At 42.4% G+C, this 288,358-nt stretch overlaps 6 protein-coding genes and 1 pseudogene across 17 annotated transcripts; 3 read left to right on the forward strand and 4 right to left on the reverse strand.

Moving 5' to 3' along the window:
• The first annotated feature begins 54 nt into the window (after window positions 1–54).
• Window positions 55–4,012, forward strand: LOC125107432 (adhesion G protein-coupled receptor E2-like). Its single transcript, XM_047742564.1, has 5 exons — window positions 55–59; window positions 2,037–2,103; window positions 2,507–2,598; window positions 3,574–3,742; window positions 3,827–4,012. Exons 1-5 carry the CDS (start codon window positions 55–57, stop codon window positions 3,971–3,973), a joined length of 480 nt encoding a protein of 159 aa, XP_047598520.1. The 3' UTR covers window positions 3,974–4,012.
• A 28,075-nt stretch (window positions 4,013–32,087) lies between these two features.
• LOC125083389 (adhesion G protein-coupled receptor E2-like) lies at window positions 32,088–76,753 on the forward strand. The gene is made up of 20 exons (XM_047699862.1): window positions 32,088–32,249; window positions 34,203–34,256; window positions 40,669–40,815; window positions 43,385–43,435; window positions 43,722–43,856; window positions 47,563–47,718; window positions 48,275–48,439; window positions 48,944–48,990; window positions 49,126–49,203; window positions 49,626–49,803; window positions 60,452–60,559; window positions 60,717–60,940; window positions 61,144–61,323; window positions 62,723–62,920; window positions 63,196–63,431; window positions 72,377–72,443; window positions 72,830–72,921; window positions 73,899–74,067; window positions 74,151–74,261; window positions 75,011–76,753. The coding sequence occupies exons 1-20, from the start codon at window positions 32,114–32,116 to the stop codon at window positions 75,059–75,061; spliced, it is 2,583 nt and encodes an 860-aa protein (XP_047555818.1). The 5' UTR covers window positions 32,088–32,113; the 3' UTR covers window positions 75,062–76,753.
• Window positions 76,754–81,540: 4,787 nt separating this feature from the next.
• LOC125107496 (adhesion G protein-coupled receptor E2-like) lies at window positions 81,541–89,046 on the reverse strand (annotated as a pseudogene).
• Window positions 89,047–98,136: 9,090 nt separating this feature from the next.
• On the reverse strand, window positions 98,137–147,825 carry LOC125083438 (adhesion G protein-coupled receptor E2-like). The gene is made up of 18 exons (XM_047700019.1): window positions 147,756–147,825; window positions 146,022–146,075; window positions 145,594–145,713; window positions 134,936–135,091; window positions 131,228–131,374; window positions 131,094–131,140; window positions 130,892–130,969; window positions 130,317–130,494; window positions 126,177–126,284; window positions 125,786–126,009; window positions 125,401–125,580; window positions 124,118–124,315; window positions 123,603–123,838; window positions 112,658–112,724; window positions 105,324–105,415; window positions 103,201–103,369; window positions 103,007–103,117; window positions 98,137–98,663 (listed from the first exon to the last, which is right to left on the reverse strand). Exons 1-18 carry the CDS (start codon window positions 147,823–147,825, stop codon window positions 98,655–98,657), a joined length of 2,244 nt encoding a protein of 747 aa, XP_047555975.1. The 3' UTR covers window positions 98,137–98,654.
• Window positions 147,826–179,693: 31,868 nt separating this feature from the next.
• Window positions 179,694–201,750, reverse strand: ZNF333 (zinc finger protein 333). Of its 8 annotated transcripts, none has more exons than XM_047700095.1 (10): window positions 201,461–201,750; window positions 197,757–197,800; window positions 196,691–196,814; window positions 195,014–195,096; window positions 191,515–191,602; window positions 185,388–185,482; window positions 184,694–184,820; window positions 184,157–184,258; window positions 183,273–183,349; window positions 179,694–182,776 (listed from the first exon to the last, which is right to left on the reverse strand). In XM_047700095.1, the coding sequence occupies exons 2-10, from the start codon at window positions 197,793–197,795 to the stop codon at window positions 181,679–181,681; spliced, it is 1,833 nt and encodes a 610-aa protein (XP_047556051.1). In that variant the 5' UTR covers window positions 197,796–197,800; window positions 201,461–201,750; the 3' UTR covers window positions 179,694–181,678. The 8 variants fall into 8 exon arrangements, with proteins under 8 accessions (XP_047556051.1, XP_047556032.1, XP_047556023.1 ...); XM_047700076.1 differs by lacking the exon at window positions 201,461–201,750 and adding an exon at window positions 201,274–201,442 and having other exon boundaries at window positions 185,388–185,476; XM_047700067.1 differs by lacking the exon at window positions 201,461–201,750 and adding an exon at window positions 201,274–201,442.
• Window positions 201,751–218,588: 16,838 nt separating this feature from the next.
• Window positions 218,589–265,066, forward strand: ADGRE3 (adhesion G protein-coupled receptor E3). Of its 4 annotated transcripts, XM_047700039.1 has the most exons (16): window positions 218,589–218,733; window positions 225,783–225,833; window positions 227,162–227,281; window positions 230,457–230,612; window positions 236,215–236,285; window positions 241,547–241,730; window positions 244,972–245,091; window positions 250,820–251,004; window positions 254,088–254,255; window positions 257,249–257,446; window positions 257,725–257,960; window positions 258,662–258,728; window positions 258,947–259,038; window positions 260,750–260,918; window positions 262,207–262,302; window positions 264,703–265,066. In XM_047700039.1, exons 1-16 carry the CDS (start codon window positions 218,709–218,711, stop codon window positions 264,709–264,711), a joined length of 1,947 nt encoding a protein of 648 aa, XP_047555995.1. In that variant the 5' UTR covers window positions 218,589–218,708; the 3' UTR covers window positions 264,712–265,066. The 4 variants fall into 4 exon arrangements, with proteins under 4 accessions (XP_047555995.1, XP_047555987.1, XP_047556004.1 ...); XM_047700031.1 differs by lacking the exon at window positions 264,703–265,066 and having other exon boundaries at window positions 262,207–262,764; XM_047700056.1 differs by lacking the exon at window positions 264,703–265,066 and having other exon boundaries at window positions 218,693–218,733; window positions 225,783–225,837; window positions 262,207–262,764.
• A 7,803-nt stretch (window positions 265,067–272,869) lies between these two features.
• Window positions 272,870–282,831, reverse strand: CLEC17A (C-type lectin domain containing 17A). 2 transcript variants are annotated; one of them, XM_047700269.1, is made up of 12 exons: window positions 282,739–282,831; window positions 282,515–282,595; window positions 280,840–280,872; window positions 280,703–280,753; window positions 280,578–280,619; window positions 280,347–280,388; window positions 279,419–279,559; window positions 279,271–279,333; window positions 277,489–277,584; window positions 277,128–277,279; window positions 276,169–276,278; window positions 272,870–273,232 (listed from the first exon to the last, which is right to left on the reverse strand). In XM_047700269.1, the coding sequence occupies exons 1-12, from the start codon at window positions 282,776–282,778 to the stop codon at window positions 273,100–273,102; spliced, it is 984 nt and encodes a 327-aa protein (XP_047556225.1). In that variant the 5' UTR covers window positions 282,779–282,831; the 3' UTR covers window positions 272,870–273,099. The 2 variants fall into 2 exon arrangements, with proteins under 2 accessions (XP_047556225.1, XP_047556233.1); XM_047700277.1 differs by lacking the exon at window positions 280,840–280,872.
• Window positions 282,832–288,358: the final 5,527 nt, after the last annotated feature.

Genomic DNA, 288,358 nt, shown 5'->3' on the forward strand with positions numbered 1-288,358 from the left:
AACTTAACTATAGGAAACAGACCTAGGGCTGCTGGAGGGGATATCCGTGAGAGTATGGGGTACTTAGATGATAGGCATTAAGGAGGGCACTTTAAGTAATGTTCACTGGGTGTTTTATGAAACTGATGAATCACTAAATTCTACCTCTACAACCAGTAATACAGTATATGCTATATCGAATTTAAGTAAAAATTTTCAAATAACAAACAAAAGCAAAAAAATTTCAGTTCCTTCAGGGAAACTTCTTCCAACTATTGGGATCTCCTATACAAGTAGATTATGGATCCAACCCATATCCTCACAGCTCCTCATACATGATCATAAAGTTCATCATCTTGATGTTGTCTATTCTCTAATTGTTGATCCTCCAACTTCATTGGTGTCTCCCTGAGGACTGAGACCACTCTACCCTAATCACATCTGGGTCTTCAGAGCCAACTACAGATCCTGACACAGAGGTTACACTTCATATTTGTCCAAAATATATTTTTACTGATTTGATAACTTTTTTCTTTTTTTATTTATTTTTTAAATTTCTTTTCAGTGTTCCAGAATTCATTGTTTATGCACCACACCCAGTGTTCCATGCAATACCTGCCCTCCATAATACCCACCACCAGGCTCTCCCACCTTCCTACTCCCATCCCCTCCAAAACCCTGTTTCTCAGAGCCCACAGTCTCTCAAGGTTCATTTCCCTCTCCAATTTCCCCCAACCCACTTTTCCTCTTCTCCCCATGTCCTCGATGTTATTCCTTATGCTCAACAAATAAGTGAAACCATGTAATAATTGACTCCCTCTGCTTGACTTATCTCACTCAGCATAATCTCCTCCAGTCTTATCCATGTTGATACAAAAGTTGGGTATTCATCCTTTCTGATGGAGACATAATACTCCATAATGTATATGGACCACATCTTCCTTATCCATTCATCCACTGAAGGACATCTTGGTTCTTTCCACAATTTGGTGACTGTGGCCATTGATGCTATAAACATTGGGGTATAGATGGCCCTTAATTTCACTTCATCTGTATCTTTGGGATAAATGTCTAATAGTGCAATTGCAGGAAAATTCATTTCTGCCAACACTTTTCAGTATGTTCAGCTTATTCCATGTGAACCATTCTGTAATAAAGTTGTTTTTAAGAAACATAAATTCCTTTCAAGGAGCTCTTTTAAGTCTTGATCTTCAGAAATGCTGGCAAAAATTCACTTATTTCTTAAGTCAAGCAGAGAGAGTCAATTATCGTAAGGTCTTGCTTATTTGTGGAGCATAAGGAGTAAACGAAGGACATGGGGAGATGGAGAGGGGAAGGGAGTTGGGGGAAACTGGAGGGGGAGATGAACCATGAGAGACTGTGGACTCGGAGAAACAATCTGAGGGTTTGGAGAGAAGAGAGGTGGGAGATTGACTGAGCCTGGTGATGGGTATTATGGAGAGCATGTAATGCATGGAGCACTGGGTGTGGCACATAAACAATGAATTCTGGAACACTGAAACAAATTGAAAAAATAAATAAAATAAATAAAACCTTTTTTTAAATTTCACTTATTTCTGCCAACATTTCTGAAGGCCAAGACTTAAAAGAGTTCCTTGAAAGAAATTTATATACATAAATTTCTATGTAATAATGTAATAACATTATTACAGAATGCTTCACATGGAATGAGCTGAACATACTGAATGTATACAACCTAATGCTTTTGGGGATAAGTATACACCCATAGAACCATGACCACTATCAAAGGCATATAAAAAGTTTCAGTATTATAAGATAAATAGGATCAAGATTTCAATTATAAACCATTGTGACCATAGCTGATAGTACTGTATTGTATGCTGAAATGCTGTTATGAGAATATATCTTATGTTCAATGTTCTTACACAACAACAGCAACAGTAAAATAATACTAATTAATAGCAATGATGAAGGAGGCAGGAAGAAACATTAGGAAGGGAATGGTATGTTTATTTATCAATCCTTTATCCATAAAGGCCCATGTTTTCTTGCATCTCTTCCAATCTTTCTCTTAGATGCTGTCTCCACACAGACAAAGGATTCATATGGACCTTCCTTGGCCCTGTCTGCACCATCTTCTCTGTGAGTAATGGATGACATCAGAGCAGCCCACCTGCCCAGCTGAGGGTCACTCAAAAACCAGGTGTATCAGGAGGGTGACAGACTGGGTGAGCAATCATTCCAGTTGGCCCTGGACAGATGAGGGGCTCCCAGGAGGTGGGAATTCCCACTGTAAAACCAGGAATCAGGTGTTCTCTGAAACGTAGCACTTTCAGCGCTAAAATTTGGAATTCCCATGCAAACTGAATTGGTCACTAAAGTTACAAGATAAACATGGGCCTGATTTAGGGGGTGTTTGGTCTGCTTTTCTAGGACTGTTATGAAACACAAAATCTTCTTCCCTGCCACATTAGCAGCTGGATGAGCTAGGAAGAAGGTTTTCTAAATGTGGAGTGTAATTAAAATGCCTGTGGGTTTTCTGCAGATTAATTTGGTTTTCTTTCTGATGACCTTCTGGATTGTGAAAAACAAGCTCTCCTCACTCAACAGCGACGTGTTCAACCTCCAGAACACAAGGTGAGGATGGGTCACAGGTGTACACTGGGCCCAGACAACATTGTCCTCATGCCTCCAAGGCTCCGGTGTCTCTTCACAGGACTCTTGAAGGGACTGGAAGAGAGAAGGGCAGCAACCCTCCTTGTCAGCCAGCTCAGATTCTGTGGTTTGCTGCTGACACCCATACCAAAAACATTCCATCTGTGCACAACCTCAAAAACAAACTACTTGAGCTACAGAGAGAATTGACTTTGTTCTGACAAGCAAAGATTTCTATCAGAGACCTATGAAAAAGATCCTATGAACATTCATATCCTTATAACACACTCAAGAAATAACATAACAGTTTTCAGAACCAGCACACGCCATCATGCCCACGCCTTCATGCATGCTCTGCCCTCTGCTTTCCTCTTCTCTTGCACCTGGTGGATTCAGCTTCATCATTCTTATATCACATCATCTAAGAGTTTGGGCATGTCCTCTGCTTTCCTCAACTTTACACAGAATCAATGGCCTCTATTCTGGGCAAAGCATATCCTGGCTCAGTTCATGGAGAGGGTGAGGATAGGAATAGCCCTGAATGGAAAGAAGTACCTCACTTCGCAAATGTTATAAGTGATCATTTGTTCTTGTCTTTCCACCAGACTTTAAGGTCCATAAGAACAGAGGTCTTGTTCTTTGTTGTTTTGAATGCCCTAGTCCCAGCCTACAGCCAGGTGCACAGAACATTCTCAGTAATGTACTCAGTTGATCAAAATTAGGGATCTTCATGAAACATCATGATCTTTTTGAAACTCACATTCTTGAGTGTCACCATTATCCTCAGCTGAGTCAAATGCCATCTTGGACCCAAATAGTGTTTCTCTTTAGGGAATCATTGACAATAAAGGTCAAAGTTGATCACAACTCAGTCAGAAGCATCATGGAGTGAACATGAAACCAGCCCTGGTTGTGTTGTTCTGGATGCATCCTGAACTCGTTCCTCCTCCTACCCAGGATGCTGACAGGTAAAGCCACAGCTCAGCTGCTCATCTTGGGCTGCACGTGGTGTCTGGGCATCCTGCAGGTGGGTCCAACTGCCCATGTCATGGCTTACCTCTTCACTATCATCAACAGCCTGCAGGGCGTCTACATCTTCCTGGTGTACTGCATCCTCAGTCAGCAGGTACTACTTTCCAGTTCCTACCCAGGACCCTTACTATCCTCACTCCCTTCAGTGAGCTGACCCAGGCATGCTCTGCCTCTATAGGTCCAGGAGCAATACAAGAAATGCTTCAAAGGGATCAGGAAAATGAAAGCTGAGTCTAAGAAGTACATGCTCTCAAGCAGGACCGTATCTGATGCCTCCAAACACAATGTGGTAAGATTATGCAGTGTTCCCAGAGCACTTCACTAATGAGTCCTCTTAAGAAGCTCATTCCTGCCTCACTGGACAACCTGGGTATATAGCAGGCAATGCTCTTGGATGGTTCACACTTAGTTTATCCTGGGACACACCTGAAGTCACTTCCCTGTCTTAAAAGGAGGTATTCCTATATTTACACTCACTGAGGTTCTATGCTCACATTGACCCTTGCACAAGACAGTCCTCTTTCCCCAAAATTGTAGAACATCCACTTTGTGTGACATGTTGCATATGGTTTCTAATTGTACTTGGTTAGAAGATACAAAAGGGAGATACTTATAAGCAGAGAGCGAGGCTTGGTCAGCTAAATAATAGGAATTAATGATCTGGAGCAGTAATGCACAAACTGCACAGTCACCGCCCATTCTTTATTCCAGGTCACTCTGGAAAGAAAGTTAGACTCAGAGGGTTTATGTCAATTATGCAAGGTCTTCAGCCTCCCTTACTTTTCCCCAACTTCAGTGCCCCCAGCCACCCTCCCTGGAAAGTCATCTGCCCATCTCTGCTCCACTTGCTTGTCCTCCTTCTAAAACTGTTCCTTTCCAAATGCTCTACTCATCAAAACCTCATCCTTCAAACTCTTTCCTCTTCCCAGCAGATGTTCTTATTGACTTCTTCATATAGAAAACATGAGTCAGCAGGAAGAAACAAGGTTAATTCTGAACTCCCAAAAACACCAGCCATTTGGCATCTTGTTCGTTGTCTCCTCATTCTACCTTGTCGCCACAGATAGACAAAATATGCTTTCTGCCTTTTATGGCTAATCCCTCCACCTTCACGTCTCCTGGCTTCTCAATAGGTTGACATTACTGATCACACATTTTCTCTCTAATATATTTGGTCTCGTGTCCTCAATAACATCCTTTCCACCTGCACTGCAACATGTTAAATCTCTGAGTCTGAAGTATTAATGTTATATATTTGATTCATCCCTCTTCTTCCTCCAGATGTTCAAACCTAGATTTTACCTCCATCATTCTACCAAAAGAGCTATCTCTTAGGCCTCCAATGTTCTTCACTTTTAATATCTTTCAGTCCTCTTGGATTTCTTGGCAGCACTTGGTAGTCTTGGGAGGACTGGATGCTGTTTGCCTCCTCCATTTTGAAAGAACCCCAGACGGCTTCTATGACTCAACATTCCCTGGAAAACTTGCTAACTTTCTACCTGAGCTTTCTTCATCTCCTTTATATTTCAACTATGCTACCTGACTTCATTCTAAAAACACTTCTGTTCTCATAGATTTCATAAGAATCTCAAGATTTTATGATGTATGTAGATTTGCATGTTTAGAAAAGTTAATGAGTACATTTCAAAGTGTACATCATTCCTGTGTATTGGAGGAGGCAGCCATGGGATATGGGGGAGAATTTTCCTATTTTGCTGTGTATATACATTGTTAACATTATTTAAAAAGAGAATATTCACATATTTGTGATAGAAAAATAAAAAGAAAATTCTTAGTTGCTGCAAAGCACAAGAAAGAAATTCACATGATGTGGATAACTACCTACTTTTCACTTTAAAGTGTTCACATCTAGAAGGGCCTTCTCTGGATTATGGGGGCAATGCACAACTTTTCTTGGTGTGTTTATATTTTCCATATCAGTTACTTTCCAAGCAATCTTTTTCCCTAGAAACCATTAATCCTCCACAAAACATAGACTTTCCTTTGGATCTAGGTAAAGAAGAAGAGTGAACAACATCCAGTCACCCGCAATATGGCAATATGATCTCACTTCACTATGTGGAAGTCCCTAGCTGCTTCCTGAAGCAGAGAGTATACAGTACTGTTCCCAACATGCAAATTCCCCCCAAAAAACAAGTCCCTCTCCACAAAAACAACCTACAAAACAAAGTCCCAAACAGAAATCCCAGACTGACCTTCTAGCACACTCAGGATGTTTTAGCAGCTGGGAAATTCAGTTTGTATTGAGCTGAGTTCAAATATTCAGCTGTTTCCAAAGATATTTGCTGTTTATTACACTGTGGATAAACTATTTTATATCATATGTCTTAGCTTCCTCATTTCAAAGCCCTCTCAGTATTCTACCTGACTCTTTCCAGCACGGCTTCCAATTTCTCCCACCTAGCTCCTCCACGACCCCACTCCTCTTCTCACCATCGGGCCCACACCTTCTCTCATCAGGACTCCTCAACCATTCTGGCTCATCCCTCTGGCCCACAAAAGTCTCCCCCATTCTCTGACTCTCTCCAATTCCTTTTCAGCCCATTCTTCCAATTTCTCATATATCCCACATGCAGAATTCCTACTTTCCCAGCTTCATAGACTTCCCAACACCCAAGCCTTGGATTACTGACCATATTCCTGGCTTTCTGGCCACCCAATACTGAAATTTCAATTCCACTTACTGCAGATTAATGGTCTCGGATCTCCAGGTACAGGAAGCAAGGAGTTCTGGTACCCAGCCTCCTGTAGTCACAAACTTCAGTTCCCAGATTCTAAGGTTTCCAACTTCCAGGAATCAACCGCAAAGGGCTGAGACCCAGCTAAGGAAATTCTTCTTCATCCAGGGGAGTGCATGCCATCTTCTCTGCTCTTAAAAGCCCCAAAGCCCAAAGAGCCCAAAAGGCATGGTGACCTAAGTGTGTTTACTGAAGCATTGGAAGGCAGAAAAGCACAAGCCACTCAAGTGAACCACAATAGGAAATGAAAAGTTATTTTGGTTTTAAGGGATGTCAGTTCACAGACACAAAGACCAAATCACTTCTACCCATGTTGACATGGAAAAATCTCCATGTACAAGTGTTTAGGTATTCATAGCACAATACTGTATAATTCTAAAACCTTAGAATTATTCACAGTTTTATGTTTATACAGATATACTCTTATCTAACTTTTCATAATTAAGTTATAGATTCTACTTTGGCAGAACAAATTATAATTTGTTGATATTAGATAATACTTATTCAAGGGAGGTTAGGTCAAGGTGAAGATCAATCAGATATCTCTTGTGTTTGTGGTGTTATGTTTTTAACAAAATGTATTCATGTTTTTACTTGTTATCAAAAACAAAGTTTTAGGGCACCTGGGTGGATAAGTTGGTTAAATGATTGCGTTTGGCTCGGATCATAATACTGGAGTCACAGGACTGAGTGCCACCTGGGGCTCCCTGCTCAATAAGGAGGCTGCTTCTCCCTCTGACCTTCCCTCCCTCATGCTCTCTCTCTCTCTCTCTCTCTCTCTCTCTCTCATTCTCTCTCTCAAAAAAAAATATTTTAAAAAATAAATTTTTAAATGTTTTAAATAAGGTGCCCTTTCCTGATAAAGGCAAGAATACCATTGCTAAAAAGCAAAATATAAGGCATGACATATTCCAACTCTAAATCTTAATTAGTTCTCTGCCCACAACACTTCTTCAAATTCCTGATGTATATGGAACATCTGGTATCTCTTCTTAAGCTGTGGAATCTGAGTGAGTAGCCATAGGACCTCTACCTTTGTTTAGGAATCAGGACTTGGGGAGCAATCTCATGGTACCCATGTTAAATACTCACTTCAAAATACTTTGAAAGTCCATACCTGAATTGGGTCATAATTCTTTATGCTACCTCCAAGCTCAACCCCATGGAAACAAAAAAGAAGAGGTACAGACAAAAGAAGAGGTACAGATGAAAGAAGAGGTACAGATGAAAGAAGAGGTACCAGAAAGAAAGACATAAAGCAGTCATTATTTAGAGAAGTCATGATTGCCTTCTGAGAAAGCTTCGGAGAATTCACTGGAAAATACTGACAGTTCAATCACATCCGGATAGCAAGGTCAACATTCAAGATGCAATGGTTTTCCTATCAAAGGAAAAACAACTTTAAAATGCAAAAGCCCAGTGTTGGGTATTAAGGAGGGAAAATATTGCATGGAGCACTGGGTGTTATATGCAAACAATGAATCATGGAACACTACATCAAAAACTAATGATGTGCTGTATGGTGACTAACATAACATAATAAAATTTAAAAGTTTAAATAAAATTAATTAATTAATTAATTTAAAAATAAAATAAAATTTAAAACTAAAACTTCTAAGTACCTGAGAACCATCCTACAAGAAATGCATGTAGTTTCTCAAGAAGAAAACTGTCAAGTGTAAAATAAGAAACCATAACCTAGAGGAAGAGTTACGTTGGTGGGGTGGGGAAGACTTAATATTATTAATAAGTCATTGTTTCCAAACCATGAGAGACTGTGGACTTGAGAAACAAACTGAGGTTTTTGGAGGGGAATGGGAATGGGGGCTTGGGAGGGCCTGGTGGTGGGTATTAAGGAGGGCATGTATTGCATGGAGCACTGAGTGTGGTGAATAAACAATGAATCTTGGAACACTGAAAAAATAAAATTAAATTTTAAAAAAGAAAAAACTAAACTACAAAAAAAATACTGAGGCATATTTACTCTTAGTTATAATTTTTCAGTCCCACAAAGACTATAAATTCTATGGTGCCTGGGCGGCTCAGTTGGTTAAGCATCTGCCTTCAGCTCAGGTCATGATCCCAGGGTCCTGGGATCCAGCCCGATGTCCAGCTTCCTGCTCAGTGGGAGTCTGCTTGTCCCTCTCCTTCTGCCCTTCCTCCCTCTGCTCCTGCTCTCTTCCTGTGTGCTCTCTCTCTCACACACAAATAAATGGATAAAATATTTTTAAAAAGAAAAAAAAAGAACTTATTATTTCCAAACTCATCAGTCAATGCACTGACAATAAAAGTCCCAAGACATTTTTGTGGAATTTAGTAAACTAGCCATAAAGTGTACATAGAAGAAAAAATGTGACAGAAGTGACAGTTCACTTGAAGAATAGGTGAACAGGTGCTCACAATGGCCTATTTCTACTCTCTACTTTGTCTTGACCAAACATTAATCAGGCCTCTCTCTTTCCTACAGGTCCCTGAATTCTGCTTACCCTCAAATCTGAGCAAGTACCAAAAAAGTGGAACATTCCCTCCCCATCAACCTCTCCTGGGAATTAGCTGACCACAGCAAGATTCTCTTTTTGTCACAACACACTGATGATTTCCCCTTATTTGTCCAGCTTCCCCTCCAAAAATGCTGCTTATTCTGTCTGCTTCCTCCTTTACCCTATAAAATAAAAACATTTTTCTATATTTTGAGATGCTCATCGATTTCTGAGATCAGAAACTTCTCCCTGCTGCAATAGTCCTTCTAAGTAACTTGTCTCTTTATTCAAGCCCAGATTTAAATTTATTGGACATAAAACACAGAAATTGCCTCATAACATCTATAAAAGCAAAACCATGGCATTTCTTTTTTTTTAAGATTTTATTTATTTATTTGACAGAGAGAGATCACAAGTAGACGGAGAGGAAGGCAGAGAGAGAGAGAGAGGGAAGCAGGCTTCCTGCTGAGCAGAGAGCCCGATGTGGGACTTGATCACAGGACCCTGAGATCATGACCTGAGCTGAAGGCAGCGGCTTAACCCTCTGAGCCACCCAGGCGCCCCACCATGGCATTTCTTAATGTGTGGTATTGTTCCAGGAATAGAAATTGTGTCTATGAATCAAAATAAAGGACACATCATGTATAGCAATGTAACATTTCATAAAAATGATATTTCAAATCAGTGTGTGAAGCATTGCATGTGAAGTCAGGGAAGTCACAGATTTCCTCAATAAATTGTGTAAGGACAACAGGCTATTCATTTAGGACAAATTATTTACTGAACAAATTCCAGGCATATTAAAATCTACTAAAATTATTAGAATATTAGAAAATGAGGGGCAATCTCCTAGGCAAGATTAAAGCAAAATGCATATAGTCAATAATTGAAAACCTGGCCCAAAATGAAATTGTAAGTTTATGGTGATACCACCCTCAAGCTCATCTTTATTACGATTGTAATAGGATTGATATTTACCCTCTTCGTTATCCATGTGAGCATGGACATGCAGAATCATCAAGTGGCATGGGTTTTCCAAGATACCCCCCAAAGCCGTACAGTGCACAGGGTGGTCAAGTCATCCAGGACCCACTACAGTAGGTGACTATTTGACTGATGCACCTTCAGTTTATGTCCCACCTGCCAACTTGTTTGCAGAATCCCATCCCTGGGGAAGTTGTGAGACAGGCCAGTCTATTAGCCATCAGAGTCCAGTTTGGAAGGTGCGGCTGGATTGTATCTGATTACAATCTGTTCTTCTGGTTAGTAGGGCTCCTATTAAGAACAAGACAAGGGTGAATCAAGAGGGACTATGACACGGGAACCTGGCTGGCTCTGTCGGTCGAGCATGTGACACTTGATCTTGGGCTGGTCACTTCAACTATCACATTGGGTAAAAAAATAAATAAATAAATTGTGTGAAGAGGCATTTCATATGGAACATCACTATTTCTTTGCACACTCTTTAGTATTGTTGTGAAATAACAATAAAAATTGTATTAATAATCTCCATATTAATTGCCTGTGTATACACTTCTTTTTTTTTTTATTTTGGAAATAGAATAATTTCTTTTTATTTATTTTTTTTTTTAATTTTTTTATTTTTTTTCAGCATAACAGTATTCATTGTTTTTGCACCACACCCAGTGCTCACACTTCTAAACATGTTTAGTTTCACAGTTCTTTGTAATTCTTCTTTCCCTTTTGGTTATGTTTCTTCTGATTATATCTACTGAAATGTAGATTTTATGTTTGTTGAATCTAATAACAATAAATTAAACTTGGATTTAAAAAGAGAGAGAGATTACTTTAAAGAATAAGATTTTTTTAAAAGAGGGAATATAATTTTGATTTATTAACATATTTTAATTAAAATTTTGTACTTGAAAGGAGAAATTTGGCCTTATTTCCTCTGTTAAAACTCCAATGTTGCTATTGTGTTTGTTGTTCTTTATTCTTTTATCCCTGTGAAAAATGGATGTTCTTGCTCTGTGATAATATTTATCTCTTGACTTTTCAAAGTAGGAAGTTTCAGTATTCCCTTATTTACCAGAATAACCTTAGAGGCCTAAAATTGTTGGTGGTTTCCCTTCCAATTTAGCTGCCCCTCAAATTCAAGTGAGTATTTTCTCTTCTTCCTTTACCCTTCTCCAAAAATAAAGCAGGTGATGAGGTTTTCAGGGGGGAAAAAATATTTATGCTGACAGAAGTCACCATATTCAGAGTCTGAATGCATGTGATACAATAAAAAAATTTTTGAATTATTTAACAAAAGATACATAGATATAGATACATATATACACACATATGTATTCTTAATGCCTTAAAGTCAGTAAGAAAAATAAAGTGGGGGTGCCGGGGTGGCTCAGTAGGTTAAGTCTCTGCCTTTGGTTCAGGTCATGGTCTCAGGGTCCTGGGATCTAGCCCTGCATCGGACTCTGCTCAGCAGTGAGCCTGTTTCCCCCTCTCTCTGCCTGCCTCTCTGCCTACTTGTGATCTCTCTCTCTCTGTCAAATAAATAAAATCTTTTAAAAAAAGAAAAGAAAAATACAGTGAATAAAATAAGGCATGCAAAATGCAGGAGTATATAATTCACAGAGATGTCTGTGAAAATACAAAGATATAAAAATTGCAACACTGTTAATGAGATACTAATTCATATATTAAGATAAATGAAAACATTTGATAATACATAATTTTAAGATTCCAAGACATCTGTAGACCCTAAACCTCTTAATAATTAAATAGAAACTTAGAATTATAAAGTTGAAATGTCTTTTACAGATCATCTAGACTGGTTGTGTCATTCTATCAATAAAAGAACCTGTCCATCCTTCAGAGAGACTGGCTTATATTCTTGAAGTCTTTCATTTTTTTCCTATCCACAATATATAATGGACATGCCTTCCTGACAATTTTAAGTTCCTGTGTCTTTCTTCTATTAATTTCTTTCTAAATGAGATAAATGATTAACAAGAGCCTAGGGGTCACTTAAGCCACAGATCAACAAAATTACTCATGTTAAAAATGAAAAATTAAAAAAGATGTGATAGCAGTAGTGTGGATTGCATGTGGAAAATTGATCCTCTCCTATGGCACCTGGGTAATTTGATACAATCTCATTACATAGAAGAGTTGCAGAATTTATTACAATGTAAAATACATATGCTCTGTAACCCAGTATAGAAGCCACCTAGTCTAAGAAAATTTAAAAATGTTCTCCTTATGGTATTGTTGAGACATTCACTGCAGCATTATTTTAGCGATGGGAAACAGGAGGCCATCTAAATGTGCATTAAAAAGGAGAAAAGCAAAATAAATTTCTAATCTACATATATACAACAGCAGCTGAAAAGAAAGATGTGGATCTATATACAGTGACATGTAAAACCTCTCCAAATATTGTTGACTAAAGAGTAAGTTGAGAACAAAGTACATAGTAGGAAAAACTTTATTTTAAAAATGTAACTTCAGCTAAATTATATATAAACAATTTTATACAAAACAAAAACACCACTCAAAGATACAGGGAAGGAAGATAGAACAGGGACCTTGGGACCCAAAAAACTCTGCTGTGGCGAGTCCCACAAGCTTTAGTTTGGCTTCATCTATCCCAGGCTTGGAACCGAAGAGGCTGGCAGCCCAGAAATGTCAACAGGTGCAGACAACAAAAAAATATCCCCAAGAAAAGCCAGTTCTCCCTATCCAAAGGACCAGGAAAGGGAGCTCCTGGCAAAACAGAAAGTATTTCAGCAGTAACTGCCCTATTACAACCAAAAAGCAGAGAAAAACTGACCCCACGCTTCCTTTCCTCAGCAAAGATCAAGTCTAGAAGCCCAGACCTCTACCCTTGCCCAGCTGTGATGAAGCGTTCCTTCCTATCCCTTGGGTTTGTGGCAGAGAAGGAGCTGGGACTTCCATTGTGTCAGAAGAGGCCATGTGGGGAGCAGTAACAAGGCATCCCTACAATCCCTCAGGGTGATGTACACAGAGGCTTGGCATGGAGGGAGAACTTCCAACTCCACCAGGAAAAAGGTATCCCTCCAACACAGGAGCGTCAGCAGGCTGAGAGGGAATTCATCCCTTACTTGCCAGCAACAACATGGCCACTCTTCCCCCAACTCCCAGCATAATGTCAGAAGAGTATTCCAAAACAGAAGAGTTTAATAAAATCCAGTTTCAAAACACAATACTATACGAGGTCTTTTCTGGTTCCATATAAATTTTAGGATTATTTGTTCCATTTCTTTGAAAAAAATGGATGGTACTTTGATAGGAATTGCATTAAATGTGTAGATTGCTTTAGGTAGCATAGACATTTTCACAATAGCCAAAGGAATATTGAAAAAGAAAGCCAAAGTTGGTTGGCATCACAATTCCGGACTTCAAGCTCTACTACAAAGCTGTCATCATCAAGACAGCATGGTACTGGCACAAAAACAGACACATAGATCAATGGAACAGAATAGAGAGCCCAGAAATAGACCCTCAACTCTATGGTCAACTCATCTTTGACAAAGCAGGAAAGAATGTCCAATGGAAAAAAGACAGCCTCTTCAATAAATGGTGTTGGGAAAATTGGACAGCCACATGCAGAAAAATGAAATTGGATCGTTTCCTTACACCACACACGAAAATAGACTCAAAATGGATGAAGGATCTCAATGTGAGAAAGGAATCCATCAAAATCCTTGAGGAGAACACAGGCAGCAACCTCTTCGACGTCAGCCGCAGCAACATCTTCCTAGGAACATCACCAAAGGCCAGGGAAGCAAGGGCAAAAATGAACTATTGGGATTTTATCAAGATCAAAAGCTTTTGCACAGCAAAGGAAAAACAGTTAACAAAACCAAAAGACAACTGACAGAATGGGAGAAGATATTTGCCAATGACATATCAGATAAAGGGCTAGTGTCCAAAATCTATAAAGAACTTAGCAAACTCAACACCCAAAGACCAAAGAATCCAATCAAGAAATGGGCAGAGGACATGAACAGACATTTCTGCAAAGAAGACATCCAGATGGCCAACAGACACATGAAAAAGTGCTCCATATCACTCGGCATCAGGGAAATACAAATCAAAACCACCATGAGATATCACCTCACACCAGTCGGAATGGCTAAAATTAACAAGTCAGGAAATGACAGATGCTGGCGAGGATGCGGAGAAAGGGGAACCCTCCTACACTGTTGGTGGGAATGCAAGCTGGTGCAACCACTCTGGAAAACAGCATGGAGGTTCCTCAAAATGTTGAAAATAGAACTACCCTATGACCCAGCAATTGCACTGCTGGGTATTTACCCTAAAGATACAAATGTAGTGATCCGAAGGGGCATGTGCACCCGGATGTTTATAGCAGCAATGTCTACAATAGCCAAACTATGGAAAGAACCTAGATGTCCATCAACAGACGAATGGATACAGAAGATGTGGTATATATACACAATGGAATACTATGCAGCCATCAAAAGAAATGAAATCTTGCCATTTGCGACGACGTGGATGGAACTAGAGGGTATCATGCTTAGCGAAATAAGTCAATCGGAGAAAGACAACTATCATATGGTCTCCCTGATATGAGGGAGAGGAGATGCAACATGGGGGGTTAAGGGGGTAGGAGAAGAATAAATGAAACAAGATGGGATTGGGAGGAAGACAAACCATAAATGACTCTTAATCTCACAAAACAAACTGAGGGTTGATGGGGGGAGGGGGTTGGGAGAGGGGGTGGGGTTATGGATATTGGGGAGGGTATGTGCTATGGTGAGTGCTGTGAAGTGTGTAAACCTGGCAATTCACAGACCTGTACCCCTGGGGATAAAAATATATGTTTATAAGAGAAAAAAAAACACAATACTATAAAGACCAAGGATACAATTTAAGAAATCAGTGTCATACCAAGAACCAGGAAAACCTCAACTTGAGATGACACATATGTTAGAATTATCTGACAAATACCTTACAGCAACCACCATAAAAAAATGTTCTAATGAGTAATTACAAGAAAACTTTTCTGAAACAAATGAAAAAAAAATAATAAGTGTTAGAAAAGAAAAGAGAACTTGGATAAAGAAACAGATGATTACAAAACCTAATGGAAATTTAGCCTGAAAAATACAAAAAGTGAAATGAAAACTGTTGGGTCTCCCAAAATTGGGTATCCCAACAATGGGTCCGTGATTAAAGGAGTGAGACTGATACAAAGCAAAGGTCAAGTAAAGCTTTATTTCACGCCAAGCATCAGGAATCATACCGACCGTCAAACAGACCAGTTGGGGCCGCCCCTCTAGAGAGCACGACGACCCCTCCCTGCTTTCCAGACTAACTTTTATAGAGCAAAGGCCATGTGGTTGGGCCTGGCCACACACAGGTGGCCAGTGAGATTGTAACACACACAGTGATGCTAGGTGACCAATTGAATTACAATTTACCCTAGTAGATATTTGATTTAGCCTATCACACCTTGGTTAGGAATGGCGCCAAAAGGCTCCCAAAGGGCAGGGACCCATACTCCTTAGTAGCTAGGGGACAGTATGCACCCCCACTGATTGAATACCTCCACCTGGCCTGACCCACCCTTGTACTTGGACTTTGTTACCTGGGACTGGTTTCCCAGACTTGCTTTTAAGTAAGTTCCCCTGGGGGGGGAGTCAATTTAAGTTTTACAATAAAATGAAAGTTCAACCAGGGTGGGGCTGCTCTGGCTGAATAGGCCCTTACAAAAACTCTACTGGACAGGCTTACTAGCAGAATGGGGACAAAAGAAGGGAAATATCGGAGGATAAGATGGCAGGGAAGTAGGAGGAGGCTCCACTTCAACCTGTACCCTAAAGTGAGCTGATTACTTACCAAAGAACTCCGATCACCCATGAAATCAGCCTGAGATCAGAATTATACATGTCTGGATCTCTACACGGGCAGAAGACGCCAGTGGGCAGGTAAAGTGGAGTGGGAACATCAGACTCATATCAGAAGATAAACAAAAGGGGGAGGGATCCACCAGAGGTGACCGGTTGGAAAGTAATACCCCTAATACGGGAGTGCCCTGCATCTGGGGACCAGCATTAACTTGGAGACTGGTTGAAAGCACTCAAAAAGAGCAAAACAGGGGGGAATTTGTGGGAATCGGGGCAGCTAGGGACAGGGGCTTAAGTGCCCGGACCCAGGACAGCCTCCCCTGGTGCTGAGCCAGAGAGAGTGCGGCAGAGAAACCAGGTCTTGGTCCCTGAGCCACAAGCACGCCTGAGAACGCGTGGGGTCCGGCTCCTGTGAGGGGCTAGGAGCCTCGCCAGACAGCAGAACGCCTAGCCTGCTAACAGAGCCTGAGACACATGCGCCCCTCACGCTCCCCTGAGAGAGGTGCGTGAAGGCCCAGCCTGGTACTCTCGGACCCATGCCATTGTATCAGAGCCTGAAACGCGCACATCACCCACACCCTCCCCTGAGAGAGGTGTGCGCCAGCCAGGCGCTCTTATACCCAGAAAGACCACGCACTCCCAGACAGGGCCAGCAGGAAAATCTCAGTGTGCTATCACTGCTTGGAACCCCTCTGGTGGTCTGGAGCTGCCCAGACAGCTGCCACTGCTGTGGTTTTGGGTACAAGCAGAAGATCCTGCATCCCCAGGGACCGTGACTCGGAACCTGCTCTGCCAACAGCCAAGGGGGACTTTATATACGCTCTGCAGCACCCACAGGGGACCAGACTGAGGCTTCTCTCTGAGAGGGAGCTCTGGGTGCAGTTTACTTTCCTCTGAACCTACAAAAACCATCAAAAGCGGTCAAGGCAAGAGAAAAAAAGGTGAACAAACATAAAAACCTCCAGAGGACAAAAGCCTGAAAAAAACAGTTTCCTCAGAGCCCATCCCCTTGAGGGGCAGCAGGACTTAACTCAGAGAACATCATTGACTGAAAACCCACGTGGCAGGCCCCTCCCCCAGAAAACCAACCAGGAAAGAAAAAAAAAAAAGACTACAAGAGAACAACCACCACTACTTCATAGGACAACTTTTATTTTTAACTCGTTCCCACTATTCTGGTTCATTTTGCTTGTTTGTAGATAATTTTTAACCTATTTACCATCACAGTGAGATGTCCAGTATATCAAATTCCAAAATAACCTTCTAACCTGAACTTTTTGATACATACACTTGTGTTTTTCTTTTGCATTTCTATTTTTTTAATTTCTTTTTAAATTTTAGTTTAGTTTAGTTTAGTCTAGTTTATTCCTTTTTTATTTTTATTTTCTAATATTCATATAGAATTAAACTTCAAAGTAATCCCCTTTCCCCAATCAATGCTACCACTATAGGTAAACCAAATTTTGATCCCCCTTTATCTTAGGAAAGTTGAGTCCTTTAACAAATATATCAAGATACATCCAGGAAGAATCAAAACAACCTTCCTCGCCCACACTGAGAATTTGTAACCACTCTCCCATCTTTTTCTTCCACCAGTGATTCTATGTTCTTGTGTTTGACCTGATAGCATATAAATCTTATACTTGGGGTTCTTTTTGACGAGGTTCTTCCTTTATTTGCCTATATATATTTTTTTTTCTCCTGTCATATACTTTTATCAGTGTTCTTGTTTGTATGCTTCATAAATCTTACCTTGGGGCCCATTTGGGCTGAACCTTCTCTTTTATCTTCCCTTTTTTTCCTGTCTCTCTCTCTCTTTTTTTTTCTTTTTCTTTTCATTTTTCTCTCATTTTGGTGGGGAATCCTGATTGATCAGAAGCGTTCCAGGGTGCACCTTGACTGCACCACAGTCGATACATCCAGCTACATCTGTTCAGTCATCTCTCACCAAAATGACTAGGAGGAGGAATGCCCAACAAAAGAAAAATACAGAGGATGGGCCCTCTGCAACAGAGCTAATGGCTATCAACATATACAATGTGTTGGAAAGAGAATTCAGGCTAACAATTATCCAGGCAATAGCTAGGTTGGAGAAAGCCATGCATGACCAAATGGAATTGATTAGGGCAGAACTGAAAGCCACCAGGGATGAGGTTCACAATGCTCTCAATGAGTACCAATCTAAATTCTCTCAAATGTAAGGTAACTGAGACAGAAGATAAAATTAGTGATCTGGAGGACAAACAGATAGAGAGAAAGGATCAGGAGGAAGCCTGGAACAAACGGCTTAGAAGGCGGGAAAACAGAATCAGGGAAATAAATGATGCCATGAAATGTTCCAAGGTCAGAATTATTGGAATCCTTGAAGGGGAGGAGAAAGAAAGAAGTCTAGAAGATATAGTGGAACAAGTTCTTCATGAAAATTTTCCCAATCTCGCAAATGGAACCAGCATTCATGTACTAGAGGCTGAACGGTCTCCTCCCAAGATTATAGATTCCAAAAAAAAAATCAAGGCACCTGATAGTCAAATTGAGGAATCATAATTGTAGGTATAATCTCTTGAAAGCCACTAGGACAAAGAGGCTCCTATTACAGAGGAAAGCCCATCAGAATAACGTCAGACTTGTCCACAGAGACCTGGCAAGCCAGAAAGGGCTGGCAGGATATATTGAGGGCACTAAATGAGAAGAACCTACAGCCAAGAATACTTTATCCAGCAAGACTGACATTCAAAATGGATGGAGAGATAAAGAGTTTCCAAGACCGGAAAGGCTTAAAAGACTATGCAACCACCAAGCCGACACTCCAGGAAATATTAAAGGAGGTACTATAAAAGAGGAAAAATCCTAAGAATAGCATTGAACAGAAATATATAGAGACAATCTACAGAAAGAAAGATTTCAAAGGTAACACGATGTCAATAAAAACGTATCTATCAATAATCACTCTCAATGTGAATGGCCTAAATGCACCCATAAAATGACACAGGGTTGCAGATTGGATAAAATGACAGGACCCATCCATATGTTATCTACAAGAGACCCATTTTGAACCTAAGGATACACCCAACTGAAAGTGAAGGGATGGAGAAACATCTTTATGCCAATGGGCCTCAAAAGGAGGCCAGGAGAGCGATTCTCATATCAGATAAATTGGATTTTAAACTAAAGACTGTAGTCAGAGATACAGAAGGACACTACATAATTCTTTTATCATTTTTTTAATTTATTTTCAGCATAACAGTATTCATTGTTTTTGTACCACACCCAGTGCTCCATGCAGTCCGTGCCCTAATACCCACCACCTGGTTCCCCCAACCTCCCACCCCTCCACCTCTTCTAACCCTTCAGATTGTTTTCAGAGTCCATAGTCTCTCATTGTTCACCTCCCCTTCCAATTTCCCCCAACTGCCTTCTCCTAACTCCCCATGTCCTCCATGCTATTTGTTATGTTCCACAAATAAGTGAAACCATATGATAATTGACTCTCTCTGCTTGACTTATTTAACTCAGCATAATGTCTTCCAGTCCCATCCATGTTGCTACAAAAGTTGGGTATTCATCCTTTCTGATGGAGGCATAATACTCCATAGTGTATATAGACCACATCTTCTTTATCCATTTGTGCATTGAAGGGCATCTTGGTTCTTTGTACAGTTTGGCGACCATGGCCATTGCTGCTATAAACATTGGGGTACAGATGGCCTTTCTTTTCACTACATATGTATCTTTGGTGTAAATACCCAGTAGTGCAATAGCAGGGTCATAGGGAAGTTTTATTTTTAATTTCTTGAGGAATCTCCACACTGTTCTCCAAAGAGGCTGAACCAACTTGCATTCCCACCAACAGTGTAAGAGGGTTCCCCTTTGTCCACATCCCCTCCAACATATGTTGTTTCCTGTCTTGCTAATTTTGGCCATTCTAACTGGTGTAAGGGGATATATCAATGTGGTTTTAATTTGAATCTCCCTGATGGCTAGTGATGATGAACATTTTTTCATGTGTCTGATAGCCATTTGTATAACCCATTTTGAACCTAAAGTTACACCCAAACTGAAAGTGAAGGGATGGAGAAGCATCTTTCATGCCAATGGGCCTCAAAAGAAGGCCGGGGTAGCGATTCTCATATCAAATAAATTAGATTTTAAACTAAAGACTGTAGTTAGAGATACGGAAGGACACTACATCATTCTTAAAGGGACTATCCACCAAGATGATCTAACAATTGTAAATATCTATGCCCCCAATATGGGAGCAGCCAATTACATAAGAAAACTGTTAATCAAGATAGTCATATTGATATGAATACATTAATAGTATGAGATCTTAACATGCTTCTCACAGAAATAGATAGATCATCGAAGCAGAAAATCAATAAAGAAACAAGAGCATTGAATGACACATTGGACCAGATGGACCTCATAGATATATACAGAACATTCCACCTAAAACAAGAGAATACTCATTCTTCTCAAGTGCACATGGAACCTTCTCTAGAATAGACCAAGTTCTGGGTCACAAATAGGACTCAACCAATACCAAAAGACTGAGATTATTCCCTGCACATTCTCAGATCACAATGCTTTGAAACTGGAGTTCAATCAAAAGGAAAAGTTCCGAAGGAACTTAAACACCAAGAAGCTAAAGACCACCTTGCTTAAGAATGCTTGGATCAACCAGGAGATCAAAGAAGAACGGAAACAATTCATGGAAACTGATGAGAATGAAGACACTTCAGTCCATAACATGAGATACAGCAAAGGCGGTACTAAGGGGGAAATACATAGCCATCTAAGCCTCCCTCAAAAAAATTGAAAAATCCAGAATATACCAGCTGTCTCTACATCTTAAAGAAATGGAGATCAATAACAAATCAAACCAACTCCACACTAAGAAGGGAATTAATCAAGATTAGAGCAGAGATCAATGAGGTAGAAACCAGAGATACAGTAGAACGTATCAATGAAACTAGAAGCTGGTTTTTTGAAAGAATCAATAAGATCAATAAACCATTGGCAACAATAATCAAAAAGAAAAGAGAGAAAGCCCAAATTAATAAAATTATGAATGAAAAAGGAGAGATCACAACTAACACCAATAAGTAGAAACAATCATCAGAAGTTACTATCAACAATTCTATGCCAATAAGCTAAGTAACCTAGATGAAATGGATGTATTCCTAGAAAACTACAAACTCCCAAAAATTGAATCAGGAAGAAATTGACAACCTGAATAGACCGATATCTAGTAATGAGATTGAGGCAGTGATCAAAAACCTCCCAAAAAGCAATAGCCCAGGACCTGACGGATTGCCTGGGGAATTCTAACAAGCTTTCAAAGACGAAATAACACCCATTTTCCTGGAGCTTTTTTAAAAAATGGAAGCAGAAGGAAAACTTCCAGACTCTTTTTATGAAGCCAGCATCACCCTGATCCCCAAACCAGGCAAAGACCCCACCAAAAAGGAGAATTTCAGTCCAATATCACTGATGAATATGGATGCTAAGATTTTCAACAAGATCCTAGCAAGCAGGATCCAACAGCACATTAAAAAGATCATCCACCATGACCAGGTGGGATTCATCCCGGGATACAAGGATGGTTCAACATTCGCAAATCAATCAATGTGATAGAACAAATCATGAGAGAAGAGAGAAGAACCCCATGATCCTCTCAATTGATGCAGAAAAAGCATTTGACAAAACCCAGCATCTGTTCCTGATTAAAACACTTCAAAGTAGAGGGATAGAGGGAACATTCCTGAACTTCATAAAATCTATCTATGAAAGACCCACAGCAAATATCATCCTCAATGGGAAAAAGCTTGCAGCCCTCCCATTGAGACAGGAACACGCCAAGGATGCCCACTCTCACCACTCTTGTTCAACATAGTATTAGAAGTCCTAGCAACAGCAATCAGACAACAAAGAGAAATAAAAGGTATCCAAATTGGCAAGGAAGAAGTCAAACTCTCTCTCTTCGCAGATGACATGATTCTTTATATGGAAAACCCAAAAGACTCCACCCCCAAACTACTAGAACTCATACAGCAATTCAGCAACGTGGCAGGATACAAAGTCAATGTACAGAAATCAGTGGCTTTCTTATACACTAACAATGAAAATACAGAAAGGGAAATTAGAGAATCGATTCCACTTACTATAGCATCGAGAAGCATGAGATACCTGGGAATAAACCTAACCAAAGAGCTAAAGGATCTGTACTCAAGGAACTACAGAACACTCATGAAAGAAATTGAAGAAGACATAAAAAGATAGAAGACCATTCCATGCTCTTGGATTGGAAGAATAAACATTGTTAAAATGTCTCTACTGCCTAGAGCAATCTATACTTTTAATGCCATTCTGATCAACATTCCACCAGTATTTTTCAAAGAGCTGGAGCAAATAATCCTAAAATTTGTATGGAATCAGAAGATACCCTGAATAACTAAGGAAATATTGAAAAAGAAAAATAAAACTGGGGGCATCACATTACCTGATTTCAAGCTTTACTACAAAGCTGTGATCACCAAGACAGCGTGGTACTGGCATAAAAACAGACACATAGACTTGTGGAACAGAGTAGAGAGCCCAGATATGGACCCTCAACTCTATGGACAATAATTTTCAACAAAACAGGAAAAAATATACAGTGGAGAAAAGTCTCTTCAATAAGTGGTGCTGGGAAAACTGGACAGCTATATGTAGAAGAATGAAACTCGACCATTCTCTTACACCGTACACAAAGATAAACTCAAAACGGATAAAAGACCTCAACGTGAGACAGGAATCCATCAGAATCCTAGAGGAGAACAAAGGCAGTAACCTCTTTGATATCAGCCACAGCAACTTCTTTCAAGATAGGTCTCCAAAGACAAAGGAAACAAAAGCAAAAATGAAATTTTGGGACTTCATCAAAATCAAAAGCTTCTGCACAGCAAAGGAAACAGTCAACAAAAAAAGAGGCAACCCACGGAATGGGAGAAGATATTTGCAAATGACAGTACAGACAAAAGGTTGATATCCAGGATCTATAAAGAACTTCTCAAACTCAACACACACAAAATAGACAATCATATTTTAAAAATGGGCAGAGGATACGAACAGACAAACAAATGGCTATCAAACACATGAAAAAATGGGCAGAGGATATGAGCAGACATACAAATGTCAATCAGACACATGAAAAAATGTTCATCATCACTAGCCATCAGGGTGATTCAAATTAAAACCACATTGAGAAACCACCTGACACCAGTTAGAATGGCCAAAATTAGCAAGACAGGAAACAACATGTTTTGGAGAGGATAGAGAAAGGGGAACTCTCTTACACTGTTGGTGGGAATGCAAGTTGGTGCAGCCACTTTAGAGAACTGTGTGGAGATTCCTCAGGAAATTAAAAATAAAACTTCCCTATGACCCTGCAATTGCACTACTGGGTATTTACCCCAATGATACAGATGGAGTGAAAAGAAGGGCCATCTGTACCCCAATGTTTATAGAAGCAATGGCCACGGTTGCCAAACTGTACAAAGAACCAAGATGCCCTTCAACGGACGAATGGATAAGGAAGATGTGGTCCATATACACTATGGAGTATTATGCCTCCATCAGAAAGGATGAATACCCAACTTTTGTAGCAACATGGATGGGACTGGAAGAGATTCTGCTAAGTGAAATAAGTCAAGCAGAGAGAGTCAATTATCATATGGTTTCACTTATTTGTGGAACATAACAAATAGCATGGAGGACATGGGGAGTTAGGAGAAGGCAGTTGGGGGAAATTGGAAGGGGAGGTGAACAATGAGAGACTATGGACTCTGAAAAACAATCTGAAGGGTTAGAAGAGGTGGAGGGGTGGGAGGTTGGGGGAACCAGGTGGTGGGTATTGGATTGGGCACAGTTTGCATGGAGCACTGGGTGTGGTACAAAAACAATGAATACTGTTACGCTGAAAAGAAGTAAAAAATTTAAAAAAAAAAAGCAATCAATCTTGGAACACTGAAAAAATAAAATTAAATTTAAAAAAAAATCGGGGGGAGGAGTCAAGATGGCGGAGAAGTAGCAGGCTGAGACTACTTCGGGTAGCGGGAGATCAGCTAAATAGCTTATCTAAAGATTGCAAACACCTACAAATCCAACGGGAGATTGAAGAGAAGAAGAACAGCAATTCCAGAAACAGAAAATCAACCACTTTCTGCAAGGTAGGACTGGCGGAGAAGTGAATCCAAAGCGACGGGAAGATAGACCGCGGGGGGAGGGGCCGGCTCCCGGCGAGCGGCGGAGCAACGGAGCAAAATCAGGACTTTTAAAAGTCTGTTCCGCTGAGGGACATCGCTCCAGAGGCTTAACTGGGGTGAAGCCTAGGCGGGGTAAGCGCGGCCTCAGGTCCCGCAGGGTCGCAGAAGGATCGGGGGTGTCTCAGTGTCGCAGAGCTTACCGGTATTAGAACGGGGAAGCCGGCTGCAGAGACAGAGCCGAGGAGTGACTCTCAGCTCAGGGTTGCCTTGAACCGGTCGCAGGCTCGGTCAGCTCGGAGCGCGGCCGGAGGCCAGGGTGACAGGAGTCATTTGGCGCTGTTCTCTGAGGGCGCACTGAGGAGTGGGGCCCCGGGCTCTCGGCTCCTCCGGGCCGGAGACCGGGAGGCCGCCATCTTTATTCCCGTCCTCCGGACTCTACGGAAAGCGCTCAGGGAACAAAAGCTCCCGAAAGCGAACCCGAGCGGATGACTCAGCGCGGCCCCGGGTAAGGGCGGTGCAACTCCGCCTGGGGCAAAGACGCTTGAGAATCACTACAACGGGCCCCTCCCCCAGAAGATCTACGGGAAACCAGCCAGGACCAAGTTCACCTACCAAGGAGAACGGCGGAATTCCAGAGGAGAAGAAAGCAAAGCACAGAACTCATGGCTTTCTCCCCATGATTTTTTAGCCTTGCAGTTAATTTAATTTTTTTTTTCTTTTTCAATTTTTTTTCTTTTTCTCTTCTTCTGCTAAATTTTTTTTAACTTTTACCATTTTCTTTTTTTTAACGTTTTTTAAATAGTTTATCTAATATATATATATTTTTTCCTCTTTTTATATTTTTTCTTTATCGGCTTTCTTTTTTTTAATAGTTTTTTTTTTTCTTTCTTTCTGAACCCCTTTATATCCCCTTTCTCCCCCCTCACAATTCAGGATCTCTTCTGATTTGGCTAAAGCATATTTTCCTGGGGTTGTTGCCACCCTTTTAGTATTTTACTTGCTCCTTCATAAACTCTTATCTGGACAAAATGACAAGGCGGAAAAATTCACAACAAAAAAAAGAACAAGAGGCAATACCAAAGGCTAGGGACCTAATCAATACAGACATTGGTAATATGTCAGATCTAGAGTTCAGAATGACGATTCTCAAGGTTCTAGCCGGGCTTGAAAAAGGCATGGAAGATATTAAAGCAACCCTCTCGGGAGATATAAAAGCCCTTTCTGGAGAAATAAAAGAACTAAAATCTAACCAAGTTGAAATAAAAAAAGCTATTAATGAGGTGCAATCAAAAATGGAGGCTCTCACTGCTAGGATAAATGAGGCAGAAGAAAGAATTAGCGATATAGAAGACCAAATGACAGAGAATAAAGAAGCTGAGCAAAAGAGGGACAAACAGCTACTGGACCACGAGGGGAGAATTCGAGAGATAAGTGACACCATAAGACGAAACAACATTAGAATAATTGGGATTCCAGAAGAAGAGGAAACAGAGAGGGGAGCAGAAGGTATATTGGAGAGAATTATTGGAGAGAATTTCCCCAATATGGCAAAGGGAACAAGCATCAAAATCCAGGAGGTTCAGAGAACCCCCCTCAAAATCAATAAGAATAGGTCTACACCCCGTCACCTAATAGTAAAATTGACAAGTCTTAGTGACAAAGAAAAGATCCTGAAAGCAGCCCGGGAAAAGAAGTCTGTAACGTACAATGGTAAAAATATTAGATTGGCAGCAGACTTATCCACAGAGACCTGGCAGGCCAGAAAGAGCTGGCATGATATATTCAGAGTTCTAAATGAGAAAAACATGCAGCCAAGAATACTATATCCAGCTAGGCTATCATTGAAAATAGACGGAGAGATTAAAAGCTTCCAGGACAAACAAAAACTGAAAGAATTTGCAAATACCAAACCAGCTCTACAGGAAATATTGAAAGGGGTCCTCTAAGCAAAGAGAGACCCTCAAAGTAGTAGATCAGAAAGAAACAGAGACAATATACAATAACAGTCACCTTACAGGCAATACAATGGCACTAAATTCATATCTCTCAATACTTACCCTGAATGTTAATGGGCTAAATGCCCCAATCAAAAGACACAGGGTATCAGAATGGATAAAAAAACAAAAACCATCTATATGTTGCCTACAAGAAACTCATCTTACACCCGAAGACACCTCCAGGTTTAAAGTGAGGGGGTGGAAAAGAATTTACCATGCTAATGGACATCAGAAGAAAGCAGGAGTGGCAATCCTTATATCAGATCAATTAGATTTTAAGCCAAAGATTATAATAAGAGATGAGGAAGGACACTATATCATACTCAAAGGAACTGTCCAACAAGAAGATCTAACAATTTTAAATATCTATGCCCCTAACGTGGGAGCAGCCAACTATATAAACCAATTAATAACAAAATCAAAGAAACACATCGACAAGAATACAATAATAGTAGGGGATTTTAACACTCCCCTCACTGAAATGGACAGATCATCCAAGCAAAAGATCAACAAGGAAATCAAGGCCTTAAATGACACACTGGACCAGATGGACATCACAGATATATTCAGAACATTTCATCCCAAAGCAACAGAATACACATTCTTCTCTAGTGCACATGGAACGTTCTCCAGAATAGATCACATTCTTGGTCCTAAATCAAGTCTCAACCGGTATCAAAAGATTGGGATCATTCCCTGCATATTTTCAGACCACAATGCTCTAAAGCTAGAACTCAATAACAAGAGGAAATTTGGAAAGAACCCAAATACATGGAGACTAAACAGCATCCTTCTAAAGAATGAATGGGTCAACCAGGAAATCAAAGAAGAATTGAAAAAAATTATGGAAACAAATGATAATGAAAACACAACAGTTCAGAATCTGTGGGACACAACAAAGGCAGTCCTGAGAGGAAAATATATAGCGGTACAAGCCTTTCTCAAGAAACAAGAAAGGTCTCAGGTACACAACCTAACCCTACACCTAAAGGAGCTGGAGAAAGAACAAGAAAGAAACCCTAAACCCAGCAGGAGAAGAGAAATCATAAAGATCAGAGCAGAAATCAATGAAATAGAAACCAAAAAAACAATAGAACAAATCAACGAAACGAGGAGCTGGTTCTTTGAAAGTATTAATAAGATTGATAAACCCCTGGCCAGACTTATCAAAAAGAAAAGAGAGAGGACCCAAATAAATAAAATCATGAATGAAAGAGGAGAGATCACAACGAACACCAAAGAAATACAGACAATTATAAGAACATACTATGAGCAACTCTACGCCAACAAATTTGACAATCTGGAAGAAATGGATGCATTCCTAGAGACATATAAACTACCACAACTGAACCAGGAAGAAATAGAAAGCCTCAACAGACCCATAACCAGTAAGGAGATTGAAACAGTCATCAAAAATCTCCAAACAAACAAAAGCCCAGGGCCAGACGGCTTCCCAGGGGAATTCTACCAAACATTTTAAGAAGAACTAATTCCTATTCTCCTGAAACTGTTCCAAAAAATAGCAATAGAAGGAAAACTTCCAAACTCATTTTATGAGGCCAGCATCACCTTGATCCCAAAACCAGACAAGGATCCCAACAAAAAAGAGAACTACAGACCAATATCCTTGATGAACACAGATGCAAAAATTCTCGCCAAAATACTAGCCAATAGGATTCAACAGTACGTTAAAAGGATTATTCACCATGACCAAGTGGGATTTATTCCAGGGCTGCAAGGCTGGTTCAACATCCGCAAATCAATCAATGTGATACAACACATTAATAAAAGAAAGAACAAGAACCATATGATACTCTCCATAGATGCTGAAAAAGCATTTGACAAAGTACAGCATCCCTTCCTGATCAAAACTCTTCAAAGTGTAGGGATAGACGGCACATACCTCAATATTATCAAAGCCATCTATGAAAAACCCACAGCAAATATCATTCTCAATGGAGAAAAACTGAAAGCTTTTCCGCTAAGGTCAGGAACACGGCAGGGATGTCCGTTATCACCACTGCTATTCAACATAGTACTAGAAGTCCTAGCCTCAGCAATCAGACAACAAAAGGAAATTAAAGGCATCCAAATCGGCAAAGAAGAAGTCAAACTATCACTCTTCGCAGATGATATGATACTCTATGTGGAAAACCCAAAAGACTCCACTCCAAAACTGCTAGAACTTGTACAGGAATTCAGTAAAGTGTCAGGATATAAAATCAATGCACAGAAATCAGTTGCATTTCTCTACACCAACAACAAGACAGAAGAAAGAGAAATTAAGGAGTCCATCCCATTTACAATTGCACCCAAAACTATAAGATACCTAGGAATAAACCTAACCAAAGAGACTAAGAATCTATACTCAGAAAACTATAAAGTACTCATGAAAGAAATTGAGGAAGACACAAAGAAATGGAAAAATGTTCCATGCTCCTGGATTGGAAGAATAAATATTGTGAAAATGTCTATGCTACCTAAAGCAATCTACACATTTAATGCAATTCCTATCAAAGTACCATCCATTTTTTTCAAAGAAATGGAACAAATAATCCTAAAATTTATATGGAACCAGAAAAGACCTCGAATAGCCAAAGGAATATTGAAAAAGAAAGCCAAAGTTGGTGGCATCACAATCCCGGACTTCAAGCTCTATTACAAAGCTGTCATCATCAAGACAGCATGGTACTGGCACAAAAACAGACACATAGATCAATGGAACAGAATAGAGAGCCCAGAAATGGACCCTCAACTCTATGGTCAACTCATCTTCGACAAAGCAGGAAAGAATGTCCAATGGAACAAAGACAGCCTCTTCAATAAATGGTGTTGGGAAAATTGGACAGCCACATGCAGAAAAATGAAATTGGATCATTTCCTTACACCACACATGAAAATAGACTCAAAATGGATGAAGGATCTCAATGTGAGAAAGGAATCCATCAAAATCCTCGAGGAGAACACAGGCAGCAACCTCTTCGACGTCAGCCGCAGCAACATCTTCCTAGGAACATCACCAAAGGCAAGGGAAGCAAGGGCAAAAATGAACTTTTGGGATTTTATCAAGATCAAAAGCTTTTGCACAGCAAAGGAAACAGTGAACAAAACCAAAAGACAACTGACAGAATGGGAGAAGATATTTGCAAATGACATATCAGATAAAGGGCTAGTGTCCAAAATCTATAAAGAACTTAGCAAACTCAACACCCAAAGAACAAATAATCCAATCAAGAAATGGGCAGAGGACATGAACAGACATTTCTGCAAAGAAGACATCCAGATGGCCAACAGACACATGAAAAAGTGCTCCATATCACTCGGCATCAGGGAAATACAAATCAAAACCACCATGAGATATCACCTCACACCAGTCAGAATGGCTAAAATTAACAAGTCAAGAAATGACAGATGCTGGCGAGGATGCGGAGAAAGGGGAACCCTCCTACACTGTTGGTGGGAATGCAAGCTGGTGCAACCACTCTGGAAAACAGCATGGAGGTTCCTCAAAATGTTGAAAATAGAACTACCCTATGACCCTGCAATTGCACTGCTGGGTATTTACCCTAAAGATACAAACATAGTGATCCGAAGGGGCACATGCACCCGAATGTTTATAGCAGCAATGTCTACAATAGCCAAACTATGGAAAGAACCTAGATGTCCATCTACAGACGAATGGATAAAGAAGATGTGGTATATATACACAATGGAATACTATGCAGCCATCAAAAGAAATGAAATCTTGCCATTTGCGACGACGTGGATGGAACTAGAGGGTATCATGCTTAGCGAAATAAGTCAATCGGAGAAAGACAACTATCATATGATCTCCCTGATATGAGGGAGAGGAGATGCAACATGGGGGGTCGAGGGGGTAGGAGAAGAGTAAATGAAACAAGATGGGATTGGGAGGGAGACAAACCATAAGTGACTCTTAATCTCACAAAACAAACTGAGGGTTGATGGGGGGAGGGGGTTGGGAGAGGGGGTGGGGTTATGGATATCGGGGAGGGTATGTGCTATGGTGAGTGTTGTGAAGTGTGTAAACCTGGCGATTCGCAGACCTGTACCCCTGGGGATAAAAATATATGTTTATAAAGCTGTAAAAAAAAAAAAAAAAAAAGAAAGAAAGGATGAATCCCCAAGTTTTGTAGCAACATGGACGGGACTGGAAGAGATTATGCTGAGTGAAATAAGTCAAGCAGAGAGAGTCAATTATCATATGGTTTCACTTATTTGTGGAGCATAACAAATAGCATGGAGGACAAGGGGAGATGGAGAGGAGAAGGTAGTTGAGGGAAATTGGAAGGGGAGGTGAACCATGAGAGACCATGGACTCTGAAAAACGATCTGAGAATTTTGAAGGGGTGGGGGGTGGGAGGTTGGGGGCACCAGGTGGTGGGTATTGTAGAGGGCACGGATTGCATGGAGCACTGGGTGTGGTGCAAAAATAATGAATACTGTTATGCTGAAAAAAAATAAAAAAATTAAAAAAAAAATAAAATAAAATAAAAAAAATCATGGATGCCAGTGGAATGTAGCACAACATTTTCATGGCATGAATGAATGGATAAAGAAAATGTGTTGTCCTTATGTATACAATGGAATATTATATATACATATATGAATATTATTCATCCAGGTTCAGAATAAATAAGTCATGGGGATATAAAGTACAGCGTGGTAACTACAATTAATAATATCATATTGCATATATGAAACTTGTTAACAGAAAAGATCTTAAAAGTTCTCATCACTTAAGGAGGGCACATATTGCATGGAGCACTGGGTGTGGTGCATAAACAATGAATCTTCGAACACTGAAAAAATAAAATAAAATTTTTTAAAAAGTTCTCATCACACATGCTGACACACACACACATGAAATTTGTAACTATGTATGGCAATGGATGTCAAGTAGATATATTGTGGTGATTATTTCACAATATATACAAATATCAAATCATTACGTTGTATACCTAAAACTAATATAGTGCTACATGGCAATTGTACCTCAATAAAATTGTCTTTTAGGGGCACCTGGGGGGCTCAGTTAGTTAAGCATCCAACTCTGATTTCTGCTCAGGCCATGATCTTTGGTTTTGGAATCAGACCCCACGTTGCAGGGGTGTCTGTACTGAGCAGCGAGTCTGCTTGAGATTCTCTCCCTCCCTCCCCTCTGCCCTTCCCCCCACTCACACTCTCTCTCACTTGCTTTCTCTCTCTCTCTCTCTCTCTAAAATAAATAAGCACAGTGTGTTGTATGCAACTAATATATCATTGAACATTATATTAAAAACTAATGATGTACTAAAAGTTGGCTAACTGAATTTGAATAAAATTAATAAATTGTATAAATAAATTATTTTTTTTAATTATCTTTTCACAGATACTAAATAATGAATTCTGTTGACTCTGATCCAAAGTCTTCATGGGGCAGAAATTTGAGCAGAGTAATTCCTCATGTTGGGAAGTTCTTATAATACAGAAGATCACATCTTCTTATACCACAAAGATTTAAAAACCACCTTCAAGAACCAAGATGCCCTTCAACAGATGAATGGATAAGGAAGATGTGGTCCATATGCACTATGGAGTATTATGCCTCCATCAGAAAGGATGAATACCCAACTTTTGTAGCAACATGGATGGGACTGGAAGACATTATGCTGAGTGAAATAAGTCAAGCAGAGAGAGTCAATTATCATATGGTTTCACTTACTTGTGCAGCATAACAAATAACAAGGAGGACATAGGGAGATGGAGAGGAGAAGGGAGATGAGGGAAATTGGAAGGGGAGATGAACCATGAGAGACTATGGACTCTGAAAAACAATCTGAGGGTTTTGAAAGGGCAGAGGGTGGGAGGTTGGGGGAGCCAGGTGGTGGGTATTGTGGAGGGCACGTATGGCATGGAGCACTGAGTGTGGTGCATAAATAATGAATTCTGTTGCACTGAAAAGAAATTAATAAAAAAATTTTATAGAAAAAAAAACCTTCAAGGAGGCTTTCAGTAAAAACACCACTAATGCTATGCAAATGCTTAAAAAATAGAAGTGAAGTTTCTGAGAAGTTAATCACAAGACAGTCTCAGGAAACAAAGGATACAGACCGGTGGTTTCCTATGGCAGTCCCTCTGGAGCCCAAGTCAAACTTGAAACAGGAGGTCTTTGTAACACACACAGACCAAGACAAGACGTCCTCTGTGCCTGGGCTCACAGTTGTCTGCATCATGAGAAACAAAAATCTACTGTTGACAGGTAGGTAGAATTATAACAATAATGACAGATAACTAAAGCTATCTGGGAGCTCTCTATCCAGTTAGAGGATATTCTATGTTATTGATAATCTGTTTTGTTTCCCCCTTTCTCTCTAAAGGAAAAAGGGAAGAGATTTTAAGAAGGATGTTGGCTCATTTATATCTAGTCTCAAAGGAGAAAATCAGTAAAACTTACTCCTGGAGACAATCCAACAGAGATTTCTCATTTTATCAGCTATATTGGCCCAGTTTCTTCAGAGAAAGAGAACCAATATAATGTGTGTCTGTGTCTGTGTCTGTGTGTGTGTTTGTGAGAGAGAGAGAGAGAGAGAGAGAGAGAGAGAGAGAAAGGGGGTGAAGGAGAGAAAGAGATCCATTCATTTTAAGGAATTGGTTCATGCCATTGTGGAGGTTGGGAAATTGATATTCTGTAGGTCAGGCCAGCAGACTGACTTGATGTTACATCTCAAGTCTGAAGTCATTCTGAAAGCAGAATTCCTTCTCCTCAGAGGAGGGCAGTCTTTTTTCTTCTGAGGTCCTCAACTGATTAGATGAGGTCCACTCACATTATGGAGGATAATCTGCTTTACTCTGAGTCTACTGATTTAATTATTAATCTCATTTAAAAAACATCTGCCCAGCAGGTGTTTGACCAAATAACTGGGTCCAACCAAATTGATACATGAAATTAACCCTCATACCGCCTATACTATTTTTTTTCACAAGGGTACATAACAAAATCCTCTGAAAATTCTAATGAACTAAGAAAAACATCATCCTTTAGTCCATGGGCTTTGTGTGGGTCATGGAATGTTTGAAAGGGCAATAACGGTGCATAATAGAAAGGACAGCTTAATGCTGATTGGTCTTTATTTCCCTCAATGGTTAGGATAATACCTGTTACATAGCAAGTTAAGTGTTCCTTATATATTGTCCTTGTTGGTTGTAATTTGTTCCCTTGTTTTTGTGAAAATAGTCATATTTCTTATCATCTGATGTGTGGAACATGATTATTTTTAATGCTGGGCACATTTTAGAAAATCCTATGATGGCACTGAGATATGGAAAGATTTTTCATAGAGTTCATTACCTCCCATGAATGGAATGAAACTCTAATAGGTGGGCAGGTGATTGCCTGTAGAGTAGTCCCTTCACACTTGTAGTGGTTTTGATACCATGAAGCCTGTCCAGTGACTCATCACTCAGGACCAGCCTAGGAGATAAAAGGAAAGGCTGTGCCCTCAATGCAGTAGGATGGCCAGGAGCTCACTTGTTATGAACCGTAGAAGCCATGGTCACTGTACCTGGAGAGACCACTTAACCAGGAGATGGTGGCTCTACCTGCTGGCGCCTTAGTTCTTACCCCTCACTTATCATCAGCTTCCCCTCCTGTGTTTCCTGGGCTTCCTGCCTCGCCAATACTACTGTAAGCTGGACTCAAACTTGGGGATGGCTGACTCCCAAACCCATGCTCCTCTGTGTGCCCCCAAATATGTGGGTTAAACAGGGGGTAATAATCCTCTAAGAGATATCCTCAAGGTAGAGTTCTACCATTGTCAGAGAACAAAGGACCTGGCTATGGGCAGAACACACCAATCCGTGGACTTTGTGCTTCAAGATTTATCCCCTCCATCAGGAGAGGCCATAATTTCTAAGTTGTGTCCCTGATATCAGCTGTCTGTGTATATTTTGTCCCCTTACCTATAATACTGAGATTCCATGAGGATGGTGTCCATTAGTGACTGACTCCTTATGGAATCTAGGGAGAGGGAGGTAATAGGGCTGGTCCTCAATTCTGCATAAGGTGCAAGAGTCTTATGGATGCTGCTAGAAAGCTGTGAGCTGCATGGTGAGAGCCACATCCCTAGGAGGCAATGACCATGCCACCAGGAGTTGAAATTGGAACTCCACTCTCCTCCCTTTGTTCTCTCACTGGTTTTTTTTTCTGCTGTAGGACTTTTGATGCTGCTGCTGCTGACATTGGGAGCTGCAGCCCAGTACAGTAAAGGTGAGTCTGCAGACTTAGTGATATAAGCTAAGGAGTGCATATGCTGGGTCTGGGTTCTACACTGATAAGGGGAAAAGGAGGCTTATTCTCCAAGTGAAGCTCCAAGATGGTCTTCTGGAGATAAGAGAAACTATTTCTTCCTCTCCAAATGTCCAGTCTTTGGTCCTTTCCTCTTTTGATGGCAGCCATCCCTTCCCTACCTTTGCCTGCTCTATTCATGGACTCTTAGCTGGCAGCTGACTTCATCCAATTCTGTGAAACTTCTGGCTGTAGTCTCCATCCCCACTGCTAGTTCCCCCACACCTGTGCTCCCTGGTGCCCTATGAACTCTCCATGGGCCAATGCCACCACCTGTCACTGTTCCCTGGGATTCAGTTCTTCATCTGAGGAGATCTTCACCAGCTTGTTGGAGAGCTTTGATGGTATAGGGGCATGGGGTGTTGGAGAGCCAGGGAAACAGAGAGGAGAGATGGTGAGCATCCTAAGCCCTCAGCCTCACTGAGAGTAGCACCCAGCACTTCATCTAGGAAAAGAGAGAGGTGATGGGGCTGGGGGAATATGAGGGAAGTGGAAGGTTTTCATGATCAGTAGGTAGAGTGTTGAGAGCTTACACAGCAGAGCTGAGCTACGTGGGTTCAAAGTCCAGCTCACTGCTGATTACATCTGATATGTAGGAAATTATTTCTCCTCTCTCTGCCTCAGTTTGCTTGTCTGGGGATTGGGGACAATCATTGTACCTACCCTTCATGGATGGAGTAAGATTTAAAATTCACATGTATAAAGAACAGATTAAGACTAGTTCAGAGCAGACTGTCAAACACAAGCTATCATCATGGTCACTGCTCTTATAGCTGTGACTATTCTCATAGCACAAGGAAAGGGGAGAGAAGTGGAAGCAACAGGAGAGAAGAAATACCGACGGCCTGAAAGCTCAGGGCTTCCTCCTGGCATGAGCCCACCAGGAACTCTTGTCCCCTCAGGATCATGGCTTCCTAATTTAAATTTCCTCCCAACAATGCACAAATTTCCCTTTTTCCCACACCCTCACCAAAAGTTGTTATTTCTTGTCTTTTTTATAACAGGCATTCTGACAGGTGGGAGGTAATATCTCATTGTGGTTTTGATTTACATTCTCCTGATGATTAGTGGTGTTGAGTACATTCTCATGTACCTCTTGGCTGTTTGGATGTCATCTTTGGAAAAATATATATTCAGGTCTTCTACCCATCTTAAAATTGACTAATAATAATATTATTTGTGAGGTGGCTATTGAGTTGTATGAATTCTTTAGGTATTTTTGATGTTAATCCTTTATGTGATAATATGATTTGCAAATAGTTTCTCACAAATTGTCGATAGGCTTTTCATTTTGTTGATGCTTTCCCTTACTGTACAGAAGTTTTCAGTTTGATATGGTCCCACTGGTCTATTTTTGCTTTTGTTGTCTTTGTGTTTGGTGTCGAGTCCAAAAAATCACTGCCTACACCAATGTCAAAAAGATTACTCCCCATTTTCTTCTGTGAACTTCATGATTTCTGGGCAGCATCATTTCTTAAATTACCAAATTTAGGCTCAAAGAGATCAAGTGGCTTATCCAAAGTCTTACAACTAATAAAGTGAAAGAAGCATGTCCAGATATAAAACTAAGGTGTTTTTAAGTATTGGTGAGGATGTGGAGAAAAGGAAACCTCGTGCACTGTTAGTAGGAATGTAAATTGGTGCAGCCACTGTGGAAAACAGTATGGAGGTTCCTCAGAAAATTAAAAATGGAAACACCATATGATCCAGTGATTTCACTACTGGGTATTTACTCAAAGAAAGCAAGAACACTAATTCAAAAAGATAGATGCACCAACATTTATTGCAACATTATTTACAATGGCCAAGATATGGAGGAAACTCAAGTGTTCATCCATAGATGAAATGGTTTATTTACCATTTCATCTATGGTATCCATCATCTATGTGGCATCCATCTGTGATGGAATATTACTCACCCATAAAAAAGAGATCTTGCCATCTGCGACAACATGAATGGGCCTACAAGGCATACCATCAAGTGCAGTAAGTCAGTCTGAAAGAGACAAATACTGTATGATTCCACATATATGTTGAATATAAAATATAAAATAAAACCAGACTCTTAAATACAGAGAGAAACCTGGTGATTGCCAGGGGCAAGTGGCAGGGGGATGGGCAAAATAGATAAATGGCAAAATAGATAAATGGAAGTTACAAACTTCCAGCTATAAAATAAATAAGTCATAGAGATGAGGAGCACAGCATGGTGTATATAGTCAATAACACTCTAATAATATTGTTTGGTGACAAGTGATGACTACATTTACCATGGTGAGCACTAAGAAATGTTTAGAACTGTTAAATCATTGTGTTGTACATCTGAAACTAATATAACACTCTATGTTAATTATACTTCAATGAAAATGTATCTTAAAAAAGAAAGAAAACATTTCTAAAGTCTTTTATATTTGAGTATATTGGACATGCAATGTTACATTAGTTTCAGATGTACAACATAATGATTAGACAAATTTATACATTATTCTATGTTCACCACAAGTGTAGCTACAATCTGCCCCCATAAATCAACAGATTGCTGTTATATTCCTTATGTTGTGTCTTTTCTTCCCATGATGTATTCATTCCATAATTGATAGCCTGCATTTCCCACTCCCCTTCACCCAAACCCCGGCCCCACTCTCCTTTGGGAACCATCAATTTGCTTTCTGTATTTATAGGTCTGATTCTGCTTTTTGTTTGCTTCTTTGTTTTATTCATTTGGGGGTTTTTTTAGATATCATTTATGAGTGATATCATATGGTATTTTTCTTTCTCAATCTTATTTCACTTAATAATACTCTCTAGGTCCATTCATATTGTCTCAAATGGCATAATCTCATCCACTTTATGGCTCTGTAACATTCTATTGTGTATGTACCACATGTCCCTTATCCACTCATCTGTTGACAGATACTCAGGTTGCTACATATATTGGCTATTGTAATAATGCTGCAATAAACAACAACAAAAAATAAGCTAAAGAGCCCTATGCAAGAAAATAAGATAGTATTGTTTAGCACTATTTGAATCATTTATTTTGCCCCTGAAATATTTTTTTCCCTTAAAAAAAGCTCTGCAATTCTCTGAACTTTATTAGGGCTGGTGGAAAAAATATGGACAAGATTTACTGCAAATGGAAACAGTATTCTAATGCTACATTTCAATTATATTATTTATACAAAGAATTAACATTAAAGACATACACATTTATACTCTAAAATAATAGCTTACACAAACTTAAACAATTCAGCTCAACAGAAAATGAGACTCGAGGACTTGATGGCTTTATTATAACCTAGGTTATTTTTTCTAAATCGTTACTAGAAAAAATTTGCAAACCTTGTCTTTTTCCTGATAGAGGAAAAGCATTCAGTTCTTCTCTATTCAGTATGATGTTACCTGTAGGTTTTTTCTACTATGCTGAGAATTTAAGTATACTTTTTTAAAGTATACTTATACTTTTTAAGTATACTTATTTTTAAGTATTTTTAAGTAAACTTATTTTTAGGTATTTTTTAACTATTTTTGAGGATACTTAAGTAAACTTTCAGAGTACCTGGGTGGCTCAGTCAGTTAAAAACCTGACTCTTGATTTCAGAATTGTGATCTGAGGGTCCTAGGATAGAACCCCAAGGGAAAGGGAGATAAGCCGACTGCTCAGCAGGGAATCAGCTTGTCTCCCTCTCCCTCTGCCCCTCCCCCTGCTCTCTCGCTCTCTCGCTCTCTCTCTCTCTCTCTCTCTCTCTCGCTCTCTCTTTCTCTCCCAAATAAACTTTCTTTTAAAAATATTTTCAAAATCCAAGAATTAAATTATACTACGTATCTGCTTAAGAAATGATACAAAATTAGAAGGGTATGCTTTTAAAAATCTTGTTATATCTGAATATCTTTTCAAAACATTTAAATAAAGGTAACATAATTTTAACTTAAAAAGAAATAAGTCAATCAGAGAAACCTAATTATCATATGGTCTCACTCATATGTGGAACATAAAGAATAGTGCAGAAGATGATAGGGGAAGGGAGGGAAAACTGAATGGGAAGAAATCATTGAGGCAGACAAACCATATGAGACTCTTGACTCCAGGAAGCAAACTAAGGGTTGCAGAAAGGGAGGTGGGCGGGCAGATGGGGTAACTGGGTGATGGGAATTAAAGAGGGCGTGTGATGTGATAAATAATAATAATAATAATAATAATAAATACTAATAATGAACTGGTGAAATAACCTTAAATTTAAAACAACACAGTTGTTAAAATATATTGAGAAAGAAAGAGAGAAAAAAGGAAAGAAAGGAAGAAAGAAAGAAAGAAATTTCATTCTTATAAAGAAAATCAACTATTTTTCTCAAATCAGAAAAACAAAAAATTGGGTCATCTGAGTGGCTCAGTCAGTTGAACATCTGCCTTCAGCTCAGGTCTTGATCCCAGGGTTCTGGGATCAAGCCCCGCATCAGGATCCCTGCTTAGTGAGAAGCCTGCTTCTCCCTCTCCTTCTGACTGCTTCTTCCCTTGCTTGTGCTCTCTCCCTCTCTTTCTCTCTCTGTCAAATAAACAAAATAAAAATCATTAAGAAAACAAAAATTGATTTTCCTTTAAGATAAAAATAAATACAATTTGAATAAATGAAGTTGAAACTAAAGTTTGCCTCAAAAAACATTTTACATGAATATTTTACATGAAATATTTTCATGTACTCAAAATAGTCTTAGATGCATATCTATTGATAAGTAAAGGAAAATTTTCTAATATTTTTGAAAAGAAAAGAAAAAATATCCTAAAAATACCAGTAGTCTGTGTAGTGGACTTATACGTGGTTTTCTTTGTTTTCATTTTTTTACATTTTCTTTGTCCTTCTAAGTATCCATCTGTCATTTAATATTTGGGGGAAAGTTAATTTACCATGGAATAAAAGGTGGTGTTGGGACTCCCGCCCAGCCCCTCTATGCCTGAGAGGTATCCCTAATGGATCCCCTGCATTTGTGCATGTGTGTCCCATGGAGGCTCATGGCTGGGTGAGCATGGCGATGAGCCCTGCTGATGGTGCGCCTGGATCCCAGCTCCTTCCTGGGAGCACGTCTGTCAGGTTGAAGATTTCTCATATCATGTCTTCCCCTCCCGCACACCTCATTCCCTCCTGTCCCCACTTGACTCCATGCCACCCAACGACCTTGAAGGCAGGTGTCCAGCTATTGCCACCATATGAGAAGAAAGGAGGGTTGTCCCATTGCCCAGATGGGGGTGAACACGAATGCATCATGTGTGTGTCTTCCCACATCCTGTCATGTCTTGGTGCTGACACCCACAGCCTATCCTGGGGCCTTAGAAGGGACATCCATGAGTTCAGGTAGGACACTCTGCTCTGTGGGATCCAGTTGCCTGCCCTGACTCTGCATGATTCCATGAGGTCTTTCAGGCTCTAAAGTTTTGTTGCCCTGTTTGGAAGGTACAGGACCGAACATTCTGTCCCTGCATTTTGATGCATTCTTGACTTGCTAGTTCTCATTCAACTGTTATTTTTAGACAGGGATGAGTCAGATCCCCTGCTCTCTGGGTCCCTGAGATGCTCAGTGACCCTGGCTCATGAAACTCTTTCCTCTCATGTGTAGAGAAGAGGGAGAGGTAAGAGACCAGACCAACCTCCCCTCCCCCAGTGACTCAGCTGTGAGAACCTGCATGCTGCTTCCTCATTTCATATGTGTGATGGGCTCTGATAAGAGAAACTTCCTCCAGGGCTGGAGATAGCAAGACTCCTCCAGAGACATCCTCGGGCTTCTTGAAAATTCCTGACATTGGGAGCCTGGGACAGTGGATGAGGAGGACTCTGGGGTGAACTTGGGCCACCGTTGAGTAATGGGAAGTGGAAGCTGCCAATGGGCAGTGGCCAGACCACCTGGCTTTACCCTCAGGTAGGAAAGAGTGTTACTCTAGACAGATTCCAGCCATGACTCCCTTCACTGACTCAGCATTGAGAGTGGCCTTCAGTGCCACTGTCACACTAACTGGAGCCCACCCTCAGGTCCCCAATAGTGCAAGCAGAGACTCAGTGCCTCGGTCCACGCCACATCTGCAGAAGGGTATGCTGACCTCCTTCCAGCCCCTATGATGGCACAGCAGAATGTCTGAATCTAGGTGCCCTCATGCCTAGCCAGAGAGCAGAGATGAGCAGAGCAGTTAGCAGGCTTTCTGGAGCAGCTGTCTCTAGCTCAGACCTGCCCCAGGATTGCAAGCTGAGTTCTCTCCAGTACCTATGGCTGAGTCAGGCTGGAGGCCAGGGTCTCTGCCTTGTGGGAACTGATTCCTTTGGGACATGATCCTTTGTCTTGTATTCTAGACATCGACATGTGTGAACTGTTGAGAAAGTCCTGTGCAGCCTATGCTGACTGCCAGAGGATGAACGACGAGTACTGCATCTGTGACCTAAAACAGAAGCTCTTTTCTGAGACAACATTCAGGAATGAGAGTGAGATTATGTGTAAAAGTAAGAAAGACTTTGAACCTTCTATCTCCCCATCCATGAGGTTTGGGGTCACTAAGCTCACTTTTCCAAGCATCAGAGAGCTCATCTGGGCACCTATCTGAGTTCTATCCCTCTCCAAACCCCAAGGCTCTGATACCTCCACAAAGTGCCACTCACAATTTTGGAACATCTTCCCTTCCCACATGGCACTTTATTTTCGGAAAACAAAGGGGTGGCATTCAGGAGACTTCACTAGCTCACAGCACATTATGTTTCAGTGCAATGTCCATCTTCTTCTGCTTCATCAGTGGTGGGCAGGATGAGACCTTCCTTGCCCACCGCCCCCCACCCCAGAATCCACACAGACTTGGTCACACCAGGATGGACCTGGGAACCCTGTCCAGAATTGTAGGAAGGGGGAAGCTTCGAGGGTGGGCACAGCTTTCCTGGCCAGCCCTTCCCCTAGCCAATAACTCCACCTGGAGAAGACGCTTCGTTTGTTTTTTTTTTTTTTAATTTTTCCTACACATATTTTTTTTATTTATTTTTTTTAATCTATAACATATATTTTTATCCCCAGGGGTACAGGTCTGCGAATCGCCAGGTTTACACACTTCACAGCACTCACCATAGCACATACCCTCCCCAATATCCATAACCCCACCCCCCCTCTCCCAACCCCCTCCCCCCATCAACCCTCAGCTTATTTTGTGAGATTAAGAGTCACTTATGGTTTGTCTCCCTCCCAATCCCATCTTGTTTCATTTACTCTTCTCCTACCCCCTTAACCCCCCATGTTGCATCTCCTCTCCCTCATATCAGGGAGATCATATGATAGTTGTCTTTCTCCAATTTACTTATTTCGCTAAGCATGATACCCTCTAGTTCCATCCACGTCATCGCAAATGGCAAGATTTCATTTCTTTTGATGGCTGCATAGTATTCCATTGTGTATATATACCACATCTTCTTTATCCATTCATCTGTAGATGGACATCTAGGTTCTTTCCATAGTTTGGCTATTGTAGACATTGCTGCTATAAACATTCGGGTGCACGTGCCCCTTCGGATCACTGAGAAGACGCTTCTTGACATGGTGAACTGGCTTCTTGGCCTTCCAACTTTAATTCCCCCTGCAAGCTCTGCCCTGAACCTCCCTGACAATTTTAGTTTATAGACCTATAGGCAACTCAGGTGACTGGGACCTGGAAGATGTTGTATGGAGGTGGGCAGAGTGATGTGGACCATCCTACACACACTCTGGGATTTAGGTGAATGGAAGAGACTTCCATCTGGACCAGATGGAAAGAGAGGGGACCATTGCAGAGTCCTGACCCTCTTCCAAGGAGGCCAACACAGGCCCCGGTTAACCCAGAACACTCAGAGACAGAAGATGGAGGGTGAGCCCCATTTGGCAATGCCCACAGGTCTATATCACTGGTGGGAGTCCAAGGGCCAAGAAGACAGAAGCATCTGCCACCTCTCGCCCATCAGCACCTGCTCCGTTCTCCAGCCACCTTCCCCTCATCCACACTGGCCTTGATCAGTTGCAGATTCTCACCACCATCTTTTAGTCCAGAGATTCCTTCATGGGGATCAGAAAAGGAAACTTCACTGCCCCAAAGCTGCCTGACTGAATGTCAGCCCCACTGTCTACCACAGCCCTGGTGGCCACTGTCCAGGTGACGCTGCCTGTCCAGCTTCATCTTCATTCTCTTGACTCTTGCCCTCAAGCCCTTAAAGGGCCTGGCTCAGGTGTGGGTTTTGCCCATCTCCGTGGAGCTGGAGTCTCAGAGTTAATGTGGATGGGAGCATGCTGTCTGCCAGGACAGCTGGGATTCCAAGAATTACGCAGGCAGTGAGAATCTACCCGGGAAATGTCAGGACAAAGGCCAATGCTGGGAGCCATGACAGTTCCTGGTTGGGTACATAGCATTTCCTCTGCACTTGGTTCCCAGGAAGGCCCACCCTGGACTTGTTCAAATCCTCAGGTTGGGTAGCTTTGATGTCCCCACCCCTCTAGGAGTCACCCAGGAAATCTGAGGGCACCAGGCCTGACAGACTGAAAGGGCTTGGACCAGTTCCATCCACATCTGGACAACAGAACATCTAGCCACACTCTTATCTCATAACATAATCCATGTGAAATAGAAAAGGCCACATTCGCCATGGAAAAGAAAGCAGGCCTTCTCCAAGCAGATTTCTGCTATTGCCAGAGAACAAAGAACCTATATAAGGGCAAGACTCATGGATTGGAAGAGTTTCTCCTTCAAGATTTTCTCCCCTCCTTTGGAAGAGGTTTCAATTTCTATGTTGTGTCACTGACATCAGCTGTCCATGTATACTCTGTCCCCTTAACTTGTAGCACCTGGAGTTCCATGAAGGTTTTCCTTGTGGTTATTCTTGACTGACTTCTTGGGGAATCCAGGGAGATGGAGGGGATGCAGACTGAGTCTTGGCACTGTGTGCAGTAGAGGAGCCTCATGGATCCTGCTGGAAAGCCATGGGCTGCAGAAGGCAATGACCATGCAGTCATGGGTTGAAACTGGGGTTGACTCTCCTCCCTGTGTCGTCTGCTTTTCTGTCCCAGGGATCTTGGTGATGCTGCTGTTGACACTGAGGCCTGCACAGAAGCTGAATGGTGAGTCTGCCCAGCCTACCCCACTGGAGGCATAAGCTGGGGAGTGAATTCTGGGGTCTGGGTTTTCTCACCAACAAGAGGTAGGGAAGGGAGCTTATTCACAAGTAAGGCTCACAGATGCTTTCTGGGTATACAAGAAGCGATTCCTTCTCCCTAGTTTTCTGAGCTTTTCCAGTAATAGCAATCCCTTCCCTACCCACCCCCCTTGCTCTATCCCTGGACCCTCAGCTAGTATCTGGCTCCCTCCATTTCTTGAACCCTCTGACCGTGGTCTTCATCTCCTCAGTCTCTGCCCCCACAGACTGTGCCCAGTGGTGCCCTCCAAAATCCACGTGTGTCAATGCCACTGCCTGTCGCTGCTCCCCAGGATTCATTTCGTCATCTGGGGTGATCTTCACCAGCCTGTCAGAGAGTTGTGATGGTACAGGGACTTGGGGTGGTGGAGGGGCAAGTTGCCCAGGGGTTGGGAGATGGTGGGGCATTCCCAAGCCCTCAGCCTCACTGAGAACAGCACCCAGCACTTCATCAAGGAAAAGAGAGAGGTGACAGGGCAGGGAGAGTACAAGGGAAGTGGAAAATCTGGTTTTCATGATCAGTAGGTAGAGTGTTGAGAGCTTACACAGCAGAGCTGAGCTACGAGGGTTCAAAGCCCAGCTCACTGCTGATTACATCTGACATGTAGGAAATTATTCCTCCTCTCTCTGCCTCAGTTTGCTTGTCTGTAAATTGGGGACAATCATTGTACCTACCCTCCATGGATGGAGTAAGATTTAAAATTCATATGTGTGAAGAACTGGTAAAGACTAGTACAGAGTAGACTGTCAAACACAAGCTACTATCATGGTCTCTGCTGTTATCACTGTGATTATACTCATAGCACAGGGAAAGGGGAGAGTAATGGAAGCAGCAGGAGGAAGCAGCCTGGAAGCTCAGGGTCTCCTAGCATAAGCTCACTGGGAACTCCTGCCCCTTCATGGTCATGGTTTCCCACCTCACTCCTCACAGGAGCCCCATGAGGCAAGCAGAACTAACATGGCTTGTTTTTTGGGTGGTCTTTTTGTGTTTTGTTTTTGTTTTTGTTTTATTATGTTACATTAGTCACCATACAGTATATCATTAGTTTTTGATGTAGTGTTCCATGAGCTAGCACGGTTTTTATTTCCCACCTACATTCCTCTGTTCTGAGTTCTGTTTTGTTAGTTTCTTTTTAGATTCCACATATAAGTGAAATCATATGTCATTTGTCCTTCTCTCTCTGGCATATCTCACTCAGCATAACGCCCTCAAGATCCATCTGTGTTGTTGCAAATGACTTTTATGGCTGAATGATAGTCCCCTGACCTACACCACTTTCCATCATCCACTCATGCGTTGATAGAAACATTTTGTTTCCCTATTTTGCCTGTCATAAATGCTGCAATGAACTTGCCTGTTATGAATACTGTGATGCAGATATCTTTCCAAGTTAGTGTTTTTGTTTCCTTCAAATAAATACCCAGGAGTGGAATTGTTGCATCATACAGTAGTTCTGTTTTTTTGTTTTGTTTTGTTTTTGGTTTTTTTAGTAGTTCTGTTTTTAATTTTTTTGAGGAACCTCCAGACTTTTTCCCACAGTGGTTGCACTAATTTGCATTCCCTCCAATAGGGAACAAGGTTCTCTTTTGCCCACATCCTCACCAATACTTGCAATTCCTTATCTTTTTTTATAATTGCCATTCCAACAGGTGTGAGATGATACCACCTTATGGTTTGGATTCACATTTCCATGATAATGAGTGATGTTGGGTACTTTTTCATATACCTGTTGGCCATTTGTATGTCTTCTGTGGAAAATGTCTATTCAGATCGCTACCCATTTTTTAAATTGGATTGTTTAGGGTTTTTTCTATTGTGTTGAGTGAGTCCTTTATATTTTTTTTGGATGTTAATCACTTTTCAGATATATGATTTGTGAATATTTTCTCCTAAATTATAGATTGCCTTTTCATTTTATTGATAGTTTCCTTTGCTTTACAAAAGCTTTCTGGTTTGGCATATTCCCCTTCTTTATCTTTGTTTTCTGTAGTCAAATCCAAACAATCTGTGTTGAGACTGATTTCAAAGACTTTTTTTTTCTATGAATTTTATGGATTCATTTTTTTAAATGATCATAATTGGGATCAAAGAGATTGATTTATCCAAATCAAAATTAATAAGATTGTAGAACCTAGATCAACATCTAAAACAGAAGAGTTTTTATTCTTCAACAATGCAAGATTTAAAAAAGAAATTTACATGACTTAAGTATGGTTAACATGGTATATTATATGGTAAGGGCATTTTACCACAAAAAGAAAATTAGTGGAGAAAAGGGAAAATAAACAACTTTCACACCAAGAAATATTCTACATCTACTAAATCATCTTAGACGCACATTTATTGATAATAAAGGAAAATGTCCTAGTATGTTTGAAAAGCTGAGGAAAAAAGTATCCTAAATCTTCCAGTAGTCCATATATGGTGGACTTGCAGGTGGATTTTCTTTGTTCTCATTTTTCATATTTTCTTTTTCATATTTTCTCATTTTTCATATTTTCTAAGATCCATGTGTCATTTAGTACTTGGGGAAAAGATGCTATCAGACTTTTAAAAAGAGATGTTATGACTATTAGCCAGCTTTGGTGCATTTGCATGTGTGTCTTATGGAGACTTCTGACTGAGTGAGTATGACAAGGAGATCCTACCACTAATGTAACTTCTCAGCTCCTTTCTGGAATCATGTCTGTCTGGTTGAGGAGTTTCCTGTCCTCATGCCTTCCACACCTTGCACCTCCTTCTCAATCAACCCCCACTCAACTCCACCCCAACCCACAACACTGGAGATAGTTCTCTTGCCATTGTCACCATCTGAGAAGAGAGGAGGGCAGTCCCATTGCACAGGTGGGGGTGAACATGAATGAATGTGTGTCTTCCAACATCCTGTTGTGTCCTGGTACTGACACCCACAGCCTGGTCTGGGGTCTTAGAAGGAATGTCCACAGGTGCAGAGAAGAAACTTTGAATGTTTTGGAATGTACAGGACCAAATATTCTGTGCCTCCATTTTGATGTCCATGGTTCTTATAAAACTGTTGCTATTTTTAGCTGACAGTGTCCAGCCTTAGCTCCCTGAGCTACTCAAAGAGGACCTGGCTAACAGACATCTTTTCAGTCATGTTTAAAAAATAGGGAGAGGGCGCCTGGGTGGCTCAGTGGGTTAAGCCGCTGCCTTCGGCTCAGGTCATGATCTCAGGGTCCTGGGATCGAGTCCCGCATCGGGTTCTCTGCTCGGCAGAGATCCTGCTTCCCTCTCTCTCTCTCTGCCTGCCTCTCCATCTACTTGTGATCTCTCTCTGTCAAATAAATAAATAAAATCTTTAAAAAAAAAATAAAAATAAAAAATAGGGAGAGATAAGATGCCAGAAGACATCACCAATGACTCAGCTGTGAAGAACTTTGTGCAGGTTCATTTCACACTCCCAATGTCTCTGACAAGAGGGGACATCCTTCAGAAGCAGAGATAGTATAACTTCCACAGAAATATCCTGGGAGATAAAAAAAAAAAGTACCTGACATTGGGAGCCTGAGGCAGTGGGGGTATCTTGGGCCACCGTGAGTAATGGGAGGTGGAAGCTGCCAATGGGCAGTGGCCAGACCACTTGGCTTTACCCTCAGGTAGGAAAGAGTGTTACTCTGCACAGAATCCAGCCAAGACTCCCTTCACTGACTCAGCATCGAGAGTGGCCTTCAGTGCCACTGTCACACTAACTGGAGCCCACCCCCAGATCCCCAGTAGTGCAAGCAGAGATTCGGTGCCTCAGTCCACCCCACAACACCTGCAGAAGGGTATGCTGACCTCCTTCCAGCCCCCATGATGGCACAGCAGAGTATCTGAATCTAGGTGCCCTCAGGCCCAGCCAAGAGCAAAGATGAGTGGAGCAGTGAGCAGGCATTTGGAGCAGCTGTCTCCAGCTCAGACCTGCCCCAGGAATGCCACCTGCAAGCTGAGTTCTCTCCAGTACCTATGGCTGAGTCAGGCTGGAGGCTGGGTCTCTGCCCTATGGGAACTCACATCTTTGGGAGGTGACCCTTTGCCCTATTGTTTTCCAGACATCAACGAGTGTGGTCCCAAATCGACAGTGTCCTGTGGGAAATTTGCAGACTGCCAGAACACAGAGGGGAGCTACTACTGCACATGCATTCCAGGTTACAAGCTTGTTTCCGGGGCAAGAACATTCAGGAATGAGAGTGAGAACACATGTCAAGGTAAGAATCCACTTGTGTCTTCCATCTCCTCCTCCATGAGGTTTGGAGTCACTCAGCACACTTTCTCCAGGCATCAGAGAACCATCTTCAGCACCTACCCAGACATCTGTACCTCTTTGAACCGCAAGGCTCAGAACTCTCTGTAGAGGGTCACTTATGGAAGTTCAAAGAATCCCCCTTGCTCTTTGGCATTTTACTTTTGTGACATTTAAAACAAAAAAAAAGATGGCACTCAAGATATTTCAGTAGCTCACAGCACAGTTTCTAGAGGAAAATCCCTCCACTTCACCATCATCAGTGACTGTGAGGATGAGACTTTCCCACCAGAGCCCACTTGGGCTTGGCCATGCCAGGAAAACTCTCAGATCTTTTGGGCCATGTTGGACCCAGGGACCCCATCCAGAAACACTACAAGGGGAAGATGGGAGGGCCAGCCCTGTTTCCTGGGTCTGTGCTCTCCCTGGCCAACAATTTCAGCATCCTGAACCCCCTTCTCAGCTGCTTGGACTCTGTCTCCCTGCACAAGGCTTACCCTGACTCTCCCAAATAATTTCAGTTCCTGATCCTGAGAGACGACCAGATGACCAGGACCCAGAAGGATGTTGTGTGGAGTCTAAGCAGAATAACATGGAGGCACCCCCATACAAACATGGAGAATTGGGTGATGAGAAGGGGCTCCCATCTAGACTAGATAGCAGTGGGAGATATCGGGGACAAGCAGGTGAGCAGTTGCCCTGAGGGAATTAAAACAAAAGCTGTCACTGGGAGCCAGACAGCATCCTGGTTGGGAAATATGGTATATTCCCTGAATGTGGTTCCCGAGAAGACCCACTGTGGTCTTTGTCCAAATGCTCAGGCTGGGACACATATTGCCATGTTGTCCCCACCCTGGCTAAAAGCTGCCCAGGGAGGCTGAGAAAACTGGAGCTGAAGACAGGGAGAATTCAGGCGCATTCCATCCATATCTGGGCAGCTGAGCATCTAGGCACCACATTCACCCATAGCACACCTCGGTGTGAATAAGAAAAGGTACCCACTCACCAGGGAGGAGTCAGTGAGGTCTTCCTGATGCTTCTATACCCAAACTAGGGTACCTGAATACCAAATGACCACCTGGGAAAGTCCCTGGCCTGACCTGACCCCAGGCCCCTTCCCCTAACACACACACACACACACACACACACACATGCTTTCACACCTAATGAGCTGCTGTTGTCCCCTGCAGGCATCTTTTTCCCCACCTGGAACCCACCCCGTGGAATCAAGAGCCAGGTGAGTGGCCCCAGCAGGGACTAGGAGACAGGAAATCCTTCCTCAAAGCCCCCCCACCCCTCCTGGTTGCCATTTTCCCCAAGATTCCACACCCATATTGAGGATCTCTGACTTCCTCATCTTCCCTCTCCCCAGAGACTCTCCCGCTTCTTTAAAAGATTCGAAGATCTGGGCAGAAATTTCATACCAGCCTTTGTCCAGGACACCATCCAGGTAAGGTCAGAATCCAGGGGAGACAAGTTGGAGGCATCTCATGAAGGCCCAGGAGAGCCTTGGTGTGGAAAGAGTCACCCCCAACACAATGGTGGCCTCCCTGAGGCACTGCTTCTCCTGAGGTGGGTGGGAAGAGCAGACATCCAGGTATTTGTACTCACCATTAGACACCCACCTGCACCGACTAACAACCTTTCATCTTACTTTTATGGAAATTGGATTTATGTCATCCTTGGCATTCATGAGCAGGATGGACCGTGAGTGGCTGGATTCCAGGGGCAATCCCAGGAAATCCCAAACAGTGTCACCTTTTCCCCCAAACAGATAGTCTCTAGGACCTTTACTTTGAAGCTAAGTGGACAGCCTCTTCATGCAGTCTGTCAGGCCCGTGATGCACTACTTCTGTGTCTGCTTTCCCCCAGGATGTCATACAGGGGGTGGATGAGCTGCTGCAGACCCCTGAGGACCTGGAGGCCCTGCCCCGCTCAAAGCAACACTGTGTGGCCACGAACCTGCTCGCTGGCCTGGAGAATGTGCTGAGAAACCTAAGCCAGGCCCTGCCCAATGGGACATTGACCTTCAATGCATCTGCAGGCACAGGTAAGTACTGGGGTCTGCCCCAGGCTCTGCTCTGCCTGTTCTCCCACATTTGTTCCCCAGCCTCACTGGAATGTGTGACCATGCTTGTATCTCAGTATTATACTCATAAACAAATTAAAATAAGTGATTAAAAAGAAATGAATAAATTATGCTAAGTAAAATAAGTCAGAGAAGGACAAATTCTGGGTGATCTCACTTATATGTGGAATCTTTGAAAAATAAATAAATAAAACACAAACACGAGGTACAGATGGGTGGTTGCCATAGATGGGGGTTAGTGGGGTGCTTGTGAGGTGTGTGGGGGTAGATCAGCAGGCCAAATGGGTGAAGGGGGTCAAAGATATAAAATAAATAAGTGATGGTATGTAAGGTACCATGTGACTATAGTAAATAATACTATGTTACATATTTCAAAGTTGCTACAAGAGTAAATCTTGACCAAAACGTTGAAAATAGAGCTACCCTATGACACAGCAATCACACTACTGGGTATTTACCCTAAAGATACAAATGTAGTGATCCAAATGGGCACATGCACCCAAACGTTTACAGCACCAATGTCCACAATAGCCAAACTATGGAAAGAGACTAGGTGTCAATCAACAGATGAATGGATAAAGAAGATGTGGTATATATATATGTGATGGAATACTATGCAGCCATGAAAAGAATTGAAATCCTGCCATTTGAAACGACATGAAAGGAACTAGAGGGTGTTATGCTGAGTGAAATAAGTCAATCAGATAAGGACAATTATCATATAATCTCTGTGATATGAGGAATTTTTTTATTTATTTGACAGACAGAGATCACAAGTAGGCAGAGAGGCAGGCAGAGAGAAAGGAGGAAGCAGGCTCCCTGCCGAGCAGAGAGCCCCATGCGGGGCTCGATCCCAGGACCTGGGATCATGACCTGAGCTGAAGGCAGAGGCCTTAACCCACTGAGCCACCCAGGTGCCCCTATATGAGGAATTTGAGAGGCAGAGTGGGGGTAGTGGGGGGTAGGGAAGGAAAAATTTCAACAAGATGGGATCAGGAAGGAGGCAAACCATAAGACACTCTTAATCTCACAAAACAAACTGAGGGTTGCTGGGGGGTGGGGGCGTAGGGATAGGGTGGCTTGGTCATGGACATTAGGGAGGGTATGTGCTATGGTGAGTGCTGTGAAATGTGTTAGCCTGATGAATCACAGACCTGTACCACTGGAGTAAATAATATATTATATGTTAATAAAAATTTAAACCTAGGAAGTTCTCATCTCAGGAAAAATAATTTATAACTATTTGTGGTGCCAGAAATTAACAAGGCTTCCTGTGGTAATCATTTTCCAATATAAATAAATAACAAATCATTATGTTGTAAAGATGAAACTAATGTCAATTGTATCTCAACAAAACAAGAAATGAAAATCTATGCTCAAATAATCAACAAAGCAGGAAAAAATATCCAGTGGGGAAAAGACAGTCTCTTCAATAAATGGTGCTGGGAAAATTGGATACCTATGTATAGAAGAATGAAACTTGACCATTCTTTACACCATTACAAAGTTAAACTCAAAATAAATGAAAGACCTCAACATGAGGCAGGAATCTATCAAAATTCCAGAGAATAACATAGGCAGTAAACTCTTTGACATTAGCCACAGCAACTTCTTTCATGACATGCCTCTAAAGACAAAGGAAACAAAACCAAAAATGAACTTTTGGGACTTCATCAAGATGAAAATCTTCTCCACAGCAAAGAAAACAGTCAACAAAACAAAGAGGCAACCCACAGAATGGGAGAAGATATTCACAAATGACACTACAGACAAAGGTTTGATATTCAAGATCTATAAAGTAATCCTCCAACTCAACACACACAAAACAGATAATCACGACAAAAAAAAGAAGACATAAAGAGACACTTCTCCAAAGAAGACATACAAATGGATATCAACCTCTTGTCTGTACTGTCCTTTACAAATGGCTTCTCCCATTCCGTGGGTTTCCTCTTTGTTTTCTTGACTGTTTCCTTTGCTGTGCAGAAGCTTTTGATCTTGATGAAGTCCCAAAAGTTCATTTTCGCTTTTGTTTCCTTTGCCTTTGGAGACATATCTTGAAAGAAGTTGCTGTGGCTGATATCGAAGAAGTTACTGCCTATGTTCTCCTCTAGGATTCTGATGGATTCCTGTCTCACGTTGAGGTCTTTTATCCATTTTGAGTTTATCTTTGTGTGCGGTGTAAGAGAATGGTCGAGTTTCATTCTTCTACATATAGCTGTCCAATTTTTCCAGCACCATTTATTGAAGGGGCTGTCTTTTTTCCACTGCATATTTTTTCCTGTTTTGTCGAAGATTATTTGACCATAGAGTTGAGGGTCCAAATCTGGGCTCTCTACTCTGTTCCACTGGTCTATGTGTCTGTTTTTATGCCAGTACCATGCTGTCTTGGTGATCACAGCTTTGTAGTAAAGCTTGAAATCAGGTAACGTGATGCCCCCAGTTTTATTTTTGTTTTTCACATTTCCTTAGTGATTTGGGGTCTCTTCTGATTCCATACAAATTTTAGGATTGTTTGCTCCTGCTCTTTGAAAAATACCGGTGGAATTTTGATTGGAATGGCATTAAAAGTATAGATTGCTCTAGGCAGTAGAGACATTTTAACAATGTTTATTCTTCTGATCCAAGAGCATGGAATGGTCTTCCATCTTTTTGTGTCTTCTTCAATTTCTTTCATGAGTGTTCTGTAATTCCTGGAGTACAGATCCTTTACTTCTTTGGTTAGGTTTATTCCCAGGTATCTTATGGTTCTTTGTGCTATAGTAAATGGAATCAATTCTCTAATTTCCCTTTCTGTATTTTCATTGTTAGTGTATAAGAAAGCCACTGATTTCTGTACATTGACTTTGTATCCTTCCACATTACTGAATTGCTGTATGAGTTCTAGTAGTCAGCCACTGCAACTTCTTTCAAGTTATGTCTCCAAAGGCAAAGAAAACAGAAGTAAAAATGAATTTTTGGGACTTCATCAAGATCAAAAGCTTCTGTACAGCAAAGGAAACAATCAACAAATCAAAGAGGCAACCCACAGAATGGGAGAAGCCATTTGCAAATGACAGTACAGACAAAAGGTTGATATCCAGGATCTATAAAGAACTCCTCAAACTCAACACACACAAAACAGACAATCATACCAAAAAAAGGCAGAAGATATGAACAGACACTTCTCTAATGAAGACATACAAATGGCTATCAGACACATGAAAAAATGTTCATCATCACTAGCCATCAGGGGGATTCAAATTAAAACCACATTGAGATACCACCTGACACCAATTAGAATGGCCAAAATTAGCAAGACAGGAAACAACATGTGTTGGAGAGAATGGGGAGAAAGTGGAACCCTCTTACACTGTTGGTGGGAATGCAAGTTGGTGCAGCCACTTGGAAAACAGTGTGGAGATTCCTCAAAAAACTAAAAATAGAGCTTCCCTGTGACCCTGCAATTGCACTACTGGGTATTTACCCCAATGATACAGATGGAGTGAAAAGAAGGGCCATCTGTACCCCAATGTTTATAGCAGCAATGGCCACGGTCGCCAAACTGTACAAAGAACCAAGATGCCCTTCAACAGACGAATGGATAAGGAAGATGTGGTCCATATACACTATGGAGTATTATGCCTCCATCAGAAAGGATGAATACCCAACTTTTGTAGCAACATGGACGGGACTGGAAGAGATTCTGCCGAGTGAAATAAGTCAAGCAAAGAGAGTCATTTATCATATGGTTTCACCTATTTGTGGAGCATAACAAATAGCATGGAGGACAAGGAGAGTTAGAGAGAAGAGAGTTGAGGGAAGTTGGAAAGGGAGGTGAACCATGACAGACTATGGACTCTGAAAAACAATCTGAGGGTTTTGAAGGGGCAGGGAGTAGGAGGTTGGAGGAACCAGGTGGTGGGTATTGTAGAGGGCACGGATTGCATGGAGCACTGGGTGTGGTGCAAAAACAATGAATACTGTTATGCTGAAAATGAATTTTTAAAAAATTTATTAAAAGTAATAGAAACAGCAAAGGAAACAGTCAAGAAAACAAAGAGGCAACCCATGGAATGGGAGAAGATATTTGCAATGACAGTACAGACAAAAGGTTGATATCCAGGATCTATAAAGAACTCCTCAAACTCAATACACACAAAACAGATAATCATATCAAAAACTGGGCCGAAGGTATGAACAGACACTTCTCCAATGAAGACATACAAATGGCTATCAGACACATGAAAAAATGTTCATCATCACTAGCCATCAGGGAGATTCAAATTAAAACCACATTGAGATATCACCTTACACCAGTTAGAATGGCCAAAGTTAGCAAGACAGGAAACAACATGTGTTGGAGGGGATGTGGAGAAAGGGGAACTCTCTTGCACTGTTGGTGGGAATGCAAGTTGGTGCAGCCTCTTTGGAGAACAGTGTGGAGATTCCTCAAGAAATTAAAAATAGAGCTTCCCTATGACCCTGCCATTGCACTACTGGGTATTTACCCCAACGATACAGATGGAGTGAAAAGAAGGGCCATCTGTACCCCAATGTTTATAGGAGCAATGGCCACGGTTGCCAAACTGTGGAAAGAACCAAGATGCCCTTCAACGGACGAATGGATAAGGAAGATGTGGTCCATATACACTATGGAGTATTATGCCTCCATCAGAAAGGATGAATCCCCAACTTTAGTAGCAACATGGATGGGACTGGAAGAGATTATGCTGAGTGAAATAAGTCAAGCAGAGAGAGTCAATTTTCGTATGATTTCACTTATTTGTGGAGCATAACAAATAGCATGGAGGACAAGGGGAGTTAGAGAGGAGAAGGGAGTTGAGGGAAATTGGAAGGGGAGGTGAACCATGAGAGACTATGGACTCTGAAAAACAATCTGAAGGGTTTGAAGAGGTCGGAGGGTGGGAGGTTGGGGGAACCAGGTGGTAGGTATTAGAGAGGGCAAGGACTGCATGGAGCACTGGGTGTGGTACAAAAACAATGAATACTGTTATGTTGAAAATAAATTTTAAAAATGATTTAAAAAATAAAAAATAATTTTAAAAAAAGTAATAGAAGCAACAACAAAAAAAAAAAGAATGGCCAAAATTAGCAAGACAGGAGACAACATGTGTTGGAGAGGATGTGGAGAAAGAGGAACCCTCTTACACTGTTGGTGGGAATGCAAGTTGGTGCAGCCACTTTGGAAAACAGTGTGGAGATTCCTCAAAAAATTAAAAATAGAGCTTCCCTATGACCCTACAATTGCACTACTGGGTTTTTATCCCAAAGATACAGATGGAGTGAAAAGAAGGGCCATCTGTACCCCAATGTTTATAGCAGTGATGGCCACAGTCGCCAAACTGTACAAAGAACCAAGATGCCCTTCAATGGATGAATGGATAAGGAAGATGTGGTCCATATACACTATGGAGTATTATGCCTCCATCAGAAAGGATGAATCCCCAACTTTTGTAGCAACATGGACCGGACTGGAAGAGATTATGCTGAGTGAAATAAGTCAAGCAGAGAGAGTCAATTATATGGTTTCACTTATTTGTGGAGCATAACAAATAGCATGGAGGAGATGGGGTGATGGAGAGGAGAAGGGCACTGAGGGAAATTGGAAGGGGAGGTGAACCATGAGAGACTATGGACTCTGAAAAACAATCTGAGGGTTTTGAAGGGGTGGGAGATGGGAGGTTGGGGGAGCCAGGTGGTGAGTATTAAGGAGGGCACATATTGCATGGAGCACTGTGTGTGTTGCAAAAACAATGAATAATGTTACGCTGAAAAGAAATTTTTAAAAAAATAAGAAGACATACAAATGGCCAATAGACACATGAAAAAATTTTCATCATCATTAGCCACCAGGGATATTCAAATCAAAACCTCATTGGGATACCACCTTACCCCAGTTAGAATGGCCAAAATTATCAGGACAGGAAACAAGAAGTGTTAGACAGAATGTGGAGAAGGGGGAACCCTCTTACACTATTAGTGGGAATGCAAGTTGGTGTGCCACTTTGGAAAACAGTGTGGAGATTCCTAAGAAATTAAAAAATTGAGCTACCCTATGACCCTGCAATTGCACTACTGGGTATTTGCCCCAAATACAGATGTATTAAAAGAACATCTGCACCCCAATGTTCACAGCAGCAGTGGCCACAGTCGCCAAACTGTGGAAAGAACCAAGATGCCCTTTAACAGACAAATGGATAATTAATATATGGTCCATATATACATTGGAATATTATGTCTCCATCAGAAAGGATGAATACCCAACATTTGTATCAAACATCGGGACTGGAGATTACACTTAGTGTAATAAGTCAAGCAGAGAGAGTCAATTATCATATGGCTTCACTTAAACTTGTGGAGCATAAGGAATAACATGGGGGACATTAGGAGAATTAAAGGAAAAGTGAATGGGGAAATCAGAGCGGGAGATGAAACATGAGAGACTATGGACTCTGAGAAACAAACTGAGGGTTTTGGAAGGGAGGAGGTGAGGGATTGGGTGACCCTGGTGGTAGGTATTAAGGAGGGTAGATATTACATGGAGCACTGCGTGTGGTGCATAAACAATGAATCTTGGAACACTGAAAAATTTAAAAATAAATAAATAAAACTATAAATAATATACATGTTAATAACGAATAAATTATGAACAGAGGGATTGATGATAAAGAAGAATTTAAGATAAAATAGAAATGGCTTCCCAAGAAAACAATTTATATAACTTGGAATAATATGAATTTAATATTATCTGATATTTAAGTGTTTTATTTGTTTTATTTCAGGTAAAATTCATGTACCATAAAATTCACCATTTAAGCAAAACATACTATGCAGTGGCATTTATTTTTCTAACATTGATTGATTGATTTTATAAACAGAGAGAGTAAGAGCAGAGGGGAGGGGCTGAGGAAGAAGGAGAGAGAAACCTCAAGCAAACTCCCGCTGAGCACAAGCCCAAGGCGGGGCTCGATCCCATGACCCTGAGATCATCACCTGAACAAAACCAAGAGTCCCATGCTCATCCCACTGAGCCATGCAGGTGCCCCCATTCAGTGACATTTAGTATATTTACAGAATTGCAATCATTGCCTCTATTTCTAAAATATTTTCATCATCCTTGATGCAAATATTGTACCCCTGCTCAGGAGTCATTCCTCATTCCTCCCTTCCCCCAGCCCCTAGACACCACTGGTTTGTTTTCTATTGCTATGGATGTGCCTATTCTGGACATTTCATATAGAGAGACTCATACACTGTGTTGCTTAATATGTGTCTTCTTCCACCTAGCATAATGTTTTCAAGTCTTATCCATGTTGTAGCATCTATAGGTGTTTCATTATTTTTATGGCTATATAATATTCCATTGCATATGGATGCAGCACCTTTTATTTCACCCTTCATCCACTGATGGACATTTAGCTTATTGCCACCTTCTGATTATTGAGAATAGTACTACTATGAATATTGGTTCACATGTTTTTGTTTTTGTTTAATTTTTATTTATTTTTTGTTGTTGTTGTTTTTGTTTTTGTTTAATCATTTTTTAATTTATTTTCAGCATAACAGTATTCATTGTTTTTGTACCACACCCAGTGCTCCATGCAGTCCGTGCCCTCTCTAATACCCACCACCTGGTTCCCCCAACCTCCCACCCTCCGACCTCTTCAAACCCTTCAGATTGTTTTTCAGAGTCCATAGTCTCTCATTGCTCACCTCCCCTTCCAATTTCCCCCAACTGCCATCTCCTAACTCCCCATGTCCTCCATGCTATTTGTTATGCTCCACAAATAAGTGAAACCATATGATAATTGACTCTCTCTGCTTGACTTATTTCACTCAGCCTAATCTCTTCCAGTCCTGTCCATGTTGCTACAAAAGTTGGGTATTTATCCTTTCTGATGGAGGCATAATACTCCATAGTGTATATGGACCACATCTTCCTTATCCATTCGTCCGTTGAAGGGCATCTTGGTTCTTTCCACAGTTTGGCGACTGTGGCCATTGCCGCTATAAACATTGGGGTACAGATGGTCCTTCTTTTCACTCCATCTGTATCGTTGGGGTAAATACCCAGTAGTGCAATGGCAGGGTCATAGGGAAGCTCTATTTTTAATTTCTTGAGGAATCTCCACACTGTTCTCCAAAGTGGCTGCACCAACTTGCATTCCCACCAACAGTGCAAGAGGGTTCCCTTTTTTCCACATCCTTCCAACACATGTTGTTTACTGTCTTGCTAATTTTGGCCATTCTAATTGGTGTAAGGTGATATCTCAATGTGGTTTTAATTTGAATCTCCCTGATGGCTAGTGATGATGAACATTTTTTCATGTGTCTGATAGCCATTTGTATGTCTTCATTGGAGAAGTGTCTGTTCATATCTTCTGCCCATTTTTTGATATGATTATCTGTTTTGTGTGTGTTGAGTTTGAGGAGTTCTTTATAGATCCTGGATATCAATCTTTTGTCTGTACTGTCATTTGCAATTTTTTGATTGGATAACTGGGTGATGGGCATTAGAGAGGGCACTTGATGTAATGAGAACTGGATATTACACACAACTGATGAATCACTGAATTCTACTGCTGAAACTAACACACTATATGTTAATTAATTGAATTTTAATTTAAAAATAAAATAAAAAAATTTCTAAAAAGCTTTTAATTTTTATTTATTTTTTAATTTCTTTTCAGTGTACTGGAATTCATTGTTTATGTACCACACCCAGTGTTCCATGCAATACGTGCCCTCCATAATACCCACCACCAGGCTCACCCAACCTCCTATCCCAGAACCTGCCAAAACCCTCAGATTGTTTTTCAGAGTCCATAGTCTCTCGTGGTTCATCTCCCCCTCCAATTTCCCCCAACTCCCTTCTCCTCTCCATCTCCCCATCTCGTCCATTTTATTTGTTATGCTCCACAAATAAGTGAAACCATATGATAATGGACTCTCTCTGCTTGACTTATTTCACTCAGCATAGTCTCTTCCAGTCCCGTCCATGTTGATACAAAGTTGGGTATTCATCCTTTCTGATGGAGGTATAATACTCCATAGTGTATATGGACCACATCTTCCTTATCCATTTGTCTGTTGAAGGGCATCTTGTTTCTTTCCACGGTTTGGCGACTGTGTCCATTCCTACTATGAACATTGGGGTACAGATGGCCCTTCTTTTCACTCCATCTTTATCTTTGGGGTAAATACCCAGTTAAAAAAATTTTAATGTAGGTCTTTGACCTGTTTTGAATTAATTTTTGTGTGTTGTATGAGGTAGGTTTCCAGCTTCCTTCTTTTGTGTGTGCATAGCCAGATGTGTCAGGACCATTTGTTACAGAGACTTTTCTTTTTCCATTGAAGGGCTTTGGCACCAGTTATTGGAAATTATTTAACCATAGATTTATGGGTTTCTTTCTGGACTTTAAACTCTATTTTACTGATCTGTATGCCTATCCTTATGCCAATGCCCTCCTGTTCTGATTATTGTAGGTTGGTAGTCAGTTTTGAAATTAGGAGATTAAGTACTCCAATTTTTTTTTCATCTTCAAGTGAATTTTAGGTTGAGCTTTTTCATTTCCACAAAAACTTAAATATCTAAAATTGCTTTGGAATCCTGATAGGGATGGCACTGATTCCGTAAATCTCTGCAGGGACCATTGCCATCATAACAATATTGAGTCACCCATCCATAAACACAGTTAACAGTTTTCTAGTACAGTCTTGAGCTCCCTTGAATAAAATTATTCTGTATATTTTGTTGACTCTTTCAGCATCTATGTTCATATAAGATTGGTCTATAGTTGTTTTTTTTTTCTTGTGATGTCTTTAGTTTTGTTTGCAGGGTAATGGTGGCCTCATAGGTAGTATTTCTTCCTATATTATTTTACTTTATTTTATTTTACTTTATGGATGAGTTTACAAAGGATTAGTCTTTTAAATGGATGATATCATCCTTAAATGGAATTCAGCAACAAAACCATCTAACATGAGCTTTTTGTTCAGGGAAGGTTTTGATAAACAACACAATGTCTCTACCTACGGCAGGTCTGTCCTGATTTTCTGTTTCACCTAAAGTCAGTTTTACTAATGACATGTTATGATATGTTGGCTAATTAAACTTAATTTTTTAAAAAGTCAGTTTTAGTAGTTTTGTGACTGCTTAGGAATTTTCTCATTTTTTCTAGGTTATCTAACCTACTGTTGAATAATTGCTGATAATATTCTCTTATAACCCTTGATAAATTCAAATTTTACACATATATAAAATTATAATGTATACCAAATATTTGCAATATTGTTATTATGTGTGTCAAATAATACTATTATTAATATATAATATATATTAGATCTAGAACATTCATATGTTATATTATATGCATATATTATATGTGCATTCTATAAATTATATAATATTCAACATTATATTTTATACTATATATGACTTCTGTATGTATTTATATTACATATAAAGTATTTATATATAGATTTAGGTAATACATGAAATATTTTTATACATACATCATATATACACACATAGAATGGTATTATATCAACCACTACTGTCACAAATACTAATCTATCTCCCTTACACAACTCTGTAATCTCATAGACCTGTCCCTGAAGGTGTGGGAGCAAGGAGATAAAACTGTCATCTTGAGGCAGAATCAGGTGAAGATGATGCTGAATTGGGATGTGGTGCATGAATCTGAGGACTCAGGTAATGGCTGAAATGGGAGGAAGATGCCCAAGGATGTGACAAACAAGAAACTGAAAATTAAAGGGAAACAGGGGTAGAGTGGAGCCACAAAGAGTCCATCTGAGGAGGAAGGGGCCCTATTGGCACCCCAAGGTATCACATTGGCCTCATCCTGCAGGTCCTTCTGTGGTGGGCCTCGTCTCCACTCCAGGGATGGGCAAGTTGCTGGCAGAGGCCCCTCTGGTCCTGGAGCCTGAGAAACAGGCAGTTCTGCATGGGGCACACAAGGGCGTGTTGCCAGAAGTCTCCTCTGTCCTGCTCTCAGATGTCATCTCTGCCTTTATGAGCAACAAGGACACCCAGAACCTCAGCTCCCCCATCACCTTCATCTTCTCTCACCATGTGAGTGTTGGGGTGAGATAGGCTGTGGGTGTGGAATGAGCCTAGGTCCTGGGCACAGCCTTGCTGCCTAGCTCAGTCTTGAGGTTTCAGGGGGTTGCCCCATGGGTGCATCATTCCTCAGGAAAGCCCTTTGCAAACCAGCTTTGGATAAGCATTTCTGAACACCAGAACCACCAGTTCCTACCTACATTCTCGTCCTGCAGTCAGTGACCCCTGGGCCAATGCAAAAGGTGTTCTGCGTCTTCTGGGAGCACAGTCTGGATGGATATGGTCATTGGTCCACCACAGGATGCAGGATGGTGACCACTGAAGACACCAGCACCACCTGCCAGTGCACCCATCTCAGCAGCTTTGCTGTCCTCATGGCCCACTATGATGTGCAGGTGAGAGCACTGGAAGGGGCTGCATTCCATGCCTATTGCTCTGTAACATGTTTCCTCATATGTAGGGGTTTTAAATAAACAGAAATTTATATCTGTGGTTTCTTTGGGGCATCTTGGGCATCGTGGGGCTGAGTTGTCTGTTCTGAGTCTTACAAGCCTGAAATTGACCAGAGCTGCATTGTCCTCTGTGGCTCAGGGTCCTCCTGGGAGCTCCCTGGTTGCTGGCAGGATTTAGTTCTTTGCAGTCATAGGGCTGGAGTTCCATTTTCTGGGTAGCTGTGAGCAGGGGACCTTGCTCAGCTCCTCGGGGCTGCATGCATTCCTTCTCTGGCAGCCCTCACACAGCGTCTCAGCATTTCTTTTTTTTTTTTAATCATTTTTTTAATTTATTTTCAGCATAACAGTATTCATTGTTTTTGTACCACACCCAGTGCTCCATGCAATCCGTCTCAGCATTTCTATTCAGAGATGAGCAGGAGGAGCTCCCTGACCACAATTGCTCTCAAAACTTCAACTCATTTTTCTCCAAGAGCCCAGAGCTTTTAAGAGCTAACTTGATTAGACCAGGCCCACCCACAATAAACTCCCTCTCAGAGACATAGGATCTGAATTCCTTCAGCATAATCCCTTCACAGCAGCACCTAAAATGGCATTTAACTGAAAATCCAGAAGAAAGTGTGTGTACACCTATTATTGACAAATTAGATTTCTGCTTATGACAGGGGTCTTCAGGACAGGAAGTCTGTAGAAAGTGGCTCTCAGGAGCTGTAGAAAGGAAGATTTGGTGATAACAGAGGCAAAGGGGCCAAGAAAGCCAGTGCGTACAAGTGAGTTAGGAACAATGCTTGCCTGCTCCCTTAGCAAGGTGAGTTACTTCCTCTGGATCACCACATCAAAGACTTCCTTACCTGATGTGTAAAGTAAAATAAACCCTTGTGAGTTCCTGGGTTCTGTCTTTTTTTAAGATTTTATTTATTTATTTGACAGACAGAGATCACAAGTAGGCAGAGAGGCAGGCAGAGAGAGAGAGGGAAGCAGGCTCCCTGCTGAGCAGATAACCCAATGTGGGGCTTGATCCCAGGACCCTGGGATCATGACCTGAGCCAAAGGCAGAGGCTTTAACCCACTGAGCCACCCAGGTCCTCCCCTGGGTTCTGCCTTAAGTAAGGACTCTTATTCCTCAATTCTTCCAAGGTCTGAGTTAATCAATTCATATTTCCATAAAATTCTAGCATTCTAAACCTGTAGGAATTTATCCAATAACATAACAAGTTTACCTACCTCCTTCTTTCCTGATTTGGCTACACCAAAAATTAAAATTAAATTTAAAACTTTTAGATGGAAGATTTAGGGAAATGTGACTATGATGTCCCTTTTGCTTCTCTTTGCTGGATCCCAGGAGAAGGATCCCGGGCTGGCTGTGATCACATACCTGGGGCTGGGCCTCTCTCTGATCTGCCTCCTCCTGGCATCCCTCACCTTCCTGCTGTGCAAAACCATCCAGAACACCAGCACCTCGCTCCACCTGCAGCTCTCAATCTGCCTCCTCCTGGCCCACCTGATCTTCCTCATGGCCATTGACCGGACTGAGATCAAGGTACTAACACTGTCACAGAGGAGCTCCTGCTGTCCTAGGGGTGCCCAGTTCATGGAGCCATGCTGCACTGACACCTTAATGAAATGACATTGGGCTCTGGGGAGGTTAGAGAGTAAGTAGCCTATTTCACACTGACTAATTAATTAGAAGACAAACCCTCTTCCAACAACTTGACCATATACATGAAAGTTCCTTCATGGCAAAGCATGGGACAGGTCCTGGGGTCACCTTCCTCCTCGATGATCCTTCCTGGTGACACCATTCTCCTCCCCCAGGTGCTGTGTGCCATCATTGCAGGTGCCCTACACTATCTCTACCTGGCCTCCTTCACCTGGATGCTGCTGGAGGGTCTGAATCTCTTTCTCACTGCGCGTAACCTGACGGTGGTCAACTACTCCAGTGTGAGCAGTATCATGAAGAAGTTCATGTTCCCTGTGGGCTATGGAGTCCCAGCTATAATTGTGGCCATTTCTGCTGCATCTAGGCCTCACCTGTACGGAACACCCACCCGGTAAACACAAATTCCCACATCCTCATCTTCTCCAGCATGACCATGGCCATCATAGAACCAATAGCTATTTAATTCCACCATAACATGATAGACAGAGGAGTCAGTAACCACTCCAAGGACTTCTACCTGGTGGAAGATTGTGTTCATTGAATTGCTCTTTTTTTTTTTTTTTTTTTTTAGTTTGGGAGTAGAATCTTTCATTTTTTTTTATTTCTTTTCAGTGTTCCAGAATTCATTGTTTTTGCACCACACGCAGTGCTCCATGCAATGTGTGCTCTCCATAATACCCACCACCAGGCTCATTAAGTTCTTTAGATTTAATTGTTTTAAATGTTAATTATAAAATGTTTTAATAATTATCTATTTAAGTAATATAATGCATTATGTTATTAACTATACACTAATATAAAATAGTTAATAATTATCTATTTAAATAATATCATGCTTTATGTTATTAACTATACACTAATATAATATTAGTGATGTTTAATAATTACAAATTGATCTAGTTAAGATAAATGAGGTGACTTTTTAATCTTTCATATATAATTATTTTAAATATTAAGTGTATATTACATAAATAACTAAATTATATTAATGACTATAGTCTGTAATATAAATAGCATCTTATGTATTAGTAAATACATATTAATACAGTATTCATTGCGTTAACTGAGGGGACAGTTTTAAATCTAGAAAGCAAAACTGAAATGACAAGATGACACTCATTTGTGTAAACTTCTTCTCTATCCTAATTTTAAAGGAAACAGAGGGTCATTTGGAAGACAAAATAACTGTAACAACAGCCAAAATTTAGAAATCACTTCTGATATACAATCACTGTTCTAAATATTTTTCATATGTCAGCTCAAATAATACCCCCAACAACCTGTGCAGTAGAAACTGGTCTCGGGCCATGTGACAGATGAGGAACTGAGGCACAAGGAGATTAACTAACATAGCCAAGGTCACACAGCTGGGTGGTGGCAGAACTGGGGCCACATCCAGTCTGGCACTCATACTATGTGCCTATCCTGATGACACGAGAGTTCAGCTGCATCAGCGAGCGCTGGCCATCTGGCCTTCCTAAGGAGTTAAGCATAAAGGTCAGCAAACTTTTTCCATAAATGGCCAGATAATCAATATTTCCAGCTTTGTGGGTCCTATGGTCTCTGCAGCAATTACTCAGCTCTGTCTTCAGAACATAAACAAGACCGTAGACAGTTTGGGAGGGATGAGTGTGTGTTCCAGTAAAACCTACTTTCAAGAGGAGGCAGAAGCTGCCTGCTTTGCCAACACCTACCTTTGAAGCTTCCCTTGGATGCTTCCTGCTGGGTCCATCTGACCCTTTCCCCATCTTCACACCTCCTATCTCACTGAGGATAAAGTCCAGCTCTGTCCTTTGCCACTTCCTGTCAGCAAACGGGAGAAGAATGAGGCACAAACGAGTCATTTGCAAGAGAAAGGGAGCAGGGGACAACAGCAGAAAAGCCTGTTGCCCTGAACAACTCCTTAGTCTTACTTTTATTAGATAGAAACAGTAACCAACAGGAGAGCTGAAGAAGGCCAATCATTAGTCATATGTCTTGTAGATAAACAAGAAGGAGGGCAATATATGTCTGTACAAGCAGTATAAAGTTTATAGTTGAACAAGCATATTCAAAGGACTTATCTAAGTAGCCACAGGTACTCTCCGGGGGAAAAGGGGAGATAACGGAAAAATGAAGCAGGCGGCATTCCACCCTGAGCTAGCAGGCATCCCCAGCTGCTCAGGTTCAAGGCCGTATATCGTCCTCTCCCCCAGAGGCCTGTTGCCAGTATGTGTTTTTCTTAAGGCTATATCTAAATGTGCTTGCTAACTAGTAAAATTTCCCATGAGTTATATGTTAAGTAATACATTGTTCTGAAGGGCAGTTGCATTTCCCCCTTTTTGTTTGTGAAGAAGTAGAAAAGTCGATTTTGCAGCTTCTTGATTTTTCAGTCATTGGAGGGATTTTCGTGTGTATCAGAGGATTAAGCATAAAAAGATTGTAGCAATTAAAAAGAATAATCATTCCATCTATAACACTGAGACCAGTTTGATCCAAATAAAAGGGTTTAAATTAGACAGAATATCGTTAATTTTTTTAGTAAAACTCATTTTTGGAACTGATTGTAATGATGAGTGAGTAATGTTTTGAATAGTATCTTGAAGTTGTTTAATATCTAAAGTTAGATTATCACCATAATGATTAGTAATATGATGGCAAATTTTGCTCCATGATATTTCTGATTCATTATAGGCATGGAGAGTAACACAGAAGGAAGAAACATTCCAGACACATAAAATCTGAAGCCTAAGCTTTATATTTTGAAGATCATCTCCTCTATATATCATGGCTGCTCCTAAATCAGAGATACTTTCATCTAATTTTTGATCTATGATCATTTGTTGATCCCAAGCTTTGCTAGCATTCTCATGCCACTTTTGTACAAATTGTGTGGTTTGTACAGTTTGATGCAAGGCTATTTCTGCAGTGGTAGCTGTAGCAGTAATGGCTATAATTCCTAAAATAGCTGTTATAAGCAACCAAGAAATCTTTTTGTTCTATGGACCCAGTCCTTTAAAACTGTTAAAAGTACATGCATAACTGGAGCACTTTCCCAAACACGGTGGTGTTTCACTGGTAACCAAATGCCTATTCTTCTTCTAGTTATGAGAATGATAGAATTATCTGTATAAACATTCTCATCTACACAAGTGAACATTTTACTTCTGAGACAGTTTATTTTTCTATTGCTATGATCAAAAGTCATTTTTCCAACAACAAAAACATAAGGATCTCTAACATAAGCTTTTATTCATTCTTCATTGATTAGGAAAAAAGAGAATGCATAGTTATTAGACTGATAAATGTAAGAGCCGTTCCAAACTCTTATGTGATTTAAAGTGGTGGTGACCTTCCATAAATTTTTTTGTTTTTTATGATAATTAACAAAAGGGGATGGTATAGAAAGTCCTTGCCCAAGCCAGACCAGAGGCGCATCTCCTGAGGTTAAGGTTTGTGGTGAAATGAGATCATCAAAAACTTGCCATTTTAAATTTCAATGAGAGGAACAGGGTCTCCCAGTGCAATTGGTAACTGCCATCCCCTTAGGGGATTAGTCCCATACAATTCCATAAAAATCATTAATAACAATACTGAGGTGAGAAGCTCGAAAATCCTCCCATAAAGGGTGAATTTCCTCATCAGACCACATTTGTGTTAGTTTGTATTTGGGAATAGGGGGTGCTACTGTGTTATAGTTAGGACCCCAATATTTATTGACAAGGAATCCTTTAGTGGAGAGTAAATGTAACTGAACTTTAGTCAGATAATTATCAGTAGGAAAGTTCACCAATCATCTTTGATCATCAGGGATAAGACAACTGGAATGATTGCCGATACATATTGGTCTATTTTGATATCCTAAGGTAAGATTAATATTTGTGCCCTCCTCTAAGGGCAATAGCGGCAATCTAGGATCCAAAATTCCAGGTACCCATTTTGAGGCATTCAAATAAATTGTTATTATATCTTCTCCCCATTCTACTGGATGGAGCAGGGGAGGATTGGGTTTATAAGCTCAGTAAGTAAAGTTATTTATTTGTGTATAACATCCAGGAAGACTTGCGGCTGCCATGATGAGAGTCAGCATTGTACATCAGATGTAGAAACAGTAGTAGTTTTGATATGTTTTAAAACATACACTATATATAAAGAACTAGAAAACAGATTAAATGCAGAAGAAATGTCTTGAAACAATGCAACAACCGTCATTAATTCTGAGTTTTGTGCTGAAAGACCGGTATTAGATATGACCTTCGAAGTAGGACCATAATAACAAGCTTTACCTTTGACAGAGCCACCAGAAAATTAAGTAGGGGCACCTGTTATTGGATTTTTAGAAGTAATTTTAGGAAGGACAAAAGCAGTATGTTTTAAAAAGGAAACAACAGGTAAAGAGGGATAATGAAAAGAAGTGCTTCCAGTAAAGCCACTAAAGGCAATTTGCCAATTTAAATTATTTTGGAATGCCGTTTCAATTTGTGTATTATATAAAGGCAGAACAATAACCTGTGGATCATACTCCTGTATTTGCTGAGTTCTTTTTCTTCCTAATTGAATAATACTGCCAATATGGTCTATATAGGTAGTGAGTGTTTTAATAGTATTATTTGGGAGAAAAATCCATTTTATAATTAGTTGTTCCTGAATAATTAACCCAGTGGGTGTATGTGGGGTATGAAAAATGAGAAGATCTAATGGTATTTCAGGTTGGACTCTATTGAATGAATCTAGCTTTCAACAAATTGTAATTCTTTTAAGGCCTCTTTTGATAGGGTCCTAGGGCTGTTTAAATTAGGATCTCCCTTTAAAGAGGCAAATAGATGCTGTAAAGCATAAGTGGGAATTCCAATTTTAGGTCTTATCCAATTAATGTCTCCCAATAATTTTTGTAAATCATTCAAGGTTGTAATTTTATCTCTATGGATTTGAACTTTTGTGGTTAACTGAGGTCCTGTCCATGATGAACCCCAAATATGAGAAAGGTGTGGTGACTTGTATTTTTTTGGAGCTATAATTAGTTTGTATTTTTTAAATTGCAACTGAAGCATTCTGAATGTATCCTGCAATTGCACATTGTCACAGGCTGCACATAATATATCATCCATATAATGGATAAGATAAATTTGTGGAAATTGATTTCTAACTGGCTGCATAACTTTTGCCACATACTGCTGAAAGATAGTGGGGCTATTTAACATTTTTTGTGGAAGAACTTTCCATTGATATCGTTTGGCTGGTTCTTTTAAATTTACACTGGGAATAGTGAAAGCAAAACAGGGACAGTCTTCCTTAGCAAGTGGTAGAGTATAAAAGCAATCCTGTAAATCTATGATAATTATTGGCCATTCACGTGGGACTAGATTAGGCAAAGGCAATCCAGGTTGGAGAGACCCCATGGGTTGGATAGCAGAATTAACTGCACACAGGTCTGTTAAAAGTTTCCATTTTCCTGATTTTTCTTTTTTTTTTTTTTCATTTCTTTTTTTTTTTTAATTTTTTTTATTTTTTTTTTTCAGCATAACAGTATTCATTATTTTTGCACCACACCCAGTGCTCCATGCAATCCGTGCCCTCTACAATACCCACCACCTGGTGCCCCCAACCTCCCACCCCCCACCCCTTCAAAATTCTCAGATCGTTTTTCAGAGTCCATAGTCTCTCATGGTTCACCTCCCCTTCCAATTTCCCTCAACTCCCTTCTCCTCTCCTAAACCTGGCGATTCGCAGACCTGTACCCCTGGGGATAAAAATATATGTTTATAAAGCTGTAAAAAAAAAAAAAAAAAAAAAAGAAAGAAAGGATGAATCCCCAAGTTTTGTAGCAACATGGACGGGACTGGAAGAGATTATCCTGATTTTTCTTAATAACAAAAACTGATGAATTCCAAGGACTGTGAGATTCTTCAATATGTCCTTTTTTTTATCTGTTCCTCTACTAGGGTTTGCAAAGTAAGTAATTTCTCTTGTGTTAAGGGCCACTGCTCCACCCAAATAGGTTTGTCATTCTTCCAATTTAACTTAATGGGTTCAGGAGCAGTGGCCCTCAGTGAAAACTCTGGAAATCCCCCTTAGGGGAAGGTATAACCGGAGAGGTTTCCCATTGACTTGGTAAATCTCACCCCCCAAAGGTTAATGGGTAAGTCTACAATATATGGCTGTAGATAACCCTTTTGACCCTTAGGTCCTTCAAAGAAAAGAATATTGGAGCTTTGACGCACATTGCCAGCCTGTCCTAATCCTGTAATAGCAACAGAAGAGAAATTATATGGCCATTTTTTTAGGCCAATGTAATGAGTTCATGATAAAGACATCAGCTCAGTATCAATTAGACCTGAAAATTCTTTTCCCTGTATTTTAAGATGACAAATTGGTCTATCTTGATAAATTTTCTCAGTTAAATATGCTCCAGTTTTTCCAGTATTTCCAAACCCATTGGAGTTTCTTTGTTTGTTTTTAGATGGACCCTGGAGATAGGGTAAAAGTAACAACTGGGCAATGCAGTCTCCTTTTTGAAAATGGTATGGAGCCACAGTAGTTAATATCACTGAAATTTCACCAGTATAATCTGAATCAGTAATGCTGTTGTGAACTAGTACTCCCTTTGAAGTAAGGCTAGATCTCCCCAAAAGTAACCCAGTCGTCCCCTTTGGTAAAGGGCCATAAATACTAGTTGGAATTTTAATGGGAAGCTGGGTGGGCATTAAAAGATAATCTTTGGGAATGGGGATATCTAATTCAGCACCATTAGGCTCTCAAACAACAACATTGGAGCTGCTCAATAGCTTGATCATTCATTAGTACCTGATCTTGCACCTGGGCCCATGGCCCAGCACCCATGAGCTGTTCCATGGAAATAGGAACATTACTAGCTCTGTTATGGGCAGCTGCTCTTTCTGCATGATCTTGCCACCGTGTTTTAAATTGTAAGAACTCACTTGAAGATAGAACTGTTTTTGCTAACAAGGACCAATCAATCGGAATAAGTAGATTGCCTTCTGCGATGCCTTGAATGATTCCTGTTGTAAATGGAGAATTAACTCCATAGTTTTGTACTGCTTGTTTTAGTTCCTTCAATAATTTGAAGGGAAATGGCTCATGCTTGGCCTCATAGATACCATTAGGGTTGTTAGGCTCATGTCCCAGAGGGACATGTTCTTTAATAATAACTGGGAAATTAAAATGTAAGGCCTCTAGGTCTCCTGCTCACTGTGCTTCAAGGAGGCCTTTTCAAATGGCTGATAGCATGTATTTTTCATCTTTTGCATTAAATGGTGCCTTCTTATAGAATGATGAAGCTGATGGCAGCGGTGCCATTTGCACCTTTTGTTCTGTTATTAGAGGAGGAGGAGGAGATTCCTCCTTTATATATTCCTTTATGATGACCTTAGTAATTTTTTTTCCTCCTGGATGGTATGTTCAGGTTCCTCTTTTTTGTTTTTTCTGAACATTCATTATCGCTCTCCGAATCAGGGATTTGTAAAGGCTCCAAAACGGAGCGAATGAGGGTCCAAGTAGGCCATATAGTAATTGGAATTGGTTTTCCTTTAGTATGAAAAAGTTTTAACTCATGACCTACTTTTTCCCATGTTTGTAAATCTAAAGTCCCTAATACAGGGAACCAGGAGCAAGGTTCTTTAATTACCTTTAAAAGCTCCTTAAGTTGGCCCTTGCTGACTTTTGCTCCTCCCGCCTTTAGGAGCCATCTCAGTAAGCAAATGTAAGGGCAATGATCATTTGTGCTCTCTAGATTACCCATACCCTGCGATAAGTACCCACAACTCACCAGCGGGAAAAAGGCACGGCCCTGCAAAAACTCACATTGGGGCTTCTTCTCCTGTTTCGTTTCAAGTCCCTGTTCGGGCACCACTTGCCACTTCCTGTCCACGAACGGGAAAAGAATGAGGCACAAACAAGTCAGTTGCAAGAGAAAGGGAGCAGGGGACAAGATTCGAAAAGCCTGTTGCCCCGAACAACTCCCCAGTCTCACTTTTATTAGATAGAAACAGTAACCAACAGAAGAGCCAAAGAAGGCCAAACATTAGTCATATGTCTTGTAGATAAACAAGAAGGAGGGCAATATATGTCTGTACAAGCAGTATAAAGTTTATAGTTGAACAAATACAAAGTTGAACAAAGGACTTATCTAAGTAGCCATAGGTGCTCTCCGGAGGGAAAGGGGAGATAACGGAAAAATGAAGCAGGTGACGTTCCACCCTGAGTGGGCTGGGCATTCCCAGCTGCTCAGCTTCAAGGCCATATATCGTCCTCTCCCCCAGAGGCCTATTGCCAGTATGTTTTTCTTAAGGGTATATCTAAATGTGTTTGGTAACTAGTAAAATTTCCCATGAGTTATATTTTAAGTAATACATTGTTCTGAGGGGCAGTTGCAGTCCTTGCTCTCAGTGTGGCCTTGAGATGCCTCATCTGTGAGTGTGCGAGTACCTGTGTCCTTGTGAGTAATAAGTTATGTAACACACATGAGCCTTATGGCTGGAGCAGGCTCACTGTTTTGTCTGATTTGGGTTTTTTCACTCACTTCTTGCATGGTCCAAAATTTTCACCTGTCCATACCCAATCATCACTCATATTTCACCTTAAATACAAGTCACTTCTTCCAGAGAAACACTTCCTGACTATCTGGATCTCCTATATCCCAGACTAAGTTATGGATCCAGCTACATATCCTCATAGCTCTTCATACTTGATCATAAAATTAATTACCATGATTTTGTCTACTAATTTTTGACTCTCCCACCTCGCTGATGTCTCCCTGAGGACTGAGACCACTCCACCCTAATCCCAGCCAGTCTTCAGAGCCAAGCACAGACCCTGACACAGAGGAGACACTCAATACTTATACAAAAAAAAACCCATAAATTAATTTATAGATCAATACTGCTATTTTCTTTTTAAAAATTATTTATTTCTGCTAGTATGTCTGGGTGCCAAGACATAAGAAAGCTTTATGAAAGGAACTTATCTTTTTCTGAAGACCACTTTATTAAGGTGTGACTGACATGTAAAACGCTGTATGTAATTAATGTACACAACCTGTTAAGTTTGGGGCTAATACTCATGAAACTATTGCCACCATCAAAGGCATATACAAAGTTGTAGTTCTGCAAAATAAATAAGTTTAGGAGATCTATATTACATAGTGGTTTTCCCTAACAGTAGTTAAGTATTGTGTACTTAAAATTGACTAGGAGGGTATGTTAAATGTTTACACACAAAAAAAAGCAATAATAATGATGATGAAGAAGGCAGGAGGAAACATTGGGGGTATATTTATTTATAAATCTTTTATCCAGGAAAGCCAATATTTTCTTGAATCTCTTCCCATCTTTCTCTTAGATGCTGGCTCCACACAGACAAAGGATTCATATGGACCTTCCTTGGCCCCATCTGCACCATCTTCTCTGTGAGTAATGGATGACATCAGAGCAGCCCACCTGCCCAGCTGAGGGTCATTCAAAGACCAGGTGTATCAGGAGGGTGAAAGGCAGGGTGAGCAATCATTCCAGGACTGATGAGGGGCTCCCAGGAGGTGGGAATTCCCATTCTAAAACCAGGAATCAAACGTAGCACTTTCAGTGCTAAAATTTGGAATTCCCATGCAAACTCAATTGAGTGGTCACTGAAGTAACAGGACAAATATGGGCCTGATTTAGGGGGTGTTTAGTCTGCTTCTCTAGGACTGTTATGAAACACAAAAGCTTCTTCCCTGCCACATTAGCAGCTGGATGAGCTAGGAAGAAGGTTTTCCAAGTGTGGAGTGTAGTTAAAATGCCTGTGGGTTTTCTGCAGATTAATTTGGCTTTCTTTCTGATGACCTTCTGGATTGTGAAAAACAAGCTCTCCTCACTCAACAGCGACGTGTCCACCCTCCAGAACACAAGGTGAGGATGGGTCACAGGGGCATACCATGCCCCAGACAGAACATTGTCCTCATGCCTCCAAGGCTCTGGTGTCTCTTCACAGGACTCCTGAGGGGACTGGAAAAGAGAAGGGCAGCAATCCTCCTTGGCTGCCAGCTCAGATTCTGTGGTTTGCTGCTGACACCCATACCAAAAACATTCCATCTGTGCATACACTCAACAACAAACTACTTCAGCTGCAGAGAGAAATGACTTTGTTCTGACAAGCAGAGATTGCGATCAGGGATCCATGAAAAAGAATCCCGTGAACATTCATATCTTTATAACACTCTCAGGAAATCACATAACAGTTTTCAGAACCAGCACACCCTACCCTGCTCATGCCTTCAAGCATGCTCTGCCCTCTGCTGTCCCCTTCTCTTGCACCTGGTGAACTCGGTTTCATCATCCACATATCACAACCTCTAAGAGTTTGGGGATGTCCTTTGCTTTCCTCAACTTTACCCAGAATCAATGACCTCTATTCCAGGCAAAGCATATCCTGGCTCAGTTCATGGAGAGGATGAGGACAGGAATAGCCCTGGATGGAAAGAAGTACCTCACTTTGCAAATGTTATAAGTGGTCATTTGTTCTTGTCTTTCCACCAGATTTTAAGGTCTCTGAGAACAGAAATCTTGTACTTTGTTGTTTTGAATGCCCTAGCCCCAGCCTAGAGCCAGGTGCATAGAACATTCTCGGTAATATCAGTTGAATAAAATTAGGGATCTTCATGAAACATCATGATCTTTTCGAAACTCACATTCTCAAGTGTCACCATTATCCTCAGCCCTAGTCAAATGCCATCTTGGACTCAAACAGTGTTTCTCTTTAGGGAAACATTGACAATAAAGGTCAAAGTTGATCACAATTCAGTCAGAAGCATCATGGAGTGGACATGAAACCAGCCCTGGTTGTGTTGTTCTGGATGCATCCTGACCTCCTTCCTCCTCCTACCCAGGATGCTGACATTTAAAGCCACAGCTCAGCTGCTCATCTTGGGCTGCACGTGGTGTCTGGGCATCCTTCAGGTGGGTCCAGCTGCCCATGTCATGGCTTACCTCTTCACTATCATCAACAGCCTGCAGGGCGTCTTCATCTTCCTGGTGTACTGCATCCTGAGCCAGCAGGTACTACTGCCCATTTCCACCCAGGACCCTTCCTATGCTCACTCCCTTCAGTGAGCTGACCCAAGCATGTTTTGTCTCTACAGGTCCGGGAACAATACAAGAACTGGTTCAAAGGGGTCGGAAAAACCAAAGCTGAGTCTGAGAAGTATACTCTCTCAAGTGGGACCATGTCTGATGACTCCAAACACAGTGTGGTAAGATTATCCAGTGTTCCCAGAGCACTTCACTAACCAGTCCTCTTGAGAAGCTCATGCCTACTTCACTGACAACCTGGGTATACAGCAGGAGATGCTCTATGATGACTTACACTTGGTTTTCACCTGAACTCACTTGAAGACACTTCCCTATCTTGAAAGGAGGTCTTCCTATACTTTCACTCACTTTCTATGCTCATGTTGACCCTTGCACATGACTGTCCTCTTTCCGCACAATGTAGAGCATCACTTAGTGTGGCATGGGTGCATCCCCTTTTTAACTGTACTTAGGAGCAAGATACAAAGTACCTATAAGCAGAGAACAATGTTGTGATCGACCAAGTAATCCGGAATAAAGATCTGTACCCCTGGTGCACACGCTGCACGTAGTCACTGCACATCCTTTATCCCTCATCATTCCACACCAGCCCTGTATATGACAAACAATAAATATGTGTAAATATAGTTACAAAACTCAAGTGAAATAAATACTAGGATGGATTGAAGACTTTTCTTCAAAGTCTGCTTTCATTCCTAGTGTTTCCAAATACACAAACCCTGCAAAACCTTACTAGAGAGTCACAGAAGGCAGAGGAGAGATCCTGGCAATGTGAATTGTACCAAGAATTTGTATGTTCCAATTTACAAAACTTTTTCTCTTCTTAGACTTCTTCTGATAATATTTTGTAGTTTTCTGTGCACATCATGCACCTTCTAACACAAAATCATGTTTATGCCTTCCTTCTTAGGAGAATTATAATGAACAGCTAAGGCTGACGAACTTGTCTCTTAGAAAATGAAGAAAATGCTGACTGCCATCCTTTGGGAAGAGTATAAAAGATGCTTTTTCATGTTTATCACAAATAACCCTTCTTGGCACCACTTGTTAGAAAAAGTAAGCAGTAAACATTTGATATTCAGTTGCTGGAGACTTTTAGTTTTCTGGTGCATACAACATGTTCACCTCACTCCCAGTATAATTAGGAGCTATGACCCAATACCCCAGTAGAAACCTCTTCTACAAACGTTCTTCCTCAGGTTAATGATATATAACAAGGAAAAACAGCCTCAAAGGACTTTCCTGAAATGACATAAGAAGGAAAACTAATATTCACATGCCTGCATGTAGTATAAACAACTAGTCCCAGTTGCTCAAGACTTTCCTGGTTTTAGTACCAGAAATATTATATCCCAGGAAACACTTTGGTCACAGGCAAAGTAGATCAGTTGGTCCCCATACATACATACATGCCTCAACTTCTTCACTCTCCATTTCTAAAGACTTACTAATTTATTCATTCCAAAAATATGTGCTGGGAATAGATCAAGGAGATCCAATTCCTGATTTCACAGAATTTAAATGTGGGAAGGGAAGGTTTCATCAGAATAAAATCAGAGCTAGGGGACTAGAGTCTCTGCGTCTTTATATTTATAAGTTGAGTTGTGGGAAAAGGTGTATATGGCTACTGCACATTTTGTGAGATGCATTTATAGATAACATATTATTTCACTCTCATCATGCAGTCTAAGCCAAATCTAAATCCAGAGAAGTTACACCTACAAGAAACTTCCCGAGGGCTCCCTCTGACCAATTCTGTATCAATTTGAACATCAAAGAAAATGACTGTACATGATCATGTTTTAAATAACTTAACCATGAGTCCATAGTGATACTTTAAAAGACCATCGAATATATGCAGAAAATACAACAGAATTAGAAGAGCATGATTCTTTCAATATCCAATAAGTAGCCACTGAAAACATTGAGTGAAAGTCTTTGGAGAACAGGGTGGGACCACAGATTCAAAGAATCACCTCACAGACTACCAATTATTTACAAGGGACAAAGTGTACATTGGCAACATGGAGATCTGACAGCCACCATCGGAAACTAATGATGAAGCTTAATATCATCAGTGGTGGGCAAACTGACTTTATGTATCTCCTGATATGTCATGAGGTTACAACATCCCATTTTTTGTAAAAAAGAATTATTAGCAAATCACTCTAATTGAAATCTAATCCAAACTTTAGGCTGTGAATTGGCAAAGTATAACATTCCAGCCAAATGCAGGGAGATGCCTGTTTTTGTTAATAAACTTTTATTGGGACACAGCCATACACATTCATTGTCTAGGCTGCTTTCATGCTACAATGTCAGAGTTGAGTTGTGACAGAGGCTGTAAGGATACAAAGCTAAAAATATTTGCTACCTGGCCCTTTATAGAAGAAGCTTGCTGGTCTCTGTAATTTTAGACTTAACTTTCAATATATACAAAATACAGAAGACAAAACAATTTAAATGACATCATGAAGAAACCATCAGGCAAATCCTGAATGCAGGCATTCAACAAGACAATTGGCCTGGCCTCTTCTAAAATCAATATCATTGTTAAAAGTGACTAGAGGCTGTTCTACATTAAAAGAAATGAAAGCCTGGTGGTGGGTATCAAGGAGGGCACATATTGCATGGAGCACTGGGTATATGGTACATAAACAGTGAATCTTGGAACATTGAAAAAAATAAAATAAAATAATAAATTGAAATAAATATATAAATATATTTTAATACTTAAAAAAAGAAATGGAAGTGACATTACAAACAAATTCAGTGTCAATTTTAGTGGAGTTCCGGTTCAGATAAACAGCTATCCATGACATTTTGGAGGCAATTGGGATAATTTGAATATGTATCAGACATTGAAAGTTATTATGAAATTTTTGTTAATTTTCTTGGTTATAGTGACAGTATTGTGGTTATATAGAGAACATTCCTTGAATTCTCAAATATTTGTTGAAGAAGGATTGAAGAATGAAGTGTCATGATGTCTACTACTGAGTATCATATGTTTTAGCAAGAAAATGTATCCATGTGTGGAAATAAATTGAGAAAAGTGTTTTAATGTGGCACTATGTTAACAATTGTTGACTCTTGTTGGAGAATATGAGTGTTTATTGTATCATTTTTCCAAATTCTCTCTATGTTTAAAATGGTAAATAAAAGTTGTTAGAAAAGTATATATAGGGGCACCTGGGTGGCTCAGTGGGTTAAGGCCTCTGCCTTCAGCTCAGGTCATGATCCCGGGGTTCTGGGATCGAGCCCCGCATCGGGCTCTCTGCTCCTCAGGGGGCCTGCTTCCCTCTCTCTCTCTGCCTCTCTGCCTACTTGTGATCTCTGTCTGTCAAATAAATAAATAAAATCTTTTAAAAAAAGAAAAGTATATATATATATATATATATATATATACACATACACACATATATATATGTGTATATATATATATCTCAATTAGTTATTAATTCATAAAGATATATACCCTCATAAATTCCTAGATGCCCAGATAGAATGCTTTCATCTCTGCACAAAACTAACTTTGCAAATGAATGTTTTTTAAGATTTTATTTATTTATTTGAGAGAGAGAGAGAGAGAGAAAGCACACAAGCTGGGACAGGAGGGGAGGAGCAGAGGGAGTGGGAAAAGCAGACTGTGCACTGAGCTCAGAGCCCAATTCAGGGCTTGATCCCACAACCCCTCAGATAATGATCTGAACTGAAATCAAGAGTCAGCTACTTAAAAATTGGCAAGGCAAGAAACAACAAATGTTGGAGAAATTTTGGAGAAAGGGGAACCCTCTTACACCATTGGTGGGAATGCAAGTTGGTGCAGCCATTTTGGAAAACAGTGTGGAGATTCCTCACAAACTTAAAAATAGAGGTACCCTATGACCCAGCAATTGCACTACTGGGTATTTACCCCAAAGATACAGATGTAGTGAAAAGAAGGGCCATATGCACTCCAATGTTCATAGCAGCAATGTCCACAATAGCCAAAATGTAGAACGAGCCAAGATGCCCTTCAACAGACGACTGGATAAAGAAGATGTGGTCCATATACATAAAGGAATATTACTCAGCCATCAGAAAGGATGAATACCCAACTTTTGTATCAACCTGGATGGGACTGGAGGAGATTATGCTAAGTGAAATAAGTCAAGCAGAGAAAGTCAATTATCATATGGTTTCACTTATTTGTGGAACATAAGGAAACTAGGAGAAGGACAGGAAAACTGAAGAGAGGAAAATCAAAGGGAGAGATGGACCATGAGAGACTATGGGCTCCATGAAACAAACTGAGGGTTTCAGAGAGGAAGGGCTGGGGGGGATAGGTGAGCCTGGTAATGGGTATTAAGGAGGGCACAGATTACATGGAGCACTGGGTATTATGCGCAAACAATGAAATGTGGAACACTACATCAAAAACTAATGATGTACTATATGGTGACTAACATAATAAAAAAAGAATAAGTACTTATAACATTAACTGATGTGGGATAAAGAGCTCCTGAGAACATCCTGGATATAGCTCAACAAACTACAGCTCATGGGCCAAATCTGGCTCACTGCCTGGTTTTGTACACCCTACAAGGTAAGAAGAGTCTTTACATTTTTTAAAAAGTGAAAAAAAATCAAAAGAAGAATATTTCATGTCATGTTAATGTCACATAATGTTAACATCACATAACTTCCAAAAATAAAGTTTTATTAAAACACAGTCATGATCATCTATCATTTATGAGTGTCTATAGCAGTTCTAATGCTCCATTGGCAGAGTTAAATTGTCATTATAGATTTTAGCTGTGATGCTTAGTTTCATATGTCAACTTGACTGGGCCACAGGATGTCAGATAGCTGGTTAGAAATGAATTCTGGGTGAATCTGTAAGGGTGTTTCCAGAAGGGATTAGTATTTGAGTTGGACTGAGTAAAACAGAGGGCCCTCTCCAATGTGGATGGGTATCATCCTGTCCCTTGAGGGCCTAAATAAAATGAAAACATAGAGGAAGGTTGAATTAACTCAACCTGATGGTTTGACTGGGGCATCCATCTTCTAGCCTCCACACACCCAGTACTTAGGCCTCCAGACACACAGTGTAATCTACAGCATCATATCTCAGGCCTTCAAACTACACCACCATCTTTTCTGGGTCTCCAGCTTGCATACAGCAGACTGTGGAACTTAGCTGCATAATCATGTGAGCCAATACCTCATTATAAATACCTGCATAAAAACGTGTGTGTGTGTGTGTGTGTGTGTGTGTTTACGTGTGTGTGTGTGTCCTGTTGGTTCTATTCCTCTGGACAACCCTGACTAATATACTGGCCCACAAAGCCTAAAATATACATGTCATCATCTGAGTTTTCAAACTATCTGCATCATCATGTGAGAAGGAAATAAGATGTGTCTGTAGAATGGTTTATATTTCATTTATCCATCTATAGACACATGTATTATAGATATCTTTCAGCCTCTGAGTCAACTCTAGTTAATACTTAAAAAAAAGAAATGGAAGTGACATTACAAACAAATTCAGTGTCAATTTTAGTAGAGTTCTGGTTCAAATAAACAGCTATCCATGACATTTTGGAGGCAATTAGGATATTTGAATATGTATCAGACATTGAAAGTTATTATGAAATTTTTGTTAATTTTCTTGGGTATAGTGATAGTATTGTAGTTATATAGAGAACATTCCTTGAATTCACAATATTTATTGATGAAGGATTGAAGAATGAAGTGTCATGATGTCTACCACTGAGTATCATATGTTTTAGCAAGGAAATGTATCCATGTGTGGAAATAAATTGAGAAAAGCATTTTAATGTGGCACTATGTTAACAATTGTTGACTCTTGATGGAGAGCATAAGTGTTTATTGTATCATTTTCCCAAATTCTCTCTATGTTTAAAATGGTAAATAAAAGGTGTCAGGAAAAAACAGGTGTCAGAAAAGTTATTAATTAGTTATTAATTCATTAAAGATATGTACCCTCATAAATTCCTAGATGTCCAAATAGAATGATTTCACCTCTGCACAAAACTAACTTTGTGAATGAATTTTTTTAAGATTTTATTTATTGATTTGAGAGAGACAGAGAAAGCACACAAGCTAGGGCAGGAGGGGAGGAGCAGAGGGAGTGGGACAAGCAGACTGTGCACTGAGCTCAGCGCCCAATTCAGGGCTTGATCCCACAACCCCTCAAATAATGACCTGAACTGAAATCAAGAGTCAGCCACTTAAAAAATTGACAAAGCAAAAAACAACAAATGTTGGAGAAGTTTTGGAGAAAGGGAACCCTCTTACACTGTTGGTGGGAATGCAAGTTGGTGCAGCTACTCTGGAAAACATTGTGGAGGTTCCTCACAAACTTAAAAATAGAGCTACCCTATGACCAAGCAATTGCACTACTAGGTATTTACCCTAAAGATACAGATGTAGTGAAAAGAAGGGGCACGTGTACACCAATGTTCATAGCAGCAATGGTCATAATCGCCAAACTGTGGAAGGAGCTGAGAAACCCTTCAGCAGATGAATGGATAAAGAAGATGTGTATGGTTTTGCTTATTTGTGGAGCATAAGGAATAACATGGAGGACATGGGGAGATAGAGAGGAGAAGTGAGTTGGGGGAAATTGGAAGGGGAGACAAACCATGAGAGACTGTGGACTCTGAGAAACAAACTGAGGGTTTTGGGTGGAGAGGGGTGGGAGTTTGGGTGAGCCTGGTGGTGGGTATTATGGAGGGCACGTATTGCATGGAGCACTGTGTATGGTGCATAAATAATGAATTCTGGAACATTGAAAGGAAATTTTTAAAAAAAGATGTGGTCCATATACACAATGACATATTACTCAACCATCAGAAAGGATGAATACCCAACTTTTGTATCAACATGGATGGGACTGGAGGAGATTATGCTGAGTGAAATAAGTCAAGCAGAGAGTCAATTATCATATGGTTTCACTTAACCTGTGGAGCATAAGGAATAACATGGAGGACATTAGAGGAAGGAAAGGAAAAGTGTAAAAAAGAAGGAGGAGTTGAGCCATGAGAGACTACAGACTCCGAGAAACAAACTGAGAGTTTCAGAGTGGAGAGGGGTAGGTGGATGGGTTAGCCTGGTGATGGGTATTAAGGAGGGCATGTATTGCAATGAGCACTGGGTGTTATACGCAAATAATGAATCATGGACTACTACATCAAAACTAATGAAGTACTGTATGGTAACTAACATAACATAATAAAATAAACAATGAATTCTAGAACATTGAAAAGAAATTTTAAAAGAATAAAAAAAATTTTAAATCCTTAAACAAACCTCGAATAATAACTAAATTTAATGGTTTTCCAAGGGAAAAAATAACATAATAAAAAATAAATATATAAATAAGTAATACATACGTATATACATACTACTCTGGTTCTAGTGGTGGCCATGATCATGTAGGGAATTTGCATTTACCGGGTGGGTGTTCCATAATGTTGAGACCTGGATGCTGCAGAAATGGCCACAATTATAGCCGGGACTCCAAAGCCCACAGGGAACATGAGCCACTTCATGAACCTGCTCACACTGGAGTAGTTGACCACTGTCAGGTTGCGTGCAGTGAGGAGGAGGTGCAGACCTTCCAGCAGCATCCAGGAGAAGGAGGCCAGGTAGAGATAGTGTAGGGCACCCGCGATGATGGCACAGAGCACCTAGGACAGGAGAAAGGTGTCACGAGGAGGGATTGTCAGGGAGGAGAGTGGCCCCAGGACCCTTCCCATATCTTTCCACTTGGGAGAACTTTCATATATATAAGGGAGTTATAAAGGAATTGTAGAGGGAAAGTTTCTTGTCTAGTTGTGCCAATGTGAAATAGACTACTTAGCCATTTAACCTCCTCCCCAGGACCCAAAGCCATTTTATTAAGGTATCATTGCAACATGGCTCCATGAACTGAGAACCCTTGGGGCAGGGCAGGGGCTGCTCTGTGACAGTGTCAGTACCTTAATCTCAGTCTGGTCGATGGTGGTGAGGAAGAGCAGGTTGACCAGGAAGAGGCAGATTGAGAGCTGCAGGTGGATCGAGATGCTAGTGTTCTGGATGACTTTGCACAGCAGGAAGGTGAGGGCTGCCAGGAGGACGCACAGCAGAGAGAGGCCCAGCCCCACATAGGTGATCACAGCCAGCCCAGGCTACTCCTCCTGGGACCGAGCAAAGACAAGCAAAGAGGACCCCACAGTCACATTTTCCTGTTCTTGCATAATTACTATCTATCTATCTATCTATCATCTATCTATTTATCACCCATCTATCCATCATCTATCTATCTATCTAATTTAGTTAGTTAGTTAGTTAGTTAGTTAGTTAGTTGACATAGCAACATCAAGAATGGAGGAACCAAGTTAATTTGTTATGTTACCCAGGTTCAGAATGTTATAATTCTATGGCATTCTGACCTAATTAATTCAGATCCTGCAAGAATCAAGGAATAAAAGTGTCCTTACTCAAGACAAATCCCAGAACTCACAAGAGTTTGTTTTACATTAGAGGTCACCTGTGTGAAATTTTGGTTTTGATGATTCAGAGGCAGTAACCAGTTCACTCGGCCAGGGAAGCAGGAAAACATGGTTCCTAATCTACCTGTACTCACTGGCTTTCCTGTCCCTCTGACCTCTGCCACCACCAAATCTCACATTCTATAACCCCTGAGCACTCCTGTCCTCTGTGGTAAGCAGAACTCTAACTTGGCAGTGAGAGAAGGTATACATACACCTTCTTCCAGATTTTCAGATAAAGGCCAATTTGTGCTTCTGTGAAAGGATTTTGCAGATGGAATCCAGGTCCAGTTTACTAAGAGAGGGGTTTTATCCTGGGTGGGTCTGGTCAAATCAGTGAACCCTCAAAAGCTCTGGGCTCTTCCTGAAGAAAAAGATTTAAAGCTTGAGAGCCTTTACAGTGTGGGAGCTCCTTCTGCTGGTGTCTGGATAGAAATGCTGAAACACTGTGTGAGGATCTGCAAGAGGAATGCAGTAGTCCCTAGGAGCTGAGCATGGTCCCCTGCTCACAGCTAGCTAGAAAGACAAACCATGAGAGACCGTTGACTTTGGGAAACAAACTGAAGGCTGTTGGAAGGGAGGTGGGTGGGGGGTTAGGGTAAGTGGGTGATGGGCATTAAGGAGGGCATGTGATGTGATGAGCACTGGCCGTTATACACAACTAATGTATCACTGAACAATACACCAAATACTAATGATGTACTGTATTTTGGCTAATTTAATTAAAATTGAAAAAATTTAAATAAATAAATGTGAAACCCCAGTTTTATAACTGCAAGGAACTGAATCCTCCCAGCAACCAGGAAGCTCCCAGGAGAACCCTGAGCCTCAGAGGAGAATGCAGCTCTGGCTGATTTCAGGCTTGAAGACCCTGAGCACACAACTCAGCTATACCCTGCCCAACTTCTGCCCTGAAGAAACCACAAGATATAAATTTCTATTTTTTAAAGCCCCTACATGTGGGGAAATATGTTACAGAGCAATAGGCATGGAATGCAGCCCCTCTCCGGGCTCTCACCTGTGCATCGTAGTGGGCCATGAGAACGGCAAAGCTGCTGAGATGGGTGCACTGGCAGGTGGTGCTGGTTTCTCCAGTGGTCACCATCCTGCAGCCTCTGGTGGACCAATGACCACAGCCATCCTGACTGTGCTCCCAGAAGATGCAGAACACCTTTTGTGTTGGCCCAGGGGTCACTGACTGTAGGAACAGAGTGTAGGTAGGAACTGGTGGTTCTAGTGCTCAGAAATGTTTATCCAAAGCTGGCTTTCAAAGTGCTTTCCCAGGGGAATGATGCACCCATGAAACAGCCCCCAGAACCTCAATCAAGGCTGAGCTAGGCAATAAGTCTGTGCCCAGGACCCAGGCTCCTTCCATACCCACAGCACCAAGCCACCAGCACTCACATGGTAGGAGAAGATGAAGGTGATGGGGGAGCTGAGGTTCTCGTGTCCTTTTTGCTTATAAAGGCAGAGATGACATCTGAGAGCAGGACAGAGGAGTGCCTCATGCAGAACTGCCTATTTCTCAGACTTCAGGACCACGGGAGCCTCAGCCAGCAACCTGCCCATCCCCGGAGTGGAGACAAGACCCACCATAGAAGGACCTGCAGGACAAGGCAAATGTCAATACGTTGGGGTGCCAACAGGGGCCCTTCCTCCTCAGATGGACTCTGTGGCTCCATTATCCACTCCTCTTTAATCTTCAGTTCCCTGTTTGTCACATCCTTGGGCATCTTTTGACCTTCCTCCCATCTCAGCTATTACCTGAGTCACCAGATTTGTGCACGACATCCCAGTTCAGCAGCATCTTTGCCTGATTCTGTCTCAAAGTGACACTCCTATCTCCTTGTTCCCACACCTCCAGGGACAAGAGTGTAAGTTCTAGGAATTACAGAAGGGAGTCAGGTTAGTAATTCTGTCTGTAGTAGTTGGTATATACCATTACTTTTTATATGTCTTTACACACACACACACACACACACACACACACACACCATTGAATTTACAAAGAATTATAAGAAAATAGTATAAGCATTTGTATACAAACAAATTGAATAACCTAAATGAAAGTGACAAGTTCCAGGAGACACACATACTACAAAAGTAACTGAGAATAAATAAAGCTGAACAGACCTATCACAGACAAAGATAATGACTCAGATAAAAATCCCCCAAAATGAAAAGCCTAAGCCAGATGGCTTTATTTGTGAATTCTGCCAATCTTTAAAGTAAGAATTAATAACAATCCTGTGTAAAATTTCCAAAAATAGAAAATGAAGGAATACTACCTAAATAATCTTATGAACCCACCATCACCTTAATTTAAAGAAAAAAACAGACAAAGTTATTAGGAGAAAACTATAGACCAATATTTCTTATGAACATAGATGTAAAAAAATCTTCAACAAAGTATTAGGAATAAATTTACTTGAGGAAGTTCAAGACTTGTAACAGAAAACTAAAGAGAAAAACATGTTGGAATAAATTAAGGGCCCTGAGTAACTGGGAAAACATTCTACATTCATGGTTTAAAAGGCTTAATTTTATTAAGATGGTAATATTTCCCAAAGAGGTATACAGATTTAATGAAATCCCTATCAATATTCCAACATTTTTTTTAGAAATGAAAAAATCCATCCTAAAATTCACAGGGCATTTTAAAAAGCCCAAATACCAAAAACACTCTTGAAAATGAAAAACAAAATTGGAGTACTTACACCTCCTGATTTCAAAACTGACTATTAACCAATGGTAATCAGAACAGTAGGGTACTGACATAACCACTGACATACAGACAAATAAAATAAAATTGAAAGTCCAGAAGTGAACTCATGCATCTGTGACCAATTGATTGCCTGCAAGGGATGCCAAGACCCTTCATTGGAAAAAGAAAAATCTCTTTAGCAAATGGTGTTAGCATGTTTAGATCTCCACTTGCAGTAGAAGGAACTGCACCTCACACTACAAACAAACATTAACTCAAAATTGGTTAAAGTCCTACATTTATGAGCTAAAATTAGAACAATTAGGAGGAAACACAGGTGTAATCTTCATGGCCTTGGATTTGGCAATGGATTCTTAAAGAAGACACCAAATGTACACTCAACAAAAGAAAAAGGTAGAGAAAAGTGATTTTATCAAAACAGAAGCATCTGTTCATTAGAGTGAAAAGACCATGGAGAAAGTGCTAAGACGATGTATGGAATGTGAGAAAAACTTAGCAAATCCCATGTCTCATACAGTCTACTATAGAATACCTAAAGAACTCTTACAGCTCAACAACCAAAAGCCAAACAATGAATTTAAAAAAAAAATTTAAAAAACAATGAATTTAAAAAAAGCCTGGTGTGAGTATTATGGAGGGCACGTATTGCATGGAGCACTGAGTGTGGTGCATAAACAATGAATTCTGGTACACTGAAAAGAAATTAAAAAAATAAAAAATTATTTTAAAAATATAGGCAAAGGGCTTGAATAGATGTTTCTTAAAAAAATACATATACACGAATATTCAAGAATCACATGACAAGATGTTAAATATCATTAGTCATTTGGGAAATGCAAATCAAACCATAATGAGATATCACCTGACATACACTAGAAGGAGTATAAGGAAACAAAATGTAAATACCAGGTATTGTTGAGAATGTGGATATGGGAACACTTGTGTGTTGCTTGTGGGGATGTAAAATGATGCCTCCATTTTGGAGAAAGAGTTTGGTCATTCCTCAAAAAGTTGAACAGAGAGTCACCTCATCATTCAGAAATTCCACTCCTGTGTGGGTATGCAAAGAGCTGAGAACTGTTATTCGAACAAAAACTTGTCCACCAATATTATAGAAACACTATTCAAAATAGTCAAAAGCTGAATGGATACACAAAAGGTGCTGTAGCCACAATAATGGAATATTATTCGACCCTTAAAAGGAAAGAATTACTGCCACGGGCTACAACAGGGATCCCCCTTGAAAACATGATGCTGTGTGAAAGAAACCAGACTATAAGACCACCTATTGCGTGATTCTATTGCTATGAAATGTTCAGGATAGGGAAATCCACAGACACAAAAAACAGACTGGTGACTGCCAGGGTCTGGGAGAGAGATGAGAGGGGACTGCTAAGTGGGTACACTATTTACTTTTGGGGTGATGAAAATATTTTAGAAATGGAGGTGATGGTTGTACAACTTTGTGAGTGTACTAAAGGTCAAGAATTTTTTTTTTATTTTCAGCGTAACAGTATTCATTGTTTTTGCACCATACCCAGTGCTCTATGCAATCTGTGCCCTCTCCAATACCCACCACCTGGTTCCCCCAACCTCCCACCCCCCGCCCCTTCAAAACCCTCAGATTGTTTTTCAGAGTCCATAGTTTGTTTAAAATGGTGAGTTTTAGTTATGTGAATTTTAACTCAACAAAAAAATCACACTTAACTATCAAATAATACTAAATTTATATTCTTCAAAATTTAACAAATTGTCACCTTTTGAAGATGTTTCTATTTTGTTATCTTAAATTCTTCATTATAATTATATCATCTGCTGATAATTTATTTTAAAAGTGCATGATTTAGAGTTTTATTCATTTATTTTTAAACTCTTAATTGACTTATGACAATAGAGACAAAGGTTTATAACACTGAGATACAAGCATGGTCACACATTCCAGTGAGGCTGAGGGACAAAGGTGGCGGGAACAGGCAGAGCAGAGCCTGGGGCAGACCCCAGTACTTACCTGTGCCTGCAGATGCATTGAAGGTCAATGTTCCACTGGTCAGAGCCTGGCTCAGCTTTCTCAGGACATCCCCCAGGCCACCGAGCAGGTTCGTGGCCACACAGTGCTGCTCTGAGCGGGGCAGAGCCTCTAGGTCTTCAGGGGTCTGGAGCAGCTCATCCACCTTCTGTATAAGGTCCTGGGGGAATGGGGACACAGAGCTAGTGAGCATGAAGACCCTTCCCACTCCGCCCCAGACAACAGACCCTGGATACTCATTGGTAGATGAAGGTGGTACTCGATCACATTCCCTGGGTCTTTGCCCCTGGAATTCACCCACACAGAAGCCAACCCTGTTCACAAATGCCAAGAGTGACATTAGCCCAATGTCCAGAAACAGTAAGAAGAAAAGTCATTTCTGGGTGCAGGGTGTGTCTAACAGTAAGTACAAATACCTGTGTGTCTGCTGTTCCTACTCACCCTGGAAGAGATGGAGCCTCAAATAGGAAGCCCTTGTGCTGGGGCTGCTTCCTCCCAGGCCTCTATGGGATGCCTCCAGGTTGCCTCTCCTGGGATGTGCCCTTACCTGGATGGTGTCCTGAGCCAAGGCTGGCTTGAAGTCTCTCCCCAGATCTTGAACTCTTTCAAAGAAACAAGAGAGTCTCTAGGATAGAGATGAGACAGGTCAGAGAGTCTAAAGTGTGGGTGGAGGAGCTTGAGGTGGATCATGCACGCTGTGTGATTCCTGCCTCCTGTCCCTGCTGGGGCCACTCACCTGGCTCTTGATGTCAGGGGGCTGGGTCCAGGTGGGGAAGGACATCTCTGCAAGGGATAGAGCAGCAGTTCATTAGGCATGAGAGTGTCCGTGTGTGTCAGGGGCAGGGTCTTGGGTCAGGTCAGACCAGGTACCTTCACAGGCGGTGTTGGGGTGTTTATTCTGGAATCCAGGTCTGGGTTCCCAGCCCTGGGGGCAGCAGCACTTGTAAGAGCCAGTGTTAATGCAGTGTTAATGCAGACTGTGGACTTGTGGCACGTCGTAGGCTGCGTGGAGCTGCACTCATCCACATCTGGGAACACAAAGATGGGAGTCAAGACCCCTTTCTCTCCATGCCCTTCCCCTTTTCCCTATGTTAGTATCCCCCTTGACTGGAGGTCATAATACCTACTGACCCCACATCCTGATGATACAAGGGTCATGGGAAGTGTGGGGAGGCCGGACACTTAGCCCTATGAGAATGTGCAGGTTGTGAATATGGAAATACCTTTGTCCCAGGTACTAATTAGCTGCTGCCTGGGGTCTCCAAGTACCTGCTCCTTGGCACCCCCACTCCTTCCCTGGAACCCCCCTCCATCGTTTCCCATCCAGCCTAAAAAGAATTAACACCTGGCACAGCAAGGCACCCAGGATTCATTCTGCTTGGTTTGTGTGGGTGCCACTGAATATGGGATCAGATGTTCTGAGTGTGGGTTTCCAGGGTGTGGCGTCTGAGCTCTGTACCTTCACAGATGGTGTGGTTTGGGCCATTTGGGGACCCAGAAACAAGCTTCCAGCCAGGGCGGCAGTGGCACGCATAGCCCCCAATGTTGTTGAGGCAGTGGGTGGAGCTGTGGCATGGGTTCTGCCCTGATGTGCATTCATTCACATCTAAGGACAAAGCCAGAGGGTCAGTGTCCCCTCCATTCACTGTACCCATCCTGCCCTTCTCTCAGATTCCTTAGTACTTCACACCAAGGACACACACACACACACACACACACGCCATGTACCAGTCACCTAGCCTGTCAAGATACAACTTTATGATAACATTTTTCTTTTTTTTTTAATCTTTTTTTTATTTATTTTCAGCATAACAGTATTCATTGTTTTTGTACCACACCCAGTGCTCCATGCAATCCGTGCCCTCTCTAATACCCACCACCTGGTTCCCCGAACCTCCCACCCCCCCATCTCTTCAAACCCTTCAGATTGTTTTTCAAAGTCCATAGTCTCTCATTGTTCACCTCCCCTTCCAATTTCCCCCAACTCCCACTTATGGTTTGTCTCCCACCCCTCAAACTCATGGACATCCCTTCTAAGGCCATAGGCTCAGGATGTGGGTGTGAGCACCAGAACATGACAAGATGTGAGAAGATGCACACTGGACGCATTCATGTTCACTCCTATATGGATAGTAGGACTGCCCTCCTCTTTTCTCAGATGGTGGCAGTGGCTGGACACTTGTCTTCAAGGCCATTAGGTGGGGTGGAGTGGAGTGGGGGACAGGTGGGAATGAGGTGTGTGGGAGGGGAAGACATGATGATGAGAAATTCTCAGCCTGACATGTGTGGTCCCAGAAAGGAACTGAGATCCAGTCATACCAACCATGTCTCCTCACCATGCTCACCCAGCCACAAGTCTCCATAAGACACACACAAATGCACGGGGATCCATTTGGGACACCTCTCAAGCATGGAGGGGCAGGATGAGAGTCACGACACTGCCTTTTTTTTCTTAATAAGATTTATTTTCCCCCTCCCCTAAATATCAAATGACACATGGATACTTAGAAGACAAATAAAAAATGGGGAAAAAAAGAAAACCAAAAAAATAAAATATTAAAAATTTAAAAAAAAAAGAAAACAAAGAAAATCAGTCATAAGTCCATTACACAGACTACTGGGAAATTTTAGGGTATTTTTTTCTTATCTTTTCAAATGTATTAAGAATAAATATTCTGGGTGAGCTCACACTAAGAGGGGGGGCTGAGATTCAAGGGCCTGGGTGTTTCTTCCCTCCTGTTGCTTCCACTACTCTCCCCTTTCCTTATGCTATGAGACTAATCATAGTAATAATGGAAGTGACCGTGATAATAGCTTGTTTTTGATGATCTGCTCTATACTAGTCTTTATTTATTCTTTACACACAAAAAAAAATTTAAGATTTTATTTATTTATTTATTTGACAGATAAAGATCACAAGTAGGCAGAGAGAGAGAGGAGGAAACAGGCTCCCTGACGAGCAGCGAGCCTTATGTGGGGCTCAATCCCAGGACCCTGAGATCATGACCTGAGCTGAAGGCAGAGGCCTTAACCCCCTGAGCCACCCAGGTGCCCCTACACACAAAAATTTTAAATCTCATTCCAACAATGTAGGGTAGGTACAGTGATTATCCCCAATCTACAGACAAGCAAACTGAGCCATAGAGAAGACATCCCATCACCTCCCTCCACCATCTCCATGCCCCTCCACCACCCCAAGCCCCTGTACCATCACAAGTCTCCAACAAGCTGGCAAAGATGTCCCCAAACAAAGAACTGAATCCTGGGAAACAGCTACAGGGAGTGACATTGACACATGTGGATTTTGGAGGGCACCATCTGGGGAGGCAGAGGCTGTGGGGACAAAGACAGTCAGAATGCTCAAGAAATGGAGGGAGCCAGCTACCAGTTGTGTGTCTAGGAGCAAAGGAGAGGAGGTGAAGGAAGAAGAGGGATGGCTGCCATTGAAAGAGGAAAAACAGAAAACTCTAAACATTTGGGGAGTTGGAAGTGGGTTTTTTTTAATCACCTGAAGATCAGAACCTCACTTGAAGAATATACTTCCCTTTCCACCCTTGTTGGTGGAAGAACCCAGGCTCCAGCATGCACTCCCCAGCTTGTGTTACCAGTGGGGTTGGCTGTGCAGAGTCACCACTAGTCTTCTGGGCTGCAGCTCCCAATGGTAACAGCAGCAGCATCAAGAGTCCTGGGGCAGAAAAAAACAGAGAGATGACAAAGAGATGAGATGGAGCTCCAGTTTCAACCCTTGTCCTCATGGCCATTGCATCCTGGAAGGTGGCTCTGATGCTGCAGCCCATGGCTCTCCCAAAGCTCTAGTAATTTATGAAGATTTGAAGACCAGTCCTCTTCCCTCCCTCTCCCCAAACTCCCTGAGTCAGTCACTAACAGATACCAACATGGAGCTTCAGTGCTACAGGTAAGGGGACAGAATATACACAGGTGATGTCAGGGGCATAACTTAGAAATTCCAGCTTCTCCTTATGGAGGGGTAAATATTTTTTTGAAGAAATATGTATTTATTTGAGACAGAGAAGAAAGAGCACAAGGTGGGGAGAGGGGAAGAGGCAGAGAGAAAAGGAGAAGCAGACTCCTCACTGAGCAAGGACCCTGACTGGGGACTGGATCCCAGGACCCAAGGATCATGACCATACTAAAGGCAGATGCTTAACCAACTGAGCCACACAGGTGACCCAGAGGGTGTAAGTCTTGAAGCACAAGGTCTACAGATTGGTGTGCTATGCCCATAGCCAGGTCTTTGCTCTCTGGCAATGGCAAAATCTGCCTGGAGGAATTCTTTCCAGGATCACTCCCTCCTGTTGAACCCACATGTTTTGGAGCACACAAGAAGAACATGGATTTGGGAGTCAGCCAGCCCCAAGTCTGAGTCCAACCTCATGGTGGTATTGGCCGGGCAGGGAGCGTTGGAATCATGAGAGGAGAAGCTAATGACAGGTGAGGGGTGTGAACAATGGCATTGGCAGTTCAGGCCACCATCTCCTGGTTAAGTGGCCTCTCCAGGTGCAACACCCATGGCTTCTGTAGTTCCTTCAAAGTGACATCCTGGCTGTCCAATGGTGCACCAAGCGCACAGCCTTTCCCTTTATCTCACAGTCTGGTCATGAGTGATGGGTCACCATACAGGCTTCATGGTATGGAAACCACTGCAGGTGTGAAGGAATCTGTCCTACAGGCAAGCATCTGATCACCTGTTAAAGTCTGTCATTCCACTCATGGGAGGCATGATGCTGCTGTGAAGGTGGTTCTTTAAATGAGATTAACAGTGAAATCAATAGATTCTGAGTAAAGCAGATATTCTGGATGGGCCTCAAATAATTAGTTGAAGACCTCAGGAGGAAAAAAGACTGACCTCCTCTAAGAAAGAGAATTCTGCTTCCAGACAGAGGTCAGACTTGAGATCAACATCAATGTCCCTGGAAACATCCCTGGGGTTCCAGAATGCCCTACAGATTTTGGACTTCCGAACTTCAACAATCTCCTAAACCAATTTCTTTATTTTATTTTATTTTTTATAAACATATAATATATTTTTATCCCCAGGGGTACAGGTCTGTGAATCGCCAGGTTTACACACTTCACAGCACTCACCATAGCACATACCCTCCCCAGTGTCCATAATCCCACCCCCCTCCCAATCCCCCTCCCCCATCAACCCTCAGTTTGTTTTGTGAGATTAAGAGTCACTTATGCTAAACCAATTTCTTAAACTAACACATTTTTCTTATCTGTCTGTACACACATACATAATACACACACACACAGAGAGAGAGAGAGAGAGAGAGAGAGATACATATATAATCTCTATACATATATGTACATATACCAAACTTGGTTCAGTTTCTCTGGAGAACTAGGTCACATATAGGCCAAAAAAATTAGAAAGCCCTGACAAGTCCCCACAGTTGCCCTAGAAATAAGTTCCGCCTACTTTTTCTTTGAGAACTTGATAGAACTGAGTTAATACCATTCTTAAAATCTCTTCTTTCTCTCCCTTACAGAGACAGTGGGAAAACCAGAAATAGAGCAAAAAATCAGAAATAAAGCAAAGAACAGAGCAATTCTCAAAAGGGATAGAGTTCCCAGGTAGCTTTGGTTGCTCTATCACCATTGTTATAATTCTGCCAACCTGGAAGCAACCATAGATGCCTGTTCCTCATAGTGCAGACACCAGTGAGCCCAGCCATGGAGAATGCCATCTGGTCTTGGTCTGGGTATACTAAAAGACTTTGCGCTTTAAGTCTGACTTAAAATATACTTCATCATTGGATGAACTTAGATGAGCTGTGTAGTAACCTGCTGGTCTGGATGTTTCTTTCCCCTGTTTTCCCCATCATGAACATCTCAGAAACTCACACTTCTCTTTTTTAGTATTTCCTTAGCATTACTAGTATTCCTCCTGAAAGCCTCCTTGCTGTTTTTTCTTTCTTTTTTATGTAGGAAGACCTCCAAACATGAAGAGCAATTTCAGTGGTGTTTTGGCCCCTGTGAGGTCTGTGGTTCAGAGTGAACAGATCGTTTTTTATCTAATGATTATCTATTCACAGACTTCCTCTTTTAAGATTTTATTTTATAATAAACATAGATTGACAGGAAGTTTCAAAAACAATTCCTAGAAACCCTTCCCCTGGTTTCCTGCAAAAGATGCATTTCATGTATATACGTATTTTTATGTAACAATAGTCAAATATGTAAACCAAGAAACTGACATCAACACAATGTGCATGTATACCTCTTTGACATCTTATTACATGTGTAGATTCCTGTAACTGTCACTGCAATAAAGTAGATAAAGATCCCATCACCACAAAGTTCTCCCTCATGCAACGCCAACATCCCTAAACCCTGGCAGTTCTAGAACCAAGTTGTTTTTACTTTTCAGCAATACTCAACCCAGTCTGAGATTCATGTTCATTGATGAGAAAATATTCCTGATATGTTTTAAAAGATAACATACCTCCAAATATTTCATTTATATTTATTCATTATATTTAAGCATACCTCCAAATATTTCACGAGTCTCTGTGGTAGAATTATGATTTTTCTTTACATTTTTTACATTTTCTTCATTTTCTCCATTTCCATATATATTAATCAGCAAGTGCTACCATAATAATATAGTATTAATGAGTTGGGTTAAACCATGAAAATTGCCTTCTCAAATTGTTCCTGGAGACTGGATTCCCAGGTCAAGGTGCTTGCAGGGTTGGTTTCAGCTGAGAGATCTCACTTGGCTTATAGTTGGCTGCCTGCTACCTGTGTCCTCTTATGACTTTCCTCTGGATGTGGACAGAAGGGGCGAGGGGAGAGAGAGAGAGAAAGAGTAAGTAAGAGAGAGAGAAAGAGAGGAAGGATGGAGGGAAAGAGAGAGAGATCACTCAAGTCCTCTAGTTACAAAGACAGAACTTCTCCCTCTGCATGCCCCAGAAACAACTCCAGCACTGCCCTGTTCACTCTTCCTCTTTCCTGTATTTCCTTGAAAAATGGCTTCTTTGCTGCTCCCAGGACTGAGGACTCCAGATGCCCATACAATCTTGGACAGGCCCCTCCACCATCCTCAAGCCTCTGTACCTTTACAACATATCATGGGATTGCTAAAGATCTCCCCAGATGGAAATATGAATCTGGATAACAACAGAAAGGGGCACTGAAAGGTATGGAGTCAGAAGGACTCCTTGAACCACAGAAAGAACAGCAAATAAAGCTTAAGCCATGGAAGACTATTCCATGCTCTTGGATTGGAAGAATAAACATTGTTAAAATGTCTATACAGCCTAGAGCAATCTATACTTTTAATGCCATTCCAATCAAAATTCCACTGGTATTCTTCAAAGAGCTGGAGCAAATAATCCAAAAATCTGTATGGAACCAGAAGAGACCCATTATCGCTAAGGAAATGTTGAAAAACAAAAATAAAACTGGGGGCATCACATTACCTGATTTCAAGCTTTACTACAAAGCTGTGATCACCAAGACAGCGTGGTACTGGCATAAAAACAGACACATAGACCAGTGGAACAGAGTAGAGAGCCCAGATATGGACCCTCAATTTTATGGTCAAATAATCTTCGACAAAACAGGAAAAAATATACAGTGGAAAAAAGACAGTCTCTTCAATAAATGGTGCTGGGAAAACTGGGCAGCTATATGTAGAAGAATGAAACTCGACCATTCTCTTACACCATACACAAAGATAAACTCAAAATGGATAAAAGACCTCAACGTGAGACAGGAATCCATCAGAATCCTAGAGGAGAACATAGGCAGTAACCTCTTCGATATCAGCCACAGCAACTTCTTTAAAGATATGTCTCCAAAGGCAAAGGAAACAAAAGCAAAGATGAACTTCTGGGACTTCATCAAGATCAAAAACTTCTGCACAGCAAAGGAAATGGTCAAAAAAACAAAGAGGCAACCCACAGAATGGGGGAAGATATTTGCAAATGACAGTACAGACAAAAGATTGATATCCAGGATCTATAAAGAACTCCTCAAACTCAACACACACAAAACAGAGAATCATATCAAAAAATGGGCAGAAGATATGAACAGACACTTCTCCAATGAAGACATACAAATGGCTATCAGACACATGAAAAAAATGTTCATCATCACTAGCCATCAGGGAGATTCACATTAAAACCACATTGAGATATCACCTTACACCAGTTAGAATGGCCAAAATTAGCAAGACAGGAAACAACATGTGTTGGAGAGATTGTGGAGAAAGGGGAACTCTCTTGCACTGTTGGTGGGAATGCAAGTTGGTGCAGCCTCTTTGGAGAACAGTGTGGAGATTCCTCAAGAAATTAAAAATAGAACTTCCCTATGACCCTGCAATTCTACTACTGGGTATTTACCCCAAAGATACAGATGGAGTGAAAAGAAGGGCCATCTGTACCCCAATGTTCCTAGCAGCAATGGCCACGGTCGCCAAACTGTGGAAAGAACCAAGATGCCCTTCAACGGATGAATGGATAAGGAAGATGTACCACACCCAGTGCTCCATGCAATCCGTGTCCTCTACAATACCCACCACCTGGTTCCCTGAACCTCCCAACCCCCCACCTCTTTAAACCCTTCAGATTGTTTTTCAGAGTCCATAGTCTCTCATGGTTCATCTCCCCTTCCAATTTCCCTCAACTCCCTTCTCCTCTCCATCTCCCTATGTCCTCTGTGTTATTTCTTATGCTCCACAAATAAGCAAAACCATATGGTGATTGACTCTCTCTGCTTGACTTATTTCACTCAGCATAATCTCTTCCAGTCCCGTCCATGTTGCTACAAAAGTTGGGTATTCATCCTTTCTGATGGAGGCATAATACTCCATAGTGTATATGGACCACATCTTCCTTATCCATTCATCCGTTGAAGGGCATCTTGGTTCTTTCCACAGTTTGGCTACCGTGGCCATTGTTGTTATAAACATTGGGGTACAGATGGCCCTTCTTTTCACTCCATCTGTATCTTTGGGGTAAATACCCAGTAGTGCAATGGCAGGGTCATAGGGAAGCTCTATTTTTAATTTCTTAAGGAATCTTCACACTGCTTTCCAAAGTGGCTGCACCAATTTGCATTCCCACCAACAGTGTAAGAGGATGAACAGACATTTCTGCAAAGAAGACATCCAGGTGGCCAACAGACACATGAAAAAATGCTCAATATCAGTTAGCATCAGGGAAATACAAATCAAACCCACAATGAGATACCACCTCACACCAGTAAGAATGGCTAAAATGAACAAGTCAGGAAATGACAGATGTTGGGGAGGATGTGGAGAATGGGAAATGCTCCCACACCATTGGTGGGAATGCAAGCTGATGCAGCCACTCTGGAAAACAGTATGGAGGCTCCTAAAAAAGTTGAAAACAGAGCTACTTTATAACCCAGCAATCACACTATTAGGCATTTATCCTAAAAATACAATTGTAGTGATCTGAAGGGGCAAATGCACCCAAATAGAGCAGCAATGTCCACAATAGCCAAACTATGGGAAGAACCTACATTTCCATCAACAGATGAATGGATAAAGAAGATTTGGTGGATATATATGATGGAATGCTATGCAGCCATCGAAAGAAATGAAATCTTACCATTTGCAATGACACGCATGGAACTAGGGGGCATTATGCTGAGCTAAATAAGTCAATCAGAGAAAGACAACTATCATATGATCTCTCTGATATGAGGAATTTGAGAGGCAGAGCAGGGGTTCATGGGGATAGGGAGAGGAAAAATGAAACAAGATGGGTTCAGGAGGGAAACAAACCATAAGAGACTCTTAATCTCACAAAACAAAGCGAGGACTGCTGGGTGGTGGTGGGGAGAGATACGGTGCTGGGTTATGGACATTGAGGAGGGCAGTGCTATAGCGAGTGCTGTGAAATATGTAAGCTTGATGACTCACAGACCTATGCCCCTGGGGCAAATAATACACTATATGTCAATTTTTTTAATTAATTAATTTTTCTAAAACACAGTCATGATCGTTCATTAAATAGAATTTCATGCTACAATGGCAGAATTAAATTGTTGCTCTAGAGTCTATCCATGGTGGTCAATTTTGTGTGTCAACTTGATAGGGCCACAGGATGCAAGATACGCTGGTTAAAAATGAATTCTGGGTGAATCTGTGAGGGTGTTTCCAGAAGGGATAAGAATTTGAATTGTACTGGGTAAAACAGAAGGCCCTCTCCAATGTGGATGGGTATCATCCATTCCCTTGAGGGCCTGAATAAAATAAAAAAGTGCAAGAAGGTGGAGTTAATTCAGCCTAATGGTTTCACTGGAACATCCATCTTTGATAATCATCATACCTGGTTTTCAGGCCTTCAGACCCAGAATGGAACTACACCATCAGCTTTTGTCCTCCCAGAACTTCATCCTACACCAACATCTTTCTGTGTCTCCAGCTTGCAGACAGCAGACTGTGGGAGTTAGCTCCATAATCATGTGAGTCCATACCTCATTGTAAATCACTTCATAAAAGTTGTGTGTGTGTGTGTGTGTGTGTGTGTGTGTGTGTGTGTCCTGTTGGTTCTATTTCTCTGGACAACCCTAATACACTGGCCCACAAAGACTAAAACATACATATCATGATCTGAGTTTTCAAACTATCTGTATCATCATGTAAGGATGAAACTAGATGGTGTCTGTGAAATGGATTATACTTCAATTGTCCAGTAATAGAATTCTGATTTATAGGAATCTTTCCACCTGGGAGTCAACTCTAGCTGCAAAAATCACTTTATTTCCCCCCTGAAATCTCCATGAAGGCAAAACCTGAGTCTCTTTTGGTCTCTGCCTTAGACCAAGCGAGAAATCAATATCTTTGAATGAGTGATTAATTAAACACAAAACAAGAAATTTCAAAATCCATACTATGGTATGAAATTTTCCATTCCTATGGATGTTTTTGAGATAAGTATTCCAGCACTTAGATGTTCAATATCTGGAAAAGTCTTTGTAGGAAGGAGAGGTTTCAGAAAAGGATATAACCCAAAGTGACCAAGAAATTGGGCCACATATGGCCCTTTATATGTTGAAAGTTTTCTGATCACAAAGAAAGACATAGAAAAATTCCAGATTATGCAGATCTTGATCTCAAACATTGTTGACTTCTTTCACATTGTTAACATCGTGAATTTCTTGAAACACAGACAACAAAGCCTTGTTTATCCTCTCAGTGGCTCAGAGAATAACAGTTGCAATTTTCCATGGGATAAGTGGATATAACTCAAGACATTTTTTAATTAACCTAGAAAAAATAATATTTAGAAATGTTATAAAAGACTACACAAGGATAATTCTAAAGATTCCTTTGGGACATCTGGGTGGTTCAGTCAGTTACAGGTCTGACCCTTGGTTTCAGCTCAGGTCACAAGGAGGTTTGTACAAATGAGCCCAACGTCGGGCTTCCTGCTAATTGCAGAGTCTGCTTGAGATTCTCTCTCCCTCTCCCTCTGCCCCTCCCACTCATGTTCACTCTCTCCCTCTAAATAAATAAATTTTTTAAAGTTTCCTCTGAAAAAATAAATAAGAAATTTAATGAAGCCTTCAATCAAAAAATTTCCTTGCCAAGTGAATATGTCAGAGGAAGATCAAAAGGCCATACTATATCACATTTGGTGAGACCCTGATCTTCCCCAGAAGTTCTGTCTCCCTACAAATCTTAACCCCCAAGTTACAGAAGATAAGAACAATGAAATGTGCTAAAGAAAAAAAATGATCTGTCTCTTTCAAGATGTATGTCCTGATCCCTCTGCTTCAAGGTTTGTGAAATGCTGCTTTATGTGTAGAGAAATGAAAGAGGGTAGGTGGGAAATTAACACAAGATTAGAAATGTTAAATGTTGTCATTACCTAAAATGTAAAGGAAAAAAACTAATTCTCCTTTTTTCCCCCCTTATCCTTTCCATTCTCAATATGAGTTATTTGTTCCTGGGTCTATAGAAAGCTTAGTGTGATTTCTGGTGTTTGAATTAGACAACTTCACATGCTTATCTCTACACAATAAGTTTATAAAAATGATGCTATGTGAAATTACTCAGAACTGAATGTAAGAGGAACTATTGTGTTTTTCTTGAACAAGTCTTCAGGAAACCAGAGAAGACATGCCAGGATGAGTAAGAGATACTCCTATATCTTTAAACACCAGAGGAACCAAATTTTACAAGACAGGAGAAAATACAACTACACTAAGGAATGGATTTGCTTGGTCATTTGCTCATCAACAGTAGAAACAGCTGATCAGATGACTTGCATTTTAGACACCTTCCTTGGCTATCTGATGCTATTTTTCTCACAGAAATTCTCTTTCTCCACTGTGAAGATCATCTCAGGAGAGAGGGGTTGATATTTACTCAAACACAATAATACGAGGCAGATGTTAGTAGTTCTACAATAGGCAAACCAAAACTATGTACAGTAGACAGAGTAATGATTCTCCCAAAGATGCCCACATTCTCATCTCTGGATCCTGTGAACATGTCACTCTGCATGGAAAAAAAAATGGACTTTGAGATAAAATTAAGTATCTTAGATGGGAAGTGAGGCAGTACAATGACTAAGGTCTTTTTAAGGGAAAGAGGGTGGCAAGAGAGTCAAAGTCAGGAAAGGAGATACAACTGACAAAAGCAGGGGAGAGAGAATGAGAGCAAGAGAGATTAAAGATACTGCAGTGAGCAAGGGGATATGATTTAAGGAAAGCAGGCAGACTATAGGTGCTGGAAAAGGTGAGAAATTAAAAATTCTCCTAGAGTCTCAGAAAGAACTCAACTCTCCTGACCCCTTGATTTTACTCACATAAGACCCATTTAAAACTCTGAACTTCTAGATCTGTAAGATAAATGTTTATGCTTTTTTAAAAAGGTTTACTTATTTATTTTTTATTATGTTTAATCAGCCAGCAAATGGTATATCATTAGTTTTTGATATAGTGTTCAACAATTCATTAGTTGCATATAACTCTGAGAAACAGTATGGAGGTTCTTCAAGACATTAAAAATAGAGCTATCGTACAAGCTAGCAATTGCAATATTAGGTATTTGCCTCAAAAATACAGATGTAGTGAAAAGAAGGGGCACATGAACCCTAATGTTCATAGCAGCAAAGATAAACTATTTGTTTTAGAAAGAGAGTGCAGTAAGGGGGAAGAGGGAGAGGAGAGAGAAACTCAAGCAGACTCCACTCTGAGCATGCAGGGTGACAGGTATTAAGGAAGGCATGTATTGTGATGAGCACTGGGTGTTATATACAACTAATGAATCATTGAACACTATATCAAAAACTAATGATGTACTATAGAGTGTCTAACTGAACATAATTTTTTTAAAAAGGAGTGACTTTATTTTATTTGTGTTTTGAAAAGGTCCCTCTGAATTGTGTGTAAAGTATGCATGAGAAGCTGACAAGAGTAGAAAGGGGTGGTCATTTAGGATACAGCAGTTGCTCAGCCAAATAAAGATGGCAGCCTTCTAACGAGGGGTGAGGAAGACTGAGCCACCAGGACAGACTGAAGACATATAGAGAAGATAAAAATGGTAAGGAATGGATAATGGATAGGCTGTGGTAGGAAATAAAATCATTGTTGAGAGTAACTTTTGTGATCTGATTAGTGTCACAGGATGATGGAGTACCATCAAGAGAGAGAAAGACGTCATGAGAAATAATTAAATTGTGTTAGAGATTGCAAGTCTTCTACTGGGAGGCTCAGGTGTCTTCAAGACATAAGAAATAAGAACCTGGAAATACTCTAGATCTCAGAGATCAGAGCTAGAGAAATATACATGGCTGTCATTTGTGTTTAGTGGTAACTAATCTAAAAAATAGATGCTATTGTCTAGGAGGAAAGAATTTAGTGATGACCGAAGTTGTTCTGGAGCTGATCCATTCAATGGAACTATAAAGGAAACAAAGAGAGGAAAGTTAGAGAGAATGGAAGAATGACGTGGAAGGGTGTGTGAGTAGAACCTACACGGCATAAGGTGAAGTGTTTTGTGAGAAAGGATGTCAGACGTTGCTGAGAAAACTTTTAGGGACATGGAGATCACTGTAGGTCTAAGAGATGTTTGTTTGGGTGGCATAATGGGGGAAGAAACCATATTTGCAAGGTTTAGGGGAAGAGGGAGTAAGTTTTAGGCAAGGAAATGGAGACAGAAAAATCAATTCTTGGCTGGTAGCTAAAGGGGAGGCAAGTAGTATATGTTTTTAAGATAGAAGAAAACTAAACATGTTTCCACGACTATGGGAGGAATACTATTGAGATGGTGCCAGAGGGAAGGGGAGAGACAGGAGGAAAATATGTGAACAATAACTTAAAGATATGTGATAAGGTCTGAAGGATGGGATCCAAAGAGCAGGTGGAAGCACTCTTCCTAGAGGAACATAAAAACCTGAAGTAATGATCTAGGAATGTGGACAGGATGCATGCTGATATTTGGTTGGTATGGCCAATGGCATACAGTTCACAAGGTGTCATCATAATGACTCCGATTTTCTCTGTGAAACAGGTGAGGAGAACATTTGTTGAGAAAGGGGGAGAACACAGAAGATTCAGTGGCAGAACCAGTGCTAATGGAGTTTGGGTGAACAAAGTCATGCAGGAGGACTTTCTGGCAGCAGAGTAGGCTCCTTTATATGGGAAGGGAGACTCAGGGGAGTCTTTAACAGAAAATGGAAGAGGTGAGAAACCACAGGTAGAGAACTCGGTTCAATCTGAGCCACTAAGTGTGGTTCCATCCCCACAAATTTTCCCATGTCATTACTGCTTTTTCTTCCTGGTTTCCCAGTGGCTGGAGGATACTGGAAATATCAGGCATTCTTATAACAAAGTCCAAAATGCTGACTAAGACTTCTGTTTAATTTCTAAATATGTACATCAACTGCCCCCATGATTGCCTTTCTGAGACTTGCTCTCAGTGACTATGAGAGATAGATGGGTGTACCAGAAAAGGATAGGATACTGTGGCCTGAGTTGAATGTGCATTGCCACTTCAGATCACTGATTCTTATTTACTTAGTAGCCATGCCTGCCAAATAGCAGGTGTTTCGTGAGAGTGTTGATGTGTAAGAGGTAAGATGAACACAATTCCCTAAGGAGGAAAATATATTTTTTTAATATTTTATTTATTTATTTGGCAGAGAGATCACAAGTAGGCAGAGAGGCAGGCAGAGAGAGGAGGAGGAAGCAGGCTCCCTGGCGAGCAGAGAGCCCAATGTGGGGCTTGATCCCAGGACCCTGGGATCATGACCTGAGCCGAAGGCAGAGGCTTTAACACACTGAGCCACCCAGGCACCCGCAAAATATATTCTTAAACAAACCTTTAAAAAAAGGCATTGCTAATAATTAAAGATAATTGAGAAGACACAAATGATGGGATCCAAAGATCAAGTGAAAGCACTGTCTTCATAGAGCAGTCCAAAAGTTAATAATTAACAGCTAAATTACTAACATTAAATTAATAGATAAAGAGTAAAAAGCAAACCAAGTGTGAGCCACCCTAGGGCATCATCTTCTACACACTAAAGTTGTTCAGTGTGACAAGCATATACTCAAGCAGATCACTTAGTGAAGTGCTCTAGGAGCAATGCTTGACCTTACCATGCTGCGTCTGGAAGAATCAGACATGGCCTTGCTGGACAGTGTGTATTTCTCAGACTCAGCTCTTCTATTCCTGATCCCTTTGAACCATTTCTTGTATTGTTCCCGGACCTGCAGAGGCAAAGCATGCTTGGGTCAGCTCCCTGAGGAGAGTAAGGGTGGGAGGAATCTTGGGTGGGAATGGGCAATGGTACCTGCTGGCTGAGGAGGCAATACACCAAGAAGATGAAGAAGCCCTGCAGGCTGTTGATGATGGTGAAGAGGTAAGCCATGACATGGGCAGCTGGACCCACCTGCAGAATGCCCAGGCACCATGTGCAGCCCAAGATGATGAGTTGAGCTGTGGTTTTAAATGTCAGCATTCTGGGTAGGATGAGAAAGGAAGTCAAGATGCACCCAGGGCAATAAAATGACAACCACTCTCATCTTTACCCGTGGGTTCTCCTTTCTTCCCCTGCTGGTGCTCAGTTATCAGACTAACTGGTGATCAGCTTTGATTTTTACAATCTGTAATCCACTAGAGAAAAAATGCCACAAGGCACCAGGGTGGAGTTTTGATTTGGAATGAAGAGGATAGAGATACTTCATAATGCAAGTTTCAAAACTTTTATAATGCTCCATGGAGATCCTGAATTTCATTCATTCAACGTTATTGAGGAGTTATTTTTCATCAGGCGCTGTGCTGGGACCTGGGCACTAAAAAATAACAGGGGCAACTGGGTGTTATAGGCAACTAGTGAATCACTGAACACATCAAAAACAAATGGTGTACTATACAGTCACTAACTGAACATAATAAAAAATTTAAAATTACAAAAATTATCAAAAACAATATTTCTATTTTATGTAAGTTTTTTTATAAACCACCCTTGTTTTTAATTTAAATTCAATTAGACTTGTCAATTTTTGCCATTCTAACTGGTGTAAGGTGGTATCTCAAAGTGCTTTTAATTTGAATTTCCCTGATGGCTAATGATGGGTATTAAGGAGGGCATGGATTACATGGAGTACTTGATGTTATACACAAACGATGAATTGTGGAAATATCAAAAACTAATGTTGAATGGAGCACTGTGTGTGGTGTATAAACAATGAATTCTGGAACACTGGAAAGAAATTAAAAGAATAAATAAAAATTTTTTAAAAAGAATAAATAAAAATTTCTTTTAAAAACAATGAATCTGGGGCATCTGGGTGGCTCAGCGGGTTAAGCTGGTGCCTTCGGCTCAGGTCATGATCCTGGGGTCCTGGGATCGAGTCCCGCATTGGGCTGTCTGCACAGTGGGGAGCCTGCTCCCCTTCCTCTCTCTCTGCCGGCCTCTCTTTCCTACTTGTGATCTCTCTGTCAAATAAATAAATAAAATCTTTAAAAAAAATAAATTAAAAAAAATAAAAACAATGAATCTGGGAACACTGGAAAAATAAAATAATAAAAAAGGCAAAAAAACTATAATTAAAAATAAAAAAACTATAGTTCATCAACTATATGGTGATTAACATAATTATAAATAAATAAATAAATAAATAAATAAATAAATTGATTAGCCAAGGAAGATTTCTATTTTCATTTTGAAAGGATAATAATAAGAATATGGAAGAAAAAGCAAAAATTTCCACAAAGGTTGCTGGAGCGAAGGACTGCCGAAGCCTCTCAGAAGATTTGGCATTGACTATTTGATTTTCCCCATAGAGAGGAATGGAAGAGGGATCAGAAGGAGCCCCAACCAAGAGAAGGGTGTGGAAGTCTAGGCTGGGTTGTGAAAGCAGTCACAGGTTTTTCTAAGTGCTTCATTGGAACATAAATGTTCCCTGCACATTTGCCATAAGAATTTTGCTGGCAAAAGTCCAAAGAATGTTTATTAACCAATGCCAATTCTTCCTGTTGCTGAGGGAATTAAAAATTGGGGTTAAAAATAGAACAGGGGTGTTGGGTGCCTCAGTCCATTAAGAGTCCATCCCTTGATTTCAGCTCAGGTCATAATCTCAGGGTTGTGGGATCGAGCCCCATGTCAGGCTCCACATTGAGCATACAGCCTGCTAAAAAATCTCCTTCTCCCTCTCCCTCAGCCCTCCCCTCCCCCACACTCTCATGCTCTCTCTCCGGAAAAAAAAAAAAAAAAGAATAGAACATTTTGGCCAGGTTTTCAGCAACACACCACTGAATCTGAGCCAGCTGCCATAAAAGGACAACTGCATCTCTCTACTCTAGGTCCCTTCAGCAGACCCCACAAAGAAGTGTCAGGGGCTAGTGAGACACAGGGCTTTGTCCTTAGGACCACACATGTTTGTGGGGTTGTCACTCTCTTCTCGATCTTACCTTGTGTTCTGGAGGGTGGATACATCACTGTTGAGGGATGACAATTTGCTTTTCAAAATCCAGAGGGTCATCAGAAAGAAAACTAAATTGACCTTCAGAAAACCACAGAAGTTTTATTGAATAAAATTTCAATCTGTGACCTGTATCTTAGCCTGTACAACATCAATTCCACATTTCAGTCATTTCCATATCAAGCAACAGTGTTAGAGGTTGTAGTTTTAGGAGCAGTCTTAGAAAACCAAACAATGTTGTGACAATCAGGGACCTGCTTGCTCCTGTCACCCCTCTTAAAATTCTGCTTTTCTTTTTTTTTTTTTACATTTTTTTAAGTTAGGAGTTTTGTGGGGTTTTTTGATTTTTATTATTATTTAAATTTTATTTTTTATAAACATATATTTTTATCCCCAGGGGTACAGGTCTGTGAATTGCCAGGTTTACACACTTCACAGCACTCACCATAGCACATACCCTCCCCAATATCCAAAACCCCACCCCCCCCTCTCCAAGCCCCCTCCCCCCATCAACACTCAGTTTGTTTTGTGAGATTAAGAGTCACTTATGGTTTCTCTCCCTCCCAATCCCATCTTGTTTCATTTATTCTTCTCCTACCCCCTCAACCCCCCATGTTGCATCTCCTCTCCCTCATATCAGGGAGATCATATGATAGTTGTCTTTCTCCGATTGACTTATTTCGCTAAGCATGATACCCTCTAGTTCCATCCACGTCGTCACAAATGGCAAGATTTCATTTCTTTTGATGGCTGCATAGTATTCCATTGTGTATATATACCACATCTTCTTTATCCATTCGTCTGTTGATGGACACCTAGGTTCTTTCCATAGTTTGGCTATTGTAGACATTGTGCTATAAACATCCGGGTGCACGTGCCCCTTCGGATCACTACGTTTGTATCTTTAGGGTAAATACCCAGCAGTGCAATTGCTGGGTCATAGGGTAGTTCTATTTTCAACATTTTGAGGAACCTCCATGCTGTTTTCCAGAGTGGTTGCACCAGCTTGCATTCCCACCAACAGTGTAGGAGGGTTCCCCTTTCTCCGCATCCTCGCCAGCATCTGTCATTTCCTGACTGGTTAATTTTAGCCATTCCGACTGGTGTGAGGTGATATCTCATGGTGGTTTTGATTTGTATTTCCCTGATGCCGAGTGATATGGAGCACTTTTTCATGTGTCTGTTGGCCATCTGGATGTCTTCTTTGCAGAAATGTCTGTTCATGTCCTCTGCCCATTTCTTGATTGGATTCTTTGGTCTTTGGGTGTTGAGTTTGCTAAGTTCTTTATAGATTTTGGACACTAGCCCTTTATCTGATATGTCATTGGCAAATATCTTCTCCCATTCTGTCAGTTGTCTTTTGGTTTGTTAACTGTTTTTCCTTTGCTGTGCAAAAGCTTTTGATCTTGATAAAATCCCAAAAGTTCATTTTTGCCCTTGCTTCCCTGGCCTTTGGTGATGTTCCTAGGAAGATGTTACTGCGGCTGATGTCGAAGAGGTTGCTGCCTGTGTTCTCCTCAAGGATTTTGATGGATTCCTTTCTCACATTGAGATCCTTCATCCATTTTGAGTCTATTTTCGTGTGTGGTGTAAGGAAATGATCCAATTTCATTTTTCTGCATGTGGCTGTCCAATTTCCCAACACCATTTATTGAAGAGGCTGTCTTTTTCCATTGGACATTCTGTCCTGCTTTGTCGAAGATGAGTTGACCATAGAGTTGAGGGTCTATTTCTGGGCTCTCTATTCTGTTCCATTGATCTATGCGTCTGTTTTTGTGCCAGTACCATGCTGTCTTGATGATGACAGCTTTGTAATAGAGCTTGAAGTCCGGAATTGTGATGCCACCAACTTTGGCTTTCTTTTTCAATATTCCTTTGGCTATTCGAGGTCTTTTCTGGTTCCATATGAATTTTAGGATTATTTGTTCCATTTCTTTGAAAAAAAATGGATGGTACTTTGATAGGAATTGCATTAAATGTGTAGATTGCTTAGGTAGCATAGACATTTTCACAATATTTATTCTTCCAATCCAGGAGCATGGAACATTTTTTCCATTTCTTTGTGTCTTCCTCAATTTCTTTCATGAGTACTTTATAGTTTTCTGTGTATAGATTCTTTGTCACTTTGGTTAGATTTATTCCTAGGTATCTTATAGTTTTGGGTGCAATTGTAAATGGGATGGACTCCTTAATTTCTCTTTCTTCTGTCTTGTTGTTGGTGTAGAGAAATGCAACTGATTTCTGTGCATTGATTTTATATCCTGACACTTTGCTGAATCCCTATACAAGTTCTAGCAGTTTTGGAGTGGAGTCTTTTGGGTTTTCCACATATAGTATCATATCATCTGCAAAGAGTGATAGTTTGACTTCTTCTTTGCCAATTTGGATGCCTTTAATTTCCTTTTGTTGTCTGATTGCTGAGGCTAGGACTTCTAGTACTATGTTGAAGAGCAGTGGTGATAACGGACATCCCTGCCGTGTTCCTGACCTTAGTGGAAAAGCTTTCAGTTTTTCTCCATTGAGAATGATATTTGCGGTGGGTTTTTCATAGATGGCTTTGATAATATTGAGGTATGTGCCGTCTATCCCTACACTTTGAAGAGTTTTGATCAGGAAGGGATGCTGTACTTTGTCAAATGCTTTTTCAGCATCTATGGAGAGTATCATATGGTTCTTGTTCCTTCTTTTATTAATGTGTTGTATCACATTGATTGATTTGAGGATGTTGAACCAACCTTGCAGCCCTGGAATAAATCCCACTTGGTCGTGGTGAATAATCCTTTTAATGTACTGTTGAATCCTATTGGCTAGTATTTTGGCGAGAATTTTTGCATCTGTGTTCACCAAGGATATTGGTCTGTAGTTCTCTTTTTTTTTTTTAAGATTTTATTTATTTGTCAGAGAGAGAGGAGAGCGAGCGAGCACAGGCAGACAGAATGGCAGGCAGAGGCAGAGGGAGAAGCAGGCTCCCCGCCAAGCAAGGAGCCCGATGTGGGACTCGATCCCAGGATGCTGGGATCATGACCTGAGCCGAAGGCAGCTGCTTAACCAACTGAGCCACCCAGGCGTCCCTGTAGTTCTCTTTTTTGATGGGATCCTTGTCTGGTTTTGGGATCAAGGTGATGCTGGCCTCATAAAATGAGTTTGGAAGTTTTCCTTCCATTTCTATTTTTTGGAACAGTTTCAGGAGAATAGGAATTAGTTCTTCTTTAAATGTTTGGTAGAATTCCCCTGGGAAGCCGTCTGGCCCTGGGCTTTTGTTTGTTTGGAGATTTTTGATGACTGTTTCAATCTCCTTACTGGTTATGGGTCTGTTCAGACTTTCTATTTCTTCCTGGTTCAGTTGTGGTAGTTTATATGTCTCTAGGAATGCATCCATTTCTTCCAGATTGTCAAATTTGTTGGCGTAGAGTTGCTCATAGTATGTTCTTATAATTGTCTGTATTTCTTTGGTGTTCGTTGTGATCTCTCCTCTTTCATTCATGATTTTATTTATTTGGGTCCTCTCTCTTTTCTTTTTGATAAGTCTGGCCAGGGGTTTATCAATCTTATTAATTCTTTCAAAGAACCAGCTCCTAGTTTCGTTGATTTGTTCTATTGGTTTTTTTGGTTTCTATTTCATTGATTTCTGCTCTGATCTTTATGATTTCTCTTCTCCTGCTGGGTTTAGGGTTTCTTTCTTGTTCTTTCTCCAGCTCCTTTAGGTGTAGGGTTAGGTTGTGTACCTGAGACCTTTCTTGTTTCTTGAGAAAGGCTTGTACCGCTATATATTTTCCTCTCAGGACTGCCTTTGTTGTGTCCCACAGATTCTGAACCGTTGTGTTTTCATTATCATTTGTTTCCATAATTCTTTCAATTCTTCTTTAATTTCCTGGTTGACCCATTCATTCTTTAGAAGGATGCTGTTTAGTCTCCATGTATTTGGGTTCTTTCCAAATTTCCTCTGGTGATTGAGTTCTAGCTTTAGAGCATTGTGGTCTGAAAATACGCAGGGAATGATCCCAATCTTTTGAAACCGGTTGAGACTTGATTTAGGACCAAGAATGTGATCTATTCTGGAGAATGTTCCATGTGCACTAGAGAAGAATGTGTATTCTGTTGCTTTGGGATGAAATGTTCTGAATATATCTGTGATGTCCATCTGGTCCAGTGTGTCATTGAAGGCCTTTATTTCCTTGTTGATCTTTTGCTTGGATGATCTGTCCATTTCAGTGAGGGGAGTGTTAAAATCCCCTACTATTATTGTATTATTGTCGATGTGTTTCTTTGATTTTGTTATTAATTGGTTTATATAGTTGGCTGCTCCCACGTTAGGTGCATAGATATTTAAAATTGTTACATCTTCTTGTTGGATAGTTCCTTTGAGTATGATATAGGGTCCTTCCTCGTCTCTTATTATAGTCTTTGGCTTAAAATCTAATTGATCTGATATAAGGATTGCCACTCCTGCTTTCTTCTGATGTCCATTAGCATGGTAAATTCTTTTCAACCCCCTCACTTTAAACCTGGAGGTGTCTTCGGGTTTAAGATGAGTTTCTTGTAGGCAACATATAGATGGGTTTTGTTTTTTTATCCATTCTGATACCCTGTGTCTTTTGATTGGGTCATTTAGCCCATTAACATTCAGGGTAAGTATTGAGAGATATGAATTTCGTGCCATTGTATTGCCTGTAAGGTGACTGTTATTGTATATTGTCTCTGTTTCTTTCTGATCTACTACTTTTAGGGTCTCTCTTTGTTTAGAGGACCCCTTTCAATATTTCCTGTAGAGCTGGTTTGGTATTTGCAAATTCTTTCCGTTTTTGTTTGTCCTGGAAGCTTTTAATCTCTCCTTCTATTTTCAATGATAGCCTAGCTGGATATAGTATTCTTGGCTGCATGTTTTTCTCATTTAGTACTCTGAATATATCATGCCAGCTCTTTCTGGCCTGCCAGGTCTCTGTGGATAAGTCTGCTGCCAATCTAATATTTTTACCATTGTATGTTACAGACTTCTTTTCCCGGGCTGCTTCAGGATCTTTTCTTTGTCACTAAGACTTGTAAATTTTTCTATTAGGTGACGGGGTGTGGACCTATTCTTATTGATTTTGAGAGGGGTTCTCTGAACCTCCTGGATTTTGATGCTTGTTCCCTTTGCCATATTGGGGAAATTCTCTCCAATGATTCTCTCCAACATACCTTCTGCTCCCCTCTCTGTTTCCTCTTCTTCTGGAATCCCAATTATTCTAATGTTGTTTTGTCTTATGGTGTCACTTATCTCTCAAATTCTCCCGTCATGGTCCAGTAGCTGTTTGTCTCTTTTTTGCTCAGCTTCTTTATTCTCTGTCATTTGGTCTTCTATATCGCTAATTCTTTCTTCTGCCTCATTTATCCTAGCAGTGAGAGCCTCCATTTTTGATTGCACCTCATTAATAGCTTTTTTTATTTCAACTTGGTTAGATTTTAGTTCTTTTATTTCTCCAGAAAGGGCTTTTATATCTCCCGAGAGGGTTGCTTTAATATCTTCCATGCCTTTTTCAAGCCCGGCTAGAACCTTGAGAATCGTCATTCTGAACTCTAGATCTGACATATTACCAATGTCTGTATTGATTAGGTCCCTAGCCTTTGGTACTGCTTCTTGTTCTTTTTTTTGTTGTGAATTTTTCCGCCTTGTCATTTTGTCCAGATGAGAGTATATGAAGGAGCAAGTAAAATACTAAAAGGGTGGCAACAACCCCAGGAAAATATGCTTTAGCCAAATCAGAAGAAATCCCAAATCGTGAGGGGGGAGAAAGGGGATAAAAAGGGTTAAGAAAAAAGAAAAGAAAGAAACTATTAAAAAAGAAAGCCGATAAAAAATATAAAGAGGAAAATATATATATATATATATATATATATATATATATATACACACATATATATATAATAAACTATTTAAAAAACGTTAAAAAAGAAAACGGTAAAAGTTAAAAAAATTTAGCAGAAGAAGAGAAAAAAATTTAAAAAGAAAAATAAATTAACTGCAAGGCTAAAGAATCATGGGGAGAAAGCCATGAGCTCTGTGCTTTGCTTTCTCCTCCTCTGGAATTCCGCCGCTCTCCTTGGTATTGAAACTGCACTCCTTGGTAGGTAAACTTGGTCCTGGCTGGGTTTCTCATTGATCTTCTGGGGGAGGGGCCTGTTGTAGTGATTCTCAAACGTCTTTGCCCCAGGCGGAGTTGCACCGCCCTTACCGGGGGCCAGGCTGAGTAATCTGCTCGGGTTTGCTGGGTTTGCTTTCGGGAGCTTTTGTTCCCTGAGCGCTTTCCGTAGAGTTCTGGAAGACCGGAATGAAGATGTTGGCCTCCTGGTCTCTGGCCCGGAGGAGCCAAGAGCCCGGGGCCCCACTCCTCAGTGTGCCCTCAGAGAACAGCGCCCAATTACTCCCGTCACCCTGGCTTCCGGCCGTGCTCCAAGCTGACCGAGCCTGTGACCGGTTCAAGGTAACCCCGAGTTTAGAGCTTACTCCTCGGCTCTGTCTCTGTAGCCGGCTTCCCTGTTCTAATACCGGTAAGCTTTGGGACACTCAGACACCCCCGATCCTTCTGTGACCCTGCGGGACCTGAGGCCATGCTGACCCCGCCTGGGCTTCACCCCGGTTAAGCCTCTGGAGCGATGTCCCTCAGCAGAACAGACTTTTAAAAGTCCTGATTTTGTGCTCCGTTGCTCCACTGCTCACCGGGAGCCAGCCCCTCCCCCCGCGGTCTATCTTCCAGTCGCTTTGGATTCACTTCTCCGCCAGTCCTACCTTTCAGAAAGTGGTTGATTTTCTGTTTTTAGAGTTGCTGTTCTTCTTCTCTTCAATCTCCTGTTGGATTTGTAGGTGTTTGCAATCTTTAGATAAGCTATTTAGCTGATCTCCCGCTACCTGAAGTAGTCTCAGCCTGCTACTTCTCCGCCATCTTGACTCCTCCAGGAGTTTATTTTTTTATTTCTTTTCAGCGTAACAGTATTTATTGTTTTTGCACCACACCCAGTGCTCCATGCAATCCATGCCCTCTCTAATACCCACCACCTGGTTCCCCCAACCTCCCACCCCCCTGGCCCCTTCAAAATGCTCAGATTGTTTTTCAGAGTCCATAGTCTCTTATGGTTCACTTCCCCTTCCAATTTCCCTCAACTCCCTTCTCTCCATCTCCCCTTGTCCTCCATGCTATTTGTTATGCTCCACAAATAAGTGAAACCATATGATAATTGACTCTCTCTGCTTGACTTATTTCACTCAGCATAATCTCTTCCAGTCCCGTTCTGCTTTTCTAATGACCCCTGGTTAAGCATTAAGGATGCTGTGATGTCATCACTCACAGAGAAGATGGCACAAACTGGTCCAAGGAAGCTCCATATAAATCTCTTTCCTGTGTGGAGCCAGCAGCTGAGCAAGAGAGAGAGTAAAAAAAAAAATGCATTAGTCCTTAGGAATATAGAACTACTATATAAATTCATTCATTCATTCATTCATTCATTAACAAATATTGAGTGACTCTTTCATGACAGGTTCTGCCATTGACTCTGAAGATACAGTGGTAAAGAAAGTAAACATGGTCATAAAACCCACAAATCTCACATGGAGCATGAGACACACAATTAGACATACTGTAACAATAAAACAAAAGTATGAGACTGTGAGAATGTATCATTGGATGTCATGCTTAGTTTGGAGTCTGAGGGATTAGGATCATTAAGGAAGATTTCCTAAGGAAACTATATTTTCATCTAAGATACTGACATTGAATGATGTTACTGAGTAAGCAGTGTTGAAGCAAAGAAGACCACAAATGTGTTAGCAGATTTTGAGAGTCCTATGAACCTAACATGCTTTTTTTTTTAAGATTTTATTTAGTTATTTGACAGAGATCACAAGTAGGCAGAGAGGCAGGCAGAGAGAGAGAGGAAGGGAAGCAGGCTCTCTGCTGAGCAGAGAGCATGATGTGGGGCTCGATCCCAGGACCCTGAGACCATGACCTGAGCCGAAGGCAGAGGCTTAACCCACTGAGCCACCCGGGCGCCCCCTGAACCTAACATGCTTTAAGGAGCCTTTCTTGCACTGTTCATTTGAATTGGTTTCCATCGACTGCCAAACCTACCACCTAAGTATTGAAAGTTTTCATGGTTTTATTGAGGTATATTTTACAGACCATAAAGTTCACCCATTTATACTATACAGCTCAGTGATCACTAGAATATTCACAGAGTTGTGCAACCAGCACCAACATCTAACTTTAGGACATTTTCAACTCCTCAAAGAGAAACTTCATTCACATCAGCAGTCACATTTTCTCACCTCCACACACTCCACTCCCCATCCCACCCAGAGCACCATTACTCTGCTGTCTCACTTGATGGATTTGCCTGTTCTGAACATTTTGCAAGTGTGGTAGGTGCAGTATGTGGTCTTTCATGACTGGATTCTTTCAGTTAGTATCAAGCTCACAAAGTTTATTCACAGTGCAACATGTTTTTATGGATGAGTAATATTCCTTACTATTTTTCATAGCTTAATCATATTCTGCTGGATGGATATGTCACATTTTGTTCATCCATTCTTCAGTTGATGGACATTCCAGTTGTTTCCAATTTTGAATAATGCTGTTATGAGCATTCATGTACAAGTTTTTGTGGGAACATGTTTTCATTTGTCTTGGGTATATGCCTAGCATGCGGTAGCTGTATATTAAACCTGTGAGAAACTGTCAAACCATGTTCCCAAGTGGTTGCACCTTTACATTCCAACCAGCAATGTGTGAGTGTCCCCCAAATTTTCCACATCCTTGCAAGCACTTTGTCTGTCTTAACCATTTCCACTAACGGGTATACATTAATATCTTAATTGTGGTTTTTGACTTGCGTTTTCCTAATGAATGAGGTTGTTGAACATCTTTTCATGTGCTAATTGGTCAATTACACATCTTCTTTAGAAATGTGTCTATTAAAATGTTTTGTCCATTTTTCCAGTTTTTTATTTCTTTAATTGCTACTCCCCATAGGCTCAATCTCACAACCCAAGATCACATGCTCCAACAACTGAGCCAGACAACCGCCCTTATTTTGTCCATTTTTTTTTCTCCTTTTGGCAGCTTTTGGCAGTTCTTTGGAGGTTTAGAGGAAAGCAAACTGCACCCAGACCTCCGTCTCAGAGAGAAGCCTCAGTCTGTTCCCCTCTGGGTGCTCCAGAGCACATAAACTCCCCCTCTGCTGCCAGCAGAGCACTTCCCCAGTCACAGTGTCAGGGGTCGCAGGAGCTCCTGCTTCTACCCCAGTGTTACCAAAACCACGAGAAGTACTAGTCCAGGGAGCTGGTTTCCAGTGGCTACCTGTGCCGCTGCTGTCTGGGCAAGTCCAGACAGCCAGAGAGGTCCCAACCAGAGAGAGCACACTGAGACTTTCTGCTGGCCCTGGATGGGAGTGTTCAGACTCTTGCCAGTCCTAGAGAGCACTGGCTAGTGCCTGCATGAACCTCTCTCAGGGGAGGGTGTGGAGCGCAACTCAGACCCTGTTCACGCAGTGCATGTGCAGAGTGCAAAAGGCTGTGGTTCTAGAGAGCGCTGGCTGGTGTCCACACCAGACTCTCCCACACGCGCTACCACCCAGACACTCTCACATGAGCCTGCAGCTCAGGGACCAATGCCTGACTTCTTCACTGCACTCTCCCTGCCTCAGCACCAGCAGTGGCCATCCTGGGTCCATGGGCTTAAGCCCCTGTCCCTAACCGCCGGATTCCACCAATTTCCCCTTAAGATCTTTTGCTCTTTTTGAGTGCTTTCAACCAGACTCCAAGTTAATGCTGGTCCCCAATCACAGGGCACTCTCCTATTGGGGTGTATTACTTTCCAATGGGTCGATTCTAGTGGCTCCCTCTCCCTTTCGTTTATCTTCTGATATCAGTCCGATGTTCCCACTCTGCCTTACCTGTCCACTGGTGTCTTCTGCCCCCATAGAGATCCAGAAGTGTATAATTCTAATCTCAGGCTTATTTCATGGGTGATCAGAGTTCTTTGGTAGCTAATCCACTCACTTTAGGGGACTGGTTGAAACAGCGCCTCCTACTTCTCTGCCATCTTGCCTCCCCCCCCTCTTTTTTTAATCTAAATTTTATTTTATCTTTTTCAGTGTTCCAATATTTATTGTTTATGCATCACACCCAGTGCTCCATGCAATAGGTGCCCTCCTTAATACCCAGCACCAGGCTCACCCATCCCCCCACCCCCTCCCCTCCAAAACCCTCAGTTTGTTTCTCAGAGTCCACAGTCTCTCATGGTTCATTTCCCCCTCTGATTTCCCCCAACTGACTTCTCTATTTTGCACATTTCTAAACTGAGTTATTTGTCTCTGGTTGTTAAATTATTCAATTTAATTTTAACAACAGCATAAATTAGATGTTCTCTTATGATCACAGATCGGTAACTAATGCATAGAGAGATTAGGACTGTTGCTGAAGGTTTTATGGATACACTGTGACAAAATTCACTTTTGATCCTACATTAGGATAAAGTAGAGAATGAGCAGAGCCTTTCAGAACACTAGAGAGTGTGCAAGTCCATTTCAGGACAACCAAAGTCTATACTGAAGTATAGACTAAAAAGAAAATTAGCAAGGGGAGCCTCAAAGGTTCAGTCAGTTAAGCATCTGCCTTTGATTCAGGTCATGATCTCAGGGTCCTGGGATGGAGCCCAGCATTGGACCGACTACTCATCAGAGAGCCTGCTTCTCTATCTCCTTCTGCCCCTTCCACCTGCTCATGCCCTCTCTTGCTATTTCTCTCTCTCTTTCTCTCTCTCTAATAAATAAATAAAATCTTTAAAAAAGAAGAAGAAGAAGAAGAATGTAGGCAAGAAAGAACTGAAGTACCCATGAAAGACACCTGAAAAGCTCAGCTGATGTAGGTGAACGTAAGCTTTAGTAGCATGTTGTGCTTAGGAGTGAAGGTCCTGGGAATTGACTTCCTGATGGAGGAGTAAGGACCTTGGGGAACTTGCTCTCCTTTTAAAACAACAAAAATACACACAGAACAATGAAAACCACCTATTTCAAAACTCTGGCAATTACCCAAAACCACAGAACGAATTGAATATAGTCTATCCAAGAGAACTTACTAAACCTCAGTAAGACTGGGGAGAAGGGAATCTGGGAAGGTTTAACTTGGAGCCCAGTAGTGCAGCAGCCAAAAGGAGAGAATACCGAAGACAATGGAGAGATCTATTTTTTGGAGCTCCATTAAAAGCTTCATTATCTCTCCTAGAACACAACCCAATACTTTTTTCTAACTCATAGTCCCCTCACTTTTTACTTTCTAAATGTGGTGGCTATTTGATTTGACTGAGAACTTGTGAGGGAGATGGAAGCCTACTCTAGGGCATTACCAATACAATAGCAAACTACTCTCACATCATCAGCTATCTAGGCCTATGATTTTAAGTGGGATCAACAAGAATTTGTCCAGAAATTTAAAAGGAAATACTGGAGAACCAAAGGACCATAACAAATTTTTAAAACCTCTGAAACATTCCTCTAAGTCTAAGGATGCACAAGGATATGCCTCACTCAAAAAAGTCATGGGGATGCACCTCAATGCTTATAGCAGCGACATCCACAACAGCCAAAATATGGAAAGAGCCCAGATGTCCATCGGCAGATGAATGGATAAAGAAGATGTGGCCTATACATACGATAGAATATCAATCAGCCATCAAAAGGAATGGAATATTGCCATTTACAATGACATGGATGCAAATAGAGAGTATTATGCTAAGTGAATTAAGTCAGTCAAAGAAAGACAGATACCTCATGATTTCACTCATATGTGGAATTTAAGAAACAAAACAGATGAACACTGGGGAAGGGAAAAAATAAAATAACACAAAATCATAAGGGGAGACAAACCATAAGAGACTCTTAACTGAGGGTTGCTGGAAGGAAGGTGTGTGGGGGGATGGGTGGGTAAGTGGGTGATGGGCATTAAGGAGGGTGTTTGATGTAATGACACTGAGTGTTACAAACAATTGATGAATTGCTAAATTATACCTCTGAAACTAATAATACACTATATGTTAATTAAATTAAATTTAAATTTAAAATATTGGGGAAGGGATAGGGTGGTTGGGTTATGGACACTGGGGAGGGTATGTGCCATGGTGAGTGCTGTGAACAGTGTAAGACTGATGATTCACAGACCTGTAGCCCTGAAGCAAATAATACATTATATGTTAATTTAAAAAGAAGAAGAATTCCAAATATTCTATCTAATAAATAAATAAATAATGTTTTTTTTTTTTTTTAAAAAGGCATGGGTAAAAAAGAAAGCACTAGTCTCTCACTTCTGACTGACCTTGGGGCTTTGTGCAATCAGAAAGTGAAAGCTAAGGCTGTTATGTAAACTATCTTAAGTTTGAAGGTATGCTTTATCACACAGATACCTTTGTAAAAGAATGCAAAGCATTAACTAAATGTTCTGAAGAAAAAATAGGTGGCCATTAAACTCTACTGACCCAGATGTGACCATCACCCTAGGAACCCAGAATTTAAAATAAAAATAAGAACTTTAATAAAGCTAGCAGAGAATTCAGAAGTCACACACTGCAAGGAATGACAAATCTACAGAATTAGTCCAGGAAAGTCACTAAACAAACAAACAAAACATCAACAAACCAGAAACAACAATGTCTTTGGGAAGGTGGAGGAATCTGATAACAGAGGTGTTACAATATATTATCTAAAACATTGAGGTTTTATTTTTTTTTCAGTGTTCCAAGATGCATTGTTTATGCACCACACCCAGCACCCCATGTAAATACGTGCCCTCCTCAATACCCACCACCAGGCTCACACATCCCTCACCCGCCTCCCCTTCAAAACCCTCAGTTTGTTTCCCAGAGTCCACAGTCTCTCATGGTTCATCTCCCCCTCTGATTTCCCCCAACTCCCTTCTCCTCTCCTTCTCCCAGTGTCCTCCGTGTTATTCCTTATGCTCCACAAGTAAGTGAAACCTGTGATAATTGACTCTCTCTGCTTGACTTATTTCACTCAAAATAATCTGCTCCAGTCCGGTCTATGATATAAATAAATTAATAAATATAAATAAATATATATAATAAATATATATATAAATAAATTATAAATTGATATAATAAAGAAAATAATGGTCCATATATACAATGGAATATTATGCCTCCATCAGAAAGGATAAATATTGAGTTTAACAAAAATGTATGGTCTATACAAAGAAACAGGAAAACGTGCAACTGACAGAAAAAAAATCAGTCAAAAGAAAATGATTCTGAAGAGGCACAAATTTCAAACTTTGTAGATAAAGTCTTTAAATCTGTTATTCTAAATATATTAAAAACACTAAACCATGTCTAAAAAACTAAAGGAAAGAATGCCTGGGTGACCATTCAGTCAACCAACTGCCTCTAGATTTGGCCCCAGGTCATGATCTTGGAATCATGGGATAGAGACCTGCAGCAGGCTCCACACTGAGTTTGGAGCCTGCTTGGGATTCTCTGTCTCTCCCTCTGTCCCTCACCCACTCACGCTTGCACACTTGCTCTCTTCCTCTCTCTAAAGAAAAGAAAACAAAGAAACAATTAAAAACTAAAGGAAAATATGACAACAACATCTCACCAAATAAAGACTATGGATGAAACAATAGATATCATGTATGGAACCAAATACTAATTCTCTAGATGAGAAATACAGTAACTGAAATGAAAAATTCATCAGAAGGGGTCAACAATAGATTGGAGCTGGTAAAAGAAAAAAATTAATAAATTTGAATATAGGTCATTAGAAATTATACTGTCTGAGGAACAGAAAGAAAATAGAATGAAGAAAAATGAACAGAACCACAGAGACTTACGACACAGGACCAAGTGCAACAGCACACACGTAATGGAGTCCCAGAAAAAGACGAAGCTAAAGGCCAGAAAAATGCTTGAAGAGTGAAGTTAGAACTTTCCAAATGTGAATAAAAATATCAATCTACATATCCAAGAAGCCCAATGAACTACAAGTAGAATAAACTCAAAGAACAGCTTCAGTAGAATGGGTAAAATTTCTTCTTTAAATGTTTGGTAGAATTCCCCTGGGAAGCCATCTGACCCTGAACTTTGATGAGCACTAGTTTTTATATGTAACTAATGAATCATGGAACACTACATCAAAAGCTAATTATGTGCTACACAGTGGCTAACTGAACATAATAAATATAAATAAACAAATAAATAAAATCTTTTTTAAAATAAAAAAAAAGAAACCCGAAGAGACCCACACCAAAACACATCATAGACCTACTAACAAAGACAAAAACAAAATCTTTAGTGGCAAGAGAAAATTGATTTTTCACATACAAGAGACCCTCAGGATGCCTGGGTGGCTCATTCAGTTAAGGGGCTGCTTCATCTCAGGTCATGATCCCAGGGTCCTGGGATTGAGTGCCGCATTAGGCTCCCTGCTCAGCAGGGAGTCTCCTTCTCCCTCTCCCTCTGTGGCTCCCCCTGCTTGTTCCCTCTCACTTGTTCTGTCAATTAAATAAATAAAATCTTTATTAAAGAGAGAGAGATTGGGGCACCTGGTGGCTCAGTGGGTTAATCCTCTGCCTTCAGCTCAGGTCATGATCCCAGGGTCCTGGGATCCAGCCCCACATCAGGCTCCCTGCTCAGCAGGGAACCTGCTTCTCCCTCTCTCTCTGCCTGCCTCTCTGCCTGTTTGTGATCTCTCTCTCTGTGTCAAATAAATTTTTTTAAAAATCTTGAAAAAAAAATGTAGTTTTAAAAAAATTTAAAAATTAAAAAAAAAAAATAGAGAGACATCCTCAGTAAGTGGTTCCTGGGTGGTTTATTCAGTTAAGCATCCAACTCTTGATTTTGGCTCAGATCATGATTTTAGGATCATAAGATCAAGTTTCACATCAGGCTCCTTCCTGGGCATAGACCCTGCATAAGATTCTCTCTGTCCCTCTGTCCTTCCATTCCCTCTCTCCCTCTCATTCTCAAAAAAAAAAAAAAAAAAAAAAAAAAAAAAAAAAAAGACAGCGAAGAGAGAGAGATCCTCAATAAGATGAGCAAAACCTTCTTGTCTGAGATTATGGAGGTCAGACAGCTGTGGAATAATATCTTCAAATTGTCAAAAAGAAAAATGATTGTCAACCAAGACATCCATGTCCAGCTAAATTCTCCTTGAAAAAATGAATTAAGGCATTTCAAGAAAAACAAAAATAATTCTTCCTTGCTGATCTGTCCGACAAGAAATACTGAATAAGTCCTTCAGGCTGATAGGAAAGGACACTAGAGGGGTGCCTGGGTGGCTCAGTGGGTTAAAGCCTCTGCCTTTGGCTCAGGTCATGATCTCAAGGTCCTGGGATGGAGCTCTGCATCGGGCTCTGTGCTCAGCAGGAAGCCTGCTTCCTCCTCTCTCTCTCTGCCTGCCTCTCTGCCTACTTGTGATCTTTGTCTGTCAAATAAATAAATAAATATCTTTAAAAAAAAAAAAAGGAAAGAACACTAGATTGTTACTTGAATCCAAACAAAGAAATAGAGAGCACCAGTAAAAGAACTATGTAGGAATTATGATTTTTGTTTGTAACTCTTTTGTTTTTCTGTTTTAAATGATCACTGCACAGAGCAATACTTACAAAACTGTGTCAGTGAGCTTATAAGATACGAACATATAATTTTAGGAGAAAACGAATATAGGAAGATTAGGTTGTACATGGTTTTAGATGTGACATCCTAAGCATAAGCGAAAGAAAAAAAGTGAACTTCATCAAAATTAAAAACTTTCCTGCTTTAAAAGGCATTTTCGAGAAACTGAAAAGACACAGGTTGATAGAAAATATTTGCAAATCACATATCAAGGAGGCACTAGCATCCAGGATATATTAAGAACTCAAAACCTCAACCATAAAAAGACAATCCAATTTAAAAATGGTCAAGAGACTTGAAAAGGCATTTCTCCAAAGAAGATAGGCAGATTGGTCAATAAGAACAGGAAGTGCCACTCGGTACCACTAGTTAGTAGGAAATTGCAGCTCTAAACCACAATGCGATATCACTTCGAACTCATGTGGAGGGCTAACATTCAAAATGTAGAAAAGTAAGTGTTGATGATGTTTAGAAATTAGAGCCCGCATGTAAAGACTGCCTGTTTGATGCCAACAGCGGGGCAGATACTTGCGAAAACGCGTGGCAGTTTGTCTAAATGCTAAACATAGATGTGCCATGTGATCCAGCAATCCCACAAGTGGATATATACCCAAAACAAATGAAAATATACATTCACACAAAAACTTACACATGTATATTTATGGCAGCCTCATTCATTATGGCAAAACCTGGAAACAATCTAAGAGCCTATTAAATGACACATACACAAAATGCAGTATCATTATAATGGAAAATTACCTGAGAAACAATACCACCACCAAGAGGAACTGACACAATACTTGCAACAACAACGTGGGTGAGCCCTGAAAGCACCTTACAAAGGGAAAGAACACAGTCACAGGAGACCACATGTACGATTTCATCTACGTCAAACATCCAGAACAGGCAGATCCCTAGAGACAGCGGGTAGATCAGTGATAGCCGGGGCAGGGGTGGAGGTGGGTAGCAGGATGAGGAGGGAGTGTGTGCAGGAGTTGAAAGTGTTCCAGAATTAACATTTGTGGTGATTGTCACAAAGGTTAATTTGTCACAATGGTTCTGTGATTGTTCTAAAAAAACACTAGCCTGTATAGTTTTAAAGGGTCAATTTTACAGTATGTGAAATATATTTCAATAAAAATGTAAAAAAAAATCTCTGAGAAACAAACTGAGGGTTTTGGAGGGGAGGGGTTGGGGGGTTAGGTGAGCCTGGTGGTGGGTATTAAGGAGGGCACGTATTGCATGGAGCACTGGGTATGGTACATAAACAATGAATCTTAGAACACTGAAAAAATAAAATTAAATTTTTTAATAAACGTGAAACTGAGTATTAAATGTGAAGATAGGGACGCCTGGGTGGCTCAGTTGGTTAAGCAGCTGCCTTCGGCTCAGGTCATGATCCCAGCGTCCTGGGATCGAGTCCCACATCGGGCTCCTTGCTCGGCGGGGAGCCTGCTTCTCCCTCTGCCTCTGCCTGCCATTCTGTCTGCCTGTGCTTGCTCTCTCTCCCTCTCTCTCTGATAAATAAATAAAAAATCTTTAAAAAAAAATGTGAAGATAATAGAGTATAAGCTCTGTTACTTACTAGCCATGCACCCTGGGGTATCTAATTAAACTATCTGTGGCTCAGTTTATTCATCTGTAAAATGGATCAAATGACTGTACTTTCTTCATAGTATTAGTGTGAGCATTGAGAGAGAGAACACATACAAAAATGGTTATAAAAATGCATGCCATAAATTAAGCACCATATAGGAAAGAATCTAGATGTCCATCAACAGACGAATGGATAAAGAAGATGTGGTATATATACACAATGGAATACTATGCAGCCATCAAAAGAAATGAACTCTTGCCATTTGTGACGACGTGGATGGAACTAGAGGGTATCATGCTTAGCGAAATAAGTCAATCGGAGAAAGACAACTATCATATGATCTCCCTGATATGAGGGAGAGGAGATGCAACATGGGGGGTCGAGGGGGTAGGAGAAGAGTAAATGAAACAAGATGGAATTGGGAGGGAGACAAACCATAAGTGACTCTTAATCTCACAGAACAAACTGAGGGTTGATGCGGGGAGGGGGGTTGGGAGGGGGGTGGGATTATGGACACTGGGGAGGGTATGTGCTGTGGTGAGTGCTGTGAAGTGTGTAAACCTGGTGATTCACAGACCTGTACCCCTGGGGATAAAAATATATTATATGTTTATAAAAAATAAAATTAATAAAAATTAAAAAATATATAACAAAAAAATTTTTCAAAAAAAAATTAAGCACCATATAAATCTTAACTATAATACAATCTATTACTTCATTATTTAAATCACTTCTCCTTTTCCAAATAAAAACATTGGAACATCCTAAAGAATTTGGACAAAGAAGTAGATTCAATTTTTCTAAATGGTGTCCTAAGCACTTCTTTGGCTTCGGTTTTGTTATTCAAAGGACAGAGCTTTAAAGGACATGCTACTTAATTATTATAATTTTCTACGAGAAAAATGTCCTAAGGATTATTACTTCATGTGCCTTCTCTTATTATGTTCAGGCATAATTTTTAAAAAATGCTACTCTGGTTCTAGTGGTGGCCATGATCATGTAGGGAATTTCCATTTACCGCATGGGAGTTCCATAAAGGTAAGGCCTGGATGCTGCAGAAATGGCCACAATTATAGCTGGGACTCCATAGCCCACAGGGAACATGAGTTTCTTCATGAACCTCCTCACACTGGAGTAGTTGACCACCGTCAGGTTACGTGCAGTGAGGAAAAGATTCAGACCCTCCAGCAGCATCCAGGTGAAAGAGGCCAGGTAGAGATAGTGTAGGGCACCTGCAATGATGGCACACAACACCTGGGGGAGGAGAAGAGTGTCACCAGGAGGGATTGTCAGGGAGGAGGGTGGCCCCAGGACCCTTCCCATATCTTGCCACTTGGGAGAAGTCTAATGTGTATAAAGAAGTTGTTAAGAAAAGGTTTCCTTTCTAGTTTTGTCAATGTGAAATAGGCTACTTAGTCTTCAAAACTTCCTTGAGCCCCAAAGCCATTTGAGGTAAGGTATCATTGCAGCACAGCTCCATGAACTGAGCACCCCTGGGGCAGGGCAGGGCCTCCTCAGTGACAGTGTCAGTACCTTGATCTTGGTCTGGTCGATGGCCGTGAGGAAGAGCAGGTGGGCCAGAAAGAGGCAGATTGAGAGCTGCAGGTGGATCAAGGTGCTGGTGTTCTGGATGGCTTTGCACAGTAGGAAGGTGAGGGCTGCCAGGAGGAGGCACAGCAGAGAGATGCCCAGCCCCACATGGGTGATCACAGCCAGCCCAGGACGCTCCTCCTGGGACCCAGCAAAGAGAAGCAAGGAGGACATCACCATCACATTTTCCTGCTCTGAGTAATGACTCTTCCATTCTTTAAAAAAATACTTTGGCACAGCAACATCAAGAGTGAGGACCCAGGTAAACTTGTTATGTTATTGGGTAAATTCCTCCAGGTTTGGATTGCTAGAATTCTATGGGATTCTGACCTGATTAGGATCCTGCAAAAATTGAGGGCTAGGAGAATCCTAGGTTCACAAAGGTTTGTTTTACTTACAGGTCACCTGCATGAGATTTTTGTTTCAGTGATCCAGAGGAAGTAACCAGCTCACCTGGCCAGGGGAGCAGGCAAACATAGTTGCTAATCTACCTGTACTCACTGGTTTCCCTGTCCCTCTGATGTCTGCCACCACCATACCTTCTGTTCTATAACCCCTTTGCACTCCTGCCCCGAAGACCCCTGTGGTAAGTAGAGCTCTAATTCGGCAGAAAGAAAAGGTGTACACACATCTTCCAGGTTCTCAAATAAAAGCCAATTTGTGTGTTGTGAAGAGATTTTGCAGTTGCAATTCAGGTCCTATATCAGTAAACTTTTCTAAAAGAGGGGTTTATCCTGGGTGGGCCTGATCTAGTCAGTAAGCCCCCAAAAGCTCTGGGCTCTTCTTGGAGAAAAAGGTTCAAAGTTTGAGAGCGTTTCTGATGAGAGATCTCCTCCTGCTCTCCTCTGAATAGAAATGCTGAGACACTGTGTGAGGGCTACCAGAGAAGGAATACAGGCAGCCCCTGGTAGCTGAGCAGCAGCCCCTGGTAGCTGAGCAGCGTCCCCTGCTCACAGCTAGCTAGAAAGTGGAACCCCAGTCCTATGGCTGCAAGGAACTGAATCCTGCCAGCAACCAGGGAGCTCACAGTAGGACCTGAGCCTCAGAGAAAAATGCAGCTAAGGTGCATTGTAAGACCCAGAACACACAACTCAGCTACACCATGCCCGGCTGCTGCCCCAAAGTAACCATGAGATATAACTTTATGTTTTTTTAAAGCCCTTACACGTGAGGAAATATGTTACAGAGCAATAGGCATGGAATGCAACCCCTCTCCGGGCTCTCACCTGTGCATCATAGTGGTCCATGAGAACGGCAAAGCTGCTGAGATGGGTGCACTGGCAGATGGTACTGGTGTCTGTAGTGGTCACCATCCTGCAGCCTCTAGTGGACCAATGACCACAGCCACCTTGACTGTTCTCCCAGAAGACGCAGAACACCTTTTGTGTTAGCCCAGGGCTCACTGACTGTAGGAAGAGATTGTAGGTGGGAGCTCATATTTCTGGTGCTCAGAAATGCTTATCCAAAGCTGGCTTGCAAAGGGCTTTCCTGGGGAAAGATGCACTCATGGGGGAGCCCCCACCCAGAACTGCAAGGCTGAGCTAGGCAGCAAGGCTGTGCCCAGGACCCAGGCTCATTCCACACCCAAAGTCCCATGACACCAGCATTCACATGGTGAGAGAAGATGAAGGTGATGGGGGAGCTGAGGTTCTGGGTGTACTTATTGTTCGTAAAGGCAGAGATGACATCTGAGAGCAGGACCAAGGAGACTCCTGGCAAAATACGCTTGTGTGCCCCATGCAGAACTGCCTGTTTCTCAGACTCCAGGACCAGGAGGGCCTCTGCCAGCAACTTGGCCATCCCCGGAGTGGAGACGAGGCCCGCCACAGAAGGACCTGCAAGATGAGGCCTAAGTTAATATCTTGGTGTGTCCAACAGAGCCCCTTCCCCCTCAAAGGCATGCTTTGTAGCCTTGCTAAATCCCCCCTTCCCTTTTATCTTCTGTCCCCTGTTTGTTACATCCTTGGGCATCTTGTGACCTTCCTCCCATCTCAGCCATTACCTGAGTCACCAGATTTGTGTACCACATCCCAGTTCAGCCACATCTTCGCCTGATTTGAACTCAAAGTGACATTTCTGTGTCCTTGCTCCTGCACCTCCAGGGACAGGTCTGTGAGTGGTAAGAGTTAGGTTAGTAATTCTGCCTGTAGTAGTTGCTATAACACCATTACTTTCTATATGTTGTGGTAGGCACATGCGTGCGTGCACGTGCAAACAAACACACACACACACACACACACACACCAAATTTACAAAGGATAAGACAATACTATGAGCAACTATACACCAACAAACTGCATAACCTAGATGAAAGTGACAAATTCCGGGAGACAAACAAGCTACAAAAGTAACTGAAGAACAAAAAGTTGAACTTTAATAAAGTTTAACTATCAGAGGGAAATATAATAAACAGGTAAAAATTCCCCAAAATAGGGACACCAGGTGGCTCAGACATTAAGCGTCTGCCATCAGCTCAGGTCATGATCCCAGGGTCCTGCAATCAAGCCCCACATCGGGCTCTCTGCTCAGTAGGAAACCTGCTTCTCCCTCTCTCACTCCCCTGGCTTATGTTCCCTCTCTCACTGTTTCTCTCTCCCTCTGTCAACAAATAAATAAAATCTTTTTTTTTTAAAAACCCAAAATAAAAAGCCTAAACCAGATGGTTTTACTGGTGAATTCTGCCAACTATTTAAGTAAGAATTAATAAGATCCTTAGTAAACCCCTCCAAATGTAGGACAGGATAGAATACTATGTGAATAATCTTATGATGCCACCATCACCCTGATAACAAAACCAGATAAAGCTTTTAGGAGGAAACTATAGACCAATATTTCTTGTGATCACAGATGTAAAAAAAATAACCTTCAAGAAAGTATTAGGAATAAATTTACCCAAGGAGGTTCAAGACTTGTACATTGAAAACTACAAAAAAAAAAAATGTTAGAATAAATGAAGGAGGGACACCTGGGTGGTTCTGTGGCTTAAGCCATTGCCTTCAGCTCAGGTCATGATCCCAGGGTCCTGGGATTGAGCCCCACATCGGGCTCCTTCCTCAGCAGGAAACCTACTTCTCTCTCCACCTCTGCCTGCCACTCTGCCTGCTTGTGTGCTCGCTAGCTCTCACTCTCTCTCTCTGACAAATAAATAAATAAATAAATAAAACCTTCAAAAAAAAAGAATAAATGAAAGACCCTATGTAACTGGAAAAACATTCCATATTCATGATTTTAAAGGCTTAATATTGTTAAGATAGCAATATTTTCAAAAGAGGTCTACATATTCAATGCAATCCATATCAATATTCCAACAACATTTTTTTTTTAGAAATGGAAAAATCAGTCCTCAAGTTCACAAGGCATTGCAAGGGGCAAAAAATACCCAAAACAATCTTGAAAATGAAAAACAAAATTGGAGTATTTATACCTCCTGATTTCAAAACTGAGTACTAACCTATAGTAACCAGAACAGTAGGGTCTGGTATAAGGATAGACATACAGACAAGTAAAATAAAATTGGAAGTCTGGAAATAAACCCACACATCAACTGAGTGCTCAACTGATTTGCAACAAGACATGCCAAGACCCTTCAGCAGCAAAAGAAGTCTCTTTAGAAAATGGTGCTTGCAGCAAAGGAAACAGTGAACAAAACCAAAAGACAACTGACAGAATGGGAGAAGATATTTGCAAGTGACATATCAGATAAAGGACTAGTGTCCAAAATCTATAAAGAATTTAGCAAAACAACACCCAAAGAACAAAGAATCCAATCAAGAAATGGGCAGAGGACATGAACAGACATTTCTGCAAAGAAGACATCCAGATGGCCAACAGACACATGAAAAAGTGCTCCATATCACTCGGCATCAGGGAAATACAAATCAAAACCACCATGAGATATCACCTCACACCAGTCAGAATGGCTAAAATTAACAAAAGGAAATGACAGATGCTGGCGAGGATGCGGAGAAAGGGGAACCCTCCTACACTGTTGGTGGGAATGCAAGCTGGTGCAACCAGTCTGGAAAACAGCATGGAGGTTCCTCAAAATGTTGAAAATAGAACTACCCTATGACCCAGCAATTGCACCGCTGGGTATTTACCCTAAAGATACAAACGTAGTGATCCGAAGGGGCACGTGCACCCGGATGTTTATAGCAGCAATGTCTACAATAGCCAAACTATGGAAAGAACCTAGATGTCCATCAACAGACGAATGGATAAAGAAGATGTGGTATATATACACAATGGAATACTATGCAGCCATCAAAAGAAATGAAATCTTGCCATTTGCGACGACGTGGATGGAACTAGAGGGTATCATGCTTAGCGAAATAAGTCAATCGGAGAAAGACAACTATCATATGATCTCCCTAATATGAGGGAGAGGAGATGCAACATGGGGGGTTGAGGGGGTAGGAGAAGAATAAATGAAACAAGATGGGATTGGGAGGGAGAGAAACCATAAGTGACTCTTAATCTCACAAAACAAACTGAGGGTTGATGGGGGGAGGGGGGGGTGGGAGGGGGGGTGGGTTATGGATATTGGGGAGGGTATGTGCTATGGTGAGTGCTGTGAAGTGTGTAAACCTGGCGATTCGCAGACCTGTACCCCTGGGGATAAAAATATATGTTTATAAAATTTTTTAAAAAATTTAAAAAAAAAGAAAGAAAATGGTGCTTGGCACATCTGATCTCCACTTAGAACAGAAGGACCCCACCTCACACAACACACAAAAACTAACTCGAAATGGGTAAAAGACCTACATTTATAAACTAAACTACAACAGTTAGGAGGAAACACAGGTGTAATCTTCATGGGCTTGAACTTGGCAATGGATTCTTAGAGAATGTACCAAATGCATACCCAACAAAAGAAAAAATAGAGGAAAGGGATTTCATCAAAACAGAAGCATCTGTTCACAAGAGTGAAAAGACCATGGAGAAAGTGGAGAGACAGTCTATGGAATGGGAGAAAAAATGAGCAAATCCCATGTCTCAGACAGTCTACTATAGAATATATAAAGAACTCTTACAGCTCAACAACCAAAAGCCAAACAATGAATTAAAAAGAGAGGCAAAGGACTTGAATAGATGTCTCTCAAAAAAAAAAAAAAAATACACACACACATACACACACACAAATATTCAGCAATCACATGAAAAGATGGTAAATATCATTAGTCATTTGAGAAATGCAAATCAAAACCATAATGAGATATCACCTGATACACTAAAATGGCTATACAAAAACAAAATGTAAGTACAAAGTGTTGCTGAGACTGTGCATACGGGAACCCTTGCTGTTACTTGTGGGGATGTAAAATGGTGCCACCATTTTGGAAAAGGAGTTTGGTCATTCCTCAAAAAGTTGAATAGAGAGTCACCTCATCACTCAGAAATTCCATTCCTATGTGGGTATGCAAAGAGCTGAGAATGGTTATTCAAACAAAAACTTGTCCACCAATATTATAGAAACTATTCAAAATAGTCAAAAGCTGGCAACAACCCAAAGGTCCATCAGTGGATGAATGGATACACAAAAGGTGCTGTAGCCACAATAATGGAATATTATTCGACCCTTAAAAGGAAAGAATTACTGCCACAGGCTACAACAGGGATTCCCCTTGAAAACATGATGCTGTGTGAAAGAAACCAGACTATAAGATCACCTATTGCGTGATTCTATTACTATGAAATGTTCAGGATAGGGAAATCCACAGACACAAAAAACAGACTGGTGACTGTCAGGGTCTGGGAGAGAGATGAGAAGGGACTGCTTAGTGGGTACACTATTTACTTTTGGGGTGACGAAAATATTTTAGAAATGTAGGTGATGGTTGTACAACTCTGTGAGTGTACTAAGTCCACTGAATTGTACATTTTGTTTAAAATGGTGAATTTTATGTTATGTAATTTTTACCTCAATAAAACAAATCATACTTAAATATCAAATAATATTAAATTTCCATTCTTTATATTACAATGAAAATGTGTATGAGTAGCAGTTTTATTCATTTAACATCTTAATTGGCTTATGAGTGTAACACTGAGATACAAGCATGGTCACACATTCCAGTGAGGCTGCGGGACAAAGGTGGCGGGAACAGGCAGAGCAGAGCCTGGGGCAGACCCCAGTACTTACCTGTGCCTGCAGATGCATTGAAGGTCAATGTCCCACTGGGCAGAGCCTGACTCAGCTTTCTCAGGACATCCTCCAGGCCACTGAGCAGGTCTGTGGCCACACAGTGCTGCTCTGAGCGGGGCAGGGCCTCCAGGTCCTCGGGGGTCTGGAGCAGCTCATCCACCTCCTGTATGAGGTCCTGGGGGGATGGGGACACAGAGCTAGTGAGCATGAAGACCCTTCCCACTCTGGCCAGACAACAGACCCTGGAGACTCATTGGTAGATGAAGGTGGTACTGGATATCACATTTCCTGGGTCTTTGCCCCCGGAATCCAGCCACACAAAAGTCAACCCTGTTCACAAATGCCAAGAGTGACATTAGCCCAATGTCCAGAAACAGCAAGAAGAAAAGTCATTTCTGGGTGCGGGGGGGTGTCTAACAGTGAGTAGGAATGCCTGCAGGTCTCCACCCACCCTGGGAAAGACGGGGCCTGAGACAGGAAGCCATCATATTGGGGCTGCCTCCTCCCAGACCAAAGCTTCCCAGGTCTCTATGGGATGCCTCCAGCTTGCCTCTCCTGGGATCTGCCCTTACCTGGATGGTGTCCTGAGCCAAGGCTGGCTTGAAGTGTCTCCCCAGACCTTGGACTCTTTCAAAGAAACGGGAGAGCCGCTAGGATAGAGATGACACAAGTCAGAGAGCCTCACATTTGAGTCGGGAGCTTGGGATGAATGGGTGGATCAGGTGGGCTGCGCGGAGGGATTCCTGCATCCTGGTCCCTGCTGGGGCCACTCACCTGGCTCTTGATTCTAGGGGGTGGGGTCCAGGTGGGGAAAGACATCTCTGCAGGGGATAGAGCAGCAGTTCATTAGGCGTGAGAGTGTCTGTGTGTGTCGGGGGCGGGATCAGGGGTCAGGTCAGACCAGGTACCTTCACAGGTGGTGTTGGGCTGCTTATTCTGGAATCCGGGTTTGAGCTCCCAGCCCCGGCGGCAGCGGCACTTGTACGAGCCTACGGTGTTGATGCAGATGGTGGACTCGTGGCACATAGGCTGCTTGGAGCTGCACTCGTCCACATCTGGGGACACAAAGTTCGGAGTCAGGACGCCTTTCCCCTGTGTCCTGCCCCCTCTTCCCTGTGTTAGTATCCCCCCCTTGGCTGGAGGTGATATCACCTGCTGACCCCACATCCTAGTGATGCAGGGGTCACGGGGAGTGTGAGGAGCCTGACATGGGAGCCCACCAGGGAGGGTTGGGACAGAGCCCTGTGCAGGGAAACAGAGGCAGGCCGGATGGCTGAGAAGCGATGTACAGATGTGCGGGTTGTGAATATAGAAATACCTTTGTCCCAGGTGGTAATTAGCTGCTGCCTGGGGTCTCCAAGGAGCCTGCTCTTGGGCACTCTAGGTCCTTCCCTGGAACCCCCTCCCCTCTACCCCCTACCCCCCACAAGTCATTTCCCATTGAGCAAATCGTTTCCCATCGAGCAAATTGTTTTCCATCCAGGGTAAGTGTGAGGAGCCTGACATGTAGCACATGAGCCCTGTACGGATGTGCAGGTTGTCAATATAGAAATACCTTGACCCGAGGTGATAATTAGCTGCTGTCTGGGATCTCCAAGGAGCCTGTTCCTCTGTACCCTAGCTCCTCTCCCAGAACCCCCCACTTCCAGCCTCAAAATAATTAATGCCACTATGAGTGCACTGAATATGGGATCAGATGTTCTGCGTGTGGGTCTCCAGGATGTGGCGTCTGAGCTCTGTACCTTCACAGACAGTGTTGCTTGGGCCATCGGGGGACCCAGGAACGGGCTTCCAGGCAGGGCGGCAGTGGCACTTGTAGCCCCCAATGTTGTTGAGGCAGTGGGTGGAGTTGTGGCATGGGTTCTGCCCTGATGTGCATTCATTCACATTTGAGGACAAAGCCAGAGGGTCGGAGTCCCCTCCAGTCACTGCATCCATCCTGCCTGCCCCTTTTCTAAGATTCTTTAGTACGTCACACCAAGGAGACACACACACAGACACACCATGTACCAGCCACTTAGCCAGTCAAAATAAATTTTATGATAGCATCTTCTCCTGTAAAAACTCCATAATCTCAGATTATCCCTGCAAGGCGGACAGGGTAGAACCATGTGTGTCATTCCAGACAAAGCTGAGTCCCTTCACATATGGTGCAGGATGGACTGGGTGTCAGGGGGCAAAAATGGGCCTCTACCCAGGGAGTCTGTGACACTGAGCTACCCTTGTATTGACTCAGTGGGTTGGGTAATGGCACCACTGCTGTCCCAAGCTGCACCCCTGTCCTTATGAGAACAGATCCCACAGGGTCAGCCCTGCCCTGCCCAGCCGTGGTTCCCCATCTCCTCACTGCTTGCACTGAGCATACACTGGTCCTGAAAATAAGGCTGCCTCTCCATTCCCAAAGCTCCTTATAACAGCTTCCTTCAAGATGAACTCAGGAGGGACAGTATCCTCCTTTTCAGGCAAAAACTATGGCAAAGGGGAAATTGAGTCATGAGAGCTAAACTTCCCAGTCAAGGCTCTTAGTCATTTCCTCCTCAGCTGGCAACTGAGGTTCCCCTTCTCAGAGCTAGAAGTGACACTTCCTGCTAGAATGGGACAGATTAGAAGAGGCAAGTGTGGGGGTGCTTATAGAGACTGAGGCCCAAAAGGGAGCCCCAGGCCCAGAAAGCCCTGTGGCCTCCCTGCTCTATGGTGGGACCTTCCTGGGAGGTGACTCCTTGGGCAGAGCAAACCCCCAGTGTTTCAGGAACCTGAGTTTCTCCCTCCTCCTGGGGCTACAGGATCCGCCTTGGCCCCTCCCCAGCTCCAGCCCAGCCTCCAGTGTCTGCTAGGGCCTCCACCTGTGCACAGATTTGGGTTGCCCGGGTTGAGCTGCAAGCCGGGCGGGTGGACACTCGCAGGTGTAGCTGCCCTGGGTGTTCGTGCATATGTCCCAGCGTTTACAGATTCAGGGTTTCTGGTGACATTCATTCACATCTGCAGGGGGAAGGAGAGGATGATGGGTGCCTGCAGCTGTTTCATGGGATAGAAGCATCTGGAAACCTCTGTTCTCTCCTCCTCAGTGAGTGGGTGCCTTTTCTAATTCACATGAAGATGAGTGATGGGTGAGCATGGTAGCCCAGATGTTGTTTCCAGATGTTGCCAGGAGTGGTCCAAGTCCTCCCCATCTGCCAGCTCTGGCTCCCTTGGCCTCTCTGGGCAGCTCCCAGGTAAGGCAAGGACATCATGGCCACCTGTGTTCCAGCCTGAGGACTTGGACAAGTCCAGAGAGGGCCTTCCTGGGAACCAAGTGCAGGAGAAATGCTGTGATCCCCAAGCAGGACTTAGCTCTCAGTGATGGTTTTGTCCCAATTTCCCAGGGCAACAACTGAGTTGTCCTTGGAACCTGGTGACCCTAGCAGGACACCGCTCTCTCAACCACACTGTCTGAGACTTCAGCTCCATGGAGATGCACCAAGACCCACATCTGAGCCAGGCTCCTCAAGGAAAAAGCTTTCTATAGAGGAAGGGAGATGAAGATGATGCCAGCCAGTCCTGGGTCACCCAGACAGCAGGCACCAAGCTGAAGAGGATAGTGGAGGGCTGATGTTCAGCCAAGCAGCTTTGGGGTGATGAAGGTGACTTTTCTGATTCCTATGAAGGCATGCTTGGATTGGCAGGAAGTGCTGAGAATACACATCTGAGCAAGTCCTTAGGTAGGCAAGAGCTGAGTGACTGGAATGGGGAGCATGTGCTGATGTCAAGGAGTGGCAGGTTCTTGGCCTTGTGTCCCAGGAAAGGACACAGACCTGTGGATCCTGTCAAGGGAGTTTAGCTTTCATCTTCTGTCACCAAGTCGTCTGAGTCAACCTGGGACCCTGGTTGACCCCTTTTTAAGAGGATCAGACTTGGGACTCTGGTCTCCAATTATGTCCTGTCTTGCCATTTAGTCCATATGAGACCCTCTTCCATTCATATGAGTCTCCAGGTGTGTGGGGATAGTCCATATCACTCTTCCCACCACCAACACAACAGCCTCCCAGATCCTGGTCATCCAATTTGTCACAGGCTGTTGAATGAAAGTTACTGGGGAGAGTCAGGCAGAGCCTTGCATGGGGAAGTACATGGTGGTAGAGCAGACAAAAACCCAAATCAAGGTGCTAGGATGTGTCTTCTCCAGGTGGGGTTGTTGGCAAGGCCAACCGGGGAAGATGAACCCACCCTTAAATCTCCCTCTTCCCATGTCTCTGGACAGGGTTCCTGGATCCCTCAGGGCCCATGGCTTCGAGAGGGCTCCTAGTGGGGGCCAAACCCATGTGGGCTCCAATGGGGGCAGGACTCTTCGTGGCAGTCATTGATGATGGTGAAGAAGATAGATATTGTGTTAGAACACACATGTTCTCAGCTTCTGAAGTATCTTGATGCCATCTCTCTTTTTGTTTTATGAAAATAAGATCCCAGATAGACAAGGAGGACATTTCAGAATTACAGAAGTGACCCTCTGGATAGGGTTCTGAGCCTTGAGTTTTGGAAAGGGATAGGATACTAGGATATTCTCTGGTGCCTGGAGAAAGTGAGCTGAGTGACACCAAACCTCATGGAGGAGAAGATGGAAGATACAAGTCAATTCTCACCTTGACATGTGTTCTTACTCTCAATCTTGAACATTCTTGCCCCAGAAGCAAGCTCATATCCTGGAATGCATGTGCAGTAGTAGCTCCCCTCTGTGTTCTGGCAATCTGCAAATTCTCCACAGGACACAGCTGACAGTGATCCACACTCGTTGATATCTGGAACACAACAGGACAAAGGGTCACCTCAACAAACTGTGAGTTTCCATAGGGCAAGACAAGAATGCATCAAAATGCAAGGACAGATTATTTGGTCCTGTACCTTCCAATTGGGGCAGAAAGACTTTTAGAGCCTGAAAGGACTCACAGTATCATGCTGAGTCAGGGTAGGCAAATGGTCTCCCCCAGATCAGTTTTCTGCCCTAAATGTGGACCTCCCTTCTAAGACCACAGACCCAGGATATGGATTTCAGCACCAGAACATGACAGGATGTGGGAAGACACATATCTAACACATTCATGTTCACTCCCATCTGTCCTCCTCTCTTCTTAGATGGTAGCAATGGCTGGACATCAGCCTTCATGGTTGTGGAGTGGGGTGGAGTGAAGTGAGGCACAAGTGGGAATGAGGCATGTGTGAGGGAAAGACATGACAAAGAGAAATTCTCCACCTGATAGATGTGCTCCCAGGAAGGAGCTGGTTTCTAGGCACACCATCAGCAGGGCTCCTTGCCATGCTCACCCAGCCACGAGTCTCCATGAAACACAAATGCAAATGCAGGGGAATCCATTAGGGATACCTCTTGGGCATAGAAGGGCTGGGCAGGAGTCACAACACCTTTCTTTTAATGATAAAATTTACTTTCCTCCCAAGGAGAAGAGGAACATGGCAGAGGAATAAGGGACCCTCGTTTTGCCTGGAATTCAGCCACATAGCTATCAAATTATTCTGAACACCTGCAAATGAACCAGAGATTTTAAGAAAGAATTGCTGCAAGTCTACAAATAAAAAAGAGACCACTTTTTGCAGGAATGACAAGACAGAAGAACTCACCACAAAAAAAGAACAAAGGCAGTAGTCACTACCAGGGACTTAATGAATATAGATATTAAAAAATGTAGGAACTACAATTTAAAATAATGATTATAAAGACACTAGCTGGGCTTGAAAAAAGCACAGAAGACATTAGAGAAAGGGTTCTGGAGAAATAAAGGAACTAAAATCTAATCAAGCTGAAGTAAAAAGGGCTATTAATGAGATGCAATCATTGATGGATACTCTGACTGCAGAATAAATGAGGCAGAAGAGAGAATGTTATAGGAGATAAAATTATGGAGAATAAAGAAACTGAAAAAAGAGAGAGATAAACAACTACTGGATCACAAGGGGAGGATTCCAGACATCAGTGATGCAATAAAGCTAAACAATGTTAGAATAACTGGTGTCCCAGAGGAAGAGAAATGGAGGAGCGGAAGGTTATTTGAGCAAATTACAGCTGAGAACTTCCTTATTCTGGGGAAAGAAACAAGCATTCAAGTCCAGGAGTATTCAAAATCAATAAAAATAGGTCAACAACTTGACATATAATACTGAAGCTGGCAAATTTCAGAGATAAAGAGGAATTCCTGAAAGCACTTTGGTCAAAAGGTCCTGAACTTATAAGAGTAGAAACGTAAGGCTGGCAGCAGACCTATCCACAGAGCACTGGCAGGCCAGAAAAGACTGACATGATTTATTCACGGTGCTAAATGAGAAAAATATGCACTAAGGCTTTATCCAGCAAGGCTGTCATTCAGAATAGAAGGAGAGATAAAGTGCTTCCAGGACAAACAGAAACCTAGAAAAAAAAATTTTTTTGATCACTAAACCAGTCCTGCAAGAAGTATTAAAGGGGATCTTTTAAGTGAAAAGAGAGCCCAAAAGTAACGAAGACCAGAAAAGAACAGAGACGATACACAGAAAAAGGGACTTTACAGGTAATACAATGGCACTAAATTCATATCTTTCAGTAATTACTCTGAATGTAAATGGGCTAAAATCCCCAATCAAAAGACACAGGGTATCAGATGGGATAAAAAAGCAAGACCTAGCCATAAGTCTGTCTACAAGAGGCTCATTTTAGACCCAAAGACTCTTCCAGATTGAAAGTTGAGGAGGTGGAAAACCATTTATCATGATAATGGACATCAAAGGAAAGCTATGGTAGCAAACTTTGTATTATAAAGACTAGATTTTAAACCAAAGACTGTAATAAGATATGAAGAAGAACTTTATATCATAATTAAAGGGTCTATCCAAGAAGAAGATATAACAATTTTAAATATTTAATCCCCCTAATTTGGGAGTAGCCAATTTTATAAACTAATAAATAAAAAGCTGTACAAATACATTGATAATACAAGAATAGTAAGGGACTTTAACACTCCACTCAAAGCAATGGACAGATTACCTAAGAAGAAGATCAACAAGAAAACAAGAGCTTTGAATGACACACTGGACCAGATGGACTTCACAAACATTTACAGAGCATTCCATCCTTAGTCAACAGCATACTCATTCTTCTCAGGTGCATATGGAACATTCTCCAGAATAGATCACACACTGGGTCAAGAATCATGTCCAACCAATACAATTAGGATTATTCCCTGCCAATCTTCAGATCATAATGCTTTAAAACTTAATTCAATCACAAGAGGAAATTTGGAAGAAACACAAATACATGGATTTAAAGAGCATCCTATTAAAAAATGAATGGTTCAACTAGGAAATTAAAGAAGAATTTTAAAAATACATGGGAGCAAATAAAATGAAAACACAGCTCTTCAAGAACTTTAGGATGCTGCAAAGGTGGTCTTAAGAGGGAAGTACACAGCACTACACGACTTTCTCAAGACACAAGAAAAGGCTCAAACACACAACCTAAACTTACACCTAAAAGAGCTGAAGAAAAAGTATCAAGTAAAGCCTAAACCTAACAGGAGAAGAAAATTAATAAAGATTAGAGCAGAAGTGAATGAAATAGAAACCAAAAGTACAGTAGAACAGATGAACAAAACTAGGAACTGATTCTTTGAAAGAATTAATGATTAATAAAGTCCTGAAAGAATTAATAAGACTGAAAAACTTGAATACCTAGACTATTGGAAAAGAAAGGAGAAAAGACCCAAATTAATAAAATCATGACTGAAAGAGGATTGATCCAACCAACACCAAAGAAATACAATTATAAGAACATATTATCTACAACTCTACACCAACAAATTAAGTAAACTGGAAGGAATTGATGCATTCCTAGAAACATAAAAACTACCAAAACTGAAACAGGAAGAAAATAGAAAACCTGAACAGACCCAGCAAGGAAATTGAAATAGTAATCAAAAAATGTCCCATGGAAGAGATTATGCTGAGTGAAATAAGTCAAGCAGAGAGAGTCAATTATCATATGGTTTCGCTTATTTGTGGAGCATAACAAATAGCATGGAGGACAAGGGGAGATGGAGAGGAGAAGGGAGTTGAGGGAAATTGGAAGGGGAGGTGAACCATGAGAGACTATGGACTCTGAAAAACGATCTGAGAATTTTGAAGGGGTGGGGGGGTGGGAGGTTGGGGGCACCAGGTGGTGGGTATTGTAGAGGGCATGGATTGCATAGAGCACTGGGTGTGGTGCAAAAATAATGAATATTGTTATGCTGAAAAAATAAAAAATTTTAAAAAAAAATGTCCCAAAGAACAACACTCCAGGGCTGGTATCTTCCTTTGGGAATTCTACCAAAGATTTAAAGAAGAAATAATACCTATCTTCTAAAGCTGTTTCAAAAATTGAAATGGAAGGAAAATTTCTAAGTTCTTTTAATGAAGCCAGCATTACCTTGATCCCAAAACAAGAAAAAGGCCCCACCAAAAAAGGAGAATTGCAGACCAACGTCCCTAATAAACATGGATATAAAATTCTCCCCAAGAACCCTCCTACGCTGTTGGTGGGAATACAAGCTGGTGCAGCCACTCTGGAAAACAGTATGGAAGTTCCTCAAAAAGTTGGAAATAGAGCTACCCTATGATCCAGCAACCACACTACTGGGTATTTGCCCTAAAGATAAAAATATAGTGATCCAAAGGGGCACATGCACCCGAATGTTTATAGCAGCAATGTCCACAATAGCCAAACTATGAAAAGAATCTAGATGTCCATCAACAGATGAATGGGTAAAGAAGATGTGGAATACTACATCAGCCATGAAAAGAAACAAAATCTTGCCATTTGAAATGACATAGATGGAAGAGTATCATGCCTTGATACCTCAAAATGGATCATGCCATGATACCAAGGGTATCATGGAAGGGTATCAATGATGTAGAAGGTATCATGCTAAGCAAATAAGTCAATCAGAGAAAGACAATTATATGATCTCTCTGATATGAGGAATTTGAGAGGCACGGAGGGGGTCATGGGGGGTAGGGAGGGAAACAAATCATAAGAGACTCAATCTCATGAAACAAACTGAGGGTTGCTGGGAGGTGGAGGAAGGGGTAGGGATAGGGTGGCTGGGTTATGGACATTGGGGAGAGTATGTGCTATGGTGAGTGCTATAAAATGTGTAAACCTGATGATTCACAGACCTATACCCCTGGGGCAAATAATTATATGTTATACATTATATGTTAATTAAATGTATTATTACATTTAATGTGTTAATAAATGTGTTAATTAAATGTATATGTTAATTAAATGTTAATTTATATATATATATATATATATATATATATATATATTCCCCCAAAAAAAATTCTCCCCAATCTACTGACCAATAAGATCCAACAGTACATTAAAGGATTATTCACCACAACCAATGGGATTTATTCCTCAACTGAAGTGTGGTTCAATATGCATCAATCAGTCAATGTGTGATACACCAGATTAATAAAAGAAAGGAGAATAACCATATGCTCCTCTCAATGGTTGCAGAAAAAGCATTTGACAAAGTACAGGATCCTTTCTTGATTAAAACTCTCCATAGTATAGGGATAGAGGGAACATACCTCAATATCATAAAAGCAATATATGAAAAGCCCACAGCAAATATCATTCTCAACAAGGAAAAACTGAGAGCTTTTCCCTTAAGGTCAGGAACATGACAGGGATTCCCACTCTCACTACAGCTGTCCAACATAGTACATGAAGTGCTAGCCTCAGCAGTCACTCAGAGAACAAAAAGAAATAAAAGGCATCCAAATTGGCAAAGAAGTCAAACTCTCTTTCTTCACAGATAACATGATACTTTATGTGGAAAACCCAAAAGACTCCACCCCCAAATTACTAGAACTCATACAGCAATTCAGCCAAGTGGCAGGATATAAAATCAATACAGAGAAATCACTTGCAATTCTATACACTAACAATGAGAAAGAAGAGAGAAATTAAGGAATCCATCCCATTTACAATTGCACCAAAAACCATAAGATACCTAGTAATAAACCTAACCAAAGAGGCAAAGTATCTGTACTCTGAAAACTACAGAACACTTATGAAAGAAATTGAGGAAGACATTAACAAGTGGAAAAACATTCCATGCTCATAGATTGGAAGAAAAATATTGTTTAAATGTATATGCTACCTACAGCAAACTACACATTCAATACAATCCCTATCAAAATGCTATCAACATTTTTCACAGAGCCGTAACAAACAATCCTAAAACTTATATTGAACCAGAAAAGTCCCTGAACAGCCAAAGAAATGTTGAAAAGGGAACCAAAACTGGAGGCATCACAATGCCTGACCTCAGGTTATATTACAAAGCTGTAATCATCAAGACACTATAGTACTGGCACAAAAACAGACACATAGAACAATGGAACAGAGTAAAGAACCCAGAAATGGGACAAAGCAGTAAAGAATATTCAATGGGAAAAAGACAGTCTCTTCAACAAATGGTGTTGGGAAAATTGGACAACCACATTCAGAAGAATGAAACTGGACCACTTTCTGACACTACACACAAAATGGATAAAAGACATAATGTGAGATAGGAACCCATCAAAAACCTAGAGGAGAACACAGGCAACAACCTTTTGACATCTGCCACAACAACTTTTTCTAGACATTTCACTGAAAGTGGGGTAAACAAAGGCAAAAATGAATTATTAGGATTTCATCAAGATAAAAAGCTTTTGCAGAGCAAAGGAAACAGTCCACAAAACCAAAAGACAACTGACAAAATGGGAGAAGATATTTGCAAATGTCTTATCAGATAAAGGGTTAGTGCCCAAAATCTATAAAGAACTTATCAAACTCAACACCCAAAAAAAAGCAAATAATCCAGTCAAGAAATGGGCAGAAGTCATGAACAGATATTTCTCCAATGAAGACAAACGGCCAACAGACATATAAAAAAATGCTCAACATGACTCAGCATCGGGGAAATACAAATCAAAACCATAATGAGATACAACCTCACACCCATCAAAATGGCTACAATTAACAACTCAGGAAAAGACAAATGTTGGTAAGGATGCTGAGAAAGAGGAACTCTTATACTGTTGGTGGGAATGCAAGCTGCTACAGCCACTCTGGAAAATAGTATGGAGGTGCCTCAAAAAGTTGAAAACAGAGCTACCCTACAACCCAACAATTGTACTACTAGGTCTACCCCAGAGATACGAATGTAGTCATCTGAAAGGGCATGTGTACCCCAATGTTTATAGCAGAAGTGTCTCCCATAGCGAAGATAAGGAAAGAGCCCAGATGTCCATTGACAGATGAATGGATAAGAAAAGATGTGAGATAGATAGATGACAGATATAGATAGATAGATAGATGATAGAGATATCTCAAAAAAAGTTAATCTTGTCATTTGCAACAACATGGATGGAACTAGAGGGCATTATGATAAGCAAAATAAGCAAAATAAAAACAGAGAAAGATAATTATCATATGATTTCACTCAAATGTGGAAGTTAAGAAAAAAACAGAGGAGGAGAGGAGAAGGGAGAGAAAAAACAAGATAAAATCAGAAAGACAAATCATAAGAGACGCTTTATCATAAGAAACAAACTGAGAGTTCCTGGAGGAGAGAGGGTGGGGATGGGGTAAATGTGTGATGGGTATTAAGGAGGGTATGTGATGTAATGAGCACTGCATGTTATATACATTTGATGAATCACTGAACTCTACCTCTGAAACTAATAATGCAACATATGTTAATTAATTGAATTTAAACAAAATAAGATTTTTTAAAAATTTACTTTCCCCCAAATGTTAAATGGAACATGGATACTTAGAAGAGAAAGAAAATGTAAAAAAAAATGAAAATAAGAATCAATAAGATCGATAAACCATTGGCCACACTAATCCAAAAGAAAAGAGAGAAAGCCCAAATTCATAAAATGATGAATGAAAAGGGAGAGATCACAACTAACACCAAGGAAGTAGAAAGAATCATCAGAAGTTATTATCAACAGTTATATTCCAATAAGCTAAGCAACCTAGATGAAATGGATGCATTCCTGGAAAACTGTAAACTCCCAAAATTGAAACAGGAAGAAATCGACAACCTAAATAGACCGATATCTAGTAACGAGATCGAAGCAGTGATCAAAAACCTCCCAAAAAACAAGAGCCCAGGATGTGACGGATTCCCTGGGGAATTCTACCAAACTTTCAAAGAAGAAATAACACCTATTCTCCTGAAGCTGTTTCAAAAAACTGAAGCAGAAGGAAAACTTCCAGACTCTATGAAGCCAGCATTACCCTGATCCCCAAACCAGGCAAAAACCCTACCAAAAAGGAGAATTTCAGACCAATATCACTGTTGAATATGGATGCTAAGATTCTCAACAAGATCCTAGCAAACAGGATCCAAGAGCGCATTCAAAAGATTATCCACCATGACCAGGTGGGATTCATTCCTGGGCTACAAGGATGGTTCAACATTCGCAAATCAATCAATGTCATAGAACAAATTAATAAGAAAAGAGAGAAGAACCCTATGGTCCTCTCAATTGATGCAGAAAAAGCATTTGACAAAATCCAGCATCTGTTCCTGATTAAAACACTTCAAAGTATAGGGATAGAGGGAACATTCCTGAACTTCATCAAATCTATCTATGAAAAACCCACAGCAAATATCATCCTCAATGGGAAAAAGCTTGCAGCCTTCCCGTTGAGATCAGGAACACGACAAGGATGCCCACTCTCACCACTCTTGTTCAACATAGTATTAGAAGTCCTAGCAACAGCAATCAGACAACAAAGAGAAATAAAAGGTATCCAAATTGGCAATGAAGAAGTCAAACTCTCTCTCTTCGCAGATGACATCTTAATATGGATTCTTTATATGGATTCTTTATATGGAAAACCCAAAAGACTCCACCCCCAAACTACTAGAACTCATACAGCAATTCAGTAACGTGGCAGGATACAAAGTCAATGTACAGAAATCAGTGGCTTTCTTATACACTAACAATGAAAATACAGAAAGGGAAATTAGAGAATCGATTCCATTTACTATAGCACCAAGAACCATAAGATACCTGGGAATAAACCTAACCAAAGAGGTAAAGGATCTGTACTCGAGGAACTACAGAACACTCATGAATGAAATTGAAGAAGACACAAAAAGATGGAAGACCATTCCATGCTCTTGGATCGGAAGAATAAATATTGTTAAAATGTCTATACTGCCTAGAGCAATCTATACTTTTAGTGCCATTCCAATCAAAATTCCACCGGTTATTCTTCAAAGAGCTGGAGCAAATAATCCAAAAATCTGTATGGAACCAGAAGAGACCCCGAATCGCTAAAGAAATGTTGAAAAACAAAAATAAAACTGGGGGCATCACGTTACCTGATTTCAAGCTTTACTACAAAGCTGTGATCACCAAGACAGCATGGTACTGGCATAAAAACAGACACATAGACCAGTGGAACAGAGTAGAGAGCCCAGATATGGACCCTCAACTCTATGGTCAGTTAATCTTCGACAAAACAGGAAAAAATATACAGTGGAAAAAAGACAGTCTCTTCAATAAATGGTGCTGGGAAAACTGGGCAGCTATATGTAGAAGAATGAAACTCGACCATTCTCTTACACCATACACAAAGATAAACTCAAAATGGATAAAAGACCTCAACGTGAGACAGGAATCCATCAGAATCCTAGAGGAGAACATAGGCAGTAATCTCTTCGATATCAGCCACAGCAACTTCTTTCAAGATATGTCTCCAAAGGCAAAGGAAACAAAAGCCAAAATGAACTTTTGGGACTTCATCAAAATCAAAAGCTTCTGCACAGCAAAGGAAACAGTCAACAAAAAAAGAGGCAACCCACGGAATGGGAGAAGATATTTGCAAATGACAGTACAGACAAAAGATTGATATCCAGGATCTACAAAGAACTCCTCAAACTCAACACACACAAAACAGACAATCATATCAAAAAATGGGCAGGAGATATGAAGACACTTCTCCAATGAAGACATACAAATGGCTATCAGACACATGAAAAAATGTTCATCATCACTAGCCATCAGGGAGATTCACATTAAAACCACATTGAGATATCACCTTATACCAGTTAGAATGGCCAAAATTAGCAAGACAGGAAACAACATGTGTTGGAGGGGATGTGGAGAAAGGGGAACCCTCTTACACTGTTGGTGGGAATGCAAGTTGGTGCAACCTCTTTGGAGAACAGTGTGGAGATTCCTCAAGAAATTAAAAATAGAACTTCCCTATGACCCTGCAATTGCACTACTGGGTATTTACCCCCAAAATACAGATGGAGTGAAAAGAAAGGCCATCTGTACCCCAATGTTTATAGCAGCAATGGCCACGGTTGCCAAACTGTGGAAAGAACCAAGATGCCCTTCAACAGACAAATGGATAAGAAAGATGTGGTCCATATACACAATGGAGTATTATGCCTCCATCAGAAAGGATGAAAACCCAACTTTTGTAGCAACATCGACGGGACTGGAAGAGATTATGCTGAGTGAAATAAGTCAAACAGAGAGAGTCAATTATCATATGGTTTCACTTATTTGTGGAGCATAACAAATAGCATGGAGGACAAGGGGAGATGGAGAGGAGAAGGGAGTTGAGGTAAATTGGAAGGGGAGGTGAACCATGAGAGACTATGGACTCTGAAAAACAATCTGAGGGTTCTGAAAGGGCGGGGAGTGGGAGGTTGGGGGATCCAGGTGGTGGGTATTGGAGAGGGCACGGATTACATGGATCACTGGGTGTGGTACAAAAAACAATGAATACTGTTATGCTGAAAATTTTTTAAAAAATGAAAATAAAGAAAATCACCCATAAGTCCACTATACAAACTACCGGGAAAATTTAGGGTATTTTTTTTCTTAACTTTTCAAAGGTATCAGGAATAACTATTCCCAGTAAGCTCCCACTAGATGGAGTCTAATCTTCCAGATACTGGTTGATTGTTCTCTCCTGTTTCTTCCACTTCTTCCTTTCCTTGTGCTATGAGAATAATCACAGTAATAATAATAGTGACCATGATAAATAGCTTGTGTTTGACAGTCTGGTCTGTACTAGTCTTTACCTGTTCTTCACACACATGAATTTTAAATCTTACTCCATCCATGGGGGGTAGATACAATGATTGTCTGCAATTTACAGACAAGCAAACTGAGGCACAGAGAGAACACATCTCCCCCCACACCCAGCTCCATGCCCCACCACCATCCCAAGCCCCTATACCATCACAGCTCTCCAACAAGCTGGTGAAGATCACCCCAGATGAAGACCTGAATCCTGGGGAGCAGCGACAGGCAGTGGCATTGACACACGTGGAGTTTGGAGGGCACCAGCGAGCACAATCTGTAGAGGCAGAGGTTTGGGGACAGAGACCATAGTCAGAAGGAGGAGTCAATAAATGAATGGAGTCAGCAGCCAGCTAGGGGAGAGGAGGTGAGTTGGAGGAAGGAGAGGGATGGCTGCCATTGAAAGAGGAATGGACAGAAAGTTCTGGACATTTGGGGATGTAGAAATAGTCTCTGTTATCTCCAGAAGACCAGAACCTCACCTGAAGATATGCCCCCCCTTTTCCCCTTGTTCATTTGAGGACCCAGACCCTTTCATGCACTCCCCAGCTTCTGTCACCAGTGGGGTTGGCTGGGCAGACTCACCACTAGTCTTCTGGGCTGCAGCTCTCAATGGCAACAGCAGCAGCATCAAGAGTCCTGGAGCAGAAAAAAACAGAGATATGATGAAGAAACGAGATGGAGCTCCATTTCATCCTAGGAAGTGGCTCTGATCCTGCAGCCCATGGCCCTCCCAAGGCTCTAGTGATTCATGAAGATTTGAGAACCAGTCTTCTTCCCTCCCTCACCTCAGACTCCCTGAGGAGTCAGTCACTAACAGGCACCATCATGGAGCCTCAGAACTACAGGTAAGGGCACGGAATATACAGAGGTGATGTCAGGGACACAACACAGAAATTCCAGCCTCTCCCAATGGAGAGGTTAAATACTTTCTTGATAAATATTTATTTATTTTAGAGAGAGTAGAGAGAGCACAAGCTGGGGGAAGGGCAGAGAGAGAGGGAGAAGCAAACTCCCTACATAGCAGGGAGCCTGACACGGCTCAATCCCAGGATCCAGGGACCATGATCTGAGCTGAAGGCAGATGCTTAACTGACTGGGTCACCCAGGCACCATGGAGAGGGTAAATCTTGAAGTACAAAGTCCACAGATTGGTGTGCTCTGCCCCCATAGCCAGGTCCTATTTTCTCTGGCAATGGCAGATTTCTACCTTGAGGATTTCTCCTCCAGGATGACTTCCCCCTGTTTAACCCACATGTTTTGGGGCATACAAGAAGAACATGGGTTTGGGAGTCAGCCAACTCCAAGTCTGAGTCCCAGCTCACAGTCATACTGGATGGGTAGGGAGCCCTAGCATCACAAGACAGGGAGCTTATGACAGGCGAGGGGTAGGAACTATCACACTAGCAGTTGGAGCCACCATCTCCTGGTTAAGTGGCTTCTCCAGGTGCAGCATCCATGGCTTCTCTGGTTCCTTCAAAGTGAGCTCCTGGCTGTCCTACAGTGTACTGGGGGCACAGCCTTTCCCTTTATCTCTTAATCTGGTCCTGAGTGATGAGTCACTGGACCGGCTTCATGGCATGGAAACAACTGCAGGTGTGAAGGAATCTGTCCTACAGGCAATCACCTGATCACCCGTCAGAGTCTGTCATTCCACTCATGGGAAGCATGATGCTGCTGTGAAGGTGATTGTTTAAATGAGATTAACAGTGAAATCGGTAGACTCAGTAACACAGACACTCTAGGTGGGCCTCGTCTAATTAGTTGAAGATCTTAAGCACTAAAAAGATTGACCTCCTCCAAGAAAGAGAATTCTGCTTCTGACTGACTTCAGACTTAAGATCAACATCAATGTCCTTGGAAACATCCATGGGGTTCCAGCCTGCCCTACAGATTTTGGACTTTCTAACTTCAACAATCTCATAAAACAATTTCTTAAACTAATACATTTTTCTCATCTGTCTATACACACACACATACACATATACATATACACATCTTTATACAAATATGTAATATGTCAAAACTTGGTTCTGTTTCTCTGGAGAACCAGGTCTCATATAGGCCAGAAAATGAGAAAGTTCTGATAAGTTCTAAAAATCGCCCTAGAAATAAGTTCCACCTACTTTCTTCTTTGAGAATTTAATATAATTAATAGCATTAAAACTTTTTCCTTGTTTATGCTTACAGAGTGAAAAAAAAGAGAAGAAGAAATAGAGCAAAAGCTAGAAATAAAGCAAAGAGCAGAGAGAATTCTCAAACTGGATAGTTTCTGGGTAGCTTTAATTGTCCTATCACCATTGTTGTAATTCTGCCTACCTGGCAGCAACCATAGATGCCCGTTCCTCATGGTGCAGACACCAGTGAGCCCAGCCATGGAGGATACCATCTGCTCTTGGTCTGGATGTGCTGAAAAGACTTCCTGTTTACTTATCTAGATAAGCTACTTGGTAAACAGCTAATCTGGATGCTTCCTTGCCCTGTGTTTCCCCATCATGAACATCTCCGAAACTCACACTTCTCTTTTTAAGTATTTCCTCAGCCTGTCTAGTATTCCTACTGAAAGCCTCAACGGTTTCTACCTTTTGATATAGGAAGACCCCACAAACAATTTTCTATGAAGATAATTCCTCTAGTGTTTTGGCCCCTAGAGGTCTATGGTTCAGACTGAACAGATCATTTTTTATCTAGTGATTATCTATTCACAGACTTCTTTATTTCTAAAGTTTTATTTTGAAGTAAACAGAGATTGACAGTAAATTTCAAAAACAATACCTAGAGGACCTTCCCCTGGCTTCCTGCAAAAGATACATTTTATGTATTTATGTATTTTTATGTAACAATAATCAAATATGCAAACCAAGAAACTGACATCAGCACAACACATGTATAGTTCTGTGACATTTTATCGCACATGTGGATTCCTGTAACTGTCACTGCAATAAAGCAGATAAAGATCCCATCACCACAAGCTCTCCCTCATGCAACCCCAACATCCCCAAGCCCTGGTAGGTTTTTTTTTTTTAATCTTATTTTATTTTTTCAGTGTTCCAAGATTCATTGTTCATGCAATACTCAACACAGTCTGACATTCACACTCATTGATAAAAGAAAATATTCTTTATATGTTTTAAAAGATGAGGAAAAATTACCTCCAAATATTTCACTAGTGTCTGTGATAGAATTATGGTAATTTTCTTTGTTTGCATTCTTTACATTTTCTTTGTTTTCTCCATTTTCATGTGTATCAGTCTGTGAGTGCTGCATAGTAATAGGTTATTAATGAGGAGGTTTAAGCCACAGAAATTTGTTTTCTCAAACTGTTTCTGGAGGCTGGGTTCTAAGGCCAAGGTGATGGCAGGGTTGGTTTCTGGTGAGAGCTCTCTCTTGGCTTATAGATGCCCACCTTTCTTCCTGTGTCCCCATATAATCTTTTCTCTGAATGTGGAGAGAAGGGGGTTAGGGGAGAAAAAGAGGGAGGGAGGGACAGAAATTACAAGCCCTCTAGTTACAAGCCAGAGATATTCATGCTGCATCCCCCTGGCAACATGCCAGCACTGCCCCTTCCCCGCCACTTTTCCTCTGGCCCATATTCTCTTGACAAAGTGCTTCTGTGCTGCTCCTAGGACTGAGGACTGAATGTCCCACAATCTTGGAGGTCCCCCTCCAACACCCTCAAGCCTCTGTACCTTTACAACCCATCATGGGATTACTGAAGATCTCCCCAGAGGGAAATATGAATCAGCATAACGGCAACAGGAAGGGGCACTGAGAGATAAGGAGTCAGAAGGGCACCTCCAACCACAGACACTGTGGGGATGGAGACTGTGGTCAAAAGCCCCAGGGAATGCAGGATGCCAGCTGCCAGCTGGGAACCAGAGAGTGGAGGAGGGGAAGGTTAGCTGCTATTGGAAAAGGAAGAATTCAGGGAACTTTAGGTATTTGAGGAGGAAGAAAGTTTCTCTCATCTCCAGAGAAAGAGGAAGAGGTTCATTCACAGAATAAGCCTCCTCTTCCTGGCTCTCCCTTCGTAGTGAAGGAACACAGAGCCCAGGCTGGCATGCCCTCCATCACTCATGGAGCCAGCTGGCCAGGCTCACCTCCAGGGTTCAGGGCTGCAGCTCCCAATGGCAAGAGCAGCAGCACAGACAGCCCTGGGGCAAGAAGAGTGGTGAATGATAGGAATCAAACCCCAACACAACTCTTATCCATATGGCCACTGCCTCCACACTAAGTGGCTCTGGTCCTGCAGCCCCCAGTTTTCTGGCAGAATTCTGGAGGCTCCCCAGACCAGGCTCCCCCACTTTGCATGGAGTCTTGGGCTCAACCTCTCCTCTCCATCTCCTGGGACTCCCTGAGGAACCAGTTACCAACAGCCACAAGCCCTCAAAGTACCTCAGGTGCTACCAGAAATGAGACAAAATATATGCAGACAGCTGATGCCATTTGCAAAACTTAAAAACCAACCTCGGTCACCTGGATGGCACAGTTGGTTAAGCATCTGACTCTGGTGTGGGTCATGATCTTGGAGTCCCTGGATAGAGCCCCAAGTAGGGCTCTCTGCTCAGCAGGGAGTGTGCTTCTCCATCTCTCTCTGGCTCTCCCCCCTGCTCATGTTTGCTCTCTCAAATAAATAAAATCTTTTTAAAAGACAAGAAGAAGGAAAGGAAGGAAAGAAGGAAGGAAGGAAGGGAGGAAGGAAGGAAGGAAACAACAATAACCTCTCCAGCAGAGGGGGTAAATTCTAAAGGAGAAATTACTCAGTTGTTCAGTCTGCCATTGCCCAGAGCTAGACCATAATAGAAATCTGCTTCCTCTTTCAGGATTCCTCTCCCTAGAGTACTGGTGTTATGCCCCAATAATGGGTCCATGATTAAAGGAGCGAGACTGATACAAAGCAAAGGTCAAGCAAAGCTTTATTTCGTGCCAAGCATCAAGAATCTAACCGAATGTTCGGGGACGCACCTCTTACAAGAAAGGGCGACCCTTCTCTGTTTCACAGTTTAGCTTTTAATGGCAAAGGCCATGAGGTCGGGCCTGGCCACGCACAGGTGGCCAATGAGATTGTAACACACACAGGAAACTCCACAGTGATGCTAGGTGACCAACTGAGTTACAATTTACCCTAGTAGACATTTGAACCAGCCTATTACACCTTTATTGGGATTGGCGCCCAAAGGGCGGGGCCCATACTCCTTGGTAACCAGGGAGACAGTATGCATTCCCCCCCACACCCCACTGATCGGATGTCTCCACCTGGCCTGACCCACCTTTGTATCTGGGCTTTGTTACCTGAAGCTGGTTTCCAGGACTGGTCTCCAAGTAAATCCCCTGGGGGAAGGGGAGCAGGGACAGTTTCTAAATAGGTCCTTACACTGGTATCCCTGTTCCAGGACATACAAGTGAAGAGTGGGTTTTGAAATCAGCCCCAAATTTGAACTCCTCACTCCTCCCCTTATATGGGGCTTTAGTTTCACCACTTAAATCTTGAATCTCGGTTTGCTCAATTGTAAAATGGGTATAATGAAAATGACAATAGAATGTCATTATTATAGAAATGTGCTTTCAGGATTGAGATGTTAAAATAGGTAAAAGGGAAAAGGGAAAGCAGCCTTTCCTCTCTTTCTCTAAAATTTTTTCTTGACCTGAGACACTCCTGCCTATGAGTCACACTCAAGGCTCTGGCTTTTATGATTTTCTTTTCCTGGCTCTATCCTCACGTGGACCGGATACCTTCCTTTTCACAGGTTGCCCTTCTTCCTGGGAATGCTCCTGCCTTTCCCCATGCGGCACAGCATGACTTTCCATGGGTAAAATTGCACAAGATGGCCTGAGCTCAGCCCCCAGTTCTGACATTTTTCAGCTATGATATTGGGCAAGCTTCAGTTTCCCATCTGCAAAATGGGAATTTTAAGAGTTCCTTACTCACAAGGTGAGTCCCTAACTGTACACATGGAGGAGAGGGTCTGGCACATAGTAAGAGATTAGTAAGTCTTGGGCTTTTGTTCTATCCTCCTGGGGTCCCTTTGTTACCAAGAAGTGTAGCCCGAATGAGTTATCTTCACTATGACTTCCTTCTTGCAGCACTTTACCATTTTGTTCACAAAGTAGTATATATTCATTATCTGAAAAGGAGACGTAAGGATCTGGAAGTGAGACCATCCTGGACTCACCAGGTGGGCCCTAAATCCAATCACCGGTGTCCTTATACAGCAAGGGGAGGACACAGTGCAGGTCGCAGAAGGGAAGGCCACATGGAGACAGAAGCAGACCTTGGGGAGATGTGGCTGTGGTACCTAAATCAGGGGTCTCGATCGGATGGGGGCCCCCTAAATATGAGGTGATGATTGGGTGGACGCTGGAGTTGCCGGTGGTGACAAGAATCCACCTGAAGCAGAATAAAGGTGATAGAAGTTTATGGAATACACCACAAGGAACAGTGGGCAGGACAGCAGAGGAGAGGCTGTCATGAGGCACTGGGTGAGGGTCGTTTTTAAAGGGGGAAGGGGAGGCAGTCTGGCGACATATGGAATCTTCCCTTTCTTGGGAACTGTGCCTGGTTGCAAGTAGCCCGTTGGTCAGTTAGAGCCTGCGGATAGTTTGAAGTGGGCCGTCTGATGGGCCTGTCTTCAGCCAGGGGGACTCTGTGGCCCTTTCTGCATCCTGTACCCAAGCCCATTGACCTAACAGCAGCCTCTACTAACACGACATAATAAAAAGTTAAAAAATAAAAATAAAATAAAATAAAATGAAGCATTATAAAAATTAAATTAAAAAATAAAAATAAAAGCAGCCTCTAAGGCGACCACAACCCGGGGGCATCTGGGGCCCCCAGAGCTGGAGGAGGCAATGAAGGACCCCTTACCCCCAACCCACCTCCACCATACCCCTCCCCCGCAGAGTTGTCACAGGGACACTGGCCCTGCCAGCACCTGGATTTCAGACTTCTGTTCTCCACAAGTGTGAGAAAAGATGCTTCTGTTATTTTTGTTATTTTAAGCCAGCCAGGTTGTGATGATTTGTCATATCGGCCACAGAAAACTAGTACAGTCCAAAATTTGGATCTGAATCTAGGATATCGGCTCTCGAGCCAGCCTGCTTGGCTTTGGGACCTATTCTATCGCTTACCTTCTGTGCATCCTTTAGGGCTATGAAGCTTTCTTGAGCCTTAATTTCCTCATCCATAAAATTGAGCTAAGAGCAGCACTTCCCACACAGGGCAGCTATCTGAATTAAGTCAGTGATACTCATTAGCCACCCAGGACAGTAACTGCTACGTAGTGTGTGCTCCCTAAGTCCCTAAGTGTTTTTCAGCCATTAGTAATGGCAGCATGAAGACAGCAACCTAGGTATTACAGTTTGAAATCTGCTTCTTTTCAGCTATGGATGAAATCAGTCATGACTGACTTTGTACCCAATAATCTATTCCACGTTTTTCCTTTCCAGATTGAAATTCTAAGCTCCTCAAGCAATTTCTTTTCCCTTTTCTCATTATAGCCTTTCCTACAATATGCTACCCAGAGCCTCCTATACGGGATGTGATTTTACATTTGGTTTACAGGGTGGTCTCTGGAGTGTATTCTTTGTAAACATCTAAGCTTTTAAACTCTGTGAAGGCACTAGCTTGGCTTTCTCTTGCTTTTACAACCTCAACGGCATTTAGACCAACCTTTAACAGGTGGAAATTACCCAATCAACACAGCTGCTAGTCAAAAATTGCATTTCCCATAGCAGGCTAACGTAAGTGTCCTCGAAAACAAGACACAAATTAGAAAGCATATACTGAGCACCTACTGTGTGTTAGCTACTCCCCCAAGCACTGGAGAGGAAAAAAAGTCATAGAGAAACTGTATCTGACCTCTCAAGGAGACCCTCCTCGATTTTGCACTATTGTCCAAGTTATCCAATGGCCAACATCTGATCTTTCTTAACGTATCTGGGGAGTGAGAGGTTATAGGTTTATGGAATTTCAGCTTAAAAGCAATAATCACATGCCACTTCCGGACGGTGCACGGAGAAGAATGTGGCACAAACAAGTCAGCTGCAAGAGAAAGGGAGCAGGGGACAACAGTAGAAAAGGCTGTTGCCCCGAACAACACCTCAGTCCTGCTTTTATTAGATAGAAAGAGCAATCAACAGAAGAGCTGACAAAGGCCAAACCATTAGTCATACGCCTTGTAGATAAACAAGAAGGAAGGCATAATATGTCTAGACAAGCAGTATAAAATTTATAGTTGAACAAGCACATTCAAAGGACTTAACCTAACTAGCCACAGGTGCTCTGAGAGGGGAAGGGGAGATAATGGAAAAATGAAGCAGGCGGTGTTCTGCCTTGAGCGAGCCGGGCATCCCCTGCTGCTCAGCTTCAAGGCCATATATCGTCCTCTCCCCCAGAGGCCTGTTGCCAGTATGTGTTTTTCTTTTTTTCTTTTTTTTTTTTTTTAAGATTTTACTTATTTATTTCACAGACAGAGATCACAAGTAGGCAGAGAGGCAGGCAGAGTCAGAGAGGGGGAAGCAGGCTCCCTGCGGAGCAAAGAGCCCGATGTGGGGCTCGATTCCAGGACCCTGGGATCATGGCCTGAGCCAAAGGCAGAGGCTTTAACCCACTGAGCCACCCAGGCGCCCCAGTATGTGTTTTTCTTAAGGCTATATCTAAATGTGCTTGGTAACTAGTAAAATTTCCCATGGGCTATATTTTAATTAATGCATTGTTCTGAGGGACAGTTGCATTTCCCCCTTTTTGTTTGTGCAGAAGTAGAAAAGTCGATTTTGCAACTTCTTGATCCATCAGTCATTGGAGGGATTTTCCCGTGCATCTGAGGACTAAGCATAAAAAGATTATAGCAATAAAAAGAATAATCATTCCACCTATAATGCCAAGACCAGTTTGTTTGATCCAAGTAAAAGGGTTTAAATTAGACAGAATATCGTTAATCCTTTATGCAACACTCACTCCTGGAATTGATTGTAATGATGATTGAGTAATGCCTTGAATAGTATCTTGAAGTTGTCTAATATCTAAAGTTAGATTATCACCATAATGATTAGTAATAAGATGGCAAATTTTGCTCCATGATATTTCTGATTCATTATAGGCATGGAGAGTAACACAGAAGGAAGAAACATTCCAGACACATAAAATCTGAAGCCTAAGCTTTATATTTTGAAGATCATCTCCTCTATATATCATGGCTGCTCCTAAATCAGAGATACTTTCATCTAATTTTTGATCTATGATCATTTGTTGATCCCAAGCTTTGCTAGCATTCTCATGCCACTTTTGTACAAATTGTGTGGTTTGTACAGTTTGATGCAAGGCTATTTCTGCAGTGGTAGCTGTAGCAGTAATGGCTATAATTCCTAAAATAGCTGTTATAAGCAACCCAAGAAATCTTTTTGTTCTATGGACCCAGTCCTTCAAAACTGTTAAAAGTACATGCATATCTGGAGCGCTTTCCCAAACACGGTGGTGTTTCACCAGTAACTAGATGCCTATTCTTCTTCTAGCTATGAGAATGATAGAATTGTCTGTATAAACATTCTCATCCACACAGGTGAACATTTTACATCTAAGACAGTTTATTTCTCTATTGTTATAATCAAAAGTCATTTTTCCAATAACAAAAACATGGGGATCTCTAACACAAGCTTTTACCCATTCTTCTTTCATTAGGAAAAAGGAGAATGCATAGTTATTAGACTGATAAATTTAAGAGCTGTTCCAAACTCTTAAGTGATTTAAAGCGGTGGTGACCTTCCATAAATTCTTTTGTCTTTTATGATAATTAACAAAAGGGGATGGCACCGAAAGTCCTTACCCAGGCCAGGATAAAGGTGCATCTCCTGAGGTTAAGGTTTGTGGTGAAATGAGATCATCAAAAACTTGCCATTTTAAATTTCGATGAGAGGAGCAGGATCCCCCAGTGCAATTGATGACTGCTATCCCCTTAGGGGACCAGTCCCATGCAATTCCATAGGAATCATTAATAACAATACTGGGGTGAGAAGCTCGAAAATCCTCCCATAAAGGGCGAATTCCCTCATCAGACCACACTTGCATTAGTTTGCATTCGGGAATAGGGGGTACTGCTGTAGTATAGCTAGGACCCTGATATTCATTGGCTAGGAATCCCTTAGTGGAGAGTAAATGTAACTGAACTTTAGTCAGATAATTATCAGTAGGAAAGTTCACCAATCATCTTTGATCATCAGGGATAAGACAACTGGAATGATTGCCGATACATGTTGGTCTATTTTGATATCCTAAGGTAAGATTAATATTTGTGCCCTCCTCTAGGGGCAATCTAGGATCCAAAATTCCAGGTACCCATTTTGAGGCATTTAAATAAATTGGTATTATATCTTTTCTCCACTCTACTGGACGGAGTAGGGGAGGATTGGGTATATAAGCCTAATAAGTAAAGTTATTTATTTGTGCATAACATCCAGGAAGACTTATGGTTACCGTGATGAGGGTCATCATATTACATCAGATGTAGAAACAGTAGTAGTTTTGATATGCTGTAGAACATATACTGTATATAAAGAATCAGATAACAGATTAAATGCAGAAGAAACATCTTGAAACAATGTAATAACCCCCATTAATTCTGATTTCTGTGCTGAGAGACTGGTAGTAGATATGACCTTCAAAGTAAGGCCATAATCACAGGCTTTACCTTTGACAGAGCCATCGGAAAAGTAAGTAGGGGCATCTGTTATTGGATTTTTAGAAGTAATTTTAGGAAGGACAAAAGCAGTATGTTTTAAAAAGGAAATAACAGATAAAGAGGGATAATGAGAAGAAGTGTTTCCAGTAAAGCCACTAAGGGCAATTTGCCAATTTAAATTATTTTGGAATGCCGTTTCAATTTGTGTCTTATTTAAAGGCAGAACAATAACCTGTGGATTATATCCCTGTATTTGGTGGGTTCTTTTTCTTCCTAATTGAATAATACTGCCGATATGGTCTATATATGTAGTGAGTGTTTCAACAGTATTATTTGGAAGAAAAATCCATTCTATGATTAGTTTTTTCTGAATAATTAACCCAGTGGGTGTATGTGGGGTATGAAAAATAAGAAGATTAATGGTATCTTAGGTTGAACTCTATCCATTTGTATTGATTGAATCTGGCTTTCGACAAACTAATTCTTTTAAGGCCTCTTTTGATAGGGTCTTAGGGCTGTTTAAATTAGGATCTCCCTTTAAAGAGGCAAATAGATGCTGCAAAGCATAAGTGGGAATTCCAACTTTAGGTCTTATCCAATTAATGTCTCCCAATAATTTTTGCAAATCATTCAAGGTTGTAATTTTATCTCTATGGATTTGAACTTTCTGTGGTTTAACTGAGGTCCTGTCCATAATGAACCCCAAATATGAGAAAGGAGTAGTGACTTATATTTTTTCCGGAGCTATAGTTAGTTTGTATTTTTCAAATTGTAATTGAAGCATTCTAAATGCATCCTGCAATTGCATGTTATCAGAGGCTGCACATAATATATCATCCATATAATAGATAAGATAAATCTGGGGAAATTGATTTCTAAACAGCTGTATAACTTTTGCCATATACTCCTGACAGATAGTGGGGCTATTTAACATTCCTTGTGGTAAAACTTTCCATTGATATCGTTTGGCTGGTTTTTTTAAACTTACACTGGGAATAGTGAAAGCAAAATGGGGACAATCTTCCTTAGCAAGTGGTATACTATAAAAGCAATCCTGTAAATCTATGATAATTATTGGCCATTCGCATGGGACTAGATTAGGCAAAGGCAATCCAGGTTGGAGATACCCCATGGGTTGGATAACAGAATTAACCATACACAGGTCTGTTAAAAGTCTCCATGTCCCTACATGGGGAGATGGAGAGGAGAAGGGAGCTGAGGGAAATTGGAAGGGGAGATGAACCATGAGAGACTATGGACTCTCAAAAACAATCTGAGGGTTTTGAAGGGGCAGGGGGTAGGAGGTTGGGGGAGCCATGTGGTGGGTATTACGGAGGGCATGTATTGCATGGAGCACTGGGTGTGGTGCATAAACAATGAATTCTGTTACACTGAAAAGAAATAAATAATTTTTTTTAAGTCTCCATGTTCCTGATTTTTTCTTAATAACAAAGACCGGTAAATTCTAAGGACTCTGAGATTCTTCAATATGCCCTTTTCTTATCTGTTCCTCTACTAGGGCTTGCAAAGTAAGTAATTTCTCTTGTGTTAAGGGCCACTGCCTCACCCAAATAAGTTTGTCATTCTTTCAATTTAAATTAATGGGTTCAGGAACAGTGGCCCTCAGTGAAAAATCTGGGAAACCCCCTTAGGGGAAGGTATAACCAGAGAGGCTTCCCACTGACTTAGTAAATCTCACCCCCAAAGGTTAATGGGTAAGTCTACAATATATGGCTGCAGATAATCCTTTTGACCCTCAAATCCTTCACAGAAAAGAATATTGGAGCTCTGACACACATTGCCAGCCAGTCCTAATCCCATAATAGTATCAGAAGAGGAATTATATGGCCATTTTTTAGGCCAGTGTAATGAGCTTATGATAGAGACATCAGCTCCACTATCAATTAGACCTGAAAATTCCTTTCCTTATATTTTAAGATGACAAATTGGTCTATCTTGATAAATTTTCTCAGTCAAATATGCTCCAGTTTTTCCAGTATTTCCAAACCCATTGGAGTTTGTTTGTTTTGTTTTGTTTTTTAAGATTTTATTTATTTATTTGACAGAGAGATCACAAGCAGGCAGAGAGGCAGGCAGAGAGAGAGGAGGAAGCAAGCTCCCCGCTGAGCAGAGAGCCCGATGCAGGGCTCGATCCCAAGACCCTGAGATCATGACCTGGGCCAAAGGCAGAGGCTTAACCCACTGAGCCACCCAGGTGTCCTCTTTGTTTGTTTTTAGACTGACCCTGGAGATAGGGTAAAAGTAGCAACTGGGTAATGCAGTCTCCTTTTTGAAAATGGTATGGAGCCACAGTAGTTAATATCACTGAAATTTCACCAGTGTAATCTGAATCAATAACTCCAGTGTGAACTAGTACTCCCTTTGAAGTAAGGCCAGATCTCCCCAAAAGTAACTCCCCAAAAATAACCACCCCCAAAGGTGGTTCCCTTTGGTAAAGGGCCATAAATATTAGTTGGAATTTTAGCAGGAAGCTTGGCAGGCATTAAGAGATAATCGTTGGGAATGGGAATATCTAATCCAGCACTATCAGGCTCTCAAACAACAACACTGGAGCTGCTCAACAGCTTGATCATTCATTTGTACCTGATCTTGCACCTGGGCCCACAGCCCAACACCCATGCTCCATGGAAATAGGAACATTACTAGCTCTGTTATGGGGAGCTGCTATTTCTGCATGATCTTGCCACCATGTTTTAAATTGTAAGAACTCACTTGAAAATAGAACTGTTTTTGCTAACAAGGACCAATCAGTCGGAATAAGTCAATTGCCTTCTGTGATGTCTTGAGTGATTCCCGTTGTAAATGGAGAATTAACTCCATAGTTTTGTACTGCATGTTTTAGTTCCTTCAATAATTTGAAGGGAAATGGCTCATGCTTGGCCTCATAGATACCATTAGGGTTTTTAGGATCATGTCCCAGAGTGACATGTTCTCTAATAATAACCAGGAAATTAAAATGTAAGGCATCTAGGTCTCCTGCTCTCTGTGCTTCAAGGAGGCCTTTTCGAATGGCTGATAGCATGTATTTTTCATCATTTTCACTAAATGGTGCCTTCTTATAGAATGGTGGAGCCGATGGCGGCAGTGCCATTTGCACCTTTTGTTCTGTTATTGGAGGAGGAGGAGGAGATTCCTCCTTTATATATTCCTTTATGATGGCCTTAGTAATTTCTTTCTCCTCCTGGCTGGCATGTTCAGGTTCCTCTTTTTTAGTTTCTCCTGAACATTCATTATCGTTTTCCGAATCAGGGGTTTGTAAAGGCTCCAAAATGGAGCGAATGAGGGTCCAAGTAGACCATATGGTAATTGGAATTGGTTTTCCTTTAGTATGAAAAAGTTTTAACTCATGACCTACCTTTTCCCATGTTTGCAAAGTAAAAAGTAAAAGTACTCCTTCCTTTTACCCAAGTGTTGACCTCTTTTCCCTAAGAAACTAATAAAAATAAAGTCTTATTTCTTATTTCCCTTTTTTTCTTTCATTTATCAGGATAGCACAAAAGCAATCTGGGGAGAAAGCAAAAATAACAGAAAAGATTCTCCAGCTGGGTAAATAGTTCTCACATCATTTGGGCAGTGGAGGTAACAAGACACATTCAGTGAAATGTGTGAAGGGCATAGATCGGTTGTCCCCCTCTCAATGAATTTTTATATGTGTGAAACACCAAGGGCTCATTACTTCAAGTCCCTTCCTTAATGCCCATCACCCAGTAACCCCTTCCCCCCCACACCCCTCTCCCCTCCAGCAACCCTGTTTGTGCCCTAGAGTTCACAGTCTCTTATGGTTTACCTTCCTCTCTGTTTTCATCTTATTTTATTTTTCCTTCCCTTCCTCTATGTTCATCTGTTTTGTTTCTTAAACTCCTCATATGAGTGAAATCATGTGGTTACATTGCTCTCTTGTATAACTAGAGAGGGTGCAGAGAAAACAACTGGAATAGAGAGACTCGCTAGGTGCCTGGTAACACACAGGAAAGAAATTTGAGGAGAAATCATCTAAGTCTGCAAGTACAGCCTCAAACTGACCCAGATGCCTAGAAAGTGCCTACGTGCCTGGTAGTTAATTCCCCACGAATGCCAGGCACTGTGCTGTCTGCACTCAGCGTGGAGACTGCTAGGTGGTAGCCACTTTCAGAGGCCATGGCTTTGACTCAGTGTTGGTGAGAGGAAGCAGCCCATGGGCTCTTGCAGCCTGATGGAATACCCGGGAGCAGCTGCTCCATTATAAACTCACATAGGCTCAGCAAGCATGATGAAGGCCTATGTTCTTTTATTAAAGGAAGTTGCAGTGAACAAGCTCTATGTGATCACTGCTTTAAGGGAACTTACAGAAAAGAGGAAGGTGATGTCATAAATAATAAGTTCCCAAAAGACATATGATTTAGGAAAGATCTTGGTTTCTGGCTTCCGCCTTGGATGTTGAAATCTGCCAGGAAATGTTACTACCACAGCATAGGAAAAGGCTGAATAATCAACAAAAACATAACTTCCTTGAACCCATCAGAGACCTGAGGTCACAGACAACCACTAGCCAGAAATCTAGAAGAGAGATGGATAGGCGCACTGACTCACCTGTAGCACAGGATGAAGACAGTGCCACCAGACAAGAGGTGGAGATTTCTGCTAGAAGTTTTAGCTAATTGCTAAAGACCAGGTATGGGCTGGTGTGAGGGAGGAGAATCTGGGAGCATCAGACACAAAGGGGCTTCTCACCAACCACCAGATTCTTCTGGGACCACCACAGGGCAGTCATGAAGAAGGTTGGGGGTAGGATCAGAGATCAGGGAAGCCTCCCTCCTCAACCAGATCCATAAGTTCATGGTCTGTCTCCCAAGTTACCATGACAGCATTTTTGTCAATGGTTCTCATACCAAATAACCACATAGGCTTCTTCCAACACCTGGCAGGAGGTCCCTCCCCCACCATGTTTTAAGCTGAAATTTCTTCACCCCTCTATATCTGCTTTCATGCAGCCAAATTCCAAAGCCATTGACAAATTTTAAGTTTTTGTTACAGCAGCAACCTATTTCTGATAACAACTTCTGTGTCCATTACATTACGTGTTCGTACTTCTGTAAGTCGGCAATCCGAGCTGAACTCAGCTGAGCAGTTCTGCTAATGGTCTCACCTAGGGCTGCTCACACAACTGCAGTCATCTGGAGGCTTGCCGGTGGCCAGATAGTCCAAGATGGCCTCAAGTGCATGCCCGGTGGTTGGTGCCCACCATCAACAAGACCCTCTTCATGTGGTCTCTCATCCTAGAGGAGAGTTTGGCATAGGCTTCTTCACACTTTGCTCTTGACTCTAACGATAACTTGGGGTGCCTGGGTGGCTCATTCAGTTAAGTGTCCAGCTCCTAATTTGGCTCAGATTCTAATCTCAGAGTTGTGAGATCGAGCCCTGGGGTAGGATGTACACTCAGTAAAGAGACTGCATAAAGTTATCTCTTTCTCCCCCTCCCGCCATTTGAGTATGCTCCCTCTCTCACTTGCTCACTCTCTCTTTCTCAAAATAAATAAAATCTTTAAAGAAAAAAAAAACCTCTAGCCATAACTAAAATAAGGCAAACTCCAGTGTGTGTTTTTCAAGCCTCTGCTCCCACCATGTTTGATAATGTTCCATTAGCCAAAGAAAGTCACACAATCAAGCTCATCTTCACTATGTATAGAAATAAATCCTATCCTTTGGAAGGAGGAGCAGCAAAGTTACATTGAAAAGAGATGTACATTGAGGGATAGGAGGAATTATTGTGGCAACCATCTAATACATCATTATTCACATACGCACACACACAGAGACACACACACATACACACACAAATGCAAGCACCTACAAATCCAACGGGAGATCGAAGAGAAGAAGAACAGCAACTCTAGAAACAGAAAATCAACCACTTTCTGAAAGGTAGGACTGGCAGAGAAGTGAATCCAAAGCGACGGGAAGATAGACCATGGGGGGAGGGGCCGGCTCCCGGCAAGCGGCGGAGCAACGGAGCACAAAATCAGGGCTTTTGGAGCAACGGAGCACAAAATCAGGGCTTTTAAAAGTCTGTTCTGCTGAGGAACTTCACTCCAGAGGCTTAACCGGGGTGAAGCCCACGCGGGGTCAGCGTGGCCTCAGGTCCCACAGGGTCACAGAAGGATCGGGGGTGTCTGAGTGTCGCAGAGCTTACTGGTATTAGAACGGGGAAGCCGGCTACAGAGACAGAGCCGAGGAGTGAGCGCTAAGCTCGGGGTTACCTTGAACTGGTCGCAGGCTCGGTCAGCTCGGAGCGCGGCCGGAGGCCAGGGTGACGGGAGTCATTGGGTGCTGTTCTCTGAGGGCGCACTGAGGAGTGGGGCCCCGGGCTCTTGGCTCCTCCGGGCAGGAGACCGGGAGGCCGCCATCTTCATTCCCGCCCTCCGGACTCTACGGAAAGCGCTCAGGGAACAAAAGCTCCTGAAAGCAAACCCAGCAAACCCGAGCGGATTACTCAGCCCGGCCCCGGGTAAGGGCGGTGCAACTCCGCCTGGGACAAAGACACTTGAGAATCACTACAACAGGCCCCTCCCCCAGAAGATCAACAAGAAACGCAGCCAGGACCAAGTTCACCTACCAAGGAGTACAGTTTCAATACCAAGAAGAGCAGCGGAATTCCAGAGGAGAAGAAAGCAAAGCACGGAACTCATGGCTTTCTCCCCATGATTCTTTAGCCTTGCAGTTAATTTAATTTTTTTACTTTTCTTTTTCAATTTTTTTTCTCTTCTTCTGCTAAATTTTTTTAACTTTTACCCTTTTCTTTTTTAACGTTTTTTAACTAGTTTATATAATATATATATTTTTTTCCTTTTTATATTTTTTCTTTATTGGTTTTCTTTTTTTAATTGTTTCTTTTTTTTTTTTTTCTTTCTGAACCTCTTTTTATCCCCTTTCTCCCCCCTCATGATTTGGGATCTCTTTGATTTGGCTAAAGCATATTTTCCTGGGGTTGTTGCCACCCTTTTAGTATTTTACTTGCTCCTTCATATACTCTTATCGGGACAAAATGACAAGGCAGAAAATTTCACCAAAAAAAAGGACAAGAGGCAGTAACAAAGGCTAGGGACCTAATCAATACACACATTGGTAATATGACAGATCTAGAGTTCAGAATGATGATTCTCAAGGTTCTAGCCGGGCTTGAAAAAGGCATGGAAGATATTAGAGAAACCCTCTCGGGAGATATAAAAGCCCTTTCTGGAGAAATAAAAGAACTAAAATCTAACCAAGTTGAAATAAAAAAAGCTATTAATGAGGTGCAATCAAAAATGGAGGCTCTCACTGCTAGGATAAATGAGGCAGAAGAAAGAATTAGCGATATAGAAGACCAAATGACAGAGAATAAAGAAGCTGAGCAAAAAAGAGACAAACAGCTACTGGACCACGAGGGGAGAATTTGAGAGATAAGTGACACCATAAGACAAAACAACATTAGAATAATTGGGATTCCAGAAGAAGAGGAAACAGAGAGGGGAGCAGAAGGTATGTTGGAGAGAATTATTGGAGAGAATTTCCCCAATATGGCAAAGGGAACAAGCATCAAAATCCAGGAGGTTCAGAGAACCCCCCTCAAAATCAATAAGAATAGGTCCACACCCCGTCACCTAATAGTAAAATTTACAAGTCTTAGTGACAAAGAGAAGATCCTGAAAGCAGCCCGGGAAAAGAAGTCTGTGATATACAATGGTAAAAATATTAGATTGGCAGCAGACTTATCCACAGAGACCTGGCAGGCCAGAAAGAGCTGGCATGATATATTCAGAGTACTAAACGAGAAAAACGTGCAGCCAAGAATACTATATCCAGCTAGGCTATCATTGAAAATAGAAGGAGAGATTAAAAGCTTTCAGGACAAACAAAAACTGAAAGAATTTGCAAATACCAAACCAGCTCTGCAGGAAATATTGAAAGGGGTCCTCTAAGCAAAGAAAGACCCTAAAAGTAGTAGATCAGAAAGGAAAAGAGACAATATACAATAACAGTCACCTTACAGGCAATACAATGGCACTAAATTCATATCTCTCAATACTTACCCTGAATGTTAATGGGCTAAATGCCCCAATCAAAAGACACAGGGTATCAGAATGGATAAAAAAACAAAACCCATCTATATGTTGCCTACAAGAAACTCATATTAAACCCGAGAACACCTCCAGATTTAAAGTGAGGGGGTGGAAAAGAATTTACCATGCTAATGGACATCAGAAGAAAGCAGGAGTGGCAATCCTTATATCAGATCAATTAGATTTTAAGCCAAAGACTATAATAAGAGACGAGGAAGGACACTATATCATACTCAAAGGAACTGTCCAACAAGAAGATCTAACAATTTTAAATATCTATGCCTCTAACGTGGGAGCAGCCAACTATATAAACCAATTAATAACAAAATCAAAGAAACACATCGACAATAATACAATAATAGTAGGGGATTTTAACACTCCCCTCACTGAATTGGACAGATCATCCAAGCAAAAGATCAACAAGGAAATCAAGGCCTTAAATGACACACTGGACCAGATGGACATCAGAGATATATTCAGAACATTTCATCCCAAAGCAACAGAATACACATTCTTCTCTAGTGCACATGGAACATTCTCCAGAATAGATCACATTCTTGGTCCTAAATCAGGTCTCAACCATTATCAAAAGATTGGAATCATTCCCTGCATATTTTCAGACCACAATGCTCTGAAGCTAGAACTCAATCACAAGAGGAAATTTGGAAAGAACCCAAATACATGTAGGCTACACAGCATCCTTCTAAAGAATGAATGGGTCAACCAGGAAATTAAAGAAGAATTGAAAAAATTCATGGAAACAAATGATAATGAAAACACAATAGTTCAAAATCTGTGGGACACAACAAAGGCAGTCCTGAGAGGAAAATATATAGTGGTACAAGCCTTTCTCAAGAAACAAGAAAGGTCTCAGGTACACAACCTAACCCTACACCTAAAAGAGCTGGAGAAAGAACAAGAAAGCCTAAACCCAGCAGGAGAAGAGAAATCATAAAGATCAGAGCAGAAATCAATGAAATAGAAACGAAAAAAACAATAGAACAAATCAACGAAACTAGGAGCTGGTTCTTTGAAAGAATTAATAACATCAATAAAACCCTGGCCAGACTTATCAAAAAGAAAAAATAAAGGACCCAAATAAATAAAATCGTGAATGAAAGAGGAGAGATCACAACTAACAACAAAGAAATACAGACAATTAGAGGCGCCTGGGTGACTCAGTGGGTTAAGCCGCTGCCTTCGGCTCAGGTCATGACTTGGAGTCCTGGGATCGAGTCCCGCATCGGGCTCTCTGCTCAGCGGGGAGCCTGCTTCCTCCTGTCCCTCTGCCTGCCTCTCTGCCTGCTTGTGATCTCTCTCTGTCAAATAAATAAATAAAATCTTAAAAAAAAAAAGAAATACAGACAATTATAAGAACATACTATGAGCAACTCTACGCCAACAAATTTGACAATCTGGAAGAAATGGATGCATTCCTAGAGACATATAAACTACTACAACTGAACCAGGAAGAAATAGAAAGCCTGAACAGACCCATAACCAGTAAGGAGATTGAAACAGTCATCAAAACTCTCCAAACAAACAAAAGCCCAGGGCCAGATGGCTTCCCAGGGGAATTCTACCAAACATTTAAAGAAGAACTAATTCCTATTCTCCTGAAACTGTTCCAAAAAATAGAAATGGAAGGAAAAGTTCCACACTCATTTTATGAGGCCAGCATCACCTTGATCCCAAAACCAGACAAGGATCCCATCAAAAAAGAGAACTACAGACCAATATCCTTGATGAACACAGATGCAAAAATTCTCGCCAAAATACTAGCCAATAGGATTCAACAGTACATTAAAAGGATTATTCACCACGACCAAGTGGGATTTATTCCAGGGCTGCAAGGTTGGTTCAACATCCGCAAATCAATCAATGTGATACAACACATTAATAAAAGAAAGAACAAGAACCATATGATACTCTCCATAGATGCTGAAAAAGCATTTGACAAAGTACAGCATCCCTTCCTGATCAAAACTCTTCAAAGTGTAGGGATAGACGGCACATACCTCAATATTATCAAAGCCATCTATGAAAAACCCACAGCAAATATCATTCTCAATGGAGAAAAACTGAAAGCTTTTCCGCTAAGGTCAGGAACATGGCAGGGATGACCACTGCTATTGAACATAGTACTAGAAGTCCTAGCCTCAGCAATCAGACAACAAAAGGAAATTAAGGCATCCAAATTGGCAAAGAAGAAGTCAAACTATCACTCTTTGCAGATGATATGATACTATATGTGGAAAACCCAAAAGACTCCACTCCAAAACTGCTAGAACTTGTACAGGAATTCAGTAAAGTGTCAGGATATAAAATCAATGCACAGAAATCAGTTGCATTTCTCTACACCAACAACAAGACGGAAGAAAGAGAAATTAAGGAGCCAATCCTATTTACAATTGCACCCAAAACTATAAGATACCTAGGAATAAACCTAACCAAAGAGTCTAAGAATCTATACACAGAAAACAATAAAGTACTCATGAGAGAAATTGAGGAAGACACCAAGAAATGGAAAAATGTTCCATGCTCCTGGATTGGAAGAATAAATATTGTGAAAATGTCTATGCTACCTAAAGCAATCTACACATTTAATGCAATTCCTATCAAAGTGCCATCCATTTTTTTTAAAGAAATGGAACAAATAATCCTAAAATTTATATGGAACCAGAAAAGACCTCAAATAGCCAAAGGAATATTGAAAAAGAAAGCCAAAGTTGGTGGCATCACAATTCCAGACTTCAAGCTCTATTACAAAGCTGTCATCATCAAGACAGCATGGTACTGGCACAAAAACAGACACATAGATCAATGGAACAGAATAGAGAGCCCAGAAATAGACCCTCAACTCTATGGTCAACTCATCTTCGACAAAGCAGGACAGAATGTCCAATGGAAAAAAGACAGCCTCTTCAATAAATGGTGTTGGGAAAATTGGACAGCCACATGCAGAAAAATGAAATTGGAACATTTCCTTACACCACACACGAAAATAGACTCAAAATGGATGAAGGATCTCAATGTGAGAAAGGAATCCATCAAAATCCTTGAGGAGAACACAGGCAGCAACCTCTTCGACCTCAGCCGCAGTAACATCTTCCTAGGAACATCGCCAAAGGCCAGGGAAGCAAGGGCAAAAATGAACTATTGGGATTTTATCAAGATCAAAAGCTTTTGCACAGCAAAGGAAAAACAGTTAACAAAACCAAAAGACAACTGACAGAATGGGAGAAGATATTTGCCAATGACATATCAGATAAAGGGCTAGTGTCCAAAATCTATAAAGAACTTAGCAAACAACACCCAAAGACCAAAGAATCCAATCAAGAAATGGGCAGAGGACATGAACAGACATTTCTGCAAAGAAGACATCCAGATGGCCAACAGACACATGAAAAAGTGCTCCATATCACTCGGCATCAGGGAAATACAAATCAAAACCACCATGAGATATCACCTCACACCAGTCGGAATGGCTAAAATTAACAAGTCAGGAAATGACAGATGCTGGCGAGGATGCGGAGAAAGGGGAACCTTCCTACACTGTTGGTGGGAATGCAAGCTGGTGCAACCACTCTGGAAAACAGCATGGAGGTTCCTCAAAATGTTGAAAATAGAACTACCCTATGACCCAGCAATTGCACTACTGGGTATTTACCCTAAAGATACAAACGTAGTGATCCGAAGGGGCATGTGCACCCGAATGTTTATAGCAGCAATGTCTACAATAGCCAAACTATGGAAAGAACCTAGATGTCCATCAACAGACGAATGGATAAAGAAGATGTGGTATATATACACAATGGAATACTATGCAGCCATCAAAAGGAATGAAATCTTGCCATTTGCGACAACGTGGATGGAACTAGAGGGTATCATGCTTAGCGACATAAGTCAATCGGAGAAAGACAACTATCATATGATCTCCCTGATATGAGGGAGAGGAGATGCAACATGGGGCGTTAAGGCAGTAGGAGAAGAGTAAATGAAACAAGATGGGATTGGGAGGGAGACAAACCATAAGTGACTCTTAATCTCACAAAACAAACTGAGGGTTGATGGGGGGAGGGGGTTAGGAGGGGGGTGTGGGGTTATGGACATTGGGGAGGGTATGTGCTATGGTGAGTGCTGTGAAGTGTGTAAACCTGGCGATTCACAGACCTGTACCCCTGGGGATAAAAATATATTATATGTTTATAAAAATAAAATTTAAAAAAAAAAGAATGCTTGGATCAACCAGGAGATCAAAGAAGAACTGAAACAATTCATGGAAACCAATGAGAATGAAGACACTTCAGTCCAAAAACTATGGGATACAGCAAAGGCGGTCCTAAGGGGGAAATACATAGACATCCAAGCCTCCCTCAAAAAAATTGAAAAATCCAGAATACACCAGCTGTCTCTACACCTTAAAGAACTGGAGAATCAACAACAAATCAAACCAACGTTCATTTCAACACCTGCCCTCCTTAACACCCATCACCAGGCTAACCCATCCCCCAACCATCCCCCTGAAATCCTCAGATTTTTGCCCAGAATCCATAGTCTCTCGTAGTTCATCTCCCCCTCTATTTCCCCCCTTCAGTTTTCCCTTCCTTCTCCTAATGTCCTCCATTATTGTTTATGTTCCACATATTAGTGAAGCCATATGATAATCATCTTTCTCTATTTGACTTATTTCACTTAGAATATCCCCTCCAGTTCCATTTTTGTCAATGCAAATGGTGGGTATTCGTTCTTTCTGATGGCTGAGTAAGATACCATTGTATATATGAACCATATATTTTTTATCCATTCATCTGCTCAGGGGCATCACAGCTCCTTCCACAAATTGGCTATTGTGGACATTGCTCCTATGAACATTGGGGTGCATATGGCCCTCCAATACACTTGTTTTCACTACATCTGTATCTTTGGGGCAAATACCCAGTAATGCAATTGCTGGGTCATAGGGTAGCTCTATTTTTAAGTTTGTGAGGAACCTCCACACTGTTCTCCAAAGTGGCTGTATCAACTTGCATTCCCACCAACAGTGTAAGAGGGTTCCCCTTTCTCCACACCCTCTCCAACACTTGTTATTTCCTGCCTTGTTAATTTTTGCCATTCTAACTGATGTAAGGTGGTGTTTCATGTGGTTTTGCATTGAATTTCCCTGATGGCTAATGATGTTGAACATTTTTTCATGTGTCTGTTAGCCATTCATATGTCTTCTTTGGAGAAGTGTCTTTTCGTGTCTTCTGCCCATTTTTTGACTTGATTATTTGGTTTTTGGATGTTGACTTTAAGAAGTTCTTTATACATCTTGGATATTAGCCCTTTGTCTGTAGTGTCATTTGCAAATATCTTCTCCCATCCTGTGTGTTGCCTCTACTTTTGTTGACTGTTTCCTTTGCTGTGCAGAAGCTTTTTATCTTGAAGAAGTGCCAAAAGTTCACTTCCCCTTTTCTTCCCTTGCCTTTGGAGACATTTCTTGAAAGAAGTTGCTGTGGCTGATGTCAAAGATGTTACTGACTAAAATCTTCTATGATTTTGATGGATTCTTGTCTTTCATCCATTTAGAGTTTATCTTTGTGTATGATGTAAGAGAATGGTCCGATTTCATTCTTCTGTATATAGCTGTCCAATTTTCCCAGCACCATTTATTGAAGGGACTGTCTTTTTTCCACTGGATATTTTTTCTTGCTGTGTCAAAGATTAATTGACCATAGAGTTGAGGGTCCATATATGGGCCCTCTATCCTGTTCCATTGATCTATGTGTCAGTTTTTGTGCCAATACCATTCTGTCTTGGTGATCACAGCTTTGAAATATGCCATGAAATCAGGCAACATGATGCCCCCAGTTTTGTTTTTCTTTTTCAACATTTCCTTGGTGACTCAGGGTCTTTTCTGTTCCCATACAAATTTTAGGATTGTTTGTTCCAGCACTTTGAAAAATGCCATTGGTACTTTGACTGGGATGACATTGAAAGTATAGATTGCTCTGGCCTGCATAAACATTTTAACAATGTTTATTCTTCCAATCCAAGAGCATGGAATGTTTTTCCATCTTTTTGTGTCTTCAATTTCTTTCATAAGTGTTCTGCAGTTTCTACAGTATAGATCCTTAACCTCTTTGGTTAGTTTTATTCCTAGGTATCTTATGGTTTTGGTGCTATTATAAATGGCACTGATTCCCTAATTTTTCATCCTACAGTTACATTGTTAGTGTATAGAAAAGCAACTGATTTCTGTGCATTGATTTTATATTCTGACGCATTACTAAATTGTTGTATGAGTTCTAGTAATTTGGGTGGAGTTTTTTGAGTCTTCCACATAAAGTATCATCTTTCATCTGTGAAGAAAAAGAGTTTGACTTCTTGTCAGTTTGAATATCTTTTATTTCTTTTTGTTGTCTGACTGCTGATACTAAGACATCTAGTAATATGTTGAACAATAATGGAGAGAGTGGGCATCCTTGCCTTGTCCCTGATCTTAAGGAAAATTTTCAGCTTTCCCCATTGAGAATGTTACTCACTGTGGGCTTTTCATAGATGGTTTTTAAAAAATTGAGGAATGTTCCCACTATCCCTATACTCTGAAGTTTTAATCAGGAAACAATTATGTATTTTGTCAAATGCTTTTTCTGCATCAATTGAGAGAATCATATGGTTCTTGTCTTTTCGTTTATTAATGTGTTCTATCATATTGATTTGTGAATGTTGAACCACACCTGCATCTCTGGAATAAATCCCGCCTGGTAGTGATGAATAATCCTTTTAATGTACTTTTGGATCCTATGGCTAGGATCTTCCTGAGAATTTTGGCATACATATTCATCAGGACTATAATTCTCTGTAATTCTGTAATTAATATAATGTAATGTAATTCTGTAAATCTGTAATCCTCCTTTTTGATGGGGTCTTTGCCTGGTTTGGGGATCAAGGTAATGCTGGCCTCATAGAATGAGTTTGGAAATTTTCTTTCTGTTTCTATTTTTTGAAACAGCTTTAGGAGAATAGGAATTATTTATTCTTTAAATGTTTGGCAGAATTCCCCTGGGAATCCATCTGCCCCGAGACTCTTGCTTTTGGGGAAGTTTTTGATCACCGCTTCAATTTTGTTACTGGTTATATTCAGATTGTAAATTTCTTCCTGTTTCAGTCTTGTTAGTTTATAAGTTTCCAGGAAGGCATCCATTTCTTCCAGATTGCTTACTTTATTCACATATAGTTGCTGGTAATAATTTCTAATAACTGTTTCTATATCCTTGGTGTTAGTAATGATCTCTCCCCTTTCATTCTTAATTTTATTAATTTGGGTCCTTTATCTTTTCTTTTGGATAAATCTGGCCAGAGGTTTATTGATTTTTTTTTAATTCTTTCAAAGAACCAGCTTCTAGATTCATTCATCTGCTCTATTCTTTCTCCGGTTTCTGATTCATTGATCTCTGCTCTAATCTTTATTATTTATCTTCTCCTGCTTGGTTTAGATTTTATTTTCTGTTCTTTCTCCTGTGCCTTTAGGTGTAGGGCTAGCTTGTGCATTCAGTATTTTTCTACTTTTTTGAGTGAGGCTTGGATGGCTATGTATTTCCCCCTTAGGATCACCTTTGCCATATCCTATAGGTTTGGGACCAAAGTGTTTTCATTCTCATTGGTTTTGATGAATTTTTTAAGTTCTTCTCTGATTTCCTGGTTGACCCAAACATTCTTTAGTAGGATGGTCTTTAGCTTCCAAGTCTTTGAATTCTTTCCATATTTTTTTCTTGTGATTGAGTTCCACTTTCAAAGCACGATGGTCTGAAAATAAGCAGGAAATAATCTCGATCTTCTGGTATTGGTTGAAACCTGATGTGTGATCCAGTATGTGGTCTATTCTGGAGAAATTTCCATGTGCACTCACAGAATGAGTATTCTGTGGAATGTTCTGTATATATCTACGAAGCCCTTCTGGTCCAGTGTGTCATTCAAAGGTCTTGTTTCTTTGTTGGTTTTCTGCTTGGATGATCTGTATATCGCTGAGAGTAGAGTGTTGAGGTCTTCTACTATTAATGTATTATTATCAAAATGTCTCTACTTTGGTTAACAGTTGGCTTATGTAGTTGGCTGCTTCCATGTTGGGGGCATAGATATTTTAAATCTTTAGCTTTTCTTGTTGGATAGACGCTTTAAGATAGACCCTTTAAGTGTTCCTCTGTATCTCTTGCTACAGTCTTTAGCTTAAAATCTAATTTGTCTTTATGAGAATTGCTGCCTCAGCTTTCTTTTGAGGACTGTTAGCATGAAATATGGCTCTCCATCCCATCACTTTCAGTTTGGATGTATCTTTAGGTTCAAAATTAGTCTCTTAGAGACAGCATATGGATGACTCCTGTCTTTTTATCTGATCTGCAACCCTGTGCCATTTCATGGGAGCATTTAGGCCATTCACATTGAGAGTGACTATTGAAAGATATGATTTAGTGCCATCTTGTTGTCTGTGAAGTCCTTGTTTCTATAGATTGTCTCATAAATTTCTGGTCTATATTACTCTTGGGGTCTTTCCTCTTTCATAGAACCCCCCTTAATATTTCTTGGAGAGCCAGCTTGGTGGTCGCATATTCTTTCAGCTTCTGCCAGTCTTGGAAGCTCCTTGTCTCTCCATACATTCTGAATGACAGCCTTACTGGATTAAGTATCCTTGGCTACATGTTCTTTTCATTTAGTACGCTGAATATGTATTGCCAGCCCTTTTTGGCTTTCCAGGTCTCTGTGGACGATCTGATGTTATTCTGATGTTCCTCCCTCTGTATGTAAGAAATATCTTTCCCCTAGTTGCTTTCAGGATTGGTGTTTGTTTGTTTGTTTGTTTGTTTGTTTTATTTCTTTGGTTCTTTGTAGGTTTTGGTTTTCTGTTTTGGTTTTCTTTTTTGTTTTTTCTTTTGGATCTCAGATTTGCAAGTTGTACCATTATATGGCATGGGGATGATCTGTTCACACAAAATAGTGAAGCTGCAAATTTCAGAGATAAAGAGAAAATCCTGAAAGGAGCTCATACAAGAGGTTCTTAACCTACAAGGGTAGAAACCTAAGGCTGAAACAGACCTCTCCACAGAGATTTAGCAGGCCAGAAGGGACTGCCATGATATATTCAGGGTGCTAAATGAGAAAAAATGTGCAGCCAAGAATGCCTTATCCATCTAGGATGTCATTCAAAATAGGAGAGATAAAAAGCTTCCAGGACAAACATAAACCAAAAGAATTTTTGATAACTAAACCAGTCCAAAGGATACTTTGAGTGAATAGAAAGCCCAAAAATAACAAAGACCAGAAAGTAACAAAGACAAGATACAGAAACAGGGACTTTACAGATAATATAATGGCATTAAATTCATATCTTTCAATAGTTACTCTGAATGTAAATGGGCTAAAAGCCCCAATCAAAAGACACAGGCTATCAGATTGGATGTTTTTAAAAATGCCATCTGCAAGATACTCACTTTAGACTCAAAACACCTCCTGATTGAAAATGAGGGGGTGGAGAACCATTAACATGCTAATGGACATCAAATGAAAGCTGAGGTAGCAATCCTTATATCAGAAAAATTTTAAACTAAAGACTGTAATAAGAGATGAACAAGGAGGGACACCTGGGTGGCTCAGTTGGTTAAGCAGCTGCCTTCGGCTCAGGTCATGATCCCAGCGTCCTGGGATCGAGTCCCACATCGGGCTCCTTGCTTGGCAGCGAGCCTGCTTCTCCCTCTGCCTCTGCCTGCCACTCTGTCTGCCTGTGCTCACTCTCGCTTCTCTCTCTATGACAAATAAATAACTAAAATCTTTAAAAAAAGAGAGAGAGATGAACAAGGATACTATATCATAACTAAAGGGTCTATCCAACAAGAAGAGCTAACGATTGTAAATATTTATACTCCCAACTTGGGTGCAGCCAATTATATAAACCAATTAATAAGAACATTAAATAAATACATTGGTAACAATACAAGAATAGTCAGGGATATTAACACCCCACTCACAGCAGTGGACAGATCTGCTAAACAAAATACCAAAAAGGGCTTTGAACAACATACTGGACCAAATGGACTTCACAGATATATTCAGAAAGCTTCATCCTAAAGCAGAATACACATTCTGAATACACATTCTTCTCGAGTGCACATGGTATATTCTCCGGAATAGATCACATACCGGGTCACAAATCCCCTCTCAACTAGCACCAAAGGACTGGTATTACTCCTTGTATATTCTCAGACCACAGTGCTTTAAAAGTTGAACTCAATCACAAGAGGAAATTTAGAAGGAACACAAATACATGGAGGTTAAAGGGCCTCTTACTAAAGAATGAATGGGTCAACCAGGAAATTAAAGAAGAATTTTTAAAATTCATGAAAATGAAAGCACAACTGTTCAGAACCTTCGGGATGCAGCAAAGGTGATCCTAAAAGGGAAATATATAGTAATACAGACCTTTCTCAACAAACAAGAAAAGTCTCAAATACACTAAATGTTCACCTAAAGGAGCTGGAGAAAGAACAGCATAAAAAACATAAATACAGCATGAGAAGAGGAATAATAAAGATTAGAGCAGAAATCAATGAAATAGAAATCAAAAGAACAGTAGAACAGATGAACAGATGAACAGAACTAGGAGCTGGTTCTTTAAAGATTTAGTAAGATTGATATACCCCTGGCCAGACTTATCAAAAAGAAAAGAGAAAGGACTCAAATAAATAAAATCATGAATGAAAGAGGTGAGATCACAACCAACACCAAGGAAAGATAAATAATTATAATGAACCATGAGAGACTGTGGACTCCAAGAAACAAACTGAGGATTTTAGAGGGGATGGGGGTGGGGGGATGGGTGAGCCTGGTGGTAGGTATTAAGGAAGTACATATTTCATGGAGCAATGGGTATTATATGTAAACAATGAATCTCAGAACACTACATCAAAAACTAATGATGTATGGTGACTAACATAACACAGTAAAGGAAGGAAGGAAGGGAGGGAGGAAGGAAGGAAGGAGAACATATTATGAGCAACTATTTGCCAACAAATTAGGCAATCTGGAAAAAAATGGATACATTCCTAGGAACATAAAAACTACTAAAACTGAAACAGGAAGAAATAGAAAACCCACACAGAGCCATACCCAGCCAAGAAATTGAAGCAGTAATCAAAATACTCCCAAAAAACTAGAGTCCAGGATCAGATGGCTTCCTTCTGCCAAACATTTAAAGAATACTTATTCTTCTGAAACTGTTTCAAAAAACAGAAATGGAAGGAAAACTTCCAAACTCTTTCTATGAGGCCAGCATTACCTTGATCCTAAAACCTGAGCAAAGAATCCACCAAAGAGGAGAATTATAGACCAATACCCCTGATGAACATGGATACCAAAATATTCATGAAGATCCTAGCCAATAGGATCCAACAATACACTAAAAGGATTATTTCCCATGACCAAGTGGGATTTACTCTCACATTGCAAGGGTGGTTCTCCATTCCCATATCAATCAATGTGATACACCACATGAATAAAAGAAAGGACAAGAACCATATGATACTCTCAATACATACAGGAAAGGCATTTGAAAAATACGATATCCTTTCTTGATTAAAACTCTCTACAGTGTAGGGATAGAGGGAACATACCTCAATATCATAAAACCCACATACAAAAAAATGCACAGTGAATATCATCCTCAAGGGGGAAAAACTGAGAGATTTTCCCCTAAGGTCAGAAACATGACAGGGATATCCACTCTCACCACTGTTGTTCAACATAGTACTGGAAGTCCTAGCCTCAGCAACCCAACAACAAAAAGAATTAAAAGGCATCCAAATCAGAAAAGAAAAAATCAAATTCTCACTCTTCACATATGACAAGATACTCTATGTGGAAAACCCAGAGACTCCACCCCAAAATTACTATACAGGCATCCAGCAAAGTGGCAGGATATAAAATCAATGCACAGAAGTCAGTCGCATTTCTATAGACTAACAATGAGACAGAAAAAAAGAAATTAAGGAATCAATCCCATTTACAATTGCACCAAAAACCATAAGATACCCAGGAATAAATGTAACCAAAGATGCAAAGGATCTGTACTCTGAAAACAACAGAACACTTATGAAAGAAATTGAGGAAGACACAAAGAAAGGGAAAAACATTCCACGCTCATGGATTGGAAGAAAATGTTAAAATGTCCACACTACCCAGAGAAATCTACACATTCAATGTAACCCCTATCAAAATACCATCAACATTTTTCACAGAGCTAGGACAAACAATCCTAAAATTTGTATGGAACCAGAAAAGACTCCAAATAGCAAAAGAAATTTTGAAAAAGAAAACAAAAGCTGGAGGCATCACAATTTTGGAAGTCAAGCTGTATCACAAAGCTGTGGTCATCAAGACAGCATGATACTGTCAAGAAAATAGACACATAGATCCATCGAACAGAATAGAGAACCCACAGATGGACCCTAAACTCTATGGTCAACTAATCTTTGACAAAGCAGGAAATAATCCAGTGGGAAAAAAAGACAGTCTCCTCAACAAATGATGGGAAAATTGGACAGCCACATGCAGAAGAATGAAACTGTATCATTTTCTTACACCATGCACAAAAATAAACTCAAAGTGGATGAAAGATATAAATATGAGACAGGAACCCATCGAAATTCTAGAGAACACAGGCAGTAACCTCTTCGACATCGGCCCCAGCAACATCTTGCTAGACACATCTTCAAAGGCAAGGGAAAAAAAATAAAAATGAACTATTGGGACTTCATCAAAATAAAAGGCTTTTGCCCGAAAGAAACAGTCAACAAAACCAAAAGACAACTGACAGAATGGGAGAAGATATTTGCAAACATCTTATCAGATAAAGAGCTAGTACCCAAAATCCATAAAGAATTTACCAAACTTAACACCCAAAGAACAAATAATCCAGTCAAGAAATGGACAGAAGTCATGGACAGACATTTCTCCAAAGAAGACATCAAATGGCCAACAGACACAGAAAAAAATACTCCACATCACTTGGCATCAAGGAAATACAAATCAAAACCACAATGAGATACCACCTCCCACCAGTCAGAATGGCAAAAATTAAGAAGTCAGGGAACAGCAGATGTTGGCAAGGTTGAAGACAAAGGTGGGAATGCAAGTGTAGACTGCTGGTGGGAATGCAAGCTAGTATAGCCACTCCGGAAAACAGTATGGAGGTTCCCCAAAAATTAAAAATAGAGCTACCCTATGACCCAGCAATTGCACTACTAGGTATTTACCCTAAGGATACAGTGATCCAAAGGGGCACCTGCACCCCAATGTTTATAACAGCAATGTCCAAATTGCCAAAAAATGGAAAGGGCCCTTATATCCATAGATAGATGAATTGATAAAGAAGATCATGTGTGTGTACTGGGTATTTACCCCAAAGATACAGATGTAGTGAAAAGAAGGGCTATCTGTACCCCAATGTTTATAGCAGCAATGGCCACGGTCGCCAAACTGTGGAAAGAACCAAGATGCCCTTCAACGGACAAATGGATAAGGAAGATGTGGTCCATATACACTATGGAGTATTATGCCTCCATCAGAAAGGATGAATCCCCAACTTTTGTAGCAACATGGACAGGACTGGAAGAGATTATGCTGAGTGAAATAAGTCAAGCAGAGAGAGTCAATTATCATGTGGTTTCACTTATTTGTGGAGCATAACAAATAGCATGGAGGACAAGGGGAGATGGAGAGGAGAAGGGAGTTGAGGGAAATTGGAAGGGGAAGTGAACCATGAGAGACTATGAACTCTGAAAAACAATCTGAGGGTTTTGAAGGGGCAGGGGTTGGGAGGTTGGGGGAACCGGGTGGTGGGTATTGGAGAGGGCACGGATTGCATGGAGCACTGGGTGTGGTGCAGAAACAATGAATACTGTTACGCTGAAAAAAAATAAATTAAATTAAATTAAATTAAAAAATAAAATTATAAGAAATAAAAAAAGAAGATGGTGTGTGTGTGTAACAGAATATTACCCAGCCATCAAAAATGAAATCTTGCCATTTGCAATGAGGTAGATAGAAGGTATTATGCTAAGGGAAATAAGTCAATCAGAGAAAGATAATTATATGATTGCACTCATATGTGGAATTTAGAAACAAAACAGAGGATCATAAGGGAAGGGAGACAAAAATAAGACAAAATCAGAGAAGGAGACAAACCATAAGAGATTTGTATCTATAGGAAACAAACTGGGGGTTGCTAGAGGGGAGAGGAGAGGTGGGGGGTGGGGTAACTGGGTGATGGTCATTAAGGAGGGCACTTGAAGTAATGAGCACTGGGTGTTGTATGCAACTGATCAATCACTAAACTCTTTCTCTGAACCTGGTAATATCCCAAATGTCAATTGATTCAATTTAAACATTTAAAAATGTATTTTAATTAAACTAACAGTAGCATACATTATCAGGATGTAAAGCAAACCAAACTTTCATGCATTGATGGATGTATAAATTGTTTCAACCATTTTGGAAAATTGGTGGCAGTATATACCACAGCTCACAGTCTGCCAATCTAATGACCCAGCGATTCTGCTCCAGGCTGACACCTAAGAGAAAGGAGAACATTTGTTCACAGTAAGACTTGTCCAAGAACATTCACAGCAGCTTTATTTCTAACAGCAAAACGTGGAAAGAACCCAAATATCCATAAAAAGATTGGAATATCTTGGCTGTGGGATATTCAGACAATGGAGTATTACCCAGCAGTTTTTAAAGAAAATAAACTACTGAAAATGTGACAAAGATAAATTTCACAGACACTATATTAAATGAAAAACCAGCCACAAGTGGGCAGTGTGTGTGGTTCCATCTCTATGAACAGGAAAAACAAATCTATGGTGACAGAAATCAGAATGCTTATTACCTCTGGATGGAGCTTATTGGCAAGGATAGGACCCAAGGGAAACTTCTGGGGAGATAAAATATTTAATATCTTGATATGGTGGTGTAGACATATATAAAATTCACCAATGTGTGCACCAGGATTTATGAACTTTTACACAAGTTATATTTGTTAGATTTTTTTAAAGATTTTGAGAGAGAAAGCATAAGCAGGGGGAGGGAGGGGCAGAGAAAGAAGAGGCAGACTCCCCACTGAGCAGGGAGCCTCTCACATGGGCATGATTCCAGGACCCAAAGATCATCACCTGAGCCAGAGGCAGATCCTTGACCAACTGAGCCACCCCAGCACCCCTAGAATTTTAAAACACAAAAACAGGGGCTTCTGGGTGGCTCAGTTAGTTAAACATCTGACTCTTGATTTCAGCTCAGGCCAAGATCTCAGGGTTTTGAGAGCAAGCCCAGCATCAGGCTCCACACTGGGTAAGAAGTGTGCTTAAGACTCTCTCTCTCTCTCTTTCTCCTTTTGTCCCTCCCTCTTCCTCTCTCCCTCTCTCCAAAAGAAAAAAAGAAAGAAAAAAGAAAAAAAAGAAAAAGAAAAACCAACAACACAAAAAAACAGACTGTAAGAACAGGTATAAAGGAAGAAAAGTCCCCCAGGGTAAGGCACTGTGCACAGCCTCTGGATTTTGGAGTCAGACTCCATCACTTACCACCTGTATGACCTTAGTTAACTCACCTTGAGCTTGTCCTCAGTTTCCCCATCTATAAACTGGGGATAATAATAGTATCTACCTCAAAGTATCATTGTTAATATCTACTATCTGTTAACAGTAAGCTCCAAACAATGACTTGCTGTTATGAAAATGAATGGTTGAATATTCATCACTAGGGAGAAAGATGGTCACTAGAAGAATAAAAGGAACAATTTGCTGGAAACATTAAGTATCAAAAATCTCATTTAATTTGCTTCAAAATATATAAATTTAAAAACTGACAGAATTACAAGATTCACTAATCATGGTGGGAGAGCTTAACATAGCTGCCTCAGTTCACAGATCAAAGACGGATATGGACTGAATGTTGTGAGCCCCTCCCCCCATTCATATTCTGAAGCTTAATTCCCACTCTGTGATGGTATTAGGAGGTGGGATTTCGGGAGGTGATTAGGTTATAGGGGTGGAACCCTCATGAATGGGATTAGCACCCTTCTGCAAGATATCCCACAGAGCTCCTCTGCTCTTTCTGCCATGTGAGGACGGGCAAGAAGATGGCAGTCTATGAACCATGAAGCAGGCCTCACAAGAAAGCAAATCTGTCGGCATCTTGATCTTGGATTCCAGCCTCCAGAACTATGAGAAAAAAGTTCTGTTATTTATAAGTCACCCGATCAATGGTATTTTTGTTATGCAGCCCAGACTAAGATATTGACCAGTATGTATAAATGTGTAGAATATTTTGAAACACAAATAGTATACTCAGGCTAGTGGATGTATGTAGAATACAATATGTTGATTTCCATTACCCATGAAGCATATATGAAAACTAACCCTCTACTAAGTGCATCAGTGAGATACTTCATTAGGCCATAATAAACCCATCCCTACCCTCCCCAACCCATCCCCAAAATAGCAATGTCATGTGCCAGTAAGAAGTGCATTTTTTTTCACATCACAAGATGTCCAGAAAAATGGGCCAGGACAGTCACACAAAGACACCAACTAGGGAAACAGGTTGGTGTGACTTCTGGCCACACTCTCTTTAGCCTGTAGCTTTTACCCTCATGGTCATGGGATGGCTCCTCTAGTGCCAGACATCATGTCTGTTTGTACAAAGGGCAAGACGTGAAGGGATCTAGATAAATATTCCTTTACAACATCCTTCCCAGGTATCACACTCAATAACTTCCCATACTTAGAAAGGCCAGGACTGCGGGGCAGGCGGCAGGGGGGGTGAGGGGGGGCTCCTCTAGCTGCAAGGACCAAGAGATAGAGGTTTTTTAATAGTGCACATTACCAATCTGAACAAAAAAACGTAAGTCCTTTTGTAAGGAGGAAGGGGCAATTTTGACAGGCAACTAACAGGATACGCCACACCAAAAACAAAACAGATACCTAACGTTCAATAACATAAACACCACATTCTCTGCTCACAATAAATTAAATTAGAAACCAACAAAAATTTGTAAAAAAAAAAAAAAAAAAAAAAAAAAAAAACCACCCACCCATATACATGCAGGAACTTTCCAGAAGCACAGAAATGTTCTATATCTTAAATGGCATATTGGTTACATATACATATGTATGCACTTGTCAGAGTCCTCCAACTATACACTTAAGATCTATGAATTTCACTATAAGTAATTATACCTCTATAAAAATACACTCATGTCCTGTTGTTTTAAAATCTAATTATAAATAACTCACAGGCCAAAGAATAAGTGATAATAGAAACTAAGACAATATTCGGATTTCAACCAAAATGAAAATATGTATCAAAACATGTGATGTAGCTAAAACAAGTACTACAACAGATGATTATAGCCTGGAACACATATATTTTTAAAACTTGGAAGTCACTCAGCAAGGGGCCCACTATACGGATGGGACACCGATAAAGGCAGGCCACCATTCCTAATGTTCTCTCTCCCAGCATGAATTCTTTTATGCACAGTAAGTGAAGAGCTGTGCCTGAAGGCTTTCTCACACTGATTGCATTCATAGGGTTTCCCTGCAGTGTGAGTCCTCACGTGCACAATAAGGTGTGAAGACTGACCAAAGGCTCGCCCACATTCCTGACAGGCATAGGGCTTCTTGCCAGTGTGCGTCCTTGCATGTTTCCTGAGGGATGAAGGTTCACTGAAGGCTCGCCCACATTCCTGACACACATAGGGCTTCTCTCCCGTGTGAGTTCGCATGTGACTCTTGAGCGTTGAGAGGCGACTCAAGACCTGCCCACAAGTAGCGCACTCATACAGTTTCTCCCCAGTGTGTATCCTTTTGTGGACGTTCAGATGAGTGCTCGTCCGGAAGGGCTTCCCACACTGGTTACACGCATACGGCTTCTCCCTGGTGTGAGTGCGCAGGTGTGTCTTCAGCGACGAGTGCTCCCTGAAGGCCTTCCCGCACTGACTGCACCCAAAGGGCTTCTCTCCTGTATGAGTCCTCACGTGGCTCCTCAGAGAGGATGGCTGATTAAACGCTTTCCCACAGTCCTTACATTCGTAGGGCTTCTCGCCCGTGTGGTTTCGCTGGTGCAGAATTAGGTTAAAGTTCCTAGTGAAGGTTTTCCCACATTGAGCACATTCGAAAGGCTTCTCTCCGGTGTGAGTCCTCAGGTGGCGCCGCAGATTTGAGGAATACTTGAAGGCTTGCCGACACTCCTGACATTCAAAGCACTTCTCCGCGGTATGAGTCTTCTCATGCCTGATCAGGTCGGAGCTGTATCTGAAGGATTTCTCACATTTGCTACACACGTAGGTTTTGTCCCCACGATGGATTTTGTCTGGCACAATTAGGTGAGCGGGCTGGAAGAAGGATTTTCCACCCTCATGGCATTCACAGGGGTCACCTCCAGCGTGAATTCTCTGGTACTGAAAAAGCGGTTTGATGCCGTGAAAGGGTTCCCCAAGTTCACTGTAATTATAGAGTTTTTCTCCAGTCTGAGGTTGCTCCTGTCAATTGAGGAAAATAGGAAGACCAAAGGCTCTATTACATTCATAGGAAAAAGGCATTTCTGGTGCTAAAGCTTTTACCACTTTAGTGTGTCTGCACCATTTCTCCCAAGTCCCTTCAAGCGGATGCTCTGCCACAGAGAGCTGTCATTTTCATTATATTCAGGAGGCATCTTAGATGCAGTTTGGCCGAGTTAGAGGCAAATTAAGTTTTAAACACTTGATGTCTATTCACATTTATAAACATGGCTGCTATGGAAACTCTGGGAAACACATGCCTTGATCAACATGGAGGGTTTTCCCCAACTCATGACATTCATAGACTCTCTCCCAAGAATCTGCTTTCCCCTGCGTGAACACCACTCACCTTGAATCTCTCTCTCTCTCCTCTCTCTCAATCTTTCCCTCTCTGGCCTCTTGTGCTGCTTTTCTAATCTACAGCAACCCCAGACTTGTCCTTCAACAGAGGACTAAGAAAAACCCTTGGGCACCTTACCCTTTTCGTGCCAGTAGATGGAATCTCTGCAAAAATATCTGGGTGAGAAACTGAATCTTGGGGTTGATGCTGAGGTTCTGGAATGAATAAGGATAGAAAAATTAAGTACATAGGGAAGGAAACTGTGGGACCAAGGCAACCATAAAAGTAAGCAGAAAACATGCAGATTTTATTTTTTAAATACTGATTCTAGAGGCACCTGGGTAGCTCAGTCAGTTAAGTATCTGATTGTTGATTTTGGCTCAGGTCATGATCTCAGGGTCATGAGATCAAGCCTCACATCAGGCTCCTCGCTCAGTGGGAAGTCTGCTTGAGCTTCTCTCTCTTCCTCTCCCTCTGTGCCTCCTCCCACTCGTGTGCACACTCTCTCTCTCACAAATAAATCATCTCTTTCTTAAAAAATTAAATATAAATACTGATTCTAAGTATGGGAGAAAATTGTAAAGAGGAGGAATGTATCAAAGAGTAAAGGAAATTTTAAGGTATTTGACTATGTAAGGAGTCACGTAACCATAGAAACAAGGAATGGAGATGGTAGATAAGTTACTAAGAAAGAGTTCTAGGAAGATTGAGACTGAAATGGAGAGAAAGTATTAGCAAGAACACACAGGTGGGGAGGCACTGGACAAAGCATACACATGCTATATACATATAAAACACACATATGATAAACTATACACATGGACATGATAAATGTGAAGAGGAGGCAGGATAGATCGTTCTATGAAACCAGAGTAGAGCATTATGGATAAAAAGGAAGGAGGCAGAATCTAGTAAAGCGGCTCTGTCAAGGGCAATGGAAGCATTTCCCTTACTGACCATTTCCAAACCTAACACTCATCTCGTGATCAGAGCTGGTGCTCCCTGATCTGCCTGCTGCTCACCTGGACGGGTTCCTGGGAAGGTTCTTCTCTCAGGGGCCCACAGCTCTTCTCCTGGCTCCGAAAGAGAAAGCATGCTGGGTTTGCCTAGCTGATCTCCTGCTCCTGTGGAAAGGTGCAGGGTGTTAGCAGACCAGGCCTGCCATTAACCAGGGTTGATATTCTGAAGTCTCTAGGGGCACTGGAGACGGGAAGAGCAAAATGAGCCCGCCTACATTCTCACGGGCATGGCAGAGCTCTTTCACTAAGGAACCAAAGTACAAGCCCCCTCACTGGGTCCCAAAGAACAGTGGGATTCTCTAGTCCCCAAAACCCAGGGCCTCACTCAGAGAGACACTTGAAAAGCCCAGAAACTTTTAACCATGGAGAAACAGAGAGCAGCAGAGAGACCTTCATTCCCACAGGAAACCCCTGGACAGTAAGCACCATGACAGCAGGATTTATCTGTTTTTTCACCTCTTGATTTCCCAAACCAGCACATCTCTGGGGATGCATAGGTGTCGCAGGAGTGTGTACATGAAGCAAAGACCCGGCCCTTACCCACGGAGGCCAAGTTCCTATAGTTCTCCAGCATCACATCTCTGTACAGGCTTCTCTGGGCAGAGTCTAGAAACATCCACTCCTCTGGGGTGAACAACACAGCCACATCAGCAAAGGTGACGGGTTCCTGAAACACACATCCCAGCTCAGCCAGGGGCCACCTCACCAGAACCAGGAGTTCTGAGGTCTCAGAATCTGCCCTTTGGCTCAGACCCCAGAACCAAAACTCTCCTCCTTCTACTTGTTCCTCCCTGCAGGACAGCGTCCAGACATGTGGCATCAAAGGACTGAGCCATTGGCAACTAGCCAGGAAACCATGGCAGTTTTATTCCCTTCCAGCTCCAATGTCCAGCAGACCTGAGCATGTTGTAGGCAAGAGAGAAGTATTTGGTAAATGACAATTGTTTGCCCCCAGAGACTGTGAAAACTAAGAGGCAAGGACAGCAGACATCCTTGCTGTTTTCCCTCCTGATGCTCAGCAGAATGAGGTATCCACAGCTAGGGAAGGTCTGAATGAAGCTGTGAGACCACTGCCTGGGTTGTCCCACACCTCCCCTCCACACACACACCCATTACAGGAGGTCCAGTGCCTAGAAGCCTGGAGACCAGACCTGTGGGGTGAAGAAGATCCAGGCCAAGGGAAGAGGATAAAGGCCCAAGCAAGAAAGAAGAGCAACATGGATTTCTTACTTACCTGCAGACAGGTGATCAGTACCCCCGGCGCCCCGGCTTCCTCCTCTGTGCTCTCCTTCTGGAGCCAGGCGGGGTCCTGGGCAAGCAGAGCTACATCTCGGAGAGGAGGGAAGCCAAGAGGCCCCGTGAGCACACCCACAGTTCCGAAGGCTACCCACCCCGATGTGAGTGACCACATGTACACACATATATGCACACACTCACATATAAGAGACGCACACATGCACTTATATGCACTCACGTTTATGCACCCGTGCACACTCACACATACACATGTATGCTGTCATGTAAACATGCAGAAACATGTACACACAAAACATACATACACATGCACATACACTTACAGAGAACAGGCACACACACACACACACACACACACACATTTTTTTCCATTCCAAATTGCTGGAGTCACAGTCTCAATTTACCAACAGACTCTGGAGTTTCTGGGGCAACCCCCAACGCCCCTTGATTCAACCCTGGGTCAGCATTCTTCCCTAGCTGCTCGGCACCTTCCTCTGCACCACTATGCGGGGCCAGTAGAGCCCCAGGACTTAATCATAAGTAGGCGACAGAGAAGCTGCCAGCACCCCAAGTCTGCCTGTGGGAAGGCAGCATCTCCCCTTCCTGCCTTCAAACCAACCACACCCCTCCATCCCCACAGGGCCTCCTAGCTCGGCCTATTATAGACAAGCAAGTGACCTCCCCACACACACCATCCGTTGTCTCCCTGCACCTTCACCTCACCTGTGACAGGACACTCCCCCTTAGAAATTAATCCTGACTTAAAAAATAATGTATATCATACAAATAAATACAATAAATTACAGATGATTAAAAAAAGAAAACCTGGGCGCCTGGGTGGCTCAGTGGGTTAAAGCCTCTGCCTTCAGCTCAGGTCATGATCTCAGGGTCCTGGGATCGAGGCCCACATCGGGCTCTCTGCTCGGTAGGGAGCCTGTTTCCCCCTCTCTCTCTCTCTCTGCCTCTCTGCCTACTTGTGATCTGTCTGTCAAATAAATAAATAAATTAAAAAATCTTTAAAAAAAAAAAAAGAAAACCTGAACCATGTCCAATCTCTGACCCATGTATTCCCCTCCTGGGGCTGCTATAACAAAGTGGGCAAACTGAGAGGCTTAACGCCACAGATACATATTCTTTCTTGGTTCTGGAGGCCAGAAGTCCAAGACCAAGTTGTCAGCCAAGTGCCACTCTGAGGCTCTGCGTAGAATCCCTCCTTGCCTCTTCCTGGCTTCTGGCGGTGGCTGTCCAGAATCCTGGGTGCTCCCTGGCCTGCAGCTGTATCCCTCCAATCTCTGCATCTGTCATCACATGGCTGTCCTCTCCCCGTGTGTCCCTGTCTCCCCCTGGCATGTTTCTCCCTCTATCTTTTTTTTCTTTTTTAAGATTTTATTTATTTATTTATTTATTTGAGAGAGAGAGCACAGGGAGGAGGGGCAGAGGGAGAGGGAGAAGCAAGCTCCCCGATGACCAGGAAGCCTGAGGCTGTACTTGATCCCAGGACCCTGGGATCACAACCTGAGCCAAAGGCAGATGCATGTTTCTCTTCTTAAAAGGACACCAGTCACACTGGATGAGAGGCCCCCATCCCAACCTCACCTTAACTCAATAGCAGCTGCAGACACTTATTTCCAAGTGTGGTCCCAGTCACAGGCACAGGCACCAGTGGTTAATTAGGATTTCAATATACCCTTTTGGGAGGCCACAATTTAAGCCAAAACACTCTGCTTTTCCCTCTACATACTTACTATTTTTGTTCCCCACTGTGGGCAACCAACTCACCATCCATTTCCTCACCTCCCACTCACTCACAATCACCACCACTCCAAGGACAGGCACCTCACTCAGACCACCAGTGACCCCCGCCCACCCCTGGTGGGTATTCAGTCAATGTGTGTGGTGATCTAGTCCCTCCACCCTGAAGTGACTACCGCTCGAGCTTCCTTATACTCCTGTACAAGACCCTCCTCCATCCCTCACCCTTCTCACTTCCCTCAGCCTCTGCCTTGGCAGGTTCACCCACTCTGGGCATCAGTTCCCACCCAGCCTGACCGGGCCCAAACCCCTGGCTGACTCTCTCCCCTGAACTCCAGACACACCTGCACACCATCAGCTCATGTCCCCACTCATCTCTCTGGGGAATTCCCCTTACACCCACAGTGAGATGGGGGGAAGGGCTGCTGCCATCACAGAGGACTGCTACCAGGCCTTGAACTTGCCCTGCTGGGTTTCGAGATTGCTTGGGACCCATAACCCCTTTTTTCCTCTCCCTTTGGGAGAGGAAGCATGTACCTTGTGTGTGTCCCACCAATGTCTTTTGGAAACAGAGGACTTTTTTTCTCATTTCACAGGTTCACAGGTAAAGAGGAATTTTGCACATGGTAGAGCCCACACCCCAAGTCTTCCCATGCCTGATTTAGATAATTCATACGGACTTGGGGACTTCTTGAGTTCATGAGATTTGGGACTTAGTGTTGATGCTGGAATGGGTAATAACTCCGGGGTTGTCAAGATTGTCTGACTGTATTTTGCATATGGGGAGGACATGAATTTGAGGGGAGAGGGACCAGAGGGCAGACCATTATTGGTTGAATTGTGTCCCTCCAAAATTATAAAGTTGTAACCCCCCACTACCTCAAAATGTGAACTTATTTGGAAACAGGGTCTTTGCAGATGTGATTGGCTAAGATGAAGTCAGAGTGGAGAGGAGTGGGCCCCAAACCCAATATGACTGGTGTCCTAAGAAGAGGAGAAAAGACAGAAGCAGGGACACGTGAGGGGAGAGGGCCACGTGATGACGCAGGCAAAGACCAGAGTGATGTAGCTACAAGCCGAGAACACCAGGGATTGCCGGGAAGGGGCCTCCCCACAGGCTTCAAAGGAAGCACGGCCCTGCCAACACCCTGACTGGAAACTTGTGGCCTCCAGAAATGTGAGATATGAATTTCTGTTGTCTCATGCCCCCCACCACCAAAAATGTGCTCAACACCTTATTCTCAAAGGCTGTTCTCCTTCCAGTGTCCCTGATCTTAGGAAGAACATCCCTGCCTCAGATGGGAAATCTCACCCCTGACACTCCAAAGACCCCAACAATTAATCAAAAACAAACAAAAAAAAAAACCTCAGTGATGGTTATCTCGACAGGGAGCACTCATCTCCCCCGACCCCCACCCACCCCACTCCCTTTCCTCCTGCCCCTATCCCCACCATGGCTGATGCCATATCAGGCCTTTCTTTTTTGAATCCACTGAAAGGTCACTCCCTCAAAGTGCCTCCCCTCCCCAGTGTCCTTCTTTCCTCTAGAAGGACCCTCCCCCTTTCCTCACAGCCTCTATCTATCTGTAACCACATGGTTTTTGGCTTCCCTAGGTACGTATTTTCTGCCACCCTCATGGGATTGGAAGCTTTGGAAGAACAAGCCTGGGTTCCCTTTCCTTTTACACCCCCTCCCCACACCGTGCTTGGCACATGAATGCTCTGGATTGTCTGGCAAAGGAAAGCATACAGGACTCGGCAAATTATCTCAACTCAACCTCCTGCGTGTGTCTTACCCAATTCCCCACAGTGTAGACAAGAATTAACACAACAGGACTGACTGCTGGCCCTTGGGAACATGGATCTACAGAGGGCTCCCCCACCCTAACTGGTAAGAGGGGCTCACTCTGCTTAAACTGTTTCTACAAACACTGCTTTGTGCTGAATGCCTGGTTCCCTTCCAGGAGTCCGGCACCTGCCAACAGGAGCCAGGTTCATGCTGGGCAGAGGGTGCCAACACGACCAGCCCCGAGTGAAAAACCTGGGCACCGAGTCTCTACTGAGCTTCCCTGGTAGACATTACCTCACATGTGTTGTCACAGCTTGTTGCTGGGGGTATTAAGCATGTCCTGTGTGACTCCACTGGCAGAGGCTTCCAGAAGCTCGTTCCTGGACTCCCCCAGACTTCAGTTAAGACTCCAGTTCTGTGCCCCTTCACTGTGATAAACCACCACCATGAGTACGACTGTGGGCCAAGGGGGGAGTCCTAGCAAATGGCCACAACCAGGAGTGGTCTCCGGGAACCCGCCACACCCACTCCACACTCACCACTGGTCTAGGCCACTACCACCCCATTCCTCATGGCCTCCACCCACCGCTTGGATCCTCCCGGAGGCCCTGCCACCTCCCAGGTGCTGGAGAGTTCTGCTAAAACCGCAGATGCATGGCACCTCTGACCCAAACACATCCCTGGCTCCTGGCAGCCTGAGCACATGGCCGGGATCTCCTCCCATGCTTCCAGGCCCTGAATGATACAGAGCCCAACCTTCTCCAGTCAGCTCACACCACTCTCCCCTTCCCTCTGCTCCCTTCACAAGTATCTCGGTCAGCTCTGCTGTATAACAAAATCCCAGAGACAGGGCTGCTTAAAGAGTAGGAATTTACTTCCTCACAGTTCTGGAGGCTGGCAGTCTGAAAGCAGGAAGCCAACGTGGTTGGGCTAGTGAGAGCAGTTTTCCTAGAGAGAGCTCTGGTGTCTCTCCTTCTTATAAGGACACCTGTTCTATGGTATTGGGGCTCCATCCTTATGACCTCATACAACCTTAACCACTTTCTTAAAGGCTCAGTCTCCATCCAATATGGTCACATGGGAGGTTAGGACTTCAGCATATGATCTTGGGGTACAGGGAGGTAGGGACCAGCCACAGCTTCTGGAGACATTTTCAGCTGTCATGACTAGGGGCTGTTATGGGCTTGTGTCCCTTTAAAAACTCATAGGATGAAGTCCTAATGAATACCCAGTGCCTCAGAATATGAGCATCTTTGGACATGAGATCTCTAAAGAGGTCATTATTAAAATGAGGTCAGATGGGTGGGCCCTAATCCAATATGACTGGTGTCCTTGTAAGAAAACAAAATCTGAACACGGACACATACACAAAATGAAAACACAAGAAGACAACCACCTACAAGCCAAGGAGAGATGCCTGAACAGGTCACAGCCCTGAGAAAAACCAACCCTGCCAATCCCTTGATCTTAGACTTCTGGCCTCCAGAACTATGAGAAAACCAGTTTTGTGGTTGAGCCACGCAGTCTGTGGTACTTTGTTAGGATAGCGTCCCCTGGCGGACCAAGACAAGAGACGCTCCAGGCGTCTGGTGGGTGGAGGTCCGGGACACCGCTAAACACCCTACCCAGCACAGACCTGCCCCTCCACAGACAAGGATCTGGTCCCAAGGTTCAGTAGTGCTGCAGTGAGAACCCATGGTCTCACTTCCAATTTCCAGAAACTTCCCTCTGCCCGCAAGATGGGGCACGCTTCTATTGTATTCTGGTCTTCGTTGAAAAATCTGACCACCCAGGAAGGGGCCAATGTTTTGAGACTGTATCCCAGTGCCCACCTCACCACAGGTGAGCCAACTATGAAGAGTACTTCAAGAGTGCAGTACCCTAAGTACTTCAAGAGTACTTCAAGGCAAAGCCTTGCCCAGAAAGCTTACCAAAAATACACAGAAGAGTAATACATTACATAATCTAAGAATTACTTCCTGTTGGTGATATAAGAGATTCCAAATGCAAGACTGGATGATACTGTTCAGAAACAAAGTTTATTATTCTCACTAGAAGGCAAGATGGAAGGAAACAAATGCCCTGCAATTATAGCTAAAAGGGGTTATTTGTCCTCTGGAATTAATTTTTCCCCCCACTTCTCAGGACATGTGGTTTGTTTTAACCTCATTCTTTATAAACTCAGTTAAAACATATCCATTTAAATTCTTTATAAGCGCAGTTAAAACACGCCACTTACAGTAAATTCAACTGTCATTTTCAGCATCAACATAACTGTGGAGACTTTAACCTTACCCAAAAAGAGGCGTGGACTTGGCCACAGGTGAAGGGAGTCTGCTCCTTCTTAACAGAAAGACCAAAGACCAAAACAAAAAACCCAAAAAGATTCCCAGCCCACAATCCTAAGAAAGCACATTTCCCCTTGAATGCATAAAGAATGGTGACGTGACTTTACTATGTATTCTTTCCTTCTGGTGCAGGGAAATGCCTGTGGTCGGAGGAAAGGAAGGGGGGGATATAAGTTCCCAGACCCCCAGGCCACCAATTCCACCTGGCTCTCACTCACCAGAATCCCCGGCCATCCCCAGCTCAGGGACACCCAGTGCAGGCACCGGCATGGCCACCCTCTGAATCTGCACGGCCGCCTTCAGCCCCTAGACAGTGACAGGGACAGATCAGAGTCACACAGTCAATGGAGTCTGCTCGCAGCTCTTCACCCTGACTGAATTTGCAACGTAGACCCTGCTCAGGACAACACACTGATAAAACTGAGACACACCCAATGTAGTTTGTCCAGATTAATCTGGGTACAAAACTAATCACTGTGATAGAATTTCAACCTCAAAATGAGATGGAGAGGGGACCCGGGCTGGGGAGGCAACCTCTGAGAAGCCTCCGGGAGCGGGGGAAACACTGGAGCAAAGAGGGGTGCAGATGGCCAGCAGGCTGAGGGGTAGTGGGGGGAGGTGGACCCCCACACATGACGCACGGTCAGTAAGTTATTCCCAGAAGGAAGCCCTGTGGTGGGAGAAAGGGTCTGAACTCCCCTCCACTGGTGGATGCTCCCTCAAGGAAGGTGTCTGACCGGACCTGCATTTCTAAGGGATGTCCCTAGCCTCTGTATCCAGGGTGGGGCCCAGCAGAAATGGGAGCCTGTAGGGAGCAGTTCTAGGGGTCCTTGAGAACTATCAGTGGCTCTGGGGAGGGTGGTGGCACTGGGGACAGCAGGAGCAGTCAGAGATAAGTTATATCTTGGGGGGGAAGCTCAAAGAACTTGGTGGTGGGGGCAGGTCCCTCAGTGTGGGTGATAGGCAGAAATGCTGAACCGTAGGCCTTCCTGGCTGGGGCTGGGCCCTCACAGCAAACATCCTCCCAGGTTTACTGTACATCCAGAAGACCAAGGTGACACCCAGAAAGGCAGACAGTCCTCTGGAATCAAAGGTGTCCCCCTGTCTCCAATTGTGGGCCTAATCTGCATCCTCAGGTCCAGCCCAGCCCCCAGGAGAAGGCACAGAGGGGACTGAGCAGGACAGAGGTGGCAATGAAGCTGCTCTGGGCCTGAGGGACCCTCAGTTTTGGGGTAGTGCCATCAGAAGGCAGACATGCAGGTCGGGCAGCTTCAGGCCTGGTGACTCCCCTACTGCACTGCGGGCACCAGCCACCGAGGGTCTCAAGGACTGAACACGCCACAGATGCAGAGGTGAACCCGGCCCTTTCTGGTTCTGGGGGTTCAGCGAGGGGCTTAGGCCACAGGCCCTCAGAGGCACTGCAAAGTGTTTCGCTGAAGAAAGGCTAAAAGCCCTAGGTTCTGAATATAAATGTTGTTCTGTGTTTTCTTAGAGTCTGTGTTTGTCTATTTAGCAGGCATCCATCACAGGACCAAACTCTCGCCCAGAGCTGTTTACATCTGCCCGGCCATCCACAGCCCATCCTCTGAACCCTGTCCTTATCCAACGCTCACGTAAGCCAATATCCCCCCTGCCCTGAAGCAGCGTGGAGGGGACACGGCCTGGGGGCAGAAGATGGGGGGGCGGCTGGGAGAGTAGAAGGGCTGAGCCTGGAGACTGCTTCCTCAGCCTGTTTCGGGGTTTTTCTGGGAGCAGTCTCCAGCCCTCTATGTGCCTGCCCTCCCCTGGCCTAGCTGGCCTTGAGGAGGAGGCCACAAGGCCTTATTCTCACGTGACAGGGAGGCCTCAGAGCTGCCATGGGGCCTCAGTCATTGCGACGAGGCCCGACGATGCCGGGAAGGGCCAGCTGAACCACCAGCACCTTCAACCACCTGGCAGGTGGTAGGATTCCCAGCCAGCAGACCCCGGCCGCTAGGACAGCAATCTCTGCAATTACACCTGGATTTGACTCCCAGCTCCAAATGTGGCTGTACCACTTACGGGCTGTGTGTCTTCATGGATGAACCACTCAGTTTCTCCACATGCGTGTCCGGGTGAACCTCCTCTGCCTGTTCAAAACATTCTGTGACGGCTTGTTTCCTGAGGCTCAGATGCAGCAGAGCCCCCTCCTCTCCCACACTCAGTGCTCACTGCTGAGCTGGGAGTGGAACTCTGTGGAAGGTGCTGGAATCCCATACTGAGGGGAAAGAGCCCACAGAAACTGGAGAGGACAGCTGTGCCTTGTGAGTTCTCCTCCCTCACAGGGTCCATCTGCTAATCAGGACACAGGGACGGAGAGGGCCTGGAGTGCCTGCATTCGCGCCTTCACAAACAAGCATTAATTGAGGGCTCTGTAATGACACACAGAATGCTCTGCATGGGGTTACGGCAATGAGCCTGTCAGATGAGGCCCCTGCAGCTCCAATGAGGTATTTTCAGACCTCAGGGCCTCCAAAGCAACAAGCCCTTTCCCAAGCAGCTACTGGAGGACAATCTCCACCTAAACAAAAATGTGGACAAACGGTGAGGAAGACATGGAGAGTGAGGAGTGTCTCAGCTGCCCTGGGGTCTGATGAGAGCCATGCAGGGGTGAGGGCTTCAGCTACCTTGTAGCCCACACCAGGATGTGCGGGGTTAAGGTTCTGCATGCTCAGAGCAAAGCAATGAAGCAGGTCTCTACCATTCAGGCCCTGCCACCCCATCCACAAGGCTGGCATCTCTGACACCCTGAGACGGACACCATCCATGACAGGGGTGAAGGGGGACAGACTGGGGGAGCCCAGAGATCTCACTGGCTCTGGGACAAACAGGCCCAGCCTGGCAGTGAAACTGGGCTCTGTATGTCGCCCTATCCAAACCCTAACCCTCATCTTGGAAATCCCCAAGAACTGGAACCTAAACCTTGGAAATTCCTACAGTAAGGGGAGCGGGAACTCAGTGCCAAGGTGGGGGTAGCAGGGCTCAGTCTGTTCCCTTGTGCGCTGGAACACGCCACCTGGCTCTGAAGGCTCTGCCACGCTGTGACAAGGGTTCATTTCAGGTGCAGGATCTCGACTTCTCTCCTCAGTGGGGAGGGGTATGCAACAGCTCTCCCACGTCCCTTATAGTCAGGGCGACCCTCTCTCCCATGGTTCTCTCATCAGGTCTAGGTTAGAGTTCCTCCTGAAGCCATTCTGGATGTGGCTGAATCATCTCTCCAGGCCCAGTTTGCTCCTAGCGAGGGGTGAGTGACGACAACAACCCCACCAACACCCGCAAAGTGCCCTGGGCTGCTCTCCTCCCCGTCAAGGCAGGTTTCTAGCACTTTCAGAAGTACACCTTGCTTAGACAGGTTGAGGGCTCAAGGACGTTGCGGGCTTTCTCCCATTCATGATTTCCATAGGGCTTCTCCAAAACACAGGAGTTTCCCATGACTGTTGAGGAGTAAACCATACTGCACACAATCAATGTCTGACTCACACTGATGGCAATATTTACTCGGGATTCAAAGAGAAAAGGTCTTGAGTGACAACAGGGTTTGCCCAAATTCATGAGTCGTGGCCACTCCCTTCAGACCATGTGGGCATGTCCTTGAAAATGCCCCCAAATGTCTTCTTGGCTCTGGTGTGCATTTCCAACTCACAAATTCCTCAATTTCTCCCAAGACAGGGAACAAGGATAATCCCCCATGAATCTTACCATTTGCATATCCTGGCACGAATTTTCCTCCAAAATATCCTGCACAGGAGTCAATGCTTTGGATTTAAGTTGAGACGCCCAGTCTAAAATGAATTAGAAAAAAAAAAGAAAAAATTAAGGTCTTTCAGAAAGAGTGGTACAAAATTGACCAAAATAAATATTTAAGTATTTATTTATTGTTTTTAAAATATTGTTTTTTAAATATTGACCCTAAACTTGGCCTGGTACCAAAAGGGAAGAAGGCATCAGGGAGCAAAGGGAGACACTGAAGAGTACAGCTGTGTGTGGAATGTGACAGTGACAGGAGCAGGGTGTGGGGATGAGAAACTCTGTCCTCCTGGGACTGAGACAGATGTCACCAGAAGGACAGCCTTATCAGAGAAACAAGTAAGAGGCAATTAGGCCATATACACAGAAATGTTCCCCTCCACGAGGAATAAGACAGCAAGTGTGGGTATGATGTGGAGCCATCGGAACCCTCGGCCACCAGCAGTGGGAACGTAAAATGGTGTGTGCACCTGAGAAAGCACTTTGATGGTTCCCCAAAAAGCTCAGTAAACGACCCAGCAACTCCACTCCTAAGTATCAACCCAAGAGAACTGAAAACACACCCACATAAAATCTGGTACACGAATGTTCACAGCACTATTCACAAGAACCAAAAAGTAGAAGCAAACCCAATGTCCGTCCACAGGCAAATGGACAAACAAAACGTGGTGTACCCACACAAGGAACACGACTCAGCCCTAAAAAGGAACAAAGCTCCGACACACACTACAATGTGGGTGAAACTTGACAACATCACACTAACGAAAGAAGACAGACACCAAAGGCCACATGTTCTACGACTCTCTTTATACAAAATGCCCAGAAAAGGCAAATCCATGCACACAGAAAGCAGATGGGAGGAGAGGAGAGACTGGTGAAGACAGCACAGCTCTGTGAATATACTGAAAACCAGTGACTTATACATTCTGAAAGGGTGGATTCTATGGTATGTGAACATCTCAGTTAAAAAAAAGAGAGACATTTGAACAGATCATTTCTGAGACCAAAGAGAAGTAGGAAAAGGCTAGCAGAAGAGAAAGACTACCATAGGAACTCACTTGAGAAACCTCACCCCAAAGAGTCTCATTTCCCCTTGCGATAAAGGGCCTCTGAAATGCTCTCAGACTGACCCTTCCCAGCACACCACCCCCTCCACCCAGTGGGCACCCCACACACACACACCCACACCCGTGGGACCCTAAGCTCTTCCTCCGGCCCCACCCGGGAGCCCAGACTGGGTTTGCATGGTGGAATCCCCACTGCTGGATAAAAATACACATGCTGAGGGAAGTAGGGAGGGTTCCCAGTGGGCTTGCCACTTCTGCATGGGCTTCAGCTCCTGGCACTGAGCCAGTGCCAGGGGTAGCAAAGTGATCACACCCAATTTCCAATGAACTCAGAAGCTCTTCCACAAGGGCCCACACCGCACCACAAACACCCTCTCCTGTGCCCCTCAGGGATGAAGCCCTGAAACCCAAGGCCAAGTTCGGTGAGACCCATGCATTTGGAAGAATACAGATGGAGCTGTTTTCCTGCGGAAGCCCACTCATCTTCCTAGGGCATGCAGCTGGCCCTTAAAAGGCATTAGACACCTGCATGGGAGAAGGACCAGCCTGATGCTAGCCTTACCCCTGGGGGCCAGGGTCCCACACTTGTCCAGGATCACGTATCGGCACAGGTTCCTCCATGCCCCGTCCAACAACGCCCACTCCTGGATGAGCCCCGCCGCCACATCCTCGAAGGTGACTGACTCCTAAAACAACACACATATATTCTAGCTCAGCAAGGACCACCTGAGGGACAACTGGTTATCACTGGGGAAGGGAGCACATTCAGCACATTCAGCTCTGCCACAGCAGAGCTCAGCAAACCTGACCTGCCTCCTGTTTCTATAAATAAAGTTTTATTGGCACACAGCCATGCTCATTTCTTTGCCCATCTCTAGGGCTGGTGGTGTGCTGTATCAACAGCTGGGACAGCGACAGGGATCAGATGGCCAACTGAGCAGACAGCATTTCCTTTCTTTTAATAGTTGGACAAATCTGAGAGTGTAAGCTTTGGCTCTCTTTGTCACTTCACACTACCAGTGACTGCCAGCGCCTAATTATGGGCTCTGGAGAGTTTTCCCTACACTATTTAGGGCATCAAAAGTCTGGCATTGATCACTTAATTTTCATGAAACCCCTAGATCCCCTCCCAAGACTAAAGTGTTTTGTAATCTTTTATGTCTGGGAAAATAGGGCTTCCACTGCATCCTAGAAACTTAACGGTCTTTTAATTTCAGAATCCTATAGTAGAGCATGGTCTGACAGAGCACTCTGTGGTGACGGGAATGTTCTATGTCTGTGATTTCCAAAAAGACAGCCACCAGCACGTGTAGCTGTTGAGCACTTGAGAAATGTGGCTCAGGCAACTAAGAAATTGGGTTTTTAATTTTACTGAATTTTAATTAATTTAAATTTATACAGATACGTGTGTTTTGGGAGGCCTCACGAGGGATGGTCTGGGTGTGGAACTCTGCTTCTGCCAAGTTTAAATGAGCCCCCCTCTGCAGTCAGACTCCGAAATTAGGCAGAGCCCCGGGGTCACTGTGGGGACCCTCCTCCCAAGCCAGTTCCATAAGGTTGGGCACTGAAAGAGACCATCAGATCATGCTCTCCTCCCCCAACCATTCCAACTCCTCCAGTCCCCTCACCATGACACCAGCGCCAGGATTTAAGGTCTCATTAGGCATCCTCCCTGCAATAAAAGAGACCAAGGTAAAAAAAAAAAAAAAGGTGGGGGGGTGGGGAGGTGAGGGTGGAAGCAGATCCCCGCACAGGGGTTTGGCTCAGGTCATTCTACTTCTGTGGGCCTCCCGCAAGGCAGCCCAGTGAAAACCCTAACATGGAATCTTTCCCAATAAGCAACATACTGGGCCCAGAGCCACCTGCCAGACTACACCCCCCGATCATTTCTAGTGGTTCCTCTCATCTAATAAAAGGATTATTTCCCCTCTTATATTCTCTAAAAATACCTCTCTCCAATAGCCTCGACTTTTCCTCCACTGCCTCTTATCAAGTTGTGATTTTTAATTTATTTGTTGAGGTGATTTTGCCTCTCCAACTATAATGTACATTCCCAAAGTAGACCTGTGTCCACATTTTTCAGGACTCCTAATCCTGCCACTAGCACAGCGCTTGATGCGTACTAAGTACCTTATATATCAGGGGCTGGCAAACTTTTTCTTTAAAAGGCCAGAGAGTTAATATCTTGGGATTTGTGGGCCAAACAGCCTCTAAGCCAACAATTTAACTGTGGTTGTAGCACAAAAACAGCCACAGACAACACGTAAACAAATGTGTCCCAATAAAACAGTTTTTATGGAAACCAGCAATGGGTCAGATTTGGCACAGTTTGCCAAACCCTGCTCTGTAACATATAACAGAGAATACATCAACCAAGTTCTCTCAACTGCACCTCCTGTATGGCCTCTCAAACACACCAACTTTGCCAATTCTGCAATCATCATTAGGCCCCAAATACCAGCATGAGACCTGAATTGACTCTAGCTCATATATGGACTCTCCAGACACCCCATTTATGGCCAACTCAATTTCAATTCCCAGTACTAACATATACGAACTCTCAAATTCTTGTCCATCCTAAACTCCACACTCAACCCAGCATAGTGTTTTGTCTAAATCACAAACACTCTGTCACTCTCCTACTTAAAACTAATTCAGTGGCGGGGCACCTACGTGCTCAGTCGGTTAAGCATCCGACTCTGGATCTCAGTTCAGGTCCTGATCTCAGGGTTGTGAGTTCAACCCCTGCGTTGGGCTTCACCCTGGGCGTGGAGCCTACATACATACATAAAAATTTTTAAAAACTGAAGGTTTCCCAATGGCCTCAGAACAAGGTCCAAAGTTTACCCGGGCATTCAGGGCCCTGCCTGCCTCTCCAACCTGGCTCATCCATTCCACACTTTGTTTTCTATACTTTAGCTGTCCCTCTTCTCTCAACTCCTGGAACACATCAGGCCTTGTCCTGCCTGAGAGGCTGCGAATCTGGAATGTTCTCTCAAATCTCCTCCATACTCCTAGTCCACAGCCCAACCCCTTGTCTAGCTATATGCAGCTCATTTGGGAGATTCAAACATTTGTCCCTTGTAAGGGGTTTTTCCTGACCTCCTCTCCAAGTTCTCCTGTTCCATGTTTCCATATCACCCTGGTCATGATTAATTTAAGGCAGAATAAAACCTCCACAGAGGCAAGTATGGTATCTGTTTCAATCACATTGTTTCCCCCTGTACAAGGCCCAGTTCACAGAGGGCGTCCCCAATGGAAATGTGCCAAACAATCAACACTCCCCAAGAGTAATTCAGTATTACCAGCCCGAGGCACGCACCTGCACAGACACAGACACTAATGTAACACCACAAAATCAAATACAAAAATGATTTAAAATGCCTCTTCATGGGCGCCTGAGTGGCTCAGTGGGTTAAGCCTCTGCCTTCAGCTCAGGTCATGATCCCAGGGTCCTGGGATCGAGCCCCACATCGGGCTCTCTGCTCAGGGGGGAGCCTGCTTCCCCCTCTCTCTGCCTCTCTGCCTACTTATGATCTCTCTCTCTCTGTCAGATAGATAAATAAAATCTTAAAAAAAAAAAAATGCCTCTTCATGCAGCATAAATCAACACTAGTTTTCAGATGTCTTTAAGAAAGACAATGTTAAGTCTTTCTAAAAAGGCAAGGCAGAACTTGTGCTCTTTTTAACAATAAATACCTTACTTGAAATCTAAGGTCTACTTTTCTTCCAGAATTAATTTTTTTCCTCATTTCTCAAACATTAGTTTTAACCCTATTATTTTATTTTTTTTTTAAAGATTTTATTTATTTATTTATTTGACAGAGAGATCACAAGTAGGCAGAGAGGCAGGCAGAGAGAGAGGAAGGGAAGCAGGCTCCCCGCTGTGCAGAGAGCCCGATGCGGGGCTCGATCCCAGGACCCTGGGATCATGACCTGAGCCGAAGGCAGCGGCTTAACCCACTGAGCCACCCAGGCACCCCTAACCCTATTATTTTAAAAAAAGATGGGGCGCCTGGGTGGCTCAGTGGGTTAAGCCACTGCCTTCGGCTCGGGTCATGATCTCAGGGTCCTGGGATCGAGCCCCGCATCGGGCTCTCTGCTCAGCAGGGAGCCTGCTTCCTCCTCTCTCTCTGCCTGCCTCTCTGCCTGCTTGTGATCTCTGTCTGTCAAATAAATAAATGAATAAAATCTTTTAAAAAAAAATTAAAAAATAAAATAAAATAAAAAAAGACACTTCATTTATGGCCAACTCAATTTCAATTCCCAGCACTAACAAAGCAATGTCATTTTTTTTCCCGGAGTCCCATATGTTTTCTAAGCCTCACGGTGATTCACTCACAGGCTTGGGATAACCAGGGCGGAAACGGCCCTGAAAAGAACTGAATAATCTTCCTTTTCCTTGATGGTAAGACTTTTGAGGTAACTGGGAAATAGCTTTTCTTAAGATACCCTCATCTCGGGCGCCTGGGTGGCTCAGTGGGTTGAGCCTCTGCCTTCTGCTTGAGTCATGATCTCAGGGTCCAGGAGTTGAGTCCCCATCCGGCTCTCTGTCTGGCGGGGAGCCTGCTTCCTCCTGCCTCTCTGCCTACTTGTGATCTCTCTCTGTCAAATAAATAAATAAAATCTTTAAAAAAAAAAAATACCTCATCTCACAGTGAAAAACACTGGTGCTCACAAATTAAAAGCTCTTTTAAATGAAAGAAAGGAATAAAGAGAAAGGAAAGTAAGAATCAAACAAAATCTAAGTTAACAGGCCCTAAGCTAAGGAACTACAAATTGTCAGTCACTAAAAAACAAACAACAAACCTCTTTTCATCTAACTCATCCCTTGATAGAGGATGCATTCCATTTTTTAAATTCACTTGAGCAGTCACTCAAACCAGAAGGCCCATGCAGACTCAGGACCTAACCTTCCAGCTGCAGGGCTAGATAACACGAAACGTCCTATGACATACAACGTGAATTACTAATAAACAGCTCCATGCGTAAGGGAGGTATGGTAGGGTCCTACAAATCCGGGAGGAAGGGTGAAGGCTGGGCCGGCTGGTGGCACCACATTCCTGAGCTTCGGGACCTGGACTCTACTACGCGATTTCCCTACCGATGGATGAGCGACCGTCCTATCTGCCCAGACAGGGGCACCTGAGGGCAGCGGGCCGGGCCGGGGATAAGGGGTAAGGGCTGCAAAGCCGAGCATTGCTGGCCCCATCCCGCCCTGGGATGCCACCGCGGGGAGGAGGCGCCGCCGCACCGGCTGCTTTCCGGGGCCATGCGGCCCCTCCCCCCACCCGCAAGGCCCTCCCCGCCTTCCCGATGGGCCGGGCCGCACCTGCAGTTGGCCCGGAGACACTCCCACCGCAGCACGCCGCGAAGCCTGCACTCCCGCCGCCTTCCGCTGCCACAGCGCACTTCCGCTTCCGGCCTGGGGGCGGGGGGGGGGGGGGGGTCGCCGGCAGCGGAAGTGGCCGGGGTTGGGACCAGAGGAGCTTCAGGCAGAGTGACAGAAATGTTGATCCCCTTCTTCATCCAGCCTCGCAGAGTAAATCCTAGTTTCCTTCCCCGCAGGGAGAAGTCAGGCTCTGGGATAGGGTCGGACTGGACCTGCAGAGGGACGGGTAGAGGTGGGGCCTATGTCAGACGGACGAGGCTGGGGGCGCGGCTTAGCCTGATGGGCAGGGGGACTGGGCGGGGACTGGGCGGGGACTGGGCGGGTCCCGGGCTTGGTGGGCTAGGATAGGGGTGGTATTTCGCTGGCAAATTGGGATGCTCTGTTTAACTTACCCTCGCCCGCCCCCTCTTTGATCCTTTGATTCAGCCCATACCCCTACCAAAACATGTCCATGGGTAAGATTTATTTTTCAATCTTTCTAGTTTATTCTAAAAATATAATTATGTATTTTGTATCTTCTACAACTCATTTTCTCACCAAAAATAAGATGTGAAAAAATGTTCAAGAAAATAGAAAATCTGACTTTTTGAAAACTAGGCGCTGTCGCTTGGTTTTGGCTCAGGTCACTCAGGTCACGAGCTCATGAGTCATGGGATCCAGCCTCCGGCGCCCTCCTCTGGTGGGGCTCTGCAATCAGCTTGGAGGCTCCTTGAAAGATTCTCTCCCTCTGTCCCTCCCCCAACTCGCCCTCGAGGGCTCTCTTGCAAATAAATTAATTAATAAATAAATCTTTTTTTTTATAAAAACTAGTGTGTTTGGTATATAGTATAGATAATACATACGCATAGGAGTTCAAACGCAGGGGAACCCAACCCATCACTAAATCTTCGCAGAAATAGCCACTGTAACCAGTTCCCGATATTCTTTATATATCAAGCACATGTGTGTATTATTTCTTTTAATAAATACTGCTACAGCATAGGTTGATTGCTACCTGCTAAATGCTAGGATTACAAAGTGACTTCCTGCCAGTATGTTCCACGTGGAGAATTGGAGGAGAGCTATGGAGAGAGAAAGTTGAGGTTGATCCATTCCAGTAAAACTAATTCAACACATTGTAGGATGTGCTTTGTTAACAGAATTTAAAAAAAAAAAAACTATTAAGGAGATATGGAGGAGAAATCAAGAAATTTGGTGTGGTTGAAAGTGGTTCTTGAACCAAATGGATAAAGAAGCTGTGATTCAATGGAGTATTACTCAGCCATCAGAAAGGATGAATACCCAATTTTTGCATCAACATGGAGGGGACTGGAGGAGATGATGTTGAGTGAAATAAGTCAAGCAGAGAAAGTCAATTATATGGTTTCACTTACTTGTGGAACATAAGGAATAGCATGGAGGACACTAGGAGAAGGAAAGGGAAACTGAAGGGGGGAAATGGAAGGGGTAGCCCAACTATGAGAGATTATGGACTCTGAGAAACAAATTAAAGGTTTTAGAGGGGAAGGAAGTGGGGGATGGGTGAGCCTGGTGGTGAGTATTAAAGAGGACAGGTATTTGCATGGAGCACTGGGTGTTGTACACAAACAATGAATCATGGAACACTACATCAAAAACTAATGATGTGGGGCGCCCGGGTGGCTCAGTGGGTTAAAGCCTCTGCCTTTGGCTCAGGTCATGATCTCAGGGTCCTGGGATCGAGCCCTACATCCAGCTCTCTGCTCAGCAGGGAGCCTGCTTCCCCTTCTTTCTCTGCCTGCCTCTCTGCCAACTTGTGATCTCTGTCTGTCAAAAAAAACTTTAAAATCTTAAAAAAAAAATAATGATTACTGTATGGTGACTAACATACATAAATATAATTTTTATGTAAAATTTTAAAAAAGAATAATGTATTAATATTGGCTCACTGTCAAATGTGCCATATTAATGTAAGATATTGAGAATGAGGGAAACTCTGTGCATGTGTGTGTAGGAGGTATATGGAACTCTCTGTGCTATCTGCTGCATTTATCTATACATCCAAAAGTGTTCTTAAAAATAAAGCTTATTAAAAAAAAAAGAAAGAAACAAAGTGGGTCTTGAAGGATGAATATCAAGCCATGGAGAATTGTTCTAGGAAATGTTGCATATGCGGGTATAGTGTAAGAAGAACACAGAAACATAGGGGAAATACACATTCTGGGAACACTGAGGAATGAGTTATGGCTAGAAATTAATGGTATGTGTGTGTTATTGTCACAAACAGACAAATAGATCCAAGAGACAAAACAGCTCAGAAGCAGACTCAGGCATACGTGGACATTCATATGTGTTAGTATTTCAAGTCAATGGGAAAGGAAGCTCTTTGGACAATTGGCTACAGGATTAAGTTATTAGATCACTATTTCACATCATTCACAAATAATTTCCTTATATTCTACATTTTCCAGATTTTCACTATGATCTACTCAGTAGACTTACTATAGAAACTCATGTCTTTCAGCTCTAGGTAATTGTTTAATATTATTTCCTTGAATAATAGCCTGATTTCTGCTTGGTTTTTTTGTTGTTTGTTTCTTTCTTTCCCAAATTCCTTAAACTATGTTTTTGGTCTCCTTTCTTGCAGATTATCACCACTTTATATCTTATCCTTCTATTGAATTTTTATGTTGGCTGCCATAATTTTAATTTCTTTTTTTCATATTTAATTTTATTTTATTTTTTCAGTGTTCCAAGATTCATTGTTTATGCACCACACCCAGTGCTCCATGCAATACATGCCCTCCTTAATACCCACCACCAGGCTCATCCATCCCCCCACCTGCCTCCCCTTCAAAACCCTCAGTTTGTTTCTCTGAGTCCACAGTCTCTCATGTTTCGTCTCTCCCTCTGGTTTCCCCCAGTTCACTTTTCCTTTCCTTCTCCCTAATGTCTTCCATGTTGTTCCTTATGCTCCACAAGTAACTGAAACCATATGATAATTGACTTTCTCTGTTTGACTTATTTCACTCAGCATAATCTCCTCCAGTCCCATCCATGTTGATACAAAAGTTGGGGATTCATCCTTTCTGATGGAGGCATAATATTTCATTGTATATATGGACCACATCTTCTTTATCCATTCACCTGTTGAAGGACATCTTGGCTCTTTCCACAATTTGATGACTGTGGCCATTGCTGCTATGAACATTGGAGTCCATATGGCCCTTCCTTTCACTACATCTGTATCTTAGGGGTAAATACCCAGTAGTGCAATTGCAGGGTCATAGGGTAGCTTTATTTTTAATTTTTTGAGGAATCTCCACACTGTTTTCCAAAGTGGCTGCACCAACTTACATTCCCACCAACAGTGTAAGAGGGTTCCCCTTTCTCCACATCCTCTCCATAATTTTAATCTCTTAAAGTTCTTCTTTATTCTCTGGAGATTCCCTTTTTCCCCAACTATTCTGGTTTAATCTTTTTGAAAAAAAAAAATTAAAAGTATGTTTAAGAATTCCCTTTGTTGGGGCACCTGGGTGGCTCAGTGGGTTAAGCCTCTGCCTCCAGCTCAGGTCATGATCTTAGGGTCCTGGGATTGAGCCCCGCATCAGGCTCTCTGCTCGGCGGGGAACCTGCTTCCTCCTCTCTCTCTCTGCCTGCCTCTCTGCCTATTTGTGATCTCTGTCTGTCAAATAAATAAAAATAAAATCTTTAAAAAAAAAAAAAGAGGGGCACCTGGGTGGTTCGGTGGTTGGGCCTCTGCCTTCGGCTCAGGTCATGATCTCAGGGTCCTGGGATCGAGCCCCGCATTGGGCTCTCTGTTCGGTAGAGAGCCTGCTTCCCCCTCTCTCTCTCTGCCTGCCTTTCTGACTACTTGTGATCTCTGTAAATTAAATAAAAATCTTTAAAAAAAAAAAAGAATTCCCTTTGTTCCCAGTATGGAGATTCCTCAAAAAGTTGAAAATAGAGCTATCCTACAACCAAGCAATTGCACTACTAGGTATTTACCCTAAAGATATAAATGTAGTGATCATAAGGGGCATGTGCACCCAAATGTTTATAGCAGCAGTGTCCACAATAGCCAAACTATGGAAAGAGCCTAGATAGCCAACAACAGATGAATGGATAAAGAAGATATGGTCCATATATACAACGGAATATTACTCAACCATCAGAAAGGATGAATAGCAGCCTTTGTGTCAACATGGACAGGACTGGAGGACATTATGCTGAGTGAAATAAGTCAAGCAGAGAGAGGCAATTATCATACGGTTTCAGTTACTTGTGGAGCATAAGGAATAACATGGAATACATTAGGAGAAGAAAAGGAAAAGTGAATTGGGGAAAAACGGAGGGGGAGATGAAACATGAGAGACTGTGGACTCAGAGAAACAAACAGGGTTTTGGAGGGGAAGGGGTAGGAGGATGGATGAGCCTGGTGGTGGGTATTAAGGAGGGCATGTATTGTATGGAGTACTGGATGTGGTCCATAAACAATGAATCTTGGAACACTGAAAAAATTTTAAAAAAAGAATAAACAGATGAATGGATAAAGAAGATGTGATACACACACGCGCGCGCACACGCACACACACACACACACAATGGAATACTATGCAGCCATCAAAAAAACAAACTTGCCATTTGCAATGATGTGGATGGAACTGGAGGGTATTATGCTAAGTGAAATAAGTCAATCAGAAAAAGACAATTATCATATGATCTCACTAATATGAGGAATTTGAGAAACAAGAAGACAGAGTGTCATAGGGGAAGGGAGGGAAAAATGAAACAAGATGAAACCAGAGAGAGAGACAAACCAAAAGAGACTTCTAATCTCAGGAACAAACTGAGGGTTGCTGGAGGGGAGGGGGGTGGGAGGGATGGGGTGGTTGGGTGATGGACATTGGGGAGGGTATGTGCTATGGTGAGTGCTGTGAATTGTGTAAGACTGATGAATCACAGACCTGTACCCCTGAAACAATTAATACATTATAGATTAATTTTTTAAAAAAGTTCCCTTTGTTCCCAGAATTAGTTTGGGCACTATGGAATCTCCGTAATGCTCACATTATCAAAATTGGGAATCCACTGAGGTTGTGAATTTATCTGCAGCCGTAATTCTGCTGTCTGCAAAAATAAATTTTGAGATTAATTTTAGAGTTATTTCAAACTTGAGGCTATAAGAAATAAGAGAATATTTTAGTAAAGTAATACAAAGGCCCTGACTCGCCCTGACAGTGGCTTGAGCAAATATTTTAGGACTTTGAGTTTGCCATGTTTTTAAGGTCCATGTTACATACAGAAGGAACAAACTGACCTGGTAGTCCTCAAACTCATCACATTCTTCTTGCTCTTCAACGTCAGTGGCCACTTCCCCACACTTTCAGTGGCCGCTCCTTCCAGCTAACCAGAGATCATTATTTAACTGTTTCACAGCGACCAACACCCCACCGCTTAACACTATTTGGATTTTCACTGCCTTCAGAGCCTTCAGCAGACCGCACTGACCAATCCCCAATTACCATTTCATTGAAGATCTGTGGTCTGCAACCACTCCTGGTAATACTTTCTATTTCAGTGAAGGTTCTTAGTTTCAAAAAAAAAAAAAAAAGAAATGCACTCCAAATACTTCATGCTAACCATGAATTTATTAATGGATATGAATAGCTCAGAGACTCTAGGAGTTCACGTAAACAGGATTAGAGCCCAAAATGAAACTTCAGACATAATGTAGAGAAAACCTTGTCAGTGCTCCTGGGCACCACGATACCCATTTGTACTGTTTGAGACTCTACCTGCTGTAGAAATCAAGAATACAGATGGGACACATGAAACTCATCATGTGGTAAGTATAGATAGGTTACTAGCAACCAAGTAACCTATAGGACACAGGTAAAATTCATAAGATATGTTAAATTAAAGTGAATAAGCAGATTGTGTGTGTGTTCGACATAGAAAGGAAAGGTTGAGAGGTACCTGATAATCAGATTCACTGCATATATACAAAGCATACAAAGCCTTCATTGTCCATGCGATCTTCATTCAGCCACCCATCAGTAACACTAATTTGGATCCACATGTCTTGTGCCCAAAAAACACCATGGCCACTCAGCAGGCTACTTGGCAAGCTATGATTGTGGTGAAGGGTACTGTCCCCTGCATCTCTCCAATAGAGTAAGTATATGTCATCCGTCCTCCTGTGTGGGGACCGCTGGCTCAAACCTCAGCTCTGTCTTCAAAATCACATTGGCAGCAGGGAAACCTGACATAGAGAGAAAGAGACACGACCTATGAACATTCTGTACCCTAAGATTCAGCATGATCTCTCTGCTGGCACCCTAAATGTGCTAACTTACTCCATCTCTCCTCTTGTTTCTCACTGTGTGTTTTTGTTTATGTTTTTAGAGAGAGTGTGTGTGTGTGCACAAGAGCAAGCAGGGTGGGGGCAGAAGGAGAGAGACTCTGAAGCAGGCTCCATGCTGGGCATGATTCAGGGCTCTGGCTCATGATCCTGAGATCATGACCTGAGCTGAAATCAAGATTCAGGCGCTAACCAAATAAGCCACCCAGGCCCACCTCACACCTTGTGTTTTAAATTATTTGGTAAACCATGTGATTTAAGCATTTCAGTTTGGTCCTTGAGCCTTTGTAGTCTGTGACCTCCAGTATAGCTTGATGCCACTGGAGGCTGTCATGGCATTAAGGCAATTTCCCACAGGCACAGACATCACAGCCTGTAAACTGATGTGGCCAACCCTGGTTGCCGGATGCTAACTCTTGATTGTCTGGCAATGGTGTTCCTGGAAAACCTTGTGTGTCTGCTGCTAACCTCGCTGAATTCCTGCTCTAGGCACTGCTGGATTGGGATTCAGGTGGGGTTGCATCTGTTTGGTGGAGCCTAGACCTTTCCTACAAGAGCAGAAGGAAAGGTAAGATCTGACTTCTAGACACACAGACAGTGATAAGAGGAGCTAGGGACTCAAAGAGAGACAAATATTCTCTACAGCTGATCTGGTCTGCCATCCTTCTCACTACATATATGCAGACAGGGAGAAATTATGGGAAGCTGCCCACCAGTATTAATCCTGGTTGTTTCTGGAAGGTGAGCTTTTCTTATTTATTTTTGTCTTATTTAGACTTGACTATATTACAGTGGTCCCCTCTCATCTGCAGATGATAGATCCCAAACCCCCAGTGGAAGCCTGAACCTACAGACAGTCTTGAACCCTATATGTACTATGTTTTTTCCTATACATACGTACCTATGATAAAGTTTTGTTTGTAAATCAGGTACAGTAAGAGGTGAACAATAACAACTAATAATAAAATAATACAATTATAACAGTATATCGTAATGAAAGTTGGGTGAATGTGGTCTCGCTCTCAAAATATCTTGTGGTACTATACTCACCCTTCTTCTGCTGATGATGATGTGAGATGACAAAATGCAATGCAGCAAGATGAAGTGAGGCAAATGACGTAGGCTTTGAGATTTAGCATGAGGTTGCTATTGATCTCGTCCAGACCTTGGGCAATGAAACCATGGAAAGGGAAACCACAGATAAGAGTGGACTACTGTACTAGGGAGGTTTGGTATAAGACCTAAAATTAAGGTCCAGTGTTACGTGCTCCCTTGATATCTGGGGGAAACTGAGATGGCCTTGAATGACCTAACCATGGGTTTGCCTCCCCACTCTACTCCCTTGGAAAAGATCTGCTATGCAAAGAGCCCTCCTTATCATGGGGAACAGATACAATTCCTGCTCATTCCTGAGTATCAGGCTTTGGTGCTCTGCCAGCCTGCAGAATGGTGCAGACAAGCCAACCACATCTTCCTGTTGAGGGGGGATGGGGGTGGGGGACCGGAAGGCATTGCTCTCTCTTATTACTACAAAGCCTGCCTTCCACAGCTCCTGGCTATTCACTCTGTTCCCAAGGGCAACCCTATGGGGTCCCGTGTGGCATGTGGCATCCTTCTCCCCTAAACTATGAATATATGTGGTGAATATATCTGTGGATCTCATCTGGTCTGATCAGTCTGGTGTCTGATGTCATGTGTTCTACTGTTCCCACAACTGTTGGGCAGGAATCCCTCCCTCAGCCAAGAGGTGAAGAAGAGGCCATCAAAGCAGGGGAGAATATAAATCATAAATCTTCTTAAAGCACCTTTGGAACAGACTAATTAGAATTTCAAATGTGTTTACCCTTTGACCCAGTTCCAGTGAGTTATCCATAGAAATATTTACACATGAACATAAGGTTGTGCATTGCAACATGTTTTGTTATAAAGTAAAACTAGAAGCAGTCTACATGTGCATCAGTAAGGGCTAAAAAAGTAATTCCATATAGTGCAATATGGTGAAGTCATTAAAGTTGAAGTGGTAAAACAATATTGAATGATGCAGAAATAATTTCATTATATATTGTACAGCAGCTAGTCAGTGTTATGAATTAATTATGCAGAAACATCCTTATTTTTCTCCCATGGCATTTATCTATTCACAAACTTGTTTTGCACCAACTCTCTGATTTTATTCCCTTGAACTATTTCCATAAAAATGTATTTCTTGGGGCGCCTGAGTGGCTCAGTGGGTTAAAGCCTCTGCCTTCGGCTCAGATCATGATCCCAGGGTCCTGCATGGCGCTCTCTGCTCGGCGGAGAGCCTGCTTCCTCCTCTCTCTCTGCCTGCCTCTCTGCCTACTTGTGATTTCTGAATGTCAAATAAATAAATAAAATCTTTAAAAAATGTATTTCTTAAGAAATAGAGGGAAGGAAATCAAATTTTGTTAATGCCATGGATGTATTTTTTTCCCTGAAGAGTAAATGGGTTGGCAGGATTTTAAATGTGAGAAAAGTAAGATTGAGTAAAATTAATCAATCTGACATGAAATCACCAAACACAGAGAAGGTATATCTTAAATATTTGTTAGATGGATGGATGGATGGATGGATGGATGGATGGATGGATAGGATGGGGTGGAAGGATAGAAGGATGGATGATGGAAGATTGGATGGATGGGATGGATGGATGGATGGACAGATGGTTGGATGGACAGATGGATGGATGAATGGATAGATGGATGGATGAATGGATAGATGGATGGATGGATGGATGGATGGATGGATGGATAAATAAATGTGAAGACCAAGTTCCTAACCCCCAATTCCATGTGCCTATTACTAAATTTATCTTATTAATTCAATAAGTATCTTTGGGCTTGAATTCCCAAATGCAATAAGACTATAACAGTGTATTTCTGAAACTAATTTTTAAAAAGAATATGATAGTATATGTAAGGTAACCTAAAAGGGGCTGGTTAATAAATATCACTGTAGGAGGGGAGGGAGGTTGGGTGAGACAGGTGGTGGGTGTTGCCCGTATTGCATGGAGCGCTGGATGTGGTGCATAAACAATGAATTTTGGAACACTGAAAATTTTTTAATTTAATTTAATTTTTAAAAATAAAAATATCACTGTAGGATTTGCCTCAGCTCCTTATACCCTAAATGTTTAAATCTTTTTTTTATTTATTTTCAGTGTAACAGTATTCATTGTTTCTGCACCACACCCAGTGCTCCATGCAATCCGTGCCCTCTCCAATACCCACCACCTGGTTCCCCCAACCTCCCACCCCCCGCCCCTTCAAAACCCTCAGATTGTTTTTCAGAGTCCATAGTCTCTCATGGTTCACCTCCCCTTCCAATTTCCCTCAACGCCCTTCTCCTCTCCATCTCCCCTTGTCCTCCATGCTATTTGTTATGCTCCACAAATAAGTGAACCCACATGATAATTGACTCTCTCTGCTTGACTTATTTCACTCAGCATAATCTCTTCCAGTCCCATCCATGTTGATACAAAAGTTGGGTATTCATCCTTTCTGATGGAGGCATAATACTCCATAGTGTATATGGACCACATCTTCCTTATCCATCCATCCGTTGAAGGGCATCTTGGTTCTTTCCACAGTTTGGCGACTGTGGCCATTGCTGCTATGAACATTGGGGTACAGATGGCCCTTCTTTTCACTCCATCTGTATCTTTGGGGTAAATACCCAGTAGTGCAATTGCAGGGTCATAGGGAAGCTCTATTTTTAATTTCTTGAGGAATCTCCACACTGTTCTCCAAAGTGGCTGTACCAACTTGCATTCTCGCCAACAGTGTAAGAGGGTTCCCCTTTCTCCACATCCCCTCCAACACACATTGTTTCCTGTCTTGCTAATTTTGGCTAAATGTTTAAATCTTCATTTTTTTAAAAAATTTTTATTTATTTATTTGACAGACAAGAGATCACAAGTAGGCAGAGAGGCAGGGGAGGGGTAAGCGGGCTCCCTGCTGAGCAGAGAGCCCAATGCGGGGCTCGATCCCAGGACCCCGGGATCATGACCTGAGCTGAAGGCAGAGGCCTTAACCCACTGAGCCACCCAGACACCCTTAAATCTTCATTTTCAATCGTGTTTTATAAACCAAGAATTTGCAGTTACTTTGAATTTCTTATTCCTTAGTTCTCCCAGAAGGTGGCGGTATGGTGTAAAGACTAAGTTCTGCGTCTGGGTCCAGATAGGATTTAACCATCTTCATCATCATCGTCATTGTCAATAAAATTATATTGCTAAGGGATCTTGTTTGTGCTTTGGCATAATATTATTTTTATATCTTGTTTCAGAACAAAATCAGAAAGAGTTAGGAAGCTTGAATTATTTTTTCTGACTTTATGTTGGTGACATAACCAAATAAGGGAGTTAGGTCAGGCCTCCTAGGCTTATCACTTACTGGGGACTGCTCTCAGGAGAGAAAGAATAAGGAGAGCAAGATAAGGCAGATGAAGGGGTTGAACAAAGATAAGGGTTGAGCTGCAGTCAAATACCAACCTGACCCCACGGAGAGCCCTACAGCAGGAGTGACACCCCACAGATGCTCCTACTTAAAGACAACCCAAGGGATGAGGGTTTTAACTTCAGTTCAGCAGCTTAAGTTCAATTAAAGGCAATTTTCTAGAGGAAGGAGTAGATATGAGTGATAACAGCCAACTCAAAAAAGCTAGGGTATGGGGACATAAAGAAAAATCCATTTATTCTTTAGAGGATATAAATACATTCACGGAATTAACAATATTTGTTTTAAAACACACACACACACACACTTAATTGGTGCCTGGGTGGCTCAGCCTAATGAGTGGCCAACTCTTGCCTTTGGCTCAGATCATGATCTAGGGGTCCTGGGATGGAGCCCCATGTCAGCCTCCATGCTCAGCAGGGAGTCTGCTTATCTCCCTCTCCCTCCCCCACACACACTCACTGGCCCTCTCTCGCTCAAATAAATAAATAAAACTTTTCAATCAATCAATCAATAACACTTTCATGGAAATGGTTTTATGGAAGAGGCCAGGAAACAAGATCTGGGTGAAGCACAAATGGCATCCTCCATAGGGAATCTACACCAATGTTTGCATAAATTAAGCCCGACTAACTGTTTGCCCTCCTAATTTTGAGACTTCAGAGAATTAAGAATCAGAGAATTAAGGATAATGTATACACTTGTTCAATCCCTATGTTGTACACCCCTGAAACTAATGTAACACTGTGTGTGAACTACACTCAAAAGAAAAAAAAAAAAACTTTTTAAAGAATCATGTGGAAGCTGCTCACTCCCAGGTTTATCATGCAATGATGCAGTGTGGCGCATGGAAACTCACTGTAATTTTGAGCACTTTAAAATAAAGAAAAAGTCATGTTCACAGTGATGTTTGAGGCAGTAGGTATACATAACCCAGAGAAAGGTAGTAGTGGGCACAGCTGGTGTGGTGCTCTGCCCGGTTCCCATCCATCACGCTGCCTGTCAGGCTCTGCCCCACCCCACCCCAAGGGGCAGCCCACAGCCAGTGATTGACCCGGAGGATTAAAAAGCCTTCCCTGCAGAAAATTGGACAGCTATATGTAGAAGAATGAAACTCAACCATTCTCTTACCATACACAAAGATAAACTCAAAATGGATAAAAGACCTCAACATGAGACAGGAATCCATCAGAATCCTAGAGGAGAATATAGGCAGTAACCTCTTCGATATCAGCCACAGCAACTTCTTTCAAGATATGTCTCCAAAGGCAAAGGAAACAAAAGCGAAAATGAACTTTTGGGACTTCATCAAGATCAAAAGCTTCTGCACAGCAAAGGAAACAGTCAACAAAACAAAGAGGCAACCCACGGAATGGGAGAAGATATTTGCAAATGACAGTACAGACAAAAGGCTGATATCCAGGATCTATAAAGAACTTCTCAAACTCAACACACACAAAACAGATAATCATGTCAAAAAATGGGAAGAAGACATGAACCGACACTTCTCCAATGAAGACATACAAATGGCTATCAGACACATACAAAAATGTTCATCATCACTAGCCATCAGGGAGATTCAAATTAAAACCACATTGAGATACCACCTTACACCAGTCAGAATGGCCAAAATGAGCAAGACAGTAAACAACGTGTGTTGGAGGGGATGTGGAGAAAGGGGAACCCTCTTACACTGTTGGTGGGAATGCAAGTTGGTGCAGCCACTTTGGAGAACAGTGTGGAGATTCCTCAAGAAATTAAAAATAGAGCTTCCCTATGACCCTGCCATTGCACTACTGGGTATTTACCCCAAAGATACAGATGTAGTGAAAAGAAGGGCCGTCTGTACCCCAGTGTTCATAGCAGCAATGGCCACGGTCACCAAACTGTGGATAAAAACAAGATGCCCTTCAACGGACGAATGGGTAAGGAAGATGTGGTCCATATACACTATGGAGTATTATGCCTCCATCAGAAAGGATGAATACCCAATTTTGTATCAACATGGATGGGACTGGAAGAGATTATGCTGAGTGAAATAAGCCAAGCAGAGAGAGTCAGTTATCATATGGTTTCACTTATTTGTGGAGCATAAGAAATAACATGGAGGAGATGGGGAGATGGAGAGGAGAAGGGAGTTGAAGGAAACTGGAAGGGGAGATGAACCATGAGAGACTATGGACTCTGAAAAACAATCTGAGCATTTTGAAGGGGCGGGGGTGGGAAGTTGGGCCAGCCTGGTGGTGGGTATTATGGAGGGCACGTATTGCATGGAGCACTGGGTGTGTTGCATAAACAATAAATTCTAGTACACTGAAAAGTAATTAAAAAATAAAAAATTTAAAGAAAAATAAGCTTTCCCTGCAGATGGACCAACTCCACGATGCACAGTCCAGAGCTTTCCTAAGGAATTAAGCTGAGATTATATTCTTGCTGAGACCGCCTCTTTATCTAGTTCCTTCCCCTTCTTATCCTGTTTCCTTAGTACCCTTCTTCGGAGAGCATACTCCTCCAAAATTTCATGTGCATCCCAGCCTCTACTTTCCCCCAACAAATTATGTGCATCCCAGTTCCTACCTCAGGATCTCCTTACAGGCACCTGGCCTAAGACAGTCACAGTATGAAGAATTTTCTATCAATTAGTATAAGCTAACTTTAGCACTATTGTGAAGGTTTTCTGGGAGGAAATGCTTCTGGGTCTTGAGGAACAGGGAGGGGGACTAGCATTAGAGAAAGAAAGGGAACTCCAGGTAGAGGTAACATTGTGTGCAAAAAAAAAAAAAATACTTATGAGAATGGGGAATTTTGTCTGTTTTGCCCACTGTTTTATCCCTTGTGCCTGGAATAGATCAGTGCTCTCTGGGGTTAGGGTGGAGAGTTACCTTGAGCCTGGATTCTGAGGTATGTAGATGCCTGGAGATTCCCACTGTTGAGAGTCAAGTTGCTGGCCCCCCACCCCCTCTAAAGTGCTAGTTCAGGAGAGTCAGGAACTTGAAGTCACCAAGGACAGCCAGTCCTGAGAGTGGCTGATAACTGCCCTCCAGCCAGGTCTTTGTGTCCACCCATTAATTAAATCAGTATTTATTGAGCATGTACTATGTGCCAGATGCTGTATGAGGCACAGGGACTACAACAATGAATAAGCCAAGCAAAATTCCTTGCCCTCTGGAGCACCCATTCCACCAGGGCAGAGAAACAGCAAACAAAATAAATGAAGTAAAAAAGCAAATTGTTTTGTATATTAGAAGGTGGTGGGTACAATGAACAGAAATAACTAAGCAAAGTGAATGGAGGGTGTGTGAGAGAGAGAGAGATTGAAGGAGGGAGAGAGGACAAGGGAGAGAGGGAATTTTAGACAGGGAGGTCAGAGGAGAGACCTCAGCAACAAGGGGACACTTAAGCAATGACTTGAAGTCAGCCAGGGAGCCGTGTGGTTACGTGGGGGAATCTGGAGGAAAGCATTTAGGGAACAACAAGTACAAAAGCCGAGGCAGGAGTATGTCTGGCTTGTTCGAGGAAAGGCAAAGAATGGGTGTGGCTAAATCAGAGAAAGCAGAGGGCAGGGCTGGGGAGACTGGGAGGGGATGAGGGCAAAGAGGTGAACAGGGCAGATCACATAGAGACTTATGGGCTATGGTGAGAACTTTGGCTTTTACTTTAAGTGAAATGGGAGTCAGAATAAATAAATAATAAACAAGTGATGTGGGAGTTATGAAGGCTTTCAGCAGAGGAGGAACACAGTCTGACTTAGATTTAACAGGATCACATTTGGGTTGACCTCAGTAAAGCTTTATTAAACATCACAGCCTGGCTGAGATGTGCCTGGAAGAAGCAGAGAGAGCAGCACTTAAAACCTAGTCTAGGGTTAGGGTGTCGGGGTGAGAATCAGCATAAGACAATGAACAGACTGTTCACTGAAGTCAGCAGTAGCAAAGAGAGCAGTCTGTCAGTGAGGCGAAAAATCTGGGAGGGAGGGATAGATGGATGGCGTGAGGGATGGACAGACAGATGGATGGCTGGATGGAGCAAGGGATGGAGCGGGGAGGGATATAAAGGGCATCTGCGAGCTGGACCTCTCAGAAATAACTGAGAGGACACTTTCAGAGAGTCTGATCTTCAGCAAAAACAAAAACAAACAAACAAAAAAAAAACCCTTGGCATTTTATGCTATAATGTCATTACAAAAAGGAATTATAATCACATTTTGTATCAGAGGTAAAATGCTAGGGACATTCTGGTTTATACTTATGTGCTTTATGAAGCAGTTTGAAGGTAACAGAGAGCCAGCAGGGCAGGTGGCAGTCTAAGAAAGAAGGGCGAGAGATAGGTCTGGAGAGGTGGACTGGGGTCAGACCTGGTGGGCTTTATGAACCTACTAAGCACATTTAGTCTGCAAACTATCCATGGGGCTGTGAGGCAAAGATGTGATGGCTTGGATTCATATTTCAGAAAGCTCTCCTGGCTTCAGGGTGAAGAATGGGGTAGAAGGACAACCAGTTAGGGGGCTATCAAAGTTATCCCAGATCAGAGATGCCTGAGGGACAGAGAAGTTGAGTGACCTTCCCAAAGTCACACAGTTAATAAGTGGCAGAGCTACATTTGAACCCAGGTGGTCTGGTTCTAGAATCAACACTCTGTAATAGCATAGGCCTGGCCATTAGGTGGCACCACTTGTCTTTCTTGATCAACTCTCACCTCCAACTATCATCACAATCCCAGAGGACCACTAGGGGGAAAGAACTGGAAACCCCACCACAGGGCTGCTTGGCCATGGGGGACGGTGAGATGTTGAGAGCACAACAAACTTATTAAGCAGGACTTGTGGGCTTTACAACCCCAAAAGTCGGCAAATTTCTCCATGCCCCAACCACCTGCGGAAATCTGGTTTTTTTTTCCTTGCTCATATATTTGCCTCCAAGTGTCTCTGGAGTTGACTCTACTTGCTATCTCCCCTTCTTCACCTCCCGTTCTCCCTCAGTCACCTCCATTCTGAACTGCTTTCATCATCATCTTCTCTACCACCTTCACCACTATTATCACTGTCATCATCACCTCTACCACCTCATCACTGCCATCACCTCCACCATTTTTACTACCATCATTGCCACACTACCATCACCGCCTTCATCATCACCACCAGCACCACCAGCACAACTATCCCCACCACCATCATCACCTGCACAATCACCTCTACCAGCTTCACCACCATCATCACCACCATCACCAACACCATCACCATCACCATCTCCACCACTTTCATCATTGTTATCTTTATCATCATCACCACCACCATCCAAAAACTGGAACCTCTCTTGATAAGAAGACAACCTCCCTACTGCTCTGTCCCATTAATATCTTTCAGTCTTAATTCAGTCTAGTCTCTTTCCTTTCCCTCCATGACACTATAGTCTGCTCATTTTCCCCCATCTCTCTAGCCACTCTTGGCCTATTCCCTCTACTTTCTGCTTCTCCATGCCCTGATTTCTAAATTTCTTACCTAGGGCTCTCTTCTCACTCTACGATCTCTCCCTACATGATATCACCTAGTACTATAGCTACAATTACCAACTAGTGACCAGGGGGAAAGCCCTCTCTTTTGTGAACTAGACATATGTGCAATGAACGTTGAAATCACAGTACCTCAAAATCAACTTACCCAAAACTTAATGCCATCTCTCCCCCCAAAAACCTGCTCTTCCACCAAGTTCCCTTTCTCTGTAGTTCTAGATAGAAAACAGATCCTGTCAATAATATTTGCCTTAATAAACATCTGTTGAAAGAGGGAAGGATTTAGATTTTTCTCCCAAATCCTGCAGTTGGTTTGGACTGACCCAAATAACCAAATAATTCATTACTCTCTACTGGGTCTACTTTGAGTCTCTAGCCAGATCTGTTGAGGGTCATCTGTTAAGGGGGTAAAAATACCAACATTTGTGAAAAATGACTCTTCCAGTAACTTTAGATACCAACAGAGATACCCTAAATTTTGGCTTACCCAGCTCAAAACCGCAGGGTTATTTAAGCTTTATTTTGACCCCAAGTCATAACCACTCCGCAGACAATGCTCTGTAACTAAAAGGCCTTCCTTTCCTCGGGTCAACTGACTCTGTCACCCCAAAGGCAATCAACAGCAGCCATGAAAACCTACCATCAAGAAAGCATATGAAAACAAGTGCAGAAAACATAGAAAATAAATAAAAAAACAAAAAAGCGGAACAATCAGTCTGATGGTGAAAGACAAGAACAAGTTCCCTTTTCTGATAGAAATGTCCTTAGTCAGCTAACCTATGTGTATCAATTCTCATAAGATTTCCTTGAGATGGAAAAGTGGTGAGTGTAAAGCAATAAGGAACTTCAACAGCTGGCCGGCAAGGTTTACCTGTGTGCAGGAATGCGAGGGCCATCACTCCTTCCAGGTATGTGTAACCTTGGGAATGACTGTACCCTAACCTACCCCCTATCAGTAGCTGTTAGTTCAATGATTAGCTGTCTTTTCCTTCTCTTTCTCCTGCTCTGCTTTAAATATTCTCTCTTTCCCCTTGGACTGTGGTTTCCTTCCTCACCACCCTGTTCAAACTGTGCTGTCAAATATGCCTAAAATTTTCCTGAAGGTCCAATCCAAGGAGTTGATCATCTTCATCTTCAAAGGTTTTGTTTTCTAATTAACATCCTTTTCTCCTTGATAATTCTGTGACCTAACACTAGCACCGCACTTTTTCTCTGCCTCTCTTGCCATTTCTTTTTTCAAGAATATTAATATCAACCAGGTGGTGGGAATTGGAGAGGGCACATATTGCATGGAGCACTGGGTGTGGTGCAAAAACAATGAATACTGTTACGTGGAAACTAAAAAATAAATTTAAAAAAGAATATTAATATCATCCCCATCTTAGGGATGAGAAAACTGGGGCACAGAGAGATTGTAGTGCCTGCTCAAGGTCACACAGCTTGTAAATGCCAGAGTCAGGATACAAACCCAAACCGCCTGGTTCCAGATCTTTGCCATTATGCTCCTCCCACAGGATTCTGCTTAGGTCTCTTTTTCTGCTCCCTCTCCTAGAGTAAACTCTTGATCCTGTGGCTTCAATCACCACCTCTGTGCAGATGGTTCTCCAACTCTGAAGTCCCCTCCATCCTTCTGGCTCCAGATCAAATAACAATACCAATAACCACAATTATCAGCCTTACATTTATTGAGGACATACTTCAGCCTAAAATTGTTTTACCTTCATTATTGCACAACACCTTCACATGAAAGATGCAAAATAGCATCACAGAGAGGTTGTAGGACTTGTTTAAAGTCTCACAGCTGTTTAGTTGCAGAGGCAGGTGATAGATCATAAAATCTATCAAAATAATATAAGCTTGATCATATGGTTTCACTTATATGTGGAGCATAACAAATAGCATGGAGGACAAGGGGAGTTAGAGAGGAGAAGGGAGTTGAGGGAAATTGGAAGGGGAGGTGAACCACGAGAGGCTATGAACTCTGAAAAACAACCTTAGGGGTCTGAAGGGGAGGGGGTGGGAGGTTGGGGGAACCAGGTGGTGGGTATTGGAGAGGGCACGTATTGCATGGAGCACTGGGTGTGGTGCAAAAACAATGAATACTGTTATGCTGAAAAAAAATTTAAAAATTAAAAAAATAATAATATAAGCTTATTAAAGGTAAATGCCTTGTGCTCTCACCTTTGCAGCCTCTTCCATATCTTATATGTAAGTCTGATACATATCTATGGAATCAAATTGAAGTGAGAGAGTGTACAATTTTTTATATATCTCAATATACATATCTCAATAAAGCTTAAACAAAGGGTTAAAAAAAAGAGACACTCAAGCAAGATATCTCCTGCTTTTTGGCAACTGGAGGTAGAGTCCAGGACACTTCTGGGCTCAATTATTTGTGAATTCAGTTACCTGTGAACTCTCTGCCCACATAACTGGTTGCAACAGACAGTGTAACAGAATGAGCATCTGATCAAGAATAAGAATAGGACTCTAGTGCAAATAAAATGGTAATGGAGACAGCTAGCATTTATGAATTGATTTCTGCCAGACATTGTGCTTCACGCATGCCCTTGTTTATGTCATCATGCCCAACCCCAGGTGGTAGACAATGCTGTCACTATGTTTCATATAAGGAAACAATTTAAACAATTTGCAAAAATAGCATCCAAGCCACTTGACCTCTACGCACCTGTTACCTCATGAACAAAAAGAGTCAGTGTGATTTCTAAAGTTTCTTAGCAGTGTGGGAATCAGGCATGCTCATGACTCTGGGAAAACCCTAATTTAAGATGCATGCACATATTACTGAGCACAGGGTTGCTGGCTAGACTGAAAGGAGACTCTGAAGACTAGCCTTGAGGAAACTTGGTGGTGCCTAGACTACCTGAGCTTTAGGAACTAGGAAACGCTTTTCAACCTATATGTGTTAACTAACTGGCTTTGTGAGCTATAGTCATCATTTGGGCAGATGTAGTGTTAGTGCAGCTTCTGCAAATTATTTTATTGATTTGATTTGATTTGATTTGATCTTATCTTATTTTATTTTCTCAATGTTCCAGGAGTCATTGTTTATGCACCACACCCAGTGCTCCATGCAATACATGCCTTCCTTAATATCCACCACCAGGCTCACCCAACCCCCCACCTTCCTACCCTCCAAAACCCTCAGTTTGTTTCTCAGAGCCCACAGTCTCTCATGGTTTATCTCCCCCTCAGATTTCCCCCAATTCACTTTTCCTTTCCTTCTCCTAATGTTCTCCGTGTTATTCCTTATGCTCCACAAGTAAGTGAAACCATATGATAATTGACTCTCTCTGCTTGACTTATTTCACTCAGCATAATCTCCTCCAGTCCCATCCATGTTGATACAAAAGTTGAATATTCATCCTTTCTGATGGAGGCATAATATTCCATTGTATATATGGACCATATCTTCTTTATCCATTTGAATTAATTATTATACAAAAGTAGGAAGTAGGGAAATTTAACATTCATTTATTTATTTATTTATTTATTTGACAGAGAGAGGGATCACAAGTTGGCAGAGAGGCAGGCAGAGAGAGAGGGGGAAGCAGGCTCTCCACTGAGCAGAGAGCCCTATACGGGGCTCAATCCCAGGACCCTGGGATCATGACCTGAGCCAAAGGCAGAGACTTAACCCACTGAGCCACCCAGGTGCCCCTGGAGTAGGGAAATTTAAATTCATTCGAAAATATGCCAGGGCCCTGCCACTAAGCAGTCCACAGCTCAGCTGAAAACATATTCATTGGGCAAACAAAAATATTCAAAATGCTCCATGAATACCATTACATAAGTAACTGATCAGAACTGGCACCTTCTTTGATGAAGGACGGAAGCATGGAAGGATGAGTAACAGCCACCCAAAGATGTCAACATCCTTATCCCCTGGAACCTGTGAATATGTTACCATAAATGCACAGGGGAGGGAAAATTTCACCACTGCCCTCTTAGGGTCTCTGGCTGAAAGTCAGAATTAAGCTGACATAAGACAAATTATACAAGTTTTATTGAATTGAAACATGTACATGAAAGCCTTCACAAGAGAATGAAGACCCAGGAAAATGACCAGAGCACAGAGTTTTTGTGCCTTTTTGACAAAGATATGAATTTGTGAAATGACAAGGCAAAGGGGTTAGGAATGGTGAATTGTGAAAAAGTGACTAGGAGTTCTGTCAGAGGGAAAACTGGAGGAAGACAAGGACTGTTTCAATGAGTGTGTTTGTACACATCCATTTCTGTGTTCATGCCCAGTCTCTGGTGATAACAACATTCTTTTCTTCCTGGCACAGGGAGGGCAGGGGAGATTTTATGGCCTGATTTTAAGTAGGAAAAACGAGGTCAGAACACCCTTCCTACATGTGCTGTTTCTCAGGTGGTTTCCACTCTAAATAACAAAGATGCCAAAGCGGCATATTTGGTGGTGGCATGTCCTGAGAACTTCACATGGTCAAAGGGACTTTAGAGATATGGATTAAGCTAATAATCTTGAGATGGGGAGATTATCCTGGATTATACAGGCAGGTCAATTATAATCCTAAGGGTCCTGATAAGAGGGAAGCAAGACACGAGAAAGAAAGGTGCTGTGCTGCTGGCTCTGAGGATGGGAGAGGAGACCATGAGCACGGAATGTGGGTCACCTCTGACAGCTGGCAGTGGAAGGAAATGGATTCTCCCCTAGAGCTTCCAAAAGGAAGCAATCCAGCTGACACTTAATGTCAGCCCAGTGAAACTAACTTGGGATGTCTGGTTTATAGAACTACATGGGAATACATTTCTGTTGTTTTTTTTTTTAAGATTTTATTTATTTATTTGACAGACAGAGATCACAAGTAGGCAGAGAGGCATGCAGAGAGAGAGAGGAGGAAGCAGGCTCCCCGCGGAGCAGAGAGCCCGATGCGGGGCTCGATCCCAGGACCCCAGGATCATGACCTGAGCTGAAGGCAGAGGCTTTAACCCACTGCGCCACCCAGGTGCCCCACATTTCTGTTGTTTTTAAGCCATGAAATTCAGGGTGATTTGTCAGCAATCAGAAACTCTTACAGGGAACCAAAAAAAGTTAGTACTGCCCTCCCTCCCACACTTAAGGGTCACTGCTAAGCCCATAGGTCTTTGTCTTCCAAATCCGACCATTGGTCTAGATTGCCCCCAAATAACCAAGTAACCTATCACACCTCCTACTGGGCTATAACATCTAGGGAACTACATCTACTGGAAGAAAAGGCACCCTTGCCCTAAGTCACTGCCCTGGGAACATGCCAATCTCAACACCAGCCCTTAGGCATGCAGCTTGTACGGAATTTCTGCAAGAGAGGTCGTAGGGGGTGGTAGGTTATCAGTAGGGATCCACACCTGAGTTTAATCTCAGCTCTGCCACTAACTAGCTCTGGGAAATGGAACAAACACTTTAGCCTTTCTGTGCCTCTGTTTCCTAAGGTTCACAAACAGGATTATGCTAATAGCACTCACCTCCTAAAGTCGTTGCAAAGCTAAATTAAATTCGTGTGCCTGGTGCTTAGAATAATGCCTGGCATATAGTAAGGGCTCTTTTCCCCTTAGATGTTGTAGAGGCTGGCCTTTGTATTTTGTCCAACCCCCCATCAAGGAAATCCTCTCTCCAAGACATAGTATCTCTCTCCAAGGAAGGTTTCATTGGTGTGTTTTTAGGCAGGGTGGAGGGGTGGTTGCATCATAGGGCATGCTGCATTTTACTCCAAAAATTCCATCTCCTCCAAGACTTGCTTCAGAGACACCAGCTGCCACATTTCCTGAGCTTCCCCAGGGAAGACACACACCCCCCCCATCTTCTCCAGACTCTCAGCCTCAGACTGTTCTCAATTACCTGATCCCAGTCCTTCATGCACAGGAATCGAAGTGACTCCAGCCCCACCTACCTAGTCCACCCTGACCTACACTTCTCACCCCACTTGATAAACAGAGACCCTTCTATTACCAGGACCCACTTTCTTTTTTTTTTAAATTTTAGCCTTATTGAGGTATAATCAAGACACAAAAAAATTGCACACATTTAATGTGTACATCTTATGTGTTTATATGTATGCATACACCATACACCCATAATACCATCATCACCACAATGAAGTCGTCAAGCATATCCATGACCTCCAAAAATTTCCCTCCGTGTGTGTGTGTGTGTGTGTGTGTGTGTGTGTGTGTGTGTGTTTGGTGAGAACACATGAGATCTATCCTTTTAACATATCTTGAAGTGCACAGCACAGCATTGTTATTAACTATAGGTACTACGTTTTATGGCAGAACTCTAGAACTTATTCACCTTATGCAACAAAACTTTATACCCTAGCCCCTGTTAACCATCAATCTATTCTCTGCTTCCGTGAGTTTGACTACTTTAGATATTTCATGTAAGTGGAATTGTGCAGTATCTGTCCTTCTGTGTTCGACTTATCTCACTCAGAGTAATGTCTTCTAGTTTCATAGATATTGCCACAAATGACAGGATTTCCTTCTCTTTTAAGGCCTGATAATATTCCATTGTGTATATATACACCACATTTTCTTTATCCATTTATCTGCACAACCCACTTTCTCAAGGGGTAACCAAAGTTGCAGATAAGGTGACTGATCACCAGAGTAAATGTCAACCAGTACACACCAGAAGAGCCACTAATTGGTTGTTGATATTGAAATATTCCCACACCATTTGTAAATAATCATTGCCCAGAACTAGCTCCCACCACACTCCTGCCAACCCAGACCCTGCCCTGAGATTCCACCCACCTCCCCACAATTCAGCAGCTAAAATAATATCTGCTGCAACAGAGAAGGATCTCCAGTGTCCTCTGATTGGCCAATTCCTGCACCATACCAGCTATTAATATTGTCCTTACAAATGGCAAATAATTCTAGACGTTAGTATGTAATAAGGAAATGAAAAGAAGGTGAGGAGAGAACTAACAATCAGAGTGTTCTCGGATTTCTCAGAAAAGGGAAAGAGAAGTCACCCATCCATCCAGTAGCTTCAGGTCTTTGCAGAAACAAGAACATGGCTGCTGACCCCACCAGCAGGCAGGAAGGTTTGGGGAAGAGAAAAGAACACTTTATCAACCACGGTAAAGGCAGTCTGAATTTCCCAAGAAGACAAAAAAATACTTCCCTTCCAAGAAATGCTTCTAGAATATCACTAGTCCTCCCTCTAGAAGAGGGCCAATCCCCCTCCATTTGAATCTTACAACCAAGAGAGTGTGGTGGAAATGGAGTTGCATGACTTCCAGGGCTGGATCTTAATGGGAGATGTAGTCTTGTTGCCTGGGGCACCCCTACTTAGAGCTCTGAATTACCATGGGGTCTGCATGCCTGAGGTCATCATGTTGGGAGGAAAGCCAAATTCCCCAAGTCTGAGGCTACATGAAGGGATGGCAGCTCCCATCCAGTTCCCAGCTGCTTCAGCCCCAGACACAGCCTGACTGCGACTGTATAAGAAACCCCAAACCAGAATCACCCACCTGAGCTTTTCCCAGATTCCCAAAACACAGAAACCATGAGAGGTAAGAAAATGGTCATTGCTGGTTGTTTTTTTTTTTTAAGATTTTATTTATTTATTTGACAGACAGAGATCACAAGCAGGCAGAGAGGCAGGCAGAGAGAGAGGGGAGGAAGCAGACTCCCCGCTGAGCAGAGAACCCGATGTGGGGCTCGATCCCAGGACTCTGGGATCATGACCCCAGCCGAAGGCAGAGGCTTTAACCCACTGAGCCACCCAGGTGCCCCGGTCATTGCTGTTTTAAGCCATTACATTTTGTAAGCCGTTACATTTCAGGTGGGACTAGGGTAACTTCAATTCCTGTGCATGAAGGACTGGGATCAACAGCCATGGATAACTGACACACAGCCCTTGGAGAATGTCCTGGAATCTTTCCTCATTCAGTTCATGTGTCTCCCTTCTGCTTCCCTGTTCCAGGACTCTGTTTTCTGCTGAGTTTATCAGAAGTTATGGCTCAAAAGACCATAGGTAAGTGCTCAATGCCTGACTTCTCCACAGCCAGAGACCAGGAACCACTCACATCCTGCACGGAGCTAGAGCAAAGGGTCTTGTTCTGGCAGTAGAACTCAGGGATGTTTGCTCCTGTCATTCTTTTTAATTCATCATTACATCAAATTTTAATGTGTCTTTTTTTTTAAGTTTCATTTATTTAAGTTATCTCTACATCCAACGTGGGGCTCAAACTCACAACACCAAGATTAAGAGTCCCATACTCTTCCCACTGTGCCAGCCAGGCGCCCCTAAATATATCTTTTTATTTTACAGTCCTTTGTCTATTCATTTGCTTTCAGTAACCACCATGTGCCCAATGTAGAAATAAAACAGCAGCTGAAACACACAAAGTCTCACAAAGTGAGCATTCCACTGGCAAGACACACAGCATGATGGTAATCATTCCATCCTGATCATAAGCAAGCCCCCTCCCAAAAAAGATGAACAAGATGACATCAGCTAACTTTCAACCCTCGGAGATCTCACTAGATTCTGATTCAGCAGGTCTAGCGTGGGGCCTGAGATTCTGCCTTTCCAGCCAACCTCCGGGGGATGCCTTCTGAGCAGCCAGACTGTCTGCTGTGGCCCCCATCAGGTTCCCATCAGGTTCCTCTCCCCACGAACACTGCACAGTTCTCAGATTTCTCCACTGGACCCAAAGCTCGAGATACTTCCTCAGCTCAGTTCATTCCCAAGAGGTCTCGAATTGAGATCTTTCCTGTCTCCCTGTCCAAATGAAGTTATACATAGGGTTACAAAGATCATGAGTACCCATATCAGGATATACCTCCTGTGGACCCCTACAAATTCGAATTTTTATAATCCTAGCTGATACTTTCTATGTGCCAGGCACTGCCCAACACACTTCATATGTATTAATTCAGTTACTCTTCACAATAACCCAGATGAGGGTATTGAGGCACAGAGGGGTTAAGACATTTGTGCAAAGACACACAGCTGGTAAGTGGCAGAGTCAGAATCGATCCCAGGGTCTTAACCAATTCATTCCCCCTTTTATAAATTCTGCAGTGATCCTGAGAATAGCACAATTTCATCACCTTGAAATTGTTGTGTTAAAATTAATTTAACGCCAACCTCTGACCTTTATCATGCAAAAGCATCTCACTTTTTTCTGTAACTTGGGTTTGGTGTCTCTCATTTTTTAATGTACTGAGATCTCAAAAGAGACAAAGGGTGTAGGCTTCCTCATCCTCATGAGATCCCGGTTGGAGGCCAAGTCAAATGATAACAGGACATCTCTTAACCCCAGCAGATGTTTGACCTGCCCCTCCTTCTCCCTGCAGCTTCTTGTAAGTGTCCCCAGCATGCTCACTGTGTCAACAGCACTTATTGTACTTGCAAACATGGATACACCTCTATGCTCGGGAAGGAATTCTTCACATTTCCCTTGGCTACATGCGAAGGTAAGGGACGGTTTTCAAACCATCCAGAGGCAGGAGTGGAAGGAAGACAGCATAAGGACCATGGGGAGGCAAATACCAATAATGTGCACTGCAAAAAAAAAAAAAAAAAAATCTAACAACTCCACCCTCATCAAGAAAGAAATGTTTTCATGAAATCAGTATTTCTTCTTTATTTTTTTTAAAGAGAAAGAGCAGGAGTAGAGGGGGGAGGGGCAGAGGGATAGGGAGAGAGAGAGAATCCCAAGCAGACTCCATGCCCAGCAGAGCCCAACATGGGGCTCAATCTCACGACCGTAATATCATGACCTGAGCTGAAACCAAGAGTCAGATGCCACCCAGGCACACCATCATTTCCCTTTATTTACTTGGAAGTCCTAATACACTATTCCACCCCATTTATGACTACCTTATCTTAACTTCATATTCAAACATGTGTTTCTCTACTATTTTTTTTAACTCATCAATTATTTCCCCTTCCAAGGTGCATTGTTTGCCCCATCATTTCAGGAGAAGGGAGTGAGAGTACCCTCACCATGATGAGTACTGAGTGACATACAGAATTGTTGAATCACCATATTGCCACCTAGAACTAAAATAACACTGTATGTTAATTATACTGGCACTTTTTTTTTAAGATTTTATTTATTTATTTATTTGACAGAGATTACAAGTAAGCAGAGAGGCAGGCAGGGGTTGGGGGGGAGCAGGCTCCCCGCTGAGCAGAGAGCCCGATGCAGGGCTCGATCCCAGGACCCTGAGATTATGACCCAAGCCGAAGACAGAGGCTTAACCCTCTGAGCCACCCAGGCGCCCCATACTGGCACTTTTTTAAAAAGATCCTTCGTTTCACCCTCACTTCCACTCCCCCAGTGAAGAGATAAGATCTTTAAAATACCATAATTTCAACCCCTCCCCATCTCCCCTGCCACACTTCCCCTTAATTTTAACTTTATCTCAAGGTTCACTGCTCACCCCTGCTTCCTCTTCCCTTCATTTCCCCCTACATTGAGGTTTCTGTACTTCCTCGTTTCACACTTGTTAATCTGTTGTTTTTATGGAGAACTTTCTCACATGCTTTCTTCAAACTGGCCCACATAGCTAATGTCTCTCTCCATGAATGCACCATCTTGTATTTCTTTGGCTCTAACGAGTAGGTTCTGTCCTGCCTCGGAGGGAGCTTTTTCATTCAATCCTCTTAACCAAATGATTCATCAGTGAATACCCCAGTGATCACAGAACTAACTGTCTTCAAGCTTACAGGGTCGCAAACAAAAATCCCAATGCCAATCTGAGACTCGTCCCTTTGCAGTGACTTCTGTCTCAGTCTTAGGTTTCTTGCAGATGCCCCTGGAAGAACATCCCTACTCTTCATTTGCTGGGGGTGCGACATGAAAGCTGGAAGGGAGGCTGGAGAGAGAGTGCCTGGGTGATGGGAACAAGACAGTCTCCTCAAAACAGGACAGTGGTTGAACAGAGCATCTGCTCTATTATATCACAATCTGAAAATTCACAGCTCCATGTTTACCATACCAGTTTGGGAAATCACACATCTTCGCTACCCACCTGACATTTATAAAGGGGCTACTGTGACCCTTAGGACTGGGGACACATTGACTTAATCAAGACATTCTAACTCAATTAGTTAATCTAGCAAATGTATTACTCTTGGGCTGCTATGACAAAACACAGACCAGGTGGCTTAAACAACAGGAATTTATTTTCTCACAGTTCTGGATGCTGGGAAGCCCATGATCAAGGTTCTGGCAGTTCCACTTTCTCAGGAGGCCTCTCTTCCTGGCTTGAAGATGCCTGTCTTCTTACTCTATCTTCACATGGTCTTTCCTCACTCTGTGCACATAGTGGTCAGGCAGGTGGAAAAGCTCTCTTGTCTCTTCTTCTACAGACATTAATCCTAACAGATCAAGGCCCCATTCTTACAACCTCATTTAACCTCAGTTACATCCTCAGAGGCCCCATTTCCAAATACAGCCACACCAGAAGTTAGGGTTTCAACATGTTGAAATGAGGAGATATACATACGGTTCATAACAGCAGACATAGTCAATTTCCCACTTATATGCTCTCAGCACTTGCCATTCTTTTGCACACCAAATCTAAAGCTCTATCTGTCTACTGGAGACCACTCAGCTCATGCTCAAAACAGGTAGAAGTACCAGAGAGTTAATTATCCCTGCAAGCACCTCTCTGTTGATAAATAAGATGTGGCAAATAAAAACATTGCCAACAAAAGCCAAATTATGGAAAGACCCCAATGTCCATCAACTGTGAATGGATAAAGAAGATGTGGTGTGTGGGTGTGTAGGTGTGTATGCATGCAATGGAATATTACTCAGCCATCAAAAAAATGAAATCTTGCCATTTGCAATGACATGGATGGAGCTAAAGTGTATTATGCTAAGCAAAATAAGCCAGTCAGGAAAAGACAAATACCATATGATTTCACTCATCTGTGGAATTTAAGAAACAAAACAGAGGAGCACAGAGGAAGCTGGGAAAACAGAAAGAGGGAACCATAAGAGACTCTTAACTACAGAGAACAAGCTGAGGGTTGCTAGAGGGGAGGTGGGTGGGGGATGGGCTAGATGGGTGATGGGGATTAAGGAGGACATTTCTTGTAATGAGCCCTGGGTGTCGTGTGTAACTGGTGAATCACTAAATACTACTCCCAAAACCAATATTACACTATGTGTTAATCAACTATGATTTAAATAAGAACTTAAGAGAAAAAAAAAGATTTGGCAGATAAATACCCCAGCCCCCTCACCCCTTGGGTAGTCACTCTGCAGCGTGTGCTCTACACTGCCTCCCAGAGGGTCCCAGGGATATCGAGTCCCAGTTGCCCACAATGGAAACTTCCCTCTTTACTTTCTGCCTGGCTTTCCCTGTCTTATATCACCACTTCCCTTCCAGGGTTTTCTGGGATCACCTGCCACATAAAGTACTTGAACGTGAATTCTTGTCTCAGTGTCTACTTCTCAGAGAATCCAACCAAAGTCAAAGTGGAAAGGGAAGAACAAAGACAACCCACTAACTTAAATGAGTTGTCCTGCAAAACCAGGACAGATTGGGTGGAAAGGGTATGGCCTCTGGCACATATTAGATGTTCCATAAATCTTTGTCAAATTAATGGCCAAATTCCTCTTTTGTGTTCCAGATATTGATGAATGTAAACCACCCATTAGTATATATTGTGGAGCAAATGCTGCATGTCAGAATACTAATGGAGGTTTCTACTGTCACTGTAATCCTGGATACAAACTTCTCTCTGGAGCTCCACAATTCCAGAATTCCAATGAAAACACTTGTCAAAGTAAGGAAATTCTTGTCATCTTGTCTCTCTATATATTTTTCATTGATTCTAATGCCAGATAAGTATCTGTGTGTGTGTGTGTGTGTGTGTGTGTGTGTGTGTGTGTTGTGTGTAGAGAGGTTAGTACATGTTTCCATTTTCTGGAAGTAAATGGATGATGAAAAGAGGATACAAAAAGAAAGAAGGAAATTTAAAGAAATAATGGGGCTAAGACAAGTGGACTTTGGAAATAGAGGTAAAAAAGTGCTGACTGAGACGGGATTCTTTGAGTTGCAAAGAAGAGCTCACTCAAGCTAACTTAAACAGAAAAGGTGAGTTTATGATAAAGATGCATGGTTGTGTCTTGGAACTCAAAAACAAGAACAAAGCAGGGCTTCTAGAATGAACTGAAATAGGGACGCTTATCAAGACACTTCAGGCTCTGAAACTCTTTGGGTCTGCTCCTTTCTTCTTGTTCATTGCAAACTGGCTTTCTCTGCCTTTTTAGTCCACAGAACAGGAAATACACCCACTGAGAAGTCCAAATTTTACCATTGTTAATGATCAAACCACCCAAAGAGAGATCAACGGACTCTCTTTTGGACTTAGTTGTAAGTTCTTTGGAAATGTACCCATTAGTCCAGTTTGAGTTATATGGCCACCCTTAGATCTGTGTTGAGGCGGAAGCACCATATTGTATAAGCATGAGCACTCTAATGGAAACCACACAGACAGGGAAATCTATGCACAAGAAATGTGGGAGATGTAACTGGGAAACACGAGGGGAAGATGGTGGGGTAGGAAAATCCTGAGCTCACCTCTTTCCATGAACACACCAAGGATGCAACTACCTAGAGAGCAACTCTCTCTCTCTCTCTCTCTCTCGCCAAGAGTGACATGAAGACTAGCAGAGCAGCTCTCCCACAGCTAAAGAAAGAGATAAAGCCACATCAAGAAAGGTTGGAGGAGCAAAGACATGGTCAGGTCAGGAACCAAAACCCCCAGTGGGACAACCAGAAGCTGGAGGACTGTTACAAGTGCAAAAGTTCTCCCTGAGCCACAAACAGTTCAAGCTCACACCCACCTGGGGACCTGCACCAGAAAGGCAAGCTCCCATAATGTCTGGTTTTGAAAATCAATAGGGCATATTGATCAATAATTACTTTAAATGTAAGTGCTCTAATCAAAAGACTTAAGGTGGCCAAATTGATTTTTAAAAATCCATCTATATGCTGCCTGCAAGAGACTCACTTCAGACCTGAAGACATATATAGATCAAAAGTGAAGGGATGGACAAAGGTGTTCAACCAAATGTAAACAAAAGAGCAACAAAAATCTGGAGTAGTGATACTTACAAAGATTGTCCTTACGTAATGATAAAGGAATCACTTGAACAAGAGGATATAACAACTGCAAATATCTATGCACCCACCATTGGAGCATCTAAACATATAAAGCAAATATTAACAGACATAAAGGGAGAAATTGAAAGTGATTCAATAATAATTGGGTACTTTAACACTCCACTTACATCAATGGATAGATCAAACCGAAATCAATATGGAAATAGTGGCTTTAAGTAATCTCTGCACCCAGCATGGGGCTTGAACCCATTACCGCAAGATCAAGACTAAGGCTCCAGCCAGGAGCCTCAGCCTAAAATCTTCAAAACACAGTAAAAGCAGTTCTGAGAACGAAGTTTATAATAATATAGGCCTACTTCAAGAGACAAGAAAAATCTCAAACAATAAAACCTTAGACCTAAAGGAATAGGGAAAAAAAAAAGAACAAAGCCCAAAGCAGTAGAAGGAAGGAAATAATAAAGATCAGAGAAGAAATAAACTAAACAAAAAAAGTCAATGAAACTAAGAGTGGGTTCTTTGAAAAGATAGACAAGAAATAAACCTGTAGTCAGGCTCATCAAGAAAAAAAGAAATTATTTAATTTATTAAATGAGCAGACAGACCAGGTTATATACCCCACAGAGCTGTTGCAAGGATTAATTGAGGCTTAAATGAAACACTACAAACAGGGCACTTAAGACAGTGCCTACAAATGTTTGCTAATATAGTTCATATTTCATCTGATTCTCCAAAGTGTGTATGTAAGTGTGTGTGTGTGTGTGTGTGTGTGTGTGTGTATCCTTGCTCCTTGGGCAGAAGACGTGAATAGACATTTCTCCAAAGAAGACTTACAATGGTCAACAGGCACATGAAAAAATGCTCAACATCATTCAGCATCAGGGACATACAAATCAAAACCACAATGAGATACCACAGTACACTAGTCAGAAATGACCAGAATGACTACAATGAACAAGTTAGGAAACAATAGACATTGGCAAGGATACAGAGAAAGGGCAACCCTCTCACACTGTTGGTGGGAATGCAAACTGGTACAGCCACTCTGGAAAACAGTATGGAGGTTCCTCAAAAAGTTGAAAATAGAGCTACCCTACAACCCAGCAATTGCACTACTAGGTATCTACCCTAAAGATACCAATGTAGTGATCTGAAAGGACACATGCACCCCAACATTTATAGCAGAAATGTCTCCCATAGCCAAGATAAGGAAAGAGCCCAGATGTCCACTGATAGATGAATGGATAAAGAAGACGTGGTATGTATGTGTGTGTGTGTGTGTGTGTGTGTGTGTGTGTGTGTGTATAAAATGGAATATCCCTTAGCCATCAAAAAAATGAAATCTTGCCATTTGCAATGACATGGATGGAGCTAGAGGGCATTATGCTAAGCAAAATAAGTCAATCAGAGAAAGACAATTATGTGATTTCACCCATATGTGAAATTTAAGAAACAAAACAGAGGAGCATAGGCAAAGGGAAGGAAAAATAAAACAAGATGAAATCAGAGAAGGAGACAAACCAGAAGAGACTCAACTGAGGGTTGCTGGAAGGGAGTGGGGTGGGGGGTATGGGGTAACTGGATGATAGGTATTAAGGAAGGCACAGGAAGTAATAAGCACTGGATGTTATATAAGACTAGTGAATCACTGAACTCTACCTCTGAAATTAATAATACACTATATATTAATTAACTGAATTTAAAAAAAAAAAAAAACCTCCCTGCTCCTACTGAAAAGGCCATGGGGAAGTTCAGGCAACTGTTTAGTATCAAGATTATAATTCCCACCAATAGGTAGTGCTCCTGCAAGATTCAAGCCCAGGTTCCCATACTTCCCCAAGTCCAAGCTGGAGCCCATAGCAGGGTCCTGGAGGTGCATAAGCTCCAAAAGTAAGCTGGAGTCCATATGGGGAAGGTGAGAGACAAGAGCACAAGCTGGTGGGTAGGGATTGCTGGGTCATAAGCCCACCACTAACTCAATCAATAAATAGTTGTTGAATGAATTAATATGATTGAACCCAAAGTGAATGAGCTTTTTACTGGGCAACAGGCACCTCTACTGACAATGTACAAACTGGAATTCTTCCTGGGTCCTGGTGTTGATCTGTTAAATGCACTCTCTTGTACAAGGAAAAGAAATTCCTTTGGTTATTTTCCCAATTTTAAAGGACAGTCCTTTCCCTCTGGACTATCACTTGGCAATGCCATCTTCACTCTAATTACTCCTTTTAAAATTGAACATGTTTTCCTCTATTCACTAGGTGTTATTTCAAGAGATATGGTAAAATAAGAGAGTTAAAGTAGGAAAATGAAAAGTGCATTTCATGGATCTTTAACAATCAAACAATCAGCATGGCAATATACACATCAGATCACATAGGCCTTGATTTGATCATTATGATAACTGGTACTATTGAAAATTATCCCTAAAGGACAAAGCTCCAATATATTGATTGGTGGATAACAAACATGATTAACTCTACATCTATATTGTATATTGGCACAGAGATCATACACAATAAATCTCTACATGCACAACCGTAGGTATGAGTGTGTCAATATCTATTTTTTCTTCATCTTGTGTTGTGCTCTAATTTGAAGAAAATATTTAAGTGTTTCATGTGAACTACAAGTACTCTCACATGGATTGAGTCCATCTGGAGTTAGTTGTCACCAGGGTTGGAGGTCCAAGAAACCCCCCATAAAAAAGTATGCAGCCTTCAGCCAAAAGTGGTGTTTTTTACAACAAATGTGGTTTGCAATAACAAATGTATTCTAGACTCAGGGTTGTAAGTCAAAATTCCTGAACTCAAGACAAAACTTTTGCTATTACAAGAAAGCTCTTCATCCTTGTTAGCCAATAGACATGGCTGAAAATCAGGATATAGAAGAAATATAGACATAACCTCAGACTGATAGTAACTTGATGTCAATGTTGACTGGCTTTTCCTCATCTTTCTAAAACAGAGATGGTGGTACTCACAAAGCGCAAGAAACACACAAAGGTCTCACTAACGGCTGATGACCAAAAACTGACACTCTTATTTCAGCTGTAATTCCCTGACAGGCTGAATTTTAAAATCTGAAGTATCTAGTTTTCTGATCCATCAGCCATTTCAGTTGTAATGTCCAGCCAAGACCAAATTAAAGAATTTGGAGTTTACGCTTTCCCGCGTCCTCTATGCCAGGATATCTCTATCACAACAATATTGATATCTGGGGTCTAATAATTCCTTGTGATCAGGAACCATCCTGTGCATTGCAGGATATTAAGCAGCACCCCAAGCCCAAACCTCCACCCACTAGATGCCAGTAACATTCCCCACCCCAAGTTGTGACCACCAAAAATGCCTCCAGCCATTGCCAATGACCCCTGCAGTCAAAATGACGTCCTGTTGAAAAACACTGCTGTACACCATGCTAAGGAACTCTACTCTGATCCCTCAAAGAGCACAACCTTGCCAGTGAATAAGAATATGAGTTCAAAAGCAAAAAAGGAACAAAAACCAGACCCTTAGCTATAGAGAACAAACCAACGGTTGCCAGAGGGGAGGCGGGTGGAGGGATGGGTGGAACAGGTGATGTCGATGAGCACCGAGTAAGGTACAGAACTGTTGCATCACTATATCGGACACCTAAAACTAATATGATGCTGTGTGTTAATGATTCTGGAATTTTTTAAATTAATAAATAAAAAATTTTTAAATTAAAAAATGGTTTCACTTACTTGTGGAACATAAGAAATAACACAACCAGGTGGTGGGTATTAGAGAGGGCACGGACTGCATGGAGCACTGGGTGTGGTACAAAAACAATGAATACTATTATGGTGAAAATAAATTTTTAAAAAATGATTAAAAAATAAATAAAAATTAAAAAAATAAACAAAAAACAAAAAACAAAAAAAAAAAGAAATAACACAGAGGACATTAGGAGAAGGAAAGGAAAAGTGAATTAGGGGAAACCAGAGGGGGAGATGAAGCATGAGAGACTGTGGACCTCGAGAAACAAACTAAGGGTTTTGGAGGGGCGGAGGGTGAGGAGATGGGTGAGCCTGGTGGTGGGTATTAAGGAGGGCATGTATTGCATGGAGCACTGGGTGTGGTGCATAAACAATGAAAATTGGAACACTGAAAAATTAAAATTAAATTAGAAAAAATAAAATAGAGTATGAGTTCAGCCCTTCTATTCACCTTTCTGTCCACCTCTCCACCCTTTTACTCTTGGTTCCAACAATAACTTCCCTTGATTTTTTTTTACAGAAACCACTTCCTCAGCGACAACCAAAGCCATGAAGGATGTAAGCACAAGCCCAGCCCTTGAGCCCAGCCAGGTAACAAATGTTTACAAAGCCCAAAATTAGCAAGTGGATGTGGATACTATATATTATATGTCTACTATACATTGTATATCATCTGTGTACCATAAGTGTGTGATATGTCATATATATTATGTATTCTATGTTATGGTATGTAACATAGCTTAATATAATAGTTTTTAATTATAATATAATAGAAATTAATTATAACACAATAATAGTCTGCAATATATAATTTATATTATGTACAATTGTGGAATATACAAATGTATCTCACCTTATTTATCACTATATGTATATTGCTATATATCTCATAGTAGCGATAGAGTATTATGTACATACGGATGTGTATGTGTGCACATGTACACACATGTGTGTATACTGCCACCTAAAGATAGGACTGGTCCCAGATCAAGAAAGACAGTCTAAGTGAAATTATATTAGGGTATGCTGATCTACAACAAAGAGACCCAAATATCCAATAGCTTTAAAAAGATGGATCTTTATTACTTTCTGAGTTAACAGTCCACGCTGGTGAAAGGACTCTGCTCCATGAGACCATTAAGGGTACCCACATTCTTTCCAAACTTCTGCTCCACCATCTCCTGGCATCTTATCCTCAATGACATGACCAAAACTGGGTTGCTGCAATGTGGCATTTGTACCGGTGGGTAGAGGGGACATGAGTCCAGGGCAATCTGTCTAGAGCACAAAGTGAAGAGGGGAGAGTGGAGAAAAGGGATACATCTACTCACTCGATTATATGCTAATGAAGTTGTAATAATTTCCTTGGAGATATGTTTTAAAGCAACAACCCAGAAGTTGGAGGTATCACAGCCAAAACTAGATGCAAGGGAAGCTGGGACAGTGTGGTCTGTATATGAGGAACATGGTCCAGGTAAAATCTAAGGAATTCATTCAATTAGTAAAAGGAGGGGGAAGGGGAATGGATATGATAGGCAGTCATAAAAGACAGACCAAGAAAGTGCCTTTTAAAACAGAGGAGCATAGAAGAAGGGAGGGGAGAATAGAAGAGTACAAAATCGGAAAGGAAGGCAAACCATAAGAGACTCTTAGCCACAGAAACAAACCAAAGGTTGCTGGAGGGGAGGGGAATGAGGGATGGGGTAACTGGGTGATAGGCATTAAGGACAGCACATGATGTAATGAGCACTGGGTGTTGTATGCAACTGATCACTAAATTCCACCTCTGAAACTAACAATACACCATATGCTAATTAATTGAATTTAAATAAAATTGAATTAAATGAAAAAAAAAGTGCCTGTTAGGTAGTAATCACTTAGTGTCTGTAAACTGACTCTGAATGTTAACAGAGAGAATGACCAGTGTCATTCTTTCATCCTTTCATCCTTTCCTCTCCCTATTCCCCACCCCTACCCTGCTCTACTCCAGAGGGATCATTCATATCTTGCCCTCCAAGCTCCAGGCCTCCAAGTACTTGCTGTTCTCTCTGCCTGCAACTCTGTTCCCAGTTCCTCACCTGGCTGGCTTTCTTCTAACCTTCTCTGCTCAAGACTCAATCCAGGTTTCACATCCCACTGGATGGTCTCCTTAAACCCTTCCGTATGAGTTTATATCCATTTCCCCATGTTTTTCTGTGGAGGTCAGAAGAGGTTCAAATCACAGCATCATAGTGACAAGTAACATGGGCAAAATGACACAACCCTCTGTATTAGGGTTCTCCAGAGAAAGAACCAACAAGAGACATAGATAAAAGAGATTTGTTATAAGGAATTCACTTATGCAATCATGGAGACTGACACGTCCCAAGATCTGCAGTGAACAAGCTAGAGATCGAGGAGAATCAATAGGGTCATTCCAAGTTCAAACTCAGAGATCTGAGACCACGGAGAGCTGATGTTTCAGGCAAGCCTGAACAACAACACCAAAACAAACAAACAACAACAACAAAAAAAAACATGGAACAGTGTCTTAGCTCAAAGCAATCAACAAGTCAGGCATTCAGGAGGGAGATAATTCCCTCTTACTCAGACATCGTGTTTTGTTCAGGCCCTGGACCGACCAGATAAGGCCCACTCAAATTGGAAAGGGCAATCTGGTTTTACTCCATCTACCCATTCAAGTATTCATTGCATCCAGAAACACTCTCACAGACACACCCAGAATCATGTTTGACCAAATATATCTGGGTACCCTCTGGCCCACCCAAGTCGACACATAAAATTCACCATCACACTCTGCAAGACTGATTTACTCATTTGTAAGATGGGGGGTCTTCATGGCACCATCCTCCTTGGAAGGAAGGTTAGATGAAATACTATACATAGAGTACTTAACACAGTGGCCTGGCCCAGAGTACACCCTCCATCCAGGTTATCCACTGTTACCTCTGGCAGACTTGCAACATTTCCATGACGTGTTGTCCCACTTAGACAGCGAGCTTCCTGATGGCAGGAAACAGCCCAAGCACACAAAGGGAGTTCAACAAGTGTTCATGGAAGTATTGAACAATCGTGTAATTAACAGGAACATTTCATTATGAAGTTTCATTGCCCATTTCCTCCTTCCTGGGACACAGCAATTCCACTCCCAGGAATACACCCTAGAGAACTGAAAGCAGAGACTCAAAACATCATTGCAAGCACATGTTCATAGTAGCATTATTCATGGTATCCAAAAGGAAGAAACAGCCCAAATGTCCATCAGTAAATGAATGGATTTTTTAAAAAGTAGTATATCTATACAGTGGAATCTTATTCAGTCATAAAAAGGAATAAAGTTCTAATTCATGTTACTACGTGGATAAACCTTGAAACCATCATGTTGAGTGCCAAAAGCCAGACGTAAAGGTCATACAGTGTAGGATTCCATTTCTATGTGACCTGTCCAGAATAGGCAAATCCATAGACACAGAAAGCAGATTAGTGGTTTCCAGAACCCAGGGGAAGGAAAAATGGGAAGTGATTGCTTAAAAGATTTTATCTCAGGATGATGGAAATGTTCTAAAACTACATGGAGGTTGTGGCTGCACAACACTGTGCATATACTAAACGGCCATTGCATTGTATACTTTATTTTTTTAAAGATTTTATTATTTATTTATTTGACAGACAGAGATCACAAGTAGGCAGAGAAGCAGGCAGAGAGAGAGAGAGAGGGAAGCAGGCTCCCTGCGGAGCAGAGAGCCCGATGCGGGACTTGATCCCAGGACCCTGAGATCATGACCTGAGCCGAAGGCAGCGGCTTAACCCACTGAGCCACCCAGGTGCCCCTGCATTGTATACTTTAAAGGGGGGCATTTCATGTTGTGTGACGTTCACCTCAATTAACAAATGCATTACCAGGAAAAGGTACAAAGCCTTCATGCTGGATCAGACACTTCAATAGCAATTCTGAAGCGTAAATACTTTGGTGCCTACTATGTACGAATCAATTTAAACCAAGATGATTTCTGCTGTCATATTGGGCAGGAAGGGAGGTTGCTTGTAAACTAGCAAACTCAGCTCAGAATTTTCACAAAGACTCAGAGCCAAAAAGCAAAACCTTGAAAAGATTTATTTGAACCCTGGTTCTGAATGTTCCCCACATCCCTTTTGATAGATCGCTCTGCTTATAACGCTTTCATGTGATAGCCTTTTTTTTCCCAAGAGCATTCATGCGACCTATGAACACTTACTGAGCGCCTACATTTGCCAAGGACTGTTCTAGGTGTCATTTTGTGAGTGAGACAAAGTCCCCATCCTGTCTAGGTCTTTAACATACAGGCATACCTCACGTCATTGTGGTTCATTTTCTTGTACTTGCATTGCGATTTTTACAAATTGAAGGTTTGGGGAACCCCGTATGTAATAACTCTATTGGTGCCACATTTCCAACAGTGTTGACTCACTTCATGTCATGTCTCTGTGGCACATTTTCATAATTCTCACAGTATTTTCAAGCTTTTTCATTATTGTCATATTGGTTGTGGTGATTTGTGATCAGTGATTACAACTCGCTGAAAGCTCAGGTGATGATTAGCATTTTTTAGTCATAAGGTATTTTTTAAGTTAAGATTTGCACATTGTTTCATTTGATCGGCTTTTTTTAAAGTTTTTATTTTAACTCCAGTTAGTTAACATACAGTGTTATATGAGTTTAAGGTGTCCAATATATATAAGGTGCTCAACACTCCCACACATCACCCAGGGCTCATGGGTGAAAGAGGTGATGGGGAGTAAAGAGCGCACTTGCCACGATGAGTGCCGGGTGATGTGAGGTTTGTACGTTTTTGGACAAAATGCTGTTACACACTTACTTTTATATGTCCTGGGAAACCAAAAACTTTATTTGAATAGTTTTACCGCAATACTCACCTTATTGTCAGAGCCTGGAACCAAACTTGCAATATCCCCGGAGTGTGTCTGTGCAACAAATCCCCTGGGGAGCTTGTTAAAGTACGGATTTGGACTCAGGACCCCAAGAGACTGCATTCCAAACGGGCTGCCAAGTGATGCTGATGTTGCTGGTCCAAGGACCACACTTTAAGTACAAGGATGTGGGGATTCGCATAAAAATCATCTTTCAAGTCACCTAGATTACAATTATATTACACAGATAATTATAAAACTTCACCTTGGCTCTTCATTCTTCTCCCCTCTGGCTTGTCTCTTTGTTTTACTTCATAGATAAATTTCTTGACTTAAAAAGGCCAGTTAGAATGTCTTTTGAGCTATAACTCTACTTCACATTTTCTCAGTTTTGGCACCATCGACACCTGAGTTTGGGTCACTTTCCAGAGGGGGCGGGGATGTGCTGTCCTGTGTGTTACAGGGCATTGAGCAGCATCCCTGGCCCCCACCCACCAGATATCAGTAGCATCCCTCAGTGATGACAATCCAAATGTCTCCAGACATTACCAAATGTCCCTGTGGGGTCAAAATCGCCCTAATGGAGAACCACTGGTCTATTTCTGGCAACCTTACCACTTCCCCTGTCAGTAAAAGATGTTCATAATAACGAACCTTCATCTGGTGTATAGCAGCCAAAGAGACTGTTCAAAAAAGGTAGCATCTCTTAATTCATTTAATATTCCCCAAAATTCTATGGGGTCCTTTTACTGTGCCTATCCTAATTTGGGTAAACTGAGGCACAGAGTAATTGCGTGATTTTTCCAAGTTCGCACAACTGGTCAATGGTGGATTGAAACCAGGTCCTCTGGCTCCAGAAGCTGCCTTCTCATGCTTTCTACATTCCCTCCGGATGTGAGATCTATCAGATTGGATTTGTTTTCTTATTCTTTGTATCTTCAAAGCTGCAACATGTTGTTGAGACATTCGAGTCACTTCTCGCTAATAAAACTCTGCTGGGAACGGGAGAGAAGAAAAAAGTTGCATCTTGGGCCACAGGTGTTCTCCAGACTTTGGAAACAGATGCTCTAGACACTGCCTTGAAATCCCCAGAGCAAAAAATCCAGAAAATCCACAACAGTACTGTGGGTAAGAAGAGGATTTGGCCTGATACACAGGGGCTAATTATAAGCTGGAGTCTGAGTTACACAATTAGAAAAATAAATAAATACCCTGCTTGAGTACATTTATATAGACTTCTAGAAAATGCAAGCTAATCTATAGTGATGGGGGGAGGAAGGGGAAAATTTGAGGAGACTGTTGGGGATGAGAGACACGTTCAGTATCTTGATTATGGCATTGGTTTCATAGGAATATAGTATATTCACAGGTATATACACTCAATAAAACTCATCAAATTGTACACTGTATTATGTACAATTTCTTTCACATTAATCACAGCTCCATAGACCTGTTTTTAAAAAAAAAAGAAAGAAAGAAAGGTGGTGCCTGGGTGGCTTGGTTGGTTAAGCAGCTGCCTTCTGCTCAGGTCATGATCTTGGGGTCCTGGGATCAAATCTTATGTCGGGGTCCCACTTAGTGGGGAGTCTGCTTTCCCTTCTGTGCCTCCCCTGCTCGTTCTCTCTCTGCTCTCTCACTTGCTCTCTCAAATAAATAAATAAACAAATAAAATCTTTAAAAACAAAAAGAAAGAAAGAAAAGACTGCTGTTTCCAATCCTGAATCTGGGATTTGGGCTTAAAAGTAATTTTTTTGGTTTGTTTTTTTTTTTTTAATCCAACGCCTAATACCTACTGACCCATATCATAGTTCCATCCCAGAAGGAACATCTTACTGCATATTTTTGAAATAAAAATACTTTTGTCATACTTGTCATACATATTCATACATATTCATAATATAACCACGTGACAGGACATGTTAAACAGCTTGATCTTTAGTAATCATTTCGCTCTTTTAAAAAATAAAAATAGGGGTGCCTGGGTGGCTCAGTGGGTTAAAGCCTCTGCCTTCAGCTCAGGTTGTGATCCTGGGGTCCTGGGATCAAGCCCTGCTTCAGGCTCTCTGCTCAGCAGGGAGCCTGCCCCACCCCCGCCTGCCTCTCTACCTACTTGTGATCTGTGTCTGTCAAATAAATAAATAAAATCTTTTAAAAAAATAAAAAATAAAAACAAATAAAATATCATAGCAAAGCCAAGTGTTAAAAAAAAAAAGGAAAAAAACACATAAACAAAACTAAATTTAGACCAGCCAAATCTGCCCACAGCCCAGTGTTCCTATCCTATAACCACATAGATGCTTGTCTGATACAGATGCATATTTGCTGTGTTTGTGACATTGGACATACAGTTTTTACTTATTACATCACTAACATCTCTCTGTGTAAATTATATACATCATCATTCCCTACATTATTGTTTTCAATGGTTTATCAAATTGCATTGTATATAATTTACTTATATTGTATGTTTATTTATACTGTAGTTCCCTATTCTGGGGAATGTGGGTGGTTGCCAAGTAACCCCATGAAAAAGACCATTGAAAATTTAACTGTGTTCATTTTTTTTATATTTTCTTAGGATAGATTCATAGAGGAAGAATCATTAGATCAAGGAGAAAAGAAACGTTTTATAGACTTTGATACATCTCACCAAATTTGCCTCCAGAAACACTGCTGTGTTTCTATTCAACCCAAGGATATCTAAGGACCAGTGTATGCCTATCTAATCATTTTGCTTTACCAATTTGTATGCTAAGATAGTTTATGCTCTATAAAAATAATAATAATAAATTTTTTAAGGATTTTATTTATTTATTTGACAGAGAGAGAGAGAGAGAGATCACAAGTAGGTAGAGAGGCAGGCAGAGAGAGAGGAGGAAGCAGGCTTCCCACTGAGCAGAGAGCTCGATGCGGGACTCAATCCCAGGACCTGAGATCATAACCTGGGCTGAAGGTAGAGGCTTAACCCACTGAGTCACCCAGGTGCCCCTATAAATTTTTTTTTAATTTTTTATTTCTTCAGCGTAACAGTATTCATTATTTTTGCACCACACCCAGTGCTCCATGCAATCCGTGCCCTCTCCAATACCCACCACCTGGTTCCCCCAACCTCCCACCCCCCGCCCCTTCAAAACCCTCAGATTGTTTTTCAGAGTCCATAGTCTCTCATGGTTCACCTCCCCTTCCAATTTCCCTCAACTCCCTTCTCCTCTCTATCTCCCCTTGTCCTCCATGCTATTTGTTATGCTCCACAAATAAGTGAAACCATATGATAATTGCCTTTCTTTGCTTGACTTATTTCACTCAGCATAATCTCTTCCAGTCCTGTCCATGTTGCTACAAAAGTTAGGTATTCATATAAATTTTTAAATATAAAATAAAACCCCATGCCTAACCTTCTTGGAAAACTAGAATCAGGACACATTCATTAACTAGAATCAGGACTCATTCATTCATTTCACTCAAAATTAAACCATTTTCCATATTATAATAAGCTCTCATCTTTCCTGACCTGGCCAGGTCCTAACTGATGGGACAGACCACTGCCCTCACCTCACTGTTTCATTCCCCTCATCAGGGAATAGACAGACACAGGAGGAATGTACCCATCACCCAGTTTCAACAATTTCAAACCCACAGCCAGCCTCCAGCCATCTGCTAATATTTAAGTTAAATATTTTCATGATCTTGTTTCTTGATGGCAATTCTCCTGTGACTTTATTTTCATTGGAAGCATGGTTCCCTATTATAGAGATAAGCCATCAATTACTAAATCTATCTTCCTTGTTGAACATTTAGATAATTTCCTATTTTTCACACTATCATCTCTGCTGCTGTGAACTTTCTTATAGCTAAATCTACCCTCCCATCCATGATTGTTTTCTGAAAATAAATTCCTAGAAACAGAACTGTTGTTTCAAAGATGATTGCTAGAGGGGGCCCCTTGATGGCTCAGTCAGTTGAGCCTACCACTCTTGATTTCAGCTCAAGTCATGCTCTCACGTTCGTGAGATCGAGCCCCACACCAGGCTTCATGCCTAGGACAGGGCCTGCTTAAGATTCTCTCCCCCCTGCCCCTCCCCCTGGTCATACTCTCTCTCTCTCTCTCTCAATAGGTAAATAAATTTAAAAATTTTTAAGAAGATGATTGCTAGAGAACGGTAGTTGGGAACTGGTATTTCAAGAGTTACGGTCTTACTTAACTTTTGAACTTCAGTTTCCTCATTAAAATAAGGGTCCCTCACAGGTTATTTGACAATGTACAGTGCCTGGCATGTCCTAGACATTCAGTAATTGTCACCCGTCCGTGTTGCTATGCGTGTTTAAAGCTTATAATAATGGCAAGCTTGCATATTGCTTTTCTCACCAGCTATTGAAACGCGAGTTGTTACAGACAATTGCTCTGAAGAAGAACAGATCTTCAGCTTAAACACCCACATGAACTCAGTGGACATCCATTGCAATGACGTCGTGCAGGGAAACATACAAGGTACACTTGGTGGCTGTATTCAGAACATCTAAGACACACAGATCACTATTGCTGTATGAGTCATGAGGAGAGTCACCAACAGGCTCCTTCCAAATGGGTTTGTTACCTTAAGATTGTGTCATTTGAGTCTTTTCCTTAAAAAAAAAAAAAATCTTCCCAAAGTGGAGGCTTTCTCTTCTCCAGCATGGAAGACCCTTCTTTGCAATTTAGGGGCTGCTCTGTCCTGGTCTCAGTTGGGGTTCACCCAAAATCAGTCCCTGAGAGAAGAGTAAGGAGTTTATTTGGGGGTGATTCCAGAAAGCTTCAGTAGGTGTATTAGTCAGGGTTCTCCAAAGAAACAGGATCAGTGTGGTGGGGGGTGGGCAGGGGAATGGAGAGAGAAACAGGGACAGAGATTTTAAGAAATTAGCTCCTGCGACTGTGGAAGGTAGCAGGTCTGAAATCTAGCCAGCAAGCTGGAGACCCAGGCAAGAATTGATGTTGTAGGGGCGCCTGGGTGGCTCAGTGGGTTGAGCCACTGCCTTCGGCTCAGGTCATGATCCCAGGTCCTGGGTTCGAGCCCCGCGTCGGGCTTTCTGCTCGGCAGGGAGCCTGCTTCCTCCTCTCTCTCTGCCTGCCTCTCTGCCTACTTGTGATTTCTCTCTGTCAGATAAATAAATAAAATCTTTAAAAAAAAAAAAAAAAAAGAATTGATGTTGTAGCTGCAGACAAAGATAAGCTACAGGCAGAATTCCTTCTTATTTGGGAGAAGGCAGTCTTTTTCTTAAGGCCTTCAACTGTTTGGAGGAAGCCCACCCACACGGTGGACGGTACTCTGCTTTACTCAAAGTCTATTGATTTAAATGTGACTCTCGTCTTAAAAAATACCTTTACAGTAACACCTCGACTCACGTTTTACCCAATATCTGGGTAGCATGACCCAGCCACATTGACACATAAAATTAACCATCCCAGTAGGGGAGAAAAGAAATGAGACGAGGAAGAGGAGACAGCCAATACAGGCATTAATAATTATGGTAGTGAGTAAGTCACTGCTGGTGGTAGCCATGAGTCATCTCACTGAGCTCTCCCATCCAAGGAGAGAGCGCCGCTCTGATCCATCAGTGGTTGAGGGCCCTGCCATTCTGCCCTGTGTACCAAGCCAACACATTCACTGCACATTCGCTGCAGGCAGTTCTCCTAGGCAGAGAGTTGCCATTGCTTGCTGGAGAATCCATCAACATATAAGGTACCCCACAGTGCCAAGCGAATCAAGTTAGGATGTCTACAGCATCTGCTACAGCTTGTGTATGAAGGAATGGATTATTACCATTAATTGTTCCAGTATTGCCAGACTTTCTATTTTTGTAAGAAAAAACAAAAATTGGGTTGGTTGCATGAATACCTTCAATTTTTAAATTTGGTCTTACAATAACTGCCCTATCGTTATAACTGCTATAGCATGACAATTGGGGTCTTAAAATCTAATCTTGTAAACATGGGGTACAGCTGGTCTGTACTAACAGCGAAAGGCCCCAAGTAAAAGCATCAAAATGTGGAAAACCAACCACATGCTGAACTGAGAAAGCGTCATGAGACAATCAGTTCCAATCACTTCCTCTCCTCCCCCTAAGAAGATAAGAATTCAAATCCCCGGTGTTTGAGAATGTGTCGGGCAGAGGATGGAGGCCAACCTCCAACCACACAAGTTCACGCTTGCCTTGTCACCAGGAGTTTCTTCTGAATTTTACAATTTGTAGAAAGTGTGCAAAACTCCACAGTGCAAGCCATACAAAGCACACCTGCAGCCCCACATGCTCTCTGATCACTTTCTGGGGTACGGGATTAGGATTTCATGTGAATTCGGTGACGGCACAGCTCAGCCCACGAGAACAGCCTACACTGAATTGTTTAAGGGAGTTACAGACCTCATAATGTGATTTCATGTGCCCGAAGGGGCACCTGGCATAGAAGTACCCCGTGGAAGACTATTTACCCTCCCCCAATGGGCCCTATAGTCTCCCCTCCGAACATTTGCATTGGCTGTTCCTCTGCCAGGAATGCCACCCCCAAGCCACTGGGTGAAATATTACTCTTCAGCATGGTTCAAATTTCACCTCCTCTGTGAAGCCTCCCAAGACTGCCCACTTCCACCACAGCACCAAAGTCAGACCCTCCCTCCACTGCACTACCCCCGTCTCTTGAACCTGCCTTATCCTGGCATCTAGCATGTTGTGTTGTGTCTTGACTGTCATGTCCTTGTCTCCCCCACCAGGCTGGATCCCCATACAGATGGCAATCATGAATTATTTTTCTCTAGAGTCACCAGTATGGGCTCATTATGTAGAGAACAGTGATGAATGTTCACTGAATTAAATCCATGTTTAGGTGAAGGGCTCAATATTCCTAATGAGAGAAAACAACCCGATGAACGATATGTGACAAGCTCCCAGAGGGACATTTCTCTGTCCATGTCCTGTCTAGGACAGGATCCTTCTTTGTCATGGGGGCCACCCTGTGCCCCATAGGCTATTTAGCAGCACCCCGGCCTTTATTCACTAGACACCAGAAGCAAACACCCAGTGTGGCAACCAAAAATGCATCTAGACATTGCCCAATGTCCCCAAAGGGGGCAGAATCGCCCCCTAACCCCATGAGAACTGCTTGTGGAGAGTGACTGACCTTCAAACAGTAACAACTTTAAGACTGAAAGGAGGTGCTATCGAATTACACCAGACACCCCCCAGAGGTGGACCCGGACAGTCCTTGGTAACCTGAAACATACAATCCCATGACATCCTCTCCCTGTAAAACATCCCAGAGAACAAAACCCAGGCCCCTGGAAGCTGACTGTGGACATCTACAGCCACCCTTCTCTTTGCTTGCGATTTTGCTCTTAACCAGAATAATTCAGGCCAAAAATAAGTTATTTCTATGCATGAGAACAGGTGGACATATCACCTGCCCTTCTTTTCCAACCACCCACCACTGTTTCATTCTGACAAATGGAAACTGTCATTAACTCGGAGAAACAGAAATGAATTGCTTCTGACCCCTCAGGCAGGACCAGAGAAACCCGATTAGAGAAACCTACCAAGGAATTTATTCCGATAGGATGAGCTGCGTAGATAGTAAGGGGCAAGGCTGGGATATTAATCCAGAAACCAATTAACCTATTTCCTGTCCCTACAATCCTAACTGCAGTGTGGGCTTCTTGGGAGCTACAAAGAATAAAGAAAACTTAGTGATAACATCTTATAATCCCATAATCCATACTGTAGCCCTATAACCCACTATATTCAAACTAACTACAAATATATATATGTTAATTTATATGTTTATATATATATATATGTAGTTACTAACTGATTATTACATATAAACAAGGGAAATCTATTTTCTTTTTTTTTTAAGATTTTTTATTTACCTTTTAGATAGAGACAGACACAGCGAGAAAGGGAACACAAGCAGCAGGAGTAGGAGAGGGAGAACCAGACTTCCCGCCGAGCAGGTGTCCCGATGCAGGGCTCAATCCCAGGACCCTGGGATCATTACCTGAGCCAAAGGCGGACACTTAATGACTCAGCCACCAGGCACCCCAAGAAACTTATTTTCTTACAGTTCTGGAAGCTAGAAATCTGAGATCAAGGCATTGTCAGGGTTGGTTTCTTCCGAGGCCTCCCTCCCTGGCAGAGAGCCAACTTCTCCGTGTCTTCACATGGTCTTCTTTCTGAGTGCATATCCCTGGTATCTCTTTGTGCGTCCATATCTCTTCTTCTTTACTCATAGATGCAAGTTAGCTTTCATCTCCTCCATGAGGCCTCCCAGGATTGCCCGTGTCATCACAGCACCCAAATCAGTCCCTCTCTCCTCTAGCCTTATCTTTATAAAGGCCCTGTCTTCAAACACAGTCACATTCTCAAGTACTGTGGGTTTGGATTTCAACTTGATTTTGGGGGGGACACAATTTAGCTCATAACACTATCCTATTGATATATGTCATGTGCATGTCCTTCTAATATGTAATAAAATCATAAATATGTGATATAAATATAGCCTGTACACATCTATTTTTTAAGTTTATTAAAGTATGTTAAATTGGGGTACCTGGGGGGCTCAGCCAGTTGAGCGTCCCACCCTTGATTTCAGCTCAGGTCAGGATCTCAGGATTGTGAAGTAGAGACCTGTGTCAGGCTCTGAGCTGGTCATGGACCTGCTCAAGATTCTCTCACTCCCCTCCCTCTTCCCAACCCCCCAAAACAGAAAAACAAAAAGTAAAAATAAAAAAATTAAATATGTTAAATTATGGCACTCCTTTGCTTAACATCCTTCAGTGGCTTTTCTCTGGTTTAAAATAAAAGCAAAAGTCCTCCTCAAGGCCTATAAGCCCTGCACAATCTGCCCCCATCACATCCCTGCCTTCACCTCCTCCCACTCTCACACACACACCCCCCTCTTCAACACTGACCTCCTCCCCCTTCCCTGCTCCCTGAACCATCTGGGCACGTTCAAGTCTCTGGGACTTTGCCTTGTTATTTCAGACCTTCTGTAGTATACCCACGTGGCCCTCCCTCCCTTCACTCTGCTGTCTGAAATCTGTCTGAAGTAACATCCCCTTACCTCACTTAATTTTATCCCTAGGACTGATCATTCTCTGACATATACTTTTACTGATTTGTTTATATTTGTTTGTCTCTCTCCTGCACCAGAAAGTAAGCTCTGTAAGAGCAGAAATGGTTTCTTTTTCCCCCACTGTATCCCCTAAATAGTGTCTGGACCTGAGTAGGTATTCCATCAAAAAAAAAAAAAAAAAGTTGGGACACCTGGGTGGCTCAATGGGTTAAAGCCTCTGCCTTAGGCTCAGGTCATGATCCCAGGGTCCTGGGATCAAGCCCCACATTGGGCTCTCTGCTCAGTGGGGAGCCTGCTTCCCTTCCTCTCTCTCTGCCTGCCTCTCTGCCTACTTGTGGTCTCTGTCTGTCAAATAAAAAAATAAAATCTTAAAAAAAAAAAGTTGATGGAAAGATATGTAGATAGATAGATAGATGATAGATAGAGGTAGTGGCATAGATTTCTATATACATTATTTCTAGATCTGGTTTACATATATAATATATAGGAGGGGGTGATTCCATTCATACATGCATACGAATAGACAGACATACATGTAACCCAACTGTTAATGGATTTCTTTGAGTCCAGTCTCAACATTATGCTTCATCCAAAAGGAATGCAAAACCAATTCTAAAAGTCTTGAAAAATATATCAGAAGAGATCAGAAGTCTCTTCAGGAGGCAACAGAGGAATGGAATGACATCACAGAAGACTTACCTAACCCCCTAATCTTCCTCTTCACGATTGACCCACCTGGGGTCCCCCACCTCCCCCCTCAAAATTCCATCCGCCTCTTATTTGCCCCCCTCCCATCTTATTTTACAGCATCTTCTCCTAAAGCTATAGCCACGTCAGTTCTGATGCAAATCAGCTTAACCTCTCTTGGTTTGTCCAGTTCTTCTCTTCCCCCAAGTTTTACCCCATTCAATACAAAAAAGGATTCAAGGCCATAAGCATAGTATCTGTCTCAGAGGTGAGAAAGGGAGAGACAGTGAGAATCTCTATTTCATTTGACCTTCATGTGGGTGACTACGCATGCATATGTATGCCTGTGTGCATATCATGTGTGTGAGCGTGGAGGGTGTGGGCAGGAATGGTGGCACTTTTGAAGACCCCCATTTTTCTGTTTTCTCAGGTCCCACGGCAATTGCCCTTATTTCCTATTCTTCCCTTGGAAACATCATAAATGCAACATTTTTTGAAGAGTCAAATGAGAAAGACCGAGTTTACCTGAACTCTGAGGTAGTGAGTGCCGCTATTGGACCCCAAAGGAACAAATCTCTCTCCAAGTCTGTGATTTTGAGTTTGCAGCACATGAAGGTGAGTCAGAGCTGCAGTTTGAACTTGCTTAGGTGTCTTGGAGGTAGAGCAAACAGTGTGCATACCCTCCCCGGCCAGTGTCTCTGGGCTGTGCTGTCCAGTACCTTGGCTAGGAGCCTCACGTAACAATCGAACATTTGAAACATGCATCTGAATTGAGATTTTGAAGACTTAGTATTTCCGGATTTAGACTTGGTAGTTCCAGATTTTGAGGACTTCATAAAAAAAAAAAAAGCATGCAAAATATCTATATCATTAATAATTTTTTAACATCTTAATTTTTTTTCAGTGTTCCAAGATTCATAGTTTATGCACCACACCCAGTGCTCCATGCAATACGTGCCCTCCTTAATACCCATCACCTGGTTCACCCATTCCCCCACCTCCCTCCCCTCCAAAACCCTCAATTTATTTCTCAGAGTCCACAGTCTCTCACGCATTAATAACTTTCAAGGGGTGCCTCACTGGCTCAATCAGGGGAGTATGTGTCTTTTGATCTCAGGGTCATGGGTTCGAGCCCCATATTGGGTGTAGAGGTTACTTAAATAAAATAAAATCTTTTGGTGCACCTGGGCGGCTCAGTTAGTTAAGTGCCTGCTTTCAGCTCAGGTCATGATCTCAGGATACTAGGATCAAGCCCCACGTCAGATTCCCTGCCCAGCAGGGAATCTGCTTCTCCCTCTGCCTCTGTCCCCTACCCCCTGCTCACTAACGCTCGCTCGCTCTCTCTCTCAATTAAATAAATAAAATCTTTGAAAAAATAAAATCTTTTTTAAAAAATAATTTTTATAATAATTGCTTATATTGGTTTATATTGACATACTAAAAGATAGCGTGTTTTCTTTAAAGATTTTTATTTTACTTATTTGGCAGACAGAGATTACAAGTAGGCAGAAAGGCAAGCAGAGAGAGAGGAAGGGAAGCAGGCTCTCTGCCGAGCAGAGAGCTCGACGCAGGGCTTGATTCCAGGACCCTGGGATCATGAACTGAGCCGAAGGCATAGGCTTTAACCCACTGACCCACCCAGGCACCCCAAAGATAGTGTTTTGAATATAGTGGGTTAAGTAAAATATATTGTTAAAATTAATTTGAAAGGTTTCTTTAGTTTTTTTAATGGGGCTAGCAGAAAATTTCAGATTATACAAGTAGCTCACATGGAATTTCTCCTGAGCAGCATAATTCTAGTGCATGCGATTATTTTAGATGGAGGTACTTCCAATTTTATGTCCATGAATTTTGAACTGAGACATGGTGTTCATTCCCACACAAAAGCCTGGTATTAATTATTAAGACTACATAATTTGATCAGAAAAAAATTTTTATTGAATTCCTTCCTTTTCCCCTTCTCGGCCCAAACTCTTCAAGGCAGGAAGGTGTAGCCAGACCCAGATGTAATAAAATTCATCTGTTCCCTTGCCTTTCGGCTTTGTTGTAAAAGTAAGAGTTGAAAGCAATCCTGCCATTTGCAATAACATGGACGAATCTTGAGGGTATTATACTAAGTGAAATAAATCAGGCAGAGAATGACAGCTACTGTATATTCTTATTTATGTGTAGAATTTCAAAAGGCCAAACTCACAGACAGAACATATTTTTGGTTACCACGGGTGGGGGATGGGAGGAAGAAAGTGCAGAAAGTCATCAAAGGTTTCTGCACAGTCAAAACTTTCAGGGGCGCCTGGGTGGCTCAGTGGGTTAAGCCGCTGCCTTCGGCTCAGGTCATGATCTCAGGGTCCTGGGATCGAGCCCCGCATCGGGCTCTCTGCTCGGCAGGGAGCCTGCTTCCTCCTCTCTCTCTGCCTGCCTCTCTGCCTGCTTGTGATCTCTCTCTGTCAAATAAATAAATAAAATCTTAAAAAATAAAAAAAAATAAAAAAAAAAACTTTCAGTTACAAGTAGAATAAGTTCTGGGTATGTAACCCACAACATGATGGTTCCAGTTAACAATACTATATTGCATACTTGAAAGTTGCTAAGAGAGTAAATTAAGTTCTCGTCATAAAATAAAAATTGTAACTACATAAGGTGATGGACATTAACTAACTTCATGTTGCAATATACACATATAACAAAAACTCAGGTTATATACCTTAGACTTACATAATTTATGTCAGTTATATCTGGAAAAAATAAAGTTACTTCTTAATTTTAAAGAAAATAAGAATGAGGGAGTGGGAAATGTAGGTTTTTCTCTATCATATGCAACCTAAGTATGGAATTTTTCATATATGGCATGGGGCAGTTGGAGCGGAGCAAGAAATTTGGAGGTGGTCTAGTGGATTATCAAAGGAGATACGGCCCCCCAACAGGAGAGTGTTTGACTCATCTCCTTGGCCCCATAAAGTGAAGCTCTGGAAACCCTTGGGACAAAAAGAACAGGTTAAAGGCTAATTCTATTCTCTCTCTTCATTTCTTTCCTAAACTTCCCCTCTTGTTGTGGCAATCTTTGTGTTGTAAGGGGTCAGGGACAGAACTGGTGTGAAGAAATCAGGGAAATCTGTCCTAGAGAGTGTTTAGGAGAAAACTCTGTATGAGGCACAGACTTTTTTTTTTTTTTTAAAGATTTTATTTATTTATTTGTCAGAGAGAGAGAGAGGGAGAGAGAGCGAACACAGGCAGACAGAGTGGCAGGCAGAGGCAGAGGGAGAAGCAGGCTCCCCACAGAACAAGGAGCCCGATGTGGGACTCGATCCCAGGACGCTGGGATCATGACCTGAGCCGAAGGCAGCTGCTTAACCAACTGAGCCACCCAGGCGTCCCGAGGCACAGACTTTTTTATTTATTTACTTTTTTGTTTATATCTGACATCCATGGTAGGGGGTAAAGTCCTGAAACCAATGACATCCTGTAAAATTCTGGCTCCCAGAGAGACTTGATCTTGTTTTATGGTATGTGGAACCCCAAGAGAGCTGGGACTATAGGGAGCAGGTGTTCTGGCAGCCATCTTCTTCACTCAAAATAGAAATCACCTGAGTCACTTCTAAGCCCTGTATCTCCTCGCTTGCCCCCCGCCCCATGTAGATCGACATTCTTGAGGGTTGTCCCTCCCAAGGAAGAACATGATGAGCCTCTTTTACTTTCAGATGAAGCCCAATAAAGGAAAGTCCTTCTGCGTGTACTGGAAAAGCACAGGGGACCATGGCCAGTGGTCCAGGGACGGCTGTTTCCTGATACAAGAGAACAAAACTCACACCGTATGCAACTCCACCCACTTGTCCAGTTTCGCTGTCCTCATGGCCTTAACCAGCCAGGTACAATGTATACATTTAATTGTTCCAGCTAATCCTATGTGAGCTCCTACTAGATAAGTACTCTTTTAAAAGAAAAAGGGGAAAAAACACCAGGGACTAGAGTGAATGATTGCAGAAAGCATGCTGGTTTCCATAGAAAGGTCAGGGTGACATCTACAAGAATTAAGCATTTGAGCTGCAGTCTGAATATTGAGTCAGAAGGGTTATAACACAGGTGAGCCTCGAAAACAACGTACTCAATGAAAGAAGTCAGACACAAAGGGCTACCTATTATTCCACTTATATGAAATATCCAGAACAAGCAAAATTAGAGAGTCAGAAATTTACTTACTGGTTGTCAGGGGCTGGGGAGAGAGAGAAATGGGGGCAAGTGCTTAATGGGCATGGGATTGTATTTTGGGGTGATGAAGATATTTTGGTACTAGACACTGGTGGTGGTTGTACAGCATTGTGAATGTATCAAATACCACTGAATTGCATATTTTAAAATGGTTAATTTCATATTGTTTGGATTTTACCTCAATGGGAAAGAAAAAAAAAAAAGCCAGGAAAAGTCCTTAGAGAAAAGCATCCCAAGAAGAGCTCTGTGGGTAGATAAAGGTCCTGAAGAGACAACAAACTTAGCATCTTCCAGAAAAAAGTGTGGCGGGAGCAAAGTGAATGATGGGCAAGTGGAAGGAGATGCAGTTAAAGAGATGGGAGCAAGAAGAATGTGTCAGACCCCCAACGCTATTGTTGGGAATTTAGGTTTCATTCGAATGGCAGTGGGATGGCAATGGAGGGTCTGCATCCCAGATGCTGCGTATTTTTGTCACTAGAACTTCCTCTGGAACATTCCTCTGGCTTGCAGATTGATCATACATCATGACACAGCAGGAGCAGACTCGTAGAAAGATGATGGCGACCAGTATTTGGGTGGCAGGAGTAGAGGTGGTGGAAGACTGGACACATATCCTCAAGGCGGGGTCAGAGGAGTCACTAATAACATAGGCTGAGTGACAGGACACAGGAAGTCCTGAATCCCACCCCTCCTCACAGAGACGGAGGTAGTACCCCCAGAATGACACCTGGGGGAAATCTCTGACCTCTCATATCACAGAGGGCAGCAGGCAAGCTAAAATGGGTTTAAAAACATAAAACATTCCTTTCCTTCATCATTACATCTATGAGCTGTGGATGGCTTTGGTTCATTTATTTTCATTGCCATATGATATTCCTTTGCATGGATATACTACAATTTATTTATCCATTCTACAGTTAATGTGCATCTAGGTTGTTTCCATTGAGGGCTATTAAAAACAATGCTACAGGTGGGTGGGGATGAGCTAGATAGGTGATGGGTATTAAGGAGGACACTTGCTATAATGAGCACGAGGTGTTGTATGTAAGTGATGAATCACTAAATTCTACTTCTAAAGCCAATATTGCACTGTATATCAACTAGCTAGAATTTAAGTAAAAATCTGAAAAGGAAAAGCAATGCTACTTTTCTGGGATGAGACATAGAAAATCCCTTGTGGGATCCCCCAGTGTAACAAGGAAGCAACATTCTCCAGATGGTGAAGCCTCTGTTATTATGGGTTTCTGAGTGACTGTGTGGAGCAGAGTGTATTTCCATCTGTACAAAATTTAAAAACAGACAAGACTAAGCCATATTCTCAGGGGTTGCATATTTTGGTAGTAAGACTATAGACATAGAGAGGAACTGCTTATCATAAAAGGATCATGGTTACCTCTGGGGGAGAAGGTGATTTGCAATTGGAAAGAGCTTCTGGGATAATGTCTATGGACTAGTGATCTTACCAATCATTTAATAACTTTCAATCATGTGTACACTTATGTGTATGTTCTTTTCTGTCTGTGTATTATATTTCACAATTTTTTAAGGTTCAAAAAGCAAGGGATTAAAAAGTTCTATAAAGTGACATTGAAACAATTGAAAATCCCTTTATCATTATAAGGGATGGCAACTATCATTTCCTACCTGTAAGTCTTAACTAAGTTTGCGTGGCTTGGCAGGTTCCTGGCTCCTGTCCTTAAGGAAATGAGTCACCAAGAGCTGAATTATATATATGTCTTGGTTTGGGATCTCCTAAAGGCAGATCCTGAGACAAAAGTTTGAGGGCAAGTAGTTTCTTTGGGAGGTGACCCTAAGTCACATCAATAGGACAATAGGGAAGTAAGACAGAGAAGAGAAGGCAGCCAATAAAGGATGTGTTAAAGAGAAAGTTACTCCCTCAGACAACTGGGACTCAATCCCATTGGGTACTTCTGGGAGATATCACAGAACATGCATCTCAGAGTCTTCCCACATAAAGGTGAGGGAGCTGGGGTGTTTATCCTCCAATGCCATAATTTTATTGCTTGAGGGCAGCTTTCAAGGGGCATTCATATCATGGTACTTGTGACTCCTTCTGGCATGTCCAAGCATGTTCATATGGCAAGAGAAATATTCTCAGTCAGGGTCACTAGATTTCACAGAAAGCAGCTAAAGGGCAGGTACCACTGGGTGTGAAGAAGCTAACAGCCTCTACTACACAGGGTTTCCTACATCTCTTGGATGCAAGACTTAGCCTAGCATATTCATTCATTTCAATGTGAGTCTGCTGTACAATGCAGAGCCTCTAGTTAATAGAGAGTTGTGCACCTAAAAACTTATTAAGAGAATAGATCTTATGTTGTTTCTTATCACAGAAAGAAAAAGACAAAGCAACACAGATCTTAGAAGTGATGGATATGTTTATTACCTTGATTGTGGTAATGGCATCCTAGACATGTGCCTATGTCCAAATTCATCAAAATGTGTGCATTCAATAAGTGTAGTATTTTCTACATTAGGTATCCCTTAATAAAGCTGGGGGAAAAAACTTAGTCTGAAAGACACGTCTTACACTATCATCGGGAATCATGCCTATGCTTGGGATGCCCCTTTCCATGAGGGAGGGGGATTAATCCTGGAGACTGACTATGATGTCCTCTTTGCTGGGTCCCAGGAGAAGGATCCCGGGCTGACTGTGATCACCTATGTGGGGCTGGGTATCTCTCTGCTGTGCCTCCTCCTGGCAGCCCTCACCTTCCTGCTGTGCAAAACCATCCAGAACACCAGCACCTCGATCCACCTGCAGCTCTCAATCTGCCTCTTCCTGGCCCATCTGCTCTTCCTCACGGCCATCGACCAGACTGAGATCAAGGTAATGACACTGTCACAGAGGAGCACCTGCTCTACCCCAGGGGTGCTCAGTTCATAGAGCCATGCTGCAATGATACCTTAATAAAATGGTCTTGGTTCTCAGGAAGGTTAGAGGCGTAAGTAGCCTATTTCACATTGACTAAAAAACTAAAAGACAAACCCTCTCCTGACAACTCGACCATATACCTGAGGGTTTTTCCAATGGCAAGGTATGGTACAGGTCTTAGGGCCACCCTCCTCCCTGACAATCCTTCCTGGTGACACCATTCTCCACCCCAGGTGTTGTGCGCCATCATCGCGGGTGTCCTACACTATCTCTACCTGGCCTCCTTCACCTGGATGCTGCTGGAGGGTCTGAATCTCTTCCTCACTGCACGTAACCTGACGGTGGTCAACTACTCCAGCGTGAGCAAGATCATGAAGAAGCTCATGTTCCCCGTGGGCTATGGAGTCCCAGCTATAATTGTGGCCATTTCTGCTGTGATCAAGTCTGACCTTTATGGAACACCTGATCGGTGAGCTCAACTCTCACCCTGTGCTGTGGACAGTTTTAAGGACAGTGTTAACGATGATTGGAATATCCACGTTGAACCCACTCTCCTTTCCCCTCGGCTGTAACAGCTCTAACTTCTTTCCCGGTGAGGCAGGGAAAGATGACAAGTAAGAGTGTGGAAGGTTTAGGGTGCCTGGGTGGCTCCGTCTGTTAAGTGTCTGCCTTCAGCTCAGGTCATGATCTCAGGGTCCTGGGATAGAGTCCTGTGTCCAGCTTCCTGCTCAGTGGGGAACCTGCTTCTCCCTCTCCCTTTGCCACTACCCCTGCTCGTGTTCTGTCTCTTGCTCTCAAATAAATAAATACAATCTTTAGGGAAAAAAAGAGTGTGGAAGGTTCTGGAAAGAAGACATTTTGTGGTTAACTCCCAGCTCCATCTTCCCCATAACTTGGGACCTTGAGTCCTGAAATCTCAGTGTCCCCATTAGCAAAATGGGGATAACAGTTGTCCCCACGGTCCCACACTCACAATGCTGGTCTAAAACCTCAGCAGGACTATGCTCGTAAAATGTTTAGTGTAGCATTAACACGTGGTAATGAACAATCAAAACCTTCATTGTAATCCACTGACATTATCAGGAGATGCTGGATAAGCATTAGGAAAAGGTGTTCATTTCATGCACTTTCTCTGATCTTTCTTTGTGCCCCTTTTCCCATTGTTCCCAGCTGCTGGCTCAACCTGGACCAGGGATTCATCTGGAGTTTCCTTGGCCCTGTCTGCGCCATTATCTGTGTGAGTGAGTGTGTTGTTCCCAACTGAAGAAGAAGCACCAGGCATGCTGGGTGCCCCTTATGCTTAAGGGGCATGTATTTTCTCAGTTGTATGAGTTGATTTTCCACCTGCTACCAATTCAATCCCCCATGCAGGGAGGTGGGAATTGTGTGCAATTTACAGCAGACACGGTGCATTATTTTAACTTGTGTTCTGCATGAGCTGTGTTATTCCTGCAGGTGAATCTAGTTATTTTTCTCCTGATCCTTTGGATTTTAAAAAGGAAACTTTCCTCACTCAACAGTGAAGTGTCAACCATCCAGAATATAAGGTAAGGTGAGGTAAATGGTATTTTCTGATCCCCTCTTTTCTCTACTTATGCCCCACTGGTCCTTTCTACATATCCACACACACATACACCCACAACTAAGTTTCAGGAACTAGCAAAGCCACTACCATCTCCCAGTGTCATGGTTAATGAGAAGCTGTATTAGCTGTAGTACAGGCTAAGCTTTGGTGACAAAAAGACCCTTAAAAAAGAGTGAAATAGAAGTTTATTTCATTTGCATGTCACAGTCTAGAGGTGAGCAGTCCAGGGCTAGCAGGGAAGCTTGACTCCACAAAGTAATCCAGAGACCTGAGTCCTTTCCATTTTGTTGTTCCACATTCCCCAGGATGTTTCTTGCCAGTATCCCATCCATGGAAAGAAGGGGCATGTTCCACATCTGCCCGTATCTCAAGGGCTAGACCTGGACCACACAGTGACACCTACCTTCAAGGCAGGCCAGAAAGAGGCAAGTTAGAGACTTCTAACTAGGTAGCCATGTGTCCTTGGTACAACTCAAAAAAAGGAAGCATCCAGCTCTAAAATGAAGAAGAGGAGAATGGGGGGGGAAACAGCAATTTCTGCCAAATAACACAAGATGCAATAGGTTTGGGAAGGATTTTGATTAAAATATATTTTGCATGATATTATTTCATGATATTTTGAACGATGAGGACTTTTTCATTTTGCAGCATTAGTTTTATGTGAACATGCAATTTGTTGTTGATTTCATTGTAATCACAAAAATAGTGCATTTGTTAAACATTTTTTAAAGGTTTTTAAAATATACTAAGTAAAATCTGGGGCGCCTGGGTGGCTCAGTGGGTTAAAGCCTCTGCCTTCGGCTCAGGTCATGATCTCAGGGTCCTGGGATCGAGCCCCACGTCGGGCTCTCTGCTGAGCAGGGAGCCTGTTTCCTCCTCTCTCTCTCTCTCTGCCTGCCTCTCTGCCTGCTTGTGATTTCTCTCTCTGTGTGTCAAATAAATAAAATCTTTAATATATATATATATATATATATATATATATATATATATATAAAGTAAAATCTGAAAGTGGTTAACTCCCCCCTTTCTTTGCTACTTCCACTTCTCAGGGAAGCCAGATGTAACAAACTGTATGATATGTACAATATTTTCCCCAGACCTTTTTCTGGGCTGTGAATTTTTGGTAGAACAGACGGGCATGCACCCAATAGCGTCACACTACACAAATTGCTCTCCAACTAGCTTTTCTCACTTATGTATTATTATATATTCTAATCAGGGATATATAGAGACATAAGTAAGATGACCTTATATCTGAGTCTGCCTGGGACAGTCAGGCCTGTTGTCCCATTGTAATTGTTAATTAGCACCACATCTGCCTCAAAAGCCTCCCTATCTATAAATGATATGATGAGAGAGATGAAGAGCATCCAGTTTTAGAATGCTTTATATATGTACTAATTTTGTTCTACATACTTTCCTAAATGCTTTTTCCTATGTTAAAATCCCACTTAGTCTTGGCAACAACCCTGAGAAATAAGGTTGTTATAAAGATGAGGGAACTGAGTTACAGAAAGCTCAAGAAACTTGCCCAAGGTCACAAGCCAGTTAGTTCTGCCTTGGGTTTAAACCCAGCCAGTCCAGCTCCAGAATCCTCACCATCGACGACTACATGATAGGGTATCCGTGGCCATTATTAGCTTTTTCACATCATTGTGTATGACGCTGCTCAGGATGCTGACACTGAAAGCGACAGCTCAGCTCTTCATCCTGGGCTGCACCTGGTTCCTGGGCATCCTGCAGGTGGGTCCAGCTGCCCACGTCATGGCTTACCTCTTCACCATCATCAACAGCCTGCAGGGCGTCTTCATCTTCCTGGTCTACTGCCTCCTCAGCCAGCAGGTAAACAATGACCCCTTTTGTTATTGTCATAAAGTTAAGAACTATTTGGAGGTATGTGCATTAAGGAACATTTAAATCTATGTTCTCTAAATTTTCATAGGAGCTCTGAGCCATATGTAAACACTCTCCAATCTTCTCTACTCTAAGCTGTTCTTGATTGTAAGATACATCAATTTACTGACAGTTTTCAGAAAGTAAATAATTGCTACATCAAGGAAATATGTTTTTCTTCAGCTTTCCCACTTGTAATAGTCAGCTATTGCTGGGTAACAAACGACCTCAAAAAATCTCAGGAGCCAAAACACAGATATTTACTTTTCTCATACTCAAGTCTGAAGGTTGATTGAGGTTCAGCTGATCTTGTCTGGGTTCAGCTTGGCTTGCCCCCAGAACACAGATCATGTTCAGATCTGCTCCTTGTGACTCATCCTGAGGCTTGGCAGAAAGGGAGCAGCAACCTAGGCAATGTTCTTCTCATGACAATAGCTGAATCACAAGAAAACAAGCCCTACAAGGCAAGGCCATTTCAAGCCTTGTGGTCCTGCTTGGATCACTTCCACTGATACTCATCAGGAAAGTCATATGTCTAAACCCAAAGTCAAGGGAAAAGAAGCTTCCACCCACCATGAGGGTGTAATACTATGACAGAGGAGTGAGTAATTGAAATCCATAGTGAAATGAAATCCATAATCTGCCACACCACTTAAATACATGAATTTAAACACATTTCCATGTGACAGTATTTTCTCCAGACTAATATGTTTTAATAGCTCTATGATGGCATTACATAATAAGTTAACTTTTCCAACATGTTATTATGCACATTTTCAAGCATCCAAAAAGTTAAAAAAATTATGCAGTGAACACATATATCCCAATCACTTCGATTACCTTTGTGCTATATTTATATTATCACATTGTCTATCCATATATCCATTCTTCTATCCACTCTCCACTGCTAAGTCCCCGATAAACACTATTCTATTTTCTGACTCAACTAATTTGACTATTATAGGGATCTCATATATGTGGAATCAGACAGGGTTTGTCCTTTTGTGCCTGGCTTCTCTCACTCAGCATGATGTCTTCAAGGTTCATCCATGTTGTAGACTGTGTCAGAATTTCCTTCCTTTCTAAGTCTCCATAAATAATATTCCTTTTTACATATATACCCCATGTTGTAGGGAAAGGTTTTTTTAATAATGTCTTTATTCTCTTCCTGACTCACTGGTTTTTCTCTTCACCAATGTTAACAAAAATGATTCCAGTATTTTCTTTGATCTTCCAGGTCCGAAAGTGGTTTGGAGAGATCACGAAATCTAAATCTGAGTCTGAGGCTTATACACTTTCCACCAAGTTTGGCGCTGACTCAAAACCCAGTGAAGTAAGAGGGCTTGTGACTTACTCTAATGCTTCTCCCCACAACACCCCAAATCCCCTCTCCCTGTCTTAGTATGAGCTCCCTTACCCAGAGGGAATGGCAAAGAGCTCTTCCTGATGATCTGACTTGCATTCCCCATTCTCACTGTATTGTTCCTCAGTGACTCTTCCCTGATTACTGATAGTGTTTAAGCTAGCTTGTGTATATATTTTTGTAATACAAAGAAACAGGGGAAGACATATCACCAGCACCACTACCATCTAAAGTAGAATCTTCTGTGGGGGAGACGTACAATCTCTGACATAGCACAGGGGTCATCATCCTCTGAAATCCTGCTATCCCGTAGAGAGGTGAATATAAGCCCAGTGGGGTTGGTAGATACCATAGAAAAGAGAGGGACCCCACCCCAGCTGTTTACATAATTATAAGGGAGGAGTACATGGAATAATGGAACCTTCCTGGGAAAGGAAATGGTCCTGTTAGAAAGAAGACCTCTGGGGCGCCTGGGTGGCTCAGTGGGTTAAGCCGCTGCCATCGGCTCAGGTCATGATCTTGGAGTCCTGGGATCAAGTCCCACATCGGGTCTCTGCTCAGCAGGGAGCCTGCTTCCTCCTGTCTCTCTGCCTGCCTCTCTGCCTGCTTGTAATCTCTCTCTGTCAAATAAATAAATAAAATCTTAAAAAAAAAAAAAAAGAAGACCTCTGTGGAACTCAATGGCTGGTATCCATCCATTCTTCCATTGATTTAACTTGGGCTCAATGCACTACCTTGTACCTCTCTACAGTGGTCCTTTATTTATCTTTTTGGAAAAATGAGAACATATCCTTCTTTAAGAAGGCATGCCCCTAGATGAGCAAGTTGGGCTCCAAAACTCATAATCCACAAAAATTTTCCAGTCTCATTTGTATACTCCCCTGTGTACACCCACTACATCTGCAAGCCAAGGAGTCTTAGAATGTGTTGTTTTTAAAATGAACAAAATTGAGAAATTTCCAACATATTGTCTTCTACTTTTCTTGAGCTAGTATGTGATATTCTCAGATACTGAGTCACTAAAAACTTATCTATCCCTATTTGGAGGACAGAAAGGAGAATTCATTCTAAATCTTTCAAAAAGGACCAAAAGGAAAACAGAACCAGGAATAAAAGGCTTAGGGCATGTCAAGCAATCAGAAAAAAAATTTATAAATATAAGGTTTAATCATTCCCAATAAGAGTAAAATTGTAAAAGGTGCTGGCTGTTGACTATGACCTTTGAAAGGCATCTCAGATAATCCAAAATAATTCCCAAACCTTGAAAGGCCAGTTGTGTAACCAGGCAATATTGTTTGTGGAAAAAGTCATGTTTGACTGGGCAGGGAGTTCTGTGAATGAACCATAAATAGTAGGAGGGGAATGATAGCTTTGGACTGTCTGCATACAATGACTCATTCCTCAACCAGGCCAAGAACCTCTACCTTCATGAGTTGCTGTAGGAGGTACTGATTTTCTTGTGGGACTTGGGGCTTTTAAACCAAGCTGTAACGTGTGGGTGGTAAAAACTATATTTGTTGAGTCCTACGATGCATCAAGATACTGTAGTAGGCAACGGACCTACAAAAGGAACAAGACCAACACAGTCTCTGCCTTCACGGGACTTTCTTCATAGACAAAAACCAACTTAAATTCTAGAGGAGGATACCGTGCCTGAAATTTAAAAAGAAGAATTCTTCATCTGGGATTTTTGAGAAGTCCTCCCATATAAGCTGCAGAAGTCCACACCTGACCTAGGATTCCAAAATGCTAGATCGTGTCATCCTTGAATGCTGGATGGAGCTTTTGTCACTAGGGACTTACTGACAAGCTCTGAACAAGCCATAATTTTTTTTATTTTGACCAGTTTTTGACCAGTCTGATCCAGTTCAGATGCCATGTTAACCCTCCAAATGACCCCAAGATCATTACCATCTAATTGTAAAAACAAAAAACACACCCACCAGCAACAGGACAGACCCCACTGTGCTCATTTAAGAGAAGAACAGAGGTGGCACTCTGATTCCTAGAAACCTCTTCCCCCTCCCTTGAAGCTCCCCACCCCGATCAGCTTGCTTACCAGTCTCTTAATTGCCCAAACCCTATAAAATCCTAACAATGACCTAACTGGGGAAAAGGTGCCTTTAGAACGTAAGCTCCCCCGCTGCTGTTCTCTGGCCATTGAATAAATCACCTGCTTGCCATCAAATACTGTTTTTGTTGTTTGGCTATTTGGTGAATGGTATTGAGTCGGCAAAGAACCTACCCCTTCGGTAACATTCTTCCAGTTCTGCCCTTTCTCTCTCTTTTGTTGGTGGTTGTGGTTTGTTTTGTTTCATCCTTACATCTACCTTTAATCTAAACACCTTCTGTGGGCGGATGTTTTTCCAGAGCAAGTGAAGAGAAAATATTCAGACTAGAACATTCAATTCCATGTGGAAAGTCACACCCTAGGATCTGATTGGCATGGTGAGGAATAAAGCTGAAGAAGTCAAGGGAAATCATTATGGAAGTCATCCTTGGAGCGGAAAGGTTTAGCCTTTACTTCCTGAAATGTTGGGCTCTCAATTAATGTGTGTTTCATTGGATTTCTCTTCACTATCATGTGTTCAGCCAGTTCCTATCCCTGGATGCCCAAATAATGGGCAAATACTCCCTTGATGTTTTGTACACAAGGAGGCCCCTTCCAACGCCTTTCCTCGCATTCTTACACTCACTCATCCTGACCTTGCTCTTTAAACTGATCCAGTCCTGGGCGCCTGGGTGGCTCAGTGATTAAAGCCTCTGCCTTCGGCTCAGGTCATGATCCCAGGGTCCTGGGATCGAGTCCTGCATCGGGCTCTCTGCTCGGCCGGGAGCCTGCCTCCTCCTCTCTCTCTCTCTCTCTCTGCCTGCCTCTCTGCCTACTTGTTATCTGTCTGTGAAATAAACAAATAAAAATCTAAAAAATAATAATAATAAATAAAAAATAAACTCATCCGGTCCTTCAGACCATCAGTTTCACCTAAACTATCAGATTTATCTCCTTTCTTATACAGGCCAAATCTCATGATCAACCATGTCAAATGATTTTCTCCCATAGTTTCAACACCTTGCTCCCTCATTCTGATTCCATAACTACCTGGAAACACCTCAATCCAGAAACAATCCAACAATGGCAGGACTGCAGATTGTCTGCTCAGCAGTCTCCACCAAACATATGCTCCTTATTAACAGAACCATCATTGTTTGCAGACTTGGGACAGCAATATGCTTGGACACGGGGGCCAGATGAGATTGGTTAAGCCCGATTATTCTCAGCTAGAAGTGATTCCCCCCACTAGGGACATCTGACAATGTCTAGAGACATTTTTTGTTGTCACGACTAGAGAAAGGTGGGGAAGGCTACTAGCATCTATATAGTAAAGGCCAGGGATGATGCTAAACATCCTACAAGGCACAAGACAGCCCCTACACACACAACAAAGGATTATCAATCCCTAAACTAAAGGGTTTACTAAAGTAGTGCTGAGGTCGAGAAACCCTAGCCCAAACTAACCACAGAGACTCTCTTCCTGTTTCCTAGAAATTGTTGTAGGATGGGTGCATTTGGACCAACTCTAGATAATGAGATATAAGAAATACCTACTGGAAAATACTTTTTCTCCTTGATAAAAACAAAAACAAATCAAGTAGAGCCTGCTCATGACTTCCTGTTTGGGGCTGCTACACAATAATATGCTTGGAGAGAAGGTACCATGTAAATACTGAGGATGGAAGAGTGAAAAGATGAAAATAATCTGGGCTTTTTTTTTTTAAATAATCTGGGCTTTTATGACATTATTGAGCTGCTGAATCAAACCTTGGACTTTCTCCTCCTATCTGAGACAAATAAGTCCTTATTTTTAAGCCCCTTTGGGTCAGGTAATGGTACTTGCAGTCCAAAGCATCCTTCTTTATGAACAAACCACATCTCTTAACCACTTCTCCATCAGGGCAGTGAGATCCCAGACTCACTCATCTTGGAGTTATTATAAATACATGCTTTCTGATCTAAACAAGACTTTCCATGCTACCTGGAACTTGCTGTTCTTATCCCTAGTCAACTTCCCCTCGTGGAAGGTTACAGTTTTTCACTTCCTCCCTCAATCCTCATCACCTTTCCCTTTATGTGAGGCAGAAGACCTTGTCTCTTACTTCACAGAGATAATAAACACCAGCTGATGGAAACTACCTCAGCTTCCTAATATTCTTTACAAATATCCACATACATACCCACCCTTGCTTCCTTTCCTCGTCAATGCCCATACTCCTCTCTTCCATTCTTCTATGACAGCAAAGGAGTCTCTCCTCTTGTTTAAGGTTAATCCTTCCATCTATACTTTGCTCATCCCCTCCTGCCTGTTTGGGGACATTTCGCCACTGGTACCTCCTCTCTCTGTCTTGAGTCTTCCCCTTCTCTGATGTCCTCTCTCCTGGTCCTCCCAGTGGTATTTAAATATGCTAAAAAGAGATCAGGGAACTTTTTCTGCAAAAGGCCAGATAACAGATATCTTTGACTTTTCAGAGTATATATGTGTGTGAGTGCCCCTTAGAAATATAACAACCATTTCTAGCTCACTGGCCATACAAAAACAGGCTGCACTCAGGATTTGATGCCACCCCCCAACCAAGCTATAGTTTGTTGGCTCCTGTACTAAAGAAAGAGAAACAATAGATATTTCTCAAATGGCCACTTGTACATTTCTCAATTCCTCTCTACCCCCTACACTAACATATCTACTTCTTTGAAGCAAAAGTCTTCTGGGACCAATGACAGCTGGGTAAGAATGAGGGTCGTATCTCTGGGGGGTCCACAAAGGAAAATCTGGGGTTGAAATGTCTCCGCCATGCACCAGGTGGAAAGTCCCAAGATAAGCTGAAGAGTTCTCTAGGCTGAAGATCAGACACCAATCATTCCAGGAAGAGTCTGGCACACAGGGGTACATGGACCTCCTGGGATAGACCAGCAGCAATCCCGTGTGTGTGTGTGTGTGTGTGTGTGTGTGTGTGTGTGTGTGTGTGTCTCCCCATGTGTGAGTGATCCCTCTTGTCTCCAAGAGGAATCCTTCTCCCAAATCTAGAAGGGAGCAAGGAGGTGCCAAGGAGATGGAGAATCCATCTCCTTCCATCACTTGGGAAGCCGCCCCTGCTTAGAGTTCTCAACCCCCAGGTCTGAGCCCCAAGAAGAAATGACAACATTGAAGGGTTTTAGCAAGTGGGAAAAGGATGGACCAATGTAACTGACACCCATCAAACAGAGCTGCTGGAGTAGGTAGACAACTTAAAACAAGAATAATTCCAATAAGAATTGAACACAATAAGATAAGAACGTAAGGAGATTTGAGTACAGCACCAAAACGCTTTATGGAACTAAATAAAAATGGTATAATTAAAAAGGGAAATTTTTCTGGATGAATTAAAGAAGAGTGTGGTCACTGTCAGGAGCCTCATTAGTGGCTTAGAAGACCACATTTGCTTCTCTCGAAGCAAATAGCAAAATGCCAAAAGATGAAAATTAGGAAGGAAAAAAAAAGTTTGTCTGAGAGTCCCAGGAGATCTGACATGAGAATAATTGGGGGTTGGGAAGAGTAGGAGGCAGGCATTCTAGTTCCTTCTACCCAAAAAATCCTCCCTGCTGCAATTACCTCTCTTTCTCCCTTTCTCTTTCTCTCTCTCTCCCTCTCCCTCTCCCTTTCTCTTCACAGTCAAAATTCTAGAAAAGTTGTTTATGCTCTGCTGTCCCCACTTCCTCCCACCCCCTCACTGCTCAGCTACTATGGTCTCATTTCTGGCTCCAAAACACCCAGGAATGGCTCACCGTCCCAAATGCGTCCTCAGTGTTAAGGGTGGAGGTTTCTCAATCTCTTCTAACTTGACATTTGGGTCACAGTTGACTCCACTTGTCCTCTTTATCTTATAATCAAGTATTTTTTTCCAGGTTTTTTTTTCTAGGTATTTTTTTCCAGATTTATTGGCACCTCCTTGCTTCCCAATCTCCTCGCTCCCCATTTTAATTAACAGATAAAAGTTGTACAATATGATGATTTGATCTGCATATGCATGATCCCCTTTTCTTCTGGAAGCTTTCTCTTCTTTTGGTTTTCCTGGGATTGCATTATCCTATAAGGGTGGTCAACTCATCCCAGTCTGCCCAGCACTTGCCATCTTTAACACTGAGAGTCCCATGTCCCAGGAACCCCTCCATCCCAGGCAAACCAGAACCACATCACAAGCCTGTCCTCTCCTGTTCCAGAGTGTCTCAATTTGGGTTCCCCCAAGAGCAAACACTGAGACAAGGATTCAAGTGTAAGTAGTTTATTTTGGAGATAACCCCAGGAAACACCAGCAGGAGGGTGAAGAAGTGAGTCAGGGAAAGAAAGGCAGCCAGTACAAGATGTGTTCAAAGATTTGTTACTGAGCAGGCTACCATAGTAGGCAATGAAAGTTCAATCCTGGGGGGGGCCTCTGGGTAAGCACAGGGGATACACCTTAAACTCATCTCATCTGAGGGGTGAGGTAGCTGGGGGATGTGTACACAGAGTCCAGGCTGTGGTTGAGAGCTCTTCCAGAAAGCATTTTCCTGCTGGTACTTCTCACTTGCCATGTGCCAGACCAGGAGGACTCTGGTGGCAAATGCTGGCCATTAGAAGTTGCTGAAAATGTGAGGATCAAGGATCTAAGTATGCCATGACCACCACATCTGCTGTACACAAGATTCCATTCTTGAACTTCAGCAAGAGTTCACGAACCACCTAAGTCTAAACGCCTTCAGGAGTACCCGGCCAGCTTAGTCGGCATAGCACGTGACTCCGGATCCCAGAGCTGTGGCTTTGAACCCCACACTGGGTATAGAGATGACTTAAAAATAAAAAAAATCAGGGCACCTGGGTAGCTCAGTGGGTTAAGGCCTCTGCCTTCGGCTCAGGTCATGATCTCAGGGTCCTGGGATCAAGCCCCGCATCGGGCTCTCTGCTCAGCGGGGAGCCTACTTCCCCCTCTCTCTCTGCCTGCCTCTCTGCCTACTTGTGATCTCTATCTCTGTCAAATAAATAAAAATAAAATCTTTTAAAAAATTAAAAATTTTAAAACTTAATAAATAAATAAATGTATGGGGGTGCCTGGATGACTCAGTAGGTTAACTATCTGAACCTTCATTTCAGCTCAGGTCAGGAACGCAAGGTCCTGGGATTGAGCCCTGTGTTGGGCTCCAAGTTAAACAGGGAGTCAGCTTGAGGTCTCTCTCACTCCCTCCACCCCGTCCCCCTGCTTGCTTGTATACTTTCTCTCTGTCTCTCTAAATAAATAAATCTTTTTTAAAAAATTTAAATAAGTAGGGACACCTGAGTGGTTCAGTCGTTAAGCATCTGCCTTTGGCTCAGATCACGATCCCAGGGTTCTGGGATTGAGTCGGGCAGCAGGTTCCTTGCTCAGCGGAGAGCCTGCTTCCGTCTCTGCCTGCTATTCTCCCTGATTGTGTTCGCTCTCTTGTTCTCTCTCTCTCTCTCTCTTTGACGTATAAATAAATAAAATCTTTTTTAAATTATTAAATAAATAAATGTGTTCATAAGCATTTTTTCTCCTTCAGTTCTAGGTAATAATAACTCCATCTTTCCTGTTGATTAAGTTGAAAACTTTGGGGTAATTCTCTTTTTTTTTTTAACATTTTTATTTATTTGACAGACAGAGATCACAGGTAGGCAGAGAGAGGGGAAGGGAAGCAGGCTCCCTGCTAAGCAGAGAGCCTGATGCAGGGCTCCATCCCAGAACCCTGGGATCGTGACCTGAGCTGAAAGGCAGAGGCTTTAACCCCTGAGCCACCCAGGCGCCCCTGGGGTAATTCTTTTTTCCTCTCTTTCACACCCCGTTATCTGATCCATCCACAAACCCCATTAGCTTTATCTTCAAATAGATTAAATTTCTTCCTAGCTGGTCCCTTTCCTCTCTCACCTGCATTATCATAATAGTCCCAGGAGAGCCACACAGATTATTATCAGTAGACCCAGAACTCCATTCCTAGTCTCCTACCTCAGCCCAGGATGTCTGTTCCACCACACCACACTTGTCTCTTCCCATAAGTGCCAGCCAAGATAAGAGCTACAAGATTGGAGTCTCAGGAATAATTCAGGTTTACAGACAGTCCCTTGAATGGTGGCAGATGGTGCAGAAAGAGATCAAGTATTGTAGGCACAGACTGAGTCCATATAACAGCTCTGCATGTATTCACTAAATGATAATGGGCAAGCCTCAGTTTCCCCAGCTATAAAATGGGGTTGGTAATTGTTCCAACCTCACAGAGTCATTGTGAAGATTCAGTGGGAGCTGTTGTGTCTATCTAGCACACCATACATGCTTGATAAACTGTGGTTTTTGTTATTTTTATCTACCAAGAATGCCCAACCTTTGCTCTCCTGGACCCAAAGTGGTAAAGGGGACCTCCTTCATACATATCTCTCTACCCAAAATTAGACAATCATGAGAGATGTGGAAGGAAGATAGGTTTGAGCCAGCTCCACTGTGGAACGCCCCCAGCATGACTCAAAGATGTGACCACAGCCCCATTTCCCCATTTCTCAACACACTGGGGGAAGATGAAATTTCCTCTTCTGAGATACAGAAACTTCCCCTGACCCAGATAAACAGTCACTTGGACCAATAGCCCCCTTGGGTAGAGGGTTTAGAACAGGATGCCCACCCACTCTGCAGTCTGTAGTCTACTTGAGGGGGCTAGTTTCAGTACTGGTGAGTTGGGGCAGGTGTGGAGGTGGGAGGAGACAAGTAGAGATGGAACAGGAAATGAGGTGAACGCTAACCTCCCCCCACCACCCCTCTGCTCAGAACCTCCTTGCCATGATCACCGGCTCTCAGTCAATGCAAGAATTCTTCTAGTCATCAAGGATAGTTGTTGATCAATAAATTGATCAGTTTGGAGAATGTCAATCTACCTTTGGATACAACTCTGGGATTGTCTAAAGGGATTTCCATGTCGACTTCTGTTCAGCTGCAGGATAGTACCAGCCCCCTAGGGGGTGCTTCTTATTATCATAATCACTGGAGGAGCACCAGTCAACTAGTGGGTATTAAAGGCTGAACTGCATCTCCCCCAAAATTCATGTGTTGAAGTCCTAACCCCAGTACGTCAAGAATATGACTGTATTTTGATGTAGGGTCTTTGAAGAGGTAATTAATGAAAATGAAGCCATTACAATGGGCCCTAATCTGATATGACCTTCCATAAAAGGAAGACATTAGGACACAGATACAGACAAGGGGAAGTCCATGTGAAGACATGGGGAGAAGAGGGTCATCTAGAAGTCAAGGAGAGATGCCTCACCAGAAACCAAGCTCTTCAACACCTTGATCTCAGACATCAGCCTCCAGAACAGTGAGATAATAAATTTCTCTCATTTAAGCCAGTCTGTGGTGCTTTATTATGAAAGTCCCAGAAAACCAACACAGTGGCCAAGGACCACACTGTGAGCTGACATTTTGAGTTCTAACATTGCAAGAGCTGATAGCCCAGCAAGGTCTGCTCAGAAGTAAAGTGAATTACTTCCTCAAAGATCTTTACAAAGGACAAACAGCCTAAAGGCACAGGAGGGTAGATAGCTCTGCTGCAGTCCTGGGAATCTGACCACACATTGGGTGCAGTCCTGCCTTTCAGCTGGTCTGCCTTTCTAGAAGTTTCATAGGACACATCTTGGCAGAGGCCTGATTCTGCCACATAGGTTGGGCAAACCGCACCTGAGACCTTGAGAAAGTTGCCTGTCAAGAATAATTTTTCCCCACCTGCTTCCCAGAAGCTGCTCCACATCAGACAGGCTCTCCTACTGGGAGCCCTGTCCAGGCACACCACGGTCCAGAAGAGTCAGGGAGTTTTCAGCTCCAACTCAGTCATTGTCAGACCCAGAGCCCCCAGGCCAGCACTGCTTCCTAAGAGCCATGATCAGGGACTTGGTGAGTTTCCTCAGACCCCAGAACTTGGAGACAATCTCTAAGACCTCGTCCCTCTCCAGTAAACTACCTGCTACAGACTGCATTATGGGCCCTCACCCAATACATTTGCCAAATCTGAACCCACAGTGTGATGGGCCTTTGGGAGGTGATTAGGGGCATGGGGGTAGAATTCTTGTGCCCTTATAACAGGGACCCTAGAGAACTCTCACCTCTTCCAGCATAAGAGAACACGGCAAGAGGATGGCCATCTATGAGTCAGAAAATGGACCCTCGTTACACACTATACCTTGATCTTGGACATCCCAGCTTCCAGAATTTCAATAAATAAATCTCTGTTGTTTATAAGCCACCCAGTTTAGTTTTTTGGTGCAGCAGCCTGACGAACTAAGACACCATCCTCCTGAAGAAGCCCACTGGACATCAGGGTGGTCCAGTCAGTTAAGTGTCTGCCTTCAGTTCAAGTCGTGATCCCAGGGTCCTGGGATCAAGCCCCGTGTGGGGCTCCCTGCTCAGCAGGGGAGTCTATTTCTCCCTCTGCCTCTGCCGCTGCTTGTGTGCACTCTCTCTTGCTCACTGTCTCTCCCAAATAAATAAATATTAGAAACAAAAAAGAACAAGCCCTCAAATCCTCACCGTAGAAATGCTCTCACTTGCACCCAAGAGGGCTCGTAATATCCAAGCTCCTGGTTCCGTCTTAGCTATATCCATGTCGGCTCATGGAAAGGCAGGCCTCCGTGGAAGGGCAGAAGGTTCTCACCCCCAAAAGCCAAGGAGCACTGGATAAAGAGTCACACCCACCCTCAGCTGTGAGGTTCAACAGGAACATTTCCGCTCACAGATCCAATACGTAGTCTTGTCACAAGAGAGGTCGTTCCAGGTGCCACCTTTGTTCATGCTGGCACAGTCCTCATCAAAGAGGTTGTTGGGTTCCTCTGGGTCCCAAAAGCTGGAGGGAGGAAAAGTGGGCATGGGGAGGGATGAATAGGTGGAGCTCAGGGGGGTTTTCAGAGCATTATATGTGATACTGTGACAGTGGATACATGATGTCACATATTTGTCAAAACCAGTAGAATGAAGGGGGGAAAAAAACAGTAAAATGCACAGCACTTAGAGTAAACCCTAATGTAAACGATGGACTTTAGTTCATAATAATGTATCCATATTGGTTCATCACTTGTAACAAATGTGCCACACAAAATGCGAGGGGTTAATAATAGAGGAGACTGTGTGCAGGAGAGAAGGAACATAGGAAACATTTCTCTGTACCTTCTGCTCAAATCTTCTGTAAAAAACAAAGTCTATTAATTAAAGAAAGAATATGGTGGGGGCGTGGAGAGGAGGAAAGGCCTTCATGGTTCACGTCTCTTCCATCCTAATCATCTCTTCAGCTTTTCAGAATTACCTGAAGCTACCACATGATCCCCTTCACCCCAGCTTGTCTGCCTTAACTCAGCCCCACCTCCCGCTAGCAGGGGTTAATCTGCTCCTGAATCCCTTTCCTGCATCTGATCAGTTTCTGCCTCTTACAAAGAACCCTTCCTTCGCCCCTGCAATCCTCCCAACCTTCCAGGTATTGTAGTGTCTTGGATCACATTCCCTTAAAGCAGAGCCTGATTTGGTGATTTAGGTGCATGGGATTTATTAAGGGATGCTCTCAGGAGAGGACTGGGAGAAGTAGGATGAGGCAGGAGGAGGCGTTGAGCTGGGATGTGGGTTCAGTCTGATCTCGCCCCAGCCTGATCCAACAGGGAGCTCGGGAATATGAATAGCACCACCGAGTTATCCCAGTGTGTGACAAGGGATCCAGGCTTCTCTCAGCCACTCATTGGCTATGGGCTGACCCCACTGGGAGTGGAGTAACCTTCTAGCTGAGCAGGCCCCCATTCCCCTGAGGACAACTCTCTAGAGAGCATAACCCTGAACCTTTAGCAGTAAGTGCCCCTTGCTGGGGGAGGGCTGCACCAGCCCATACCAGGAGTCTGAGCTGAGCACCCACAGCATCACACTTTGCCTTCTCTATTCACAGAGCTGTGCCTTCCTCCAGGAATTTTGTTTGTTTGTTTGTTTGTTTGTTTGTTTGTTTGAAAACTTATTTATTTATTTCAGAAGGAGAGAGAGAGAGAGCATGAGCAGGAGAGGCAGAGGAAGAGGGAGAGACAATCTCAAGCAGATTTCAAACTGAGTGTGGAATCAGACAGGGGGTTCAGTCTCACAACCCTGAGATCATGACCTGAGCTGAAGCCAAGAGTCAGATGTTTAACCAATTGTGCCACCTAGGTGCCCCATTCTTCCAGGAATCTTTAATAAAAAATGAGATTCCCGGGACGCCTGGGTGGCTCAGTTGGTTGGACGACTGCCTTCGGCTCAGGTCATGATCCCGGAGTCCCGGGATCGAGTCCCACATTGGGCTCTCAGCTCCATGGGGAGTCTGCTTCTCCCTCTGACCTTCTCCTAGCTCATGCTCTCTCTCACTGTCTCTCTCTCAAATAAATAAATAAAATCTTTAAAAAAAAAATGAGATTCCCATCAGGACACCAATATCTCTAATATATAAAGAGTCCTTAGAAATCAATAAGGAAAAAAATCCCAATATAGGGAAGCCTGGGTGACTCAGTCAGTTAAATGTCTGCCTTTGGCTCCAGTCATGATCCCAGAGTCCTGGGACTGAGCCCTGTGTCAGGCTCCCTGCTCAGTGGGGAGCCCACTTCTCCCTCTGCCTGCCACTCCCCTTGCTTGTGTGCAGTCTCTCTCTCTCTCTCTGGCAAATAAATAAATAAAATCTTTTTAAAATTCCCAATATAAAAATATGCCAATGATATGAATAAACATGTACAGAAAAGTTAATATCTGTGGCTATTAAATGTATGAGAAGATACCCCATCTCAGGCATTATAAGAGAAATGCAAATTAATACTATATTGTGATTCCATTTTCACCTATAATTAAGCTATCAAAAATTATAAAAGCTTGACGAACTCTTGAAGAAGAAAAGCATAGTGAAGCCAGTGAAAGAATAAATTGGTATAACCACGGGGCGCCTGGGTGGCTCAGTGGGTTAAAGCCTCTGCCTTCGGCTCAGGTCATGATCCCAGGGTCCTGGGATCGAGCCCCGCGTCGGGCTCTCTGCTCTGCGGGGAGCCTGCTTCCTCCCCTCTCTCTCTGCCTGCCTCTCTGCCTGCTTGTGATCTCTCTCACTCTGTCAAATTAAAAAAAAAAAATTTTTTTTTAATTTAAAAAAAATTGGTATAACCACTATGAGGGGCAGTTTATTAACATTTACTTAAAATACAAATATATACACTCCTTGAAAAAGTATAATGGCTAAGAATATAGACTTTAAAGCTACGTTGGTTGGCACTGCCACCTGCTAGCTCTCTGACCTGAGGTAGGTTGGTTAACCTCTCTGTGCCTCAGTCTCCTCATCCTGAAAATGGATAATGATAAGAAAATGGAAAATGACAAGAAATAAGATAAAATAAAATGGAGTTGATAACAGTACTTTCCTTACAGGATTATTAAAAAGATTAAACAAATGGGCTAATGTATGTTAAGTCTAGAGAGTCAGAGACAGACACAGAGATCCTGCTCATCCTCTTGGCATATCAGAAACTTCCTCTTCCTCCTGCCCTATCACCACCCTTCCTTTGTTTTTTTCCCCCTTACCCACTGACCTGGGGACCTGATGTATTTGAGCAGTTGTGCCAAAAGGAGATGTTGCAATGGAGGAAAATTTAAAAGGTACAAGGACCAGAAGCCCTATCTGCAAAAAAGCACCCTTCGGCCGCCTCTATCCGCCCTCGCCTGGGATTCTAGAGAATCTTCTGGCTCTAACTGCACAAAGACCCACAGGGAGCAGAGACCCCAAGAACCCTCAATACTTGCCTCAGAGTGACAGGTGACCCATCCAGCCACTTCCAGTCCCCTTCATGGTCCCTGTCATTCAGCCCCAGCCAGTATACCCGTGGAGAGCCATGAGCCTTAGCCACAAAGTTCTGCAAGTACAAACTCCATTCAGCCATCAATTTAATTACATCAAATATAAGTAGTCTAAAAACACCAATGAAGAGCTAGAAATTGTCAGACTGGATTTAAAAAACAAGATCCAACTATATTCTGTCTACAAGAAATCCACTTGAAAATAATGACACAGATAAAATAAAATGATGGGGAAAGATAAACCATGCAAACATCTGCGCTCAAATCCCAGCTCTGACACTCGCTAGTGGTAAGTGACCACAGGCGAGTTTCTCAAATGTACTGTGCCTCAGTTTCCTTGTCTGTAAAGTACAAATAATATGTACTATGTACAAAGCATTTTGCTATCTAACCATGGTAGCCTCAAATCATTGCAATTGCTTACAAAATGCCAATTCTCCTCCACAGGTGGAACTATTTCCCTACCACCTAAAAGTATAGGAGGACCCATGTGACTTGCTTTGTGAGTACAAGTAAGTGGAAGCTTTCAGAGTTGCCTCTTCCATTTTCATCATTGAGCTATGGGGACTGTCTGTTACTTTAGCATAACATAACCTCTCCTGACTCACACACTAACCTACAGGGTTGTAACTATGTTAATGTAAGATATAAGATGTTTGGAATAGAGCCTGGAGAATAGAAAGTGCTAAGAGATAGCCATTATTATATCTCCAGGTTAGAGAAAAAACTGAGACTCAGCATAAGAAACACAAACAGGATTTAAACTCAAGTAGGGCATGTCCTCACAACCTTGTTATTAAAAAAAGTCTTAGTGGCTCAAAAGCAATTCCAATTTCTCTCCATCCAGACCAGGGAAGGATATGTGAATCCCACTGATTCTCAAGGGCTTAGAATGGATAGATCACCTGTTCAGCAAAGCTACTGATGATGACCAAGTGAGAATAATTCTCCTGGCAGAACTTCCGGGCTTCATCCCATGACTTGGTGGTTGGGGAGAAGTAGTAACACTTTCCCTCAAAAGGGACCCAACCCTCTGGGCAGGTGACCCTGGTACAATCTGGAGACAGAACAGAATGCTGTCAGAATGGCCCCAGAGCCAGGGTCATGTACATGGTGTGCCATATAGAGTTGTGCAGGCTGTGTACTGCTCAACTCCAAGTAGCACCATTCAGATAGACTGCAGTGTGAATCACCCCCATGGATTTGTGCAATGTGCCAGCTCTGTCATGCCCCCCATCTCAGGGCAGTTCCCCAAGTCCCACTCACCTAATAACCCCCGAAGTTCTCGGAGGGACTGGTTGGTGTTAGTTCTTATGTGGTCAATGTCTTTCTTCAGGCCAGCTATCCCTGCCATGCCAGTCACTGTTAGCAGAGATAGGCTGGAAGGTTAGAAACCCAAATCCCCATCTACCCACCCACCCACCAATGACTGCAAACACACAAGACAGAAGCAAGATTGGTGCTCCCCACTGCACCCTCTTTCTAGTAAGTGCTGCTAGAACTCAAAATGACATGTGCAGTGCCTAGAGAGAGTCCTAGAGTGGCTCAGGGTCCTAGAGTGGTCCTAGATCAATGCCTAGGAGGCATTGATCTCTGGGAGTTGGGTTAGAGTGGAGATGGTGGACTTCCTGGAGGAGGTGGGTTTTGAAGGAAGATGGTGACTCAGTATCTGTGAACGGAAAAGGGAGGCTCCACAGGCAGGGGCTGCCTTGGAAGCCAAGGTACAGAGGCAAGTGTGTTGGGGAAGGCTGCTGTGGTAGAGATCAAGGTGAACTTCATGGAGCTAAAGCTCAAAATAGGGTGAGGTCTGATGTCCAGGTCCTTGAATGCTAAGCCAAGAGTTTCGTGTTGGACTCTGGGCAGTGAGAAGCCATCACTAGGTTTTGGGCAGAACAGTGGCTTGATCTGAGATATGCAGAGAAAGCATGCACATAGAATGGAACAATTTTCAGACTTCAACAAACATGGTGAAGGCCATGTCAACCCAGAAGACTTTGCTACAACTAATGTGTGTATTCTCCCTACTCCCACACAAACATGCCCTCTTCCAGCTTGACACTCTTCCCTCTTACTCACTGCCATTCCCATCCATCTCCAGGTCTAGTCACTTTTACCTCCTAAAACTTTCTGCTCCACCCACTTCTCTCCATCCTCATAGCCACAACTCTCATTCAAGCCACCATCACCTCTCACCTGTTCAACTGCACCATCCTCCTCCCTTGTACTTATGATGTTGCCTCCTACCACTGGGCCTTTGCATATACCTGAAACCCTCAACATCTCACTTGATTAATTTTTTCTCTTCTCTCACTCAACCATAGCACTCTTTCCCTAGAGAAGCCCTTATTGAACCTCCCAAAGATAAGGTCAAGATCCCAAATTATATTTTTTTAATAGAATGATTTTCCTTTGGACAATTCATTGAGATTTGAAATTTTATACTCATTTGAGTGATAATTTGGTAAATGGTTCTCAATACCTGACTGTGCTGTCCAACAGAAATAAAATATAAACCACACACATAATTTTAAATGTTCTAATGGCCATGTTTTTAAAGAGTCAAAAGAATCAGGCAAAATTAATTTGAATGTTATTTCTTTACTTATCCCAATATATCCAAAGTATAATTTCAATGAGTAATCAATATTAAAGATTCTTGTTATTAATATTGTTAAGATATCTTACATTTTTTTTGTAGCAAGTCTTTGACATTGGTGTGTATTTCACAATTACAGCACATCTCAGTTCAGAATGACTGCACTGCAAGAGCTCAATAGCCAGTGACTCAAGACTACTGGCCACTATATTGGATGGTGGAGGTCTAGACTCACATGCACAAACACACACACAAACACACACACACACACACACACACACACTCCACAAGAACAGGAAGTGTGCCTGAGGTGTTCACTACCCTACCTCTGCCCCAAAACCTAACACAAGTCTTGGCAAAGATGGGATTGGAAGTGGTCTTGGAGTTGGGTTTGAGGGCTCACATTGAGTGTTCAATATGCGTGGGATGAAGGGACAATTGGAACCACTTACCATTTGTTTGCCATGCCATCTGCTGAAAGGTTAATATCTTCAACTCTTCCACCAACTCCTGGTCTACGAGGAAGAATACATCTTGAGCTCAAGTCCTCCCATGACCAATGCTCAGTTTCTCCCCATGCCCCATCCTCTTCCTACTCACACTTAATCAGAGTCACAGCCAGACCAGTGCAGCCCAGGACCAGAGACACCACCACCAGCAGGCACAGGTACACCACCAGTCTCTCCTCCTGATAGCATCCAGGACAGCTGGACTTCTGACTGAGCTGGGACACTGGAGTTACTGGGGGACAAGGATGGGGACAAAGAGACCAGTATTAGTGCTTCAGAGAGTGAGGAAGAGACACTTGAGCCTCTCTCCAAAAGCAGAGAGACAGAGATCCATGGTCATGATTGTATCACCAGATGGGGTCAGCAAGAGAGGGTCAGGGGAAAAGAACCATGAAGAAGCCCAGAAGAGCACTTACTGTGCTCCGGGGCCACCTCTTCCCCAAATGTAGCCCCTCCCCATCTCCAAATGAAGCCACATCTCCATTCCTATCTCCACTTCCAAATCCAGCACCATCACCATAACCTCACACAACTACAACCTAACCTAGAACACTAAAGAGAACTTACTGTGTGCCAAGCAACCTGTCATATCCTTGTTATTTTATTGGATCCTCTCCCTTATGACACAGATGTAATTATTATTGCCAGTTTGCAAATAAGTAACCTGAGGGCTTGGAGAGGTCATGCATGACTTGGACCCAGTACTGCTTCAAACATTTATGATGCATTTCTTATACTCTTCTGCAGCCCCTGCCCAAGCTGCTCCCCATTCTAGGACCTTTGCATCAGAGGCAGAGAATGTTTCCCATACCTTATGCAAGTAGGAGGTGGGACCTAAAAATTATCAGCCAGGCACCCTGCATCCCTCAGGGTCTGGTCTAGACTCAGAGGGAGGAGCTTCTGAAAGGACACATTTCTCTGCCCCCAGGGTCTCCCTCTGTGGCTAGAGGTCTGACTCAAGCATACATGTGACCATGAGAGGGAAGATAGGGATCCACAGGGAGGGCATGAGGACTTACTAGCTAGGGATGGCTGGAACGGAGGATGCTCCAGATTGACACCTGGGAGAAGGGGGGAAAAAGGTTGATTCAAAGTTGCTGGGGGAAAAAAGCTGCTGAAAGACTCTGTCTTCCAAGATCAACACCTCCCTCATCCCATCTGATTTGTTCTCTAATCAGAATTGGGGAACTGGAGGGAAGACTTCCAGGTGTCTCCTCTCAGGCTTCTTAAAAGGTCTTCCCACAGCTCACCCAGTTGAGGAGATGTTTGGGGGACAGGGGTGAGGTCCAGGCCTAGAAGGGGTCAGAAAGACAATGGTTATACAGACCAGGGCTTCATCCAGGTAAGCCAAAAGACCCCAGCCCTAGATTCTCACCTTTGATCTTTGGGGACTTGCAGGGAAGTGGGGGGTTGTCCGTTTTATTTCCTGGGGGGAGGGGGAAGAATGGTTGCTCAGGCCCAGAGAAGGACAAAGCCAGCACTGGGTCTCCTGTACCCCCAGCCCCAGCTCACCTGCCCTGGGAGGCCTGGGTGGAGCCATTGAATCTGCAGAAGAGAAGTTCAGGATTAGAGCTGGTATGAGGGTTGGAAACAGATCAGAGGCAGGGATGGAACCAGGACTGGGATGAAATGGAAAGCTAGGGATAGGGTTGAGCATAAGAATGGAATTGAGGGTAGGGATGGGGACAGGGTTAAGACAGAGTGACCAACCATCCTGGATCACCCAGGACTTGCCCAGTTTTAAAACTGGAAGTCCCACATCCCAGGAAATCACTCAGTCCTGGGCAAATTGGGACAATTGTTTACCCTAAGTTAAAGACAGGTGAGTTTGGGCTAGTGTTGGAGTCAAGGCTGTGGTTGGGATAAGAATGGGGTTGAAGATGGGTTGGGGACAGTGATGGACACGGCAGTAGGGTTGTGAGTCAGGATGTGATGGAGATAAAGATTGGGACTGGAGTTGCATTGCACTGAGGTAGGGGGAAGAAGTTACAGTTAGGTTTTAGTTCTGCTGGAGTAGGGTGATGACTTTGGATTTGGAAATAAAGATGGGGTAGAGATTGGGCTGCAATTAGAGATGGGGAGGAGGCTAACTTTGGGGAAGGAGTACTACTGATGGTCAGATGGTGAAGTCATCTTGGTGGTGGGTTTAAGAACTGTACTGGTACCAAGTGGGACCCGGGAGACAGACAAACAGCCAAGTGAGTTCACCTCCTCCCTCCGTCTGAGCCCCATGGTGCCTAGGGACCTCCCAGGTTGGTCTGACTCTGGATTAAGAAGTGGAGGATGGGGCGCCTGGGTGGCTCAGTGGGTTAAGCCGCTGCCTTCGGCTCAGGTCATGATCTCGGGGTCCTGGGATCGAGTCCCACATCGGGATCTCTGCTCAGCGGGGAGCCTGCTTCCCTCTCTCTCTCTCTCTCTCTGCCTGCCTCTCCATCTGCTTGTGATCTCTCTGTCAAATAAATGAATAAAATCTTAAAAAAAAAAAAAAAGAAGTGGAGGATGCAGCACCCCACCCCACATGGAATGGCCCCTCTTCAAGGACACCAGCACAGCATAGTCAACCCTCAGAGGCCCTAGTGGGATTTGGCTCAGGGAAACCACAAAGCCTTCACTTTTTTTTTTTTTAAAGCCTTCATTTTTATACCCACTTAATCAGATTCTTGTTGAGTCCCGGGCCAGGCATGAAGCACCCAAGTCTAAGAACTAGGTCAATCTGGGCCCAGAACGTGAATGCAAGGATGCTGGGGAGCCACTGGCCCACTCACATTTTTATGAAACACCAGGTTTCATGTCTCAGGACCTTTACAACCCACCAGTTCTCTACTGGACATCTCTTCCTAACAAACTCCAACTCATACCTCAAGTCCCACTCCAATAGCCCCTCCTCTGAGGCCAATCCCCCCACCACTCAATTCCCCCTGGAGATTTCCCCATTCTCTTTGTCCCTCCCTTCTCAAACCTGCTTGCCTGAGGCTGTGCTCAGAACTGCCTCTCCCCTCAAACAGAGAGATCCTCAAGGTCAGCCGGAGACACATATACTCCCACCAACATAGTGCCTGGCATAAGCTGGGTACACAGGAGGCTCACTGTGTGTCCATAATGTCCAGCTAACATCCCCTGGGGACCCTGATTTCCCCAGGCTATGAAACACACATTCCTTCACCTGGCCTCAGAGAAGTCATCTTACCTGGCTTGGGAGGAAGGTCCTTGTAGGGTGGCGCCATATTCTCATAGTCATCACCATCATCCTCCTCCTCCTCTCTGGTCCCTTCCAGAGGAAAAGCAGGTGAGAGTCCAGCCCATTCCCTCCTCTGTCCCTCAGGCCCCCGTTTCCAGCCACAGGGTGGGGAATACTGTAATCTGGGTCCCAATCATCCCTGACCCCCAGCTCAAGCCTGGCCAGGGCCATACCTGGCAGGTACTGGCCCCCAGAGTTGGTATACATGTACATGGCTGCAGCTAATACAGGATCCTAAGAGGCAGAGCCAGGGCTGGACAGCTTCTGCCTCCTATGCCTCCTACTCAGGTGCCTGGGGCTTCTCTCAGTTCTCTTTTTCATCAAAAGTCAAGTACATGCAAATCCACCTTAAGGGGAACCACCCAAACCACACACACACACACACACACACACACACACACTCACACACCTTTTTCCCAGTTTGGATTCATGCACAGATGTGACAATGACAGCAACCCCTGCATTCGAGCACCAGGCCATGGGTGGAAAAGATGGATAAGCTCCTTCCTTCATAGAACTTTCCATCAAGACAAGACAGACACTGAACTAGCCTAAACATAGAAATAAACAAATACGGTTTGGTTTTTTATTTTATTTCCAGCAGTCACTAAGCATTGTTTAAAAATAAAATGGAGTAATGGGATAAGATAGGGGCCAATGTAGAGATATAAAGAAGATACAAAGAGGTCTCCTGGAAGTGACATTTGCAACAAAATGTTGACATGATAGGTGCTAAGTACTCCCACATTCCACAGTGAGGTCAGAGGACGCTGGCTCAGTTCTCTCTGACTGCGTAAGGACAGCAAGCACGTATTATCTCACAGTTTCTGTGGCTTGGAGTTCAAGAGTAGCTTGTCTGCGTGGTTCTGCCTCGGGATCTCTCATATGCAGTCAAGAGGCTCCCTGGGGCTGGGGTCTCTGACGGCTGGGCTCTGGCCGAAGAATCTGCTTCCAAGATGAAGTGCTCCCCAGAGGGCTGATTGAGCATCCCCCACAGTGTGGCAGAGGCCAAGATGGACGCCACTGAGCCCTTTTATGATTTAGCCACCCAAGTCACAAACTATATCCTCTACTATTCTTTTCACATGGACCAGCTCAGAGTCATGGCGGGAGACAGCACAAGGGTGTTAACAACAGGATGTAAGGATCACTGGGGGCTGGTCACCACTGTCAGATACACAGAACTTGCAAAGGCAAGTTTTTCACCCTGAGCTTGACATTGACTGGAAGTTATTTAAAAAGTGAAAATTAAAGACAAAAGTCTGTTCACCCCATGGGAAAAGCAAGGGATGAGGTTTTGACTCATATCTAAAACAGCAAGAAGCAAAAGCATGGACTTGCAGGGGAAAGTCTGCAAGGAGAGTGGCTGCTTCTTTGGGTTCAGCACGGATGTGGGAGTTTCCTGTGAGCCAAGTGAAGGCGGTAGAATAACCAGGCTGGAGCCATTTGGAGAACTATTCCCAAGAGGGAGTCTGCCTGTGCTTCTCCAGAGGACCGCCATCAGCCTTTGGGGCCAGCAGCCTTATGATCATGCATCAGTCCTCTCTTCTCTCATTCCATGACTCTGGCAAATTGAATTTTTAGAAGATGGCAGCAGGGGCACCTGGATGGCTCAGTCGTTAAGTGTCTGCCTTTGGCTCAGGTCATGATATCAGGGTCCTGGGATCAAGCCCCGCATCAGGCTCCTTACTCAGCGGGAAGCCTGCTTCTCCCTCTCCTACTCCACCTGCTTGTGTTCCCTCTCTCGCTGTGTCCTCTCTCAAATAAATAAATAAAACCTTTTTAAAAGAAAGAAGAAGAAGGCTGCAACAGTATCTCTTTGCGCTACATGTTCTTATGCAATGTGGCCTTGCCACTCCTTCAAGAAGTAGAGTCCAGGGACTACTGTCACTTGGGCAACCAACTCCTGATCTCAGCTCAGGTCTGTGATCTCACAGTTCTGAGTTCAGGTCCCACATTGGGCTCCATGTTGGGTGTACAACCTACTTTTAAAAAAAATTTTTTTAATTAAAAGAAGTGGAGGGGCGCCTGGGTGGCTCAGTGGGTTAAAGCCTCTGCCTTCAGCTCAGGTCATGATCCCGGGGTCCTGGGATCGAGCCCCACATCGGACTCTCTGCTCAGCAGGGAGCCTGCTTCCCTTCCTCTCTCTCTCTGCCTGCCTCTCTGCCTGCTTGTGATCTCTGTCAAATAAATAAAATCTTAAAAAAAAAAAAAAAGAAAAGAAAATGCATATGAAATTTAAAAAAAAAAAAAGAAGTGGAGTCCTGTTCTCCCTTCCTTGAATCTGGGATGATGTTAGTGATTCTCTTATAACCAACAGAATGTAGTGGAAGTGATAGCTGGCAGGCAGCCTCCACCTAGCTGTCAGAACACACACTCCTTGCCACCATGTTGTGAGGAAGCCCAAGCCACATCAAGGCAACCCACTCAACAGTCCTGGCTGAGGCCAAACTTCAAGTCATCCCAGCCTAGGTGCCAGGCATATAGTGAAGGCACCTCCTGATGTTTCCAGACCTCAGGACAGTAGAGTCACCTCCAGCCCACTGATTCTTCCCGTCTGAGGACCCGGAACATTGTGGAACAGAAATCAGCTCTCCTATAGAAACTGTGAGAATACTGAATGTAAGGACCTATTTAGCCAGAGCAACTCCATCTTGGTTAAAAGCCATTTTGTTGTTTGTGCAGTAAAACTTAAACTGACCCTGCCCCCCTCCCCCCAGAGAAACTTACTTTCCCCCCAGGAAAACCAGTAAAATATGGTCAGCTAGTTCCTAATAACAGAGCCCAGAATACAAGGCCAGGTCGGACAGGTCTTGATAACAGAGCCCAGAATACAAGGACCAGTCAGGCCAGGTGGAGACATCCAATCAATAAGAAACACACATACTTTTTCCCTAAGCACCAAAGAACATAAACCCCGCCATTTGGGCGCCAACCTTGAGCACCAGTTCTGACCAGAGTAATAGGTTGGGTCAAACAGCTACTATAGGGTAAATTGTAATTCAATTGGCCACCTGCGTGTGACCTAACATGACTACAATCTCATTGGCCACCTATGTGTGGCCAGACTTTTGCTCTATAAAAGATAGTCTGTAAGATGAGGAGGGGTCGCCCTCTTCGGAGGCGGCCCTGACCGGTCAGTCAATCAATTCTTGAGCCTGTAAGCTGGGGGTGATCTCTCTCTTCAGAGATGGCCTTGACTGGTCAGTCTGACTTCTAATGCTTAGCATAAAATAGAGCTTTGCATAACTTTCACCTTGTTTCAGTCTTGTTCCCCTGATCAATCAGTCTGACTTCTAATACTTAGCATAAAATAGAGCTTTGCATAACTTTCACCTTGTTTCAGTCTTGTTCCCCTGATCAATCAGTCTGACTTCTAATACTTATCATAAAATATAGCTTTAAATAACTTTCACTTTGTCTCAGTCTCGTTTCGTTTAATAACGGACCTAACACTGAAGTGATTTTTTTTTTTTGCCACTAAGTTTGGGGTGATTTGTTTGATAGCCTAGATATTGGAAGTCTGGCAAATCTGTTAGAAATTCTATCTTCATGATATACCCAACATCTGAGCCAGGCTCACCTCCCATCTGACCTTCAGCAGCTTTCACTGGGATTACAATAATAGCCTCCACCTGGTCTGCCTGCTTCTGCCTTCTTCCACATAGCGGGACCCACAGAAGCAGACAGATGGTCGCCAGAGGCTGAGGAAGAGAAAATTGGGTAGATGTTGGTTAAGGGGCATAAAGTTTCAGTTCTGTAAGATGAATAAATTCTGGAGGATTGGTGTACAAGAATGTGTACTGTGTACTCAAAATTCACTGTAAGGGTAGATCTTGAATCTTCTATGAAAAAGAAAGAAGGAAGGAAGGAAGGAAGGAAGGAAGGAAGGAAGGAAGGAAGGAAGGAAGGAAGAAAGGAAGGAAGGAAGGGAAAAAGAAAGAACGAATGAACTATCAGGCAGTGGATATGTTGATAGCCCCATTGTGGGGAATGTTTCACAATGTACATGTATATCAGATCATCAGTTTGTACATTGTGAAATATTCCCCACACAAATTTCCTGGCCCCCAGCCAGGAAATACCAGAAGCCCTGGAAGCAGCCACATCCTTTCAGTGTCTACCTCTGTGGTCAACCTGCTTCTCCCTGTGTGTGCCTGTGTCTCAAGCCTCTCTCTCCTTTCTCTGAAGTTTTATACCACACTGGTGGCTTTGAAGATGGAGGAAGGGGCCACAAGCCAAGGAATGCATCTCTAGAAGCTTGAAAAGGCAAGAAAACAGGTTCTCCCACTAGATCCTCTGAGGGAATGTGGCCTTTCTGAGGCCTGGTTTCAGTCCCATCAAACAATTTGAACTTCTGATCTCAGAACTATCAAAGAGTCCATTACTGTTGTATAACCACTAAATTTATGGTGATTTGTGATGGTAACCACAGGAAACTATTCCATACTGCAAGGGGCAAGACCCCAATTCCCCCTCCGAGGGGCTTTCCACTAAAAGTAAATCACAATCACAATTCATAATGGGCTGAGCAACATGGAAATACCATCAAGACCGTACACGTTAGAATATTAGGCTGAGCTAATATTCTGTTCTGTTGTTCTGCTGCTCAGAACAAGAGCAACTTAAAATAGAATTTCTTGCCTCACAGATCAATATAAGCAACCCACAGTCTCCACAAGCGGAAAGTCTTCACCAGCACATGAGGAAGGAGAGTGACATAGCCCTTGTTGAGGTTGGGGGGTGGCAGGTGGCGACAGACCAGCCTCCCTCTGCACAGAAAGCTCACCCCAGGGGCTGGGCTTTCCCCTGTTAACCCTGCATGATGTCACGTGCAGAACCTCCCCAGCCTGCCTGAGGCATAGATGCAGCCGTTCCCATTCTACAGATGGAGAAATGGAGACATCTGAGAAAGAAGGAGTCTGTCTGCTAACATACATAGGACCATCAGGCTCCAGATGAATTGGGGGGGGTCAGAGGGGAGGGAGAGGATGGAGGTGGGGTTATACCAGCCAAGTAGACTGATAGCATCTCTGTCCATCAAGGGCACCCCTTGAGGTGAGTAGGCCCAGGGCAAGGAAGTGCAGTGATGGCTGGATGGTCTCACTGTGAGGGGGTAATGACCACAGCCAAGGCCATCCTTCAGGACCTGCCACACAGTAGGTACTCAGGAACTAGCAGAGCAATCCAGTCCCATCAACTAGATATAACATAAGGTCATGGGCCCAGGCGGACCCCAGTTCTGCCCCATTCTTGCTGTGTGACCTCAGGGGAGTAGAACAAGATCTCTGAACAAAGGTCGTCTGATATGTCCAATGGGGAGTGGGGATTCAGTTGTGCATTCACCCATTCTACAGACTGTATTGACAACCTACTATGTGTTAAGCTCTGTTCTAGGTAGCAGGGATACAGTGCTGAACAAAACAAAACAAAACAAAAAATCCCTTGCAATAAAAAGGAAAATCACAGAATGGAAATCTTACTAGGCATGTTCTCAGACTAGAACCAAATTAAATTAGAAATCACAGAATGACATCTGGAAAATCCACAGGTATTTGGAAATTAAATAACACCCACAGATCAAAGAGGAAGTCAAAAATTAAAAATATTTTTAACTGGGGGCTCCTGGCTGGCTCAGTCAGTCGAGCCTCTGACTTGATTTGACTCAGTCGAGCCTCATGACTTGGGTCATGATCTCAGGGTCGTGAGATACAGCCTCGTGTCAGGTTTCGTGGTGGGCAATGGAGCCTGGTTAAGATTGTCTCTCTCCTTCACCCTCGGCCTCTTCCTCCC

The sequence above is a fragment of the Lutra lutra genome, chromosome 1 (genome assembly GCF_902655055.1).
Source record: "Lutra lutra chromosome 1, mLutLut1.2, whole genome shotgun sequence".
Taxonomy (NCBI): domain Eukaryota; kingdom Metazoa; phylum Chordata; class Mammalia; order Carnivora; family Mustelidae; genus Lutra; species Lutra lutra.

Coding starts and splice junctions, on each gene's coding strand:
- LOC125107432 (XM_047742564.1), top strand. Junction 2,599..3,573: donor TTCAACCTCCAGAACACAAG/GTGAGGATGGGT, acceptor CCTCCTACCCAG/GATGCTGACAGGTAAAGCCA. Junction 3,743..3,826: donor ACTGCATCCTCAGTCAGCAG/GTACTACTTTCC, acceptor CTGCCTCTATAG/GTCCAGGAGCAATACAAGAA.
- LOC125083389 (XM_047699862.1), top strand. CDS start 32,114: ATGGCAGTCCCTCTGGAGCCCAAGTCAAACTTGAAACAGGAGGTCTTT. Junction 63,432..72,376: donor CTGTACGGAACACCCACCCG/GTAAACACAAAT, acceptor TCTTTCTCTTAG/ATGCTGGCTCCACACAGACA. Junction 74,262..75,010: donor ATGACTCCAAACACAGTGTG/GTAAGATTATCC, acceptor CTTCCTTCTTAG/GAGAATTATAATGAACAGCT.
- LOC125083438 (XM_047700019.1), bottom strand. CDS start 147,825: ATGGTATCCTCCATGGCTGGGCTCACTGGTGTCTGCACCATGAGGAAC. Junction 126,010..126,176: donor ACACAAATCTGGTGACTCAG/GTAATGGCTGAG, acceptor CTCATCTTGCAG/GTCCTTCTGTGGCGGGCCTC. Junction 124,316..125,400: donor TGGACCACTATGATGCACAG/GTGAGAGCCCGG, acceptor GCTGGGTCCCAG/GAGGAGCGTCCTGGGCTGGC.
- ZNF333 (XM_047700067.1), bottom strand. CDS start 201,340: ATGGGGCCAGCAATGCTCGGCTTTGCAGCCCTTACCCCTTATCCCCGG. Junction 195,097..196,690: donor TGGGACCCTGGCCCCCAGGG/GTAAGGCTAGCA, acceptor AATTCATTTTAG/ACTGGGCGTCTCAACTTAAA. Junction 182,777..183,272: donor CATCTACTGGCACGAAAAGG/GTAAGGTGCCCA, acceptor CTCAATTGACAG/GAGCAACCTCAGACTGGAGA.
- ADGRE3 (XM_047700031.1), top strand. CDS start 218,709: ATGCGAGGGCCATCACTCCTTCCAG. Junction 225,834..227,161: donor TATGGCTCAAAAGACCATAG/GTAAGTGCTCAA, acceptor TTCTCCCTGCAG/CTTCTTGTAAGTGTCCCCAG. Junction 260,919..262,206: donor ACTGCCTCCTCAGCCAGCAG/GTAAACAATGAC, acceptor TTGATCTTCCAG/GTCCGAAAGTGGTTTGGAGA.
- CLEC17A (XM_047700269.1), bottom strand. CDS start 282,778: ATGTACATGTATACCAACTCTGGGGGCCAGTACCTGCCAG. Junction 279,334..279,418: donor GGCTGTGACTCTGATTAAGT/GTGAGTAGGAAG, acceptor TCTTCCTCGTAG/ACCAGGAGTTGGTGGAAGAG. Junction 277,280..277,488: donor AGAACTTCGGGGGTTATTAG/GTGAGTGGGACT, acceptor TTCTGTCTCCAG/ATTGTACCAGGGTCACCTGC.